At 43.6% G+C, this 288,358-nt stretch overlaps 5 protein-coding genes across 18 annotated transcripts; 2 read left to right on the top strand and 3 right to left on the bottom strand.

The window, feature by feature from the left end:
• Positions 1 to 55,485: 55,485 nt before the first annotated feature.
• Positions 55,486 to 101,377, top strand: SYBU (syntabulin). 7 transcript variants are annotated; one of them, XM_088675836.1, is made up of 7 exons: positions 55,486 to 55,681; positions 57,930 to 58,137; positions 76,857 to 77,057; positions 87,956 to 88,058; positions 94,319 to 94,525; positions 98,651 to 98,800; positions 99,541 to 101,377. In XM_088675836.1, the coding sequence occupies exons 1-7, from the start codon at positions 55,655 to 55,657 to the stop codon at positions 100,634 to 100,636; spliced, it is 1,992 nt and encodes a 663-aa protein (XP_088531962.1). In that variant the 5' UTR covers positions 55,486 to 55,654; the 3' UTR covers positions 100,637 to 101,377. The 7 variants fall into 7 exon arrangements, with proteins under 7 accessions (XP_088531962.1, XP_034981008.3, XP_034981007.3 ...); XM_035125117.3 differs by having other exon boundaries at positions 57,927 to 58,137; positions 94,319 to 94,426; XM_035125116.3 differs by having other exon boundaries at positions 57,927 to 58,137.
• A 3,689-nt stretch (positions 101,378 to 105,066) lies between these two features.
• EBAG9 (estrogen receptor binding site associated antigen 9) lies at positions 105,067 to 123,594 on the bottom strand. 5 transcript variants are annotated; one of them, XM_035125305.3, is made up of 7 exons: positions 123,072 to 123,594; positions 114,210 to 114,307; positions 111,716 to 111,794; positions 111,429 to 111,587; positions 110,258 to 110,365; positions 108,624 to 108,715; positions 105,067 to 105,578 (listed from the first exon to the last, which is right to left on the bottom strand). In XM_035125305.3, the coding sequence occupies exons 2-7, from the start codon at positions 114,290 to 114,292 to the stop codon at positions 105,458 to 105,460; spliced, it is 642 nt and encodes a 213-aa protein (XP_034981196.1). In that variant the 5' UTR covers positions 114,293 to 114,307; positions 123,072 to 123,594; the 3' UTR covers positions 105,067 to 105,457. The 5 variants fall into 5 exon arrangements, with proteins under 5 accessions (XP_034981196.1, XP_088531967.1, XP_034981194.1 ...); XM_088675841.1 differs by having other exon boundaries at positions 108,624 to 108,744; positions 123,360 to 123,594; XM_035125303.3 differs by having other exon boundaries at positions 123,360 to 123,594.
• A 2,097-nt stretch (positions 123,595 to 125,691) lies between these two features.
• On the bottom strand, positions 125,692 to 131,944 carry ENY2 (ENY2 transcription and export complex 2 subunit). 4 transcript variants are annotated; one of them, XM_060277662.2, is made up of 6 exons: positions 131,830 to 131,944; positions 130,491 to 130,561; positions 128,825 to 128,926; positions 127,853 to 127,923; positions 127,145 to 127,219; positions 125,692 to 126,011 (listed from the first exon to the last, which is right to left on the bottom strand). In XM_060277662.2, the coding sequence occupies exons 3-6, from the start codon at positions 128,890 to 128,892 to the stop codon at positions 125,935 to 125,937; spliced, it is 291 nt and encodes a 96-aa protein (XP_060133645.1). In that variant the 5' UTR covers positions 128,893 to 128,926; positions 130,491 to 130,561; positions 131,830 to 131,944; the 3' UTR covers positions 125,692 to 125,934. The 4 variants fall into 4 exon arrangements, with proteins under 4 accessions (XP_060133645.1, XP_060133647.1, XP_034981192.1 ...); XM_060277664.2 differs by having other exon boundaries at positions 128,825 to 128,923; XM_035125301.3 differs by having other exon boundaries at positions 131,853 to 131,944.
• Positions 131,945 to 133,229: 1,285 nt separating this feature from the next.
• On the top strand, positions 133,230 to 184,790 carry NUDCD1 (NudC domain containing 1). Its single transcript, XM_035125255.3, has 10 exons — positions 133,230 to 133,445; positions 140,604 to 140,758; positions 146,446 to 146,631; positions 150,499 to 150,682; positions 154,024 to 154,209; positions 154,968 to 155,178; positions 161,513 to 161,657; positions 171,200 to 171,325; positions 180,541 to 180,697; positions 183,742 to 184,790. Exons 1-10 carry the CDS (start codon positions 133,235 to 133,237, stop codon positions 184,032 to 184,034), a joined length of 1,854 nt encoding a protein of 617 aa, XP_034981146.3. The 5' UTR covers positions 133,230 to 133,234; the 3' UTR covers positions 184,035 to 184,790.
• A 43,732-nt stretch (positions 184,791 to 228,522) lies between these two features.
• Positions 228,523 to 254,728, bottom strand: TRHR (thyrotropin releasing hormone receptor). The gene is made up of 2 exons (XM_035125628.1): positions 253,928 to 254,728; positions 228,523 to 228,990 (listed from the first exon to the last, which is right to left on the bottom strand). Exons 1-2 carry the CDS (start codon positions 254,708 to 254,710, stop codon positions 228,523 to 228,525), a joined length of 1,251 nt encoding a protein of 416 aa, XP_034981519.1. The 5' UTR covers positions 254,711 to 254,728.
• Between the last annotated feature and the right edge of the window lie 33,630 nt (positions 254,729 to 288,358).

Genomic DNA, 288,358 nt, shown 5'->3' with positions numbered 1-288,358 from the left:
GAATATTGGGAAGAGAAATAAAAAAAGGAGGACCAAAAACTTTTCATGTACGCCACCATGGCAGCAAGAGTCATACTGGCCCAAAGGTGGAAGACATCAGAAATCCCAACTGTAGATGATTGGAGGGAGAAAATGACAGAATATTCAGAGTTGGCAAGGCTGACAGGAAGAATAAGAGACCAAAATATTCTATTTGTAGAATATTTGAAGGAATACTGTAAAATTTGAAAACACCAGTAGGTTTACTTTAAAATACAACAAGGATACATTTAGCCACTGTCATAAAGGTATACAGTATGTGAAATTGATGTAAGACAAAGACAGGCAAGAAAGAGAAAAGCACCGAAACCTGAAAGTTTGAAAAATAAAACCAAGAGAGAGGAAAGAGGAAGTCAAGTTCGAAAGAACAAGTTTAGAAGAAAAACTATATAGGAAAGAAAAGAGAGGTAAATAAGGTATGACACATGGTATTATTTGTAAAATATTTTTTATTTGAGAAATGTTTACATTATTTCTTTTTTCTGTATGAATTAACTTTTATTTGTGTATTTGATTATCTGTTTAATAAATAAAAGCAATAAAAATTTAAAAAATGGCTGCTGTTGGTTGCCCAAACTCAGATCATCCAAGGGACCCTATTTTCCAGGGACATCCCTGATTTAGAGAAGCCGTCCCAGTTTCTGATTTGATCCTGGAATATCCCACTTGTCCTTAGGATGTCCCTATTTTCATCAGATAAATGTTGGAGGGTATGGAGTTATCCAATCCTCAAGCTGTCTGAAGGCAATCCTGTATAGAGAAGTTTTTTTAAAATGTTTTATTATGTTTTCATATATGTTGGAAACTGCCCAGAGTGGCTGGGGCAACCCAGTAAGATGTGTGGGGTATAAATAGTAAAATTATCATTGTGGAACGGGACATCCCTTTTTTCATTCGAGAAATGTTGGAGGGTATGCTATGCAAACTTTGTGAAAATATAGAAGGAAAACAGGTAAACTATCAACAGAGACCCCTCCATATTGCATTCATCAACTCTTGCTACAGCCAAATAAGAGCAGAGAAAATGACGTCAGCAACTGCAATTTTGTAAGCAAGCCATTTAAAAAGCTGCCTGGAATCTAATTATATTGTCTAAAGGTTGTTGCCCAAAGCTGTGGTAATATTGTTACCACAGAAACCTCAACTTGTTAACCATACTGTACTGTATGTGAATCTTTCTCTAGCAACTAGAATTAAAGCCATGATGGAATATATTTATTTGCTGCTTAAAAAAATAAAAATAAGACCAGTACCCTGTTCTCATAGTGGCCAAACAGATTCATTGGCTGTGGTTTGAGGAAAGCTCCAAAGATAGAGAAGATTCAGTTAGAGAGACCTGGGGGCCACATTTGTCTCCCAGTTCTAAGGCTATCCACCCCTGCACTAGATTGATAAATAGTCTAACCTGGTGTAAGACAGTTTCCTGTCTACCATAATGTTGGTGTTCATACTATGAAAACAAAGAAGCATTTACATTCTATGTTTGCTCCATCCATCCATAATGAAGGTAAGTTCCTCGAAGCTAAAACTTGAAGGTAAGTTTCAAAACTGCCATGCTTTTGAATAAATTCACATTTTCTTCTTAAAGGTAAATGCTACAGCTTTTTTAAAGTTAAGTACTTCAAAAAGAAGTGGCCAGATGAGTGACTTATGTAGATTATTAGTAGCAATCAGCAATCACTGTTGCCGTTCCCTTGCCCCCTCCAAAAACAGTGCTTGTCAAGCTAAAAAGCTGTTTGAGCTTCATCTAATACTGCTGTAGGGACACTGAGAAATAAGTGTCTGTATATGGGCAGGGACACCCAACTCCCTAGAGACTTCAATCTACTCACAGAATAAAAACCTGGCAGTGATCTACCCATTTTCTTGGAGGAAAGTCGAAGTTGTTGACCTTTTTTTTGGGGGGGGGGGTTTCAGGTCAAAGTTGTTGAGCTTTTCCAGGGAAGAAATTTGACCTTTTGGAGGGGTATATGGCATGTAATAAAATTACAGGGTGTGCAATTATTGTAGAATAATGAGTAAGTTAGTGGGTGGGTGGGTGGGTGGGTGGGTGTGACCATGGACAGTTCCCAGGACCCAGGTGGCGCTGTGGGTTAAACCACAGAGTCTAGGGCTTGCTGATCAGAAGGTCGGAGGTTCGAATCCCCGCGACGGGGTGAGCTCCCATTGCTTGGTCCCAGCTCCTGCCAACCTACGTAGCAGTTTGAAAGCACATCAAAGTGCAAGTAGATAAATAGGTACCGCTCCAGTGGGAAGGTAAGCGGCATTTCCGTGCACTGCTCTGGTTCACCAGAAGCAGCTTTGTCATGCTGGCCACATGACCCGGAAGCTGTCTGCGGACAAACGCTGGCTCCCTCGGCCTATAGAGCAAGATGAGCGCCGCAACCCCAGAGTCGGTCACGACTGGACCTGATGGTCAGGGGTACCTTTACCTTTACCTTTAGTTAGTGGGTGGGTGGGTGTGACCATGGACAGTTCAGGATGCAAGCACCTCTTTCTGCTGTGATGGCCAACAACTTTAAAAGAGAATTCAAAAAATTCATGGAGGATAGGATACTTGCTATGATCTTATGAGTGTCAATACCAGGATTTAAGTGCCTGAATCTCTATAGCTTCCTTTAATGGACATAGCAAAAGGCCACAAATAATTAATTTGCTTAAGAAAGACATTTAATTTTCCATTCCCTGGCAACTAAGTAACAAATAATTAATACCTAGGTCATTGAAAAAGAAAAACCACTAAACAGGAAACATGGGGAATTTTGAATCCACCCACAACCTTTACATACCTGCCAAGTTGCTGTCCGAGAAATAAGGGACCAGGCCAGGAGTAGCAGATCGGAAGTAGCGCTGCCGCCATTTTGGAACTGGGCGGGGCATGCTCAGAAGTGACTTTTGATGCTGCTCTGCCCAGTTCCAAAATGGCTGCAGTGCGACTTCTGGCGCGACGGCCATTTTGGAACTGGGCAAAGCAGCATCAAAAGTCACTTCTGAGCATGCTCCGCCCAGTTTCAAAATGGCCACCATGCCAGAATAAACGGGGGGAAACAAAAAAAATCCGATTTTTCAGCTAGGAACAGCTGGGAAAACGGGGATTTCCCGGGGAATATGGGAGACTTGGCAGCTATGAACCTTTAATGCAATTAATGAAAACTGCATCTAAGCGGGCCTTCATAAAAGTAGTTAAAAGCAAGCATAGTTTTTGAAATGGTTTCCAATTACTTTGGAATATAATTGTCATAATAAGAGTGCTCCAAAGCAAAGCTAAAACATTATATAAAACCTGCCAGATGGGAATGGTACGGTACCATAACAGAAATTGCAAATGAAATCATTTAACAGAAAACAAGAATCCCTAAGGTAGATGCAACGATGGAGTCAGATATATATATATTTAAGCTGTTCCACATAAACAAGCCTTCATATGCATTTCAATTGCTTCTATAAAAAGAGAAGAATTAATTACAATGATATGCATGGATTTTGACCTATGTTCTGGCAAGGTTTTTCTCCAGTTCAGTTCAGGTATTGGGTACTGTAGGTGGCTCATCTGACCAGGTGGTGATGCTGCTGTTTGGTGGTTGCTTTTTAAAAAATACCAGGAGATTTACAGTAAATTCAGATATAAAGTTGCCATATACACTTACAAAACCCCACATTCTCTGGTTCTGGTGCTGTCTCCAACTGCATTGGGGCAGGCTGCACAACTCCTAAACAAGAAGGTCCTGACAGGTCCAGTGTTGCCACATGATGCACAAGTCACATTGATCACACTTATTATTATAAGTACAATTATTTTCCATTTTTATCACACATTTGCTCCCAAAGGAGCCCAGGACAGCCATACAACATCATAAATGGAACAATATGATTACAAAAGCATTACAAAATATACAGCTACAAAAAAAGAAAGAAAGAACCCCTTCAGAATACATACTAGGGGTGTAAGATTTGTCTTGGACCTGAATCTGTTCATTTCCCCAACCCAACCTTTTAATCTGTTTCAGAGTAACTCTGGACTCTTTCCACTTTGATCTGTGTTCCAGAGTCCGAGCTACTCTGTATAAAGTGAAGCTCTGAGTTTCCCTAGTCACTATAATGGGGAATCTAAAAACAGTTGTAAGTTTTATCCCCCTTTGGCCAACGTGGATAAGATTTTAGGCACCTCCAGGGATCCCCACCCCTCAAAAGGTGGCTTAAGCCTGCCAAACCTTTATTGGCATATAGACAAAATTCTGAAAGCTTCTGTATAATAAAATCACTCAGTGAAATCAGCATCTAACAATTAAAATACTGTTGTATAACATTCATGGATCTTCACTGCATGTTGCAGAAACCTGGCTACTATCTTTTCTCCATCTTGTTCCCATCCTGGTTAAACATTAGAAAGGCTACCTTACATTTGTCTGACTGCCACTCCCTGCTAACAATGAACTGATTAATGAGCTTAGGTCAAATTATCTGACACAAGGGGCAGGGCAAACGAACATGCACGACTGATTCTATATGATTCTCTCCACAGGGGCATAGTCTCTCTGCCAGTGGCATTTCCTGGAATCTCCCCTTTGGTATTGCTGATGGTAGCACATTTATAGTCCCCTATCTATAAAATTATCTTATCCTTTTATCAGAATTTTAGTGGAAGGACCATCTATGGATGTTGACCTCTAGTCTTCTCACACCAATAAAGAGAGCAGCTCTTTCAGGTTGGGGGTATTAGTATGTCCAACAGGGCCCACACAGCTGCAAGCAAGTGTTGGAACAGGGCAACAGAGTGTTTTAAATTCCCTGATTACCAAAATGGGTCACTAGGATACTGATAAATAGTAGCACTTGACTATTTCCATGTAAGGGATTAGAAGCTTCCAACTTTGGGTCTTGTGGCTTATTTTGTTGAAATGAAAAGTCTGCAGCGATTAAAGCAGCTTCTTGTTTTTGTAAACATTAAACTTGTGTCCTCTACATACTTCAATAAAAGGAACAAAAAATATGACCTCATCCAGAACAAGATAAGCTGTTGCCAACACGGCTGCACTCAAAATATTATTATAGGCAGATTTTAGCGCAAATAATTGTGATGTTTTGATAAACAATATTCCTTTTTTTCTTTTCAACCTGTTGACGTCATTTTCAGTCTTGTTGCTTTACATTGCAGTAATCCAGATGTGTAATCACAACTAAGGCTTTTCTTATATGGGAAGATTTGAGATGGACAGGGCATCTTTTATAGTGTGTTAAATTGGTAGCATTTAATCTGTTCAGTTCCGGAACTCAACTTTATCACCTCACTGCAATATGGGAAACTCTATTGACATTTTCTCTCATATATGTCTGATTTTCCAAATAAATTTAAGACTGGGGAAGTGGGCATTTTACACCACACCTTTATAATTCAATCCTATCAGTTGGTTGATTATTCAACTTCTTTGATCTTTTCAGCCACTGTGCTATGTAGCCACATGTAAAATTTACACATGATAGGATTAACTTTATTCTTAAATTGAGGTCACAGAGCATGTTCCCTTCCATCTTTCTTTCTACTTATTAACTACTTTCAAGGGGTTACAAGATGTTCACTAGTTTCATATCAGCTACATTTACAAATTTGTAGGCGTTATAATAGCATTAGTCAATGTATGCTGGATCAACATGTTAATTGCTGCAATTCTTGCAACCGAAGCTATTATACTTCACTTGACTTTATATCATCTGACATGCTTGTTCAAACATCTGATGTGATTACTTCTGTCAGTGTGAAGTTGCTCTGCATTCATATCTGACACACCTTGGCTCTTTTACAAAATTAGCTTCATTAGCAGCTTTTAGCACAAATCAGCGGTTTGCCCCCATTGCGGCTAAAACAGGATCCTATGCCCACACAAATGGTGCAGAATGAAATATCAAATGGTTTTTATCAAATGTCAATCAATCCTCCTTTGCACATTCACTCAACTCTGGGGTGAAAGCACATGTGAAGCCATTTGTGGGGAAAATATGATCCAAGGGTCACCACCACCTGACTGCAATATGCTTCTAGGGCAATGTTTAGGAACTTTACAGAGCAAACCATGATAAACAGCACACAAATAACTCAACTTCTTACACATTTTCAATACAATGGTACTGACTCTCCAATGTCTACCTAGCTGGTTGGTTGGTATTGCTAGATTTCCACTTGTTCTGTTCTCTGAGTTAGTGAGTCTTAAAAAAGGTAAGTTAAAGGACCCCTGGATGGTTAAGTCCAGTCAAAGGCGACTATGGGGTTGCAGCGCTCATCTCGCTTTCAGGCCAAGGGAGCCAGTGTCTGTCCACAAACAGCTTTCCATGTCATGTGGCCAGCATGACTAAACCGCTTCTGGTTCAACAGAACACCGCGACAGAAACCAGAGCGCACGCAAACACCATTTACCTTCCCGCCACAGTGGTACCTATTTATCTACTTGTACTGGCATGCTTTCGAACTGCTAGGTTGGCAGGAACTGGGACAGAGCAATGGGAGTTCACCCCATTGCAAGGATTTGAACTGCCGACCTTTTGACCGGCAAAGCCAAGAGGCTCAGTGGTTTAGACCACAGCGCCACTTGCATCTAGTGAGACTAGAAATGGTTGATTGAAGCAGTTGAGCTGGCATGAATATGTCAGGGGCTGGCAGGTTGCTGGTGAGTGTGCATTGGGGGAAGAGAGGCTGCATTCTGACTCAGGAGAGGGTGGTCAGTGATTTGTGGAGAACTGTACCAGGCAGGGGGCAAGAGTTGGAGGCTGGGGAAGCTTGAGAGCTGGAGGCTGGAGCACGGGTGGGTCAGAAGAAGAGGAGGAATAGGCAGGCCAGGCAAGTGAAGGGCTAGGCAATTCTTCACCCTCTCCTGCAGCACTGTCTCCCAGAAGCAGGAGGGGATTGAAAAAACAATGAGCAGAGAAAGTTTCCAGCTGCATGTGCATGGCCCACCAGGGGAAGGTACATAAACTGAGGGAGAGGGAGTGGTCCCCTGTTGCTGCAACTGCTCCTTAGAGGGTGGACCTGAGAATAGCTTCCTAGATGCTAAAGGGGTATGCAGAAGTATGCAGAACTCTAGAAGTGACCGTAAATGTTATCTTTGACAACACACAGTTAATTGTCTTCCGTGTGCATTCCTTTGGCTGGGAAGCACCCTTGACAGAATATGTTTAATGTCTTGGCTGATAACTAAGTTTGTCATTGGTATGAGCTTTCGTGTGCATGCACACTTCTTCACATACACTGAAACAGAAGTCACCAGACCCTTATGTATAGTCAGAGGGTGGGGAGGGGTATTACTCAGAAGGGTGGTGGGAATGGGTGATTGGCTGATAGGTGTGGTAAACCTGTTGACGACTGTTAACGACTGCAATTGGTCTTACAGGAAAAGGCAAGCGGTGAGATGGCTGTTTCATATGAAATGTTCCTTTCATATCTCCAATTTTCTTGAACAGATCTCTGGTTTTCCCCATTCTATTGTTTTCCTCTATTTCTTTGCATTGCTCGTTTAAGAAGGCCCTCTTGTCTCTCCTTGCTATTTTTTGGAAATCTGCATTCAGTTTCCGGTATCTTTCCCTATCTCCTTTGCATTTTGCTTGCCTCCTCTCCCCCGCTATTTGTAAGGCCTCGTTGGACAGCCATTTTGCTTTCTTGCCTTTCCTTTTCCTTGGGATGGTTTTCATTGCTGCCTCCTGTATAATGTTACGAGCCTCCATCCATAGTTCTTCAGGCACTCTGTCCACCAAATCTAAATCCTTAAACCTGTTCCTCACTTCCACTGTGTATCATAGCTGCCAAGTTATCCCTTATTTTAAGGGATTTTCCCTTATGCTGAATAGGCTTCCTCGCGAGAAAGGGGAAAACTTGGCAGCTATGCTGTGTATTCATAAGGGATTTGATTTAGATTGTGTCTTACTGGCCCAGTGGTTTTTCCTACTTTCTTCAGTTTAAGCTGGAATTTTGCTATAAGAAGCTGATGATCTGAGTTACAGTCAGCTCCAGGTCTTGTTTTTGCTGACTGTATAGCGCTTCTCCATCTTTGGCTGCAGATAATATAATCAATCTGATTTCGATGCTGCCCATTTGGTGATATCCATGTGTAGAGTCGTCTCTTGTGTTGTTGGAAAAGAGTGTTTGTGATGACCAGCTTGTTCTCTTGACAGAACTCTATTAGCCTCTGCCCTGCTTCATTTTGAACTCCAAGGCCAATCTTGCCAGTTGTTCCTTTTATCTCTTGATTCCCTACTTTAGCATTCCAATCCCCTGTAATGAGAAGAACATCCTTCTTTGGTATCATTTCTAGAAGGTGTTGTAAGTCTTCATAGAATTGGTCAATTTCACTTTCTTCAGCACCGGTAGTTGGTGCATAAACTTGGATTACTGTGATGTTAAAAGGTCTGCCTTGGATTCGTATCGAGATCATTCTGTCATTTTTGAGATTGCATCCCATTACAGCTTTTGCCACTCTTTTATTGACTATGAGGACCACTCCATTTCTTCTACAGGATTCTTGCCCACAGTAGTAGATAAGATAGTCATCCGAACTGAATTCGCCCATTCCCTTCTATTTTAGTTCACTGATGCCCAGGATGTCAATATTTATTCTTGCCATCTCATTTTTGACCACATCCAGCTTACCATTATCCATGGTTCTTACATTCCAGGTTCCTATGCAATAATTTCCTTTATAGCATCGGACTTTCCTTTCGCTTCCAGGCATATCCGCAACTGAGCGACCTTTCGGCTTTGGCTCAGCGGCTTCATCAGCTCTGAATCTACTTGTACTTGTCCTCCACTCTTCCTCAGTAGCATGTTGGACGCCTTCCGACCTGAGGGGCTCATCTTCCAGCGTCATAACTTTTATATGCCTGTTGTCTTTGTCCATGGAGTTTTCTTGGCAGGGATACTGGAGTGGCTTGCCAGTTCCTTCTCCAGGTGGATCACGTTTAGTCAAAACTCTCCACTATGACCTGTCCGTCTTGGGTGGCCCTGCATGGCATAGCTCATAGCTTCTCTGAGTTATTCAAGCCCCTTCGCCACGACAAGGCATTGATCCATGGAGGGGTCCTTTTCCCTAGTTTTGCACTAATTCTTCATTTAAAGTTTGTGATTCTCCTGACAAGGCAATATTATGCTTGATGGAAATAATCTGCAGAAAAACACCCCAATCACATCAACCGCAAATTGTAATAGTTTTTCAAAAAGGTTGTTTTTAAATGTGATTAACCTGATTTTCTTATCACAGTGGCACGTCTTAAACAGCTCCTATTAAGCTAACTAATTGGCAGCACATTTTTTTCATTTCAGTGCTCATAGAGACATACATACATATACATATACATATACATATACATATACATATACATATACATATATATATATATATATATATATATATATATATATATATATATGGAGGGGTTTCCAGCAGACATTTACAGTCCATGGGGAATTTTCAAGACTAATCTTGTGTCACACTTTTCTTTAACTGGCATTATCTGTGCAATCATGATGAAATGTGTTTATAATAGATGTCAGGTCTTGGTGAGCATCTCTCAATAAACAAGTGACAGATAAGGATCAGTCATGCAAACACACAAAGAAAATGAATAGGAGTCCTTGCAAAATTTGAAATGGGTTTTGAAAGCCCTTCTGTCAAAGAAAGGCAGGGTGCTTCTTCAAGATTTTGCCTGTTTATTTCTTTTTGTGCAAAGATTAAAACCAGCAGGGTCTCACAGAGACTTACCTTAACATTTGCTCCTAGAATGGAAAAGAACTATTAGTTGGCAGAAGCTCTGTGCAGGCATTCAAAGGTTCAGGCAGTGGAGATGTGCTAGCTGGGTCTGCACACAGAGAGAAACTTTGCAGTGGGTAGTCTGCTATGTTTGGGTAGGTCTCTACCCAATTGGCAGAGCAATCCAAACCTTTTTTGCATTAGGCTGAGACAAGGGGAGCTCTCTCATCAGTGGGAAAGCCATGCCATTGAAGTGTAGCCCAATGCACCAACCCAAATGGAGCTCTATTAAATGTCAAGTCAAGCAGCAGTAAAAGGTAAAGGGCCCCGGGACGGCTAAGTCCAGTCAAAGGTGACTATCGGGTGTGGAGCTCATCTTTTCAGCTTTCCAGGTCATGTAGCCAGCACGACTAAACCGTTCCTGGTGCAATGGGATCCACTGTGGCAAGAGCGCATGGAAACACCATTTACCTTCCCTCCACACTGGTAACTATTTATCTACTTGCAGTGGTGTGCTTTCAAACTGCTAGGTTGGCAGAAGCTGGGACAGAACAACGGGAGCTAACCCCATTGCGGGGATTCAAACTGCCAACCTTCTAATTGGCAAGCCCAAGAGGCTCAGTGGTTTAGACCACAGCATCGCCCGTGTCCCTTCAAGCAGCAGCAGAGTGTTAGGAATATAAATTGTGAGTATTTTCTGTCCCATTTACAACCCTCCCCTCTTTCTACCCCTTTTGCAAGAAACAATGCTAAGTAAATTTAAAATTATTTACTTACAGATTCAAAGACTTGATGTTTGTGTTGTTCCATGCAGCTGCAAGGAGAATATAGGCAAAATACTCTTAGGCAGAAAATACATGGTCTAAGCTTGGGAGCAAGCGTATGCATATCATCCACCATTGGTTACCTGGTGCAAAGAGAGAGAGAGAGAAGAGAAGGATTCACTTCCTCCTTCATCGAAGAAGAAGGGGCATGACCTGACTGAGTGTAGGAACACAGTTCTATTGTCTCAATTCATGCTGGCATTAATTAGTCCTATGCTTGCTAGTTGTCTTTGACTGCAATATCCCATGCTACTGTCACAATTATGGTATGATAACAGACCCAATGCTGTCCCCTTTGCTGCACCAGCCCAGGAGCAGAAGAACAGGATGGTAACATTCAGAGAATTTCAATGGATAGCTATGTTTTGGTTCACATACTGAAGCAAATAATAAATGTTCATTAAACTGTAAACCAAACCAAATTTCACTCTCATCCCTATTGCATTAATTTTGAAATATCTACCTTACCAAGAGCACGAGAAGCAAATGTAATTGTTTGATTTGTCTCCCCAGATTATTAATAGGGACACAAACTGCAGGAAATTACAGATTTCCCATAATTCTTCCTTTATTTCTACAAAGTCCATTGCATTAACAGCTTTAGGCAACTTAGTATGCCATTACTTGTAAATTTGTGTATTGCTCAGACGTTGAGTCTGCACAGCACTCTTCTGACAGAATTTCAGCTCATTTCCTGCTCTCTCTTGCAGAGAGCAATCTGATTATTGACATTAGCTATCTGTGACAATTCTGTACAGTATCCAGATTTTCAGCTGCACCCCAACATAATAGTTTTTTGGGGGTTTTTAGTCACAACTATTATTATATATCCAAAATACTTGTCCCCACATGCTGGTAAGCCCCACTTCATTTCCACAGCTAGGGTGCTAGAACAGATAACCCCATGCAGAGTAATCAAAGAACTTCACCGACTGACTATCAGCTCATGTGCCATCTTCAAGATCTGTTATATAAAGCTGTGAATTAGATTGGGTTCGGGCAATCTTCTGCTGTTTAGACCCATTTGATAATTCAAGGGGAAATCCCATGGCCCCCAGGATGAGCAGATTAGGATGCAACAAATCTCTGGCTCAGCTGGCTGGTTCCCAGTTCAGCTGGGCTCAGTCAGCATTTAGTCCCCAACCGACAATACACAGGAATAAATTGTTCTTCCCAGCTAAGCCAGGGCTCAGCCAGAGCTCAGGCAGCTGAGCCAAAGTCCTTCCAAAAGGGGGCACTCTGGGGGAGTGGCTTGGATGGCACCAGAGAGGGGAACTAAGGTTGGATCCTAAATCTATTCATGTAGATGGCCTGGGGAAATTCTTCTTATGGCACCACACCCTACAGTATACCATAGGTTGGCGACCTGAAAACAGGCACTTTATGCTTTGCCCCTGTGTCATGGAATGCCCTTCCGTCCGTCATGCATCAAGCTGTAATCACTGTTTGCTTCAGACATCTTGCGAAGGGGTACCTTTCTGCCCAGTCTTTCCCTGACGCTTAAGATTGGACCCCATTTGGCACGTTCGAGTCCTTGAATTCCTTTCATCTTTTTTAATATACTTTTATGCTACTGTTTTATTGATAATGCTTATTTTTATATTGTACACCTCTTAGAGATTAAGCAGATTATAAATGCTTTTGGATAGATGATAGATAGATAGATAGATAGATAGATAGATAGATAGATAGATAGATAGAGATAAGCACTCACCCTACATACGCTTAAGGCTTCTGTTGGTGAAGGCAATTCACCCCATTGCTCTTTCCTGGTGACCTAACATTCATGAGCAACTTTGCTTTGTTGGATCAGGGCCTCAATTCTTGAAAAACAGTCTGTTCCTTCATGAGAGAGTTTCACTGCATTCAGATGCATGGCATAATGTATTATTATTATCATTTCTGGAACCAACTAACATGGAAATGAGCACTAAACTTCCACTACATTTTGCTAGATGTCCAGAAGTAGCTTTTCCATCATGATGTGAAAGATGACATAGAATATGGAAATGAACAGCTGGGGCAATGCCAGGGAAATAAGCTGTTGGGTGAAGTCAGTGCAGTCCTTTCCCCCACTCCTGCAGAGGCATGAGCACTCAGGTGCCATCGCTAGGACTAACTGAATAAGTTCTGACATTACTATTATTTTACCATCTCTTCATATATACTTCAGAGCAGCATAGGCTTTGTGTAGTTGCCTTAAAGAAGAGCAGATTTTCTTTCCAATTAGATCACTCTACTGGAACTTAAAATACTTTTGTAAGAACAAGGCCCCCTCCCAAAAAGAAGGGGTGGAAGGGCCCATATTGTGTTCAGAAATATGCTGCTCTATATGGTACACCATATGTCATCTTAAAAAAAAATGCAAATGAATCCACCACATTTCCATAGGCATTTGCAACATTAAGTGGAGAGATATAGTTTTTGATGCCTTTTCAGAAACAGATACCTCCTCCCCAAGGGTCTGCACCAGGGCTGCAGAGTATCAAGGTCTTCCACCTTTGGAGGAAACACTGCCCACCAATATATGAATCTTCTGGATCTGCTGCCAACTTGGTGGGTCACAACTATTACAGCTGTGAACAGTCGCAGCGGGAGAAATCCAACCTGCGTTCATGTTGAGCTCCATCAAAACACTGTGATATGGTCAAGCAAATCTGTTTCCTGGGTGTATCATATAATTATGATTTAATTAGAATTGGAATAAAGTCATCTAGTCCATCGCCCTGCAATGCAGAATTCTCAACTAAAGCATCCATGACAGATGACCAGCCAATCTCTCCTTAAAAACCTCCAATGAAGGAGAGTCCATCACCTTCCTCCATCCAAGTCATTTATAAAGATGCTGAACAACAATGGGCCCAGGACCGTTAACTCGTCCAGCCCACATTTTACCAAGTTCCTTGCTAAAGTTTCATGGGGGACTTTGTCAAAAAGCCTCATTGAAATCAAGATATACTATGTCCACAGCATTCCCCTGATCCACCAAGCTTGTAACAACTCTATCAAAAAAGGAAATGAGATTTGTCTGTCATGACTTGTTTTTGAGAAACCCATGCTTGGTCTCAGTATTCAGACCATCCTTTTCTGAGTGCTCACAGTCCGTTTGATTATCTGTTCTAGGACCTTTCCTGGTATCGGTGTCAAGAAGACCAGACAGTAATGACCTGGGTCTTCTCTTCGCCCCGCCCCCTTTTTGAAGATGAGGTCATTTGCCCACCTCCAGCCTGCAGGGACCTCATTTGTTCTCCAAGAATTCTCAAAGATTATAGACAGAGGCTCTGAGACTATTGTCCCTACTTGTCTTCACTGCTTTCCCACAAATGAATAGGCTGTCTGATTCTAAATGCATTATGTGGAAGTGAATCGCAGAGAATTCAATTGGGCTTCCAAGTAATGTGTTTAGAACTGGGCTGACAATGTAAAATGTGAAGTTGAAAAAGTAGCTATCCGGGAAAATTAACTTTTGATATTTTTATGGTCAATGGAAACATTCCTAGCGATGATTGGTCAAGGTATGGGGTATGGCCAATTCACATTTGCTTTTCTCCAATCCATCTCCCATATAGCAATGGTGGGCTTTAAGCTTCCCAGCCAGTCATCTACTCTTGCATACACATGCATTCGCACAAGGGCCCTTCTGAGCTTCCCTAGCCACCCACCTGATAGCCTGATATATCATAGGTTGGCGACCTGAAAACAGGCACTTTATGCTTTGCCCCTGTGTCAAAGAGAATGAGGGAGAAGGGGTGCATTTATTTCACCTGGACCAGAACCAGGAGTGACCCCCAAACCAGCTAGCTTTTAGCATCTCTGGGAGCAGCGAACACAGCTGTTGTCAAACCGGCCTCTGTTCAGGCATGCCCCAAGTTGCTCTGTGATTTACTCCAATAACTTTATGGTGAGTTCCGGCACCTATTTTTTATTGAAACAAAGCAGAGGTCTTGATCCACACCAGGGGGGTCTTATAACTATTTGTATTGGGGAAAGCTTCCACTGAAACTCATGGGAATTTTCACCCTAATGGATATAATAGTTGTGGGGTCTCAATATGGATTGGGACCACTCTGTTGTTGCTTTGGTTAAAGTATTTGGAGGCAAGAAAAACTCTTGCTAATCTACTGCTAATGCCTTGGAGAGCTACTACCTACTGCTTACCATCCCCAGGAAGGATAGTAGGAAATCTGCCTTATACTGAGTCAGACCATTGGCCCATCTAGCTCACTATACTAAATGTCAGCAGCTCTCCCGAATTTCAGACAGGAGTGTCTGCAAGCCTTACAAAGGAATTGAGCCTGGGGATTGAGCCTTCCTGCAAAACACATGGTCTGCTCTATAATGCTTCACTGGTCTCTGTAAGGAGGACTTTCCATCCAGGACTTGGATGAAAGATGGCCAAACAGATTCAATATCTATGTCATTTGCAGCACTATTTGACAAAGGTTTGTCCCTCTCAAAAATGCAAATTTCTTCTTGTCAATGAATAGTGCATCAAAATGCAATTCAGCCTCAGCTTTAACTCCTGCAGTGAGATGACAGCTTCAGCCCTAAAACGATTTGAAGTTTGTTGACTCAAATACTGATGTTCCAGTTTCACACATGCATACTTCCAGACACTGTTCTCTCTTGCACTTTTGCAAAGGAGTAGAAACAGACACGCTCAGTCAGTCTTAGGCTTGACACCCTTCCTGAATTTGCAGGTTCAAATCTGACTACATGTCAAGGGGAAAGAATAATGGAGATTAATTTTGTGTCAGGTGTTTATTTATTTATTTATCCCCAGTTAACAACATTTCAAAAACTTAGATTCACTGAAAGCAACAAGGTGCTTTCATGATTGGTATCCCAAATACTCTTTTCATTTGTAACAGAGTTTGCATTTTGATTTAATTTAAATCTTTTTTTAAAAAAATGTGGATATGGTTAATTGCAGCATGCACTGTGGAGGAAATTGTTTTGAATTTTTAATTAATTTCAGTGAACCCTCGCAGGGGTGGCTGTTGAATTCTGATGATCTGGCAGACAAGCTTTTTCATGAGCCAGTGAACAGGCATGATAAAGATGGATTTGGTTGCTGGATATTATTATTATTATTATTTTGTATTGACAAACACAACAGTTAAGCTCTCCCACACTAGAAAAAGAGAACTGGATATTTCTGAAGGCTCACCAGACTCAATGGGTCTTACTTTTGAGTAGGCACAGGAAGTTAAGTAGGCACTGGAAGTTGCCTTATACAGAGCACACCACTGCTCTTTCTACATCAGCACCGACTGGCAGTGGCTCTCCAGGGGTTCAGGAAATGGTCTCTCCTAGCCCTATCTGCAGATGCTGGGGATTGAACTCATGACCTGGTTGTTCTATGGCTGAGCTGCAGCCCTTCTTCAGGGTTAAAGGGTGTTTGAGAACTTCATTATGCTGGGCAGCAGCTTCATGGGAAGAATTGTCTGGCCTGGTACAGTCCCAAACTGCATAACTTGCCTCCTGTGCTCAGAAAAGCCAATTGGAATCCCCCCACCCTCCTAAAAAAAACAAAAAAAACCTCACCCTTTCAGTTCAGCACTATGGATTGGCAAAAATATGTGGTCTCTAAAACGCAACCAGCAGGTTCCCTCTTGATGAATTTAGCAATAGCTGGGGACATCTGACATGGGGAAAGCCATTGTCTCGGATACACAGAGCCCAATGCATTTGGGGCCTTATAGGCTAACAGCCGAACCTTTGGGAAAGGGCTTCAGCACAGTGGTAAAACCTCGCTTTGTGTCCCAGGTTCAGTCCCAAGTATGTCCAGGTACGTAGGCATGAGGGAGCCTTCTGTCTGAAACCCTCCAGAATTGCTTCTAGTTGGTATGTACAGCTGAGCTAGATGGACCCATGATCTGGTTCATCTTAAGTATAATTAACTGCACATTGAAAAGGAGAATAGCTCTGAATGCGTATTGCTAAAGAGGCATGGAAAACTCCATTGAAACTAAGAAGAGCTCTCTAGGTACCTAAATAGGTTTGTTCTGCCCCCACAAGGGTCAGGTATTAATCTGTGTATTAGTATTAGGTAGAAGGATTAGCAACACTGCCCTTTAACAAAAGATAGCCCCTTCCCACCCCCCTTTTAGACCTCAAGGCAGGTTGGGAAATGTATGCACAGCAATATTCCCCTCCCCATCCCCACCCCTCCCCACCCCTTCTCTACATAAGTGCCTGGAAACTTCCATTTCACTGTATCTGAAGAAGTGTGCATGCACACGAAAGCTCATACCAAAATAAAAACTTAGTTGGTCTTTAAGGTGCTACTGAAGGAATTTTTTTATTTTACTTCGATCCAGACCAACACGGCTACCTACCTGTAACCAGCAATATTCTAGTTTCTATTGGCTCTGCCTCCCAGAGCGGGAAAATACCTCCCTTCCATTGGCTCTGCCCAGACAGGGATGAAACCCCCCTTCCTCCTTTGTTTCATTCTAGTGCTTGCATACCTAGAAAGAAGGGTGAACTCATTCGTTCTTACATAATTCCATGAACTCCAAAGAGAACATCCGTTGGGAATATGATTTCAAATCATGTGTCTTGGAATCATGTGCCTTGATTCTCTTCAGTAAATCTATGAGAGCTTTGTGGAGTTTTGTGGAATACTATCCAAATTGAAAGAGAAGTCTCAGGACGGAATAAAGTTGATAATTAACTGTTGATGTATCTCTGTTGGCTCTCTCACATGGTGTTTTACTTTAGATCATGTGAGAGGTACACAGTTGCAGATCACCATCATGAAGAGAGTTATCTTCTCTCCATGAGAACATAGCCTTAGGCTGGAATGCAGGCTATAAGGGAGAGAGAGCTTTAATTTCAGCTCTGATCATAGTTATGTTATATTTTTAAGAGGCTGAACCTATGCTAGGACAAGCATATGATATTATGCAACTACTTGGATGTATCATCACTTGTTTTTGTATCTGTTTGTAACAAGTTCTGTTAGTAAAGCTTTTAAACCATATTTTGGGTCTGGACAATTTTTATTTCAAGAAGTGTCAGTTTTTATTCATGCTACTGCTTCAAGCTGTGTGCTATTAATATATGCAATAATTCATTATAAGACCTCTGTGTGTGCTCCTGCGTTGAGCAGAATGAATGCTGATGCATATTCAAATACATGGCAAAGCAACTTTGGATGTGAGGCCTTTGGGTATCTATTTGTTGTTTGTAAGCGGTCCATTGACATCATATAGTGTGGATGAAAGCTCACCACCTTGCAATAAAGACGAGAATGTTGATCTTCAACCACTGTCCTAAGCTATATATGTGTCTATACTTGAATTTCGTCCAATGTTTCTTTCAATAGCGTATCAGCAGCCAATGCAATGCCTTGAAACAATTGTGTTAGATGTCAGCAACTGGGCACACCAACCAATAAGCTATCTGCTCCAACATGCAGAAGCTGCTAACTACCTAGCTTTGCTTTCATCCCAATGCATTTTTTTAAATTTTTGATGTGGAAGCCTTCTTGAGTGAGGGCTTTTTTATTCTTAAAGACAACTTGTAAATGATATAAATAATCAGTACTAGAAATATTAAAGCAGTATGCTTTTAAGAAAATCTTTAAAGATAGCAAATTGTTCTGGATTTTATTAAATATTAGGATGTCTGTCTTTTTCTTTTAAAAGCAAAAAAAAAAAACCACGGATGGGATGGAATTGCACATAATTTATGAGGGGTTGTAAGATGTCTATCTGCTGTTATGTTCTAATGGCAATTATTAGTATTATGCATCACTGTGAAATGTACTTTTTGAGTGGCTTGATTGTGATGCCAGCTTCTGTCCCAAAGCAAGCGACGGAGTGCAAATGCAATCCAAAATCAATTATTGCTGAAGAGCACACTGCTTTAAAGTTTGATGTCTCCCCTTATATGATCCATTATCCAAATTGTTGGTGCCAAGGTGTCTCTAACTGTCTAGCTTAGAACCAATTTGACACTGATGTAACTTGTGGCTGCATTTATTTCTCAGCCTGCTCTCAAAGAGGTTTACATAATGTGGCCCCAAATTATTCTGTCTGCTCTTTGGTGAAAACAGGTAACTGATACCTTACTTAGTTCTTCTTTATTTTTAGGCCTGTTATATTTATCCCGTATGAAGGCTGCAAATATTAATTGTTGGAGAGGGAGGGGGGAAAGGAAAGAACATGAAACAAAAGCAGGACATGCTTTACAAAGGCCTACCATTAGGCCAGGCGTCGACAACCTTTTATTCCCGTGGGCCAGAGGATTCCCACAGACTATCGTCCGTGGACATGGGCTGCGCAGGTGCAGAATCCATTTCCGCTGGTGCTGCAGACATTTTGGAAATGGGCAACCAGCACTGGAAATCACTTCTGCGCAGCCACGGCCATGCGCAGAAGTGATTTCCAGTGCAGACTGCCCATTTCCAAAATGTCCACAGCGCCAGAAATCGTTTCTGCGGCTGTGCAGAAGCGATTTCTGGCGCTGCTCGGCGAGTCCCCGTGCGTGTTGCACCAGTTTACCGCAGCGCGGGGGGACTTGCCAAGTGGGCTTGGCCCGTGGGCCGGATAAACAGCCTCCATGAGCTGTATCCAGCCCATGGGCCAGAGGTTGCCAATGCCTGCATTAGGCACAGTAAGGCAGGGGATGCTGGTTGCAATGGCAAATTACTAGAGACAGAGCTGCATCACCACCACCAACCCCCAAAGCTCACCTGTTGTGGAGAACATATCCTGTTACCAGCACTGAAGTCAGATTCAAGTCTTAGTAAAATCAGCTCCTGTACATGAAACAGAATAGGGCACCATTTTGTTCTTTGCCTCAAACAGCAAAATGGCTTTGGCTCACAGTGGACTTCCTGACAAAAGAACCAGAGATTGCTAACCTTATCATGAGGGAGGGATGTACAGCAGCACCTCAGGTGGCAGATTTCAGTTCTAATAATAATAACTGTTGTTGTTGTTGTTGTTGTTGTTGTTGTGGCAATGGAGAGATCAGCAAAGATAGTATGTAGGAAATCAAGAACTTAAAAAGGCAGTGGGAGAAAGCTTTCAAAAAGCCTTTATAAGTCTACCTCCCTTCCCTTTTAAGTCCCAAAGAGGGGGAAATTAAGAATTGTTAATTAGAGCTACATTTGTAAATGAAAGTAACGCAAGTTAAAAAAGAAATTGAAAGTTAAGTGATGTGTGGTGATTGGGAAGTTAATCTTTTAATGGTATATGAATCAGTTGTATATCAAGATCTACATAAGTGATTTACTTTCTTGGTATTGTATTTTAATGAATTTAAATAAAGATTATTTTTTAAAAAAAATTTTTTTAAAAAAGTCCCAAATCTCACTCTTGGCTCATTAGCTGATGGGAAGAGGTCAAAACCTGCTGCCTTGGCTGTGCAATTTTGTTCCCTGCTGGGAACAGGGCAGCCCAGTCAATGGAAGATTAAACCATGTCCTCTCAGCCAACAGCTGACATCACCAATGACATCAGCTGGTGGGTGGACATGGTGTGCATAAAATGGCATGGTGAGCCAAATTGGACCTGCTATCTGCTCTAATTGATGTAAGAAAGCATGATATGATATAAAGAGAATGAGCAGAGTGGTCTCCTTACCTTTCCACATCCATGCTAAACCACAGTCACCTCTGGTGTGGAAGCTCATTAGCACTTTCTTTGTGGGCTTCACATGTGTGGTGATGTTTGGGTTAGTAGTCTCCATCAGCACATGCCTGCTTCCACTTGCTCTTCGACTGAGCATAGCTTAGGCAATTTTTCCTGACAGCCTAAACAATGTCAGTGTGTCTATTGCCACCAATTGCTACATGCTGACAGTACATCCAAATGTCAACAACCTAGTTTAGAGGACCCAGTTTCCTCAAGATCTTAATAATAATAATAATAATAATAATAATAATAATAATAATAATAATAATTTATTTATACCCTGCCCATCTGGGTGGGTTTCCCCAGACATTCTGGGTGGCTCCCAACAGAATATTAAGAACACAATAAAATATCAAATATTAAAAACATTCCCTAAACAGGGCTGGATCATACAATATATACTGGAATCTTTGCAACAACAACAACAACAACAACAACAACAACAACAACAACAGGTCTTGCCTAGGATCTCAGTTTTGCACAAGACCTCTATATCCATTGTTAAAGGGGGTGAAACCAGATAGGAATAGATGCTGCCCTCTGCTCACCCCACGAAAGCACAAGCCTTCATTTTGCCCATTGTGAAACATGGCGAACATTGCATGCTTCTGGTAGGGCAATTTTCTTTAAAGGCAGCGGTCCAGAAATACCTGCACCCATGTCTAGAACAGGATAAAGTGGCAGAGAGCCAGGGGAGTAGACAATGGAGGCTAAAGCCTCAACACAATCTGGAAACATTCTCTCATGGATTTTCCATGAGTGGGATTTCTCCCACTCCCATGGTGAAGACAGGAAACAGCATAATACTTTGAAAAACCTAGAACTGAAAAACAGAGAGTGAAAATTGGTTGTGCGCCAGTTTTGCATACAGAAAGGAATGAATCTGAACATTCCATTTGCAACATAAACCCAAAGCACTGGTGGTTTCTTTGACAGGGCAGTGATAGCTGTTTCATTTTAATTAATTAATGTAGCCAGTTTGGTTGACAGTAACTGTCAAAACTTCAGTAGGAGAAAGTGAAACTCGTTATTCTGAGCTTTGATTCTTAAATTATCTGAGGTTTGCTTAACAAGATAAATACCTAGGAAGGAAATATTATGGAAAGCTGAACCTCAGCCCATTGGGACTGTGTCTTAATTTCTGAGTGAAATGGCCAATTAGTTTGCAGTGCATTCAGCTCTGGGACTCAATAAAGCACTGCATTGAATGGTTACCTGGAGCTTTTCTATGCATGCTTATTGGGAGAAATTTGCACTAAAATGCTGGTGGGTGATGGGAGAAATGAGAAATTTAAGTTGACAAATTTGTTCATCCCTAGGGAGTGATCTCTGATATAATATAGGACCTTTACAAATATGTCCCTGTTTTGTTTGTGAAATGTGGCAGACTACACACTGTGCTTACGGATGCTGCTCACATGCTGCGGTAACATAAGAAGGAGTTTGCATTCATTACCCCTACTTCTCATCTCCAGCTGGGTGTCTGTGGATTCGAACTCTGCGCTACCACTTTTATTTCTGTTTCATGTCAATCTTACGAGGAGAAAAATAATACTTCTGAAAGCATCATTTTGCCAAATGTCAGCATAAGTGCTGATTATCCAAAGTGAAATACCCTTCAATTATAAAAATGGTAGAGGGGGATTAAATCTTTTTCCTCTCTGAAGCTGGAAGAGAAGTGAGAGCATCTGTTCCTGTTTTCTACCTTCTGTCCACAACGTTTGTCATTTTGTGCCATGTGGCAGGAACACTGGGATCACAGAGGTGGACAGGGTTGCCTTGGGAAAGAGAAATATGGCTTCCTAACTCTTCTACTGAGATGTCTCTATGTTTTGATCTGGGATATGAAGCATTAGCTAGGCTCCTCTGGGTCATTAAACTTTAAATAGTGGGTTTCCTTGGCTTGATCCAGAGTTCCTGAAACTCTTATGCCATTCTGCGAACTGCTTGATATTATTTTTCTACTAGCATACAAGCGATCTTCACTGTGGACTTGCAAACTGTACAGTTCTAATGACTCTATTGATCTCCCATCAGACCAGTTTTCCAGCCCTATCACAGGGCAGAATGAGCCAGCTGCCTCAGGCAGTGGTTGCCGATGGGCACAGTGTAGAGGCAAAATGCTGGAGGACAACACACAGTTGTGACACACATAGCTAGCCTGCTGCATTAGGTATAATGAAGGTTGCTGTCTGCTCACCAGTGCTGAAGTTTCTGTGCGTGCAAAATGTCTTGAGCCAGCCCCAGTTGTTTCTTTCTCTCTCTCTCTCTCTCTCTCTCTCTCTCTCTCTCTCTCTCTCTCTCTGTGTGTGTGTGTGTGTGTGTGTGTGTGTGTGTGTGTGTTTGTGCCTGCATATAATTTTTTTAATCTAATACACCCAAATGAAAATATTATAATAAAGAGTAAGCGGGAAGAAACGGACTATAAAAATATGCATGGTGTAAAGCAGGTGGATACAGAGTTTTCTCCAGCTCTCACAATACTAGATCACAATACTAATATCTGAAGAAGTGTGCATGCACACGAAAGAATAAACTTAGTTGGTCTCTAAGCTGCTACTGGACAATTTTTTTATATATTTCAACTGCGTCAGAGTCAGACCAACATGGCTGCCTACCTGAATCTATACTAGATCAGCAAAGCTGAATGGTGAATTCAAATTGGACCAAAAGCAATATTTGGAATTCTATGAACTTATGGAATTTGCTACCACAAAATCTACTGGTGGCCACCATCTTGGATAGATTTAAAAGTGGACTGACTAATCCATAGACAATAAGGCAAATTAAAGGCTACTGGTCACAGACTGCTTTGATGCTTCTGAATGCCTGTTGCCGAAACACAACAGTGAAAAAGGCTCTCATGTCCTGTCCCACTTGTGATCTTTCTATGGGCATCAGTTTAGCCATTGTTAGCATACTGGACAAGAAATGCATTTGGCCTGATCCAAGCAGGACTCTACATTTATCTTTATTACTCTTTTTCTAGACTTCTATTCGTCTCCCACTCCCTCGAGTAGCAACTATTTTGCATGCCTTGTCCCTTCCTTCACTAGCCCCTGCCAGTCGCTTTGCTGTCATAACCATTGCATCCATCTAGAAAGACAGGATACCCTGTTAACTATGGATAGCAGAATGAAACCAGGCATACTGGTGGAATGCAACAGATTTAAGAGTGGGAGTCTATATAAAGGATGTCCTTGGAATCAGCTCCTCTCTCTCTCTCTCTCTCTCTCTCTCTCTTTCTGCTGCTGCTGCTGCTGCAACACTGTTCTCCCTTCTGTTTAATAATTCCTTTTATCTTGTTCAAACTTCTCATTCCAATTCCCACATTATCTGACATATTATGGAATCTTGTGCTTCACCAGTTCTCTTCCACCAGCACCACCACCACCTTCGCTAGCTCTTCCATTTTACTCTAAAGTATTAGGGGTAGTAAACCTGAAAATTTAACATATTCCCCCACAGAGATATGTGTCTTCCCACCGCCACCATATTCTCTAGCATATATCTATTTATCACAGATGGCAGAATCCATATGAGCCCGTCTCTTTGCTTGGCAGTGATACTTAGCGTGGTTCTTACAGCACCCTCTGATTTGGCTGAGCTGCCAGAGCATCAAACTCGGCAACGACTGATAAATTATTGTCATCAGCTAAAGTGGGGAAGTGCAAGGATGATAATTAAACTTTCTTGCACCGTTAGTGGGAGTGTAGCAAGAATGTGAAGCTGTGCAAGTTCTGCTGTGTGTGAGATAGGAGATCAAAGCCTCTGGTCAACATTTTGTACATTATTTGATCAGCGGGGTGGGGGGTGGCAACAGGCCTATGGCAAAATACTAACAAGAGGGTTGCTATAGAGACCTGCTTTTGCTATAGCTTATCATCAACTACAGTGTGTGCTTTCCCCCTGAATTTTCAGTATGGTTCATTTACTAGACAGGTGATTCTCATGCAATTCACCAGCTTGGTCTGTAAAACTGGTTCATGCTGGAACAAGCCAAAACTCCATCTAATTCCTACAAGAGCACTCTCCCCTCTTGCAGTTTCCAGCAGCTGGTATTCAGAAGGATACAGCTTCCAACCATGGAGGCAAAGCATAGTCATCCTAGCTAGTGGCCACAGGTAGCCTTATTCTGCATGGATTTCTTTAACTCTCTTTTAAAACCATCCAGGTCTGTGCTGCTCATCACTGCCTCTGTGTGGGAATGTTCCTGAATGAAGAAGTACTTTCTTTTATCCAAATCTTTCAACATTGAATGTCCACAAGTTCTGGTGTTAGGAGAGACAGAAACAAAAAAAAATTCTATCCACTTTCTTCATGTCATGAGACAAAGTGCAGTGACCGTCTCAGGTGGCAGAATCCACAGAGGCAGCAGATTCCCATGTAAATATTTACTCATCCTTTGTTCCTGATATAGATCTTCACGTAAGCCTTCTTCCCTAGCAGGGAGAGGGTGCCGTTTTGCAGTTTGCCACGGGTGTCAAAACATATTGGGCTGGCCCTGACAGCATGCATAATTTTATAAATTTCTACCATGTCACTTTTCAATCATGCAGTATATAACTTTCGTTAAATAAATAAACACATTCTATTTCATGATTACAATTTGTCTGAGTAGTGGAAAGCTTATGGGACAGCCTTTAATAAAGGCATTTTCATTGTCTGGAATGGGTGCTGGAGACTTGCGGTGTTTTTGTAATAGTTGATGATTTATCTACACAAATGAATCCATTATTATCCCCCATGAACTTGTCAAGTCCCCTTTTAAACCCATTTACATTATTGCTGTTAACATGCCTTGGAGCAGTGTGATTCAGTAGTACCCCATCAAGGGGAAATCCATTTGGCTTGTTCTGTATTTCTGTGTTAATTATTTGATGGGATGTCCAACAGCATTATTAGTAGTGTTTTGTGACCTTAACCATTGTTACGTTTTCAGTACTGCATTTATTCCCCACTCCGTGCCAAACTTGCAAAATACATTTGTCATAACCCTGTATTGTTTATAATCAAAAGAGCCAGAACAGTATCCTGGTTCCCACTTGTGCATGCAGTACATGGACTCTCAGCTCGGCTATTACCAGAGAAGTGAGACAGTGACTGATTCAGACACCTCTCCCACTGTGCTTGGGATATTTGCTATTCCTGCAGTGGAGCTTTCTCCTGACTACCTACTCAGCTCCTCCCCAGTGTCCAGATCAGCAGCTCCCAAGCCATGAGACTGCTCCTCATGACTGGTTTCCAGAGTCACATCTCATTCCCCCATCCCTCTGACCAGCCCTGCCAAGGTGTTTCTGCAAGACCACCGTACAACACTGCTCTCCCCGCTTGTGATATCAGCAGTGGAGGGAGAACATAACCATAGCAGTCAGTAGCCACCCTCTGCCTTATTCCCCATGAATTCATAGAATCATAGAGTTGGAAGAGACCACAAGGGCCATCCAGTCCAACCCCCTGCCAAGGAGGAAACACCACCAAAGCATTCTTGACATATGCCTGTCAAGCCTCTGCTTAAAGACCTCCAAAGAAGGAGACTCCACCACACTCCTTGGGAGCAAATTCCACTGTCGAACAGCTCTTGCTGTCAGGAAGTTCTTCCTAATGTTTAGGTGGAATCTTCTTTCTTGTAGTTTGAATCCATTGCTCCGTGTCTGCTTCTCTGGAGCAGCAGAAAACAACCTTTCTCCCTCCGCTATATGACATCCTTTTATATATTTGAACATAGCTATCATATAACCCCTTGACCTTCTCTTCTCCAGGCTAAGCATACCCAGCTCCCTAAGCTGTTCCTCATAAGGCATCGTTTCCAGGCCTTTGACCATTTTGGTTGCCCTCTTCTGGACACGTTCCAGCTTGTCAGTATCCTTCTAATGTTTTTTTTTTCTAATCTTCTTTTAAAGTCATCCAGGTTGATGGCCATCACTACCAACTTGGTAGAACACGAACCAGCACATCCCACTTGCCATATGCTGTGGCCTGACCCACAGACTGAGACCCCAATGTCTTCTGCATAGAGCAGAAGCATGGTAAATGAGCCTCTAGTTGCCATCGTCCATGGCTGGTGCTTCATGACAGGTTTCATGGGGCACAAGTTGTGCATGTTTCCATTAGTTCAAACTGTTATTACCCCTATGTTCCTTGAAGACACCACACTTACCCAGACTGGTGATAGTTGTTGATGCAAAGGTCTCGCTTTCATGAAAGCACACTCTGAAAACAACAAGGTGCAATTGAGTTGTTCTCAACTGGGGGGGGGGGTTCTCCCTTGAGGAGAAATCCTTCCTGGGCAGAAAGCCACTTCTCCTGTAAATGGATTGTGCTCTCCTTAAGCCAAACATAAATGCATCAAATCCCCATCGTCTTATCCTTAATAATGCTAGTCACAAAGAGGGGAATGAATGGAATATCTCTTGGGATGATGAAAATGCTGTGCACTTTATTCAGAGCATTCTATGCTGCTGTCACTCATAGCATTTTCTTCAGGGTGGCAAAAAGTAAGAAGGCTATGCTGTTAAACTGCAGCAGGACTGGCAGAACATCTGGCCCTCCAGATGTTGTTGAACTACAAGTCCCATCATCCATGGCTGTTGGGCACACTGGCTGGGGCTCATGGGAACTGGAGTCCAGCAACATCTGGAGGGCCAGAATGTTTCCACCCTGAACTCCAGCACAAGCAACCACAAGGTGTCTATTTCTTCCATTTTTCAATGAATACTGAAAGAACTTCATTGTAATGATTGATGAAAGCCAATTGATGGATGCAGAGATGCAGCAGAACACTCCTCCCAGTTGTTTCAGTAGCAGGACATTTATAGCATCTTGAGTGAGCTGTCATACATGGACAATGAACTGTGATTAGTTTGGTGAGTCACAAGTTGTGTACGTCTGATGTAGCCGGACTTTAAAAAGAAATGTTTACGGGCAAATAATAGAACCATTATGACCTCCAAATTAGAATATTTTTTCATCTCATATGGATCAGATATAAATTACAATCCTATTTCAATTTAAAGGTTACCTTTAGCAATGTCATCCAAATGCAGTTGGGATATGCTTTGCTTAATCATGCAGGAAATGCCCTCCCTATTTTGCAAGACTAATTATCAAGGGTTATGTAGGTCTTTAACTAATTCCCATTTCTTTTCTGCCTTGTTCTCTCTCTTAAAAAAACCAAAACAGAGTCTTTGTTAACTTCTCCAATTGAATGTCTAGATACTGATGAGCTAACAGTACAATAGAACACATAAACAATACAAGTTTCATGTCATGTATTCAGTATCAAGCCAGCAAGATGAAGCTTGCATAAGATGCAAATGCCATCAATAGATGCAACAAAGAAACCAATTTTATATTTGCTCAGCCTGTCTATAGATGGAAACAGGATTGTCTACAGTGTTTATGTTTTTAATCAGAAGGCATTCCCATTTCTACTTTCCCTTCTATGGTCTACTTAATTAAGTTGATCTTTGCCTATTGAAATAGCTTACTACTTTCAAAACATGCAAGAAAGAAACGTGTTTGCCATTATGTTTCTGATGCTTTCTAATATTCTCTCTCTCTCTCTCTCTCTCTCTCTCTCTCTCTCTCTCTCTCTCTCTCTCTCTGTGTGTGTGTGTGTGTGTGTGTTTTAGAGCCACACTTTTCTGTGAGCTATGCACTGGTGAAAGCAAACCCAGGACCTTCTGAATTGCCTTCTGCATCAAATCAAAGGTTCATCTTATTCAATATTCTTTTTCAGCAATGGCTGCACAGATACCCCAGATACCTTATAAGCATGGCGTGACAAGGACGACGTTCCGCCTCTGGAGTAGAGAGGGTACAGGGCATAGGAGCCAGCTCCAGGGGGCCATGGGTGCTTGGGCACCCACAATAATATAATTGTGGGGGGCAGGCACCCACAAAGTCAATGAGAAAAGCCAGCAGGTGGCAGCAGTGCTGCTTCTGACAAGCAGTTCAGCTCCACCCTCCACAGCCAGCCAGCAAGGCACCCTTTTCCGGGGGGGGGGCGCCTTGGAAGCTGAGGCAGGGTCCCTTTGCCTCCAAGTCCGACCCCCTCCCCACAGAAAAGGGTGCCTCACTGGCTGCGAAGAGAAGGAAGAGGAGCCACCACCGCCAGCTGTTGCAACGTGGCTGTGTGATGTCCCATGCACATGCCTGTGCATAGTGTGTGTGGCGTCACACACACTATGTGCAGGTATGAGTGTGGGACACCACACATCTACATTGTGGCAGCGGGCACCCACAATCCTGAGGGCAAGTTGGCACCCTTGGTACAGAGCACCAGGTAAACATTGTGGAGCTCCAGTTGAGCATTTCAATCGTTTATTACCAAGTTTACAACAGCAGAAAAATACACAGGAAACTGACTTTCAGTGCTGGAATTCTAAGCATTCAGAGTTCTACAACAGTAGAATCTGTGGCATGTTCTTTTTGCAGATTTCCACTGTCTCTCTGATGCGCATTTAAGGTCACCTCCATGCTGCCAGTCTTTTGCAGGAGAGTTCCATGAACACACTGTAGTTTTAGGTTTGCACGGTCATTTAATTCATTCACTTCTTATATTTGTATCCCAAATTTCCTCCAAGGAGCTCAAGCTGGCATACGTGGTTCTCTTCCACCCCATTTCATTATCACAATACCCCTGTGAGGTGGGTAAGGCTGAGAGACTGTGAGTGGCCCAAGGCCTCCCAGTGAGCTTCATGGCTGAGTGCGGATTTGAACTCTTAAACACTCTTAAAAACTCTTAAACCACACTGTCATCCTTACATGTGATCGAGGAAGGCAGCTAAAAGGCACCAGCCCCATAGCACAAGCAGTTTCCACTGATGAAGTAGAGGAAACTGTCCACTCAGAAAAAGGTCTCCAAGAAGATCACTGTGTTGTCATAGAACATTTCTTTGGTTAAAGTCCATTGAAGCAATCAGTTATCCTAGTACAAGAAAAACTACTTTCTAAAGTAGTAGTAGTAATAATAACCTTTTTGCAGTTAGGAAAGTAATGAAGAAATGAACTGATTAGAGTGGGGTAGAGGAATGATTAATGGGAAGGTGTATAAAGACCACACAAGCAAACCAGGGTGAATAGGAGGAATGATTATCTCATTGAAATGCTCACTAGAGCATAGCTGTCAAGTTTTCCCTTTTCTCGTGAGGAAGCCTATTCAGCATAAGGGAATTTCCCTTTAAAAAAAGGAGAAATTGACAGCTATGCACTAGAGACCAAATGTAATCTAACCACTGTGTAAGTTTCCTAGCTTCCCCTTATCATATTCTAACACAACACAGTGGCATATGTATCCATACATAAATATTTAGCCTGGGCATGCGTTTTTCCAGGGTGCATGCAGTAATAGAAGCTGAAAGGAATGGAAAAAAAATATTTTTATAGCATGGTTTCTCGATGGAGGACTCTAGGCCGTTCTACTGGAGCCAACTTTCCAAATGGTTTAGAAGAACTATAGCCAGAGGTTAGTGAAAGAGGCTGATGTAATGTTGTGGTCCAGGGAAGAGTGAAAACACACACATAAAAGACCCAGAGATAATTATAGCTACTTTGGGATGGTAATGAATAAAGACAGTCAAGATAATGAGGCAGTAGGCTTTAATTGGAGGAAAATTCAAACTAGAGAATAAAGAGGAAAAAGTCACTTCAAATTGCTGCGCGGGGGGCAATGCAGAAGCCAAAGCCATTCATAAGAACATAAGCAGAGCCTGCTGGATCAGGCCAATGGCCTATCTAGTCCAGCATCCTGTTCTCACAGTGGCCAACCAGATGCCAAGCACAAGATCACACACACTCCTCCTATAATTTCCAGTATTCAGAAACAGTACTGCCTCCAACTGTGGAAACAGAGCATAACCAACAAGGTTCACTTAACCCTGGTTCTGTCAGGAACTGGGCAGAGGAGGAGGAATGGTGGAGACCGCCTTCCCATCCTGACCCTTCCAGGGAGGAGGAGGAGGAGGGGGGGAGGAGGAGGAGGAGGGGGAGGAGGAGGAGGAGGAGGAGGAGAAGGAGGAGAAGGAGAAGAAGGAGAAGAAGAAGAAGAAGAAGAAGAAGAAGAAGAAGAAGAAGAAGAAGAAGAAGAAGAAGAAGAAGAAGAAGAAGAAGAAGACAGTATAGATTTACAACAGGAGGTTGAGGGAGGTCACAGCTCAGAGGCAGATGAGGGGGAAAGTTGGAAATAATGAGCCAGAGCAACACCTGGCTGACATGTTGTCAATAGGAAACATTCCAGACCCACCATCTTCCAGAACCCGGCGAGCCTTAAAAGTAGTAGAGCAAAGAGCTCAAAGACAGAGAGCACTTAGCAGCACCTGTAGAGGAGGTGATGATGATAGCTAATGAGGAAGTGGGAGAGAAGGGCGGCCCTCCAGATGTTTTGGACTACAATTCCCATCTTCCCCAACCACTGGTCCTGCTAGCTAGGGATCATGGGAGTTGTAGGCCAAAACATCTGGAGGGCCGCATGTTTGACATGCCTGACTCAGGACAACACCATTATCCAAGAGGCTGGGTTCTATAGCCTCTCTGTGTAAAGTTTGGACTGTAAGAAACTTCTTGTCTTTATACTTTCCTGGGCAACCAGCTGGGAGCTGCTGACAGCATCCTGACAGGCTCACACACAGATGCAATAGCAGCCAGTGTGTTGGGGTGGAGTTGTGGAGCTGCTCTCCCAACGCCATCCCTGAATGGAGCTGGGGCAGAGCAGGGTGGCACAAGGCAGTGCCAGTCACTTCCACAGCTCTGAATACCTACACAAACCAATCTAGCACCTACTATTTCCAGGTCTGTAATCAGTGAAGCACTTTCAACAACTGGGGACCACTCCACCTCCCCCCCCCAATTTACCGTATTTTTCAATGTATAAGACTAGGTTTTTTCCCCTAAAAAATAATGTCAAAAATTTGGGGGCGTCATACACAGATACATATCCCCCCGTTTTCTTGAATTGGAGTCCCCAAAAATAGGGGACATCTTATACGTGGGGGCGACTTATAGATGGGAAAATACAGTATATACCTTCCCCTGCTAGGCTGCTCACAGGCAGCCAGAGACTATGCCTGTGCGGAAGCTGCTTCTGCTCTTCCCACTTCAGTTCTCTCCTGGTTCAGGGAGACAGTGGTGTAGGGGAGGGTGGGGAAGCACCCGACCCTTCACTTGCCTGGCCTGCCTCTTCCTCCTCTTCCTCCAGCTTTGATTCTTGCCTCCTGGCTGGTACACCTCCCTACAGACCAATACCTCCCATTCTGCCAAGTCATACTACAACACCCCCCCTTCCCCCAATGAACACACGTCGGCATTTTGCCAGTCCCTGACACGTGAATGGGGAACCTATCACCCTCTGGACATTGTTGGACTCCAACTCCCATCATGCTGAACCATTGGCCACAGTGGCTGGGGCTGATGGGAGTTGGAGTCTAAACAGCATTTGGAAAAGCAGCATTTGGACAGTTCCTCACTCAGACTATTGACTTACCAATTTGGTGGGTGGGTGGAATCCTCCAGAGAAAGGCAGTGGCAACTTGCTTCAAGTTTTTCTTTCTTAATACAAGGAATCAAGGATCTGGTCTTGTCCCCCATGCATTGCTTCTGTGCCTTCTGCCAAGTAAAGGGGGCAAGTGGAATGAATGTACATGTGTCTTTCCCAATTAAAATGAGTCCCATCTATTTTTGACTCGGCAGGCACCTGTAGCAGATCAGCCCTGGGGACGCTTTGCTTGCCTGTCACCAATTTGGAATTCTTGCCGTGTGATGTTGTTGATTCCAGCCTTCAGCAACATAATCCAATTAGGCGCATCTCAAACATTGGGGAATATCCCAAATTCGTGCAGGTAGCAGATGTATCACTTCAACATGCAAATGACGGCCTTTGCAAGGCTGACAACCATGCACAGAAAACCTTAGGCGACACGATCCAGTCCTACAGCTTTCAACAAAGACACAAAGTGAAGCACAGAAACTATTTGTGATCCTCGTGTGATAGCATTGTTACGAAATGTCACCATTACTCATGGTATATATGTCAGAAGAGTCTAGACTATTTATGCATTTCCCTAGATGGTGCCATGTTACGAATTTAGTGGCAAACAACATTTAAGAAATTGGAAGGAAATGTCTTGACCTTTTACAAGAAGTTCTTTCATCAGCAAGGGAGGCCCTGCCATGCAGATGCCCATGAGAAACCCACAAGCAGGATCTGGGCGCAACAGCACTCTCTCTATACTTAGAATTCCCAGCAACAGAACAGAAGCATATTGTCTTTGGCAAAGTAGTGAGAATGCAAGGCAACAACATAAGACAGGGCCAGCTTCATGGTGGCACCCTGTTCAGTTCAATTCAATTCAATTCAACAACCCTCCCAACACCAGTGCCGCTTCTGTCGCTTACCTGGATGGAGATGGGTCCAAGTGATGGTGAGGTTGGGGCCATGTTGGTGTGCCAGCCTGAGCACTGGATTGGCTCTGCCTGCCAGAACACCCTTTGAAAGCTCCTTTGGGGATGCATGTTGGAGAAGGATGAGGAGAACAACAGGCAGGTTAGGCAGGAGAATTTGTTGGACCAAGTTATTTAGTTATGTCCCACCTTTCATCCAAGGAACTCATTGGTTCTCATTGCCCCCAATTTGACCTTACAACATTCTGTGAGGTAGGTTAGGCTGAGAGATAGTTACTGGCCCAAGATCACTCAGTGAGTATCTTAGCTGAGGCAGGATTTGAACCTGGTTCCTTGCAGTCCTGAATCCTCCCTCAACTGTTAAACCACACTGGTTTCCCTTGATTCCTATTTTCTTAAAACATAAACACTGAAAAGCCAAACCCTATCCTGAGACCTAATGGAGGCAGGTTGTCATTATTCAGTGGTGAATAAAATACACTTTGCACATGCCTAGAGGTGATCTTCTTTTTTAAAAATTTCCCCAGGTTCCAGAGCTGAGTGCTGAAAACAAGTTCTACAACCCAGATCTACATGCCCTTGAGCAATATTGAGGCAGGGGAGATTTTAATTCCGACTATTCTCACTGTTAAACAAAACAGGGTCTGCAAATGGCACAGTGGCAAACAACAGCCAATCCTATGTCTTCTTTAATTTCTGCTCTTAATAGATTATATTTCTCACACCCCTGTTGCATGCTGGTGTGAAGGCCACAATGTACCCTGGTGATCAGCTATGCAATTTGTTGTTGTTGTTTAGTCGTTTAGTCGTGTCCGACTCTTCGTGACCCCATGGACCATAGCACGCCAGGCACTCCTGTCTTGCTATGCAATTAAGAGAGCCATTTCTAGGTCACACAGCTGGCCCTGGTGCATGAGAAATTCACTTAGAAGTCACTCTGCGGATTTCTTTTTCCGTGCATGCTCCTCTAAGCACAGCATTAGACTCCCCTTCTGTCACTTCCCAGGGGCAGAAAGAGGAGAGAGAGATGAGAGAAGAGTTCAGAGGCTTGTGGAGTGTTGACTGCAGATGCTGCTGCTTGAGAGTGAGAAGTGATCTCTTGGGAATCTCAGGAAGAACATTAAGACCACCTGACTCACAACCCCGTTCTCCATAAGCACTGCTGATCAATCATTGATTCCTTTTCCCAAAGCGTCCCCACAACAGCTGGTTGAACTGCCAACCAATGATTCATTATTTATTTCTACACTGCTTCGAATTGACAGTGGTCTACCACTGGTCTACCACAGCCAGAGTAGACACTACTGAGCCAGATGGACCATTGGTCTGGAGGAGATATAATGCAGCTTCCTTTGTTCCCTATGTTTGTTCCCAAGTTATGTAAGGCTGCATGGGAGTCCTCATGATCCCTTGGTCAACCTCCTCCCATTCAGGGAACGGTGCCATGGATTCTGAGCAAAAGGGCAGAATTCTCCCCAACAGCAACCCCGGGCAACCTTCAATGGTGGGCCCATTGGGCTACCACCTCCCAGGCTTGAGGAAGTCATGCTTCCATCATCCTCAAGAGTCAAAGGACTCTGGCTCAGAAATCACATTGAAGCCACAGCATCCTCAGTGTTGTCGCCAAGGAACAGTCCTGCTCAGAGACATACCTAGGCTCCCTTGCACTCTTGCCAAGGAGATGTAGTAGTGCCCTCCTGTCCCTTGCACCCTTGGCAAAGAGTGAAGCTGAGAGAGAACATGGACCAAAACTCAAAGAGTTTGCTTTTCGTTGCCTTTCACACTCCACCAGTGACTTTCTCTGTGGCCATCTATATCAGGTCTGCTGTGATCCACCTCCCCTCCATCGATCCACCTGTCTACCTGCCTTCTTGCCTTTGTACCTCCCTCTGCTCCCTGCTTTCCTTTCTACATCCTCCCTCCCTTCCTATTTGCTTCTCCTGCAACTCTTACTCTCTCCATCCTTCTACTCTCTGAGCCCAACTAGGCACTGCTGGCCAACTGGGGAGGGATCCCCACATGGCTGCTGTGAAGGCCAGACACTGGATTCCTCCACCCGGGTGTCCAGAGGAGCCGGCGTGTCTTGCCCAGCCACACAGAGCAGTGGAGGAGTTGCTTGCGGAGTGCCCAGGCAGTCTTCTAGCCGCACCAAGCCAGACCAGAGTGGAGTGGCACAATTTTTGCATTTCCACCCCTGGCAGGTGCCAACCACATCAACTCCTAGGAACACCACTGGTTCTGCTGGATCAGGCCGAAGGTCCACCTAGTCACAGCAGCCACCTGTACTACAATGAGCAAAGATGACATTTGGATGTCTCAATATATATGTTGAGACCTAGCCCAAACACTCCTAAGTCCCACTGATTTCAGTGCAATTTAAGTTTTGTCTGTACTTGGAACTGTTTTTATTCAGAAGGCACTAAGCAATCAGTCTCCTTCATCATAGCATTTCTTTTTAGGGGATTTATCCAGTTCCCTCTCTTGATATCATTCACATGCCATCTGGTGGCCAGTTTGGAGATTTCCCCACTTAAAGTTCCATAATCTAACGTATCAGGGCTATCACTTAATATATAACTTAATTTTGTCTGACTTGCTCTTAAGCATGTCCTGTCTAGTTTGTATTCCACCTCCAGTACATTTTAGTACTATATTTAATGCTATATTAGTACCAAATTTAGACAGCATAATTCAGATGGCAATTTACGTTTGCAATCTGATTGTACTCTGGGACTTACTTTGGGGTAAATATGCAAAACCAACCTTACTACACCCATAAAAGTGAAGATGGCACTATTCTCCCCTTTGTGCCATCTTGCAAGTAACATTCCACAAAAGTTATGACCTTCCAAAAAAAAAGTTGTGTTCACTATCTGCCCACTCATATCTATGTTAGATATCTGTAGCCTGAAGAGAATTGTGCATAGCAAGGAGAAAGAGGACAAAGAATGATTTCTGTCTGTCTCATAGCACTGGAACTCATGGACCTGCAATGAAGCTGAATGTTGAAAGAGTCGGGGCAGATAAAATAAAGTACTTCATGCAGGAACTTGCTCCCACAGAAGGCAGTGCTGGCCACCAATCTGAATAGCTTTTAAAAAGGTTTAGGGGTTTAGGCAAATTCAAGAAGGACAACCTTGTCAATGGCTGGAAGCTATTATGACTATGACAGTCGGAGGCAGTGTGTTTCTGAGTACCAGTTTTTAGAAGCAATTGGGGTGGTGGGGGTTGCTCAGGTCTTGTTCGTTGGGTTTCTTCCAAACATCTGATTGGCCTCTGTGAGAACAGGATACTACACCAGGTGGACCAATGTCTTGATCCAGCAGGCTGTTCTTATGTTCTCATAAGAAGCTACTTTTGTCACGTTTTCCTATGTGGAGCCAACTGTACCTTTGGCTCCAGAGTGGCAATTTTGAGACCTGCCCATAGTGCTTTTCAAAGACTGATGAACATAATTTCAGAGAGAATTTTTAGGATGCTGACATTAATTCAGATGTGTTTGTGGTTGGCAATGATATTTGCATTTTGCATGGTTTTTGCAGTACGTTTCCGAGCACAATTCAAAGTGTTGGTGCTGACCTTTAAAGCCCTAAATGGCCTCGGTCCAGTATACCTGAAGGAACGTCTCCTCCCCCATCGTTCTGCCCGGACACTGAGGTTCAGCGCCGAGGGCCTTCTGGCGGTTCCCTCGCTACGAGAAGCCAAGTTACAGGGAACCAGGCAGAGGGCCTTCTCGGTAGTGGCACCCACCCTGTGGAATGCCCACCCACCAGAGGTCAAAGAGAACAACAATTACTAGACCTTTAGAAGGCATCCCAAGGCAGCCCTGTTTAGGGAAGCTTTTAATGTTTGATGGATTTCTGTATTTTAATATTTTGTTGGAAGCCGCCCAGAGTGGAATGCTGGAGACTGTTAGGGGAGGAGGAATGTAATGGAGTATCCTGGAAAAGATATGGAATGCCAGCTTAGCCCTGTGACTGCTGATGTCCAAGGTCATGGGTGCCATGCAGTGTGCATGGCCCTGGCACCAAAATTTGTGGGTGCCCAGCCCCTTCATGGAGAATTTTGTGGGTCCTCAGGCCCCCAGGGCGTTGGCACCTATGGTTCCAGCCAGCCAGGAAGAAGAGCACTCCACAATGCTGATTAAGAGTTAAGAGGACAAAAGTGGGTAAGGCGAAGGGGAAATGGAATAGACTAGCATCCTAGCCCAGAGTCATTGACATTGCAATGTTTTATGGCAGGCCACACTTGTTGTCGTAATCTATGCTATGCTATGTGCCTTATTTAAGCCAAGAGGGATCTAAAAATATAATAAGCAGCTACACCACAATAAAATATTATAAAACAAAAGAGCTGAATGTGTGTAGAGACGGTTCACACTTTTAAACTTGACACGTAAATTGAGAGGTACAATCTAGTCTCAAAAGAAACAAGCAATATAAGTGCAGAGGTAAACTGAGCAGAAAGCTGAGTGCAGGGCCTACATGGAAGCAGACACATCTATAAACAGCTACATTCATTTTGTATACAGTCCTATAAATTGCCTTCTACAAAACAAAGCCCATTATCTGACCTCTAGGTGTCAGCATTTGCTCTCTTTCCTTTGTTTGAAACACAGCAGTTTCATACATTCTTTTTCACTGCACAGAACATAGTACTATCCATGTCTCCAGGTGTGTTGGCTTAATGCAGGCATGTCCAAAGTCTGTTTGGGGGGGCCTAATCCAGCCCACTGGTTGATATAATCCAGCCCCGTGGCAGTATATGTTGCTCAGCAACTTCCATCCTTAAAAATGAAAAGCTGAACAACTTTGGTCTTCATCAAATCTGGCCCTCTTTGAAAAAAGTCTGGGCATCCCTCGCTTAAGGTATGCAGCTTGACAGTTGTGGCACAGAATTAAATGTAGCGCTGCCACAAACATATTTCAGTTTGCCAGATGGAACCATCCCCCTTTCCTCCCATGTGTGGCTGTTCTGGGGGCTTCTCCCAACCCATATCCCTGCAAATTCCCCCCCCCCCCGAGCCAATTTGTGGGGCAGGGGAAGGACAGGAGAGGGGGGAGCAGCATTGTCCATGCACAATGGGACTGGTCAGGTGAATCCCACCCATAAAATTTGGAAGGGTCCTTGTAAGACATCTAGGTCCCACCTGACACTTAAATTTAGTATCATAGAACTGTAGAGTTGGAAAGGATCCTGAGGGTCATCTAGTCCAACCCCCTGCAATGCAGGAATCTCAGCATGCAGTGCCCCATCCGATTTGAAATCATACCAGGTCCTGCTTAGCTTCGCAAATATGCCACCAGTTTTATTGCTGCACCATTAAAAGGTAAAGGTAAAGGGACCCCTGACCATTAGGTCCAGTCATGACCGACTCTGGGGTTGCGCGCTCATCTCGCATTATTGGCCGAGGGAGCCAGCGTATAGCTTCCAGGTCATGTGGCCAGCATGACAAAGCCACTTCTGGCAAACCAGAGCAGCACATGGAAACGCTGTTTACCTTCCCGCTATAGTGGTTCCTATTTATCTACTTGCATTTTGACGTGCTTTCGAACTGCTAGGTTGGCAGGAACTGGGACCAAGCAACGGGAGCTCACCCCGTCACAGGGATTCGAACCGCCAACCTTCTGATTAGCAAGCCCTAGGCTCAGTGGTTTAGCCCGCAGCGCCACCTGGGTCCCTTGCTGCACCATTACACCACTTTAAATAGTCATGGTTATCCCCAGAGAGTCCCAGGAACTGCAGTTTGTTAGGGGTGCCAATAGTCATTAGTAGACCTTTATTCCCTTCTCAGAGCTGCAATTCCCAGAGTGCTTTAACAATCCATCCCTCTTCCCAGGGAGCGCTGGGAAATGTAACTCTGTGAGGGGAATAGACATCTCCTGAAAATGGAAGTCTTGGCATTTAGCATAAAATAAATACCACCCCGCCCCCTAAACGTCAACCTCGTCTTCTGATATAGTGAAATGTCAGCACAAAAGGGAAGTGGGTTGCTGATACTGAACACAACATTCCCTCTGAACTTTGAGCTCCAAAGATCCAGCTACCCAATATGGGTGCAGTTAAAATGCTCAACACTGTTGAGGCAATGGATGGTGTGTGTAGAAAAACAGCAGAGGGGAAATATCAAAATCTAATGGTTTTCTCAATCAACACACAGTTGATTGTGTGCTTTTTTTTTTACATGTTTTCCATATCTATAAAATCCCTGATGCATTTCAGATGAATCCAGCAACTCTGAAACTTCTATTTAGCATTCATTCATTCTATTTAGCATTCATTCAATGCTCCCTCTTGCCTCACAAATGGGAGATTTTAGAGAAGCAGAAAGATGGTATTTAAGGTTGTACGAATCACTGGATTTATATCGAAGATTTTGGCCAGGATTCAAATAACGACCTTAGGCTGCCTAAACACTTCAAAATACCCAGCAAGATTCCTTTTGGTTGTGCTTGGAACAGCAGACTCCATCGTGTCATATCATAAGCTGCCTCTGAAAGTCCTATTAGTTTCCAAAACCCTTTGCCATGTAGCACGGAGGACTGCTGTTTTACTAGAGATACTCAAGAATACATAAAGAACAAACGTAACAGTTCTTAGAATCCTGTATTGCTTCCAATCTTAGGGCTGTTTAGTACTGCTGAGGCACAAGTTTTCCACCACCATCTAGAAGCATTTCATGTAGTGCTACTATATATTCCTTGTGAAAAACTGGTATTATCGTTTGTTAGATTCTACTACATGTTTCGTTAGAAGTATCTCCTGTTCAGCAAAAACCTTCTATCACTGTCCCTTTAATGAATAGCTTCCTCCTTGCTTCTTCTTCTTTTTTTAAAAAAACTTCTACCTCTTTAATTAGTTCCTTCCTGTTCCCTTGTATTGCCGCATCATTCCTAACTTGGTCATTAGACAGTATCTATTTTCCTGATGGGAGAATTAATGTACATATTTCACATCATAATTATCAATACCAAGACTTGGAAAGGGGTGGAAGGAACTACAGATATCAAAAGCTGACTTAAATTACTGATAACCCTTGCAATGCTCTTATGTGAAGGAGAGGAAACATGTGTTTTAGGAAAACATTGATGATCATGGATCTTCACGCTGAGAAACTCCTGATACAACTAAGAGTGGACCAATTTTCTCAGGAACGCAGCATGAGAACCATTCCGCTAACAAAAACATTGATAGTAACTGTGGCTTGGATTCTGGGATCCCATGAATCAAACTCCACAAATGGGATTTTCCCATTGGTGGAGGTGGGGGCGGGGCACATGATCTTCATTTATTGTCATTTACCTTTACAGTCCCTTCTGCCCCTTTGGCACTTTCTCATCCTTTGCTGGATCAAAAGAATTCTTCCATTCAAGCAACTGGCTGTAGTCCAGCACACTTCAGCCTCCTTAATTCAAATGCCCATAACCGTGAACTGTAGCCAAATAAATCAGGATGCTCTGCAGGTATCTCGCTCTGCTCTGGCAAATTGCCTCAGCATCTCTTGTGGGATAATGATGGCTTTGGGAGATCCTCACTTTACCATTGGCATTGTTCCTGAGTGTACCAGCCAATGAGAGCGCCCACATGACTGGTGGGCAGGGCGAGAGAGAGGACATGTTGCAAAGCCGTTTAATGAAAACTATTGATCAATTTTCTACATCATCCTTGACCATTTCTTCAAACTCGGCTTCAATAAGGCTACTCAGTTTGCATCCCTGAGTGTTGCCTTCCATTAATGCAGTACGTGGAGTTTACATTTCCCTCCCTCTCTATATTTATATATAAATAAGCTGCACTCTGCTGTAACAAATGTGCTTGAAGATGAGACTGGCATAATGGGGTCAGTGTGCTGCTGCCTTGAAGTGCAACAAATTGCCCAGCAAACCTTCACTGTTGAGGCTGCCTCTTGAGCATTGTCTGCTTCTGCTCAGAACCTGCTGTTTGGTGTCACATGGAGATCTGCCAGAAGCCACAAAAGCAATGTTGCATGGAACCTGATGTCATTCATCCTAGAAGCTCCCCCATGCAGCAACCTGGATCCAGCTGAGATGGGTTGCAAGCTGACACAGAAGGTGGGTGGCAGGAAGGTATCTACATTTGTTGCTTAGCATAGCAGCTTGCTTGTTTTTTAATAAATGAGCAGGTTGGTTCTAGGGCCTAGTGGTGGACTTTGGGCGATGCTACACTCTATTCTAAGGGACCCAGGTGGCGCTGTGGGTTAAACTACTGAGCCTAGGGCTTGCTGATCAGAAGGTCAGCGGTTCGAATCCCTGTGACGGGGTGAGCTCCCGTTGCTTGGTCCCAGCTCCTGTCAACCTAGCAGTTTGAAAGCACATCAAAATGCAAGTAGATAAATAGGAAGGTATAGCGGGAAGGTAAACGGCGTTTCCATGTGCTGCTCTGGTTTGCCAGAAGTGGCTTTGTCATGCTGGCCACATGACCTGGAAGCTATACGCCGGCTCCCTCGACCAATAATGCGAGATGAGCGTGCAACCCCAGAGTCGGTCACGACTGGACCTAATGGTCAGGGGTCCCTTTACCTTTACCTTTACCTTTACACTCTGTTCTACAGCATTGTTGTAGCACCCCCTGTGCCACGGCACCCAGTGCGGCCAAACTAGTCATGCCACCACTGCTAGGGCCCCATTCATACATATCTTGAATGAAAATGGACTTTGTGCAGTGGTGGAATCCCACTGGTCTCCTGCCCTTTCATCCCAAAGATAACACTACACTGTGATCCATTGCAGTGCAGTAAAGTTGGACTAGGATAGGATGGGGAACTGCATCTCTGGTGCATAACTTTCATGGGGGTAGAGCACATGCCAATGGCAGGCAAAGCCAAGGCAACAGCAGGTGGATCAATAAATATCACTCCTATCTGCATTCTAGCCACACAAAAGGTTTTCACACATGCCTTCATCTTGTTGTGATCCATTGGGATGGCCACCACCATGAAGATATGATGGCCCAAGCAAGAAGAGGTAGCAACCAAGATGATCAAGGGCCTGGAAGCTAAGCTTTATAAGACACAGTTGAGGGAGTTGGGTATGTTTAGCCTGGATAAGAGAAGACTGAGAGGAGATATGATAGCCATCTCCAAATATCTAAAGGGCTGCTACATGGAAGATGGAGCAAGCTTGTTTTCTCCTGCTCCAAGTTACAAGAAAGGAGATTCCAACTAATCATCAAGAAGATCTTTCTGACTGTAAGAACTGTTAGACAGTGGAACGGACTCCCTTGGGAGGTTGTGGACTTTCCTTCCTTGGAGGTTTTTAAGCAGAGATTGGATGGTCACCTGTTATGAGATTTCTGCATTCCAACTGATTCGACTAGATGGTCCTCAGCGTCCCTTCCAACTCTGTGATTTTATGATTTGAGGTCAGTAACCCCTGACCAAGCAGACCAACCTGGAAGAAGATAATGCCAAACACCCAAGTTGTCTCTGCAAAGCATCATGAAACCTCCTGTTACTTCCAGGATCAGAGGCCCTATGCTTCTTTGAATACTAGTTGAACATGGCTATGAGCTCAGCAGCAGCAAGATGAATGAAAAATGTATGGGGAAATAGATACTTTCCTTTCTTTCCATCCTTTGAAGTCATTTTTGTTGTTGTTGTTATTTCTGCTCGTCAGGTTCCAACTCCCCTCTTGGAATGAATTATTTATTCTGCTTTTGTGTTTTGGAAGAATAACTAGACACAGAGAATCCAGTATTGCCTCCCATTGCCTGTCACAGAAAATAGTTTTCCTATTTACTCTATAGTTGACATTAAGACACATGGCTAGAATTAGATGCCATTTCCCCCCAGGTATGTTGGCTGGTTGTGACTAGCCTGATAACATGCATTGCAACAGAGGTAGCCAACGTGGTGTCTTCCAGATGTGATGATCCTCCAGATCTCTTTCTCTGTCTACCACTACAGAGTTATGACTGAGCCAGAGTTGTCCTAATTCACACCTCAGTGTCTTGGACTGGGTATGTGTGTGGTTCTTTTAAAAAATGTGTGACAGCTATCGGATGTGCATATGATCAGAAGCAGCTTCACCGTGAAGTTCAGAAGCAGAAGCAGCAATGCTTATCACCATGGAAACACGGGGAAGGAAAAGGATGATTTAGTATGGAATCTGGGTCCTTCTCATGCTTCCGCTTTGCTGCCTTGGCTATTGCCGTTACTCTCATGCTCTGCTTGTGGGCTTCCCATAGGATTCATCATGGATGGTGGACATCATCTGCCCTGGGGGAATGGAACAGAGAGTGGGATGCGGGCAGCGGCGTAGCTAGCCGCCTGGCCACCCGGAATGGCATCCATCATGTGCATGCGTCACGCGTCCCGACGCATGCATCATGGCGCATGATGCGCGCGTCACGATGCATGGTGCATGCATGCACAGGAGGGATACGACACAGCAATGTGACGACACAGCAGGCAGCAGCGGGCGGCGTCTGGCAGGTCTCCCCCTCTCCCTCTGGCCCTCCCTTCACTTGTCCTTACCATGCTCGAGGTGGTTCTCCTCACAGCCAGTTTGCGCTGGATCTGCAGGGGCTGGTCCTGCTCGCCCACTGCCTGGCTTTCTTCAGGGCCATCATGGAGGTGCACAAGGGCTGCACTGCCGGCAGAGCCACCGGAGCTCTTTCCGCAGTGCACCCAGGTCTCACCTCCACGTGGGCGGCGAGGGGCACTCGCAGCAGCAGCAGCAGCAGCCATCGGAGGTGGTCACCCCCGCCCAGCCTGCTGCCCGGGGCAGCACACACACCCCGCCCCCCCCATTACTATGCCACTAGATGCGTGAGAGAGGCAAAGCCCACATGAAGGCCTGATCCCAGTCCCCTTCCCCCTCAGGACAACTTTTTAAATTTTATGTCATTTGTTTGTCTGGGCAATTTAAAATTCTAAACTGCCTGGAGCGCCTTGGCAGAAGCTCAGTGTATGACTGCAATAAGAAAACAAATGAACAAATGGCATCTGTCTGTCTTCTGTGGGAAGAGAATGATGAACTAGGTAGGGCTTTGGCCTGATCCCTTTTAGACACTTGCTGGATAATTCTCTATGCTGCCAGGCTTTTGCAGACAGTTAAAAAAAACACCCACTTTCCCACAGTTAGCCAGAGTTTTGTTGCTCTGGTGATTTTTATGTAGTATTATTGTGTGTGTGTGTGTGTGTTGCTATGCACTGCTTTGATTTTCTTTTAATGAATTTGATATATATAAGCATTTTTATAAATAAATAAATATTGGTCAACAGCTAAATAGAATCAAATAATTGTAGAATTTGAAGATACCTTAGGGTCATCTAGTCCAAACCCCTGCAATGGAGGAATCTTTTGCCCAACGTGGGGTTTGAACCCACAACCCTGAAATCAACTGAGCTATCCCAGTTTGAATGGATATAGATATAGATGTATGAATGAATACAATTCATGAAGTTAAACTTCCCCTTGAAGTAGTATGAGTTGTCAAACATATATATATATATAGGGAGAGAGACAGAGAGTTTCAATTCAACAAGGGATTTAGAGTCATTATTCATGACACCTTGAGTGAATTATGCTGTATGATAATCTTTCTGCTCTGTCCTTGGTACTGAAATATGAATAGGTGAGTTTGAGCTGATGAAGGGCTGCAGTACACTTATTGCATGTAAAAACTATTTTTTTTCTATTTGTGTAATATGTTTTATATTTGTGGCAGCAAATTGAATATTGGAGGGAGAGAGAGAGATGGGCAAAACCAGAAAACAGGCTGGAATGGAATGGAATGACTGGCATCCTGAACAGCTATGCTCTACGTCTCAACATTTTGTTGCAGTACCCACATAGCTCATTAAAGAGAAATGGGAAGTGTTGGGTTCTAGCTTGACAACAGACTTACACATTTTTTTATTTGTACTTATGTTGCCTTTAGCAAGCCATTGCACAGTCTAGTGAAGAGAGGGCAACCTTTATTTTATTTTCATCTCGGCATTTGGCTTCAAACTGTTTGTCAGTTCAAATCACTGGTCACTGAAGCAGCAGCAGTAAGGAGAAGACTGGAGTGCTAACATACAGCATGCTGCCTAGAAGGAAAGAACAGTTCATGAGCCAAAGACGGGGTGGATTTCCTTCCACAGTGTGTTTGCGTGCTTTCCAGAAGGCCATCACAATGACAGGATTCTGCACGTCAAATGGAGTTGGCAGGGGAGGGACATAGTGCTGCAAGTCCCAAGAAGCTACTGAAGGCAATGGGGCCCTTTATATGCCCACCTGTCCTTTGTCAACAAGAAATTGTCGCCTTTTTTGTGTTGAATAATGCTATATAGTAATTTATGGACCTAATTGGTATCCAAAGCCATTTGCACATGTTGCCATGCAACCAGTCCATGCAGAATATAAGCACTGTATATATAGAAATGAGAAAACCAGTGATATTTTAGGGAGGCTAGCAGGCGGGGCCCATTACTTACATCATAGGAGCCTGCACAACACAGAACACTGTTGTTGTATGTAGGTTTTATTTTATTTTATTATCTTATATTTTGGAAATGTACATCCAGTTTTTTCTTCCTTTATTTTTTTTGGGGGGGGGCAAGAGAGTGGGGCCCTAAGCTATAGCTTGTTTAGCTTATACCAGGCATCCCCAAACTGCGGCCCTCCAGATGTTTTGGCCTACAACTCCCATGATCCCTAGCTAACAGGACCAGTGGTCGGGGGAAGATGGGAATTGTAGTCCAAAACATCTGGAGGGCCGAAGTTGGGGGATGCCTGGCTTATACATAAATCCGGCACTGGCCCCAACACATACTGTTTTCCTTTTTTAAAGATGGTGTTTACATATATATATATATATATATATATATATATATATATATACAGTATATATATATAATGGTCACCCCGCTTCTCTGAGCAATGAGAAGCCGCTTCAGGGGTGCAACACTTACCCCATATGGAAGGTCACTAAAAAGCTTATTGGGGTTCTATCATATTTGCATTTATTCACAAATGCTCATGTTGAACATAGATGGAGGCACAGTTCAAAACAGAGAGAAAGCCCACTTGCTCCCCTGAGACAGCCAGCACCCTAAGGCCTGGTTTGCATGCAGCATTAAACTATGGTTTCAAACAGGGGTGGCTAATCTCCAGATGTTGTTGGACTCCAACTCCCATCCAACCCCCAGCCAGCATGGTCGGTTGCCAGGGTTGATGGGAGTTGTAGTCCGGCAGCATCTGGAGGGCCACAGCTTCCACACCCTAGTTTAAAATGAACTATGGTTTAGCAGGCACAGCCACTTTGGTCCTCGCCCATTTCTGACTGTAGGGGAGGAATAAAGCCAGAGTCTGGTTTGTTATGATGACGGAACCCAAACTTGTGGCTTCCTTCTTCCAAGCAATCTGTGAGTGTTAAACCAAGAACACACCCTGGATTCTGCTTGTGGTTTGGAAGGAAACAAACCAGACACTTAGGCTTGCATACACACACACACACACACACACACACACACACACACACACACACTTGTTTCTTCTCTCACATGGCACAGTCAGGAGCAGCAAAGATTCAAGGTACTCATGCATGTTAAACCATAGTTTGTTGTAAACAGTGGTTTTATGTTGTGTGCAAGCCAGGCATAAGATGCTTACAGAAGCCAAACTCAACTCTCTGTGGTCACATCCAAACCATTTAAATCCTAGAAACCTACATGAGAATGCTGCCTGGCAGGACATAGGCTGTAGTTTTAAAGGCTTGCTTCCCATTTAATTTAGCATTAAACGATAATAATTATTATTTTGTTTATTCAGAACATTTAACACTCTCTAATGGGCAAAATTAAAAGCCTGTATCTCTGCTTAGTGAAAGCAGAGACTCTCTGGCAATGCGGGTTCTTTGCTTGCAGGGCTGAGACTTTCACAATGATTAGGCTTCTGGTTTTGACTGGTGTCATTGCAATATGCACTACCTTCTGAAACTTGGCTCTGGAAGGTGCTGGTGTTCACAGCAGGTTCTCTGTTATCCTGTCCTCAAGCGGAATACTTAGTGATATGGTTGGAGAAAAAGAGAATTAAGAGAGTGAAGGATGATCATCTTGCATGAAAAATGAAAAGCATAGTTTGTATCCGATAAAGTCATCCCATTAGTGCAAGGCATTCTACCTACACAACATGACTTGCTCTCCCTCTCCTCTCACTGTGCAGGTCCTGCCCCCACCCACCCCCCCCAAAAAAAGTTCTGGGGAAGATTTGTGGGACAAATGGGGAGAGGAGAGGGGAGAATAAGTCCTGCTGTGCTAATGCTAGTGGGTCATCTTCTTAAGATACAACTATTTATAGCCGTATGGCCAACAATTTTGTACAAATAGGGTATGTACAGAGAACATTTCAGGGCTGTAGTCCTACCCCAAGGAAACTCTGTGAGGGAACTCTACAGTTCAAGTCAAAGGGCAAGTTTTGATCTTGACTTCCAACATCACTCGCACAGTTCGTGTGTGATTCCACTTCCCGACCCAGCAATAAGTGATAGCTTTCTGTTCCAAGGCCACCCGCCCCATGAGGCAAGATGAGGCGACTGTCTCAGGCAGCAGGATCTAGAGGGGCAGCAGATCCAGCCTCCAAGGAACACATTGTGTGTAGATATTTATGCAGAGCTTCACTCCCACCTTCTTCCCTGGTGAGGGAGTCATTTTGCTGTTTGCCTCAGTTGCCAAAATGTCTCGGATTGGCCCTGCTCCATTCTATAGGAGACATAGCTGCCAAGTTTTCCCTTTTCTCGCGAGGAAGCCTATTCAGCATAAGGGATAATCCCTTTAAAAAAGGGATAACTTGGCAGCTATGATAGGAGAACATTGAGGGATGGGATCAGGGATTAATTTTTCTCTTTTGGCCTGATCATTCGAGTCGTTAAGCAGAGGCTGGGTGGTCATCTGTCAGGGATGATTTAGTCGTGATTCCTGCATTACAGGAAGTTGGACTCAGGGGCAGAGAAAGGGGGTGCGGTGGGGGCAGTCCACCCCAGGTGTCACCACTGAGGGGGGTGACAAAATGCTGGGTGGCACTCACCACGGGACCTGCAGCGCGCCTGAGCCATGCGTCTCTCCTGGGAGTGACGCAGTGGCTTGGGCACCCGCAGGATCTGCACTGCCCCAAACAGTCTGCCCACTGCCTCCCCCTCAGCTGTAGGGCAGCTGAGTGGGAGGAGGCAGGCAGACTCCTCGGAGGCCCGCGGAACATCCTGCCCCAGCTCGCGCCGCCCCACAGGTGGCTGGCCCCACCCTCGCTGGCAGCTGACCCCGCCCATGGGTGCAGGGCACATGTGCCACCCCAGGTGCCCACTCAGCTTGCTCCGCCACTGGTTGGACTAGATCAGGCTTCCTCAACCTCGGACCATCAAGTGTTTTGAAACTACAATTCCCATTATCCCTGACCACTGGTCCTGCTAGCTAGGGATCATGGGAGTTGTAGGCAAAAAACACCTGGAGGGCCGAGGTTGAGGAAGCCTGGACTAGATGACTCCAACAATTCTATGATTCAATCAACAAATCAATCAAGTCCGTTCCTATCTGGATTGAGCCATGCCCTGGGCTCTCTTTTTTGGTCATGCTGGAACGGTGGCTCAGTGTGCTATGTGCAGCCAAATGCCGTTCATCCATAGACAGGTAGGTGTCATTCACAGGCATTCCCTCAGCCAGTGACAGCCATCTGTAGGAAGTGAGAAAAAGCTTGCTAGGCCTTCAGCTCCACTGCATTTCCAGGTGAAATGCCCCCCTCTAGTGATGCTCTGAAGAAAAGGTCTGCAGAGATGAGCCTACAATACCAAAGTAGAGTACAACTGGGGTTCTAAATGCATGATTTCAAATCCTGAAGACCAGCTGCCTCTTCAGACCTCCATCTCCATTGTGTAAGGGTTGGGGTGGGGTGGGGAAACAGGTCTGGCAGAAGGCTGGTGAGGTGTGGCCCTACTCTCCATGAGGAGGGAGTGGCTGAAAAGAGCTAGATAACAATGTTACTGTGGTTATTACATCATTCACCCAAGCTGCCAGTTGACAGCAAGGTGGGGGGGGGGCTGTCATGGGGCTGAGCAATTTCTGTGTCCTCAGAGATCCTCAGCGGGATCGCTGCCTAGCAGGAGAAGGACACAAAGGGCATCCTAGATTGAGGGCAAGAAATCCTTCCTGGTTAATCCAGGCAACATGTTGATATCACGTTCCTGTGACTAGACGTGAGTGCGATTTTTATTGTGCAAATCTGTTTTCACCTGCCTTGAGAACCTCTTTGGGAAGAAGAAGACGAAGGAGAAGGAGAGAGGGATAGAAGTCTCCTAAGTATAATAATAACGAACACATTGCACTGCAAAATTGCAAATTGACATCCTTTCTGAAGTCGGCAGTCTACTTGTGTCAGCTTTGACCTACATTGCAAGGGCCTAAACATTTCTTTCCTTCCTGTGCAAGCATAAATTATTCACTTCAAGGAGCAGGGTTTGCTCATGGACTGCGTAATTTTCCCATTGTCTGATGGTTCCAAGACAGAGAAAGGCCCACAGAATTGCTTTTCCTGCTTGGTGAAATGGTCCCTTTCCATTTCTGGCTTTCTTCTCTTTGGGGACAGTACATAATATACACACAATGCAACTTTTGTGACCAATCTTCTAGAAAGAGAGTCTTGTGGCGTCTCAGGCCATCTACACATTACTGGCTTAAAACACAGCGAGGTCATTCCCAACGCCTGTTCAAGTCACATTTTTGTCTTGCTATACACAGCAGAGAGGGGCAGGGATGTGTTCATGCAATGCACATACCTCTTAGGTGTTCCTGTGTTTACAACACAACGATCCTGATATTCTTATACGTGAAGCTGTCATTTGTGCATGCACAGTAGCTATCCCAAATGTACACACCTCAGCTTAACTGAGAATTAAATGCCGCTTACAATTTCAAATTGGATGGAAGCTAGTTTGATGGAAAGCATACCTAACAGCAGTTTCTCTCAAGAAACTACAGGATAAATATGGACTGTGGCTAATGTCCACACAGCTTCAAACACCAGTAGCGGGAGTGCACAGGAGCCAAAGTAAATGGTAATGTGCAGACAGTCTTAGAGACAACACATGTATTGTGGTGCAAGCCTTCTGTCCAACCCAATTGCCAAAAGAGACAACATTCTCCCTGCAGGCAGCAAAGCCACATTTCTGGCTAGCCAGAAGAGGGTATTAGAGAACAAGCTATTCCTGGAGAAGAGATAAACAACTGTGTCTGTATTGTCTGCCCATCTTCCACTTATGGAGATCAAGCCAGGTATAATCACCAAATTCACATATTTATCACAATAGAAATGTTCCTTAAAGAATCTTTGGACTCAATTAGAAAGACCTGTTTGCCAATGTAGATACAGTTGAGGTATTTGGTTAAAGAATAAAATGCAGTTAGTAAGGTATAATAAAGGGAAAATTTCCTGGATGCCTAGATCTAGGTTTGGGGCAAGTACTCTTTGGTGAGAGAGCCACAGTAGAGATTTAGAATCACAAAATATGCAGCAAAGAAAAGCATGGAAATATAGGTGGTTAGACTTTTAAAAGACACCCTTCATAGTTGCTTCCAAAGTTCCCCACCTCCCTTAGGACAGAAAGAGACAAGTAAGTTAAAAATTAGTTACTTACAAACTCTTCCAAAGTCAGATTCATGTGCTTTTCCATACAGCAGCAAGAAAAGACCGGCAGTATCACTTAGGTTACAAAATAGTAAAATGTTTTAGAATTATTTGTATAGAAACCCAAAGATGGCTTGCTTAAGCCATGCAGCTTAGACTTCCTTACTGGTAGGGTTCACATGGTGGGAGAGAGAAAACAAGGAGTTTGGGAACTCTTCCTCCCAAGATGAGGAGCTTAAGATCAGCTTAATCTATAGTTGTAACTCCTTCGTGCGGTAATTTGAGTTAAGCATGTTGGTTTTCTGAGGCTGGAGAGATATGACACTTGGCTTTAGCATAAAATATCAGATATTGGGAAGCAATTTAGAAATAACCAATGACAATAATGCATGATCCAAAACCATGAGTCAAGAAGGAACTGACTAGTGTTACTTTATATGGTTTTGGGGGGGAAATGAAAACCTTCTTTGTCATTGATTATTTCTAAATTGTTCTCCAAAACCTGATGTTTATGCCAAACTGTAGGTGTAAGTCCACACTGCATGCCAGCAGTGGATGTGGCCAACTCTCTCTCTCTCTCTCTCTCTCTCTCTCTCTCTCTCTCTCTTTCTCTTTCTCTTTCTCTCCTCCCGCCTCTCGTGCACATGTAGATCAGCTAAGGTGGGTTATCTCTCCCTCTTCATGCATTAAACACTAAATCTCATTACCTGAGCAGGAGCAATATGCATTCCCAGCAGAGCACTGGCTCCACTCATTCCACATTAGCACTATGTCCACATTAGTGTTTTATTTTTATTTTTACCATGATTGCTACCAAAATCAGTGGAGTTTGGAAAAATTCACTTGGGAGGCTGAATCAGGCCCCCCAAAGTGGGGGAATCCCTAGCTAATTCTGCCCTGTCCAAATACAGGGATCTCCATAAAATGCCCCTCAACTTTTAGCTAAAGTTTTGTGTGCATGCATGCATGTGGATACAGGCAAATACACACGTCTGGGTATGTAATAACTTGAACATCACCAGATATGTATTATTTATTCTATTGTTGATTGATTGATTGATTGATTGATTGATTGGATATTGTTGGCCTCCAACTTCTAGCAGCCTGGTCAGATTGCCCAGCAACATAAGGAGGGCCACAGGCTCCCCAACCCGGGTATAAGGAGTCAACATGTAATATAATTCCATGCTGCTCAAGATTAGTTGTCTCTTGCAGTCAGTAATGCTCTTGAAGCAAAGATCACCAGTGTTGAAGCAATGATTCTTCAACATCAACTTCGTTGGACTGGTCATGTTGTGCGGATGCCTGATTATCGTCTTCCAAAGCAACTACTCTACTCCGAACTTGAAAATGGAAAGCGTAATGCTGGTGGTCAACAAAAGACTCTCTCAAGGCAAATCTTTAAAAAAATGTAGTATAAACACCGACATTTGGGAAACACTGTCCTGTGAGTGCTCCAATTGGAGAACAGGCTTTACCAAAGGTGTCATGGGCTTTGAAGATGCTCGAACTCAGGACGAAAGGGAGAAACATGCTAAGAGGAAGACACACTTGGCAAACCGTCACTCCCACCCAGAAACCTATGCCTCCACTGTGGAAGGATGTGTGGATCCAGAATTGGCCTCCACAGCTACTTACGGACTCATTGTTAAAACTGTGTTTATGGAAGGCAATCTTACTCAGCTAAGAGTGATAAGAAGAAGAAGAAGGAGGAGGAGGAGGAGGAGGAGGAGGAGGAGGAGGAGGAGGAGGAGGAGGAGGAGGAGGAGGAGAATACTCTTGATATTTAGTGTGCTCTTTTTCCAAACTCCATTAACAATGTTAAGATTAAGGACTTGAAAAACCGAAATAGAAACAGGTTTAAATTGTTTACATAGCACACACCTGAAACAACAGTGAACAAAGAGTACTAGTCCCGCTTCTCTGTTAGCCAACAAACACCTGAAATCCAATACCTAGCTTGCGAACGCTGGATCCCATGTATGCCATCGTGGGATAAAAGGGATTGCATGAAGGATTATGCTATCGGTGGCTGCTAGCCACAATGGCTATCTATGTTCTACCTCCGCTGTTGGAGGCAGAGTGCCTTTGAATGCCAAATGCAATCAGGGAAGAGGTGCTGTTGTACCTGAGTACAACTTGCTAGCTAGCTTCCCATAAGCATCTGGCTGGCCACTGTGAGAACAAGATGCTAGAGACTAGATGGTCTCGATCCAGCAAGCTCTTCTAATCTTCTTAAGTTTTTGCCTCAACTTTCAGAATCCTGCTTGCTGAGAATCACGAGTAGGAAGAGTGCTGCTGTTCTCAGGTGGGCTTCTCACGAACTTTGCTTGGCCACTGTAAGAACAGGATACTGGACTCGATGGGTCTTTGGTCTGATTCATCAGAGCTCTTATAATGTTCTTACCAGACTTCTGGCCAAATCCAACTGGAAAGAGTTTATCATTATCTGGATCAGCAAACACTTGTTTCTTTAAAAGCTAATATTTGCAGATCCCTACTTTTCATCACCATCTAGTTTGCATTAAAGCTTGCAGTTTTTCAAGAGACAGTTGTCTGGAAATATATCTGCCGGTCAGGTTTCCTTGTAAGATTAAATTTACTGTATATAAACAGAAATAGTTTGCATTGAATATTAAGCTTGCAGTGGTCTGGGATTCTGCAGCAGCCAATTATAATTATTTGGCACAGTTCGGAAGTCACAATTTAGCATAGTATATCAGTATCAGTGCCCCTGTTCAGATGTGCAATGCTACCCAAATGCCCACCTGCAGGAGTAAGCAGAGCTACTTGCAGGGATTATGTAGAATTACACGTCTTTGTAGAGCCTTTACTCACACAGCTGACCTCTTCAGAATACATCTTGTCCCAGTTCACATGATCTGCACTTCTACATGGTTTCCTGCTGGATTGAAAGGCTGACAGGAGCTATTCCATTTCTTCCCCCCTCCCCCGCCACGTGGCTCAAAATTTCACCTTACTGTACCAGAAAGCCCAAGGAGCTATCCAACAGACCAAGAAGTGCTCTTTGTTAGGAGTGGGTGGCTTGCAGGGTCTATTATTCTTGTGGTTTTGGACTAGAACTCTGAGATCTACCAACCAGAGCTAAGCACAAAATATACAGACACACATACACAAACACAAACACAAACACACACACACACACACACACACACAGAGAGAGAGAGAGAGAGAGAGAGAGAGAGAGAGAGAGAGAGAGAGAGTTTGGAATGGTCAACTTTTAATAATTGCTTTTGTTACCATGTTATGTCACGAGTTACAAAATAGCGAGAAAAAAACTATGAAGTTCTGAAAGGGCTTCAGTTTATTTGTGTGTTTTTTAATTTTTTAAAAAGCCATATTCATTACAAAAATGCTTCAGGCACTTTGTAAGATTCCTCTGGTTAAAAGCCCTTGTCAGGAATCCTCAAAACTTGCATGATACACTTTTGGATCAAGGCCTTCTTCATTAGGCTCCTTATGCTTAGAATATGCAAAGCTCCAAAAAGAGAACGGAAAAACCAGCATGTCAGGAAGGATGCCACACAAAGTTTAGAGTAGCTGAACAGCAAACTGAGAAGAAAAGCAACCAGAGAATAAAAGAATTACATGAGGCCAGGAAATCTACCAAAACAGAATGGAGTTTGCAGTTATAATAACACACACACACACACACACACACACATCCTTTCCTGGCGACTGCAAACATTGTTTATTTCAGCTACGTAATTTAGGGCCATGTTGTTGTTGCTGCTGCTGGTGCTGCTGTTGTTAATTGGGGGTTGGAAATCCTTGCTGAACCACTGCAAATCACCCAGAGGCCTACCAGTTGATCCCCATCTGCTTCTCTGCCCATCCTTCTCTAGATAGTAAGGAAGCTGTCTAGCAAAGAGTCTTAGGGAGCACAGTAGCTGCTCAGCTCCCTATCTCTTACAGGGCTGTTGCTGCTGCTCTTTCTGGGCAATCCTGCAAAGTAAAAGAGTGTTGAACTGCTTTATAAGGAGGCTGCCAGCTGCTCCACCCTCTGGAGAGCAATTGGGAATGGGGAAGGCTGCAGCTCAGGGACAGAGCATCTCTTTGCATGTGTAATTGCCCAGGTTCAATCCCCTCCAGCATCATCAGGTAACACTGGGAGTGCCCCCTGCCTGAGGCCTTGGAGTGCAACTTCCATGTTAGGCAGCTTCCTGTGGTCCTAAGAATGAGGGCAAAGCTGATGGTGGCCACAGCAGGACTGCTGGGGGTGGTGGTAGGGATATCACAATTGGCACTGAGGGGGCACCAAAGGTGGCCAGCCCAGCCCCCGCGCTATCTATATTGTGTAGTGGTTTGAGAGCTGGACTAGGACCTGGCAGAGGTAAAGGTAAAGGTAAAGGGGCCCCTGGCCATCAGATCCAGTCGTGTCCGACTCTGGGGTTGCGGCGCTCATCTCGCTCCACTCAGCCATGAAGCTCACTGGGTGACCTTGGGCTAGTCACTACCCTTTCAGCCCAGCCTACCTTACAAGGTTGTTGTGGGTATTAAATGAGGACAGGGAGATCCATGTAACCTACCTCAAGCTCCTTGGAGAGGCAAAAGGTGGGATATAAATGCAATAAATAAATACAAACAAATAAAAATTGTGTGTCACATTCCTGCAAATTACCACAGTGAAGGGCATCAAATCCACCCTCAAAATGTATGATGCAACTATTTGTTTGAAAGATGGCAGACTTCTATCCTTTAGAAATGGAGGTGACTGGATTGGCAAATTCCATCTACTTCTTCCATTAAAAAATAAAATAAAGTAGTTACAGGCCTGTGTTGACAGTATTGCTTGTTCTCAGCTGATTTCTCAGACACCTGCGATCTGCCGGGAGCTCTCCGCTTCCTCCCCAGAGGAAAAACCTCCTTCCTTTGATGGATGTTTTAGTTGAGATTCTTGCAATTGGGGCGGACTAGATGACCCTGGGAGGTCCCTTCCAACTCTACAATTCTATGATTCTAAGACGACACCGCGCGCTGCTCAGAGAAAGAAGTGGGCGCAAGAGGCTCCCTCCCAAAAGCAAACCGAAGCGCCCGTCGCTTCCCTCCCCGCGGCGCTTCTGCCCTCTGCCAGGAGGCGTCCACGGCTGCAGCAGCGCCAGGCAGCCAAGCGGACCAGGCAGAAGCAGCCGGCGGCAACGGCGGCTCCACGTGTCAGGGCGGGGCGAGGCAGCGCTCGGGCTGGGCAGGGCTGGAGCTGCTGCGCGCTAGCAAGGGAGCGAGCGAGGCAGCGGCAGGCAGGAGGGCGAGCGAGGGAAGCGAGCGAGGAGGCTGCTGCGGCATTGACGGCGCCTCGCCTCTGCCTCCTCCTCTGGCGAGCAGCTCTGTGCCCCGCGCCACCTCCCACCGCAGCTGCGTCGCCGGGTCCAGGCGGGATGGGACCCCTCCGGGAAAGCAGCAAGGTGAGCGCACGGCGGAGGGGCTCGCAGGTGGGGCGGGCCAGGGGCGGGATGGGACACCTCGGGGACAGCAGCCAGGTGAGGTAAGAGGGCTCTCCGGTGGGGCTGGCGAGGAGGATGAGGAAATCAGGATGTGCGTTTGTGAGTGCAGGTCCCTGCACGTGCAGCCCCAAAGACACGCGTTCGGTGTGTCGCGTGTACGTGTGAATACTTGCCATTATGTGTGCGAGTGAATGCGGGGTGCTGTATGTGCTGACACTGGGGTTCAAGCTTTGGCTAAGGCAAGAGTGGTGGTAAAGACCAGGATACACCAGCAGAAAAAGTGGGATGATTGATATTTTCACTTTCCCCTCCCCTCCCCTCCCCTCCCCTCATCTCTAAAATGCCCAGCAACAGACGCTAAAAGAGCAAACGCTGCTGCGTCCGCCCCTGATGGAGTCTGACATCATTAAGGCAAAAATTTGTGGGATTCAGGGTGTGTGCATTTATTTGAGGAAGTGAGGTCGAATAGGGTGGATGGGAATGTGTGGGGAGAAGGCAAGGGATCGGGGTGAAGGGAATCCATAGGTGGGGGTCCCCAAGCAAAGGGGAGCCGAAGGTGTCTCTCTCCCTCCCCACCTTCCTTCCAACAGCACCACCCAGAAGAGTGTCCCTCAAGTCCATCCCTGATGGAGTCTGACATCATCACTGCTGCTGTGCCCCTGCCGCAGATTTTCCTCCGGAGTGGTGGGGGGGGGGCGGGAGCAGGGAGAGACCTAGCTCACAATTACATCACCCCGAAGCTGGGAAGGCTGACCAGAATCCCCATTTTCTCTGGGCATTCCTTCCCCACCCTCTTTGCATTTGCCTGACCCTCTTGGGGGCTGTAGCCCTGCCGATACAGGTGGCAAGGATGCTGCAAACAGCTGTGATAATGGCCTTTTAGTGCTTTCCCAGCTGATCCAATTTTAGCACAGTAATTGCAGTGCTGGTACACAGTTGTCATTGCATAGGATCTGTGCATCTCCAGTCTGGCAAACCTTTCGCTTTTAGCTGTTGACTTCTGTTTTTTTCCTACCTCTCCGGCAGGGGAGTGCACTTCTATGTGGATACTCACACGCACATATTGATCGAAGGAGGCTAACCCCCATCTGCTAGGTGTGGATACAAGAGGGGTCTTTTTATGGTGATATGTTGGGCTGTTGTACAAGAGCAAAACTCCAGCATTTACAGATTGCTGGGAAAGCCCTGCGAGCCATTTTGCACATTACGATGGAGTTGCCTCAGCAGCAGCAAATCGCATCTTCCTAGCAAGTAGACCATGTGACGAATACATATGCTTGCAAAGATGCTTGCCACGTCAATGTCTGCATTGATATTTACCACATTCTCACCTCGTTTTTAGCTCTGCTCAGTTCAGCAGTGGCATAACAGCCACTGCAAATCACTTCCGCATGGGCAGAACCACAGTTAGACTGTGTGCACAACATACATTTACCGCACATAGTTTAATCTGCATAGAGCTACAATTCCCAGCACCCTTAACAAACTACAGCTGCCAGGATTCTTGGCAGGAGGAGGGGGAGGCAATGTGCTTGGAATGCATGGTGTACAGAACCTTAGTATCATGTTCATCAGTAGTGTGGTTTCAGTCTATATCAAGGAAATAAGAAATATCCAGCCAGTCCATTTGGCTTTGTACTGCATCCAGAATTTTAGGTCCAGGATTTTAGCTACCGGTACTAGCCATGATGACAATGTTCTGCCTCCACAGTTGGAGGCAGCAATGCTTCTGAATGCCCGTTTCTGAAAGCCACGGGAGGGGAGAGTGATCTTGTGCTTGGGTTTCTTGCTGAGGGTTTCCTACAGGCATCTGCTTGTCCACAATGAGAACAGGATGCTGAAGAAGATGGGCCATTGCCCTGATCCAGCTGCTCTTATGTTCTCACATGGCTCACTGTGGCCAACTGGAATGCTGTTCATGGGCAGCTCCACCTGAGCAGAAGCAGTTTTTGGTGGGGATCATACAATCGTAGAGTTGGAAGGGACCCCAAGGATCATCAAAGTCCAACCTCCTCCAATGCAGGAATAAGCAGCTGTCCTGTATGGTGATCGAACCTGCAACCTGGGCATTATCAGCGCCGCGCTCTAGCCAACTGAGCTATCTAGGAGTGTTAGCTGATCTGCTGCCATTGAGCCAGGCCTTTGGGCGGGGCGGGGCTGGGGAATGCAAATGGACTGACGTGCCCATTGTCCCTGTCATTGGAAGGAGCAGCACAAAATGCAGGACAAGGAGATCCGCCGCAGCCGCATTCCTCGCCTGGTCCTCCGACCTCATCTCCCCCAGCAGCAGCTCCGCCACCAGAAAGTGTCCCCGGCGTCCGAGTCTCCCTTCTCGGAGGAGGAAAGCAGGGAATTCCACCCCCTCAGCTCTTCTGGAGGGTCTGCAAGGACCATCAGCAGCAACAGCTTCTGCTCAGGTACTAGAAGAAACAGTGGGTCTGTGGCAATGCTGATACTATAGTCCAGAGATGGGGAACCAGTTGGCATGATAGCCATGCTGACTATGCCCTGCCTCCACAGCTGGTGGCAGTGGTACCAGTTTCTGAAAACCACAGGAGGGCAGAGTGCCAGGATTCTTGGCAGGAGGAGGGGGAGGCAATGTGCTTGGAATGCATGGTGTACAGAACCTTAGTATCATGTTCATCAGTAGTGTGGTTTCAGTCTATATCAAGGAAATAAGAAATATCCAGCCAGTCCATTTGGCTTTGTACTGCATCCAGAATTTTAGGTCCGGGATTTTAGCTACTAGCCATGATGACTATGTTCTGCCTCCACAGTTGGAGGCAGCAATGCTTCTGAATGCCCGTTTCTGAAAGCCACGGGAGGGGAGAGTGATCTTGTGCTTGGGTTTCTTGCTGAGGGTTTCCTATAGGCATCTGCTTGTCCACAATGAGAATGGGTCTTGCTTGAGCCTTTCCCATTGGCATCTGGGTGGCCACTGTGACAATAGGATGCTGGATTAGATGAGCCACTGGCCTGATCCATTAGGTTCTTCTTATGTTCTCCAGATATTGTTGAACTGCAAGTCCCATCATGCCAGGCCTCTGGCTATATAGGGTATTTATTAGGAAATGAAAGTAATAGACACATTATAATTGCATGTTCAAGGGAACATCCTCCTATCAGATGTCAAGGAGATAAGTAACTATACAATCTTTAGAAGACATCTGAAGGCAGCACCGCATAGGGAAGTTTTTAATGTTTGATTGCTTTGTTATGCTTTTATATTTGTTGGAAGCCACCCAGAGTGGCTGGGACAACCCAGTCAGATGGGCGGGATACAAATAAAATTATTCCTATTATTATTACTATTACGGGAGGGGGTTGGACCTCCGCTCCTATCAGCCTCCGCTCTATCATGGCCAATGGTCCGGGATCATGAGAATCGTGGTCCAACAACAACAACTGGAGGGTTATGGATTCCCCATGCATTTTAGCCCAAATGCCTTTCCTCTCTACCCAAGAAAATATAATAATTTCCCTAACGGGGTCAGTGGTAGCAAATGCACCAACTGAAACCTGCAGAAGATTAATCTGTTTGCTGCATAATGGGAGCCTAGGAAGCCAGGTCCAGCTATATTAACACTGTCTACACTGAAGACAGCAGCTCTCTATACTGGATTTTAGGCAAAGTTCCCTCCCAGCCCTGCCTGGAGGTTCTGTGACTTGGGATCTTTTGTATGCAAAGCAGATGCTCTTTCACTAAGCTGCAGCCCTTCTCCAGTTACTTTGTCAGAAATGCATCCCAAGAGGCACCAAATATATATTGCTGTATTTTTCCACATTGCCAATTGCCTGGCTGCATACAGTGGAGTTTTAGAGAGAAATAAAGCCACTGTCAATGAAACTCAGCTCTGAGCACATGAAGCATGTGCCGCTGACTGAAATCAGATGTTTCTGTTTGGATTAGTAAGTGTTTATCTTGAACGCTGCATTTAAAAAAAAAATGGCATGCCCATTTTAAACAGAGCTGAGGTTTACACACTTGGAGAATCTTGAGGGGTGAGGTTCACCCAGGAGCATCTGTGAATTATTCAAGTTTGCATGTAAAACGAGAGGGGTAATTGGTTCATGAGAGTACCGATTTACAGTTTCTAAAGAAGGTTTCTAAAGAGAGCTTATATCCAAAGGTGTTTCTAATCCCTGTCTCAATTATAAGTGACCCAGCAGATGTCATGGAACAACATTGATTCGTGACACCCAACCTCCCATTGATTCACTGTGTCACAAGTGTGGGTCAGTAATCAAATAATGACCATCTAATACAGGTGTGGGGAACATTTGGTCCTCCAGATGTTGCTGAACTACAACTTCCACCATCCCTGGCCATTGGCCATGCTTGCTTGCTTGCTGGAGCTGATGGGAGTTGCAGTTCAGCAACATCTGGGGGGGGGGCAAATGTTTGCTGCACCTGGTCCCATATAATCAATGTTGAGTGTGGAAATTACAGCATGCAAATGAAAATATACAGTCTTGCCCCACCCCCATCCTCCCCTGCAGATATTGATACTAATTTGACCAGTGGGAATTTTCCTATAACCACACAGTGGCTAAATGATTCAAGTCCAAAGACAATTTGGGACAGCTCAGCAAGGGAGAGAGTAAAAGGAGGCACAAGGGATTTCTTAGTTATGGGAACATGTACATTGCTAATAATATACATTGGCTTTCTAAGAACTCAAGTAAAATCTGCAGGCAACATCACTCTTCCCATTTGTGGTTCCTAGCAACTGGTTATTTAGGAATAAATAAATAAAAATTAAAAAAAATGTCCAGTAGCACCTTAGAGACTAACTAAGTTTGTTCTGGGTATAAGCTTTCGTGTGCATACCACTGCTAACCACCATAGCTGCCAAGTTATCCCTTTTTTACAGGGATTTTCCCTTATGCTGAATAGGCTTCCTCGCGAGAAAAGCGAAAACTTGGCAGCTATGCTAACCACTGATAGCCTTGCCATCCATGAATTTGTGCAATTTGCAGAAATTGGGATGCTTAAAACAGCATGAGTGTGAAACAATAGGTAAAAACAGAGACAGCATTGATTGTATATACATTTGACAATAAAAGAAAAAAGGTATGCTGATGGAGATAACAGGAAGTCCAAAGTTAAAACATTCTCTCTCTTTTTTACGTATTTGTATATGCAGTTTTCTTAATCTTTAATCTTTCTTTTTTTGTTGTTTTTGTGCTTTTTGTATTTATATATACTTCCCCCCCCTCCCTTTCTCCTTTTTGTTGAGAAAGGAGGGCCTGAGACATTGTATGGAAAGTGTAAAAAATGTATATGTTTGGTGAAGGATATATATATATATATAGCCTTGCCATCCATGAATTTGTGCAATCCACTTTCACAGCTATCCAATTCAGTGGCCATAGTTGTCCAGGGAGTGAATTCTGTAGTTCAACTTCATTCTGTGTGGAGGAAGTACCAGTAGTACTTATTTTTGCCTACCGCTTTAACTTTCACAGCTTCCCCTGGTAGGACTTACAGTTCAAAGAGGGTGACAAGGATTCTAAACTAAGGTTGCCAGATTTTTTTCAATGAATCCAGGGACACTTTTCAACTTCAATGGATATTGTATGGGGACCGATTTGTAAATCCGGGGACTGTCCCCGGGAAACCGGGACATCTGGTAACCTTATTCTAAGCAGGCCTCTGGCTCCGTCTTTCAGAGGAGAGGGAATGGCTATTAAATAATCCCCGAATGACAGTGCACGGCAGTCGCAGAGCCAGGACTCCAGTCATAATTGGTGATAAAAGCAGCCCTGCTAAGCTTTTTTCACAATTGGGCAGGAGGAGAGCTGGATTGGCAGGGCTGCTTAAAGAAAAGACTTGCTGACTCATAAAGTGTAACCACATGTGTGGAGAAGTTACAGCCACCCTCCCTGCTGTTGTACCCATCTCTTTTGCTTTAAGTGCTTCTCCAGCGTACTCCCATTGAAAAGAGTGGTAATTAATAATAATAATAATAATAATAATAATAATAATAATAATAATAATAATAATATTTATTATTTATACCCCGCCCATCTGGCCGGGTTCCCCCAGCCACTCTGGGCGGCTTCCAACAAAATATTAAAATACAGAAATCCATCAAACATTAAAAGCTTCCCTAAACAGGGCTGCCTTAAGATGCCTTCTAAAGGTCTGCTAATTGTTGTTCTCTTTGACCTCTAGTGGGAGGGCATTCCACAGGGTGGGTGCCACTACCGAGAAGGCCCTCTGCCTGGTTCCCTGTAACTTGGCTTCTCGTAGCGAGGGAACCGCCAGAAGGCCCTTGGCGCTGGACCTCAGTGTCCGGGCAGAATGATGGGGGTGTAGACGCTCCTTCAGGTATACTGGACCGAGGCCGTTTAGGGCTTTAAAGGTCAGCACCAACACTTTGAATTGTGCTGGTATGATAGCAGACAATTGCTAGCTGGTTGTGGTGGGGGTGGACAAGTGAAAATGGGGATAGGGCTGTGGTTGTCCTGCTCTTCTCCCTTCTTATGACTGCTCTGCTCATTTTGTTAGTACCTTTTGGGTCTCTGCTGCTCTGCTCTGCTGTTTCCCTATCTCCCTGACTGGCTAGCAGGCAGGCTAGATATAAGGAATAGATGAGGCATAGCTCAGTGGTAAAGCATCTTGAGATGGTTGGACAGTGTTCTCGAAGCCACCAACAAGTCTGACCAAACTGCGGGAGGCAGTGGAAGACAGGAGTGCCTGGCGTACTCTGGTCCATGGGGTCACGAAGAGTCGGACACGACTAAACAACAACAGCAGCAACAACAACAACAACAAAGCATCTAATTTAGGTTCAGAACATCCCAGGTTCAATGTACAGCAGATCTGGGGATCCCCAGTACTGGGAACGTCCCCAGTATGAGGCCTTGCAGAGTGGCTGCCAGCCAATGTAGACCAGAGCTGCTCAAAGGGTGTGGTAGGAAGATTCAAGGAATATCAAAGAAGCATTTAAACATTTCACTGTAGAATGGTAGAGTATCAAAATATTCTTATTATTTTGCAGAATGTGGATAGATATCTTTTAATGAGAACAAGAGCAAAGATTCTTTGTGTTGATGAAGAGATGAGAGTATGTTTGTCTCAAATTAGGCCCAATATAAATGAGATTACCCAGCAAAAGCAAGCTCACACCTCTCACTGAGTTTGTATACATACTTAGGGTCAGTGCTTTTTTTTCTTAAAAAATGTTTAGGGGTACTCTCATTTTGTCTTAAGAAAACACCATTTTATAGTTCAAATCAGGAAAAATAAATACAGTAAATGGACAAAAGTACAAAGATTCACAAAATATTTATGCATCCCCTTGCGTTCCCCCCCCCCCCGGAAAAAAGCACTGCTTAAGGTAAATATGTAAGAGGATCATTTATAATTATATTTTGGGAACGAGTTGTGTTCTTATGTAGCTGCATTGTTAATATTAATATTAATAATAATAATAATAATAATAATAATAATAATAAATGTATATACTGTCCTGTACCCGCAGGTCTCAGGGTGTTTCACAGGGTAAAATTACAATATAAAAACACAGAACACATAATCAAAATAAAAACAGAAACAACTGAATAACACCCCACCCCACCCCCAAAACCCCACATCTTAAAAGGGCAACCCAAGGCCTGCTTAAAGAGGAATGTTTTTGCCTGGCACCTAAAGGTGCATAATGAAGCCACTATATCTCATGATTATATTATAAAGTAGTTGTGTTCTATGTTATAAATCAAGCACTGCTAGTTATCCCCCTGCCCCGTGTATTTCTTGTCAATTAAAAATCAGTCTGGCATGAGCAAATTTTTATTGTGAAAGGGTTGCCCAGAGGAAGGAAGTTTGAGAACCGCTGATGTAGACAATATTGAGCTATATGGACCAAGACATATAAACGACCCCAAGTGATGATAACAGCTCAATCTGTGTACATCATATGTGAAATCGTCATATGTGCACTTTTTTACACACTGGGGTGCAGAGTGGGGGAACCCGCTTGGACTACTGCAACGTGCTCTCCGGGGAGCTACCTTTGAAGCTGACTGGGAAACCACAACTAACCCAGAATGCGCCTGCCAGACGGGTGACTGGGAGCAGCCGCTGGGGCCATATAACACCAGTCCTAAAGGATCTACATTGGCTCCCAGTACATTTCCGAGCACAATTCAAAGTGTTGGTGCTGACCTTAAAAGCCTTAAATGGCCTCAGTGCTGTGCATAGCTGTCAACTTTCGGATTTGAAAATAAGAGATCAGCAGCCTTACCTGTCCCGGGGACAGTCTATGGCAGGCCTAGGCAGCCTTGGCTCTCCAGATGTTTTGGAACTGCAACTCCCATGATCCCTGACCACTGGCCCTGTTAGCAAGGGATCATGGGAGTTGTAGTTCCAAAACATCTGGAGAGCCAAGGTTGCCTATGCCTGGTCCACGGTATATCTAACAATCCAGGATAGCAGTGGGAAACGGTGCTGGAATAAGGGAATTTCCTGCAAAAAAGGGGGGGGGGAGGTTGACAGCTGTGGCTTGGAATAAGGGAGTTTCCCGCAAAAAAAAAGGGAGGGGAGGGTTGACAGCTATGGTGCTAAAACAAAATAATAATAATAAATCCTTCCAGTAGCACCTTAGAGACCAACTAAGTTTGTCATAGGTATGAGCTTTCATGTGCATGCACTCTTCTTCAGTAACCAACACGGCTACCTACCTGTAACTAGCTATGGTGCTGTGTAGCTGAAGAACCGTCAGCCCAGACCCTGAAGTCCAGCTCCGAGGGTCTTGTGGTGGTTCCCTCATTGTGAGAAGAGAGGTTACAGGGAACCAGGCAAAGGGTAGTTGGACCTGCCCTGTGGAATGCCCTCCCACCAGATGTCAAACAGATAAACAACTATCTGACTTTTAGAAGACATCTGAAGGCAGCCCTATACAGTTTTTTAATGTTTGATGTCTTACTGTGGTTTTATAATTTGTTGGAAGTCGCCCAGAGTGGTTGGGGCAACCCAGTCATATGGGCAGCAATAAATAAATTGTTATTGTTATTATTAGAGCGTATGCGCCCTTGGACTCACTAGGATTTATTTCCCCGCAACGCTACATATAGTAAGAATAAGAATGCAAAGGATTCTCTGTGGAATAGGATTTATACATGCTGCATAAACACCCTGCAAATGTTTTGAAATGAGGCTACTCTGGATTAATTCGTTTGTATGTGGCATCCTTGCTGATAAAATGAGAATAAGATTTCTGTGTCTGCATTTTTTAAACACATTTTTAAAGAGAGAGAGAGGGTATGGCCTGTTGAACTCAGTGGGGCTGCAAAAGTCACAGGAAGGTGTTGAGCTGTATCCAACTAAGTTCTACTCAGAGTAATCCATTGGCGTTAGACAGGTCTGTTCAGTTCAGTGGGTCTAACATCGGCTGCCCCCCCCATTATTTCTTCTATGAAATTATTGATCAGTGGGGGGGGGGGACCCAGCATTCAGAATGCACATTTGTTCCAGCCAATTGCATGTGTAGCTCGTTAACACAGCTCAGTACTCAGTATAAAACTTCCAGCTGGATGCCAGGCTTCGATAAAACGAAACGAATGCTTTGGCGTGCGTGCTGTCTGTCATCTGACATTGAAACAGGCACCCTCCTGCCTCCCCCCCTCCGGTTTGGATTTCAGCTGCAGGGTTCATATGTCAAGCGGAGAGAAAAACATTCTCCCAGCAGCATCACTCGCCTCATCAGCTGCCGAGTATTTCATCACATCAGGTCTGTTTTGCTTGTAAGTTGCATAGCAGGGGCTGCTTGGGAGCGGTTCGCCACCGAGCGCTGCATTTACCTTGTCAACCTGGCAAATCAGCTCCCGAATGCCGCAAACCCAGAAGTGAGTGTTCTGGTTTGCGAACGTTTTTCAGAAGCCGAATGTCCGGCGCAGCTTCCGGCTGAGTGCAGGAAGCTCTTGCAGCCAGTTGGAAGCCGTGCCTTGGTTTTTGAACCGTTTGGACCAGATTACATTTGAGAATCGAGGTACCACCTTAATAGCAATAATAAACAGTTTACAGTTATACCCAAATTAAAACAACCGCCAACCGCAACTAAACATGTAACCTTCGGAATAAGCTCCATTGAACTTAGTGGGGCTTACGTTTCTGCAAATGTGCATAGGATTCCACCGTTAGGCTGCAGTTCTTGTATACTTTTGCTCAAGAGTAAGCCTTGTTGAACTCAGCAGTGTTTCTTTCAGAGTGTGCATATGCACATGAATTAATATGGAATGATCTTGCCTTGAACCTCCTGGAAAACTGATCCAGTCTTGCACGAGCCCTTCTACAAAGCAGTTTCTCTCATGTCAGTGCTTGGAGCACCTGCTTGAGAAGTCATCCTTCTGTCTTCACCTGCTTTGTACATCAGTCACCACAGGGAGCTGGAAAGAAGAGCACCTGGCCAAGTATGCCTCATCCTTCCCCTCTTTAGTTCATTTCTTTTTCAATGCGTCTGCACATAGGACTCGGTGCAAAGTTTGAAGTTACACTTTACAATTTCTTTTAAAGGTTTTGAAAGCATCCTTTGGCACTGATGGGCGGTTGCAAAGTTTGTCAACATTAGAAAACAAAAGTGCACAATACATCCATTGCAAGTTAGCTCTTAAGGGCCTTCATTACAAACTTAAAACTGGCTTAAAACTTATTTTCTCTTTCTTTTTTCTGTATATAATTTTTTTATTAAATTTTCTGTTTTACAACTTAAAATACAGTGGTACCTCAACTTACGAATGACTCGACAACCAAATTTTTCGACTTACAAATGGGGCAAATGGACACACGCTTACGAATTTCTCGACATCCGAATGAAAACTTTTTTAGATAGGGTTTTTTCGACTTACGAATTTTTAGATGGGGTTGCTTCAACTTACGAATTTTTCCATTTCCAATGCATTCCTATGGGAAATCATGTTTCCAATGGCCCTTTTTGACTTACGAATTTTTCGACCTATGAAGGTGCCTTTGGATCGGATTAAATTCGTAAGCCGAGGCACCACTGTACTCATTTTACATCCTTAAGATATCAGTGGCTTCCCTTCTTCTCTTTCCATGGTTCATTTTACATATCATAAATCCCTGCATATTTTACAAATACTATACCCAGAGCTTTTTTTCTGGGGGACGCAGGGGGACGCATACCCCTAAACATTTTGTTTGACCGCATTTAAGGAGGCAGTATTTCAATCAGGGCCATCTTAAGTGTATCGGGCACTGTGGTGCGATGATCCCTCCGGCGCCCCGCGCAGGGCCAGGTGCAGCCAGAGGGCGCGGCACGATGTGCGATAGGCAGGGACACTGCCAGCTGCCAAAGCGGCACAGCAGCGCGGCAGTCCAGGGAGCTGTAGCTGCCACCCCAGCAGAAGGTTTGCTCCGTGGCACCTCATGTGCATGCCTGCCTACACTCCTTCAAGTCACAGCATGCATGCAAATGAGGTGCCGCGGAGCATTGTGGGGCAGTGCTGTCTGTGCTCGCTGTGACTTGAAGGAGTGTGGGCAGAAGGTAGCCCAGGTCCAGGCCGCTGCTGCCACCTTGCATCAGCCACCGCTGCTGGGAAAGGAGCGAAGCTGGCGAGGCAGAGGCGCGGGTGGCTCCGTGTGCCTCCTTGAGGCGCCCCCTGCTGGGCGGGCGCCCTCGTGCACCATGCCAGTCAGCCCAATGGGAAGGACGGCCCTGATTTCAATATGAGTAGGGAAATGAGAGTACCCCTGAACATTTTTTTTTGAAAAAAGCACTGACTTCACTACACCATTCAGTATTCCATTATTGCATCCATCAAAACTTATTTACACTGTTGAATTTATCTTAATGCTGCCAGCGTTTTCTTTTCTCTTTCTAGGGCACCATGAATTCTAGGGTAGGGAGACTAGGGATCTCTAAAGAGATCATTCTTAGTGCAGACCTTCCAAGTGTCCTTATTTTCCAGGGAGAGTCCCAGATTCACAGAAACCACCCTGGTTTCTGATTTGATCCCAGAATGCCTTGCTTTTCCTTAGGACGTCCCTATTTTCATTGGGAAAATGTTGGAGGATATGGAGATATCCAACCCCCTGAGCCAAGCAGATAAGTGACTATACATCATGTTGGAAGCCACCCAGAGTGGCTGGGGCAACCAGTCATGTGGGAGAGGGTATGAAGGTGTTGTTGTTGTTGAATAAGAGGTCCCTATTTTCATCAGAGAAATCTTGGAGGGTATGTTAGAGCCTTCACCAGACTACACTTCCCAGGATTCTTCGGGAAAAGCCCTGAAAATTGCACTGGTATAATGCCAGTTTCAGTTTGTAGGAAGCAATTTCATGTGCTTCCTTGCACATACCTACAACCAGTGGCGGAACTTAGGCTGGATCTAGACACATCAAAGAAGCGTTTCAGTTTAAAGCGCAAATTTTAACAGGGGAAACTGGTAGAAAAAAAACAGGACTCCACATCGCCATCTGGTGACACAATGTTATATCGCATATACAACACACATAAATTGCTTTTTCTTTACCAGTCTAGCTGAGCCCTTAGTCTTCATTCTCTTGTGCATATTCCATTTTCTTCCATGATCACATTATCATAGCATTATAGAGTTGGAAGGGGCCCTGCAGTCCAGCTAGTTCAACTCCCTTTTTAAAGTCAGCGTCTGGTATATCTGGTATATCTTGGCTGTGAGTCCTGGAAGACCGTCTCCCTGCCTTGCAAGCCTTTTCCCACCTGGCCTGGGAGGGTGTGGACCTGACCGACTAGCCAAAAAAGCTGAGGCTGCAGAACGGACTCTCAGGCTGGGTGTTGAGTTTTTTGTGTGATGGGGTGTTGCTGCTGCTGGGTTTTTGTATCTTTATTATAAATCTTGTGATTTATGCAGAAATAGTTCAGTTTGGTCAGATATTTTTAATGTTTTATTGTTTGTGACCACTTTTGTTATTGTTATGTGGAAAGGTGGCATACAAATAAAATTATGCATGCATATATGTATGTATAGCAGAAATAGTTGAAATATTTTTTTTTAAAAAAAAAACCTTTAGGTTTATTACTCCTAGCAAATAAGGCCATCCTGAGTACAGGATTACCTGTGGCCAGCATGTAGCCTTGAGGTTAACACACACACAAGATCCAACTCTGAACACTGAACAAGAAGCAGTAAAGAAGTAAATCCTGAGTGAAAATCAATTCACAGGTAGTTACAGTGGTACCTCGGGTTACAGAGACTTCAGGTTACAGACGCATCAGGTTACAGACTCCGCTAACCCAGAAATAGTACCTCGGGTTAAGAACTTTGCTTCAGGATGAGAACAGAAATCGTGCGGTGGCAGCGGGAGGCCCCATGAGCTAAAGTGGTACCTCAGGTTAAGAACAGTTTCAGGTTAAGAATGGACCTCCAGAACGAATTAAGTTCTTAACCCGAGGTACCACTGTACTTAAGAAGTAATTAGCGAGGGAACAAAAGGTTGCTTTTCTGTCTATTGCTCCCCGCCCCCCACCCCCCCCCGGGCTGGTTCACGTAACTCTTGATTGCATATTTACTCCATCTTTTCCTCCAGTGATCTCAAGGCAGCTTACACAGTTCTGCTTCGATTTTATCCTTCCAATACCCCAGTGAGGTAGATTAGGCTGAATGATAGGAGCTGGCTGAAGGTCATGCAATGAAGTTTACGGGGACTAGAATCTGGTCAGTCATCCTCTGGTGCTGCATTGCACTAGCTCTATACATGCACATGGTCTGTGCATTGCAAGCAGATCCAGATCTGATTGGGATGCTAGGTTTGGATCAGACTGAAGCTTCATATACCGGTATGTTAAGAGACTTTAACTACCAGGAGCAGTAGCCTTGAGTAGGCTACTTTCTGTCTTGGTTCCCCACCATTAAAATTACGGTCTAGTTATTGGTGAATGCACTTTTCTCATTGCAGTTCACTACTTATTGTTATGTTTGGGATGCGGGTGGCGCTGTGGTCTAAACCACAGAGCCTAGGGCTTGCCGATCAGAAGGTTGGAGGTTCGAATCCCCGCGACGGGGTGAGTTCCCATTGCTCGGTCCCAGCTTCTGCCAACCTAGCAGTTTGAAAGCACCTCAAAGTGCAAGTAGATAAATAAACAGCAGGAAGGTAAACAGCATTTCCATGCGCTGCTCTGGTTCGCCAGAAGCGGCTTAGTCATGCTGGCCACATGACCTGGAAGCTGTACGCCGGCTCCCTCGGCCAATAACGCGAGATGAGCGCCGCAACCCCAGAGTTGTCTGTGACTGGACCTAATGGTCATGGGTCCCTTTACCTTTACTTTACCTTTTGTTATACCATGCATTCTTATAACATAGTTTGAGGGCTGTGTCAGCTCTGGCAACCATGAGCAACTTCCAGGACCCTGACACTGCCCATATGGGCAAATGTCCAGTTCTCTCGGTTTCTCGTTTTTTCAGTCTTAAATTCCGTTCACCACAACAGTTTGTGATTTTTTTAAAAAATAAAAAATTCTTATGAAAAGTCATCAGCATTTTGGTATGATTTTTCCCTACTATATATATTTTATATGCACTGTCACCTAATCATAGAATCATAGAGTTGTAAGGGACCACTGAGGATCACCTAGCCCAATCTCTGCAAGTCAGGAATGTGCAGCTGTCCCTTTCGAATCCGTAATCAGCGTGTGAGCCTTGAAACTGGCTTTTGGAGTTCCATTTGGGCCATCTTCATTGTCAACTCAACACCATGTCATCTGTAAGCATCATTTTTGATAGTTTGGGGAAAGAATAGGGCCTGTTCTTAATTCCCAGGCAATTGAGGATTTATTTATTTTTAATGTGCTTGTTCTGCGAAGAGATTAACATCCTGCCTGAGTTGTCAGCCAAGTTATAGCTAACGTCTGTTAGAAACTGTTTGTAACAGACGGCCTTCTGAAAAAGGCGGGGCAAACATTTTGTGCCATCCAAGATTAAGACCTGCCAAGTCAGGAAAGCAGAAAGCTGACAAAATGAACCTTGCTTCTTTTCTCTTTTCTTAATAACAAAAAATGCTCTGTCCAAGTGAACAGAGGAGTTAGAGCTAGTGCTAACCAACTCGTGGTTTGCTGGTACCACCAAGACCCATCCTTCCCTTTTCCTCTAATTTCTTCTGCGCAACGATATTCATAGCCTCGGGGAAATGTTATCTCCGGTTACGAATGGACGACATGGAAATTTCCTCTCCGTTCCAGTCAGGACTCAGGCTGTGCCTTTACAATCTGGTAAATGCTTCTTGCACTGCTATGGAAGTGTCTGTGGATGTGTCTCTCCGATTTATTTTATTTTTAAAAAAGAAAGCAGCCGTCTCTCCCCACCCTGTAAGGAATCTTGTCAAATTGCTTGACCTTGGGCAGAGTTGCTAAGTGGCCAGTGTGGAGATGCATGAGGTCTTCAAGATATTCCAGAGGTCAGCCCACTGCCCTTCTTGTGATTGATCCAGCAGTGGGGTGATTTGTGACAAGGCAATGGAGGTAGGCAGAGAAAATGCATGGTCCACGGTCAGAGGTTATGGGAAATGTAGTCATAAAAGCTCTGGAGGGGCACCAGGTTGAAGAAGGCTGATTTATATATGCAGGGATGTAAGCTGTGTCCTATATCAAGGAATGACTTTGCCTCTTGTGATGGGCAGTACGCTTACATGTGCAGCTGCTATTTTGGGTGACAGTGAAAATTTTGATCCTGCAAAAGATCTTGAGTTCAAATGTACATCTGATACATTTATATGCATTGCTGGGGGTGGGGAAGGTGGAAATGTCTCTGTCAGAATGAGCTGGGTCCTGCAACTGTCCAGATGTATATTTTCCATGTGGCTGCTTTGAGGGGGGGGGGAGAGGTTTACACAGGCACTAGGTATATCATTTATTTAAAAATAACAGAAGGGTCATAGGAAAGAGGATTGCATGCAACAAATCCTTTCATTGTCTGCAGCTGAATTCGAAAGCCTGGCTTAGTTATTGGTATGTCTAAAGGTCATTAATGTTGATAGGAGCCAAGAGGAGGAATTGTTGTCTGTGCCAAGTTCAGTTTGTTCCCATGATAAGCAGCCTGGTGTCCCATGAAAGCTGGAGAGCTTAAGCAATTTCAGTTAAAATGGAGGAGTTGTGAGGCTGAATGTAGCTTCCAGGGCTGGAGCATAGCTGCCAAGTTTTCCCTTTTCTCGCGAGGAAGCCTATTCAGCATAAGGGAAAATCCCTTTTAAAAAGGGATAACTTGGCAGCTATGGGCTGGAGCCATGTTTGAGAGGGTGCAGGAGAAAATGCCACAATTTCCCCCTTCTCTGTTGGTAGATCCTGGTGAGTTTACCAGCTAGTAGGATGAGGTAGCAGCAGACTGCACTGATCCAAGCAATGATGGGTCAATGCAACCCACCAGTTTCAATTTCCCAGAATGCCCTGGGCTGCTGCTATGTTGAAGGCTTTGTAGAAAATTAAAATGGTCCTACTTGGTGTCTAAGCTGGGGGGAAATAATTAGAAAGGGACACAGTGAAGATATCAGTGGTGTGCCCTAGCAGGGCTTGGAAGCCTTGGCAGCTTCCCAAAGGAGTTGGGAAGCTTTGTGAAATGTACATAGACATTGTAATGATGTAGAATTGAATCCCCTTGTGAATTCTAAACACTGCATATTTCTGACTATAAACTAAGTTTGGGAGAATGTAGTCCCTAGATAGGAGCATGAGAAGAGTCGGCTGGATCAGACCAATGGCCCATCTGGTCCCACCTCCCGTTCTCACAGGGGCCAAATAGAGAAACTTGAAAGCAGGACCGGAGAAGAGCAGCTCTCTAGCCATCCAAGTTGGTGGCCATCACTGGCTCTCGTGGGAGCAAAGTGCATACTTCAGGTTTGCAAAATGTTGGCTCAATTTGGATTCTTAGGTGAAAACATTTAGGGTGCAACACTGTTCCCAAAACCCTACTGAACTTCAAAGGGATTGCTTCTGACTGAGTTGTTGTGTATAGGACTGAGTTGTTCAATCCAAACTATAAAAAGCTTTTTCTGCTTATTTTTGCCTCTTGGGATTCAGTTAAAGTGGTTTTTCTTTTGGGGGGGATTTGGAGGCTGTTGGTTCAAGATACGAAATAGAGCAGCCTTCCCCAATTTGGTGCACTTGAGATGCTTTGAACAGCAGGAACCACCAGCACAAGGTGACCCAGCCATGCAAATCAGCAATCCCTTGGTTTGAATCTGGGTTCTGCAATGAATTCACAAGGTGGCCTCAGGCCCACCCACCCGCAGCTGTGATATGGGGACAATAAGGATTGCAAAAAGGTACTGTTGAAACTCTGAATAAGCTAAGGGTGGATCTACACCGGGGGGGAGCTATAAATAGGTCATAAATTAAATCATTATAACCAAAGAAAACCGCTATATAAATTCTCAAATAGTTTTTTTTGCTCTCCAGCACCATCTGGTTTATAATGCATTCAAAGCACAGGTTTTTGACTAATGCAGCTGAGTCCTAAATGTGTTATATGAAGTTGTTGTTGTTTAGTCGTTAAGTCGTGTCCTACTCTTTGTGACCCCGTGGACCAGAGCACACCAGGCACTCCTGTCTTCCACTGCCTCCCGCAGTTTGGTCAGACTCACGTTGGTACGGTAGCTTCGAGAACACTGTCCAACCATCTCATCCTTTGTCGTCTCCTTCTCCTTGTGCCCTCCATCTTTCCCAACATCAGGGTCTTTTTCAGGGAGTCTTCTCTTCTCATGAGGTGGCCAAAGTATTGGAGCCTCAGCTACACGATCTGTCCTTCCAGTGAGCACTCAGGGCTGATTTCCTTAAGAATGGATAGGTCTTGCTGTCCATGGGACTCTCAAGAGCAGGCATCCCCAAACTGCGGCCCTCCAGATGTTTTGGCCTACAACTCCCATGATCCCTAGGTAACCGGACCAGTGGTCAGGGATGATGGGAATTGTAGTCCAAAACATCTGGAGGGCCAAAGTTTGGGGATGCCTGCTCAAGAGTCTCCCCCAGCACCATAATTCAAAAGCATCAATTCTTCAGCGATCAGCCTTCTTTATGGTCCAGCAGCTCTCACTTCCATACATCACTACTGGGAAAACCATAGCTTTAACTATACGGACCTTTGTAGGCAAGGTGATGTCTCTGCTATGAAGTATTCTTGTTTATTTTTTATTTTTTATTATTCATGATGAAGTATTATGAAGTATCATGAGTTATTATGAATTAGTATTAGTATTAGTAGTATTATCCAAACAATAAGGATTGCAACAAGGTACTATTGAAACGCTAAATGTGCTATATGAAGTATTATTATTATTAGGACAGGTGGCACTTGATTCCTGCATTGCATGGGGTTGGCGTAGTTGAACCTCATGGTCCCTTCCAGCTGTACAGTTCTATGATTCATGGCGACAGGAGATACTTTGCACACGCTTTATATATGTTCCTTGAAAAAGAGGGATGTGAAATTGGCTGCAAGTGATCGATGCTTTGACCAGATTGCCAGGAAGCACTTCTAGGCTGAGTATGAATATATTCTGCATTGACTCCTGCAGATTCTCTTTTGAAGGTCTTCTGCCCCCTCCCCACTGGAACAAAGAATCTCAGTGCCTCCTATGAAAGAGAAACCTGGAAAACTGTGCTGTAGGTCTTGAAGGCTTTCCCTTTTGCCAATGAAATATGATTCCCTGTAACGCAGCAGCTTGTTGCCAACACCTGCTCTGTTTACTTTGACCAGGCTGTCAGCAAACACATCTAACTTACGGCTCTCCTAAGCCATTTCCAAACTTTGCACGTGTTTCCTAAACTTGGTTGCACACCAATGAAGCTTGTGCTTTAAAAACAAAGCAAAACAAAACTTGGCCAGCGGTTTGGAGACATAGAGAAATTGATGTGCATTCCACTCTTTTTGGCATTTTCCCAAACTACTTCTGGGAACGACTTGCCTTTTAAAATAATTGGATGAAGGTGGACCATAGTAGAAACTTGCCCTTTAGGCCAGAGGTGGAGAACCTCAGGTGCCAGGCCAAACCTGCCCCTCCAAGGCTGTCTTGTCTGGCCCCGGAGGCTCAATATGTAGGTATTGCACAACAACCCCTCCAACGGAACTGGGAGGTCCCTGTATTAATAAAGGAACATTAATAAAGAGAGCCAGTGTGGTGTAGTGGTTAAGAGCGGTATACTCGTAATCTGGGGAACCGGGTTCGCGTCTCCGCTCCTCCACCTGCAGCTGCTAGGTGACCTTGGGCTAGTCACACTTCTTTGAAGTCTCTCAGCCCCACCCACCTCACAGAGTGTTTGTTGTGGGGGAGGAAGGGAAAGGAGAATGTTAGCCGCTTTGAGACTCCTTCAGGTAGTGCTAAAGCGGGATATCAAATCCAAACTCCTCCTCTTCTTCTTCTGTGGTGTTCAACATCCCTTGTGAAGAATTGTGGGATGATATCAATTTAAATGGAGGCATTGACCAGATTTGATTCTAGTCATCTAGCCGCCTTCAATTTGTAAACCAAATTATCTCTCCCATGTCCCATTAAGATCAGAACTCCACCCGGATTCATTCTCCAATAGCAATTTCTATATCCCTGATTCTTACCCTTTGGAGATGTCTCCTTCCCCAGTCACTGTTTTCTCAAATTGTACCAGTTGCCTTGTGCCATCATCAGCTTTTCTATGCAGAGAGAAATACTGGCTTGATTGGAAAATATGAATGGATGAATGTTGAGTGATGCATTAGAGGAATCGTTCCCTATATTAGGAAAGTGTCCTCCTTCCGGCAACTCTTGCAGCCAAGCTGGTGCCCAACATATTGCTCTGCTTTCCTTTGAACCACATCAGCCCAAGACTTGTCTTGTTGTCTGGGAAAGCCCAGGAGCTCCATACACACTGCCCAGGCTTGCAGCTGCTAACACAGCGATTTGACTTCACCCCAGAGGCACACTCCATTGCCTCTTGAGAGAGGCGGATGCCAGCAGCAGCAACAACAACGTATCCAGATTTGGGAATCCAGGGTGGCTAACTGGAGGTGGTGTAGCAGAAAGGTATCAGGGATGAGCAGAGAAGCTCTTTGCACCATCCCCACAATAAACAGGTGGAAACTGAGAGGTGCGCACTGCGCATGCTGCCCTAATGCTGTCAGAGAATCTCCCCAGCAGCTGAGAGTAGCAAGCTGCTCGGAGGCTTGGCCAAGTCACTTGGATGCCCAAGGCAAAGGGCAAGATAGCACCACATAGACACACCCTTTCCGCTTACAGAATCCCACCAGGCAGGCAACTGAATCTTACTTCTCAAATGGCAATGGAAAATGGTAGTATAGGAATCACATGGGGAATGATGGAGGGCCCCTGCCCCAGCCTCAGCACCTGCTGTTTGGGGCTGCTGCCTTGTACACCAAATGGTAGGGCTGTCCTGGGAGCGACCGCCCCACTCCACCCACTCCTGGTCACCCGCTTATTTGAGAGGCTGTCGCTTTTCCCCTTCCAGCCTGGGGACGCGTGAGGTGCAGACACGTGGCGCAGAGACATCCCTCAAGACAGATTCTTTCCCTTTCCAAAATCCTGTCAGTGGGTGAGGGATTGCTACAGGGGCATTGCCGCCGAAAGGAATGAAGATTGGGGGCCGGAGAACAGGGACATGTGTCACCAGGTGTGTGCCCCCTCCCCCAAAAGCCAAATCTACACCCCTAATAATATTCTCTTGGATATTAAGGAGGCTTGCTCCCTAGCCAATTCTCCTTTCTCTCTCTCTTTTTATTCCCTCCCTGTTACAAGGCAGAGGCTTTTTTGCGTCCTTGAACCAGATACCACTCTTGTTGTAAATAAAAGCTGCATGTCAACCCACAGTTCAGCAGGTCTCCTTTGACATCACCAGGAAGCAGCAGGTTAAGGAATTCATGGTGGCTTTTTTTCTTTCACAGTCCTTAGACGTCCAAGGAACCAGCTGCTGTCCCAAAATTGTGCCCCCTCCACGTTTTTCAATACAGGCACATAATTTCCCCCACAGAAAGCAAACGTCTTCTCTATCTAGCTAGTGCAGGATTTAGACACATGCTTCATTGACTGTGTGATATGCTTAACAGATAGTAATGGTAATTAAAAGAGAACAGTTCTCCATCATCTGTTTTCAACCGGACGAAGGATCTCTCCTGTGGCGCATTTTGCTTTTATTTTCTGCTTTCGCTCTCTTGTTTGCAGATGACACAGGTTGCCCCAGCAGCCAGTCGGTCTCTCCAGTTAAGACCCCTCCTGACGCTGGAAACAGTCCAGTTGGTTTTTGTACAGGCAATGATGGAGGAGACTACACAAGGAAGAAATTTAATTCAGGAACAATGGGGGACGGAACTCAACAGCCGGCTCGATATAAGAAGGAAACAAAGGCAAGCTTCATAAAGCCAGGTAAGATCACTTTTGGGTCTCTGGATTTGTCAGTGTGCCTTTTCTCATGACGGTGATGGTCAGAATGTTTCTAAAATTGCATGCAATACCCACTGCTTGTAAATTGGATACCTTGCCTACATTTACATAGCTATGTGGATTGCTACATCTTTGCAATTGTTTAGATGCAGTGATGCAAAATACTACAAAGTGGCATTTTAAAAATTAAAAACAACAACAGAAAATTACATATGGATAAAAAGGTGACATCCTATGGGGCCTAGAAGATCAGGAAGCATTTGATATACGTACAAACTTCGTTTGAAGCCTTCTAGGAACTGCCTGGGTTTTTTGTCATTTTGTTGTCATTTTCTCATCATTCAGGGGTGTTTTTCTGCTAGAATGAAAAGATCTTTTCTTTCTGCTTTGAAATGTATGATACTAGCTGACAAATGGTCACATTGTTTGGTTTTTCTCATTTGTCTATTAGTTAATTGCCTTGGATTTCTTCCAGATTTTGTATTGTGCTGTTGGTTGGGCTTTGGTCGACTTTGTTACAGCTAAGATCACTAATCTCAGTAGAAAATTTAATGAAAAAAGACGGCTTCAATCCGTTATTATCACTGTTCTTATTACGATTGTTTAAATTTATATACCACCCTTTGTCATAAGACCACAGGGCAGTTTACAACACTGAACACAAATGTCAAAATGTAACATAATATCTATATAACATAAAAATTGAAGCAGTCAATTATAGTCAGAAATACACAATAGAATGCAGATTCTAATAAAAGACAGATTCCCGTAACAGGAGAAGCATAAAAAATCAGTGGTGAGAAAATCAGCTGCCCCCCATCCCAAAGTGTAGAAATATACAGAATTTTCTCTCTATCCAAGGCTTAATCCTGGCTCCCACGGAAAATGACAAAGCCTTCCAGGTCTCACCTGTGATCTTTTCTTCCATCTCCCACTCTAGGAAATATTCATGGGTGCGTACTGTTCTATTTTTGAGTTAACTTTCTGCAAGTGCAGGGGAGATAGACAGAAATGTGTTGTTGTGCATGTGTCCCAGTTTGGTTGTATCATGTACAGTAAGTTCCACGTTTCTGACCTGGAGTGGGGGCTGGGAATCCTCCCGGAACTACTACTAAGTCTGGACGCCAGGTGTTTCTTCACTATATTGTGTGGCTGTAAACCACCTGTGATGAATAAAGCAATGGCAGTAGCAAAGCAAGCACCCTTTTAAGTGTCAAGAATGCTTCTCATAGAAATTGTGGTTTTTTCCTTTTATTTAAAAAAAGTTAAGCTGCTGCTCAGCTAAAAGCACCCAAAGCAGCTAACAAAACACATGCTAACAATGATACAAAGGCAAACATAGTACTCAGGGGATTTTTAATTTTAAAAAATGGCAACCTATAAATACTAACTAGCAGAAGCAAAAATACGAAGGAGTTCCAGATGCACTTCAAAAAACGAAGCCTTCCAGAAAAAGGAGGTCTTTGCCTGCGTTCTAAAAGGAACAGAGGTGGAGATAGCTGCTCCGGCACCCGGAGCACCACACATGCTGTAAATAAGGCTTCTTCCATGGGTTCAGATTGCTATACTTCAGACAATGCTTTTGTTAGGCAGGTAGGTCCATATGAGTGCTGGCAGCTATTAAATTATCCTATGTGCAAGGCTTTCTCCCCTTCCCTCCCCCAATCTGCTCTGAAACTTCTTTGCACTGATCAGCGGCGGAGCAACCCGATCTGGCGCTTGGTGCGACGCATGTGCCCTGCGCCCAGGGATGGGGCCAACCAGGGCAGGACGCTCCGCGGGGCTCGGAAGACTCTGCCTGCCTCCTCTCACTCAGCTGCCCTACAGTTTGAGGTAGCATAGAGCCTGCGGGCGCCCAAGCCACCACGTCACTCCCGGGAGAGACGTGTGGCTCGTGCATGCTGCAGGCCCCGCGGTGAGTGCCACCTGGCAATTTGTCACCTACCTCCGTGGTGACACCCAGGGACGCCCGCCCCCACCCTTTCTCCGCCCTTGGCATTGATGGGACTTAGCACTACACCAAATGCCTGGGTCCTATGTTCTTCTTGGCTTCACACGATTCAGCACAAAGTCAATCAATGTGTGATTAATCTAATGCAGGGGTGTCAAACTCAAATTCATCGGGGGCCGCATCAGCAGTTTGGTCACCCTCAAAGGGCCGGTTGTATCTGTAGGACTATGTGTCCACTCTTTGTTGTTGTTGTTGTTTAGTCGTTTAGTCGTGTCCGACTCTTCGTGACCCCATGGACCATAGCACGCCAGGCACTCCTGTCTTGCACTGCCTCCCGCAGTTTGGTCAAACTCATGTTCGTAGCTTCGAGAACACTGTCCAACCATCTTGTCCTCTGACGTCCCCTTCTCCTAGTGCCCTCAATCTTTCCCAACATCAGGGTCTTTTCCAAGGATTCTTCTCTTCTCATGAGGTGGCCAAAGTATTGGAGCCTCAGCTTCACGATCTGTCCTTCCAGGGAGCACTCAGGGCTGATTTCCTTAAGAATGGATAGGTTTGATCTTCTTGCAGTCCATGGGACTCTCAAGAGTCTCCTCCAGCACCATAATTCAACTCTTTATTATCATAAATTATTGTCACTGCATTCAATTATTACTGTTTTTTGTAATAATGTAAGTAATAACTAGCTCTGAAAGCAGAAACATAGTCAGAATAATGGCAAGTAGATATTCAAATGTACAATTATTGTACAATTTATTGAAAAATGATTTTTGGTAACTGCACTGGGTGGTGGAGGCTCGCTAGGGTTTCATGCAGGAGCTTTGCAGAGCTACTAGTACCTGGAGATGCTGGGGTCCTTCTGCATGCAGGACAGATGTTCTGCCAGTGAGCCACCACCCTTCACCAAAGGGACTGGCTGAGGTTGACTCACTGGAGCTGCTCTCCTGGTTCCAGGGTTTAAGGGCCAGAAGTATAAAGCAGCATCCTATGTTTCTGAGGAGAGGGAGAGGGAGAGGGAGGGGAGGGGAGGGGAGGGGAGGGAGGAAGGGAGGAAGGAAGGAAGGAAGAAAAGAGGGAGTGGGAGGGAGAGAGGAAGGAAAGAGGGGAGAGAAAGAAGAGTAGGAAATAAGGAAGGGAATAAAGAAGGAAAGAAAAAGAAAGAGGGAGAGAAGACGGAAAGGGAGAAAGAAGGAAGGAAGTAGAGGGAGAGAAAGAATAAGAATGAGGGAGAGGAAGAAAGATGGGAAGGACGGAAGGAAGAAAGGAAGGAAGTAAAGAAGAAAGAAAGAAAGAAAGAAAGAAAGAAAGAAAGAAAGAAAGAAAGAAAAGAGGGAGCAGGAGGGAGAGAGGAAGGAAAGAGGTGAGAGAAAGAAGAGTAGGAAAGAAGGAATAAAGAAGGAAAGAAAAAGAAAGAGGGAGAGAAGACAGAGATAAAGAAGGAAGGAAGGAGAGGGAAAGAAAGAATAAGAACGAGAGAGAGGAAGAAAGAAAGGGAAGGGGGGGGTCGCTGCCTTGATTCAGCGCCAGAAAAGAACGCGAAGGGACCCAGGGGCAAAAAGCATTTCCCGTGCAGCGTGAGGCAGCAGGTGTCCGTTTTAGGAGAAGTGCATGAAGCCTCAGAGTTGCACGTTCGTGAGGCTGAGCCGCTGCTGAGCTCACGTTCAGGAGGAGGAGGAGGTGAGGCAAGAGGAGGAGGAGGCAGCGGCTTGCCGGGTTGGTGCCCGGCAGCGCCGTGTGGAGAGTCTCTGTAGCACTTTGAATCCTCCTCCTCCTCCTCCTCCACGCGGCGCTGCTGGGTGCTTTGTCTGTGATTCAGCAGCAGCAGCAGCAGCCGTTTCCAGGCGCCGAGCCGTGGCAGGAGGAGGAGGATTCAAAGTGCTACAGAGCACTGCTGCGTCGCAGAGGCTCGGGACTCTTCACACAGCGCTGCCGGGCGCTGACCTGGCAAGCTGCCTCCTCCTTCTCCTGCTGTGGCTCGGGGCGCTCCACGCAGCGCTGCTCCGGACGCCTTTCTACCCCCCCCCCGGCCCCAGCTGTTTGTCGGCGCTTTGTCGGCAGCGGCGCTTCAGCAGCAAGGTCCTGCTGGCTGGGTCCTGCTGGCTGGGGCGCTCGGCGGGCCACATGACGAGGTCTGGCGGGCCGGATTTGGCCCCCGGGCCTTGTGTTTGACACCCGTGATCTAATGACTTGAGATTTACAGCACAATGCTATCCCTGTCTGCAGGGAAATTAGTCCCATTCAGCTCAGTTGCATTCCATTGCATCACAGCCTTCTCCCTCTGCTACAGGTGTGGGGAAACTCTAGATGTTGCTGAACTACAACTCCCATCAGCCCCAGGAAACGTGGCTAATGGCTTGGGAAGATGGGAGTTGCAGTTCAGCAATATTTGGAGGATCAAAGCTTCCCCACATCTGATTTATTAGGATATTTTGGACTTTGATGTGTGTGTTTGAGACATGGTTTGGTGCTACAGCTCCATTGGCCTCTCCAACCAGAATGAAAAAATTACGAGAAAGTTGAACAATCACTTTAAAGCACACGGATTGGCATTTAATGCTTTCCTGTTTAAGAGACACAGACATGACTTTGCAGGAAAAGCTTGTGATCTGTAGGAAGTCACACAAGGCATGATACTTCACATTCATCCCAAAAGTATAATATTCTGTTCTTGGAGGTAAACATGCTTGGCAAAGTGTTTTATAGAAATGACATTTGTAATGTTTTGCTTGGATCGCTGCTCTTTGTTCTCAGTTTGCTGCAAAGATCAGCAAATTGGGGGGAATAATGTGTTTGCTGTTCGGACACAGATACAGAATGTGCTAAGCTGAAAAGTGCCATTGTCATGGGAATGGTTGAGTGGCTTTTGGGATAACAGTTATGCATTGACCTATTGTCAAAGTGAAAGTGCTGCTTAATCCATTCTTACTGGATATTAGATTTTGAAGATAGGGTTATGCTGTTTCACCATTGATACTGAGAAAGTTGTGCTTTTTTGAGAGGGTGTGTGTGTGTTCCCTCCCCCCACTTCATTTGTTATTGAGCAGAAAAAGGGTCAACCCTGCTTTCATTTTCATGGAAAAGGTGGTTGGTGATTTTACCTGTTACTTCTGTTGCCACTTATTTTATAACAACTGTCTTTGCCCTTCTGCAGAAAGAAAACTTTGGAGAAGGCACATCTATATCTATGTGTGTTGGCATGCGTGTCTCATTGCTTGCTGTCATTTGCTCTGGCTCACTTAATTTCATCCTACAAGTGCAGTTCTATTTGTTCATACATGACACTGAACACGACACTGAACACATCTCTTCATGTTTGTTTATTTGTATAGCTCAACTGTTGTGTACAGAAGTATGCAGATTGTACATTTGCGGAATTTTAAATGTGAATAGCTGTACAAGTGAACCACTCGATGGTTTGTGCACAAGATTGCCCACACATTGAAGGTGAAATGTGAACACCCCTTGTTTCAATTCAAGAACACCACTTTTTCAGTTCTGCCTTTTGCCTGTTGCCTCCAGGGTGCTAGTGTGATGCTCAACAGACTGTCTTCTCTTTCCCCCAACAGAAGTTGGGCTCCGAATATACACATGTGGCAATACTTCACAGGATTGGTACTAGGGTGGCCATGTGGCCTAATTTACAGGACCTGCCTGAAGGGTTATCTGGTCCACCTCTGATGTAGAACCAGAAGAATGCGCCTATCAATGCTAAGCAGCTTGACTGCACAGTGAGCAGGCACATCGCCCACCTGCCTCCAGTCTTTCCCCCAATGGAGAGATGAATTGCATTTCTGTTTAAATTATAGGCACAATTTCTATTCCTTTCTGTTAATTTTTTTTTAATTTTCGATTACAAAAATCCAGTATGTGCCATATTATATTAATACCAAATAGCAATACAAATTCAAATACAAATCAATTACATAGCCAATTATAAATTTTGTGTAGCTTCCCACATGCGGCGCTTCAAGGTCTGATTCCCTTTAATTCTGCCTCCAGACCATAGCTGCCAAGTTATCCCTTTTTTTAAGGGATTTTCCCTTATGCTGAATAGGCTTCCTCGTGAGAAAAGGGAAAACTTGGCAGCTATGCTCCAGACTATTGCTCAAACCAAATACAATCTATTCTTGATGAAATCCTTTATACCAGGCATCCCCAAACTGTGGCCCTCCAGATGTTTTGGCCTACAACTCCCATGATTCCTAGCTAACAGGACCAGTGGTTGGGGAAGATGGGAATTGTAGCCCAAAACATCTGGAGGGCCGAAGTTTGGGGATGCCTGCTTTATACCATAGGCACAATTCCTAGAGTTGCATCTATATAGCATACAGCTGGATCTTTCTGGGCGTGGGCCATAACTTTGCCCCAGGCTCAATCCCTAGCATCTCCAAGTACCGTAGGACTTGGGGGAAACCTTGTCTGACATCCTGGGTGATACTGATCTAGATAGAGCAAAGGTCAGACTCAATATAAGGCAGCGCCTTATGTACCTACGTAGATATAAATTAGCACGTGCAAATTGTATGCAAATTTCTCTCCCCTTTTACTTCCCCTGCTTTTTTTAACTGCTGATACATAAGTGGCCACCCTGAGGGATTTGTCTTGCTAGATGGAACGACATTGGTCCTAAAGGCAACAAAACAACCCCCAAGTGAAGAAGGACTCTAAGATGAGATGGACAGATATTCAGAGCTATATGCATTTTCTAACATCAATTTGCCTCTTCCCAGTTACTGTACTTTGCAGAATGATGCTGCGTCTACCACCGGTTGCTCCTAACAAACAGCATTGTCTGGGTCCTTACATGCCGTGAGCCTTAAGGCAATGGCTTCCTGTTCAGTCCTTTGTTTTCCTTTGCACCTTCTTGAAATGGGTAGTGCCCCTTTTGGCAAGCCAGCCTGTGCATCACGATAATGTGCTGTGCAGATTCCCCAGAGAGAAGGAGATGCTGCTCATTTGCTGATAGGCTCCCCGTTCGCCTCAAGTCTGTTGCCATGGAGCTGGATAGCTTTGCTTACTTGACCTGCTAACTTGAGGAGTTATTAAAGGCTCTGTCTCCATGGATACGCCTGCACAAAACTATACTCCACAGAAGGCATAAAATACACACATCTCTCTGCAAAATGTGCTCGTTTTGTTTTTTTTGTACAGTGATATACTTTCACCTTTTTCTGAAAGCTTAAGTAAATACCACCCCCTGAAATGTAAGCAATGAGATAGACACTGTTTTGGGTATCTTCCATTTTGGAGATCACCTCTCTGTGTTGAAGGAGCCACTGGTGAACATTAAAATGCTGTGAAATGATGAGTCTAGAGATGTAGAAGCTGAAAGTTGCCTTTTGTGAGTGGGTGTCTGGGTGGGGTGGCGTATTGGGTTTGCCACCATATATATAAACGCCAATTTCTGCGTTCTGTCTTTGAGACAATATAAAATGAGCAGAGAATGGGAATTAGGGTAGAGCTAAGCAGAGAGATGGTGGAATACCAACAGAGAGAAGATCAGGGATGTAGTGGCAAATTCGGAAGTGCAGGATCAATTCATGATAGCCATAGCCATGTCCCCTCTCAGCTATGCCCCTTCTAGGATCTTGCAACCTAATTATACTGTTATACCATCACCATCGGTAGGGACCCAGGTGGCGCTGTGGGTTAAACCACAGAGTCTAGAGCTTGCTGATCAGAAGGTTGGCGGTTCGAATCCCCGCGACGGGGTGAGCTCCTGTTGCTCGGTCCCAGCTCCTGCCCACCTAGCAGTTCGAAAGCACATCAAAGTCCAAGTAGATAAATAGGGACCGCTCCGGCGGGAAGGTAAACGGCATTTTCGTACGCTGCTCTGGTTCGCCAGAAGTGGCTTTGTCATGCTGGCCACATGACCCGGAAGCTGTCTGCGGACAAACGCTGGCTCCCTCGGCCTATAGAGCAAGATGAGTGCCGCAACCCCAGAGTCAGACACGACTGGACCTGATGGTCAGGGGCCCCTTTACCTTTACCATCACCATCATCATAATTAGGGTTGCCTTGCAACAGTTTCTCCATGCCTTTCAGCTAGATCTACTATTTATTTTCTGTGCCTGCACATGGGCAGTGATTTGGAGTGCTCCGATATCTTCTTTTGAAGTGACTTAAATTGAAACAGAAGCACCCAGTGCTTCCAGTGTTTCAAAATACTTCTCTTTGGAGTACACAGTGGCTAAAGAGCTCCCTTTGGTTTGATGCCTCTTGGAGGCTGGAGACAGGGACTCTGTTACAGAAATAGTCAGAGGTCTTCAACCACCTGCAATCCCAGACACTACTTCACTCTGTTCAACTTCATTCAGTAACATACCTACCTACGTATGTATGTAAATTGCTTTGCAAAAAAGTGTTTATTAGGAGCAATTTGCAGCAAAACACTGATGAATGAGGACTTTAAAAATATATATCACAAACTGATGTGGAATTGCAGAGAACTGAACTTAAGGGTTTTTTTTGGGGGGGGGGGATGAGGAACCGAGATTAAACCAAACCTGACAGATTCACTCATTCCTAGTTCCAAGCGCTCAGCTCTTTAAAAAGAAAAAAGAAAAAATGGAACCAGATTATTTATTAACTTGTCGGCATACAGCCCAACTTGGCTTGAAATGGCTTGGAATAGCTCTTAAGTACATCTGTTATTGTTAAAATGTCCTTATATGCTTGCAGCAGCTGCCTCCTTGAAACTGGCAAGCGAGGCCATCATGAAACAAAGTTGAAGGTAGCACAAACCATCCCCAGTTGTGGTCCGTAGAAGAGACCTGCTCAATTTCAACAGAGTGACAATTTGCAATTTCATGCAAGAACCTCTGTTCATAGCAGGGAGATTTGCCTGCCGTCCAATCTCTGTTGCAGTTCTTTGGAATTAGACATGAATGTGACACAGTCCCTGGGACAGCAATACTGTTTGGAAGTACAGCAACTCTCTCTTTATCCTTCACTTAGCTGTGATGACATTGAGCCAACAAAAATATGTAACCGGTGCCATAAGCACTCCACACAATCTGCCGTTTATTTTAGTAGGTGGAAAAGGTTGACCCAGAGCATGGTTTTACAGCTCGTCTGTTTACTTCCTCTTTTTTCCCCTCCCATCCTGGCACACTTCCTGGGGCCACATACTGGTGGTGGTTGGGGCCAGAGACAAACTTGGGTTGGGCAATGACTCTACCTTCCATACAGTAGACTAGTTTCTTCTCTCTGACAGATCCCTCTCTATCCTGAAATGCACGCCAGAGGCTCCCCATCTCTGTTTTATAGCAATGGCAGTATTCCCAGTGTCCCTGTGGCCCCAGTGCCATAGGATTGCTCTCCATGTGAATATAACTCTAAACTGGATTGCAGCTAAGGCATTTGCAGATAACAAGCCATCTAGCAGCATGTCTTAGATGTTTTCTGAAACTGATCCAGTAAGACAGGTGGTTAGTGCTGTTCCTGCCGAAATGAATGGAATCTGCACCAACAAAGTACTTCACACCTTGGAACATATTAAGCATCTTATTCCTTCCTGGTATCATAGCATTATAGAGTTGGAAGGGACCACGAGGGTCATCTAGTCCAACCCCCTGCAATGCAGGAATCTTTTTGCCCAATGTGTGGATCAAACCCACGATCCTGAGATTAAGAGTCTCATACCCTACCAAAATAAGGTCTCGAGAGTCCCATGGACTGCAAGAAGATCAAACTTATCCATTCTTAATGGGGTCACGAAGAGTCGGACACAACTAAATGACTAAACAACAACCCTACCAAAATACGTTGTTGTTCTTTAGTTGTTTAGTCATGTCCGACTCTTCGTGACCCCATGGACCAGAGCATGCCAGGCACTCCTGTCTTCCACTGCCTCCCACAGTTTGGTCAAACTCACATTAGTGGCTTCGAGAACACTGTCCAACCATCTCGTCCTCTGTCGTCCCCTTCTCCTTGTGCCCTCAATCTTTCCCAAGATCAGGGTCTTTTCCAGGGAGTCTTCTCTTCTCATGAGGTGGCCAAAGTATTGGAGCCTCAGCTTCAGGATCTGTCCTTCCAGTGAGCACTCAGGACTGATTTCCTTAGGAGTGGATAGGTTTGATCTTGCAGTCCATGATACTCTCAAGAGTCTCCTCCAGCACCATAATTCAAAAGCATCAATTCTTCGGTGAGTTAAAATATGTTAATTGTATGTGTGTGTGTTTTTTAAAAAAAGTTTCTTCCCTCTTTTTTTTCTTTCTTTCTTTCTTTTTTGTTAAATAAATGGCTAAAAGAAAGAAGGAAATACATAGACCAGTAACCAGGGAAGATCGTTTAGAACTAATGAGAGGTGTTCCACCAAGCAGTCCTGCAGTTGTATTTTGAGCTAGTCGGAGTTTCTGAATAGTCTTCAGAGGCAGCCCCCATGTACACTGCACTGCAGTAACCTAACAACAAGGTTTACCAAAGCTCTAGTTGGTGTGCAGGCCTCAGATGGTAAAAGGCCCTCATCCTGTCTTGGTAGATGAATTTTGATATTTCTCCTTGTATACTTTTGTTTCTTATTGGTCTTATGTGTTTTAAACTTGTATTTGTAAACCACTGTGGCCTTTTTTTTTTTTTTGGAGAAGTAGTATACTTCAAATAATAAAGGAAATGAATGCTAGAGTCAGCCTATAATTATTTTAGACCTGGTGGAAAAGTAGATCTCGGCTGTTTCAAATTGTCTATATGGTAAAAGCCAAGCTTTTAAAAAAAACTCCAGAATAACATTTGCATCCTTTTTCTTGGCTCATCGGTTTTGAGGAAATGTGAATAAGCTGAAACGGATCCACCCTTAACATTTTGCAAAACTGCAGGCTTGCTTTCCAAATTCCAGTGGGAGAGGCAAGGAAGGATGGCAGTGATTCACCACATCAATCCTTGAGCTACGGTTTCCACCAGACACTTACTCTTCCCTTTCCTTTTCTAGGAAGCGAAGCTGATTTTAGCTCCTCAAGCAGTACAGGCAGCATCTCAGCTCCTGAGGTCCACATGTCTGCTGCTGGAAGCAAGAGGTCATCCTTTTCTCGCAAGTACGCAACAGCATCTTTGCCCAACTCCCAGCCTGTGAATGTAGCTTCTGTTGAATATTGGCTTGTTTCGGTTCGGGTGTGGAGGATAGAAGTTGGAGGAGGAGGTTGACCAGGAGCCCTCCCCCAGGTCATTTCTGTCCATAGCTGCCAAGTCTCCCGTTTTCCCCGGGAAATCCCTGTTTTTCCAGCTGTTCCTAGCTGAAAAAACAGATTTTTTTGTTTCTCCCCGGTTCATTCTGGCGCGGCGACCATTTTGGAACTGGGCGGAGCACGCTCAGAAGTGACTTTTGATGCTGCTCTGCCCAGTTCCAAAATGGCTGCAGTGCGACTTCTGGAACTGGGCAAAGCAGACTTCCGGTCTGCTATTTCCGGCCCGGTCCCTTATTTCTCTGACAGCAACTTAGCAGGTATGTTTCTGTCTCCTCGTGTGTTTGCAGATGTGTTTTGTGGTATAAACCAGAATCTGACATCTAGGTGAGGGCTGTTATCTAATGCAGAGATATTGCTTCCAGGGGTGTCCAAACCTTTCCCAAAGAGGGCCGGATTTGATGACATGAACATGTGTGAGGGCTGACCAAAGTTGAAGTAGTTGAGCTTTTTTTAGTATTTTTCTCCAGGAGATAGACTGCCACAGGGGCCAAATTAAACCGACTGGCGGGCCGGATTAGGCCCCCGAAACAGACTTTGGACATGCCTGGTTTAATACCATCATGTCTAAGCAGTGCACAACAAGGCTACAAACAAGATAAAATCTATTTACATAAATCATAAAATGTGGGGGGTCAACACCTGTTGAATGTTGCTCGGCAGCAGAAAACTGGCTAAAGGATAGGGATGAGGAGAGAAGATACCTCTAAATTTAATGGCAAATCATAAAAGGCAGAAGTCATTTAAAAACAGCAGTGGAACTCAGGGCTGTCTCTAGGCCCGGGTCCGGTGGCGGAGGGCGCAAGGCCACCAGGGGTGCCGCTGCGCCCGCTGAGAGGCGCGGCGGAGGCCGCCCCAGGCACGCCTCTCAGCTGTTCAGCGGCTTCAGGCCGCTCTCCGGAGGCGCGCGGGCCTGGGGCCGCCTCCACTGCGCTCAGGGGCAGCGCAACAGGGGGCGTGCAGCGCCCCCTGGTCCAGGGCCGGCCCTATGGCCAGGCTGGGTTGCGCAGGGCTCCAGCCCTCCAGGCGGCAGCTGCGCTGCGCCCGCCCGCCGGCTGCGCTGGGAAATGGGGCAGGGCGGGGGCGCCGGAGGGATCCGTCGCACCATGGCACCAGGTATGCTTAAGACGGCCCTGGTGGAACTTAGCATCATATTTGGTTGGATAGAATTGTTTTCTGCTTCTGTCTGGAAGACAATAAGGAGGCAGCCAGGCAAATCTCTACATGAGGAATAGGCAACATGTTGCCCTCCAGTTGTTGTGGAACTTTAACTCTACAGTCATGAGCTCCAGCCAGAATGGGCCAATGGTCAGGAATGATGGGAGTTAGAGGACTCTAGGTTCCCCATACCTGCTCTAAATGTTTTAAGTATGCCACAAAAGAGGCTGTTCCTCAGTATTCAACACATTCCATTTTGCAAGCCAGCAAAGCAGATGAAAAACACACAATTAGGATTCAAAACCAGGGAAGCAGCTGGATGTATAGTCCCTTAGCTGTACCCTGTCAAAGCAATTAACCTTCGTCCTCTCTAGTCAGCACACATTTTTGGCAGTAATGTTTTGCCAGTGCAGCATGGACCTTGCGGCTGGTTGAAAAGTTGTGACACTGGTGTAATACCTCTGTTGTTGCGTATCTAAAGGCTACGGGAGCCTCTGATGATTGGCTGAACTTGCCTTGTGTCACAGAGCAGGGAGAAGCGACTCTGGCAGAGTCAGAGGGGCAGGCCAGTCTGGAAAGGGCTAGAGGAGGACTAGGAGAAACAAGAAGTAAGGTCCTAGGGATTGGTGACAGAAGATGCAGAGGCCCTGGGTGTCATTGGACCAAGGAGGAGGGAGTTCAAACTTAAATGAGAAGATACGAGTTTTGGAAAAGCAGTAGCAACAGAGTGGGTGGGCACTGCAGCTTCTTTTGCAGCAGTACTGCTTTATGGCAGACTTCACTTAGAGCAATTTACTATATTCTGCAGTGCACAGTCTCCATGTGTGTATCATGAGATCATGATCTAGTAAGTAGGGTTGGGCGACATCTGATTTTCAACTTTGTGATATATCACCAGCTAAACATTGCAATATACTGATGTACAGTGGTACCTCGACTTACGAATTTAATGCGTTCCGAACGCGTTATGCAATTCGTAAGTAAAAAAAAAAAAGTAAGTCAAATCCCATAGGAATGCATTGGGAGAAAAAATTCGTAAGTCAAAACAACCATATCTAAAAATTCATAAGTCGAAAAAATCCTATCTAAACCGCATCCAAGATGGCGGAAGGAGCTCCGTTCATAAGTAGAAACATTCGTAAGTATTTTTTTTAAATACTCTTCCACAAACCCCCATTCCAATTTGGATTTTTGTTTAGAAGTATTTCTAATTGCTGACATCATTCTCTCCAATTTTTTTTAATAATAATTTTAAAAAAATTAAAAAAAGATATTGTATATCAAGACCTATACAAATGTAATATTTTTATTTTCATGATGTATTTTAATGAATTCAAATAAAGATTTTTTTAAACCTTAAAAAAAAGAAAAGAAACATTCGTAAGTAGAGTTATTCGTAAGTCGAGGTGCCACTGTATTACAATGTCTGAAATAAGGATGGAGCAATGTAGAGGCATTGGCTGGCTGCACGGTTTCCCCCACATTGTGATTTTTGCATAGCATATTCACAACATATTGCCAAGTCAAAAACGATGAAACCAATATCATGATATGGACTTGAAACTGGGTTTGGATGATATATCACCTAGCCCTAACACACATCATGATTCGTAATATATTGCCAGGTCAAAAACTATGAAACCAATATCATTATATGAACTTCCAACCGGTTTTGGACAATATATCAATACATCGCCCAACCCTACTGGCAACCAACTCTTTCTTAAAAGCATGTATGCATGACGTGTTTTTATATATACCCCCACTATGGCAAAGTTGTGCAGAATATGACTTTTTCTAGTACATTACAGAACATTTTATAATCATTCCTGGTTAATCACAGGAACTCCTGAGAACAATTTGCTCTGCCCTGGCAATGCAACGAACATCATCTCTCCCATATGCTCAAAACATACAAGCTGCTATCCTTGCTTACAGCTATGAAAACAAGCCCCAGCAAGTCTTTACCATATTTACCATATTTCAAAAAGTAAAAACCAGGAGACCCCAAAAGTCATCGAGCATTTCTTTTTACAAAAACGCCCAAAAAAACCCAAACCCCGCAATTTATTTTTCTATTGACTTACCTAAGATCCACCTGGACTGTGGTTCATCTTAACTATGCTTAGTTGAAACAAGTGGACTTCATAGACTACCTGTATGGTCTGAAGTTGGCTCATTTCCACTAACTATGGTTAGGATTATTCACGTGCCAGAGTTTGGATGCTGCTGCAAGCTGCAATGAATTTAATATCAAAGTGAAAGTTTCTGAACTCCCTTGAGGATTAATTTATTTATTTTAACTTGAAAAGCAATTTTGGGAAGCTGTGATTTTGAGTGTGGGTTGGCAAATGCTCCATCCTTTTTCCACTGGCCATTTGCCCCACTCAGAATCAACCCCTGCTATCCTCCTCCTGCAGGTTTCTAGCTCCATAATTTAAATATACCTTGTGAGGGAGATTTTGCAAAAAAGAGCATTGCCCTGAACTCTTCTCAGAGGAGAGGCAGGATAAAAATGCCATAAACCGTCAAAGCTTAAAACCTGGAAAATGCCCCTCTTTTAGACAAAACAATAGTAATAATAATAATAATAATAATAATAATAATAATAATAATAATAATAATCCACTTTCCCCTCCTTCTAACAAAATTCTCCTCGACTGAAAGAAGCTTGATACCATAATGAAACAAATTTGCTGGAACTGGGAACTGGATTAACTTGAGTCGCACAAGTAATGTGGTCACCTTCATGCAGTTTCTCCTAAAAGAATTGTACCCTAGGATATTTGAGTTAAATATATTTATAATGATCTTTTAAAAAAAAATTGAGCAAGGAAGTGAAGAGGGGAAAACCACAGAGCCAAGCCTTAAAATCCCCTCGCTCAAGCTCCATAAAATATCCTTTTCAAATACATCATTTGAGCCAACAAGGCAAATTACGCTTGCCAAAAATATCTCTGCTACACCATGTGTGCAAAATGCAAACAGGTCCCCCCCTTTTACTGTTTTCCTCCACCTCCCACATTTTTAGAGTCTTTAAAAATATATATATATACTACTTGATTTTCGTTCCTGTGCAAGGGCAAGGTGTAGTTGTGAGAGATTTGCTCAGCGTTTCCACGACAGCTTTCCATTGTGTCCACATAGGCAAATCAGAGTGGAGCTAGCCCAACCGCAACCTTGGGATGCTGCCTTGCTGCAGCACAACTCATTCCACCATCTGGTCTGTATAAAGTGTTCCACGCAAAGAGAGAAGGAAAACCAATTCAAACGCTTTCTAAATTCAGAGCTTTCTGCCTTGTGATTTGCGGTGTATCTCCTGTGCTTCCTTTATCTTTCCCCTTCTGCTCTCAGCTGTTGCCGTCTTTGATCTTTTTAAAAGAAATGGTTTTGGGGTTGTTGTTTTTGCATCCAATAGTAGGAGGTGAGCAACAGGTTTGACAGAGCCTGCTTTAGAGAGTTAATTTCCATTTACACTATTAACCTAATTTGTATTCCCCCCCCACACACACAAACATTGGGAAGATCCCATGTCAGCAGATGCAGTGGTGAAAATCCTTTGAATTTTGCTAGCTCTCTTAAATACAGTCATACCTCTTCTTGCGAACGCTTCAAGTTGCGGTTTGTTTCGGGTTAAGAACGCGGCAACCCCGGAAGTGTTTACTTCTAGGTTTCACTGCGCGCACACGCGCAGAAGCATTCTGCGCAGTTCACACATGCGCAGAAGCGTTCTGTGTGGTTCGCGCATGCGCAGAAGCGCCGCTCTAGTTACGGACTTTTCGGGGTGTGAACGGCACCCCAGAACGGATTGTGTCTGCAACCAGAGGTACCAATGTAATAAGAATAAAAGGAGTCAAAAGTGCTTAGAAACTAAAACATTAAACATGGCGCTTTTACAGTATGTTCTCCTAGAAAGTGAGGTTTTCAGATGCTATGCCCTCTCATTTTCCAGCTTCATTTTGCAATATTTACAACATGCAGATAGAAAAGTTGTTGTTTTAAAAAGCATTTAAATTAGGATGATGCGTATAAGAGGATGAACATTTAAACCAGGGTAAATAGGTTTCGGACAGTAGCAATTTTACAACATAGTGGTAAAAGCTTGCAGATGGAAAGTAAAGTCAAATATATCTAAGACATCTATTTTCTGTTTCTTTAGCCTTTGAATTACACCCATGGAAAGTAATAATGCTTTTATTTCTCTAGCAGTAGATATGTTGAACTTGTCTCTTGAGTTTCCTGATGACGACTAGAGCAATTGCAGGTCTTTATAGGACAGAATGAACTACGGTAGTTATCACATCTCTAGTGGCTATTGCATCATAGAAATGGGAGAGCGTGCATCTGCATATATCTATTTTTAGAAAACCTTCCGTAATACTATATAATACATATCAGAGCTACCACCCAATTAAAGAAATCTTAAGCTGATTCATTGTGTGAGATTTAGCCCGTCAATCAGGTGATTAAATCTGCATAGGTTTGCAAATGGATAAAACAATAGCTGTGAAGAAAGGAGCATTCTAGTCCTTGCTGTTAGTTTGGATGCTTCAGATGTTGTTGGGTTCTCATCATCACCGACCAGCATAGCCAATAGTCAGCGATATTGGGAGCCTGAGTTCTACAACATCTGGAGCCATAAAGGTTCCCCACCTCTGTTTTGGAAGATGCTCATGTGCCCCAGCAAACACTGCCTTTGAATGAACTTTCCCTCTTATGTAGAGTGGAAGGATACCTCTTTGAAAGGGGCGACAACCACATGCAATTTTAATTATTATTCTTTTATTTTTTTCAAAGCAACATTTAAAAAATGTATACCCTGCCCAATTATTTTGGGATACCTTTTTCCATCAACCAAGAGGCTTTTAAACAGATAAATACAATTGACTGATTGTAACTCTGATGTACATTTTATCTCGTGCCCTATAACACACTGTTTTTGCTGTCTACTCCAGCCGGGGTCCCCACGGACGGAATAACGGAGCCCTGTCCTACAAGTCTGGATCTAGCCCTCCTACCACATCCCGCGAAAAGGACTTCCTGTCAATGCTGTGCAAAAATCAGTTGAGTCCCATTAGCACCCACCCGAATTACGAGGCTTCTTCGGCCAGCAGCAGCAATTCAGGCTCATACAAAGGAAGTGATAACAGCCCCATTTTGAGGCAAGTGAGCTTCGCAGCTTTTTCCTCTCTCCGCCCCACCAGTCACCTAAGCCCCCTCCGTTCTCAGCTGTCATCAGAATCTCCAATTGTAACTGAAGATTTTCTTCATTACATGGTACATCAGGCTCGTAAATTCTCCAGGCATTTCAGTGACATCCTTTAGGCATTTTGAACAGGTGTGGTGGCAGTGACGGCACCATCAGCTCACCCGCCAAACCAATTAATTTCCCTCCGAGGGAAGAAGCTTTGCAAAAGGCTGCATATTCCTTGCTAACTCGACAGTCTGCAATAACATTTCTTCTATACCACCCTGTTGCGGGATAGAATAGAACTTAACCCTGCCTGCCATTGCCTTGACCTGCAGCTGCTGCAAAAAGAGCCTCTGGTGTTGTTGCATTGTTTGGTGTCCTTTGATGTGTGATCCGAGTCCTGACCTTTGTGTGGCCACTTCTTCACTTGATGTCTTTACTAGAGGCAAATGGGTGTTGCTTGCTATCTGCTTCATCTATAGTACTTAAGTTTGCTCCAGGAAATATGATGTCCAGGAAGAACATAGCTCAGTGGTAGAATGCCTGTTTTGCATGCACTAGGTCTCAGCTTCAATCCCAGGCAGCTTCTGGAAGGGTCTAGGAATGTGCCCTGCCTGGAACCCTGGAGAGCTTCTGCCAGTCATTCTCTCTCTCTCTCTCTCTCTCTCTCTCTCTCTCTCTCTCTCTCTCTCTCTCTCTCTCTCTCTCTCTCGCACACACACACACACACACACACACAAACACACCACTGAACCTCCTCGACCTCCATTTTTTTGTCCCCCCCAACCCCCGCAGAGCATTTCCACCACCAATGGGACACAGCACACACACCCTCCACTGTCCTGAAAAACCTCTTAATCTCAGTTTTGTTTTATTCCTTGGTAGATTTACAAAAAGGAAAACATACACACCAATAAATAAATTTTAGAACAGGCAAGATTATATGCGGACGCACAAAGCATTTTTTAATTCTGTTCTGCCCGGACCCTGAGGTCCAGCGCCGAGGTCCTTCTGGCGGTTCCCTCACTGCGAGAAGCGAAGTTACAGGGAACCAGGCAGAGGGCCTTCTCAGTAGTGGCACCCGCCCTGTGGAACGCCCTCCCACCAGATGTCAAAAAGAAAAACCACTACCAGACTTTTAGAAGACATCTGAAGGCAGCCCTGCTTTTAATACTGGATGAATCATTGTATTTTAATGTTCTGCTGCTCTATTATTAATTAAAAGGGTCGGGACTCCTTGCACTCTGCTCACCCTTTCTTCCCGCCCAGGGCAGCCCTGTTCTCTGCCTGCCCCCCAGCAGCTGCTATGAGCTGCCCAAGGAAGGAGGCTGACAGTGGTGGCCATGGAAAGGCCACAGGATGCTCCCTCGCAGCTGCAGCTGCCACTCAGAACAAGCGCCAGCTCATTCTCCTCCCTGAGCTTGGTGGCGGCGCCACTGGTGAGGGGGAAAGGAAGATTCTGGGATCAAAGCAGAAGCCAGGATGGTTCTTGTAGTTCTGGGACTGTCCATGGAAAATAGGGACACTAGGAGGGTATGAGCAGCCATGGTTACAGTTTTTCTTGTGCCATGGGCCAATCAAACTCCCAAGGTCCTTCTGGATTAAAACCCTTGTGCTGCTCACCAATGGTGCAAACATTTTCACTTCTTCTTTCATGACAGTGAGCAACCAGAAGACTGTACTATGGTTTCCACGTTGGCGTATGACTACATTGTTGACATGCAATGGTGTGGTGGTGAATTATGAAGTGCAGCCACTCTTCCTGACCACCCCCCAGAGCCATGCCCCCAGAGCCACTCCTTCTAAGACCTGACAACAAAAATTGATTTTTGACCAACGCGGACGTTGTGGCTTTAATACAAAGCCATTTGCCCTCATCCCCTGCTCTTGGCTTTGCTGAACATCCAGCCTAAGGAAGAGTTCTGGGGGGGGGGGGGCTCAGAAGATTGCTCTTTATATCTGTGACATTTTGGCAGGTGATAATAAAGGGACTTGAGAGTTTTTCAAAGTAAAAGCAGCACTCAGCTATGCATGTTTAGCGTGATGGGCGGGTTTCTCTCTGAGAAAAGCCTATTTGTCTGGCATGCAGAGGACTGGCAAATAGCAATTGCTGTCATTTAACACTGGCAAATATCAATTACTATCATTTAACACATGTGCTTTTCCTTCTCTCCCCCCCCCACCCCCAAGCTGACCTATGAAATAAGTTCTGCCCTATCCCTGTTTCACTACACCACAGGTTACAATACAGGTGGGGAGTCAGTCTGGGCAACGCAGTTGCAGGCAGTGATGTAGGGAGCCTGCTGGAAGATGCTCCAGGAAAAATGCATGATAAAGCGTTCTTCAGCCATCTCAACCCTTGCTTTTTCATGCAAAACCATTTGCAGTCGTTTTCAGTCATCAACAGCTATCAGTCAGTCAATCACCCACTTCCACCACCCTTCTGAGTAATACCCCCTCCCCTCCCCACCCCTTCTCCACATAAGCACCTGGGGACTCCTATTTCAGTGTATCTGAAGAAGTGTGCATGCACACGAAAGCTCATACCAAAATAAAAACTTAGTTGGTCTTTCAGGTGCTACTGAAGGATTTTTTTTATTTTGCAGAAAAGCAGCCCACTTTATTGGCAAACACTTAGCAGAATTAACTACATCTCTAGGAGGTGCTGAAAACTAATTAGCACATGCCTGCCAACAAGGTCTCACCCCCCCCAAAAAAGAGTTCCCATACCTTCTCCGACAGCATCATAGTTGTGGATTCTTCCTGATATTTCTGAAATCATTTGTAGGCAGTTTTTGTGGCTTTGTCGTTTACTTACTCTGGAATGGTGGATGAGACAATGTCTGCGTGCAATACAGGAAGCCAGAAAAGGGTGCATTCTGTCAACAGTCTGCCTCCAGTGTCAGACTGGTGGTTGACTCAATTACTATCATTTAACACATGTGCCTTGCCTTCTCTCCCCCCCCCCCCTCCTAGCCACATATTTAAGTGGAGTTTTAAACCCTAATTAAACATGCAGTCAGGTGGAGGGAGAGGAAATGTGGGTCCCCTTTTCTCCCACCCACCCCCTCCCGGTCCATATGCTTAATCCTGGGGCTTTATATCCTGATGAAATATATGGTCCGAGGCAGGGAGGTAGATGTAAACTGCCTGCATGTCTCAATCTCCCCTCTCTTCTCACTGCCAGACTGTCCCTTGCTTTGAGAGCCCTGAATCGTTCTGATGGACTTGATCTGTTCCAAGTAGATCTGGGGCCGCCTCAGTCCTATGTACGCAAATCCCAGGTTAACTAGGATTGTCTCAGTTTGGTTTGGGATCCAGTGCACAGCCCTTACTAGGGCCTTTTAGGTAGGAGGGCCTTTTTGGTGATGGCACCCAGATCGTGGATGTTGCCCTCTAGGTGTTGAACTGCAGTCCCCATCATCCCTGAACTTTGGGATTAACCTTGAATTTTCAGAACCTTAAACCTGGCGCAGTAACACATGGGAAGCTTTTAGCAGCTGAAATATTTATTGATGGCATCTGTCCCCAGCAACAGTTTAGCCTCAGCAATTTGCATCAACTGGCGCTTCCAAAGGTAGCCTCACATGTCATGATGTAGCACTGTTTATTATGCGTTAGTTTATACTTTTATATTCCACCTTTCCTCAGTAAGTCCAAGGTGGCTAACATCAGACATAAGCAACCTTTAAAAAACAACTTGACCACACCAATAAATAGTAACATCATCATCATCATCATTAAATTTGTTGTTGTTGTTGTTTATTATAACCTCCCTTCACTGTAAGGTCCCAGAGTAGGTTGCAATATTAAAACACAAAATTAAAAACAGTTTAAAACAACTTGCAATCACAAAAATACAATAGAGGAGCCATACCACATTACGGGGAAAACTTTTTTAAAAATACACCCATCATCAGTAATGACAGTTATTTAACCTCAGCAATTTAAAACAGCTTCAAAAAGGGAACAGTCATTTCAGTGCAATTTACTCCCAGGTAAGTCTGTATAGAATTGCAACCTAAATCACCGGTTCTTGCCGTAAGCAGAATGTAAACATAAAATTTGCAGGCACAACAACATTTTTCTGTTGCAGGCGGCCGGCAAGATACACCTCTTGTGGAGAGAACCACGGCATCAAACCACCTAGCCCAGAGCAGTATCTGACCCCTCTGCAGCAAAAGGAAGTTACAGTGAGGCACCTGAAAACAAAACTGAAGGAATCTGAGAGCCGACTGCAAGAAAGGTAAGAGTTTCTACTAACAGGCCCTTTTCAGTGACGGCACCCTGATTTCAGATGCCCTTCCCAGTGAAGCTCGCTTAAGGCTTTAGTGCTGGGATGGCCAACATGGGTTCCCTGATACTGCTGGACTACAACTCTTATTATTCCTGACAACAAGGAGTCCATCACATTGGCTACCCTGGGTGAATGCATGGATGGCCTTCCAAACATTCTTCCCATCTTCCTGGATCATTGGCCATGCTGGCTGGGGGCTGATGCAAGACAGATTTTACCCCCTCCAATCTGCCCCAGAGACTTGGAGAAACCCTCCAGAACTGATTTGAAAGAAGGGGGCAGGAGATTGCAGGGGGTTGGAACTGAAGGGGACTTTCATTCCCACCACATTGGGTTTCATCCATAACGTTCTTGCTTAAACATGAGGTCAGTCAATGGCCCAAGAAACAGTTTATACAGTATAATAGTTTTGTTGTTATAAAAGCCAGTTTCTTGATATAAGGGTATCTCTTTACTCTACCACAGGAGTAGGTAACATGATTGTCAGAGATTATGGGACTTGTAGTCCAACAGTATCCAGAGGAGTTAACCATGTCTATGAGCTGACCATGTCTGATTCAAGCAGAAAACCTCTAGCTTTCTTCACACATCTTGTTCACCATATCTTTTCCCTCCTAGCTTGGTAACCTCAAAAGGGCAGGTTCTCCTCACAGAAAATGATGCCTTGTTTTGTTTTGCCCTCCATTCAGAGAAACAGAAATCAAGGAACTGAAATCTCAACTTGCCCGCATGAGGGAAGACTGGATTGAAGAAGAGTGTCATCGGGTGGAAGCCCAGCTTGCCTTGAAGGAAGCAAGGAAGGAGATCAAACAACTCAAGCAGGTTATCGAAACCATGAAGAACAGCTTGGCTGAGAAAGACAAAGGGATTCAGAAGTATTTTGTGGACATTAACATCCAGAACAAGAAGCTGGAGACCTTGCTCCAGAGCATGGAAATGGCACAGAACGGCTCTTGTCACGAGGATCACAGCCTAGATTATGTGTGTGGGTCACCTGATAAGTCTTTGACTCCGAGTGCAGCCTACTCCAAAATGGCTGACAGCATGCTCATGGAGGACCACTCTGTGGAGGATATGGCAGATAGTGGTGTGTTGCTTAGTGATGACGTGGCCAATGGGAACGATGTATTTGAAGAGACGGCGATGGACGCCACACTCGAACTCTTTACACCTTCCCCCTTAAACCATTTGGATCTCGTTAAAAACCTCACAAATGCCAAAGAAGAAGATGACAGCCACAGCCATAGTTTGGCAATGGAGCAGGCAGTTCAGGCTGATGTGTTGCTGTACAGCTCAAGCATGGAGCAGCTGATCCAGAACATATTCAAGGCGCACGAGGGACGCCCCATCAGCCCTTCTTCAGCTTCGAAAGAATCCGACGGATCTGGTCTCGAAAGCATCACAGACTTGCTCGTGGACTTGACTCCATGCGATCCGAATTCCGCTATCCTTTTATCCCCGCTGGAGTCGGCACACGATGCTGTGGATTCTAGGTATTACGAGAACAGAGTCATGAAGGAACTGGACTTCACAGACTGTCACGCCGAAGGCTTTGGGAATGTCACGAAGTTGTCCGAGAGGAGCGTTGTGAAACGATACTGGAGCAGCAGCTTCTTTGTTGATGCTTTGGCCGTAGCTGCTCCCATTCTGCCAACGGTAATGTGGATGTTCAGTACTCAGCGAGGAGGGACTCACCCCGTCTACAATTTCGGAGCATTGCTTCGAGGGTGCTGCTTGGTCGCCTTGAATTCTCTCCGCCACGTGCCCATCAGCGTCAGACCCTAGAGGGACTTCTCCTGTACAGTTGTGCCAAGAGGCTGAGTTCTGGTGGGTGTGGTTCTGGTTGCGTGAATATAATGTTGGGTTCTGTCCGTCCTGCTCCTAAATGTTTGATTTGCACTATATTTAGTTGAAAACATGTTCATTGTTTGAAACTGAAGAAGAAGAAGAAAGGCTATTGGTGGCATGGAGACTTTCTGCCGCTAAATGTAAACGCAAGTGCATTTTTTAAAAAAGAGAGAGAAAAAGCATGCTAAGCACTTCTCGTTCTGTCGTTGGATGTGTGGATTGTGATACCAAATTGTTTTCAGATGGGAGGGGAAAGTACACTCTTACAAAGGCAGCTTACATAAGCCTCGCATGTATTGTCTGTATGTGCTTCTTCGTGGTGCTTTAATTATGTAATCGCCCCCAGCATTCCACTGATCCTGTGTACAAGGGGACCATAAACCAAAAATTAAAAAGAGAGGGGGAAATGTTATTGTAGGTGGGTGGGTGGGTGGAGTCTTGAATCTTGTTATTAACCACCTTTATAAATATGATTGTGAATATATTTTATGAAGTCTGTTCAAAGTCTTAAATGAAGTCTTACTCGGAACGTACTGCTGTCACACAAGTGTATGGAGGAATATTTTAAATGTATGTGTACTAACTTATTTTTTTTCTTGTTAAATAATCTTTTAAGGAAAAAGAAGAAGAAGAATGCTTTATAATCACAAGTTATAAGTAAAGCATGTTGAAACTGAACTGGGGTCTGTGATTTAGCTGGGCATGGATCACTGCAAGAAATCTGGGTTACAAGTAGGGAGTACACAATGTGTAGCCAGGGGTCGAGGCCCACAAGGTGTGCTTGGACTACAATTCCCAGCAGCACCGGCTGCCATGCTCAATGGAAGATATGGTAACCTTAGGCCCTCCCACGGTTGGTTTGTTTCATGAAATTTATACACCACTTGAATGCAAGAAACCCACAAAAAACCTGAAGGTAGGATTGGAATCAATGTAATAATACAGTAACACCCCCCCCCCCCCCAGTTCCAGTTCCCTGCCGGTGGTATCAAATGCCAATGATCAAGATCAAGAAGCAGGAACCAGTCACACTCCCCCTATCCTGCTCTCCATCAAGGCAACCAAGGGCAACTTAGCTCCATGGCCAGGACTAGACCCAGATTGGGATGGATCGAAATAATTATGTCCTCCAAGATTGCCTGCAGCTGCCTGACCACAGTCCTCCTCTCAAAAGGCGGTATTTGCAATTGGCCATTAGCTATTCCAATCCAAAGGATCCAGGGATGGTGAGATTTATAGTTCAGCAACATCTGGAGGGCCAGATCCCTCACATCTGGCAAGTGGTCAGGGAAGGCTGGTGGCACTCAACATCTGGATGTCCACAGACTCCACAGCCATAGTTTTGGCACTTGTCAATCTTACCGCTTTTGCTCATCTTGAAGCAAAGCAGCATACAGGTGCAGTTACTGTTCCTATTGCGGCCAAAGAAGAGAAAGACCTTGTTCATTACCACTTATTGCATTCAGCACCCGCCCTCGTCCTTACCACCTTCAGGTAAATTAGGCTTGGGAAGCTTGTGAGTTGTCTACAGAGATGCAAGGAGTTTAGCAGCTGAGCTAAGGACAGGAAACATGGGTATGAAGTGGGAAATACAGTGGTATCTCGGGTTACAAACTCTTCAGGTTACAGACTCCGCTAACCCAGAAATAGTACCTCGGGTTAAGAACTTTGCTTCAGGATGAGGACAGAAATCGTGCTCTGGCGGCGCGGCGGCAGCAGGAGGCCCCATTAGCTAAAGCGGTGCTTCAGGTTAAGAACGGACCTCCGGAACAAATTAAGTACGTAACCAGAGGTACCACTGTATAGAATGATGTTTTGTGCAAAGGGTAAATACATGTGTGCATTGAATTGAACTTTCCTCCTGTGCCCTTAAGTCAAAACTTGGGATATTGGAAGTGAGTCCTGCTGGAGCAAACAGCATCTTAGGGGATGGGAGGTGCAGGGAAAGGTAATCAGTGAGCATGGGGACCACTTGGCATTCTTCGTTGCTTCCGCTCATTTCCCCATCCTTGCTCTGTAACCACTGCCCTGGTTCTGGCTAGCCTAATAAAATCCTGCTAAAACCAAAGGGGAAATTCCTTACCCAGTTCTGCTTACAATGACTGAGGCAGATAAAGCGGGTTTGTGTGGTTCTAGTCACACTGTTGAATTCATTTACTTTATAAAGCTGTCCTCATAAGAGGAAGTTTCTGGACAATTCTCAAAGCAAAAAACAAACAAACAAACCCCACCCCACTGTAAAACAATAATAGGTATGACTAACTAGGTGGGACTGTGAAAGGGAATAAATATCTCTTTCAGACCAATGCGCTGAAGATGTACTTTCTTATTAAAGGACAATGTCTGTCTCTCCACACCATCCCATAAAAGCCACTTTTATAACAGTTCATTTTTTTCTTTTCCTTTCTAAGAGACTGTCTACTGAGTGGGTCAAGCAGAGAGTGTAGCCAAACAGCATTCTCTTAAAGCACGTAAGAAACAAATTCCACTGGTTTCGATTATTTTATATTCAGCAAATATTCATACACATCCTTCATGTACAAAACCCAGAGTTTGATTACCCAAGTAATATAGCCACTTGGACAACAAAAACCAATAATCATTATATTGGCCAAGATATTATTCAGGGACCCTAGTCTAAACTATTTACAACTGAAATCAATTCACTCCTTTGGGTAAAACTATGTATTGGGACTGTAAGATTTAATCTATTTAGTTGGTAGATAACTAAAGATTTGGGAACCAATTTCACTCTGAGGGCAAATTAATTGGGGGATAGACTGATTAAGGGCACATTTCTTAGGTGTTGCTGTAATAGAAATGAAAAAAATGATTCTTTCTAAAAATTGCTGTGATCCAAATAAAATTGCTACTAAATCACATTAAAGTAATTACTGACAAATGCTTACATATTTCCTGTAATGGGTGACTATCCTGCTTATAAAGGGAAAGGGAAAGAAACACTGGACGGTTAAGCCCAGTCAAAGGTAACTATGGGGTGCAGCACTCATCTCGCTTTTCAGGCTGAGCGAGCCGATGTTTGTCCAAAGACAGCTTTCCTGGTCATGTGGCCAGCATGACTAAACTGCTTCTGGAACAACGGAACACCGTGATGGCAGCCAGAGCACATGGAAATGCTGTTTACCTTCCCACTGCAGCGGTACCTATTTATCTACAGTACTTGCACTGGTATGCTTTCAAACTGCTAGATTGGCAGAAGCTGGGATAAAGCAACGGGAGCTCACCCAGTCATGCATTCGAACCACCAACCTTCTGATCAGCAAGCCCAAGAGGCTCAGTGGTTTAGGCCACAGAACCACCCATGTCTCTGCTTATACACTCCCAACATATTTGATATGGAAACCAACCTGAAAAATAGGGCCAGTGATACACATTAAAATCTAATGTAGGAATCTTACCTCCGTTTATCTACACAACAAAGGTAAAATGTAGGCTGGCCCTCGGCACAAGCACCAATGCTCCTGTTTCAGAAGTGGCAAGTTAAACATGGAATGAGTTCCTAAGCAAGCAACCTGGGAAAACAGGAGTCCATATAAGTTTTTCCAGCTGCCTTCAGTTTTGACAAACAGCCCAAGGATTGGCTCAGCATGCTAAATTAAGCGATACATACTAGAGCAATTCATTCCTGTGCAATCAACTGCCCATTTTTTCCTTAGTGAGGCCAGCTTCAAGTTGATCTGACAACTCAATATTTCCATGTGACACACTCTTCAAAGTTTTGGATGTTTGGCATAGATGCAATAACCCTTCATTACCAGGAAAGGAAAGGCTTCTTTGCACTTGAGCTGGAAGAAACCTGATCGCATGCATTGGAGTACAGTCCATCTGGCTGCCGGGACTTACACAATTGCCTCACTCCTGAGACTTCAGCATATCAATGGAGTTTTGTGCCCTTAAAACTTGGATTTCAAAGTTCAGAAGCAGCCAATGATCTATTAATCTGCATAAGCAATGCCTAGATCATCACCCAAGCAGTTCTGGAATTTTTCATGAAAGCAGGCAGACACCTGTTGCCTATGTTTGGGAAGTAGAAGTTGCTATCTCAGCTTAACCTTCCAGCAGGGCTTTTGTCTTGGGAGTTTAAAGATGCAAGAAAGCAAACATCATCACAAGTACATCGAACAAAGCAAGATGATAGCAACATCTTCTTGGAACACTTTTGCCTGAAGCCATTATGATGCATCACAGAGAAACAAAAAAGTTATCTACACCATGGCTGGCCTTAAGCAAATTATCCTTCTACGTATGACACCGTCAGCTTAACTGGCTTCCCTAAAATTTATAATGAGGCACTTAGTACTGCAGTAAAGGCAGGGTTTTGTGAAAACAAGCAGTGAAGCAACACGTTCTTTAAAATTATTTAATTACACACCTTTCTCGTAATAAGCATAATAGACAATAGAGTAGATTGCCATCATTCAATTATTTACACCCTTTTTCCCTTTAGCTTCAAAACAGGCAGTTGAAGAGTTTATGAAGTAGCAGCTCTTCTCGCAGTGGGAGTGCACGGGGATAGGGCTTCTGCAGGAAACACTGTCCCATCTTGATGGGATTAAATGGGATGATGCTGTCGTTGTTTGAACTGTCCAGTTGCTTTATGGAAGAACCAACCGTCTCTTCCAAGATGGCTTTGAAATAAGTAGTGAGCTGGAGTTCAAAAAATACTGAAATCAATACAAAATGATGAAGCTGAATTCTCTCCCCACTGCTGGCTCCGTGAGACCAAGGCAAATGATGTTAGGACAGCTTCACACCAATTTTATTTTGTTCTTTCTTCATTAACCGCTGTGCTTCTTTCTCCATTTTCTTCCTTTGTTGCTCAGCTGCCCTTTTTTCCCTTTCTGCTATTTTCTGCTGCCTGCAATTTGACAAAAAAAAAATAGAATGGCATCAATGGATGCAAAAGATGGAAATGACTTTCCATCTAATGGATGCAAATGCTTTCCATATACAGAAGGTGCACAAATACAGTGACACAGAATTAATGGCTGCCTGGGATGGGACCAATAGAGGCCTACCCACAGAATATAATCTACTTTCCAATACAATTTAGAGCTAAGCAATGTAACATGTTAACCAACGTAAGCTTGGTAAAACAGAAGTGAGCATTGTCTGAAGTAAAATTCACCCCTTTTGTGGCAGTTGGGTAAGATTTCGGACCATGTATTTTGACTATGGCATGAGAAACCACCCATGGCATTAACACTAATCCTCAAGAAACCAAAATATAAGGAACTACGATTGTTCTTTAATCAAGAATGGGAGAGGCTTAGATGTATACTGAGCCCTCTGGTGGCTAGGGAAGGTATTATTTTAAGGATTCAGTATTTCTGACAATTTAAACTACCGGTATTCTCTTTTGCCAAGATCTCATACGTATACAGTTGTACCTTGGTTCTCGAACGCCTTGTGACTCGAATGTTTTGGCTCCCGAACACCACAAACCCTGAAGTAAGAGTTCTGTGAACTTTTTTTGGAAGCTGAACGTCTGACACCCTTCTGCGGCTTCCGACTGAGTACAGGAAGCTCTTGCAGCTAATCGGAAGCCACGCCTTGGTTTCTGAACGTTTTCGGAAGTCGGACAGACTTCCGGAACGGCTTCTGTTTGAGAACCAAGGTATCTTATAACGACCTTTCCTGCTCATCTTTACAGCCATACGTAAACAGCACTCATCAATGCTTCTCCACCAACCAGAATGGGATTTTGAATGAAACGCTGTAGCATTCTGTCCAGTACGCTTCAACATTTTTTTTAAAAAAAATTATGCTTCAACATTTTTATCAGCAACTTAGATGAAGTGGAATCCTTAGCAAACGCTGCTGATCCCGCCTTTCTTCCATCATGAAAGAAAGATGGTGTACATGTGGCTCCTAGGCAGTTGGCCTCTTGTGCCTACAAACCACACTATTTGGGTTCTTGTGCTGACTAAGTATGCAATAGGAAGGTATGCAGAAGCTGTCATTCATAAACTCTTAGCTGAGTTGGACACTGAATATGGGATTTTCTCCACTTTTCATTGATAAATAGTATTTTTTTAAAAATTAAGTGAGCAAATAAAAGGGTCTCCATTCAATATATTTCCACTGGTGTAATGAAACTTATTCTCCGCCCTCTGCACACCCCAAAATATGCTCTAGAAGGGCTCTCAAACATCTGGGGATGGGCGGAGAGAAGAGGAAGCCCCGCTGCATGCATGAAAGTTCATCATGCCAGCAGAACTGAAGCACTGCATACGGTCCATCATTTTTATCCTGATTTTAAACCAAATCTGCAAAAGCGGATTGTAGAACAAAATAGAACCAAACTATAAAATGTTCAAATTAAGTGCAGAAAACAGCCTTAAACAGAAGCAATCAAATGCCTGGGTGAACAGAAAATTCTTGGCCTGGTGCCTAATGCTGTGGATGTTATAAGTGAGCAGCACTGGGAACAGCATTCCAGTATTAAATTCACAAAAGTGTTGGGGCTTTTCAAATTGCAATGATTTTAGTGTTATGAATCTTCACAGTAATTGTATTGCCTCTTTATACTTGGGGTTTCTGTTTACAGTGGTACCTCTAGCTACGAACTTAATTCATTCCAGAGGTCCGTTCTTAACCTGAAACTGTTCTTAACTAGAGGCGTACTTTCGCTAATGGGGCCTCTTGCTGCTGCTGCTGCACCGCCAGCACACAATTTCCGTTCTCATCCTGGGGCAAAGTTCTCAAATCGAGGCAACTTTTCCAGGTTAGCGGAGTTTGTAAACTGAAGCGTTTGTAACCTGAGGCGTTTGTAACTCGAGGTACCACTGTATTTTTTAATTCTCTTATATGAATGCTGTGCTCAGTACAGTTAAGAGCTTAGGTGACCTTAAACTTGCACACTCCCCACTCCCTCTGGTGAGCGGCTTTCCTTTTCTACTCACCACAAGCCAATTTCAAACCCTGGCTTATGAAGCTTGCTGGTTTCTATAAGCCACAATTAAAATTTAACTACAGTTCAGGATTCATGTGTAATGAAACACCCGCTTGAACATGCTTCTGTTCAAAAACAAGCAACAGGTTGCATCCAGTGTTCTGTGCTAATCAGTCTACTGACGTAATTGTTGCATGCACTGAAGTTCACTGTGCCAGTGAAAATGGCCCAATAGCTTCCAATAGCTCATGACTGTATCAGAAAAGGAAAAGGGGTGGGGGAGGAGCATACAAGCATTCATATAACAATGAACTATAGCAGGCACCCCCAAACTTCGGCCCTCCAGGTGTTTTGGACTACATTTCCCATCTTCCCCAACCACTGGTCCTGTTAGCTAGGGGTCATGGGAGTTGTAGGCCAAAACATCTGGAGAGCCGCAGTTTGGGGATGCCTGAACTATAGCTTAGTGTTACATGTAAACACGATTAAAAGTGCATCCTTCCTGAATCAATGCCTGCTAGTTAACAGCAAATACTTGCAGTACAGTGGTACCTCGGTTTATGAACACAATTGGTTCCGGAAGTCTGTTCATAAACTGAAGCGCTCATAAACTGAAGCGAACTTTCCCACTGAAAGTAATGGAAAATGGATTAATCTGTTCCAGATGGTCCACGGAGTACTTAAACTGAAGCGCTCATAAACTGAAGCGAACTTTCCCATTGAAAGTAATGGAAAGTGGATTAATCCGTTCCAGATGGGTCCACAGAGTACTCAACCTGAAGCGTACTTAACCCGAAGCATGGGTGTAATTGGTTCCGGAAGTCTGTTCATAAACTGAAGCGCTCATAAACTGAAGCGAAGTTTCCCATTGAAAGTAATGGAAAGTGAATTAATCCGTTCCAGATGGGTCCGCGGCGTTCATAAACCGAAAATTCGTAAACCGAGGTGTTCATAAACCGAGGTTCCACAGCCAATTCCAAAGCCAATTATAAGATTGTGCAAATTTACCTAAGAACCTCTTCTGCTTGCCAGGAGGCATCTTCCTCTTCTTCCCAAGCATTTCTGTTTTCCTGCCATGTCTCCAAGTCTCCCAGTTCTGGCTGGAAAAGGACAAGAATTCAACACACATCTATAGAGAGAGAATCAACTTGCTAAATCTCAGAAAACTATTATTCCACATTTGGGGTGTGTCATCCTATTTATAGGAATGGAATCCTAGTTAGGCAACAGCAACTCTACCACTCTCCACAGTGCTTAATGAAGACAGCTATGTGTTGAATGAACTTCCTATAACACAGAAGCATTTTCTGCTTTCTAGTGCTGGCCAAGACATTATTAATTCCTTAATTGTACATACATCACTCTTCCATGTTCCTGCCACACTAGATTGTAACATTCCCTTTGGAAACATCTGTCTAAAACTCCTGAAGTTTTTACTAGCAGACAAAGCAAACTATCACAGATGTCTCTGTCACATCCTAGTTTTTACATACATGAAATCCTAAATTTATGTCAACCAAAGGCATGATATATAGGATTGGATCCAGAAATGTTACCAAGAAAGGGGGTTAGCACAAGGTGAGTATTCTTGCTCCTCCTCCCTCAGCATCTTCCAAGGATTAGGAGCACCCTGCTGAATGGGGTGGGCTTCAGAACAGGGGGAAAGGGAGAACTGCAGAAGTCCTCAGAGAAGGTGCTTCCACCTGATTTCCCCTCAGCTCCCCCACTGAGCACAACACACCCTATTCAGCAGAGTCCCCTTGACACCTATGGGAGCCTTTTGGCAGGCTTGGGGGGGGTTGACAACCACTTCCTTTTATGGGCAATTGTCTATTGCATCACATCCTTTTCATGGGGGGTAGTGGAGAATTACCACATTTATCGATAGAGGGAACAAATGGATGCACTGGTTTAGTTCTTAATATTGACAGAAATACTTGTTGCATGTAATAGGGCAGGCATGTCCAAAGTCTGTTTCAGGGGCCTAATCCAGCCCACCGGTCAGTTTAATCTGGCCCCTGTGGCAGTTTATTTCCTTGGGTAAAATCCAATAACAACTTCAATCCTAAAAAAAGGTAAACACCTTTGGTCGGCCCTCACGCATGTTCCCTTAATCAAATCTGGCCCTCTTTGAAAAAAGTTTGGACACCCCTGTAATAGGGGCTAAGGGGGAAGTGAATGAATTGAATCAATCCTACAATTTGAAAGCTGGGGGAGCAGACTGGATCAGCCAATACAGCAGCTGGGCTAACATAATTATACCCAGTGCCATGGAGAACAATAAGCAGGAAAGAAAGTGTAGTGAGCAATGCCAGAAGCTACTCTACAACAAGCCACCGAAATAGCTGGTCAATGCTTGGAAGGATGAGGCTTTGGCAGTTCAACCATTTGTATTTTGCAATTTAGCAGGTCTTTTGTATTATGGGAGGTAGGAGTACAGGTAGGAGTGATATAATCAACAAGTTTCAAGATGCACTCTTTAAAACAAAGTGCTGCCTTTGGAAATCTGGCACTGGAAAGTACCCTTAAGAGACATTCCAACCATACAACCTGCCTCTGAAAAAGCAAAAATAGTTACAGATTCTTCTGAGAGAAAACATTATCTAAACACAGAAAGTGATGAGTACAGAGAAGATACTTACAGATTGATGAAGAAAAGGAGTGTCTTGTGTAGCTGCTAATCTGCTAGAAAATCCTGCATTGACATCCTGGTTCCCAAAACTTAAGGGTTCACGTTTTTTAACAATAATCTGAAATATAACATTGGAGAAGAAAGAGAAAACATATAATAAATACCTCCATTATTAACAGAATGAATTGCAAGATTTTCAGCTAATTAACCTACTGTGGCCGCAATGAATCATGCCTCATGATAATATGATATCTGACTACTTGACAATAAGGTACAGACTCACACCTGCACATCTGTGAATTGGAATGAAACTCGGGCACACAAGCATTCCCACACTTCCCAAACAATGAACTACTCTGCATGACCTTTAGATGTATGCTGCTCACTCTCCCTTCCCAACCTCTTGCAGCCAAATGATCAGAAGCATCTCCTTCCATTTTTTAAATATGATTTACCATTATGTCCAAACTTTGGTAACGCTGGTTTAGAGTTTACTAACTAGAGTTTAAACAAACTAGTGTTTCGCATGTTTGGGCAAAACAGAGCCCCATGGCCTGCTTTAAAACAGAAAAGGTGCTTATGATTTCCTCTTTGTGCATACCAAGGAGGAGAAAAGAGACAGAACCAAAGCTTATGAAGGCTCGTGAACCGAGTCAACGCTGCTCTGGAAAGCTTAATTGCACCAACTCCCTTGGTATCATACTGTTGCCAGTAAACATACAAGCCAGTCACCTGATTACAAATGCCGTTCTAGTAAGCTTCCTCCGAAGACTCCGAAATTTGAAACAAGCAGCAATAATGTAACTATTCATGCTGCTGTACTTGTAGCAACCCAGACTAGCCAGTTAAGAGATCAAGATGGAGTATTGTAACACTTTTAATTTTGCATGTTATCCCTCTGCCATATGCAACCATATGCAACTAAAATGCACCGGAACAGCTGATTCACACAAAGAATTTTCCTCTGCACCAAATACTAATAAGGACTACTTTATAAGATGTTACATAATGTTTGGTTACAGGTAGGTAGCTGTGTTGGTCTGCCATAGTAGAAACAAAATAAAATAGAAAAATTCCTTCCAGTAGCACCTTAGAGACCAACTAAGTTTGTCATTGGTATGAGCTTTCATGTGCATGCACACTTCTTCAGATGTTTGGTGTTATGCATGCTTGAAACCTACTTTCTGTGTTTTCCTTATTGTTGGCGTCATGTCCTTAAAATAGTCAGGCTCCATTTCTTCCAAACCATTTTGCTGATTGGCCACATCGCCATTGCCACCTTCAATCTTCACGCTTGTAGGTGCATCTTCATCCCACGAAGTCCAGTCTTCTACTTCTGACTAAAGATGAAAACAGTGAGACTTCAGCTTTCTATTTGCAGCTTGACACTCATAAACAACAATCTACCGGTATATTTGACTGAGCCACTTGGAGTTATTGTTCAATCACGGACATTTAAAGGGATTACCTGCTTTGGAACCAACGAGTAATCCACAGTAGTTGGTAAAGTTATTTGATCTCCACTAAGTTTTCGCCCTCTTCCAGTCCTGAAAAAGAAAGGCAGAGATCTTCTTAGCTCTGAAAACACGAACACTAAGAGCTATTGGTGAGGCTAAATATGTTAAAGAAAATGATTGAACGTAGCTAAGTGAACATGTAGTGGATTGAAAAGGTTAGTAACTTTTGTGTGAACAAGCAAAGATTAATAGCTGCTTTTGAAGAAGTTCTGGTCTATATCTTTATCTTAATTTAAACCTCCCACTACTATCCTAGTTGCTGTAGATGTCTCTCAGCTGATCATGTGATTTCCTTCATAAGAATCAACATACCTGACTACTTCTCACCTGCTTATGTATCTGTGATTTGGAAGGGAACACATACAATGTGATGCCATCTAGATAGTATGGACTACAATTCTCTTTGACTCCAACTATTGCACATGCTGGCTGGGGCTGATGGAGTTAGTGTCCATACCATTAGGAGAGCATCTTATTGCCTTCCCCCGCTTTACAATATATAAAAAGAAGAGGTCACTTCCTTTTCCGATTGCTCTTCCTCCTGTGGAATCTGGCCATTAAAATCCTTGTGTTGGTACATTAACTGAAGCAGTAGCCTGTATAGTTTCTCTGTACCAAAACACAGGTACTGAAGTGTGTAAAGAACTTTGAACTTTGAAGAGAGAACCGTGCCTGGAAGACACAGCTTCGAGTCTTCAGTTTGATAAAGTCTTGCTAAATTTCTTGAATTATGCAGCCCAAATGGATGGAACAGTGTTTAACATTCTTTATTGCATGCATGCTTCTCACTATTTATATTTTGAGGGTGTGTGTGTGTGAGAGAGAGTGAGTATAAAGCCAGAGGCAGCAATAAGGGAGGCTTGCCAGGAATGGGAACTATGCTGTAACTACCAAAATCTTCACATGGACTGCACTTTTGTTTTCTAATTTTTAAGTGAAGTGTTAATACAGGTAAACTCGAAAAATTAGAATATCATCGAAAAGTGCATTTATTTCAGTAAGGCAACTTAAAAGGTGAAACCAATATATGAGGTAGATGCATGACATGCAAAGCAATATATGTCAAGCCTTTATTTGTTGCAATTGTAATTATTTGTCGTTAGGAGGGTCAATTATAAATAGAATGTAATTAATGAAATGTAATAGCGATTTTTATTTTTGTTTATTTTTCTATTATTGTAACAATTTGTTTTATTACTGTGGAATTTCCAAAAGAAAGCATTTGTAAAAATTAAAAAAATTAAAAATAAAAAGTTGCATTACTGAAATAAATGCACTTTTCAACGATATTCTAATTTTCCGAGTTTCACCTGTATTTTCAAGGTTCAATCTTGAACCAAATTAAAGTTCATAGAACCACTACTGAATGAACACTACAGAAGCAACAAACATACCTCTACATAAAAGAGTAGTAGAGGGATAGCTCAGTCGGTAGCATGAGACTCCTAATCTCAGCGTCATGGGTTCAAACCCCACTTTGGGCGAAAAATTCCTGAATTCCAGAAAGTTAGACTAGATGATCCTTTTGGTACCTTCCAATGCTATGATTCTATCTGCATGCCTCAATTTGTCCATGTTTTTTTTTTGGGGGGGGTACAGATAAAGATTAACTGGCCCCTTAGACCAGTGTAATTAGTGCTGCACAGACTTTCTGAAATTGTTTCTATTTGATGTTTATTTATAGTGTTATCTAGCTATGCTTATTCATCAAGAGGAAAAAATATTGACTATGCAAATAACAAACAAACAAATATTGACGACAGAAAATCCAATCACATGAATACAAGATCTTGTTAGCTCTGGTAAGACCCACTCCTGAAAGGTATTGTGACACCTACTGCTCCCTGGAACTGCTTAACTTTGTCTCTAACAAAGAATGGAAGACTTTTTACCCTTCTCTCTGTACTTAGGAATTTATCTATTTAATTAATTCCTCCATAGGAGCCCAGGACGGTAATGCAGATATGTCAGCTAATTTAAATGACCTTATCATGCATTCAAAGGTGTGGACTCTGGCCCACAAACACTAATGCCACAGTAAGTGGCTTTAAGGTGTCGCAGCATTCTCTGTGGCTTTTGCAGCACAGCATTTCGTTTTTTCCAAAGAAATGTTTACATCGTTAGCTTCTATGTTGCTAAAAGTGTCATTTCAAACCAGAAGAAAAATTGTTCAACATTTCTACACCAGAAGTTTCAGAAAAAAGTTATATAGATGACATGAAAAAGAAGAAGTGAAAGTTATTTCTTTAAAACAACTGCCATGGCTATTTCTTAGTAGACTAAAGAAACTCTTTTCGGTAAAATTCATTTAAACCTGTAACCATGCAAATCAAGGCAAAGCTTTACACAGCCTGAAATTAAATAAGAAAACAAAGTTCTTCACAAATGAAAAGGGGAGAAAACCTTACAATTAAACCAAAATCACATGCAAGAGAAGCTATTTACCTGCATATTAAGCGCTTAAAAAAAGACAGTACTGCCGCCAGGCAGGTACAAATTTTAAAAAGACGGAACTGTGTAATGGCCATGGTGAAAGTCTTCACCTGCAAAAGAATTAATACAATTATGCTGACATGTATTACACAACTTTTTACTACCATATGGATGCAGGAACAAAGCCAGCACATTCCCACTGCCTAAAACACTCTTTGGCTGTAACATCCAAACTAGGCCTAGGCAGCCCTTCTATGTTTATGCTCACTGAATTCATGAGTTTACTCCCCCCCCCCCCCCAGGTCACCTTCAAGTCTTGCTTTTTTACCAAGGAAAGCAGATATTAAGAAGCCAAACTATAAGCAGCCTCTTGAATTGAATAGGTCCAGGGGAGAGGTGGGTTCTCTAAACTGCCTGATTCCACATCTTGCCTCAGAATCTGCTGCACCCAGTGGCAGAACTTAGGGTGGAAAGAGTGTTCTTTGAGGACTCAGAGGCATGGTGGAAGAGATAAGTTACTCTTCTAATTACCATCTAACCATTGCAATATACCACGATGTCTGAAATAGGGGAGGGTGGCTGGGCTGTGGAGGGAGGGACAAAGAGGAAAAGAGGACTGAGGCAGCCCACTTGTTTGAGCAAAGGCACAGGCAGGCAGGCTTGCAGCTTCGGCACAACAGGAACCGCTCTTTTTTTAAAGCACTTCGGTCCTTCCCAGCAACATGCATGGCTTGATAGCAGGACTTTTCGCTGCACACGCCGTGAATCTGCTGTTTTCTAGAAAGTGTGGCGTGTGCTGCAGCCAGATCACACTCGTCCCTCTCAGTGGCTGAGCTGCAGAGGGAGGGAGGGAGTGGGCAAGCATTGGGCAGCCTTGCAGGGCACAAGCGTCGCCTGGGAATGAAACGCACTGCGGTGGTGGCAGCTGGAGAGTGAACTGGGATTGGCCAGCTCAAAAATTCGGAAACCGTTACTGCAATCTGAACTTCAAACCAGTTTTCAACTGATGTTTTGATATACATTATCACCCATCCCTAGCTGGAGCTAGCCTCTCCCCCCACCCCCCACCCCAAGCTGGTAAATCTTCCTGCCAAATGGCTGTTTCAGCAATGCCCAGAGCCCTGGAGGATGACAGCCAGGAGATGGACAGCCACCTGATGGAATGGGTTTTGGTTCCTGGACCCATTCGCTAATGAGTCTGGCGGCATCCAGACTGGCCCTGACTAGATCATTCCTTCGACAAATTCAGGGAAAGAGCAAGACTCATCTCCCTGAGGGATATTGCCTCCATGATAACTGTTGCCTCGCTGCCCTATTCTAGGGGGGTGGGGGGAAGTGATGAGCATAGCCCTCTCCCCAAATGAAGAGACACCCAGGTGGGTGGGGTTCCCAGGAACCAAGACGGTGCAAGGAGTTAGTGAAGCAACAGGGAGACAGAAGAATCAGCAGAATCAACAAACCGAATGGCTGATAGGAATTAATGAAAAAAGGACATGGAATTATATGGCCATACCTGCCCCTAAAGTAGGCAAGACAGGAGGAGATTGCTCTCATCTAGTGTGGGCACAGTGATTTGAAAAGTCAAGTCCTACATCTGGACTAAGTAGGAAGAGCAATCCTTATCTTCTTCTGTCATGGGGGGGGGGGGCGAGGAGGAAGATTCAGAGTAAATAAAGCCAACAACAGTGCAACAACTTAAGGGGGGAGAATCATTATTAGGCTGTTAGGAGCTTTGAAATTTGTTTTCAGTTCTAGTAGCTAAGAGTCGATATACGTTCCTTTATTTTTTTAATTTTTGAATGAATGTTGTGGCAGTTCATAGAACTCTATTTTAAGCTTGATTCTTCAGGCTTACAATTGTGCTGAATAGAAGGAAATGTGAGTAAAATAGGAAGCCTCTGAATTGTCATTATTATGTTAGCCATATAGAACAGATGTTACCTTTCATAGTGTTTTAAATTTAGACCATTTCAACTGAATGGTTCAATCTACTTTTTGTGTATTATTGAGTGCATACCAATAGCTATCATTTCAATGATTTGCACAATTCAGGAAGCTTTTGAATTTGAGCTGGCTTCTAGCAGTCACAATGAGGGACAAAGCAGGGAAACTATATCACTATTTGTTTTAACAGGTTATATAGTTAATTGGCATATAATCAGTGGCCTAGATATTTGATAAAACTTTTTGTATACCCCAACAAGGCTTACATATTATTTCTATTTTTTTTACATGTGATAATTGACATTTCTAACATACATCTTTATTTGATTAAGCCTTTGCACTTCGCTCCCTAAGCCCCACAAAGATAATTTGGAATAGGACACTTAAATAAAAATGGAAAAACTATAATCTAAGTGTGTGTTTCTCTTCTTTATCAAGTTCCACAAATAGTTCAGTAACTGCAGCATCAGGGCATTCAACTTACTATTAATTTTAAAAGTCACAAAAAATTACTAACCTGCCTGCTTGCCCACACAAACCTATGCTAGTAACTTGTGACGCATTAACAGCCTGAAGTGAACAAAAGAACCACCTCTCTGCCCCGACAAAATTTTCCCTGCATGGAAGCAATCCTTACTTGCCATAGTTTATCAACTGAGTGACTATTTCAACATAGTTTATCAACTGAGTGAGTTTCCACTGCACTTCAACAGGGATTCACAAGAAGCTAATCTGAATTTTTAAAAGAAGTTTATACTAATTAATGAAAAGTCAATCATACACTCTGTTTTACATTTGATTCCTTAATGCAATGAATAGTATTTTTGTTCTTTCTATGTCTGATTCACAGACAGACTTAAACTGGAAAATACAAATATGAACTTTCTCCTGTACTCCCACTCTGTAAACATACAGCTCATAACGCTTACCATTCTGGCTCTCATCAAGAGTTTATTACAGTTCAAAACAGCCACTGTTACTTCCACCATGAAGTCTGTTAACCCTACATTTTCTCACGATATGCAACACTAAGCCTGCAATCCTGTACATATTCACATGGGAATAAAAGTAAGTAAACATGAGCAGGGATTGAGCTGCCAGCAACCATCAAGGAATTCTTTCAGACCTAGAAAAATAATTCTCAGATAATAACTATCACCATTTCAGCTTCAACAGTGCAATTTTGTGAAATAATTGAGAGTCCTGCAACCCAAAATCTATTCTATTATACAGAAACTACTGTATAGTCCTCCCAGGAGCTTTACAGCATATTTGGAATTTTGTTATCTAACAAGGTCTTGTCTGTATGTCACAATGCCTATATATTTTTTTATTCTTGCAAACTTTATATAGGAATTGCATTTTATGACCACAAATAACTTTATTAAGACAGCATGAGGTTGAAGCATATCCTCATATCCCATAATATACCATAAGTGTGCATAATATATCATAAGTGTGCTGTAAATGGCAAGAAGAACAGAAGAGTAAATAACATGATGGAAGGCAATAGTGGCAGGCAGGCAATCCTGTCCTGTTACTCTCTTGCCATGAAGAAGAAGGGGTTACACATGGAACTCCAACTTCATCCACCAACCTTATCTACCTGTAGAAAGTTCTGTCAAAGGCACAGCAATGAAGTTTCTAAAGACATTTCAAAGTACTGTGAGATTGCCAACATTCCCCCTCCCTCCGGAAGGTCACCCCTCTTTTTTCAGCCAAGCACATAAAGCTGAATTCACACAAGTTAAATAGTTGTAACTCAACTGTACAAGGGTTTATAAAGGTCAGTAAGGAAAATGTATAAAGAAGCTGACCATGCACATATAAGGTGTAGCAGGACAAATAACCCCTCTAAAAAGATATCTGTAGATTCGAAGATCTAGGCTCTCCTGGACTGGAGTTACCGGTAATGTATAAAATAAATGGAAACCAACCCATGTCAAAAGCATTATTTCATTCACTTCAACTAAGTATGCTTGTATTATTATATTTACTACAACGAAGCATGCCTAGGTTTGGAGGCCAAGAGAGAGGAGTTCTCCCTGAGAAAGAAAAAAAGTTTATCTTCACACTTTGGGTTGAATCCAGTGGCTTTTTTTTTCTTTAAAAAATGTTTAGGGGTACTCTCATTTTGACTCAAGAAAAACACCATTTTATAGTTAAAATCGGGGAAAATAAATACAGTAAATGGACAAAAGTACAAAGATTCACAAAATGTTTAGGGGTATGCGTACCCTTGCGTACCCCCAGGGAAAAAAAGCACTGGTTGAATCTAACAAAGTTATACTTAGTGTAGAGCTACTAAATTCAATGAACATGGCTAACCTAAAACTGTTTATTTCTACAGACCTACTTCAATAATGATTTAAGCTCAGGCATCCCCAAACTTCGGCCCTCCAGATGTTTTGGACTATAATTCCCATCTTCCCTGACCACTGGTCCTGTTAGCTAGGGATCATGGGATTTGTAGGCCAAAACATCTGGAGGGCCGCAGTTTGGGGATGCCTGATTTAGCTGGATACAACCCACAATTCTTCCCCCACCCAAAAAAGAAAGACAAAACAATTTGACACCAACTGAGAACCGGGGGGGGGGGGATATAACCCTATAGTAACACAGTTACCTCAATAAGCAAAGGGTTCACATACACCTAAGAGGATGGAAACAGAAGTGGTAATTTAGGTGATCCGTATCTTCTCAGGGATAAATTCAGTATCTATTAGTAACGGACGTTGAAGCAATACCCTGAAAATCACAAGGCTTCAAATGCATTCTGCAGAGTTAACAAGCATGCAACTGTTAAATGCCATGAAAATAATCTCTCTCAACCAAGAGCTCCAACCAGTTACAGCAACCAGATAAGAGTGGCATTATAAAATAAGAACATAAATTTAGAACAATCAGACATTCATGATGCTCCTCCCCCTTACCTGGCTACTAATGTACACTGCAATGAACTAGTAAATACTAGAAACAAACAAACAAAAATCCTTCCAGTAGCACCTTAGAGACCAACTAAGTTTGTCATTGGTATGAGCTTTTGTGTGCATGCATACTTCTTCAGATACCATAAATACTAGTACTAACTTAAGTTCTGGAGCTAGCATTTCTCAGAGTATGTAAAAAAAGGGCTGAAAATACAGCATCTGTCTCTGAATAAGTCCTTCTACCTTCTTCCACAATTTAAAGACTCACCACTGCAAGGAGGTTGTCCTACCATGTACCTTAAGCATACTGTATCTCAGATTAAGTGAGCCCCTGTCATTGAATCCTAGCTCCCAAGAGAACATCTGGCTGCTACTCAGAAAGTTAATGGTTTGAGCTCACCCAGAGACAGCTGTGGGCAGGACTCCTGCATTGCAGGGGGTTGAATTGTAAGCTGGGTCTCTTCCAACTTACAATTCTATGATTTTATGTCCACCAGTCTCATTATTATCTCCTCCTCCTCCTCCTCCTCCTCCTCCTTCTTCTTCTTCATTCTTACGCTACTTTCCTAGATTGTTCTGAAGTGAAATGGCCCCTAACTCTCTGCACAAGTCCTCACAAGTCATACCTCAGGTACGGTATGTAAGAAAAGTTCATCTTGGTTGCCAAAGCAACACACAATTAGTGCATTCTCTCCAGCCTACTCACTTTTGTCCCTTCAGTTAAAACTGAAGTCTTTGGCCTATAGTGTTTGCCACCCTTTTGGACTTCCCTTTGTCATCTCAGAAACCAGACAACCTCTTTAAGATTGTCTGTTGTAGGTTGTTTAGAGAGCTAGACTATATGGTGGCCACGTTTGTTGATGACACCAAATTACATGGGGTGATTAAATGAAAAGGGATAATAAAGAGCTCCAAATAAAGAGTTGAATGGGCACTAAAAGGGAAAATGGGGTTTAGTTAAGCATGAAGTGATGCACACTGGGGAAGGAAATCCTAGTTTCATATATACAATGACGGGGTCTGATCTGGTGGCTATTACTCAGGCAAGCAATCTTGAAGTCATGTCGAATTATGAAAAAGGCAAAATCCATGCTGGGGATGAATAGGAAAAGTATTAAAATAAAAAGACCAATATCATAATGGCCTTATACAAATCTATGATCAAACTTCATATGGAATACTGTGCACAGTTCCAGTCACTGCATCTTGCTGAGGTGGAAAAGGTGCACAGAAAGACAACCAAAATTAGCAGGGGCCTGAAGCAACTCCTCTAACAAGTGAAGGACGCAATGGTTGGAGCTTTTTCATGTAGAGCAAAGATAAATAAAGGAAATATATGATAAGAGGTTTGCAAGTTATGCCTTTGTCCCAGTAAAAAGAAAGGAGACTTTCAAAGTATAGGCATTGCCCCTACTTTCTGCCTGTCCTTGTTATCTGGTTTACCGCATTTAGCTATATAGAAATCCTTCTTTAGCACTATAGTACCATACTTAATTTGTTAAGAGCAAGGGACAACCCTTGTCAATTAAGAGAAAATATGGTTCATAACCCCTCATTCTCATAAGAGAGTAAAGGTAAAGGACCCCTGCATGGTTAAGTCCAGTCAAAATTGACTATGAGGTGCTATATGTGGACAACTGTATTATCCCCATTAGCCACTCTGCCAGATAGCTTGGAAATTAATCTAGGGGCCAAAAGGTGTTTTGCTTTTTCAAAGTGATAAAACATATAGATTGAATATAGCAAACACTTAATTTTTTCAATACAAGTAGTAATCATGACTACATACCCTAACGTATGTCTCTTGTGGATTTTCATGGGTGCAAAAAAAAAAAAAAAATGTCACAAATGTCAACTCATACTGCTCAAAAAATGGCTATTCCTCAAACAGCAACTCCCACCCATGTCCAGCATTCCTAATGTGTCACAACCAGAGTGAATCAAATGCATAAAGTAGAAACTTTGCCTTTTAAATGTCAACGGTGTAATGTTCAAGTTGTTCGATTTAAATGGAATCTAAAATATATGACCCTGCATTTAAAACAAAAAATCTGGTAGCCACAATTACCAAGACCCATGAGTGATAGCTAGTTTCCCTTCCAAGCAACATCAAATTCCATTGAGCTCACTGGGACTTGCTTCCCAGTAAACATACACATGTTTGGGTTGCAAATATTTCTAGAAACAAAGAGTTAAGACTTGCAACAAAGTAACTGTTATGCTTATCCTAAAATTTTAACTGCCAATATGACATGCCCGTGACTTAAGAGTCAATCTCATAACTCAAACTTATTTAGAATAGAATAATAAACTATACAGCTCGAGGTGCTATTATGAATCAAATCTAGGGGAACAGGCATGCAGTAAAGACATCTGGGCACTTGACTGAAGTCTCATTCCGTATAACATGCATTAAATACAGCAAAGGAGCTTCTCTCTGCATCTCACATGATCAAGGTCATTTCTCCCTATCTCTAGATATAGTTCTCATAATTTGTGATACCAGAAACTCTATTTCTTTGAAGAAAAAGGCAATCTCACAAGTAATGCATGTATGTAGGCCTAGCAAAAGTTCAAAAGAACAAGAGGAACTATAACTTATCTAGTGATGTACATCCCTTAATGCTTGAAGTTTTATCTATGGTAGCTGCATATGTCAGAGGGCACCCCAAACTTTTTAAAAAGGTGGGTTTTGGTTCCAAGTGGCAAGCACTGTTTTACAAAGAACTACAAATATCACTAGCATTTATAGTACTGTACCTGGTTTACAGCAGCTTCCAACTTTTACTCAACTCATTCCCACAAAAGGAAAACCAAGCTTATCAATTGAACTTCAAAACGAGATTATGGCCTTTGACTCAACTACAGATGCTAATTAACTAACCGGTGCCAGGATGTTTACCATAAACACCGCTAGATTGCTGCAACCCTGTTTTCCACATGTTTACACTTTACTGTCATTATCCCTGCCTCTATTCCTTCCAGTTTAATTTTCCCACTGACCTCAGAAACTAACATATTGAGAGTGTATGTGTGTGTGCGCGCCCCTGTTTACTTGCACTATCTATCAAGAGACTTTTAACCAGAGGTTGGATGGACATGTGTTGGGGATTCTTCAGTCGCAATTCCTGCATGGCTTTGCCTAAATTTAAACCCCACTGGCCTTCTACCCTTAGCATCGCAAGATTGTCATGAGAGTGCTTGGACTAAAATTGTCCACCGAAAGCTTCACTTTTCTGGTTTATCACCACAACAGTTACTAACACTGGGCTTCAGCAAAGCAAATAATTTAATTAGACAGCACCTATATTATATCGAGAGACAGAATAATTTGGCCACAATAAGGAAATTTTGTCCATGGTATGATTATTTTCTGCCTAATCATTTTGACACTTTGGCATTCTATTTGCAAAATTTAACAATTCCAAAATACAGATGCGCTTTCACTTTCGCAAGATTGAATATACTGCCTTTGGCTGGACTTGAGGGTCGATTTCAAAAAATTCCACCGGAAAAAAGGTTATGTCCATGTGGAGATGGCAGCATTGCGTCAGTTACTCATGTGCTTCTGGCTTGCACTCTTTATAAAGATTTGAGGGCCGGGGTTATTACCCCTCTATTATTGTCCACGCTGGGTCACTCAACCACTGCTACTATGTCTTTCCTTTTAGCAGATCGAGATGATCAGGTGACAGCAAAAACTGCAAGGTTTTTAGCAGGCGCAATTATAATAAGATTTATTATTTGATTACTGATGTAAAACCCCAAAATGTATTTTCTATAGCTAAGTTTCTACCTCTATATTCAGTACATTTTATTTTATTGCTATGGCTAGCGGCTGATGCAAATAAAGATTCTTCTTCTCTTCTTTCTCCCCACCCCCCTCATAAAGCAGAAAACATATGCCCGAATGAAGCTCCTTTTTTTGTAAAAGGGGTGCCGCAGAACACCTCCCGCTGGCTTTCCACAACAACCCCGCGAGGCAGGCTGCGACTCTTACTTTACAAGGTGGGAAGGGGAAAAGAACACCTTTTGGGGGCTTCAAGTTGGAACTCCTCGCTTCGGCGGAAGAGCCGCCACTGGGAAGCGGGGGGGGGGAGAGAACCGCGGCTGGCCAACCAGCGGCCGCCCCATCAGGGCTCGCAGGCGGGCCGAGGGAGGGACGGGGCCCGCCTGCTTCCTCTCCGAGCCGGGGAAGTAGCTGCCCAGTTCACACACACTCACACACACACACCCCGGGACAAGCGGCTCCAGGGCGGGCAGTGGCGGCTCCCCGGCGCCCGCTCACCTTGTCCAGCGCCGAGCGGGAGAAGAGGCAACACGACGGCTGCGGCGCGAGCCGAGGGGGAGCCGCTTCCCTCGGCGACCGCGGGCTCCCTTCATTCAAGGGCGGACGCGGCCTCCCGCTCAGACGTGGCCGTTGCCGCCGCTGCTGCTGCCGCCGTTGCCATTGCTTGCTTCCCTCATATGCCGTCGCCGCCAGCCCGGCCTTGCTGTCACCTGGGAGACCCGCTCGCGAGCTCGGCCCCGCCTCTTCCGGCCGCGCCCCACCGTTCTCGGCCAACCAGGCGCAGAATAGCGAGGAGGAAGACGGGAAGCGGAAAAGGCGTTTTGCGCAAGCGCCTCATTGTGCTGTCGCCGCCTTCCGAGGCGGCACCTCGCGCTCTGGCCTGAGGAAGGCGCGGGGGGGGGGGATGGGCGGGGCTTTAAAATTGACTGGCATACATAGCCGGAATAAAATTAGCTGTCAGGCTGACAGAAAAATGCAGCATTAACATGTTGTTTATTTTTAATACACTCCAGCAATTTAAAAACATGGGGGGGGGGAGTCGGATGGCTTTAAAACTGACACAGATCATTACTTATTCTTCTTCTTTGGCGATCACTCGTAGCCGAGTAAGATAAGATTATCTTCCATAAACACGGTTTTAACAATGAGTCCGTAAGTGACTATGGAGGCCAATTCTGGATCCACACATCCTTCCACACTGGGGACATTGGTTTCTGGACGGGAGTTGATTTGCCAAGCGTGCCTTCCTCTTAGCACATTTTGCAGCGCTTGCAGGCCAGTGTTTCCCAGTTGTCACTGTTTATACTACATTTTTTAAAGATTTGCCTTGAGACAGTCTTACACATAGGCACGTGCAAGTGTATAAACTGGCAATCGGTTTGGGAAGTGGCACATTATTCTTTTGATGTATTCTGTGTTCTCGTATTGTATTTTTATGTTGCAAACCGTTCTGTGATCTTGAAATGAAGGGCTGTATACAAACTGAAATAAATAAAAATAATAATAAACAAGAAGTGAGAAGTTACATGTCATTTAAATGTTGTCCCAGCAACTGCTGTTGCAAATGGCCCATTCTGCTCTTCACTACTGGTGTTTGAATTCCATGTATAGAAAAATAGTTTTGGCCACTCTTGCCAGGAAATACACCATAGAATTGAAAGGGACCATGATGATCCTCATCTGAAGAAGTGCACACAAAAGCTCATACCTATGACAAACTTAGTTGGTTTCTAAGGTGCTACTGGAAGGATTTATTATTATTATTTGATCCTCAGTGTAGTCAAACCCCCTGCCTCTTGGGTAATAAGGCTGTATCCAATACAGTCATACCTTGCTTTACGAATGCTGTGGGTTGCGCGCTTTTGGGTTGTGGACCACGCCAAACCCGAAAGTACCAGAACGGGTTACTTCCAGGTTTTGGCGCTCCCGCATGCGCAGATGCACAAAATGACATCACACACATGCACAGACACGGCGCTTCAGGCTGCAAACACTGCGGGTTGCGAACGTGCCTCCCGCACGGATCACGTTCGCAACCCAAGGTATGACTGTACTAATCCTCCTCAGAGTAAAACCACTGAGATTAATGAACACGATTTAGAGCCATTGATTTTAATGGGTCTAACACTAAGTAAAGCTTAGTTGGATACATCCCATAGTCTGGAATGATACATACCGACCCTAAGTATATTTGTTCCGGATTAATTCCACTGAATTAAATAGGAGTTTCTAGATAACATAAGATTGCAATTAAAGAATGCCATTGGGTAAAATGGATTAGGATTTCAAGGTTCTCGATCAGATCGGGGCAAGGGGCTAGATGTTTTCTCCTTAGCCTGTGCCATCAGGACCTTAAAAAGATGAACATCAAAGGAAGATTTGATTTCTGAGATCACTTTCAAATCTCACGGTCTTACAGGCAGGCATACTACCTTATTTTGTTGTCAAAATTGCCTTAAAAATCTAGCTTCCATTGCCATGACAACCTCATATCCCCCCCCCAATCTTAATTTCTTCTTTTAAAAACAGCATCTCTTTCAACTCAGCATCACAATTAAGTGCTATAGATAGTGTCTGCAATAGGCTAGGGCATCAAAATATATTGATGCTCCCAGGTTGGGAAAGGGTAGGCTAAGAGAATACCCATCTACTCAAAATCCTACCCATCACTGCTCTGTCCCATCCTGTATCATATGGGCATCCTTCTTTTTCTCTGCTGTTAACCAAATACTTTAACTAGCATGTGTTCTACTGTTATCATCATTTCTGCTACTGCAATTTTAAGAGACATTTGGAATAGTTAATAGTGATGAAAAAGATGTCAATCATGTTAAGCAACACAAGAACCTTTTAATGGCAAGAAATGTCATCTCTTTCCAACATACGCCCACAAGCAGTTCATTTCATTTTTTATTAAAATAGCAAGAATTAAGAAGTCGATGTAGCAAAGTACACTTCCAGTAATTAAACATTTTTTAAAAAAGTGAACCTTCAACCCTAAAGCATGGAAAAATGTCTTCCAGTTTCTGGCATAATTCACTTAATACAACACGGTAAGACTCAATGGAAGAAATCAAAGGCTGGCATGTTGAGCGAGGAATGTTCTTATTCTTTGTAGAAGCTCTTTCTTTACACTGTCGGGTACCAAGGCTGAAAAGTAAAAATAGGTAGCAAGAGATGAGAGTGGTGGAAAGATGTGAGAAATCAAGCTGAAGCCACATTACATGTGACAACAGTAGTTTACAAGTGCTGCAGTGCAAACACCACTACTTGATTTTTAGAGAATACATATGAAGTGAAGAGCCCAATTTTAAATCCCTCGAGATTCATCCTGTTTAGCTCAGATTAATAATAAACCCCATGAGATCAGAACTTCGGCTCTATCAAAGCCCAACAGCCATGCATAGTTCCGGTCTACTGGGAAGTTGGTATCTCTGGGTTTGTCTGAGTTGTTGAGCATCTGGTAGGTCACAATCTATAGCCCATGGGCTGTCTTTGGATTGATGGATCATATGAACTTTTGCACAGTGGCACGTGTCACTCTTCCAAGAGAAATCCCCCAGCCTTAGTCTTTGTAAAAAGTTTGTAAAAAAATGCCTGGCAATCAGGCTAGGCTGAATTAAACTTTGATGTTACCTGAAATTATTTTCTGTTTTTGTGTTATAACTCTATTCTATGTCCTTTAATTATTGCCAGTGATTTAATTTGCTGTGATCCACCCTTGGACGAAACAGAAGAGGCCCTTCCAATCACGAAGAACTAATTAGGATCCAAGCCATTAATAAGCATCAGGAAATACTGAACTAGCTTGATGCATTTCCCAATAATATTGAGGATGCATGTCCAGTTGTTACATAAGACAAGTTGCCCATGGCTAGAGCTATGCTGGTGCCAGTGTTTTTACTCAGTACAATTCTTTATTTCATTCTTAATTGCCTATGGCTGATCAAATTAAACACATTCAATTCATCTCTTAGCAAGTAAATGAGCACCATTAGGTACATGCCTCAAGATGACAGAGAATCTTGTTTATAGTAAACCAATTGCGGCATTCTCCTCGATCAAGGATGGAGAACCTGCATCTCTCCAGGTGTTGTTGCACTCTGACTCCCATCAGCACCAGCCAATATGACCAATGATTAGGAATGATGGAAGTTGCAGTCCAGGAATGACTGCACAACCAGTTTCACTATCCTTGTCCTAGATGCTGCAGTACATAAACCTCAGCCAGATACACACCAGTGTTCTATGCGCATGTATCAAAGCAATGTTACTTCTCTTACCTCTGCCTTTGGGAGTAATTTCTGCCACCAAATCGTCAACCGTGACATGCTCTAGGCCTTTGTCTTTGATGACATCTAAGCAAGGTTACACACAATACATCAAATTAGAAAATGATAGGCCTAGCCAGTATGACAAAACTCAACACATGTATTATGGCTCATTCCAAAGCACATTTATGCATTTAACTTTAAGCGATCACATGTGTTACCGTATGTCTGCATCCTATACAGAAATAGAATAGAATAATTTATTGGCCAAGTATCAACCATATTTGGCATTTTGCTTCGACTACATTGCAATGTAAGAAAAACGTACCTATACTTGAGCTAGTGACCATATAAAAGGAGGAACCTCAGTCAACCTAATTCTGAAATCATTATCAGATTTAGCTTGCTAGAAGCATAGCCTGGGTATAAATATAATAGAGAAAAATGAAACTTTCTTTAAATAGAAATTTTAAGCAGCTCATGGTTATGCACCAGAAGATGGAATAAATCTTCTGAGAAATGGATATTCTGGTTCTGGAAGGAACTGGGTCTAAAATGCAGTGCTTAAAACTGCTAGAATGGAGGTGGAAATAGACATGTTTTTAAAAAATCTGTCAGTATTTAAAATGCAGGTATATAGGCACTCACTTCCATACGCTATGTACTTACGGCTTAGCTCTGTCAATACATTCACAATTACCAAGATCAACCGACAATTACCTTTGCAGTGTGCCTTCAGCTGGTCCTTCCAGCCACATTCAATTAATTTGGCTCTCAGTAACTCTTTAAGGCTGTAAAACAACATGCCATTAGAGGACAGTAAAGTAAACCGCATTATCGAGCCACAAATATAAACTACCACACATAAGAGAGATTAGCACAAACAAATGCTTGGAATGTGGAATCTGCACTGACTAAATCTAATCCAAGGGTGACACACCTTTGGCTCTCCAGATGTTTCTGGACTGCAGCCACGCTAGCTGGGGCAGAGGAGTCCAACAACCTGAATTAGGAAGCTAAAATGGACCCCAAAAGCAAAATCCCAAACCAGCTAAATTTGTAGCTTTTTTTTCTACTCCAAGTGATTAAGGGCAGCATACATGGTCCCTACCACCCACCAATTTATTGTCTGTACAACTGTACTTAGTTAGGCTGAGTGATACCGACTAGCTACAGGGGATGCTACAAATTGCTCCACTATTGAAAAAAGGGAGGTTATTTCCAACAGTTCTCCTCTCCATCTGCAGTTCCTCCTGCATACCCCTCCCAAGACCCCCAGAACCAGATTTACAAGGGCTGCAGGGAACGGCTTTAAAAGAGCTTTAGACAAATTCTTGGAGGATAAGGCAATAGGTTGCTCCAACCCTTGATGGCTATGTTTTGCCTCTATGGTTGGAGGCAGTAATGCTACTGAATGTCAGCTGCTAGAAATCACAGAATGGGAGAGTGCTCTTGTGCTTGGGTCCTGCTTGTAAATTTCCCATAGGCATCTGGCTGGCCACTGTGAGAACAGGATGCTGGCCTAGATGGGCTACTGGCCTGATCCAGTAGGACTCTTCGTATATTAACACACTTTTTCTCTCTCTAGTAATGAACACAGAAGGCTCCAATCCTAACCATGTGGGGTGATGACTGCAGTCAGAGAGATGCAATATATTTCTACATGTGGAACAGGAAACAAAGCCCACCTACCGTTCTCGTTCTCCTGTTTCGATTAGCTTTTGGTTTATGCTTGCTCTCATTTGGGCATCTTTATTCATTTTTTTGGGAGTCTATATGTGAACAACCGATCTACTAAAAAAAAAATTGCAGAGATTAACCTTACTGAGACACATCATCTACCATCCATCTAAATTGGGTGTACACAAAGAAAGGTGAATAAAGCCCATGAGTTACATGTGGTTGCTTGCCAAAGACTTGATAGCAGGAAAGTTTTCAAGTCTCAGAAGGTGACAATGCATGGTTGGATGGGCAGGGTTCGATCAGGGGCGAATCGCAAAGTACACAGACCTGTTCTGAGATTTTCCAATGCTTTGTTCGTTCATTCCATTTTTATAGTCTGATACTAAAAAAATCCATTCTTTCCATCTGACACAAGGACCTCAGTGGCAAGACAACAACTTCTGTTGTTGATTCAAGAGCCAAGCACAATGATTTTCTTAGACCAGAACAGTGAGATCATATGCAATCGCAATGTTTTATTAATAGATTTTACCAATTCCAAACCACTCCCAATAAATGTGGCTCTTTGTTCCCAGCATTTTGACCTGGTGCCAATCATTTACTGGAACTAAGTCCTATTAAATTCAATGCAATTAATCCCAAATATTAATTGTATATAGCCGCCTTTGCCCTCCAAATGTTCTGGAATACAACTCCTATCATCCCTGGCCATCACTAATGGAAGATGTAGTCCAAAACAACTTAGTTCAGTGCACTGCAGCATTAAAAAGGACCAGGGAGGAGCAAAACAGCTTAAAAGCTCCTCTCTGGGACCATGTACATTTTTGTGGGCTCCGTAAGTCATACGTTTGGCTTACCTTATTGCGCAAATGAGGTCATTGTTTTATGTAATATAACAGTCAATTTTTTCTGGCAAAACTAAACATGGATTTTTTCCCCTTCAGTTAGGAACAGCTGGGGGCAGGGGAAATGCGTGTGGGCTTTTGGCAAGGTATCTTCCTGTCTGTGCCATCCCCCCACTCATTCAAAATCAACCCTAAAGCAACCATTAGCCCCAAAGAGGAGAAAAGGAAGATACACTACAGGAACCAGTCTTGTTTCCTCTTTGAGACCACTAACAGCTGGGGGCAATTTAAATTCTGGAAATACTGTAAAAGGGAAAGAGTTAAGACTCCCCCCCTTCAACATCAATCTAAATCTCTCCCCCTGCCCTCCAATATTTGTTCTTAATAAAAAAATCATTTTAGAATCCCAGTAACGGATACCCCACATGTTCTGACTGATCTGCAGCTTTGGACAAGCCGATATCAGATGCACCAGCACTGGGCTGAAAGTGCTGACTGATGAAAGTCTCTCATTGTCTTAATGTTGGAATGGTGCATCTCAAGTTAGATAAAGACATTCTCCTCCCCTTATGCAGGCTACTGCTTGTGCTCCATTGGACCCTTGCTTCATGGTCTACACTGACTGTTAGTGGTCCTCCAGTATTTCAGTATTTCAGAGATGCTGGGAACTTAACCTGGGACATTCTACATATAAAGCAAAAGCACCATCTAAGAGCTATGACCCTTCACTTCACAAAGCAAATGTAAATTTGTGAGGGGAAAAGAAAAAGACAGGAGCCAAAAAGTGCATGTTTGAAAATTTTGGTCTAGAGGCATGACGAGAAACTTACGTTTTAAGAAAGGAGCACACACTATGTTGTTCCCAAACGGATTTCAATCACCACGGATTTCAGCGCTCCCTCTGCAAGGAAGATACAATTGATAGTTTTAAAACTGATCAGAAATAATGAAGCCAAAGTCATTATGACGAGTCAAATTTAAAAGGAAACAGCAACAACAATGCATTTGTCCTTCATAACCAAGCATAGGCAAACTCGGCCCTCCAGATGTTTTGGGATTACAACTCCCATCATCCCTAGCTAACAGGACCAGTGGTCAGGGATGATGGGAATTGTAGTCCCAAAACATCTGGAGGGACGAGCTTGCCTGTACCTGTTCAAAACAGTAATGCTTTTAATGCAATTGATGGTCACTATTTGTGGTCACCAATGATGTCTCTCCTTTCTGCATTTGCAGAGAACATAGGAAGGCATGTGGACAGAGCTCAGCACAAAGTAGAAATCAGAAGCTGGAAGCAGCAACGGGGCCTTGAATTGCACTTGGCTGCTTTAAGGATGCTACACCACCCACCCTGATAGCACACGTAGAAGAAATCAGGCAAAGGAAGGAATCATCTAGTCATAATTTTCCAGTGGGTTTTGGGAGAAGGAAATAAATATTGAAACCTCCTCTTACTTCCCACCCTCTGGGATTTGGACACAGTCAGCTTTCATTTCTCCAGGCCACACCACCCCCTCATCTGCATCTGTGTGCCATCAAACTTAGGATAAATAAATGTTGGTCTCCTGTGTCCATTGCTAAAGATCCCTTGACTGAGTTCTCATAGAAAAATAAAGCACTTGGAGGACAAACCCACCCTGCACCACTGAGGATTAGAAAGCTCCCTATTTGGAGCCCTGTACAACTGCTGCTAATAAATCATGCTGAAAACCAGACTGATCTATTGGCTTATTACACGGCAGCAAAACCAGAAGCGCATGCACTGGTGTACCGTTCAGGTGTTATGTGTTCTAAGAGTGGGGGGAACTCCGGCGTGCACACGCCACAGTCACTTTTAATGTGAGAACGCACCCTGAATCACCATCCCATTTTTAAATGCGCTCACGTTTCTAGTTGCCTGGCCACCAAATTTCCAAAACACGCAAATGCGACCTACTGAAGTAAGGCGAATTTACAGCCACCCAGATTTCACACTGGAGGAACTTGGATCTGAAAGAACGAGCCTTTTCCGACCCCCACGAGCACAGTATCTGGAAATTGGGGGGGGGGAAGTAGCCACTTCCAAGTGGGGAGATAGGGAGAGGATAGGGAGCCATTCTCCAGTCTAGGCGACCAAGACGCCTCCTCCTCCGCCATCACACACACACACACACACACACACACACCCACCTGCAGCCGACAAGTCAGATTACCTGCCCCGGAGGAGACACGATCCCTTCTCGTCCGGCTCCCGAGACCAAGACTTAACAGAAATCTCAACGCCCTGCCTAATCTTCCCCGCCGCAGGGATGCATGGGAAATGTAGTCCTTGGTTGCGAACTCTGCGAGCCCTGGTTACGGCAGAAGAACTACAACTCCCAGAAGGCCCTCCAGCGGCTCGCCTGCTTTGCTCGAGCCCCCACCCCCCGTCTCGAGATGAAACTATGACTCCCACAATCCCTTTCGGCAGCTTCGACTCCTGCAAACCGTTGGAGGGTGCTTTTCCACGCAGTCTTGCGCGGGTTCAATTCAGAATGGTGCAAGTATAGAAAGAAGTCGGAGGAGGAAGGCTGGTTTTCGTGGGGTCGAGGTTGCGAAACTTTACCCAGGAGTTTAGGTGTCACTCAATTCAGTAGGAGTTAATGGATTTGCTCCCATAGAGTGTGCAGCTTTCCGTAGATGCAAATCTTTGCTGATTTCTTTCTTTTTTTAAAAAAATTGGTTTTTCAAATTAAATTTTTACAGAGATATAGCACAAATAAATAATAAAAACAAGATCCCAAGGAATCTCTTGAAGTTCCATCCTTCCCTTTGTGGGTCCTATTATTAATCCTTTCCTCCCGCATCTTTTATGATAATCCAAAACCTTTACCACTTTTCCATTATGTCCAGAATTCAACCTTCAACTACAAGTGATATTCCGATCGTACTAACGATGTAAGTTATAAATTTTCCCCATTCCTTGTTAAAATATTGGTCTTCCTGATTTTACTTCTTTCCTTTTTTTCACTCCCAGGTAGATATGCCTAGCTAAAGCTAAACACTGTTAATTAATACGTAAGAAAAGCACGCAAGTGTATTTAGCAAACTTAATGGGCTCCTCATCAACTCTTGTCACTAGGAAGCAAAAAAAAAAAAAAAACCAAACCATTTGAAAGTGCAGTTTACTTCTGAGCAAGGTCCACAGGATTAGATTGCAATACGTGCTTTTACCCCGGCAACCATAGAGTTGGGCACCTGAGGGTCATCCAGTCGAACCCCACCCTCCTGCAATGCAAGAATCTTCTTTGCTCAACATGGGGCTCGAACCCATAACCCTGAGATCTCATAGTTTACCGACTGAGCTATTCTGCACACCTTTTAAACTGCACCCCCAAGCCAGACTACACCGACCTATCCCAGGCGCTCTGAAGTCCGCACAGTGGCGGCAGCAGCTCTCCAGCCCTAACTGGGGATGCCAAGGCTTGGATTTGGGAAACTCCTCCTTTACCGACGAGTAAAGCTGCAGTGTGAAGAGGCTTACAACCCCTTTTGTTGCATGCGCACGGGAGCTACATCTAAAAACTACATCTCCCGGCGTGCCTCAGTACCCAGGATGCTTTGCGGCCGCGAGAGGCGCTTCGTCGGCCGATCGCGACGCCTCGCCGTTTCAACAACAACTTTATTGGTCCGCCGGTTCCCGGGCGGCATGGAGGCGGCGGCGAATTGCTCCCTTCGCGTCAAGCGTCTGCTTTTGGACCCCAAGTTCGAGGGATACAAGTTGTCCCTGGAGCCGCTGGCCTGTTACCAAGTGGGCCTGGACTCGCGTGAGTACCATGGGGGAGAAAGCTGTGAGGGGCCTGGCCGCCTCAATACTTCCTGTCACCACCGGGGGGGGGGAGGAGAAAGGAAAAGGAACCCCCTTTCGAAACTATAGCAGTGTTTATTGGGGATGATTTGTTACTTTTTATTATCTTTACTATGCCTGTAAGACAGGCGGGGTAAAAAGTCCTGGAAGTTTTCTCTCTCTCTCTCTCTCTCTCTCTCTCTTTTTTATTAAAAAAAGGTATGAGGATTCCTACATTGCAGTAGGGTGGGCTAGATGAAGCTCGTGGCCCCTTCTCTACAATTTTATGATACTGTGATATCAGATCTTCCAAGTATCCCTATTTTCCATGGGCGTCCCAGTTTTAGAGAAGCCGTCCCGGTTTCTGATTTGATCCCAAATTGTCCCAGTTTTCCTTAGGATGTCCTTATTTTCATTGAAGAAATGTTGGAGGGTATGGAATTAATCCGACTCCTGAGTCGTCTGAAGGCAATCCTGTATAGGGAAGGAGAAATGTTGGAGGGTATGAGATGCTCTTGTCTTGAGAATTAAGAGTTCATGTTACAAACCCTTCCTCTGTCAGGCCTGGAGCCTAAAACGTCTTGTTGTGGGGATTCATTATTATAATTATCACTGTAATTTAGTAGGGATAATAATGACTCCTCTAGCTTTCAGTGGTGCTGTGGTTAAACCACTGAGCCTAGGGCTTGCTGATCAGAAGGTCGGCGGTTCGAATCCCTGTGACGGGGTGAGCTCCCGTTGCTTGATCCCAGCTCCTGCCAACCTAGCAGTTTGAAAGCACGTCAAAATGCAAGTAGATAAATAGGAACCGCTACAGGTAAACGGTGTTTCCATGTGCTGCTCTGGTTTGCCAGAAGCGGCTTTGTCATGCTGGCCACATGACCTGGAAGCTATACGCCGGCTCCCTCGGCCAATAATGCGAGATGAACGCGCAACCCCAGAGTCGGTCACAACTGGACGTAATGGTCAGGGGTCCCTTTACCTTTACATTTCAAATGAAGTTGAAGGTGGCTGCCAAATACAAATTTATTATTATCATTATTATTATTAGTCTCTGCTTGCTTTCAGAAGAAGCTGAAAGTGGCTGGCAAATCCATATATATATTGGTTAGGTTGGCATCTGTCTGTCTCAGGAGAGTGACGGTGTGTGCCCGTGGGGATGAAGTTAAAAACTGTTTAGTGACTGGCAAATCCAAATATTTATTTATTGAATTTGTATGCTACCCTTCTTCCGAAGCTCACAGGGAAGTTTACAGAATAAAAATTCCAAACATGCATAACATAAAAGCAAACAAAACAATACTTGCCCCACACAGAGTTTAAAGGCCATTTTTGTTGTTGCTTAGTCATTTAGTTGTGTCCAACTCTTCGTGACCCCATGGACCAGAGCACGCCAGGCACTCCTGTCTTCCACTGCCTTCCGCAGTTTCGTCAAATTCATGTTGGTAGTTTCGAGAACACTGTCCAACAATCTCGTCCTCTGTTGTCCCCTTCTCCTTGTGCCCTCCATCTTTCCCAACATCAGAGTCTTTTCCATGTATTGGAGCCTCAGCTTCAGAATCTGTCCTTCCAGTGAGCACTCAGGGCTGATTTCCTTCAGAATGGATAGGTTTGATCTTCTTGCAGTCCATGGGACTCTCAAGAGTCTCCTCCAGCACCATAATTCAAAAGCATCGGCGATCAGCCTTCTTTATAGTCCAACTCTCACTTCCATACATCACTACTGGGAAAACCATAGCTTTGGTTTGTTCAATTAGCCAAAGGCCACAATATTGAAGTACTGCAATTCCTGTTTCTAGCGCTAATCTTTATATCAGAATATTGATGTAGACAACTGAAACCTTTAATAATATCCAAAACAGCCATCTAAACTAAAGCAGCATCAGAAATAAACTAGTGAGGTGGGGTTTGGTGGATGGTAAAGGGGTGTTTATGAAGCTATTTTAACAAGGCATGTTTTTGCCATCCATCTGGGACAGTGGTGACAGGGCATTCCTGACATTTCTCACTGGATTTTACAGGGCGATCGCTGCTAGAAAGACTTCTAGTCATACTTCTGAGAGGCTCAAGGAATAGGAGGATCTTGATTATAGGGCCAGAAAGGGCCTTTACGATTAATGATAGTTAGTGTGGGTGTCTGCAGATCATATGTCTTCAACTTTTTCAAACACAGGCCTTGCTTTTAACCTCACCATGCAACACTTAAAAAAAACAATTTAGTGATCCTGCACATGATTAATCAGAAGCTAGTCCCACTGTGCTTGGCCTTATTTCCTACTAAGTCTGCTTACTATTTACATCCTTAGGCTGCAGTTTGTTTGCTGACTTGTTGTTGTTGTTGTTGTTTAGTCGTTTAGTCGTGTCCGACTCTTCGTGACCCCACGGACCATAGCACGCCAGGCACTCCTGTCTTGCACTGCCTCCCGCAGTTTGGTCAAACTCATGTTCGTAGCTTCGAGAACACTGTCCAACCATCTTGTCCTCTGTCGTCCCCTTCTCCTAGTGCCCTCAATCTTTCCCAACATCAGGGTCTTTTCCAAGGATTCTTCTCTTCTCATGAGGTGGCCAAAGTATTGGAGCCTCAGCTTCACGTTCTGTCCTTCCAGGGAGCACTCAGGGCTGATTTCCTTAAGAATGGATAGGTTTGATCTTCTAGCAGTCCATGGGACTCTCAAGAGTCTCCTCCAGCACCATAATTCAAAAGCATCAATTCTTCGGCGATCAGCCTTCTTTATGGTCCAGCTCTCACTTCCATACATCACTACTGGGAAAACCATAGCTTTAACTATACGAACCTTTGTCGGCAAGGTGATGTCTCTGCTTTTTAAGATGCTGTCTAGGTTTGTCATTGCTTTTCTCCCAAGAAGCAGGCATCTTTTAATTTCGTGACTGCTGTCACCATCTGCAGTGATCAAGGAGCCCAAGAAAGTAAAATCTCTCACTGCCTCCATTTCTTCCCCTTCTATTTGCCAGGAGGTGATGGGACCAGTGGCCATGATCTTGGTTTTTTTGATGTTGAGCTTCAGACCATATTTTGCGCTCTCCTCTTTCACCCTCATTAAAAGGTTCTTTAATTCCTCCTCGCTTTCTGCCATCAAGGTTGTGTCATCTGCATATCTGAGGTTGTTGATATTTCTTCCGGCAATCTTAATTCCGGCTTGGGATTCATCTAGTCCAGCCTTTCGCATGATGAATTCTGCATATAAGTTAAATAAGCAGGGAGACAATATACAACCTTGCTGACTTATATGAGAGTAAATCTGATTGAGCTCAGTGCTTCTGAGAAAATATGTTTAGGATTGCACTGTAAGTTATTAAAAATATGAGCATTTTTAAAAGTTGAAAAGCTCCCCCAAGTGGGCAAACTTTATAATAAAAAAGTAGTTGGAATACAAATGATAAAAACAGCAAGAAAATCATAAGGACACGTCATGCAATGGTAAACAAAGAGCACTGAATATATATATATATGGTTACAAATCTAGAGTTAGTGAATGTTAGAAATTAGTAAAATGGTTGCATTTAGAAAATATTTGGAGTGTTGAAGGGAAGATTCCAAGCCAGTGGAAAAACACAGGCCAGGGCCTCACTTGGGAGAGAGGCTGTTAACAGGACAAAAGGTGTTGATGGCCTATCACAGAGAAATCCTTGGCTCTGGTTGCCAAAGTTACAATGATGTAGGTTACAGGAAAATTGTCACCTTTTAAAACTAGGCTTGGAATAGGGGGCAAGTAGATGGATGCAGAGGGGTTGCTTGGACCACGTGTTTCCTGGGAACAAGAAATGAAGTTAGTAGGACTAGAGGCAGAGGCCTTGAGGGGCAGAACCATATTGCCCTGGGACAGGGGAATGGATATGTATTGGAATCTCATGCTGCACTGCTGTGGGGAACAAGCCCCTCTTGAGATGCAAATACTGTAAACTCTGTACTCCCTCCAGCTACACCCGGGTATAAATATGTGTAAAATAAACCATATTTTTAAAAGACGCAATGGTCTCTGCTGCGTCTTGACTCCCAACAGAAACATGACCCTGGGTAAGTGCCTGTATCCCCCGGGATCTTGCTACTGCTCAGCAGAGATTGGGGGTGGCACACAACCTTCATAACAATGTTTATAGTACAATGTTAAAATTGGCTTGAAGGCATTAGGAGCATAGGAAGCTGCCTAAGACTGAACATTACATTGTCTACTGCACAGACTGGCAGTATCTCTTCAGGGTTTTAGGCTGGAGTTGTTCTCAGTTCTACCTGGAGATGCTGGGGTTGAACCCAGGATCTTGAGAATGCAAAGCATGCACTCTGCCATTAAGTCCTTGCCTCATTCTCAAATGCCTGGGCATTTTTATTTTATTTTTTGCTTGGTGCTGACAAGCTTCTCTGGAATGGGCATTCCATATATGAAGTGTCATATTGGAGAAAGCCCTCTCTCTGGTCACCACATACTTGGCTTCAGATGGCAGGGGGTCCTGGACAAGGGTTTCTGACCCAGCTTTCGCAGCCCCTTCTCCCCAGCTTTTGCTCTTGCTATGCTACCAGGAGCTATGCCATAGTTTGGCTTATGTCTGAACCTGGATTCATGGTTTCTCTCTCCAAAGGAAATCATGGGCACTAAGTGCTAAGTCAAGAACAGGACTTCATTACAGCTCATGGTTTGTTTGGCAAGACACAAACCATGAGTCTTGAGTTGGGACATAACACAAGGAAAACCACAACTTTGCTGCTCCTCTGCTATTAAGAGTTAAGTGGCCACAATTTTCTTCCTATGCACCAGCACACAGTGAATGCTCATCTTTAAACCATAGTTAACTGTGCTTTAAAGCAGGGGTTCCCAAAGTAGTTCATGAACCATTAGTGGTCCATGAGTCTCATCCAGATGGTCCGTGGTAGCAACTTTGCAGAGCAGCATGTGTGTGAAGAACAGTGGGTGCAAAGGCTACTCCAGGGACCAGCAAACTTTTTCAGCAGGGGGCCGGTCCACTGTCCCTCAGACCTTGTGGGGGACTATATTTTGTAAAAAAAAAATGAACGAATTCCTATGCCCCACAAATAACCCAGAGATACATTTTAAATAAAAGCACACATTCTACTCATGTAAAAACACCAGGTAGGCCCCACAAATAACCCAGAGATGCATTTTAAATAAAAGGACACATTCTACTCATGTAAAAACGTGCTGATTCCTGGACCATCCGCAGGCCAGATTTAGAAGGTGATTGGGCCGTATCCGGCCCCTGGGGCTTAGTTTGGGGACCCCTGCGCTACTCCATCCTTCTTAGAACACAGCAGACTATCCAGAAGGTGAGCAGGATGGGCTTGAAGTGATGGGGAGAGGAGGATCTGCCTTTTTCAGAAGAATAAACCCACAGCTGGCAACAAGATGATGGAAAGTCTCCAGTGCAGAAAAGAGTCTGACAAGCCACTTGAAAAGAGCAGAGAGTCAATACATATTTTGCATCTAGCTCAGCACATTACGATTGCTAAACAACAAAAATAAAAATCATTATTTTCAAGTGGTTATGGGGAGAAGAGTAAAGGTTGGGAACCACTGGTTTAAAATGTGCTTGTAAGTTGTGGCAAGTTTGATCCACAGGATGGCAGTACAATGCAGAGAGTTGCCTTGGCTATCTTTTCTAAAGCTTTCTGCTGAAAGATGGTGGTGAGAGAAGATATATATATTGAGAGAGAAAGTTTATATATTGGTATCTTGGTGCACAATGAATAGCCCAGAGGCTATAGAAGACCACCCAGGTGCTTACACCTGTTACTGGCAGGTCACCTGATTGATACTTTCTAAGGAGAGGAGTTGTGGCAGTTTATATAGATTGTAGATATAGCCCAAAGTTAGCCCTGTTCAGGAGACAGAGAGTGGTATGAAACTATTTACACACCAAGGCCAATGGCAGGTGAGAGTATGAAGTACAGCAGTCACTGCCCTAGTCCCATAAACCTAGTGACCTTTATGGGCTCACTGTTGAATCTGACTTGAAGAGTAAGCTTGGGATAACCAGAATAACTGAGGCTACTGTACTTGGGTAGAGGAAATATGCTCCAACAGAGCTGTGTGTATGAGTGGTGTAGAATTACTTTTTTAAATATAGTGTCTTCTCTCTTTAACTTTTTTCCTTCTCTAGCGTTAAGTGTATGAACCTTGGATTTGTGTGCTTTCCCACATGCAGCTTCAAGGAAGATGTTGGAAGCATCTGCTTCTGTTTTCAACTCATGATTTGTTTTGTGCAGTCTAGGAACTGCATTTAGTAAACTGTAGTTTATTAAAACAAGTCGGAATCATAATCATTAACCATTATTTAAGTTGTCTAGTTTCAAAAATAATAGATAACATTAACCACACTTTGTCTAATGTTGGCAACAACCTGTGGTTAGTTGGACGCTGACACAAAGGCTTCTGTCTCCTTGTGGCCATGCTGGAGGACATGAGCCCATGGCTTATGACTGTAACACAAAGCCATGATTTACCGGTAGCATTCCTGAAAAGATGGCCATTCAGTTACTGCCTGATGGTGATGATCACACAATATGCAGTTTTCTTGTATTTCAGCTAGCAGTTCACCAAAAGTTATACATAATTTTGGTATTAGGAAACAGGAACTGACAGCCTAGAACACTAGCAGTGGAAGCTTCACTGTTCCTGTGTGTGTGTGTTTGTCCATAATGATTGCAAACCTCATGAAAATATTATGCGAAATGACATGGTCATAGCGCTTTGAAGGTCTGTCAGGCTCGATTATGGCTCTGTTGCCACTTTCCATGTTTATGGGACACCAAACAAGTGGAAGCTTTGATGATAATAGGGGAAAGAACCTAAACCCTTTTTACAAAGTTGTCTCTTCCGTATGTATAACTTACAGTAAGCTAGAGGCAGCAGGTGGCACTCTGGGGTTGTTGTTGTTGTATCATACAGTATCTGCTTCACCGTCATTTGCTTATAATAATAATAGTTTGAATAAAACATCTAAATTCAGTAGGTCAGAGACTTAAAGGACAATTCTATTTTTCAATGAAGTTACCATTTTGATTTGCAGGTCCCAAAGATGATTATCTATTAAATGTAACTTGAGATTTTTTGTCTTAAATGGATGCGGGATCTTACATTTTCTGGGTTTGTGTTTTGTTTTTCAGCGGTAGCAGAAGTCAAACTTCGGGATGATCAGTATACCCTGGATCACATGCGTGCCTTTGGCATGTACAATTATCTACACCTGGATCCCTGGTACCAAGATGATGTTTATTATGTTGATCAACTTGGAAGAGTCATGAATTTAAGCATTACTCTGGTAAGGATGCCATGGGGGGGGGGGGGAGTTAAGTTAATCGTCTCAAACAGAAGTCCATTGATTTCACTGGTTCTTCTTTGAGTATGACTTAGTCAGATGCCACCAAGTAAATACTAGTATTCATAATATGAACATACTTTTAAACATATTTTTTTCAGAAACTTATGCTTGAATATCATTAAACATCTTTGTGTTTATGATTTGTACTTAAAAGAGATCAGACACTATAGAACTGAATCTATCTATATCTATCTATAGATATAGATATAGATATTAAATGCACTTTTGACTTTAAATATAGGCATTTCTCAATTCCATTAATTGTGTGATCCAGTAAAGATTACACATTCTCCAATAATATTGGTCTTTCACTATTCATTGCTGTTAATTAAGCTACCCAACACATTTGCACGATATTAACTGCACTGTATTTCATCTTGGGCAGTCAAGTATTGCACTCACAGGGTTATGCACTGTTTAATTATGTCTATTCAGTTAAATTTGTTGCACAAACCAATACTTTGCACGTTTCTTTTTTCAAATTTGAAGTTAGAACTGAAGCTGCAGGCTTACTAATTGCTTAGATGGGGTTGTGTGACACTCTTGCCATCTCTAATGTCTGTTCAAACAGTCTCGAAAGGCAAATGTACGACATGTGCTTCCATCTAATAATCACTCTCTGCTTAGGTTTCTGCATACTGAAATGATTTTGCTTCCAGAAGCTTTCTTTGTGATCCCTTCCAGAGCCGGCACACACACTTATTTGTGAAATATCCCGATTCTTCTCAAAGGCAGTGATTCAGATAGAGAATGGTTTAGGTTTCACAAAGAAAGGCAGGCCTCTGTAGCTATCCCTCGCCAAGCTTGGAAGGCAGTTGTCTGGAATGCAGAACACCTTTGCAGAAAGTGCTGCCATTGTTTATAAAGATCTGAGGACAACATACTATTAGGAAAGAGGCAGGATTATTGGGCAGACATGGTGGATGGGAACAGAGAAACTAAGGAGACATGGCCAAAAACAGAATACGTAGTAGGCTGTTAGGATGGATGGAGGAGGCAGAGGTTAGTGGAAAGCTGTGCGGAACAGCAGGGAAACTCGAGCAACGGGTTTGGGATAATGCAATTGACAGAAAATGGGCAAGCAAAGGTATTCTGTAGGTCAATGGGACAATGGGGAAGCAAGGTTAAAGAGGCAGTGGAATGAAGGTTGCTGAACTTCCTGCTTGAGCGAACCAGTCAGCAGAATATTTGACTACAGTCTGTTGAATAATATTGCAACAGTACTTTATAACTTTCAAAATAGTGTGGTTAAGAAGTAAGACAAAGATGGAAATAATTGTTTCCACCCTTAAGGATTGTGAGAGATGGATAATATGCTTCTGTGACTTGTTTGCTGAGAAATGTGCCCCTGCCTCAATAAATAATTGAGGAAACAAACAAGTCTCACACTTCTTACTCAGAATTTGTTATAGAAATGTACAGAGAAGTATAAAACATGATGTTTCTCTGAACCTTTTGGAAGTATTTTTTTTAAAAAAAGATTGCTGTAAAAACAGTTTTCACACACACAAAAATCTCTCTCCACTCTGAAAGCAAAGTTATTTATTTTCCTTCCCTTCCAAATAATTAGCTGGTCATGATGGGATGAGCTTTCCCTTCCTCATTTCTGCCATATACTTGGAAATTGCAGCTCTGGGTGAGGTGCTGCCCCAGAGTTATCTGCAAACTGTTTCCAGCAAGCAGGTCATGGTGTCATTCTGAGTGGGTATGTGCCAGAAACATTGTGTTCATACTAAATGCTAACTATTGAAGAGCTGTTACCTTGGAGACCATGATGTTGAAAGACTTTTTTTGGACCCTGAAAAATGGAATCTGACTTCAAGAGGGAACTTGATATTTAGGCGAGAGTGTAGGTTGTCTGGGAACAAATCATCTTAGTCCCATCTGTAACAGAGAGGGCATCTTAAGCATCTACTTTTTTCATTCATGTCCAAGAACATTAGGAGCTAAGCCAGGCATCCCCAAACTGCGGCCCTCCAGATGTTTTGGCCTACAACTCCCATGATCCCTAGCTAAGAGGACCGGTGGTCAGGGATGATGGGAATTGTAGTCCAAAACATCTGGAGGGCCGAAGTTTGGGGATGCCTGATTTAACTCCTATGCAGCCTATTCTTCCAGTCCATTTCCAGGTGCAGTACAAGGTGCTTTCTTGTTTAGTCATGTCTGACTCTTCGTGACCCCATGGACCAGAGCACGCCAGGCACTCCTGTCTTCCACTGCCTCCCGCAGTTTGGTCAACTCATGTTTGTAGCTTCGAGAACACTATCCAGCCATCTCATCCTCTATCGTCCCCTTCTCCTTGTGCCCTCAATCTTTCCCAACATCAGGGTCTTTTCCAGGGAGACTTCTCTTCTCATGAGGTGGCCAAAGTATTGTAGCCTCAGCTTCAGGATCTGTCTTTCCAGTGAGCACTCGGGGCTGATTTCCTTCAGAATGGATAGGTTTGATCTTCTTGCAGTCCATGGGACTCTCAAGAGTCTCCTCCAGCACCAAAATTCAAAAGCATCAATTCTTCGGCGATCAGCCTTCTTTATGGTCCAGCTCTCACTTCCATACATCACTACTGGGAAAACCATAGCTTTAACTATACGGACCTTTGTTGGCAAGGTGATGTCTCTGCTTTTTAAGATGTTGTCTAGGTTTGTCATTGCTTTTCTCCCAAGGAGCAGGCGTCTTTTAATTTCGTGACTGCTGTCACCATCTGCAGTGATCAAGGAGCCCAGGAAAGTAAAATCTCTCACTGCCTCCATTTCTTCCCCTTCTATTTGCCAGGAGGTGATGGGACAAGGTGCTAGTTATTACCTAAACGGCTTGGGACCAAAGTACTTGAACAACTGGTCTCTCTTATCATTTAAGATCAGCAGTTGCGCCCCTCTCGCGTGTGTCATTTCCTTCTAAGGCAAGTAGTAGTGTGCAAGAGAGCTTTCGCTGGTTGCTCCAATATGTGGAAATCCCTGCCTCACTGGGTTACATTAGTTTACCCATCATTTTGTGTTGCACTGGCAATTCAAAACATTCCTTTTTGAATGCAAGCCTTCAATTCCGTTGTGCTTATAATGTGTTGAGTCTGAGTGCTGTTCTGTGTATTCCTGGGGTTGCTGCAGTTTTTTGTTTGATTTGCTCCATGCTTTCATTACTGTTCTGAGCCACTTTGAGCAATCCCTTTGTGTATGTATGGGAAAGCAGGGTATGTATTTTTTAAATAATAATAACTCAGAAAACTAAACACACACACACACACACACACACACTGCATTTTGCTTTGGTAAGAGCCCTACTGGATGGATTGAACCAACATCCATCCAGTCTAGCATCCAATTTCTTGCTGTGGTCAGCCAAATACTTCTAGGAAGCAGAGCATGAAGGCAACATCCCTTTTTCTCTTGATGGCTAAAACAGAACTGAAAATGCATATATTGATATTTTTACCTTGTTGCGATTACAATTTTTAACACTCAGTTTTATAGCAAAGCCTGTTTGCTCAAAACTGCACAAAAGCACCTGTTTAAATCTTAGTCTAAACTATGTATCTGAAAAGTGTACTAGAATTGTTTTGACTTTCTTTGTATACCGTTTAAATGTTGCCTTAGTGCAAACACAATATCATCTTCTATATATGTATACTTTTTTTAATGACTAAGGAAAAAGAGATGCATTCAAACAGTAGAAGTTGAGAGATGAGTAGCCTTGCTTTCCTGGCTTCCAAACATTGCCGATGCTTCTGATAACCAAGAGAGGCAAGGCAGCAGGCAGGTTGGAATGTGCAGTGGCACAACATTGGATTGACTCTGCCACTGCCCCCGCACCGCACTGCATCCCTGCCGCTTTGCCTCTCTCCCTCTTGGTTACTGGCAGCAGTGTCCTTTGCACTGGGAAGCCACACAAGTATTGCCACACCCACGCGGTGCTAACCCATACTGCATTCAAAGATTAGGAGTGTTGCTAACTGTAACAAAAGAAGTCAACCTCTTTCCAGTAAAAATGTTTTCTCTAAGCATGCTATCTTCAGATTCATCTTGTTTTAAGATATTTATGAACTGACTCTCATTTTAACAGTAAAAGCATACAAGGTTTTACTTACAAGGCTTGCAAAAAGAAAAAGTAGAAGATAATACTAAACTCTTCCCTAACTCCCTAAACTGAATAGCTACGCACCGCATGTTACTCAGCGTATTTGTAGCTTTCCAGCTGGCATGACCTCTTCCCTCTGCCAAAAGATATATATTGTGCAAAGGACAAGCAGTTGCATTCAGAATGTGGTTCAGTGGTAAGAGTGCATGCGAATTCAATCTTGGCATCTCTGTGTAGGATTGGGACAGATCCCTGCCTGAAACCCTGGAGAACTGCTGCCAGTCAGTGCAGTCAATCCTGAGCGAAATGGAGCAGTGGAATGACATGGTGTAAAGCAGGCATCCCCAAACTGCGCCCCTCCAGATGTTTTGGCCTACAACTCCCATGATCCCTAGCTAGCAGAACCAGTGGTCGGGGAAGATGGGAATTGTAGTCCAAAACATCTGGAGGGCCGAAGTTTGGGGATGCCTGGTATAAAGCAACTTCCTTTGTTCCCAAAGGAATTGCCCCATAGACAGTAATTTGCAGGCTGGCTTTGTTCCATGGGCTGCCAGTTGCCAACCTGCTTCTAATCAAGGGAAGCTGAAGCCTTTTCACGATTTATCAGATAGCTGCAGTCTGGATCTTTTACATTCTTTTCTTCATGTATTTATTAAGTGTATAATTTATGTAACTTGTTAAGTCATAAAAACAGTGATTCATAATAGCAGGAATGGTTTAATAACACTAGTAAATTAATAAAATTCTATGTAATGGCAATTAGTAAGCAACTGTCAATTTTCACACCATACACACACACACACACACACACACACACACATATATATATATATATATAATGGATGCATCTTATTAGAATAAAAAGGCAATTGTACCAACCAAGCAATATCCCATCCCCCCCCCAGCCATTGCAAAATTGTTGGAAATTGTGAAATTAGTATTACATGGCAATACTAATGCATGTAATTGCAAGTAAGTTACTTATCTCTAGAACTGTTGCTTCTATCATAACCTTTATGTAATCCAACAAAATCATATTTGGGGCCAGAAGAATATTATACATGGACATATTTGAGTATCATTTAACACCCCTTCCAGAAATGGCACTTTCATGTGTGTGCCATGAGAAAATGTGCATGAAATATGCCTTGTGTTACCTTTCCAACATTTGTCTGTCATATTTGGATATATCTATCTCTTTAAACCAACACAGAGTCAAATAACACTGAAACTTTTTTTATGTGATTAACTGGATCTTCAAAATTATTATTGTCATGTATCAGCTGTAGGTTCTTCTTAATATTCGCTCTCCTGGTATGAATTTCTCTAGGGCTCAATTTATATGTCATCCTTCTAATAAGGGGATGGTGGCAGTTTGTTATCCTGAGATAAGGATGAGGTGTCTCTTCCCCTTGTATTCCAAACTATTTGCTGATAAAATATGTGAACTTGCATTCATGTTAGTCCAAAAGCAAACATTTCCCAGCAACATTTGTTCATCAAGGTGTGATTGCCGTTCGTCTAATTTCAACTCTGTTCTTGTTTCCTACTTACAGGACACTGCCTTAAAAAAGCCCAGAGAAGTATTCAGGCTTCCTGCAGACTTGATAGCTTGTGATAATCGCCTTTGTGCATCTATACACTTCACATCTTCTACCTGGGTTACGCTTTCAGATGGAACAGGAAGGCTGTATCTGATTCGAACAGGAAAACGTGGTGATGGCTCATGTGAAAAGTGGGAAGTAAGTATTGTAAAGCCTAGCTTTTCTATTTCCAGATGGTTGAATGTGCTTAAGCAAAGCTAGAAGTTACTGCCTCCTGCTCTTCCTGTGTAAACTAGCTCTTTCCCCTTTTATTGGATCTTGAAGGTCTTCTGATCTCCAGAACCCTAACTTGGGTCATCCTTCATTTGTGCAAAAACACTTGCCAAACAGGGTTATATGGTATCCAAGCCATGCTACCTTACTTAACATGTACAAGAGCAGTCTAGGAAACCCTACCAGCTGGAGATGAGAATGTATGGCAGAGAAGGTGAATTTTGACTGTAGAACAGGGAATGGCACAAGAGACACTGAGACAGTACAGTGGTACCTCTGGTTGCGAATGCCTCTGGTTGCGCACGCTGCAAGTTCCCGAGCGAGCTCCGGTAACCCAGAAGTAGGTGCTCCCGGTTGCAAACTTTGCCCCGGGATGTGAGCAGAAATCGCACGCCAGAGGCGTGCATAGCAGAAGGCACACTTTTGCTAATAGCGCTTCATGTTACAAGTGGTTTCCAGTTATGAACGGACCTCCAGAATGGATTCAGTTCATAACCAGAGGTACCACTGTATGAGAGAGTGAGAAACGTCTTGCAGGATTGGTTGAAAAGTTCAGTATTCGGTTTTAAATAGTTGCCACCCAGGGATCTCTGTGAAGCTTACAAGCAGGCATGAAGGCAGCAGGTACCCATTGGGGTGCCATCCTAGTTTCTGATACTTGGGTATACTTTCTCCAAATGTGGTGGTGTCATTTGGTCAGGCATCTTGGGGGAAGTACATTTTTGTTTTTTTAAAAATGGTTTTATTCCAAGCCTCAGAGAAAAGTGATCCCCCTGATCTTGTACTGAGCCTCAGTAAAGCTCAGAAAGCAGTGAGATGTAGGCAAGCAGGGGCAAAACATTTTCACTCAGCATGTCCCAAGCTTGGAAGCACAGGGGAGGGTGGGGCTCACCTCTACAGTCTTGTTGGACTTTAGGTAAGCACTTCGAATACCTCTAGTTGGAGTTGTCGTATTATAATCAGGACCCCGTAGGATAGGTGGCCAGCACACCTTTTGACTGGCTACCAAAGCCAGCCAAATTTTCTGTACCCATGCATTTTGTTGCCATGTTGTATGTGTAGCCTGGGTTCCAACTGCACATCTGGCTAGCACATCCAGAAAGCAATCGAAGTTACTCGGATGAATCTCTCCTGCTGATAGTTCTTAAGTGAATTTGAAAACAAATGTAGAAATGCCAAATGTTGAAGTTATGGTCTTCTTAATGTCTGAAGCTGCTTCATTCTGAGTCATTCTGTCAGGTCTGTTTACCGTGATTACCGTACCTGTTTAAGGCCTTTCTAGGCTCTGCAGCCTGAGCTTATGGGGCAGGCATCCCCAAACGTGGCCCTCCAGCTGCTTTGGGACTACAATTCCCATCATCCCTGACTACTGGTTCTGTTAGCTAGAGATGATGAGAGTTGCAGTCCCAAAACAGCTGGAGGGCCAAGTTTGGGGATGCCTGTTATGGGGACTCGGCTAGGCCCTGCCTATGACACACTAGTCCTGTGTTGTACTCTATGGCTTCTCCCATTACATTCAGTGTTATGGAGTCAAGGTAATTATAGTAAAAGTACATTTGAAGTGAAGTCAAGCAAATATAAGCACATTAAGTGAAAAGGCGTATGAGAAGTATGCATCTTTCTAAAGTGTCTCGTGGGGATGTTGCTGCCTTTCGAAGTGTGCCTTTCATAGTCTCTCTGTGATTTTGTTGATACTTGAAATGTGAAATTTGATTTTGTTTGCAAGTCATACAAAATCATCTGCAACCACAATTCATCAGGAGAGTTAAGTATTCATATAAACAGTGGAAGAAATTTGTGAATTCCATATTAACATTAATAGTGTTTAGATGGGCACTAATCCTAGCTTTATACAATAAGTGGTTTCATTGAGCATTGAAGAATCCACTTTGCTTGCCTTATTTCCCAGCATCCTAAATTGACTATCTGAACTGTTTTTGAGAGAGAATAATGCAGCATAGAGATTGTTTCTCCCCCTTGCTTCCTGGCAAAAGACACAATAGTAGCAGAACATGTGATCTGTGCCTTGCTATGAGGGTTAAAAACACTTTGCATATGTTGGTTCATTAACAACAACACTACTGTAGTCAAGTCATTATTGTACCCGTTTTGAAAATGGAGGGGTTGAAACGTAAATTAAATGGTGATGTACATAAACCCACCTACTTACACATACGTATCAGAAACATATCTTACTGAGCAGGTGAAATGCTTTGAAAGAATACCCAGCACTAAAGCTACCCAGTCATCAGTAATCTGATAACACAAGGAGCCAATAGTGACCCACCTGGTCATAAAGAGCAGCAACTTCCAACTGGCTTCACTGTCTGGGCAATCAGTATTTCAGACATGGAGTGTGCCTCTCTCAGATAATCCATCCCCATTTCCCTTCAGGTCACCCAACTCTGACAGCAGCTGGTAACCAATAATAAAATGTTATGCATATTAATTTCAGAATCATGTCTGGGGTAACTGCAGTAGGCAGAGGTTGTATTACTTTTGCCTTGTTCATTTTTAATAATAAAAAAACCAATTCCTGGTTCTAAGATAATCACACAGCTAGGGTATGATATCTGTACATCGTATAGAATGTATGTGACACAAAAACGTATATTCAGACTGCACGGTCTGAAATCTCTTTCAGTGCACAGGATATCTAAGTTATTAATGCTGCTTATAGCCGGGGACTGTTTAAAGAGAAAGTTGATGGAAGGCGACATGCTTGTAATGCTTTTTCAACTTAATGTCATATATCTTCACTGTAAAGCCTTACTTATCTAGATGTACTTTATGCTGTGGGGAAAAGCTTGCTAGTTTGCAAACCAAGCTCATGCTGATTTTCCAGATGAAAGAGTAATAATCTGTTTCCTGTGAACAGATGTTTAAAAAAGCAAAGTTGTCCTAAGCAAGTGCATATCCAAATTTTCAAGCATTGGTATAACTTGAATTTTATTTCCGTGTCAGTTTACAACAAACAATAAAACGGGGGGGGGGGGGGTTAAATACAAAATCTACAGTAGGAAAATACAGATACTGAAACCTAGGTAACAATGGTTGAAAATGCTTATTTATTTACTGTATTTATTAAAACATTTATATGAGAAGTCAGCAACTTTCTTCTCTGCTTGCTCCCTGATGCTCAAAAACTGCTCACTGAATACACCGGTGCTTACTGGTAACAGAGCATGATTGCAGCCAATCTTTCTACTCATTATTATTTTTTTACTTTTGACTAAACTTGATGGCAACTCATAACCCTTCTTCAAAACCCATTTCCTTCTAATTATGGGGCTTAAAATGCAGAGTCGTTATCAAGTCTGATTTTTTTCAGACTGTACATTGCCCACACATTTAGTGGAAATGATCTATTTTCCAGGGGTGGTGTGAATGTCAGATTCATAAGCACCAGAATCAAATTATTTATATGCATGAAACAAGTAAAAATGGGAAGAAAAATCTATGCTTGAAATGAAAATGATGCTATGCTTTCAGCTAGTTTTTAAACCTCTCAAGTAATAACACTCCCAGTGCCAACAAAGTTGGATGGATGTCTTGGAAAAATGAGTGTTGTGTGTGCCTCGTCAACATTTTCCAAAAGGTAATAACTCTTCTGAAACCAGGTACTATAGCAGAGATGCCACCAAAACCCAACATTCCTGCGTCGTCTTCTCCCCCACCCCACTCTGCACTGTATTCTTGTCTCATCCTTGAGTTATCTGCTTGATCTGAAACATGCATTGTGCATTCAGAAGGCATGACACAGTAGCATTCACAAAGTCCATCTCTTCTCAGATACTATTCAACGAAGAATTCGGGAGTCCCTTTGTTATAGTCCACAGCATCTCCTTTCTGCAATCTGATGCTCATTCAGTGGGCGTACTACTCCTTCGCGTAGAAAAAGATGAATTGGATGTACAAGGCAGTGGCTTCCATGTTTCCTTGGAATGGGTCACAATTACAAAAACAACCAAGGAGAGTAAGTATTTTACATGCCGTTGCTTTCCTTGTGTCTGAAAAAGAGACTCGTACTCCTTATATGTTTAGGAAGTTGCCATTCCAATGGCTCGGGGTAGCGGGAAATAATTTTGTCATCTTTTTGATAGTTGAGTGAAGGATCTGAATCTGAAGTCATTTGGGGGACTGTTGGATCCCTGAGAGTAAAATAGTCACCAAAGAAGGCAACAAGCATATTATACTGTAAATCAAATTTAAATCAATGGGGCTGACTTCTAAGTCAATGGGTCTCTTGGTAATGTGGCTGCTGTGTGTCCCCATTAGTATTTTCCATAATGAAAACCCAAGCTTGCAACCGGGGTGTGTACACATGGAGCTAGAACCAGACCTTAAGGGCAGGTGTAGGGATGCTGTCCAAACAGCACCTTTGCAACTTCTCCTCTCTCCCCTGGAATCATTATGAGATACTAATTGCAACTCAGTTGTCAGACCAACCGATCCTTCTGTAGTCCAAACAGCAGCATCTGTGCACAAGAGCTGGTATCAGCAGGCTGCGGAGGGGGAATTCACATTTTGCACAGAAGACAAACAAGTCTCTAAAAGGGAAAGCACTTTTATTTATTTTTAAGGTATTTTCAGACCACCTTTTAGGCCCAAACGCTCAGCTTCTAACATGCACTGGGAGGGGACCCCAAAAACAGCCTAGTGAGGACCGAGCCTTCTTAGAAGGCATTGAATGCAAGTTTACTAGAGCGAAAGTTAATGGAATAGAGGGTTTACGGAAGGAGAAGGAATGGCATGGAGCATCCTGAAGAGGAGAACTCCACATGGCATTTTGTAATACCAAATCTGTGATTTGATATTGTCACAGGACAACATTTGCCTTTTCACTTAGTTGGCTGTCCCTTTGCAGGACTTGGGATAGTTGTGGTATGATGATGTTTTACCAATACTATTGTTCCCACCATCAAAATACATTGTACCCTGCCTCTTTGTTAAGTATTCTGGAGGTGGCTAACAACATACAAAAAAAAAAATTCCGATGCCCACAGTAAAACCATTGTGATATTGCTCTTTCCTGCTGGTACCGCTCTTCCTTCAAAAGTATTTTTCACTGCAGTGCCACTCTTTCATATAGACAAACGGCTCCTGTGCATCCCACATGTAGGCTAAGCAGTAAGAAGATCAAGGCAGTATTAAGTTCTCTTTCCCCTCCCCAGCCGATCAGTACAGAAACACCCCAGTGCCCTCAGGCACCAGTCATGGCTGGCTGGAACAGAAACTCCATGTTACCTTGGAGCCATCTTTTAGAATAGCTTACCTGCTGGTGCAGAGAACCTTGTGGTAAATATTAATATGGCCTTTTTTTGCATTCCTGTGTTCAACAGATCCTGCTGCCTTCTTTTTTTTATTAAAGATTTTCTTGATTTACAGAAATATATGCAACGTCTCTTGTAACATTTTTACAAATCAGTTTCATGTGCTGAGACATTGGGAAGAAAGAGGGGGATAGAAGTAGATAGGTGGGGTCAGGTGACGATGTTTCTGTTTTACTTAATATATGTGGGGGGGGGGGGTTGTCAGCCTCGCTTGTGCAGGTTCTCTGTTGTTCCCTTGTGTTCCTTTGGTGGTGAGAGAGGTTGGGGTTGGCCTAGGATATGGTTGTTCATTTGTGGTTGGCTGTAGTGGTCTTTGTTTTCATGTGTGAGCGGAGTGGGTTGGTGTTTTGGATCAGGTTAGCCATATTGATTTGTATGCTGTTGGTGGATTTTTGTCATTGTCTTGTTGGGCTGCGTATGTGATAAAGGGGAGCCATGCCGGGGTGAAGTCGTCTTCCTCTATTTGTCCCCATGTCAGTTTCAGCTTATTGGTTAATTTTTCTAGTAGGGCTGTTTCCCATACTATTTGATACCATTGGTCCATGCTTACTCCTGACAGGTCTTTCCAGTGTCTGGTTTCTCTGCAACCAGAAGCACCTGCTTGTAGCGGTTATTGGTATCTAATGTTATGCATTTCCTAAGGTCTTTCCAACACAGTACTGGTGGTTACTTTAAAAACAAAAAGTCATTGGGGCTGGGTTTTAGTTACAAACCACAAAAGAGCAAATGTAGGAAAGAAAAGGCTAATGAAATATCTAGAAGACCAATAGAGAATTGTCTCTTTTAGAGCAGCAAAATGAATTTGTATTGTCATCAGCCTGGATATGTATTATGTAGCTGCTTCAGATGAATGAAACGGGTTGCTGAAAAGTGCTGTATTTATTTAAGTGTACATATGTATTTAAGGAAAAAACGATTCTTAGAATAATACTGTATCAGGGTTTTCACTGTTTTCTGAAATATGCTTATTTTTCAGGTAAGCCTCTGTGTGGGGCTACCCAATTTTACAAGCTATGTCTGACATAAATGGAAACAACTAGATGGGTGGGGTGGGTTTTCATACGTGCAGCCAGAATCCAAGGGAAGCCCAGTGTACCCTGGCATTTCTGTGCAACAACAGAGGAGTGAGATGCTAGTTATTAGAGGGGACATCTTATGAACAAAACAGGCTACTACATTAGGTTAAGACAAAGCGGAAACGGGGTCATTCTAGGGACATATTCTTCTGTAAGGCTATACAGAGGGGGCAAATCCTTAACAACTAGCAAAGCTCTCTATTTGCAATAAAAAGAATATTAGCAAGGATGCCTCAGAGGATGTGGGAAGTCGGTAGAAGAGGCTTAGGACATACTTCCATATAGGTTTCATTCCGAATATGGCAGGAGGAAGCTCAGCATATGGAAACAAAGAAATGGTCTCATCAAACTCTCCAAATTGGCTGCAGATTTAATTGTCTTTGGAGAGAGTCAAGTAATGAGAGCAGAGCCAAGTGTACCCAGGAAGCCTTAAAAGCAGCATGAATCCTCCAAGAATGGGGTCAGAAATGGTTTCTGGAGACCATTTGCCTACAAATAGTCTTCATTACAGTCATGCAGGTGAGAGTCAACAATACTATGCTAGAAGACTTGTCGAAGAGCATAAACTTTGGAGATGTTTGTGCTTGTTTGAGTTCTTTCTCACACTGTTACCCCATGACCCTGCAATCAGATAGAATTGACATTTTTCAAGTAGTGCTTTTTGGGTTACCTTGCAGTCTGTCATTCCAGGAATATTGAAAGCCTGCTAGATTGAAAAGCCTGCAGACACCTATCTCAGCATTGCTGCATTGACTTTTTGTATGTTCAAGATCTTCCAACTGAGGAATGTGTCGATTTTTTGTTAAAGTCAACCAACCATCACGTTGGATTTTTGTCCTTTAAAAACTGGGATATGCAGGATAGGGGGGTGTCAGCACATTCAAAGGAATTGTTTCTCTTTTGATCAGGTGATCATGCGTATGAAATCTCCAAGCGTCGAGTTCTTCAAGGAAAGTCAGTTCCACATTATGCAGCTATAGAGCCAAGTGGTGATGGCCTGATGGTTATTTCGTACAAGCCCTATGCTCTCACACAGAATGGTGAGGATAAGCATGACAAAAGTGAAAAGGAGAAAGCAGAGGAAAACAAAAAAGGTAACCTTGCATTCCTGACAATAGGTTAGACAACTAGCTCATTATTTATTACTGCTTTATAAATTTCTATCTCACCTTTCAGGGCACACTAGGAAACAAAGCATGGTCTTGGAGCTTATATTTGTGTTAGAAATGCAGTGCACTGTACATTCAGTGCAGTCTTAAGTGTTAGTAGTATGGTTTTAAAGCTATCTGTGCAGAAAGCAACCTGTCAGTTCTCCAAATGAGCAAGATGCAGCTTGTTTATTTGGAAGGGTGAATAGCTTGATGACCATTACCTGAGGATTCAGCAGACTTAACAAGTACATGCCTCAAGACAAAAGCTGGTCACCTGCAGGGATTAGGAAAATTATTGCTTCCCCTCTCCACATGCTCAGCATTTCACTTAATTGATTATATGATGCTGCGTTGAAGCAACAGGGAGCGCTTGGTATGTTGGATAGGCAGCATTACAGAGGGTAATCTTAGTGTGATGTTTCTGTTTTATGCAAGGGGTCTCCTCTTAACTTCTGCTTTGTTCTGGCACAGGTTTTCCGTGTTAAGGTAGAAAGATTTGCTCAAAAAACTTCAGAAAAAGAACAGGGATGGGGAGAGAGAGAAACATCCTTTTCTGAAAATTTCCAGGTTTTTTTCTCCCAGGCCTTCACATCTCTACCAGTTCGTAGTCCGACCTTCCAAACCACTATACCACCCTGCCTATCCTTATTGTTGCAGTTCGTCATCAAAGATCCGTTCCTTTTTGTGTTCTTTGTTCGTAGAACCTCTCTACTACTGGCAAGAGACTGAAGATGATTTGACAGTTACTTTTCAGCTACCGGAAGACTTTGCCAAAGAGGACGTTCGAGTCCGCTTTTCTCCAGGCCATCTCAGTGTCGCACTGAAAGATCCCCTCAGCCCTGTATTAGAAGGAACGCTTTTTTCTTCGATTGACCACGAAAGCTCCACGTGGATAGTTAAAGAAAATAATAGGTATTTCTTGCAGTACTGCGTAGTCTGGTGTATGGTGTCTGTATAGCTGAATGCCTAAGTAGCTCAATAGCCCTGGGCACTAAAGTGTGTAATACTGTAATCCTGAGCTGTCTTATTGGGTGTGCTTCCTTTCTTTGCAGGCTGCTTCCTTTTCTTTATGGAAACAGAAACTGGTCACAGTTAGTCATACGTAGATATTTTATAAAGAGAGGCAATGGAATTTGAACAAGGAGGAAGGGCCTTCCACTGTTTCCAGTACATTTGTTGCTTGATAGGAATTACTGATCAATCATATCTTCTCTTTAATGAATGCTTGTGATTTAATACTATTACCTTTTGTGCCTCTAAACAGGCTGCTGCAACAGCAAAGTTAGGGAGCTATATGCAGTTGTTGTTGTTGTTGTTGTTGTTAATTAAATTTGTATACCCGCAGGTCTCAGGGCGGTTCACAAGATAAAATAGCAATATAAAAACACAAAATATATAATAAAAACAAAAGCAACCCAGTAATCCCCCCCTCCCCAACATATTTTAAAAGCACATTGGATGTCAATCAGCCAAAGGCCTGGTTAAAGAGGAACATTTTTGCCTGGTGCCTAAAGGTGTATAATGAAAGCGCCAGGCAAACGTCCCTAGGAAGAGCATTCCCCAAACGGGGAGCCACTGCAGAATATTATTATTAATTATGACACTTTAGAATTCAGCATGTATGTATTCACCATTATAGCAAGATCTATATAGATTTACCTATCTAGAGATCTATATAAATCTAGTGTGTAGTGTTAAATAAAGGAAGAGAGTAACTCAGCACTGGACGCTAATTTAACTGGTTCAGTCCATTTAATGGGAACAAGCATTAAACAAATGTCTTTCATCAGGCCCGTTTCAGTATTGGATTTCTCTGAGAGGGGTTAATTTATTTTAATGAAAGCAGCACTATTTTCATGCCAGAGAGGAAAACTACCGGTATAGACTGAAAATTAAAATGCTTTAGCTCATCTCGGCATGGATAACTGTTGCTTCAGATTTAAGTTTTGAAAATCTATTGTTTCCCAAGAGATTTTTGTTGTTGTTTTAACAGCCTTAATCAATCATTTTATTTGTATGCCAAAGTTAAAACTGTGCTCAATGCCACTTAATGATGTATAAATAATTAAATAACTGCAAACATAACAGAAGTAGTCATAAACAAAACATCAGAAAGTGCACAACCAAACTGAACAATTTCCACATCGATCGTAAGATCCAAAATAAAAGATACACGTTAAACGTTTGATTAGCTATTTGCAGAGAAGGTTAGGAATTCAGTCCAATACCAATGCAAATAGCCCTCTAGTCATACATTTTGTAACTGCATGTGAAGTGAGTGGTGCTTTCTCTTGAACGTTTTGGGATTGGAAAAAGCCTTTTCTAATCATATCACACGTTGATCATGAAAGCGAAAGCTCTTCCCATCTAAATTAACTTGTTGAAAGCAATGGGATTATTTCAATGCTTCTCCTATCCCCATTATCTTTCCTCCAGCTGTCAGTGTTTCGGGTTGATTTGGCTGGCTTTGCTTTCCGCACAGCTAATTAAGACATTTGCGAGGATCATTTTTGACAACAAATGTGTTTCAAGTTTTTCCTCTGATTTAAGTGTTTGAAAACAAAGGCATGGTATGGGCTACATTTGACGCTCTATTTTTAGAAATGGAGATAAGTGCATGCTGATCCAATCTTCCAGATTCCTTTTCTTTTTTCCTCCCGTAAAGCTTCTTAAAATACTGCCTTTGCTTATCGCCCTTTGCTTTTCCACCCCTACCTTCTAATAAGCAAAAAAAGTTTAACAGATATTTCTGTATAGGAAAAGGAGAACTAGAAGGGCCATAGCTTGATTCTGTAGAGCACATGTGTTGTATGCAGCAGGTCCCAGATTCAACCCCTGACACCTCCAAGCCCATCATAGCTTTGAGAACAGCGCACTTAGCCAAGTGGCCTTGGCTGAACTAGAGATCAAAATGAAGTACATATTTGAAACATATCTGCTTCAGACCATGCTCACTGACAAAATCTTTTGCATGCACTTTGGGAAGTCTCTTTTAAAATCAATGGCTGTTTCCAGAGCTTCTTTTGCAGCCGGAACACTCCTCTCCTGAGAAGACCCTCTCTGTGTCATCCCGGTGTTTTTGGGTGAAGACAACAGCTTTGGTAGTCCATCCAAAATAGGTTGGAGTTCCTGCACCTCTCTTTCTAGAAAGAAAGCACTGGCTGCTTCCCAAATAAGCATGGTTGTGATCAGGATGCACACTCCGTTTAGAACAGGGGTCAGCAACCTTTTTCAGCCGTGGGCCGGTCCACTGTCCCTCAGACCATGTGGTGGGCCAGACTATTTTGGGGTGTGTGTGTGTGTGTGTGTGTGTGTGTGTGTGTGTGTGTGGAATGAACGAATTCCTATGCCCCACAAATAACCCAGAGATGCATTTTAAATAAAAGGACGCATTCTACTCATGTAAAAACACGCTGATTCCCAGACCATCTGCAGGCCACATTGAGAAGGCGATTGGGCCGCATCCGGCCCACGGGCCTTAGGTTGCCTACCCCTGGTTTAGAACTTGGAAGTACTGTATTGGAAGGATAAGCATGGTATTCATCATTACTCATATTGCAGTGGTTAAGAGTTCTGGCTTGGATGCTAGCATCTGTTCTGCACACAGAACAGAGCTCTCCCTCTGTTGCCCCCCAATAATTAATCCCTGAAGACTGGGGAAGTGCATGGGATGACGCAACACTCTTCTTGCTGCACATATAACTTGGCAGAGGAGCAGGAGTGATGGTCCCAGCAAAAATCAGACACTTCTGTGCACATATTTGCCTCCTACGTGAACAACAGCACCTTAGCACTGAAACAACTTTTTGGTGTGGTTTTTACAAATATATATAATTATAGTGTGGAATATACTTTGACATGGTAGGCATGTTAATTAGTATTATTCTCCATTTTCCAAAAGCTTCCTAGAGCAGGTAACACACCGTACTCAAATCTTTATTGTCCCCAGTTTGACAATGCCTTCTTTTAAAAATAGAAGATGCATACTATGTAAATGTTATCTTTAGACAGTACACTCTCATGGTAAAGAATGAGAGGACAGGAATTATGAACTTCTGGATACTATAGCAGTGGTTTCCCTGCTGTTCCACATGGTAGATGCTTTCCATCAAGGTGGGTTTGACACTTGAACCTGTACTTAGCACTCAGACCTGCAGATCATCTTAGCACAGGCATAGGCAAACTTGGCCCTCCAGATGTTTTGAGACTACAATTCCCATCATCCCTGACCACTGGTCCTGTTAGCTAGGGATGATGGGAGTTGTAGTCCCAAAACATCTGGAGGGTCAAGTTTGCCTATGCCTGTCTTAGCACCTGCTAAGTTACAAATCAGGAAAATGAGAAATGCTAACAGCAGTTATAGTCATACATCTTAAGACAGAGGATTCATAAAATGCTGCAATTAAATGATACCACTTCGGCTCTGCATGTGGAGACCACATGTTTGAAAATGCTTCTGCATTAAAAATCATGCAAACAAAGCAAGTTGGGCCATGCATACGGTATGTATGAATGTAAACTTAATTTGCATCATCTTCCCTTCAAAAAAGAAAAGAGAATGAAGCTGGGTTCGTTCGTTTGTACACACAACGCTTGCAGCACAAATTACCTTCTACATTATATATTTACTAATTTAAGTAAATTCACCTTTCACCACATGGTCACCGGATAGATTACAACTTATCGGAATATACGCATACAATGAGATACAGTGAAAGTACATCCATTTTAATTAAAAACTCGGTTTAAAAAATTGACCTTCCAGGTTCAGATTGTAAGCTGGCACATTTTGTCTCCTGACACAGAGCTGTCCATCTGTATGGCATCTGGAGGTCATTACTTGGCCAATTAAGTTAAAGTAGTATGTTGTTTGAGGCAGGATATTGATGAAGAGCACCCTCAGTGGTAGGCCAAATACTGGTGACCTCTGGCCGCGCTATGTTAATTGATCAGAGTGTCTATGCCTGGTGGTCCTCCTAGGAGTGTACGCTTCACTTTTCTGTGTCTCGATTAATCTTTATTAATGTTAGTGCTTATGGAAGACTTGGGTGTCTGGTGGTATGTACAACTGCATGCTTAAGTAACAGATGTTACACTGCCCTTCAAAACTAATAGCCTTCAGAATATGGCTTCCATTAGTAGCAGATATGTGTTGCTGTATGTTAATAACCAATATATGTTTAGAAACATGCATACAATTGAAATCATAATACAAGAACCTGTTTAAATATGCCTGATGCAATAAAATTAAGTAAGACACCAACCAAGAAACCAATAACCCAGCAACAGCAGCCTATACAAGAAAAGTTTTCAGTTATACGCCAAAGAGAAGAAATGGTTTAGTGACGCTAACTTGTTAGGATACCCTTGTTCAGTGGCATCATCTCTGAATACCAGTTAATGGACGCAAACAGCAAAGGAAGTCTATTGCTTTGGGGCCTGGTAGAATCATCAGGGTGGCCACTAATCGAAACAAGGTGCCTGATTTGATAGCTTGTCTTCATTTCTCATATTTAGTAATTCGTCTGGAACGCAGGTAAAACTAATAAGGGACTGGAAAGGGTTTTTAGTGGGGAGGATCTGAAGGTGTAAGGAATTCAACTTGGGGGCAGTTTGGCAGCTAACTCCGGCTGAGAGAGGTCAATTTGATTATCTGTTTTCATCTTTTTAGATATATCTGAGCATTAGACATTCATTTTTGTCTTGTTTTCATAATTGGTTTGGAATTGCTCCGGAATATCTCAGTAATAGTACTAGCCGTGCCACATCTGTGTCTTACCCATTTGAATTTTTTTCCCCTTCAGTGCAGCTTTCATTGGATAGTTAATGCAATATTTAGAAGAAGAATGACCTTTTAATAATGGGTATGGGGAAGGGAGGAATGAGTGGCTAATCTAAATTATGAATTTATAAAGCCAGAGTGGCTTAGTAATTATTAGCTTGTGATTAAGTGCCAAAGTGAAGTATTAATTCTTCAGCACTAAACAAGTTACTTCCCTGCGAGTTCCACAATATGAATTTATCATGTAAGATTTGGAGTACATTGAGAGAGGCAAACTCCCTAAATGGGAGATTTGTTATGTTTATATGGCTCCTCTTCTTTGCTGAATGCAATCTAGAGAGTATTTCCTCCCCCATTTTTATAAATTAAAAGGCCACTTGCTGCATTGAGCCCTGGATATCAGCAGCTTTGGCAAGGTCCAAGGGGCAGCCATATGGCATTCTGATAGAGGACGGTATAATATCAAGCTAACCTGTACTGTATGTACAATTCAGAAACAGATTGTCAGAGGTTGTTGCGGCTACTCTAGAGTAACGACTCTGCACCTGCTTGTCTTTAAACAATCTTTATTGGTGCGCTCTATGTACAGTGTAACGAGGTGTCAGGAAACATGTCTTCTCAGTCCGATGCAGAATCCGGGACTGCCCCCCTGCGCCCCCTTTTCCAACATAAAAGGCGCGGGACGGACAGTCTCTCCCTTTCCGTCTTTTCGTTAATTCCTGAACCGGGGGCAAAGGTCTGCACTCCATGTTTTCCCTTTCCCCCCTGCTCTCCTCCCTCCGTTCCTGGCTGTGGGGCTCATGCTCTCCCAGGCTTTCAGAGCCCCGGTCCCCTCTTCCTATTTCCTGCCTTGCCTCTGCCGAGTCTCTGCTCTCATGACTACTAGTCGATGAGCTGCTCCTGATGAGAGGGGGGGGGTTCCCTGTACTCCCTTCCTCTTACACAGATCTACAAGTATTGCTGGAAGTAGGAGATCAGGATAGAATGGAGAGAACTGCCATTAACTCTTTTCATTATTTGTGGTTCCAAGTGTCAATTTAAAAGCTTTCCTACAATTTTCTAGCTAGCTAGTACATGAACCTCTTGAAGGTTTCCTGTTAAAGTCAAACTGCTTTGGCATCTTAGGGACAAAAATCATTTTACTGCGGAAGTAATAAAGCCATCATGCATGAATTCCAAATTATCCCATGTAAATCAGGAACCTTGTGCAAGTGGTGCGATGTTGCTCTGCTTTATTTTAGGTGAATCTCCCTTTCACTGCAGCCCACAAAGTTCCCTATCTAGATTTTGATGAAGATTTTGGGGGCATAGGTGGGGGAAGTACATGTGTGTAGGTGGGGGGACGGACAGGGAAAGATAGTATGAGCTCCCTTTCCACTCCTTCCACGCTGGATACTACCTGATACTGATAGTTTTGTCCCACGCATCAAATTTACCAATATTCGTCTCTTTATCTCTTTGCAGCTTGGAGATTTTCCTGATTAAGAAGGAAGTGGGACCTTTATGGCCAGAACTGATCGTTGGTGACTCTCGGGGGGAATATGTCATGGGTCCAGCCAAGAGTGCCGCAATAGCTGAGCGTCTGACGCATCTAACCTCTGATGAAATGGTAAAGTGCAGATCAAAGAGAACTCTTTTGATTCTAAGAGGGAAATCAGTCTCATCAAATTGCAGCAAAATAAAAAAATTCCTTCCAGCAGCACCTTAAAGACCAACTAAGTTTTTTATTTTATTTTGGTATGAGCTTTCGTGTGCATGCACACTTCTTCAGATACACTGAAATAGAAGTCCCCAGACGCTTATATGTAGAGAAAGGGTGGGGAGGGGTATGGGTGATTGACTGACTGATAGCGTCTGGGGATTTCTATTTCAGTGTATCTGAAGAAGTGTGCATGCACACGAAAGTTCATAGCAAAATAAAAAACTTAGTTGGTCTTTAAGGTGCTGCTGGAAGGAGTTTTTTATTTTGTTTCGACTATGTCAGACCAACACGGCTACCAAATTGCAGCAGAATCTTTAAGTCAATCTCACTGAAGCGAGTCCCGTAAGTCAATGTAACTTACTACCTAGCACATATGCAGCTGTGCTAGGACTGCAGCTGCAACAGGGAGCAGGGGGGGAGACACAAGGAGGAGTCACCGCCCCTTTCTGCCTTCTCTCTGCTGTAAAGTGGGGGCCCGCAAGGGCCCTGTGGGAGATTTGGCTTGGGGCATTTCCTAATCTGGGGTAGGGCCCCTTCCTAGCTGGAATCTCTGCCCCTGGTTGCCCAGTGGGACCCTGGACATGCAACACTGGCTAGCACTCATGGTGGGCATTTGTTTAGCAGTTGTGTGGTTTCGTCCTGGAAGCTCTGGACAACTTTTTGGTGGGTTGGGAGGGGTGCCGCTCTCTCTCCTGGGTCTGTCCTTCAGTCCAGTAGGGAGAGATTGTGTGTTTGTGTGTGAGAGAGAGTGAATGTTTGTATGCATGTTCCGTATGTTCATGGGATGTGGCCCTTGAACACCCATCTACTGTTGCCCTTGACGCTTTGAGCAAACCAGGACAAGGTTGCTATGATGAACAGTTAAACTGCTAAAAAACACCAATGCTACATTGAGTTCCCACTCCTTTCCTTCGCGGAAGGTGGGTGGGTGTCATTGTTGTGCTTTTCACCCCGGTCTCCAGTGGCAGATGAACAATGTGGAGTGCTGGTGGGAACACTTGACAGCAGCCATTTGCATAAGTATATGTTACGGCCAAAGCTGGGGAAGCTTTCAGTTTTCAGCAGCACCAACACATTTCTTATCACATCTAGTTCAACCCACAAACGCTTGGTAAAGTGGGGCTCACTTCTGCCTGTGTCTGAATTGGTGATAGGGTGGTATAGTACAGCAATGGATTCTAAGACGTATTTAACTCTGAGAAGCCTGCACTGATTTCACTGTTGAAAGACTCGTGTATAGGCAGGTGGTTGGGCTGTGTGGTGGCTGACCATATTATGGCTCAATTGTTACCTTGATGGTGGTACTTTATTCAGTACAGTGGTACCTCGGTTTATGAACACAACTGGTTCCGGAAGTCTGTTCATAAACTGAAGCGTTCATAAACTGAAGCAAACTTTCCCATTGAAAGTACTGGAAAGTGGATTAATCTGTTCCAGACGGTCCACGGAGTACTTAAACTGAAGCGTTCATAAACTGAAGCAAACTTTCCCATTGAAAGTAATGGAAAGTGGATTAATCCGTTCCAGACGGGTCAGCGGAGTACTCAACCTGAAGCGTACTTAACCCGAAGCATGGGTGTAATTGGTTCCGGAAGTCTGTTCATAAACTGAAGCGTTCATAAACTGAACTTTCCCATGGAAAGTGAATTAATCCGTTCCAGATGGGTTCGCGGCGTTCGTAAACCGAAAATTCGTAAACCAAGGTGTTCATAAACCGAGGTTCCACTGTAGTTTATTTACTTCCTCAAGAGAGAGAGAGAGAGAGAGAGAGAGAGAGAGAGATGACAACAGTAATTTAAAGCATCCGTTTCCAAGGCTCTAGACTCTGCTATCTCGACGATTAGAATAGTGTCCCAGGGCACCTTTCAAAGGTTAACAAATGCCTTGTGTTGCTAAGCTTTTGTGGGCTGAAGCTCTTTTCAACAGCTTCAGAAGATACTGAGATAGCATGCCTTCCGATATTTCACAGCTGATAAAGGACATTTTTTGTCCAAGATCCTTATTTTCATGCACTACTTGTCCTTCCACTGTCTGTTCCTCATCCAGGGAGGTACACATAGCTCATCTATGCAACTGAGTCTAGGAAGTACATCGGGAACAGAAATCTGTACATGGTGTTACTTGAACAAGAAAAGCCAACGCCCATGTTTTCAAATCTATTCCTTCTTCACCCACAGGCATGCATATAAAGGGTAGTTTTTTAATAATAATAATAATAAAATCTTTATTTATTTTGACTGAAAGTTTGATAACGTGCTACAAATTCATAGGAAGTGACATTGAGTATGCTTTTTTGTGTAAGATGTATCTTCATATTTGTTATAATGCTTCAACTTAATCTTCTAGGATTCAAAATATTATTGGAAAGAACTGAGATGCTGTAGTGCAGAGGTAGTCAACCTGGTCCCTACTGCCCCCCAGTGGGCATTTCAGGATTCCAGGTGGGCGGTAGGGAGTTCTACGGCACATATTACTGCAGCACTGGTGGGCGGTAAGGAAATTTTACCATCAAGAAAGATGCATTATGGTATATGAGGCCTCTTCGTCTCATAACAGGACTCTCATAAAGAGTTCTGCGGCAGTCCTGTATCTCAGCGACTCATATCTGCTCATATGAGTGCGCAAAGAGCAGAATTTTATTGCTGTACATCAAAGCAGAGCAAAGCGAATCATAATAAAGAAAATAACAACAGTGCGAGGAGCGGATCACATAAACATCCTGTCTGTCTGGGAGACAGAACAAAAAGCAGAAATACAAAAGCACAGAGAATGGAAATGATGTGTCTGAGTTTCCATTCTCACACTTCCAGAAGAATGTAAACACTGTGGATCATCTGAAGAAGTGTGCATGCACACGAAAGCTCATACCAAAATAAAAAACTTAGTTGGTCTTTAAGGTGCTGCTGGAAGGAATTTATTTTATTTTGTTTTGACTACGTCAGACCAACACGGCTACCTACCTGTAACTAGAACTGTGGATCATGAGATCCAACAGCATTCGGAGAATGAAAAATACTAACACATTAGTGGGCGGTAGGTATAAAAAGCTTGACTACCCCTGCTGTAGTGCGTTATTTATTTGTGTTACAATAATATGCAAACTTTTGAGCTAGACCTGATTCTTCTTGATAATAGCCAGTGTTTCATGAATGAGTGTTTATGTGGAAGCACTTGCAGTGGGCACACACTCCCCACTGATATGTGTTATCTATCTTAAGTTTCCGATGCACGCTAAAGACTTTTTAGCCAAACCTTCCTAGAGTAGCTGTTGGTCATGCATGTTATTCTATCTTGTGAGTCACTGGAAGATTTGAAGTAAAATAAAAAAATTCCTTCAGTAGCACCTTAAAGACCAACTATACAGTAGTTGGTCTTTAAGGTGCTACTGAAGGAATCTTTTTATTTTACTTCGATCCAGACCAACACGGCTACCTACCTGTAACTGGAAGATTTGAATAATTGTGGGATCTTTTGCCCCAACCCCAAGGCCTGCGGGTCTCGGGGTTCTTTAGGATGCCAAGATGTCGTTTGTCTCCAGAGACCACTGCACTCATGCTGAGTTTGGGGCTCCAGTTGTCACGTGATCCCCTCTGGGTGGTTATGCCACAGTAACCTAATTGGCAAATAATGCTTATGGCTCTGGTGGTGTAAGGACCATGCCGATACCCCTACACTCATTTCCCCTCATTTTGACTTGCCACTGGGGTTGTTCCCCACCCCACCCCAGAACTCCTTGTATCGCCCTTCTGTCCCACTACGTAGTAGTAGTAGTAATACCCCTCCCATCTGGGTTTCCCCAGTCACTCTGGGCGGCTTACAGCATATATAAAAAATTGTAAAACATCAGACATTAAAAAATTCCCAATAAAGGGCTGCCTTCAGAGGTCTTCTAAAAGTCAGATGGCTGTTTATTTCCTTGACATCTGATGGGAGGGCATTCCACAGGGCGGGCGCCACTACCGAGAAGGCCCTCTGCCTGGTTCCCTGTAACCTCACATCTTGCAGTGAGGGAACTGCCAGAAGGCCTTCGGCGCTGGACCTCATGGGGGTGGAGACGCTCCTTCAGGTATACTGAGGCAACACTTGCCTGTTTTCCCCTTCTGTGCTTCATTCTCTGTCTGTTTCTCTGCTGCCTTCACTGTTCTTCTGTATCCAATCTCCCTCACTTGCTTGTTTCTGTGTTTCACTGGGCGGCTCCACTTAACCTATTCTCCAAAATTTCCCTTCTTGGGACCTGTTATTGATGCTTCACTAGCTGCCCTTTGGTCCTCTGGCTGGTTGGGTGTTTCTTCCTTCACCACCACAGTGCCCAGCCACTTCTGATCCTCCTGGTTCTCCTTCTGGGCGGATCACGGAGCTGCTACCATGACAATGCCCTTCAAGGTTTTTTTAATGTTAGGCTGTCTACAGATATTTTTTTAATAATAATCATTTAAAAAAGCAAACTGTTGTACCTGCAAAAAAATTCTTGGTAAAGAAACTGTATTATATTTTTAAGCAGTGGAAAATTTGCCTAGTTCATTCACAAATCAAATGCATGGCAAGAAATGTACCTCATTAGGTTGCTCAAAGCAACTTTTTATACCCGTCAGCAAGGGAATAATTAGACAAGCCATTTGAATACTTTTTCTTAAAATACTCTTTCGCATAATTCTATCACATAAGTGGCAGGCATTATCATACTGGAGGAATCTGTACAGGCCTTGCTTTTGTAACAAACAGACTGATTAAGAATTATGTGTTTAAAACTGGGTCCAGTCAGCTGAAATTAGCCAGCCATTATAGTCTCCATCACCAGTGCCATCCCTACACATACTAAGTACCTACCAAGGAAACAGGGGTGGGAAGGAGAATTTCACACCGTTGTCTTTGGGCTTTGAAATCTCAGCCCCACCAAAAGAAAAATGAAATGAAGCAGGATGAAACCATCAATGGCATGGTGAAATGTTCTCTTGAGCATGATTTGTACCCTGGAAATTTCCTTTGGACTGTTACTCTTTAAGTAGCTTTAAAAAATTTACACTTTAAAGAACAGCTCCTAATCCAAGGAATATTTCTGTAAATTGCCTGCTAGAACACAATGTTAGTAGCAGTCAATACCACAGGAATTGGTGTGTGTGTGAGAGAGAGTGTTTTCGGGGGGAAAAGCATACTGTAATTAAAATTGTTTTGTTTGTGAGAATGGTTCAGAACTGCCATCAATTAAATATATGTTAACTTTTTCAATTAGAAAGAAATTAATAGTGAGTCATATTTTAAAATGCGGTGCACCATTTATTTCAGTTTGTGCTTCACATACTGTACCTAGAGAACAATTAAACAGTTCACAATAATAAGACCATTAAACAGCTAAAATGTGAAATGTCAGATCTATGTTTTTGTTCACTCTCTTCACTCATAATATGTATTTGTTTCAGTATCCCTCCACCAAAAAAAAAAAAAAACCCAAGTCTAGATATGCACGGCTATAATAACTTTGCTACAATTCTATTCCAGATACAGGTAGGTAGCCGTGTTGGTCTGAGTCGAAGCAAAAAATAATAATCCTTCAGTAGCACCTTAAAGACCAACTAAGTTTTTATTTTGGTATGAGCTTTCGTGTGCATGCACACAGGTATCTGACGAAGTGTGCATGCACACGAAAGCTCATACCAAAATAAAAACTTAGTTGGTCTTTAAGGTGCTACTGAAGGAATTTTTTTATTCCAGATACGTTTGTGTTTCAGGAAGTCCCAATAACTTTGTATGACCTACTTAGGACCAAGCATGCTTTGACTTGGATTGGAGGACCCTCTGCACCTGAAGAATCATTTAAAAGTTACCAAGAGAAAATACAGAGGAGGAGTGACCAAGATGATGCTGTGACGCCGCTGTTGAGAAGGTGTCATTGCTTCATTGTGTCAGCTGCTCCTGAAGTCAGATGTTCATAGCTCACATTATAATCAATAGGATTAAATGCTGCTCACTGTGCTCAGGTCACTCAAATCCCCTTCATTTCCAGCCCTAATCTTCATAATAATTTCCCTAAGCACCCCACCTTGCTCTGCATTTTACAGACTGAACTTTACTCATCCCAGGTTTTGATTGTGTACTTTTGTTACAGCGGGAGGTAACATCATATCAAGGTTCCATGGTGCGTTATCTCAAGTTTCAGCACAGTGGTGGAACTACGATAAAATTCTGTTTCTTATCTTGGTTAGGAAAGAATCTCTCATCCCAGCTCTGAAGAACCCTGTGATAATTAAAAGCAAGAATCTTTAAATAGATCGATTAGCCCGGTGGAAAAACAAATGCACTTTTCAGAGTAATTATTCAGACATGGTGCAGGCATAATACTTAACAAGCCATGGTTAGTTTTAACCTTGTTTACCAACCCTATTTAAGATCCCAAGCATACTATGAAGATAAAGTTTAGCTCAGCCTTTGCCACCCTGGTGCCCTCCAGATGTTTGAAATGACAGGCTGGGGTTGATAGGAGTTGTCATTCAAAGCATCTGGATAGCAGTAGATTGGTAAAAGCTGATTAGCTTGTCAAGCTAAGTCAGCAGTGTCTCTGAAAATTTTTACACATCACTTGGGAAGACAGGAACTAATATCAGTGTACTGGAAGAAGCAAAAATCACTAGTGTTGAGGCAATGATTCTTCAACATCAACTTCATTGGACTGATCAGGTTGTGCAGATGCTTGATGATCGTCTTCCAAAGCAACTACTCTATTCCGAACTTAAAACTGGAAAGCCTAATGCTGGTGGTCAACAAAAGAGATTTAAAGACTGTCTCAAGCCAAATCTTTAAAAACGTAGTATAAACACTGACAACTGGGAAACACTGGCCTGCGAGCACTCCAGTTGGAGAACAGCCTTTACCAAAGGTGTCACGGGCTTTGAAGACACTTGAACTCAGGACGCAAGGGAGAAACGTGCTAAGAGGAAGGCACGCTTGGCAAATCCACACCATGATCAACTCCCACCCGGAAACCAATGTCCCCACTGTGGAAGGATGTGTGGGTCCAGAATTGGCCTCCACGGTCATTTATGGACTCATTGTTAAAACCGTGTTTATGGAAGACAATCTTACTCGGCTACGAATGATCGCCAAAGAAAGAAGACTGGAATTTGACCTCTAATCTAGTCGTGCTGCTTTATTGACAATGGAATCTGCTGCTTTCCTTTTCTGGTTTCTTTTTCTTTTCTTTTCTTTTAAAGGGTGTTTTCCCTAACAAACGAGTCATTTAAATTTCAAATATTTTAATATTAAAAACATTTCAACAGTAAGAACCTCAGATCCTTTTTTCTTTTTTTTGCCTTTATAACTATCTAGGAAACTGTGGTTGAAATCTGTTACAGATCCTTCACATTGTTTCACTCTTTTGAGGTGGGGGGGGGGGAGAGAGAAACCTAATGTTAAATTCAGCATACCTTTGAGCAAGGTTTAACTTCTGTGAACCACAAAAATTTAGACATGGAAAATGTTTGGTCTTGTAAATTAAAAGCAATGAATCTAGGGCAAATGGTTTCTGCACTGCTGAGCATTATTTCTCAGCAGAGGCCCTGCATCCCAGTAGCTAGTCTAGTGTATTAAAATAATAAAAGAAAATGGTATAGTGCTGCTTTTCCTGAGCACATATTCCAAATTCTGTTTGAACTGTCAGACACATCCTGATAAATTTTCTATTCCACCAGGCTTATGCCTGCAATTAAAAATACATCTTTCCATGGTAGTTGATGAACTCTGATTCTATACACACACACACACACACACACACACACAATAAATCGCTTTCATATTTTTAAATGATATATCCATATATGAATATTTTTATATATAAGTAAATTCTGCTCTCAGCTTTTGATTTGCTCTTTCTAGTCTCAGTGAAGTGTTTATCCCTTTTAAGAGAAATCAGTTTTCATTTGAGAGTAATTGAGATTGGCTCAGCAAGCCCTCTTCCAGTAAATACCAGTTCCCCAGTAAGTCAATATCCTCTTTTATCTCTTCATATTTCTTTAGAATACTTACATCCTGCTTTATAGGCCCAAGCAGCTCTCCAAAGCTATTTACCAAACAGAATCAAACTTGTGCTCAATTCGAGCGCAGGAACAAAGAATATATGGTGTCCATATGGAACCTGGATAGTTTTCCTTCGGACACTCCTGGCTTAAAGATGAAGATTCCTGGCTTGTTTACATGATCCTTGAATATTCAGTCAAGGGTAGCATGGCAACTGGCAAATTGCAAACAACTCCAGGGAACTAATTTTTATTCATCTTGCCTGTTCATGAACAAACTAAAATGTTGGCTTTTCTTGTTACCCATTTTTGTCAGCTTCCAAAGTGAACGCATTGCTGAAGCATATAAATGCCAACCCAACTTAAAATTCGCACGCCAGATTTGTTATATTCCTCATTCATTTTACAGTTGATTTTGACCTCTTTGCCTGTGGCAGTATTGCTCATTTACACAATGCAGTATTTGTTCCCTGTACACAAATTGCTTTATCATCTTATTTGTCCTTGCATCGGGCCTGTGAGTGTGGTTTTTCCATTGTACAGATGGTCAGCCCTAGAAGTCGTAGTGAGCAGTTGTGATTTCAAAGATTCACTTGGGAGCAATGGGTCGTTTGGGTTCAGTGTCTCCATAGTGAAAATAGTGTCCTTTAAACTTGTGCTAGAATCACAGAATTGTAGAGTTGGAAAGTACCCTGAGGATCATCTAGTCCAACCCCCTGCAATGTAAGAATATGCAGCTGTCCTTTATGGGGATTGAACCTGCAGCCTTGGCATTATCAGCACCGTGCTCTAACCAACTGAACTATTCAGGCAGCATAACTGTTACATTTTCTTGTGCTAAAGGCGCATTCAAATATGTTATGTGAAGAATTAATTGCTGTCCCAGCTGTGGTCTGAAATGGTACAGCCCAAGGAGGATTGCCATGTTGCATTTGTTCCTTGTAATCACTCCTATTCCAAAAGTTCAAGAAGACCTTGTTTGAACTACCTTTGAAATATTTGATACAGTACATATTGTATTGCATTAGTGGGTATTTGCGCTTCAAGACCCCCAAGCCACCCCAGGAGAATAAAGACACAAGGACACAGAATTTAGGTTAATGTTAATGGGCAAAATTTAGGCCACAACTTTATTGGTTACAGAATGTGAGCGGTATTGGCTTAGGCATGGGCATCAACAGACTATATCGGACTCCTGCCCCGCCGGTGCAGATTAACCTGAGCCCCCCTGGGTTCCCGCTGGGGTGGTGGCATGGCCCTAGCTTGTTTGAACTACCTTTGAAATATTTGATACAGTACATATTGTATTGCATTAGTGGGTAGAATTATCGTATTAGTTTTACTGTGTGGCTATTTCCCCCAATCGCCCATTTTTCAGTGGTGTAACCTTTATGTGCCCTTGGAATGCCTAAAAATCTAAATAATGTTAATTTTTGGTTTTAGAATCCAGACCCTAACAAAGAGAATCCTCCATGCAATGCCCAGGAGCTGGAAGAATGTGACATTTTTCTCGAAGACAGCACAAGTCTGTGCAGATTTGATGGTAACACCTTCAGTGTCACCCATGTGGTAAGCATAAGATAATAATCTTGATAATAAGCATTTCTTAATTACCTGCCTATCAGCAGAGAACTAGATTGCATTGTGGTCTGATATTATTAGTCCTCCACCACCTGCCTGCCAGGGCTGGACTCCACTCATCAGGAAAGACAATCTTCAAACAGGCACAGCACGTAGTTTGGTCTGTGTTGTAGAATAACGTAATGTACATGCAAGTTGTGTAAGAGGTACTAAAAAGCAGATTGTCCTTGAATATAAAGACAATGCTTGTGGCATTGTCCTCTCTTAGCTGCTATGTTTTGTTCCGTTGTAAAGCATATTGGTGGGGGACCCAGGTGGTGCTGTGGGTTAAACCACAGAGTCTAGGACTTGCTGATCAGAAGGTCGGCAGGTTCGAATCCCTGCAATGGGGTGAGCTCCTGTTGCTTGGTCCCAGCTCCTGCCCACCCAGCAGTTCGAAAGCACATCAAAGTGCAAGTAGATAATTAGGGACCGCTCCGGCGGGAAGGTAAACGGTGTTTCCGTGTGCTGCTCTGGTTCGCCAGAAGCAGCTTTGTCATGCTGGCCACATGACCCAGAAGCTGTCTGCGGACAAACACCGGCTCCCTCGGCCTATAGAGCAAGATGAGCGGCGCAACCCCAGAGTCGGACACAACTGGACCTGATGGTCAGGGGCCCCTTTACCTTTACTAAAGCATATTGGTAAGGTTTTTTAAAAAAAATTCTGTGTACAAGATGTGAAAAACTTACCATTCTGAAAATTTATTTATTTGCATATTTTATATACTGCACATTCCATGTACGTTTATGGTCTCTGGGGCCTGAAAATTGTTGGTGCTGTTTGTGACAGGGAGGTGAATGGGAGAGAGAGAGAGGCCAAGCCTTCCAGCCTCTCCAGCAAAGGGGAGAGAAGGGCGAAAAAACTTGTTCCTAGCTTACCTGCTGCGCAAGTCGTATTGATGCATCTGGTAGCTTCTCTGCTACAATTGTTTTATCTGTTTATAATGGATGTGTGTGTGTATGTGTGTGTGGTGGTGGTGGTGGTGGTGGTGATTATTGGAGGGGAGATGTGCCTGGGAGGTGAGGAGCTAGAGAGAGCAGGGGGGGGGGTCATTTGCAGTGGTTTCGGTTAGGGCAGGCTTCCTCAACCTTGCCCCTCCAGATGCATACAACTCCCATGATCCCTAGCTAGCAGGACCAGTGGTCAGGGATGCTGGAAACTGTAGTCTCAAAACATCTGGAGGGCCGAGGTTGAGGAAGCCTGGGGTAGGGACAGGTAGGGAAGGCCAGGTAAGGGACATATGGCACAGGCACTTAATGGCTGTGCCATGTGCCAATCCCACCACCTGGGGAATTGTGGTTGTCCTATCAGCCAGCCGTGGGGCCTGCAGCTGCTGTTGTTGAATGTCAGGTTAACTCTGAATAAGATCTCCCTCATCCATGATCCTGGTTGTGGATGAGAAAGCTGATCTGGTCTATATCACTGAGACCTGGGTGGGTGAGCAGGGTGAAAAATATATAGAGAAGTCAAAGCAGCTGTAGAATTGGGGGTTGGCATAACCTGTTTTATCTGTCCCTTCTCACTATAGGCCGCCCCATTCAGCAGGGTCTCCTGATTTGGTGGAGCATTTGGGGCAGCCTAATGGTTGGACAGTGTTCTTGAAGCTACGAACATGAGTCTGACCAAACTGCGGGAGGCAGTGCAAGACAGGAGTGCCTGGCGTGCTCTGGTCCATGGGGTCACGAAGAGTCGGACACGACTAAACGACTAAACAACAACAACAACAATGGAGAAGGAAGATAGGGGAATCAGCTTAACCTTTATGTTTATTTCATTGGTTGAATTTATGGCACAGGTTTCCACACTGGACTTCTTAAAACAGCTTTTGCATCTAGTCTTTGTAGGAAGCATTCAAAATGGCTATTGGCTGATCATCGAGTTTTAGCATTTGAAGTCGCCGATGACGAGATCCCATTTCCAGATGCTAGATATACAAATCATTTTTTTTAAAAAAAAGTTTATATCATATATATCATGTATCAGTGCTTCTGTTGTCATTTCAAACACTAACTTAAGGAGAGAGAAAGTCATATTTTTGAGCTCATTGGCAAACTTACTATCTCCTACATCATGCCAGGATTGGCATGCCAAGACTGAAATTTCTTGGAGCTAGTAAGGCAATTCTTTATTATTATGGGCTGTTACTTCTCTGGGATTTGCTACTTTATGCCTTGGCCAATGGAGCCATGCATCTTCCCTTTATTAGTATTATTTATCTGCCTACCACCAGCCTCAAGATATGAGCTCAACCAGTCAAGTTATCTGTCATTCATTCACTTGAAGAGGATTTTCTTTTTCTTCTCTTTCTTGACTCCTTTGGTCCAGGGCAAGTAGTGCACCTTTACACCCCAGTACTTTAGAGACGTACCACTTTCAGGAAATTAATCAGTCTTTTGTGCACTATTAGGTTCAAAGTTTTCTAAATAAAGTAGATTCGATGTCCAAAGGATCCACAGTTCTATGTATAGTAGTCCATTGTAATATCGTTCTTCTAATTTTGATTTTTCAGTGCACTTTCTCTCCTCCTCTATTAAATAGTTGTGTGTGAAAATAACAGCTCATCTTGTTTCCATCTAAGCCAAAAGGTTGCTGCCATTCATTATTTTTTTTTAAAAAAAACTTGTAGAAATCACTTAACTGTGACAGCAAAAAAGGAGTGCTAGCATAGATAACAAGCAGTGAATACATGTTCATGAGAAAGGCAAACTCCCCTTTATACAGTTGTATCAAATAATTACCAGTTGGAAACCAAGGAAGACAGTTCAACGCAAATGGTTTTGTTCTTAATGCCTGTTTGTCACATTTGCTCCTTTCGAGCAGGATGCATACAGTTGGTTACTTCTGAAACTAGGTGGGCAAGACACTGGTATGTAATTATGCCATTTGCTGTGGGGAGAGTGGGGAAAAAACTGCTAGCACATTTGCAAAGCCAAGCAGGGTCTGGTATGGTTTCAAAATGCACATTTTTCTTCCAGAAATAATCCCTAGAAATAAAAAAGCATGCACAACAGCATTAGCCTGAATAATTTTAATTCTTCAAGCTGATCTATCTTACACCCAAAGACATGGCAGAACTTCTTTCACTAGTATGAGATGATAAATGCATGTGAGAAATAAGCACAATGTTTGTCTTGCTAGATCAGACCAGAGATGATTTAATCCAGCACTCTGTTGGCCAACCAGACACTGATGAGCAACATACAATGAATATAACTTCCTGTTTGTCTGTATCATCTAGCAACTGGAAGTAATGCTCTGCTAATTGTTGTACAATGAAATTGTAGTCATTGTGGCCAATAGTGGCTAGAAATGTGCTTCTTGAATTTTTATAGCTCTTGTATGTTTTGGTGTCGTCGTCGTCGTTCCCCCCCCCCCCACTCCCCAAGGTCAACCCCACGACATGGTTCTTTTACTTTTTCTTGTTTCTATGATTGGAGTGGTGTTTTTTTCCCCTCTTTCAATTTCATTTGCTTTTGTTTCTGTGTGTCCATTGTCAATGTCTGACCTATTGCCACTCGGAGGACGTATATAGTACTGTATTTGGAACAACATCCCCATAGAGATTAGTTGTCTGAGATCAGGTGCCACTCAGCACCTTTTGCCACCCTGCAGAGCAGTGTTTCTCAACCTTGGGTCCCCAGCTGTTGTTGGACCTACATCTCCCATCACTCTTGACTACTGGTCTTGCTAGCTAGGGATGATGGGAATTGTAGTCCAGCAACAGCTGGGGACCCAAAGTTGAGAAACACTGCTCTAGAGCATTGCTTTAAAATAAGCTTTCACATGTTGCGACTTGCCAGTCATCTATGGCAGCCCAAGAAAGGGCCAATTAGACACCCTGTGTCTGCATCAGCAGCCAGGTCTTGTTGTGGGCCCCAGCTCTTCATCGCAGTCGCCCCTTGCCTCAATTTTCCTAGGTGTCTACGCAGGTCATTCTGCCCGATAAAAGTTGACGTTTGTAAGGAGCATTACAAATAGACAACTTTAGCAGATAGACGTGCTGCATGAAGATTTGCCATCCCAAGGCTTATCCGAGCTCGGATCGTCTGCATTAGCTGCCCATGCTCTGAATGCTGCTTGAATGCAAGAACAGTCCTGAATGTAGGGCATTATGCATAGCTGTTGCGCAGAGGCAGCCGCTGCTCAAAGCAGTCTGCATTTTACTTTGAAATAAACTTCTCTTGAGAGCATAAGTGAATTTGGAAACCTCTAATGCGAATCAGACACAGATTCTTGGTGCAGCGTTCCTGCACAGACAGAAAAGTGCTAATTGCACAGTCAGAAAAGTGCAGTTAGCTGCTGTCAGCTACTATTGATGTTAATTGACAATTAAATGTATTCTGTCTATATAAAAACAGAAATGCACATTATTTTTGCCTCTAGAATATAGACGTGGCTGAATCTAATCAACATGCTAAATAGCATTATCTTGTTTGGGTGTGTTTAATATTTGTATGCAAGGTAATGTAACCAGTGTCGTTTTGAGGCACAGGACTACTATAATGTGAATTTATCTTGTCTGACCAAAAAAAATCCACAACCGATACATCTCTTTTGTCAGAGATGAAGGGAAATAGCTGTCATTAGTGTCTCTTTATGTTCTTTTTTGCTTTTCATAGTAATCAATGGGTTGGTATCGACTGCTTCTATTTTCTTTTTGTGCCTCAAAAATAATTGCCATCTTGCAAACTGTAATTATTTTTTGCACACTAGTTTAGAATATCAGTAAGCTTGTCCTTTCTGCCTTGCAGGGCTTTTCTGTACAGTATTTTAAAATTACTGGGTAACTATGTCTTTAGCTAATTTTTTGACTGATAAATTTCAAAGCAAGCAACTCTTCTCTCCTGTCTGTTGATGAGGGAGAGGGATCTCTTTTTCCATGCAGATTCTCTCCCCACCCCACAATATTTTGCGATCTCTTGCCCACCTGGGTCCAGGTTCGTGCATCCATAATGTACATTGAACACATGAACCAAGGCAGTCTTTGACAACACTCAGTTGTATGGTGTTGTTACTTGTGCAAAAAATTGCTTGGGCAGTCATGGGTATGGAGAAAAACCTGGCTTTCAATCTGGTAAGGAGAAGTGATCAAGAATGGTGTGTCTTATAGGCCACCAACATCTTGGAGGGTCACAGTTGTTCACTTACAGTACAGAACAAATTTCAGAGTCACTGTAATAATAATAATTACAACTAAAAATTATTACAACTAATTACAAATAATAAATTATAATTATACAGTAATTTATTATTTATACCCCACCCATCTGGCTAGGCCTCCCCAGCCTCTGGGCGGCTCCCAACAGAATATTTAAAACATTATAAAACATCAGTCATTAAAAACTTCCCTAAACAGGGCTGCCTTCAGATATCTTCTAAAAGTCAGATAGTTGTTTATTTCCTTGACATCCGATGGGAGGGTGTTCCACAGGGTAGGCACCACTACCAAGAAGGCCTTCTGCCTGGTTCCTGGTAACCTCACTTGCAGGGAGGGAACCGCCAGAAGGCCCTTGGAGCTGGACCTCAGTGTCCGGGCAGAACGATGGGGGTAGAGACACTCCTTCAGGTATGCTGGGCCGAGGCCATTTCAGGCTTCAAAGCACTTTGAATTCTGCTTGAATTGTGTGGGAACCAATGTAGGTATTTCATTGTAGAGTAGATACCCCTCCAAATGTTCAGGTCTCAGAAGTCAACAGCCGCAAGATTCTATGGTTGCCTAATTCCTGACTAAACTTCTTCCGTTTTAGAAACAAGAAATTATCCCCCAGTAAGAAAATATTGCTAATCTCATACAGCTTCCTCTCCTTAAGCTTAAAACTGATACTGCAGGGAGTGAGTTGTGTGAAGGGGGCATCACACAATTGCCAGGAGTAGCACCATGTTGCCGGCCCTGACTTGGACATCCATGTAGACTGCTTGCCAGGAAGAAACCTTTGCACAAATAGCTGTTCACGCAGACTTCTTCACTGCAAACAGTTGGCGTTAACTTGTGCATGCCCAGTGCTGGTGGGTGGTTCCTCCACACAGTTTTAGCAGTCACAAAATGAGTCACAAAACAGAATGTTAAGACCCTCCCAGTGTCTATTTTGAATGACAAATAATCCTCGGGACTAACCGAGAAAGCTAGCCGGTCTCTAACCCTCTTGTGAGCACCAGGGTGAGTGGGTAGGTGCATGTTTCAGAGGCAGCCTCATTATGGAATTTTCTCAAAAGAAGCTTGGCAGGTTGCCTCTGGTTTTACCTTTCAGTAGCAAAAAGCTTTCTGTTCCAGTAGGTGCCAGGGAGAGTAAGTGGAATTGATTTTGGAGGCTCTGTCATGTGCTGCTAGTATGCTGTTTTATGCTTTTATGATCAGGGGCTTTTCATCTCTCTTTCGATACTGTGTTGGGCTTTTTCTTCTTCTTTTTCCTTGTGAGGTTCCCAGAAGGTTCAGAGGAGCCACATGGTAGGAAACAAATCTCAAAACAAATTGAATGCATGCACAAGAAACATGTTTATCCTGAATGCTGCCTTGCAGAGAAGCATCTCTGTGTCCCGCCTCCCATCTATACTGGGTTAATTTAATGTTTATCAGTAAGTAGCATATTTTAGCCAACCACCTCTCTGGATGGCACTTCATCACCCCTTCATATGGGCTCCAGTTGGGTAGCTTAAGGTTCCCACGCACGCACAATAGAATCAGGCACAATAGAATCAGGGAAGCCAAGTTACAGGGAACCAGGCAGAGGGCCTTCTCGGTAGTCGCACCCGCCGTGTGGAAGACTCTCCCACCAGAAGTCAAAGAGAAAAACAACTAACAGACTTTTAGAAGACATCTGAAGGCAGCCCTGTTTAGAGCAGCTTTTAATGTTTGGTGGACTATTTTATTTTAATATTTTGTTGGGAGCTGCCCAGAGTGGCTGGGGAAACCCAGCCACATGTGCGGGGTATAAATATATGAACCATGAGAATCCCAGTAAGAGAGACGTCTTCTTGATCTTAATTAACTTGTGTGGGGATTGTGTACATTCAGAGACACTGGGTAGAAGGAGGAAAAGGGAGGGGGAAGAGGGAAATAATATTAATAACAGTAATCTGTTTTGAATTATCTTTATAGTCCATGGGGAAGCTTACGTTTCTCTACAGCCTTCCATTCTGATGTTCCTAACGCAGAGCTGGATTAGAAGTAATGTGGATTCAGGCATTATTTATTCAAGGGAGTCTGCATATGATATTAGAATCTGCCAGCAACATTATTACTGCGGACAGTGCATGATGTATAGTCAATGGGACTCTCAGAATCATAGTAGAACTGCTGCTTCCCTGACCTAGTAAATCATTTCTCTGAAAATGTTACCTTTCTCACTCTCTGGTGCCGAGATTGGGAATACAAATGTAAAAGTGTAAAACGGGCAAGCCCTGATATCGGTGGCCTCACAGTTTTGCCTCTTTGCAAAAAATAACATCCAGAGAGCCTGCTTTAGAGGAGAAAACAGATGGGTCATAGTCGCGTGGCAGAGATGAAACCATGGAATGCTGCTGCCAGTCAGTGCATACAATACTAAACTGGATCCAACATGGTATAAGACACTTCTTCTGTTCTTAAACTAAGGAAATGTTTAAAAAGAGAAAAACAATGACCCTGAAGTGGATACTGAATTTAACAAACTAGCCCAAGAACAGATGGGTGCTTAAGCGCCCAGTTCTATGGACTTCAGATGTCGGCTCGCCCTGCCTTTGGTTACAAGTTGTCGTCTTGGCTGAAACAGGCAGACTGTTCTTTTTCTGAAAAAACAGCTGCTGGCGGTGTAGCCTTTGCATCTAGCAGATCTGCTTCGATCCTTCTCAGCGTGCAAAGCAGAGCGGTTTATTTTCATGCCATTAGACGCCTGAGAAGTAGGTGCTTAAATTGGCATAAACATTATCTTTACAAAATGGGGCTCTCATGGTCCTAGATCACTCAGAGACCTAGACAGCCGTCCTTGCTGCTTTCAGGCACAGGCTGTCCTTTCTTGGCAGGTCAGAGAAACCCTGCTTGTCATGGGGGAATAAATAAGCCCTCCTAACTCCCAGCACCCATTGTAATGTCCTCCTTCCAGAGGTAGCCTTTGCCTTCCTCTGGCTTCTCTCTTGCTCCCTGGCTCCTTCTGAGACTTATAAGCCATCACCCTCCACCCTTGCTTAGCTGCTGCCCATCCTGACTGGTTGCTGGTTGGACTACTTGTGAGCAAGCAGCCATTTCTTCCCCACAACCACTTTTGGAAGACGTGGCACTTGTGGGTTGGTGGTTTCGTTTACCGTTATAATTGTAGCTGTTGTTAAATGTATATAGGAAGCCCTGGCAATTCACCAGCGGGTTTTGAGAAAAATAAATGTCGCTGGTAGTCTATCTAAAGGAAGTTTTTAATTTCTGTTTCTTTAAAATCATTTTTATTGTTGAGTAACAAACACTACATAAATATTGTCATTAGGGGGAAGAAACAGGAAACAGAGAGGTGCAAGTCATTGCTTAGATACTTAAACAATAACGTCTAGCTATAGCCTTAATTTCTATATTGATACTTGTTTTACTTCCCCGTCCTGAATGTGCCCGGTAATTTCATAGCTTAAATAGGTTCAGTCCTATCTGAAACTTCACAATCTGAACAAAAGTAAAGATTATATTCAGACTAAAATGATAAATGTATTCAACTGTGCTGTATGGTCTATTTGTTGCCTATTTATCATACCCTAAGAGTCCAAGGTAGCGTGCATTTTAACCTCATGATGACACAGGGAGGTAGATCATACAATACTGTGAAATAGCCATTAGCTCATAGTCAACCAGCAAGTTTCATGGCCGAATGGAAGTCTGAACTTTGGTGTCCCAGCTTCTAAGCCAACATGCCCCCCTGGCTGTTAGGAATAGAATTTAGGTTAATCTTTGAACCATGAGGAAGCGGTTTTGAATGGATCTAATGTTGCACTAAAACATTCCTTGGTGTAAGTAAGCCACCTTTCATATCTGTGTCGGCAAGGGGGGAACCAAAACTGACTATAGCTATGTTGGTCCTCAATTTTCTTTCTGTTTTGTTCTGTTTTCTCCCCAAACTGCTGTGAAGCTGCTAATGCTACATATAATCAAGCGGATTAGCTTTACATTTGTACTAAAAGGACCCCCCCCTCTCTCTTTTTGGGTCTGCAGGTGAATCTTGGAAGCAACCAGTACCTCTTCTCAACGGTGGTGGATCCCAAGGAAATGCCATGCTTCTGCTTACGCCATGATGTTGATGCTCTTCTCTGGCAGCCACGCCCAGATCAGCAGGACAAATGGGAGCACATTTCAACCTTCAATGCCTTAGGTATGGGAGGAAGGCTTTTTTAATAGCATTTCTCTTCCTTATAAAGCTATGGTCCATAACTCTTCCAACACTTCCATGCAGTATCTCTGATCTCATCCATAACAGAGCTCTCTATCTTTCAAAACTTGGTTGATAAATCGCAGCACCTTGGAAAGTAGCTAAACGCTAAGCTGACTTCCGTAATGACTTAAAAGGGAATAAGCAACCAACTGGCAATGGGAAAAAAATCAGTATAATCTTAATTACTGCCTCCTCATCATAGCCAACTAACTGAGAATGGAGATCTCTAAAATCTTAATTACTATCTCATCAGCAGGCCAAGTTTCTTCAGAATTAAATAGAAATTAGTTTTATGGATGAAGGGTTCTACAGTGCCATCTGGAGAACACAAATAGAATCTACGTCCACAGATAAAAAACATATTTCAGGGTTGTGTGCAGTTAAGTTGTAGGTAGACCCAATGAGTCTAAGTTAGCCATGGCCAGCCATTTCAGTGCGCCTGCTCTCAGGAGAACTTAGTTCGAGACAACTCCCAGATCAAATTTGAGGATCAATTCCAAGTTAATTGCTCCAGAGTGGTGGGGGAGGGGGGAGAGAATTCATAAGAAATTACCAGGCATGCACTGACGAGTGGATTTCACTGAGCACACTACTGGCAGAAGGAGTGCAGTAGTATTGCCCATCTTTTTAAAATATATTTATATATTTATTGATTTTTTTCGACAAACAACATAAAGAACAAGAAAAAACACAATACATACATACATACACAACATAACAAAGTATCCACATTACAACAAAAACAAAAATATTTCCAATCAATCTTATATCACATATCTTTGTCGACTTCCTCCATTCCCTCCCAACTACGTTTCTATATATCACTTCCTTAATACTTTCCAAATCTTGATTCCAATCTTTTTAACAATTATTTAAACCTGTTAATACTCTTAATAGTATTGCCCATCTTATACCCTTTGGAAGATTCCAATTCAGGATTGTGTAGATGTAAAAAAAATACAACAACACTTTAGGGTTTTGGTTTGTTTTAGCTGGCAGTCTCATGTTTTTATTCTTCATTGTGGAAAACAACAGGGAATTCTAAAGCATTTTTGCTTTAATCATCCCATCATTTTAAATGAATAACACTTTGTGGTGAATTTCCACATCTTTGGGTCACTTCATATACTGATTTTTTCAGAGGCCAGTATATTTCTCATTTCTACACATATGACTGACTGTATTTAAAAGTGCTCCTTTAAGTGTTCCAAAAGAGATTGGCTGTAACTTTGGGATTTGTTAGCTTTGCCTTGAACAGCAATGTGCTGCGTTACATCACAGTCTGTGGGAGGGATTCACCTTAGGAGTCCCTTGCTCAGGGACAATGACATATTCTCACCCCCCATTGCCCCCCAGATTGGCTGAGGTGGGGTCAAAAGAACCCTCAAGTCAGAACATGGGAAAAGGCGGGGGGGGGGGTAGTTCTATCTGGCAAGCTACAACATTGTGCAGACAGAGCATTTGTAATGGAGCAAGACTGAATTCCACCCTGCATTTTGAAAGTTTCAGCTACAGCATTTAGTATATAGAGGTTGGTGTTCCCAAAACAATCCCAGGCCTGTCTCACACACTCCATTGTCTCTTGAGGCAGACAGATGGCAACAGCAGCAGCAGCACAAGCAGCAGCACAACCCCAACCGGCATGCCCAATGGTCAGGGATGATGGGGGTCAGCCCTCCCGTATCAGGAAAACACATTTCATAGAATCCTAGAGTTGGAAGAGACCACAAGGGCCATCCAGTCCAACCCCCTGCCAAGCAGAAAACACCATCAAAGCATTCTTGACATATGCCTGTCAAGCCTCTGCTTAAAGACCTCCAAAGAAGGAGACTCCACCACACTCCTTGGTAGCAAATTCCACCGTCGAACAGCTCTTACTGTCAGGAAGTTCTTCCTAATGTTTAGGTGGAATCTTCTTTCTTGTAGCTTGAATCCATTGCTCCGTGTCCACTTCTCTGGAGCAGCAGAAAACAACCTTTCACCCTCTTCTATATGACTTCCTTTTATATATTTGAACATGGCTATCATATCGCCCCTTAACCTTCTCTTCTCCAGGCTAAACATACCCAGCTCCCTAAGCCGCTCCTCATAAGGCATTGTTTCCAGGCCTTTGACCATTTTGGTTGCCCTCCTCTGGACACTTTCCAGCTTGTCAGTATCCTTCTCGAACTGTGGTGCCCAGAACTGGACACAGTACTCCAGGTGAGGTCTGACGAGAGCAGAATACAGTGGTACTATTACTTCCCTTGATCTTAATGCTATACTCCTATTGATGCAGCCCAGAATTGCATTGGCTTTTTTAGCTGCTGCATCACATTTGCCCTAGCTGCAATTCTGAACAGTTTCAAAGGAGCCACACCCAAATGGAGAGCCATGCAGTAGTCTATCCCTGAGCATACAGGGCATAGAACAGGGGTCCCCAGACTTACCGGGCTTTGGGCCGGTTCCCACCGCGCTGATCGCGCGGCGGGCAGGAGGGCGGGGGAGTGCGCGCCCGTGCGCATGCAAACAGGCGCTTACTGGCACGGCGGCGCGCTTCCAGGTCGGAAAAAGCGCCAGAAATCGTTTGTGCGCATGCGTATGGGCCTCCCCCGACCCGGAAGTGCACCAGAAATGACCTCTTCTGGGTCGGGAGAGGCCCATACGCATGCGCACAAAGGATTTTTGGGGCTTTTTTTCGACATGGAAGAGCGCCGCCGTGCTGCGCGCCGTAAGAGCGGGCGGCGGCGAGCGGCGGGGGTCGTCGCGGGCCGGATTGGGAGGCCAATTGGGCCGCATCCGGCCCCCGGGCCGTAGTTTGGGGATCCTGGCATAGAAGATGTTTGCTAAGCTTCCAAAAGAAATACTTGCCAATCTTCTTTCTTTAAGAAAAAAGGAAACTCAGTGGTTGTTTCTTTAAAAAATGGCGCAGACCTCTATTTGAGAGAGGATGTGGCATATCTAAAATAGCCCTATCTTCTTTTTATTGTCTCTGTGTGCTTCAGGTTATGTGCAAGCATCAAAGCAAGACAAGAAATTTATGGCCTGTGCCCCAAATCATTCCTATTCTGCCCTTTGCGAGTGCCTGCGACGCGTGTTCATCTACCGGCAACCGACTCCTCTGTCTACTGTTCTCTACAACAGGAAGGAAGGAAGACAAGTGGGGCAAGTTGCAAAGCAGTTGGTAGCGACTCTTGAAACCCATGACCCTGTTTTGGGGTTCCAGGCAACAAACGAGAGATTGTTCGTTCTGACAACGAAAGTGCTCTTCATAATAAAAGTGAACACAGAGAATTAATGACCAAACGTATGACATTATCGTTGCATTCAAAATTGGCTCAAATAGTGACTGCATAAAAAAATTAATAGGAAAGTACAGAGGTATGCTGTAAGTTCAAAAGCAACATTTATCGTGCCATGACCAAAATGTATCTTCGCATTTGCCTTGTATTAATAGAGAGAAGTTTTCGGCTTTATTTTTTAATAAACAGTTCATTATTTGTGCAAGGTTGCAGTTCTGTTAAGGAAGTGCAAGGAATTTGTTTGTTTTTTCTCTTTCCAGCAGGTGCATCCATGAAATGGTTAATTTGCTGCTTTTCCAAATAGTTTCCAGTCACATATTTTTTAATAATAGCTGGTTGAAAATACATTATTCATTTTTCTTCATTTCTTTTATTACAGCAATTTCTTATCTGGTATGCTAAGTCAAATCACTCCATATATATGTGTGTGGAAATCTACCAAAATAATTAAAATGTAATTTGCAAGCTTAGTTAAAAAGGGGTGGGTGGGTATTTGTTTTCATTTTTGTTTTGTTTCCTTTTCCATCTCTATAAATGTCTCCATGCTTAGCACTTTGCATTGGCTCATTGGATAAACGATAGTAAGCACGAACATCTTACTTTCCTTTGCTATTTTTTTATTTAAATTGACTCTGAAACTTCTCATTATGTGCAAACTTTGATTTGTGTTTGGGTTCCAGATGAAAATCTTCAACCGTTTTAGAAATGAAGTGGGTTTTTAAAGAGCAAGCAAATAAATAAATAATAAGTAAGTCCTGGTGTTGTTGTCTTCTTTTCCCCGACCTTGAGGTAGGAGCTCTGATTTGAGGGAGAATAATGAGGGGTTTGAGGGTACTCAGTTCTACAGCTGCTGTTACTGTCTGAAGGTAAGAGATAATGAATTTAAACAGTGCCATAGGTAAGCCTCTTATGAGAAGAGGAGGTTCAGCACAGAAACAGGAAGGTAGCTGCTTCTGCAACTGTTCAAAGGCACACATAAAATCCACATCACTATGATCATGACCCAGGTGAGATCTTTGAAAAATTTAACCAGTATGTGGACATGATGCAAGGAAGATGCACTTATCTATGGGCATTATTTTTACTTTCGTCGGCCAGCCCTGCCGCAAAACTAGATCTTACTGTTGGAGGGGGAAAAAATTCTTTATAAATGAACAATTCATTAGTTATATAATAATTCCTCTCCTGCACACAACAGCACATTTATTTATATACTTCATAAAAATTATTGCTTGAATGTTAAAGAAAACCACACACAACCTCAAAGCTGTTTACAAAAAGTTAAAACAATGTGATCAAGAAGAATTTGCAATACTTTAAAACAAATGAAAAGTTAAATACTAAAACATTAAAATTCATGTCAGCATTTATGAAGCTAAGAGTTGTGGGAAGCTTGTTTTCCTGTCGTGGCAGAGTAAGAAAAACAAACAGCTCCCTACTCATTTTTTTCACCTAGTCTTCATTATAGCAGACAAAAAAAAGGCAAGCACAGAAAATGTAGCTTAACTTCCAAAGGTTACCAACGTATCAAATCTAACCATAAAAAAGTTTCATTTCCCTCTTAATGATACTTCTATACACTTGTTGGAAATAGAATAGTACTTACAATGAATCATAGTTTTGCAGCGCACATCTAAATCTCGTTCATCCCAAGCATACAAAGATTGATCTCGTAGTGTATCCCCAGCAAAGATAGAGAAGTATCCTAATTCCAAATGCAGTTGGATCTCCCATTTCATACACTCTGTTCGACAACAGGAGGGAAGAAATGGAATGAGCCACTTCTGTTCCCACTGTTATAGGACACAGAGATTACTGAGGGTCTAATTTAAACAGATCCCTCCATAGCAGCAGGGCATAGCAATGGGTAAAATAACTTTGGCATCTATAGTTTTGCTTAAATGGATTGTGCCTGATTTACATTTGGGTAAGCAAAATATCCAGGTGGCGCTGTGGGACCCAGGTGGCGCTGTGGGTTAAACCACAGAGTCTAGGGCTTGCTGATCAGAAGGTTGGCGGTTCGAATCCCTGCAACGGGGTGAGCTCCCGTTGCTCGGTCCCAGCTCCTGCCCACCTAGCAGTTCGAAAGCACATCAAAGTGCAAGTAGATAAATAGGGACCGCTCCGGCGGGAAGGTAAACGGCGTTTCCGTGCGCTGCTCTGGTTTGCCAGAAGCAGCTTTGTCATGCTGGCCACATGACCTGGAAGCTGTCTGCGGACAAACGCCGGCTCCCTCGGCCTATAGAGCGAGATGAGCGCCGCAACCCCAGAGTCGGACACAACTGGACCTGATGGTCAGGGGCCCCTTTACCTTTACCTAAGCAAAATATCACAGTCAAAACCTCACAACCCAGAACGGCCCACATTCCTCCCCAGAGGCGTTTTGGCTAGCTCAACACTTGGGCGAACTTCGTATGGCACATACTCCATTTGTCAATTTCAGCACTGAGTGTGACTGGGGCATCGGAGGCTAATACAGACATATAAAACTTCCATAGCCCCAGTGCCAACTGTACATATTTTAACTTTGTGAAGTAATGTGTTTGTCCTTTTTTAAAACTTCAAATAAATTGTATTACGGCCAAGCCGTATGAATTGTTGATGTCATTAAAATTTCCTTTCCAGAGACCGCCACTGTCTAGGAGCAATAGCTCAAAACACGTAGGACGTTTTAATTTACAAGGAAATAATTTACAGCAGCAGCAGCTGCTTTGTACAGAGATGGAAAAAATGCAATCCATTTCCTGCCACTGAAATTTGGTTAGCTACGATGCATCAAATGAATATCCATTCAAGCCGTAGCTGCTTCCTGCCAAAGAGAGTTTCTGAAAGTTATTGGGAAAGTTCAAGACACATCTCTTAAGAAGTTTTTCTGGAAATAGCATCTGACAAGAAGCATGCTACAGAATGGGTTGGACACCTGTGTCCCTCCAGATCCCATACAGCTCCCATCAGTGAAGGCTGAGCCATTAGGATGAGTGAAGCGCTGTCCCAGCAACCTCAATCTGCTCCCAGCCAACCCTCACTTGCCTGCCTTCTTTCTTATAATGAGATCTCTTCTGTCACTAGCTCTGACTCCACCTACTGTTGGTCTCCTCACTGTCCACCCTACCAGTCCTCATGGGCACAAGCTCTGGAGGGTTAGGAGAACCCCAAAAACAGCACCAGGGGGGAGGGGAGATTGTTCTACCAAGCAGGTAGAAAGGATCGCGCTGGCAGAACAATCATATTGGTGCACCATTGAATTCCCTCCACTGAATCTATCTTGACTCCCTACTGCAGCGAAGGTTCATGGTTAATTGGGGGAGCAAAAGGGCACCATCCTATTGAAGAGTGATTTGATAGAAAAAGAGTATTAAGAATTGGTGTCTTGAGTTTGCTTTTATTCCCTATTGTGTTCTTTTTGGATGGTAACCATACCCATCGATCCACAAAATAAAAAAATTCCTTCCAGTAGCACCTTAGAGACCAACTATGTTTGTCATTGGTATGAGCTTTCATGTGCATGCACACTTCTTCATACCAATGACAAACTTAGTTGGTCTCTAAGGTGCTACTGGAAGGAAATTTTTTATTTTGTTTCGACTACGTCAGACCAACATGGCTACCTACCTGTAACTAGAACCATAGATCCACAGAAAACCATGGTCAGGGAATACTCATAGCCTTCCTTTGCTGGATGCCACCCTTAGATTGTAATCCTGTGGAAGGGATGGCTTGTTTTTATTGATTGCTGTGTGCACAACTCAGATTCTTTTTTTTTGGGGGGGGGGACATTTCAAATAAATATACTAAGTGGAATCCCCATGGAATCATGCATGCTGATGACTTATGGAGTTATGTTTTGTAACACATTCAGGAAGTCACGGTTTGGGGACGAGGGCTAGGAATATTGTCATAAGCTATTTCCGCTGCAGCATTTATATGCATTCTGGCCATAGCTGGACTCAGCCCAATATTTATGAACCGTCCACCAAGACACCCTCCCCGTTTGTTTTCTACAGAATTTTTACCCTGAAGTTGGCTGGGCTATTATTCATTGTGAAAGGTGTCACACTGAGTTTTTTTCAAAGTCTGCTCATTTAACTTTGCTGATGGCAAGACATAGACTTCCTGCTCGAAAACCAAACGCTACACGACACAATCTCAGCGTCTGCATTTCTTTTCCCCCCTGCAGCACATTAAATGAATGGATAGTGGGACTCAGAAGATCAGCCACTTTGGCTAGCCCCTCTTTCCACCTGTACACAACCAGATTCCAATAAGCAATCTAGGCTTAATAATAGAGTAGGAATGGGGAATCTGTGAGCCTGCAGGTGCTGCTGGACTACAACTCCCATCATATAATATCAGGCCACTGGTCTCATCACCTCCTGGCAAATAGAAGGGGAAGAAATGGAGGCAGTGAGAGATTTTACTTTCTTGGGCTTCTTGATCACTGAAGATGGTGACAGCAGTCACAAAATTAAAAGACGCCTGCTTCTTGGGAGAAAAGCAATGACAAACCTAGACAGCATCTTAAAAAGCAGAGACATCACCTTGCCGGCAAAGGTCCATATAGTTAAAGCTATGGTTTTCCCAGGAGTGATGTATGGAAGTGAGAGCTGGACCATAAAGAAGGCTGATCGCCAAAGAATTGATGCTTTTGAATTATGGTGCTGGAGGAGACTCTTGAGAGTCCCATGGACTGCAAGAAGATCAAACCTATCGATTCTTAAGGAAATCAGCCCTGAGTGCTCCCTGGAAGGACAGATCGTGAAGCTGAGGCTCCAATACTTTGGCCACCTCATGAGAAGAGAAGACTTCCTGGAAAAGACCCTGATGTTGGGAAAGATGGAGGGCACAAGGAGAAGGGGATGACAGAGGATGAGATGGTTGGACAGTGTTCTCGAAGCTACCAACATGAGTTTGACCAACCTGCGGGAGGCAGTGGAAGACAGAAGTGCCTGGCATGCTCTGGTCCATGGGGTCATGAAGAGTCGGACATGACTAAACAACTAAACAATGACAACAATATCAGAGTATAATAACAGGTTCCCCATCTCTGCAGTAAAGGAACATGTTCCTGCATTTTTTTTATTCTCTCCTTCCTTTTATCAGTCATTGGACTTCTGGCAGCCTCTATTCTAATAGTGGGTGGTTGTCTAATAAACCCCATATTAAAAATAAAATGAACAATAAATCACAGGCAGCAGCAGTGGCCTAGAATGTGCTGCATTGGGATGAGCCATAAGGAACTGTGAGGAGTAGGGAATAGCACAGACACCACAAAGGCCTTTGACTTAGAAAACAAGATTCACTGTAGGCAAAATATCTGTGTGATTCACAAATTATTAAGTCCCTGCTATTCTGCATGGCTCCTGCATGGTAGATGGCAAAAGGCGACAGAGAACATGGTTTAAAAAGAAAGGGGGGGGTTGTCTTAGTTGCTGCTGGCTAGAAAATGCAGCAATTGTTACTGGGGATAATTAGGAATGAAGTAATCAAGTTTCCCCATTAAGTCATCTTACTTAATTCCCCCTTTTAATAAATATTTAATTTAGATTGTAAGCCTGCAGGTATGAACACCTGTATTCTTGTGCAATCTCCACAGGCTACAGAGAACTAATAATCATTTCGGCAGGCAAGTTTTCTTCTGAGAGAGCAGAGCCCACACGGATAACCACTCAGACTGATTTGTGGTAAAGGCTGTCTTCTCATTGACGGTGGCAGCTAGTGCCCATTGGGGATCGCTAGAGCAGAAGGCATGGAGACCCAGAATAAGTGGAACCAGAGACAAGGACAGGCAAAGTTCATCCTCCTCCCTGCAACTAAGGAGGAAGCAGGAAAGTGGGGGCAGACTGAAAGCAGGCTGAAGTTGGTGTGGCACTGCCCCATTTTGCCCTAAGGGACCAGCCTCCACTGCTCATTTAGCAGGATGACAATGCAGGATGACAATACAGTTCTCCAGGACGTGATTGCTCACCCTGGAATATTTTAATCATGCCTCTGGTTCAGTGAAAACATCAAGGGGGGAAACGTGACCCACCAAGAACTCTTCCCCATTGGCACAAAGGCCAGTTCTCCATATAATGTATGTTTCTCCATGAAAACTCCCCAGGTACATTTTTAGACCAGCTTCCTGTTTCCCACAGTGGTCAACTATAGGCCTACAAGAAGCCCCCATGTGGGAAGCCCGCCGAGACCATATAGCACTGGTCCTAAAGGATCTACACTGGCTCCCAGTCAATTTCCAAGCACAATTCAATGGCCTTGTCCCTGAAGGAGCATCTTCACCACCATTGTCCAGCCCAGACGATGAGGCCCAGCTCCGTGGCTCTTCTGGCAGTTCCCTCACTGTGAGATGTGAAGCTACAGAGAACCAGGCAGAGGGCCTTCTTGGTAGTGGCACCCGCCCTGTGGAACATCCTCCCATCAAGATGTCAAACAGATAAACAACTATTTTAGAAGACATTTGAAGGCAGCCCTTTTCAGGGAAATTTTTTAATGGTTGATGTTTTATTGTGTTTTCCATATTTTGTTGAGAGCCACCTAGAGTGGCTTGGGCAACCCAGTCAGGTGGGAATCATCATCATCATCAAGCACGATTCTCCTCTCCCATTGCTGTTGTAGCATGCAGATGCAGCCAGGTTCAACCCCTGGCATATCCAGAAAGGACTGGGAATTTCCCTGTCTGAAACCCTGGAGACATGCTGAGCTAGATGTGCCTATGGTCTGACTTGGTATAAGCCAACTTCCTGTGTTCCACTATAACTGCTGTTCAGAGACCTGCTGCCTCTGATCTTGGAAGGAGCATATGTAGCCACTGTGGCTTGCAGCCATTGACAGCTGTCTCCACCATGAGTCTAATCCCCTTTTAATGTCATCTGAGCTGCTGACCATCACAACTCCTCACAACACTTCCTTTTTTGCGTCCTGAACTTTCCAGCATTCAGCTTCATTGGATGGCCCTGAGGTTCTTGCATTATTAGAAGGGCGAAAAACCATACATTCTCCACCTGCTGCAAAATTTTATGCACCTTCAACATCCATGCCCCACCTCACCTCTTTTCTAAACTCAACAGCCCCAGATGAGACATGGTTCAAGCCCCAGACCAAAACTCTTATCCTGGATATTTATTTATTACATTTGTCTCCCTGCTCCAGGAAACACACCTGAGATTATGCGTTGCAACAATTCTGTTGTGCCCCCAAGGGACTCTGCCTTCCAGTGTTTAATATTAAGAGCAGGTGTGCTGTGTTACGTACTGCTGACTGAGCCTGGAAATGAAGTTCACATTGGCAGAGGCTTAAGGACTCCCTAGACTGGCATTAATCTCCATTATGGCGTCTAACTCTTGTTTAACGCTAAGACAAGTTGATTGAGAATGAGTGACTGCAAAGCACATTGTTGTGAAATAGCAGCATCCAGCTCTGGCTCTCAGTCTCTTGATAGCCTCCCAATAGAATACAAACAAACAATGACCAGAAATTGCCAGGTAAAGATTTTGCAACAAGGCACAATACATTTGGATGTATAATGGACTAGTTTTAAAAGAGTTTTTTTTGTAACAGCAAAGACTGCAGGGATCTCAGCGCCTGTGATTTGTAAAGAGTTCTGCTGCAATCCTAACTCCATTTACCTGGGAGTAAGCTCCTGGTGGATTCAATAGGACTTATTTCTGAGTAGACATGGTGAGGATTGTACTGTCAATGTTAGGGTTGTCACTGGAAGATAAATAGCAATAGCAGGAATTTGAAACTAGCTCCAATAAAAAGAATTGCCCTAGGAGTCCTAATCTGGTGTTGTTGTTTTTTAACAAAAAAATCATTAATTCATAACTGATGTTGAGAAGTTATTACATATATTTTAAGAGTACAGTTGTACCTTGGTTTTCGAACAGCTTAGTTCACGAACAACTTGGAACTCGAACATTGCAAACCCGGAAGTAGGTGTTCCAGTTTGCAAACTTTGCCTTGGAAGCCGAACGTCCAGCACAGCTTCCGCAGCTTCCGATTGGCTGCAGGATGCTCCTGCAGCCAATCGGAAGCCGCTCCTTGGTTTCCAAACATTTTGGAAGTCAAACGGAGTTCCAGAACGCATTCTGTTTGAAAACCAAGGTACAACTGTATGAAGAAAAGCTTTGATTTTACTTTTAACATTACAAGCTTGAAAGTTCATTCTACTGGGTGTTTTTTCTTCAGACTTCCCATTCTTATGTGTTCCCATGGTTTGGGATGGGGGTGAGGCTTGTACTGATTTCTCTCTCTCTCTCTCTCTCTCTCTCTCTCTCTCTCTCTCTCTCTCTCTGTGTGTGTGTGTGTGTGTGTGTGTGGTTTGTGTAGATATGACATGCCTCGAGATGTGGTTTTTCAGCTTCTGAATTTGTCATGAGGTTTTTCTTGGTTTATACAAATTGCAGGAAATCCTGGAGGATATAAATTATCTAAATCTTTTCAATCTGGGTTTTGGTACTGAACCTGCCTTTGTTGACCAGACTGATGATCTGTATTAAGAGCAGGACGGGGGGGGGGTGCACAACTCTGTTTCTCCTTGTTATAAATATATTATTAATATTATATATTTATATATATCTTGCCTTTTCCCCAGACAGGGACTCAAGGTGACTTAAAAATAAAAATATGTACAGCTAAAAACAATCTTTTTTAAAAAAGCTAATAGAATTAAAACCATTTATATTATTGGAATCCATCTATCTCAAGAGAAAATTGAGTACTCCTCCAGGGGTGAAGTCAAACCGCTGCATTAACAGCACCCAAGTGCATAGGGCCTGGGCTGCCCAGATGACAAGACCCCTCTCCTGGCCTCATTGATGTGGCCCAAAGGAAAGCAGAGCATCATCTTGACTGCGGGAGTTGCTGGAAGGAAGCGTAGAAGGTGCCATCCAACCATCTTAGGATTTGTGCAGGGTTTGCTACTCACGAAGATATCTCATAATGCAGTGGAGGTTTAGAATCAGAGTTTTCCTTCTCCTAGATGAGCTACCTTCCCAGATTGACAAGCCCCACCTGCCCTTCACTTCCCTCTATAGCACATGCAGAAACCACCTTCTTGACCATTGGGCCCAATGTTGGTCTCATCCACTCAATCTGCCCAAGCCTGTACCAACAAGCTCCCAGAGCTTCTTTTGTAAGGATTAATTGCCTAGACAGAAATGATCAAGGGGACCCAGGTGGTGCTGTGGGTTAAACCACTGAGCCTAGGGCTAGCTGATCAAAAGGTCGGCGGTTCAAATCCCTGCGACGGGGTGAGCTCCCGTTGCTCGGTCCCAGCTCCTGCCAACCTAGCAGTTCGAAAGCACGTCAAAATGCAAGTAGATAAATAGGAACCGCTATAGCGGGAAGGTAAACGGCGTTTCCATGTGCTGCTCTGGTTTGCCAGAAGCGGCTTTGTCATGCTGGCCACATGACCTAGAAGCTGTATGCTGGCTCCCTCGACCAATAATGCGAGATGAGCGTGCAACCCCAGAGTCGGTCACGACTGGACCTAATGGTCAGGGGTCCCTTTACCCTTTACCTTTAAATGATCTTAAGTTTTATTGCTAACAGGAATTTCCCTCCATTTCATGCAATGGTAACTGACTGGATATGCTACTGATGTGCACTATTTTAATTCATGTTGTTTTTTCTGTGTTAGGTTGAGCTTGCAAATCCAGATAGAGAAATATAAAATAAAGAAGTGTGCATGCACATGAAAGCTCATACCAATGACAAACTTAGTTGGTCTCTAAGGTGCTACTGGAAGGATTTTTTTTTTGTTTCGACTACACAAGACCAACACAGCTACCTACCTGTAAATAAAATAAAGTGTAACTGGTTGCAGGACTTTTGAGAAATGTCCGTAGCAAGACGATTAATTAAAGCTACCAAGTGTATGTTTTTCTGGGAAGCAAGAAAACCATGAGGTCCCTACCAGTGAAGGGAGGATGGTGAGTGGAACACATGCTAATGAAGAGTGGAGATGGTTGGAATATGTTAGTCATAAGTTGCTCTCGTGGTCTTTTGCCTCAGGCTACCTGTTGGGCCAAGATAGCACTGCATAAAAGAAAAGCCACATTTGTTATCCAGTGAAACCAAAGAGAGAAACCCCCAGCTGTAATCCTGAGGGAGACTCTGAAGGCAAACATTCAAAAGGGTCCACATTGTGTTGGGCAGCAGCCCCCCCCGCTGTAACTTATTTCTGTATTTTGATAATCTCTTCTTTCCCTTTTGGCAATACCCATTCTCTACAATCTCTCCCTTCTCCAATGAATTAAATTTCTATTTATTAACGGCAGTGTGTTTTGTGAAAACAGATCCCCTTGATGCTCTGTGTTTTTATTTTTTTCATATATTTGGGGTTTAGCTCTTTGACTGCATCACTTTCAAACTGAGTGGGTAAGAATGAGGGAGCCCAGACGAACGTGTCGTTTTCTTCCAGCTCAATAGGGTCCACTTTATTTATTTATTTTCTTTTTGCTTTTCTTTATATCCTGCCTAAATCATGAGGAGAATTCTAGACACTTCATTTTCTCAAAGCAAACACAGTACAGGCTAGAGGCTAGAGAAAACTTCATAATCAAAAGTTAAAAGGGTATTTTATTCTGCAAAGAGCAGTCAGCAGAGGAAATAGTAGTAGCCCTTAACAGAAAGTTCTCCTCTCTCTCTCTCTCTCTTTGTGTGCGTGTGTGCGCGCACACACTCTCTCACATACATACATCCTGATGCAACCTATGGAATCCTTAACCTGCTTTATTGCAGTATGAAGAGTTGTGTGCCCAGGCATCCTCCCGCCCAATGGACCATCTTAACTTTAAATAATGAGACACGGCAGTTGTATTTTGGGTCAAATCAGGCCACAACTTTATTGACTACATATGCAAGAGGTTTGGCATAGGGATTGGTTTGAAACACTCCCTCCAGTCTGGCTGCTGGAAGTACTTTATTTGGGGGTCAATCGGAAGAGAGGAAATTCTTGATGAACATCAAAGAGTAGCTCCTCCTCTGGATTTTACCTGGGCATCCAGACAGAATCATCTCCCCTGGATCCCTTTAATAGGCTACCCCATTTTCCAGAGGGGCAGGCAGAGGCTACAACCTCCCCTCTGTCCAAGACTACACCTACCCAATGCCTAAACTACCCAAGTTGTGACAATTGCTATGAAGATGGTGAAAACCACGTGGCAGGAGCCAATTTGCCGAATGTGTGTGGGGGGAATGTGTCTTTCTCTCTGTGTGTTTTTATATATATATATATATATATATATATATATATATATATATATCTGTAGTATCTTGGCATAGCTCAGGACTATCATTAAGATTTCACAAATAAAGCACATGTATGAACTACTGTGGCACTGCTTTCCCATTCTGTCAGTTGCAACAGCACTGTCAGGCTTCAGGGAATTCGATCCCTCCCCCGGTGGCAGCAAAGAAGCAGAAAAACAAAAGGAGTCCTTGCCAATTAATTCACAGAGAGAGACGAAGGAATGCAGTCTATTAAATAATGGCATTGCTCCAAGTAAAGTCCAAACCCCTCTGTCTCTCCTATTCTACACCATCCCTGCACAGCTGATCGGAGCTTTCTGCCTCTGAACTTTCTGTTCTCCTACTCTCAATGCCCACCTGGTCCTGAGAGCGGGGGGGGGGGGAGATCAGGAATTCTTTCCAAAGACACTGAATCTGTCAGCTGTCTTTCCACTGGTCTTTCTTCTTCCTGCTGTTCTCTCCCAATATTTCCCATCTTTCCCCCTCTGCAGCCTCTGAACTATGCCCCTTCTGCAAACCTACTGTTCTAAATCTATACTATCCTCTTGTTCTCAGGAAGGTTCAGGAGGAGTAATGTCACCATTATTCCACACACACACACACACACACACACACACACACACACAGAGGGGGGAGCAGGGTTAGGAGCAGGGTTAGGATGAGAGGAGCATTAATATCTAGACTCCACATGAAATGTGCACTATTGTATAGCCAAGATTGCGGCATCAGTTCCAACCATATTGCTGAGCATTTTCTGATTGAAAAGCTCAAATGAGCATCACACTTGCTATGGTATTATCTTTGCTATCAGAAATGAACTGAAAGGACAACCAGCTGCTCTAGTTAATGGTCTCTCAAATAAGTAACATTAGCTGCTGGTTCAATGGGCTACCTGAAGACTCGCTGTTTGCCACCTATTAAGACCCAGGGTTCCCTGTATTTATCAGTAAGTGTGAATGAACAATCTCTGTGTTGACAGAAGCCTAGGCAACACACAAACTCTTGGATGATTTTGGCTCGCCTCTCAGTGACAGCAACAATTGCCATTCTTGGTATGAATGGGGAAAGGAGAGGCACAGCAAAGCATGAAAAACGAAGAAAGAGGGGAATTGCAGGTGTAGGAAAACAACTTGCTGAATTTGTGCTGTTGTTTCAAAAGCCAGTGTGCACTTTCAGACAATGCTCTTCTTCAGGGCAATGTTAAGAACAACAGAAATTGGTCATTCAACCTCCAACAAAATCCCAAGGATATATAATCAGCACACATTCATTCTCACCCTCTATCCAATTAAAATGCTAGAAGCATTTGAAAATGCACCATTTTTGATTACCACAACATTTTGGTCTCTGCTGGTGACTTTAGACAGCTTGCTCCACCAGGAAAATATTTAGATATAAGTTATAGGAGATTCAGCTACATGCTGTACTGGACACTCTCTATGTTCAGGCCCCTGAGTGCAGTTGCCAGTTAGAAGATGCTGTCAGAGGGCCAGATACAGGACAAGGGGCAGAAAAAGGGCAGCCTAATTTTGGGCAGGGGTGATAGGCTAGCTAATGCAGTAGACACAGGCAGCAAGGAAAGGAATCAGGAGCCAAATTTGACAGTGGTGGAGGATATTTGGGGGTGCAGAACAGATCCAACAAGGACACGTGCAGCCCACATATGCATTGGGAGAAAATGCGGGTAAGGAACTGGGGTTTTTAAAGCAATACTTTTAGGTGCCCTATGTTAACATAATAGCCGCATTTAATTGATCATTCTATTCTGTGAGCCCAACCCTTTATGCTTTCAACAGAGCTGCAAAGTTAAGATCTGTCAATTTGTTCCCCGACCTACTTACTCATGTAATGTCTATGGAAGAGGAAGAAAACTAATAGGCTGCCTAATGCTCCGAAGGAGAGTTCTATCAGAGGCTGCATACTGTACCAGAATGTGCTTTCCAGATGCTTTCAGCATCCAGCCTCTCTCCAAGGTGCTGAAACCCCAAATGTCTGTTGTTTTCAGCAGCAAGGAAGAGAGCTTTCAGGCATGCTCTGCAATACCAATGGTCTCAATGGGACTTAGGAAGGCTCCAGTTAAATTCATCAACCTTTGCCTCCCTGCCCCTTTCTTTGCTTTGTCAAAAGGAAAGTTGGGTCAAGGTGCAACTCAAATCCTATGGAAGTCTTCACCCTCCTTGCCATTGCTTCCTTTCCATCTCTACTCATTCAAGATGTCAGTTTATGTTATGAACTGTTCTTATTTTGGGGCCTTGGGCTTCCAGAGAAGCAGCTGTTTTCCAAAGCATGTCAATATATCCATTGAATATTGCCTGCAAACATTATGCATGTGTGAACTGCATCCCTCAACTTTCTGCAGAGTCGAAACCACTGACATGATTTAAATATAGAATCAATATTTTTTTATTTCATAAAATTTATATACCACTTTGTTGTAAAAAAAAAACCCAACTCCAAGTGTTTTACAAAAATATAAGACAATAAAATCAAGAAAAAATTACAGCCCTACTTTAAAACATACAAAAGTTAAAATACTAAAATAGATAAAAATTATCTTTGCTTTCTAAGCACCTCGGTGTTGTTGTTGTTTAGTCGTTTAGTCATGTCTGACTCTTCGTGACCCCATGCACCAGAGCACGGCAGGCACTCCTGTCTTCCACTGCCTCCTGCAATTTGGTCAAACTCATGTTGGTAGCTTCGAGAACACTGTCCAACCATCTCGTCCTCTGTTTTCCCCTTCTCCTAGTGCCCTCCATCTTTCCCAGCATCAGGTTCTTTTCCAGGGAGTCTTCTCTTCTCATGAGGTGGTCAAAGTATTGGAGTATTGGAGCCTCAGTTTCAGGATCTGTCCTTCCAGTGAGCACTCAGGGCTGATTTCCTTCAAAATGGATAGGTTTGATCTTCTTGCAGTCCATGGGACTCTCAAGAGTCTCCTCCAGCATCAATCCTTTGGCGACCAGCCTTCTTTATGGTCCAGCTCTCACTTCCATACATCACTGCTGGGGAAACCATAGCTTTAACTATACAGACCTTTGTCGGCAAGGTGATGTCTCTGCTTTCTAAGATGCTGCCTAGGTTTGTCATCGCTTTTCTCCCAGGAAGCAGGCGTCTTTTAATTTTGTGACTGCTGTCACCATCTGCAGTGATCATGGAACCCAAGAAAGTAAAATCTCTCACTGCCTCCATTTCTTCCCCTTCTATTTGCCAGGAGGTGACAGGACCAGTGGCCATGATCTTGGTTTTTTTTTTATGTTGAGCTTCAGACTATATTTTGTGCTGGGTAGACTTAACTAAGCAAGAATGTTTTTTATCAAGTGATCAATATTTAGTCACCTGTAACAATGAAGAAAGAAAACCTCTCACCAACCCCTTGATTGCCTTTTTCATTCCTATTTTATGCACCCTCTCAGTATGCAGCTCACTTCTCCTCCTGGCTTTCCCCTGCATGGGCAAGTCTCACTTGGCTGGTTATTGACATGCCTGATGCTATTTGATGCGCTGAGCAAAAGGTACATCTGTTTATCTGCTACGTGAACAGCTGTAGAGCTGATAGAAGCTGCCGTGAAGTGTAACCAGGGTTGTTGTTTTTTAAATACAGGGCACAAAGCTGCATTCTAGACACAGTGAATCAGATAGGGCAATTGTGCATGAACAGAATGTTAGAACAGTACAGAATATGAAACAAGGGTCCACACAATCATGTGGATTTTAAATGGGAAGTCGTTTTGCCAATAATTTGATATCCTTTAAAATAAAATAAAAAAACACATTAGACCAGGGGGGTCGTGCCAGTGGGCAAACTACAAAGATTATAAGCACCAGAAAAAGGGGACAGGGAAAATAACAGCCATTTAGGACCCCAGGGAATACTATTGCCTGGTGTCCAGACAATTCATTTATCGATCACAGTATTGACTTCACTCTCATAGGCGGGAGAAGCCAGGCTGGCTCATATCACAGAAAATTGTTTAGAGGTGTATCTGCACACTTTTTGTTTCATAACTTTCTTTCTGGGGAGTTGTTGTTGTTCAGTCATTTAGTCGTGTCCGACTCTTTGTGACCCCATGGACCAGAGCACGCCAGGCACTCCTGTCTTCTGGGGAGTTAGAGACTTACTTTTTAAGAGAAAGCGAGAAACCCAAGCCTGTCCCCCTCCCCCACCTGGGGGTGCCAAGGAAGGCCTTCACAGGCCCCTCACTGGTGACCCCTAGATTAGACTAGAAGAATTTGTGCAAGCAGAATTATTCAACTACAATAGGAACATTTTTTAATGTGTAATGTAGCTGTGAGGATATTGGGCTTACCTTTTTATCACAAATGAAAGTTTGCTCTCTCCTATCTCTCATCCACTACCAGTAGTCTTGGATCTGAAGGAGTTAGGTCACAAATGGAAACTGACTTGGTCTCTCTGAGTTTAAGTCCCAGTCTTGATAGATGTCATTTAATTGTTTAGTTATTGAATCTGATAGGGACTTAGCAAGCTCAGACCTATCGTCATCTTGATGTACCTCCAAACCATCACCAACTTCAAATTCTTTGCTTGGAGGTCCCACCTGCGAGGCTACAGTCAGAATTTCTCTCTCCACTAACCCAATCAGTGTACCAATTATGGCATTCAGACTGGAAAATTCCTTTCCCAATGTGTCCCTTCCATTAAAGATTCCCTCTGCTATTTGTTTTGTTAAGAGACATTGGTTGTGTAGAAGTTCCCACAGTGAGAGAGTTTCAGTCTCTAGTAGACCAAAATGGTTATTATGCATTGTTGAGGTTTCCATATATGGAGGAAGCTGAGATTGTCTGTATCAGCTCCTAAGAAGTCTGAATCAATCGACGAGTTAGCTAAGCTTTCATTAGAAGAATATGTAGCAAAATCTTTTACTTGGCATAAGGCACCTCCAGACCATTATTTTCCTAGTGATCTCTCCCACAATCATTGGCTCAAGCTAACCTAGCCTGAAAACTGACAAGATCACAGCTTGTGTCAATACCCCCATGCCTCTTCCCAATGAAAGATAATAGATGCTGCTATGTCTGAATAGGAGTGAGCTGGTTATCTTCGCTGCTAAAACTTCACCTCTGTCCCTCCTGTTGCCTCCCCTTGTAACTCCTTTGAAAGGCTGAATTGTTTCCAATGAAAAGCAACCCCAAGGAAACGATCTGTGAAACCAACTCTGCCTTCCAGCTCAGAGGCCTGGACTGAGGCAGTTTGACTCCAATGTAGTCAACTACATTCATGCAGTCGACATATAAGGAAGCTTCAGAATATTGATTCTACAAAGCCCAGATCTTGCAGAGGGAATTCACCAGGTGAAATCACTCTTGCTGACAAGAGTGAGCACCGCACCACTTTGTCTCACCCAGACATAGAAATGTGGGCCTTTGTATGGAATAGCTATGTAATTTCCTTAAAAAGGAAACAGGGAGAAGAAATTGCTGACTTACACTTATTACATTTATTTATTTATTATTATTATTATTATTTATTTGCTACTTTATGTACTGCCTTTTCTTCCCAGGAGCTTGTGGTGGGCTACATGGTTCTCCTCCTCCTTGTTTAATTCCCACAACAACCTCGTGAGACGGCAGTGACTGGCCCAAGGCCACCCTGTGAGCTTTGTGGCTGAGTGGGGATTTGAAACCCAGTCTCCCAGCTGCAAGTCCAACGCTAACTACTATTCCCCACTTGTGCCTAGAAAAAAAGGTGTCGGTACTCACCACGAAGTTGTTAGAGTAAGTGCCACACTTTTAACCAGTGCTTTTCTTCTAGAAAAAAAAGGTGCCTTTACTCTGTACCCTTGAATACCCCCAGAAAAACAAAATCACTAGCTGGGGGGCAATCTATGTTCCTCCAGATGTTGGCAAGCTCTAACTCCCATCAGTACCAGAAGAAAAGATCAGGGATAGTGGAGAGCTGCCGTCCAACAACATCTGGAGGGCCACAGGTTACCCGCTTCTGCTATAAGAGGAGGGCATTCCACAGACAAGGGACTATCACAGAGAAGACTCTCTCTACACCTGCTCCTTATAGGCAGGCTCTATGTAAAGGAGCAAATAGCTGCTTTATGGGAGAGGCAAATTCCCAGCCAGAACATGGCACAGAGGGAAAGGGAGAACTTCCCCTGCCCTGAGCCATGGCCCAGATGCAGACTGTGATTGTTTTTGGTTCGGAAACAGCATGCCCATTGCCGAGCATGCTGGAACCAATACTTCTGCCAAATAGTGTGTCTGCTAGCCCTTAGGTCACATTAAACTATTTCAATTATGCTTGATTAGTGATGGGTCTCCAGATTTCAGAGCTCTGGCTCTCCCCATAGCTGCCAAGTTATCCCTTATTTTAAGGGATTTTCCCTTATGCTGAATAGGCTTTCTCGCGAGAAAAGGGAAAACTTGGCAGCTATGGAGGCTCTCCCGTAAAGCAAATTGTTTGGAATTAAATGTATGCATAAGATTTAGTTAGGTCGTGCTTGCAGTCAGTCTTATGACTGTCTTTGGTCAAAGTAAAGGATTTATACAAATTTTCAGATCCTTCCCCATTGCACAGAGAGGTCAGCTTACTTACACAATCTCCTTCTTCATTCTGAAGCTTTGCAAACAGGAGAAACGTAAACATCTCTTTCCTCCCCCTGTGCAGCCGAGTTATTAAATCTGAAGCCTTTGGCTGCTTGAAATCACACACACACACACCCTCTGCGTTTCTTTCAGCTTTTGTTACCACCGTCAAGCATGAAAGTACACTGGGCAATTTTTCAGAATTTCTCCTGCCCACAGAGCTGTTTGCCAAAAACACAGTCACCCGAGAATAGGTCTGTGAAACTGCAGGCCGCATTTTTGCTACAGCTTTAGTGGACAATCCTATGTCAAGACCCAGAGGGGTGAGCTGTTTAGGATGCAGTGGATCTCTGGCTCACCTGGCTGATTCCAGGCACAGCAAGGCTCAGTCAGTGTTAAGCCAAAGATTTGCCAGTGTAACTTGGCTACCCTTGCTCTGCCAGCTGAGCTGAAGCTGGCTGAATTAAGGCCACTGTACATGCTCCAAAATAGGGGATGACACGGGCCAGACCAGAGACGGGGGATTTAGGTTGGATCCTGTTAGCTATTTTTCTGAGTCATGCAGAGGGATACAGTGGTTTCACCCTCGAAGCCCTAGTGATATGAAGTAAACTCCACATACAAGACTTTGAAGATGACTCTTTACTTGCAGGGTGGCAACTATTACAAGCAGTATTATTTATGCATAAAGGTAAAGGGACCCCTGACTATTAGCTCCAGGCATGACCGACTCTGGGGTTGCAGCAATCATCTTGCATTATTGGCTGAGGGAGCCAGCATACAGCTTCCAGGTCATGTGGCCAGCATGACTAAGCCGCTTCTGGCAAACCAGAGCAGCACACGGAAACGCCATTTACCTTCCCGCTGTAGTGGTACCTATTTATCTACTTGCACTTTGACATGCTTTAGAACTGCTAGGTTGGCAGGAGCTGGGACCAAGCAACGGGAGCTCACCCCGTTGCAGGGATTTGAACCGCCGACCTTCTGATCGGCAAGCCCTAGGCTCAGGGGTTTAACCCACAGCGCCACCCGCGTATGCATAGCAAGTCCAATACAATGTGTTTCTCTCCCTTGAGCCCAAGAGAGGGTCTTTTTGCTTCTTGCTTCTGAAACTCCTTTGAAGCAGTCCATAAATTATAGCTTTGTCTGTCCTCACCAACTCCTCCCCTCTGTTTTCCCTCTGCCAGGCTTAGACAGAGCAGCACACCCACACCCACACCCCATTGAACAGGGTTTGGATCTGGTGTAACTTTACCCCGGCTTAACTTACACAGGTGTGCTTTATGCCAGCTTTTTGTGCCCCCTCAATCTATGCACATTCCATTTCTGTGTATCAAGGGACCTTGCCATTATTGCTTGCAAACAAATCTTAGTTCGACAATGAATGTGCACATGAGAAAGAGCTGACAACACCAGGTCCAGTCTCTGGGTGAGTGTTTCAAATGTGTGTTTTCTCATTCACATATTGCTGTTCTGAGTGCACATCTTAGATGTGTGTGACGTTCAAGTCAGTCCTAATAGCCTCTTTCTATAGTGGAGTCACCTCTCAATTCTTCTTCTTCTTCTTCTTCTTCTTCTTCTTCTTCTTCTTCTTCTTCTTCTTCTTCTTCTTCTTCTTCTTCTTCTCCTTCCCCTTCCCTTCTTCTTCTTCTTCTTCTTCTTCTTCTTCTTCTTCTTCTTCTTCTTCTTCTTCTTCTTCTTCTTCTTCTTCTTCTTCTTCTTCTTCTTCTTCTTCCAGGTCTGCTACCTTTCATGCTGTTTGTACAGTCATACTTTGGTTGTCGAATGGAATCCGTAACATTCGACAACCAAGGCGTAGTTTCCAGTTGGCTGCAGGAGCTTCCTGCACTCAAGCGGAAGCCGCAGAAGCCGTGTCGGACGTTTGGCTTCCAAAGAACATTCACAAACCGGAACACTCACTTCCGGGTTTGTGGCGTTCGGGAGCCAAAACGTTCGACTCACAAGGAGTTTGGGATCCAGGTTATGACTGTATTCTCCCAGATGTCTAAACCTGAGACTCTTTTATTCAGACCCTTCATTTACTCAACCTACTTCTTCACTGATCCACAATCAATCTTTCTTCAGTCTACCTCCATCCTTTATCAAGGTAACAATGCTGGGTTTTTTTAACGTATATTCCTTACATTTTGGAAGAAAAGCAAAATCTTAGCATCTGTGAATCAAAGGCTTCTTTCACTCACTAAATTTCTGAATAGGACTAAGCAACTAACTTGCAGGGCTCTTGTGGCCAAAACACAATATACAAATCAATTGTTTCCATGTCTCCAAGGCAGCAGCAACACTCTTTATTTTTAACAAAAGGAAAATCAGACATCACAAAAGTGTGTCAAGTAGTTGCTTGTGTCTCTGTGGAGCATCTGCTTCTAGATGATGAAAAACTAGGTTTTACAAACCTTTTTATTAGTACTGTGTCAAAACAGTACTAATAAACAGGGCTGCCATACGTCTGGATTTTCCTGGACATTACCAGGATTTCAATGGCGGAATTGGATCTTAGGCAAGTCAATTGAAAAATCATGTTGGGTTTGTGTGTGTGTGTGTTTTGTAAGAAAAAGCTCAACAACTTTTGGGATGTCCTGGTTTTTACTTATTGAAATATGGGAACTCTAAAACAAGGGAAGAAGGCATGTTTTATTTTTGCAAACCTTTTGAATGTATTGTTTGCTGGAGTTTCTTTTCTAATTTTTGTAACAATGCAAGTAACAAACATGAACAGAAAAGGAAAAAGGAAAAAGAAGAAGCATGTCAGTTCATAATACCATGAAGAAGATCAGACATATTTAATCAAAGCCAAGGATAAAAAAGGAGTAAAGAAAGAAGAAAATGATGTAAAAATTAGAAGAGGGGTTGGGAAGGAAAGGCAGAGGGAAGAAGATGGAGAAGCCTGACTGGCTGGGATCACACAAATTCAATTTTAAGTACTAAAACATGGTTCTGAAGCAGAAGTAGGTTGGGAAAACAGTTACCACAACCAAGTACAAAATGAGTGCTGAATAATTTTTCTACATCCATCTTTCCACCCATACACTCTTCCGGCAACTTTAGTGTCAGAAATTGAACTTCACAAAATATCTGAACTTCACAGAGATTTGGCACAGCACTGCTTTTCAATATTGTCTATGACCTCGGGCCTAGATTGATTTTCCCCCCTGCGTATTTTACTCACACTGTATTATTGACTATTCGACATCATATTCAGCAACAAGAAAAAAATGTACTTAGCTGGATAATATATATTGTACCATCCAAGAAGATTTGTTTACTAAATTAATTTCGGCTTTCTCTTCCATCCTATGCATGTTTACTTATTCACGGCATGTTCCTTGCTAATCAGGGATCATATAGGGCAAATGATGATGTCACCGCACCTCGTAATCAATTTGGGCAGTTTCATTGATTTCAGGTGCTCATTTCAAAGGGAACAAACTTAAAAGGGTGTCGAAACAAAATAAAAAAATTCCTTCCAGTAGCACCTTAAAGGTAAAGGTAAAGGGACCCCTGACCATTAGGTCCAGTCGTGACCGACTCTGGGGTTGCGGCGCTCATCTTGTGTTACTGGCCGAGGGAGCTGGCGTACAGGTTCCAGGTCATGTGGCCAGCATGACAAAGCTGCTTCTGGTGAACCGGAAACACCATTTACCTTCCCGCTGTAGCGGTCCCTATTTATCTACTTGCACTTTGACGTGCTTTCGAACTGCTAGGTTGGCAGGAGCTGGGACCGAGCAACGGGAGCTCACGCCGTCACAGGGATTTGAACCGCCGACCTTCTGATTGGCAAGCCCTAGGCTCTGTGGTTTAACCCACAGCGCCACCCATGCACAGCGCACCTTAGAGAACAACTAAGTTTGTCACTGGTATGAAAATTCATACCAATGACAAACTTAGTTGGTCTCTAAGGTGCTACTGGAAGGATTTTTTTTATTTTGTTTTGACTACATCAGATCAACACGGCTACCTACCTGTAATTAAAAGGGTATGTAAAATTTATCTGTGCAGTCCATATTGTTCATTGCTGCTAATCTAATCTAGCAATTCCGAACCTTAGGGATGATTGCTTGTTTTCCTTGTTGCTTTTGGCAATCACTAGACATTCTTACATATGGTTCTATTGTAAGAGGCCAATCCGAAAAGATGGCGGGAGGGAGCAGTGAAGGCAGAGAAACTGCTAAATCCGAAACCATCCTGGACTCACCTTAGTAGAATGGAAGGTGTGATTCATAGTTTCTTTCTCTATCTCTCTTGACTTTTTATATTTTCGCAAGCTTTTCTTTCAGAAGCTTTTTGCTCTCATTGATCTCAATGGGACAGAAAATATGTGTGCTGTCCGGCATATTCCACCCCCACAGTATTCTGGGGGCAGGTCAGGGAATATATATATTTTAAATCCAGTGGATTCCCCAAAATGCCTCCTTTCTTTGTGCCACTGGAGGTTTCCATGACCATGGTCAACCTCCTGTGCCCCCTATTGATCTTTACTCTCGACCCATGGAGTGGGAGACCTATATTACTCTATGGTCCTGCTGTACCCTCCAAGGAAAAACAACAACAATTTCTATCCAGTCCTTGCTCTAAATGGATTGACAGGCAGCATTTGATCACAGCCTCCTTTTTTCTTTTCTTCTTAAAGAAAGCAACCCATTGAGTGACTGGAAACTGAATGCATTGATAGATAGGAGATAGACATTTATTTCAATCTATTTTACTTGTTAACAGTATTTATATGTCATCTAGAGATCGAGTCCTCTAGGTGGTTTAGCTATAAAAATAGAACATGATAAAGCAGAGAATAAAATCAGTATTTAAAAAATAATAAATCTCTGTGCATGTTCTGCTTTATTGAGGTGTGATTTTTTTCTCCAAGACACTTATTTTTTGCTTAAGAACACAGGAAGCTGCCTTAGACTGATTCAGATCATTGGTGCACCTAGCTCAGTATTGTCTACATTGGCCGGCAGCAGCTCTCCAGGGTTTCATACCTGGTGATGCTGGGGATTGAACCTGCGCCCTTCTGCATGCAAGACTACAGCTCTTCCCTGTAGGTGGGTGGACTATATTTGTTGAATGCATGAATATACACATGCTCCACACACAGACAACAATTAACATGTCGGGGATAAGGCAAAGCCAAACCTTTCCCCTTAATTTGCTTTGGGTTTTTCCTCTGCTTATTTTTGTGGGCAAGGAGGTGAATATGCAGTCCCTTGCTTATCTGCAATCTGAAGTAAGACTGCCAGGAAAAGCTCTACAGTGCGATTAGGGTGGCCATATAAGTTGGGCAGCCCACAGTCTCCAGGCAGAAGGGAAGGGGGTTCTCATTGCTACATGTTCAGTTCACATGGCTTATTATTATTATTATTATTATTATTATTATTATTATTATTATTATTATTATTAAAAAAAACACAACCACACACAGAGAAATAAATTAACCAGAATGAATACAGCACACAATTTACTATGTCAAAAAGAAGGAAGGAAGGAAGGAAGGAAGGAAGGAAGGAAGGAAGGAAGGAAGGAAGAAAAAGAAAGAAAGAAAGAAAGAAAGAAAGAAAGAAAGAAAGATACGTTAAAATCACACCAGCTACTGGCGTTCAAAGAGCAGGTGGAATTGTGGGAGTGTTGAATCCAACCAGTGGTGGCTGCTGCCCATTAGGACTGGCTGGGAGGTCTGCAGTAGGTGGCGCTACAGCCACTAACAGGTAGAGCCAGAACCAATGAGAAGCGAAGACTGATAACTCCAGTGCGGCTGCCATCTTCATCTTCTGCAGCATTCCAGCAGCTCTAGTGTTTGTTTGTTTGTTTGTTTAGCAGCGACATTGCCTTTTGCACTTGTCAGGCAGGCACAGCAACAACTCACAAGTATGTATGTATCTCTGTGTGCATGCATTTCCCCCCCCCCACACACTGTAAGTATACAGAGACGGCGAATGGAACTTGGCAAATGCTGTCAGAGAGAAATCATTTTGAAGATTTTATTACGACACGGTGATAATGCCCATCAGATCCAAACGATGTGAGGCCAATTAATTGAGCCAATTAGTTGATACTTGACAAGTGCACTGCAGGGGGGGAAATGCCCCCTTGTGTGCATTTAATGATCCAAGCTGCTTTTGTCAACCCCCCCCCCAAAAAAATCCTTCCGTTACTCCACAATGTATTACAATACAAGCAGGTGCAGCTGATCTCCGGGATTTGTTTTTAATCTTGCCTGGCTCAAGCAGATGGGCTCTCGGTGGAACACAGCGAGCGTTGAAGAGACACCCCTCGCTTCTCTCCAACTTTGATTAATTTAAAAGGTTAAACTTCAGTGTCAGGGAAACATTTCCCCCCACCCCTCTCTCTGAAGCTTTGGTACTTTGGGGCTCTTTCGTTTTGCGTCCTTATTTCCTTGACAAGAGCCTCCAAACCTCTCCAGTGCTTAAATGTTTAGTAAATTAGGGCCCAAGTTGCTCATGATTCATGGGAAAGAAAGATTCAATTCTAATTATTATGCCCAACATGAAAGCGTGCTCAGACCGTTGGCCACATTGATTAGCTGCCAAAGCATTAAGGGTCCCTCCGTATCGACTACTCACCCATGGAGGCATGAAGAGGTCCAGTTTTAATGAAAATACAGTGTTTTCCTGTAAGTAAGGAGGACACAATTTTTAATATGGGGGCAGTTTGGTCCAGCGATGTGGCTCTCCTAAGGTGAGGAAAAGATGATGAGCACTCAATTGCCATTGCATGAAACATATGAAAAGGTTCCAAGAACTCGGGCCAGGAAGGAGATTAATTATGAATTCTTCAAACTGTTTTCTGCTTAAGGTAATGAGACAAATTCCAGTTGAAATGATTTTCAAATGCAGGACAAGGCCCTGTTTCGTTTATTCTTCATCAGCTATAGTTTCATGGTCAAAGTGTACCAGCTGTATTTGCCTCTCCAATTTCTACAGAAGTTGCCTGAAACATGGCACTTTGTTCAGCTGTTGAGCGAAATTAACAATCCTAGGTACATATTAGGAAAGGGATGAGGAGTCGGTTGCCTTCTGATGCTGCTGAACTATAAGACCCACCACCCCTGACTATTGGCCTTGCTGGTTGGGGCTGATGGGTCTTGTAGTCCAACAACAGCTGGAGGCCCACAGGTCCCTCAACCCTGAATTATGGCACACTCATGGCATGAACGGTGGTGCTCATCTTTTGGTTGGGTGGGTAGGACTTGCCCTTATTAATATGCTCTTGAATGAGCATTCTACTTGTACGTCTTTTTTATTGCTCGTTGTGAATTTTACTGGATTTAAATTGCTTTCATTTGTTGTTGTTTATCTTGCTAAAGCTCTTGGGGACTTTTTCTTTGTTATAAAGTGACAAATGTGATAAGTTTATAGTAGTAATAATAATAGAATTTGAGACATTCAGAATTCATTGGGGTGGTTGTGCCTATGCCTTCATCACTGTTGTCAACTTTTCCCAGCTGCTTTCCCCCCTCGTGAGGCTTCCTACACAGGCAACTCCTCATTTACACGGGGTTTACATCTTGAGGCACCAAACGGGTGAGAAGGACGCATGTAAGCCCGCCCCGTTCTGCCCCTGCCCTAAAAACGGTTCATGCGTCAGTGGTCATGCACATGCTGTTTATGCACAAATGGGGAGTTGCTTGTTGGTTATTTATTTGCGGAATTTGTATGCCACCCCATAGCATAAAGGTCCCCTGGGCAGCTTACAATAGATATGCAAAAACAAAACAAAAAACCCAACAGCAAAACCATTAAAATTATCAAGATTACAGACTACTCATCGAGAGATGCATCTATTCTTGCTGTTTATTCCTGCAATAATTTCCCCCGCATAACATTTAAACTGGTCCTCCTTATGGGAATGTTAGGGATGTGGATTAGGATATATTATTAGATAGATCCTATCCAAGCTTGTGTTAGCAAGCTTCCAATATCAGCAGAGTGACATTCCCCTTTTGTGCGCAGCAAAGCATGTGCGTTAGATTCGCTAGAATCTCTATAACAATATTACACTTTATAGTTCAATATTACACTTCCTGGCAAAGGTCCCCTTTGTCCCTCTTAAAAGAAATACACAACACAGTGTTTATAAAATAAGATAGAGTTTACTTACAGTTTCATCCTGAGTTACAGCATAATCTCAGAAAGGCAGGCTTGCTTAGAAAAGTTACAAGTATATATACATCTAGAGACTACTTAGTAAAGTAAGACTCCATTTGGTCTCACTCTTGGCTGCAGGCCTAGAGTGAGAACCATGCTAACTAGAGATTCTCTGGAGATGTGCCCTCATCGAAGGAGGAAGTAGCTAAGAGAGAGAGTGATTGCAGGCTAGGGCTTTTGTCTAATCCAACTCATTTGCATGTCTGAGGGAACAGGAACTGACCTGTAGTCAGGTGTCCCTCCAGGTGAGTTCCTGTTAGTGGACACTCTAGGAACTGTTGTGACTTGTCTGTCCCAGTGTTCCATCCCACACTCCTTGGTTAGCCAAGCAAAGACTTTTGCTCAATCTCCAAGACAAAGATTTGCAGGATATATATTATGAGGATGGTGAGAGTCATAGGTTAGGTTCTCACAGTCCCCAGCTACTAGCACAGTGAATGATTCATGTGGCATGTTTTCTTATTATTATCATCCTTGTTATCAAAATCAGGTTTTGAATCCCTTTAGTCATTCTTCCAAAGAGACAGTCTTCAGTGCGCCTTGGTGACATTCTCAACCTTTTACAAATCAATTAAATGCATGTCTTTGTGCTTCTGCCCCTCCTGCATGCCAGCTGAGCTGGCAAGATGGGAAGGCTGCCTTTATGAACCTATAGATCTTTTGCTGCTTATGCGTTTGCCGATATTAGTTACTTAAGCTTCAGAAGGTTACGTTTTGGCTGCCAGTCTCTCAGTCAGCATTGCCACTTCAAACCCTGCTGGCTGAAATGAATATTCACATTATATTCTCAGCCCTAGATTCTAGATATGCCAACTATGTATTCAAGCACATGAATTCGCTTTCAAAAAGAGCAAATGTGGTTGGCGTATACCAGGCACGTCCAACAGGTAGATCGTGATCTACTGGTAGACCACTGGATGCCTGTGGTAGATTACTGCTAGATTACTGGCTCCCCTAAAAAAAGCTCACCCAAAAATTCCCTCCTCCCTAAAAAAAAAAAGAAAAAGCTGAACTACTAAGACCTGAAGCCCTTAAAGAAATGGGCCTTCCTCCATCCTAAAAGAAACTCAACAAGTTTGACATGAATCCCAAGAAAACAGGGCTTCCCTTCCTTAAAAAAAAAAAAAAGCTCAACAGCTTTGACCTGAACCCCCAAAAGGCGGTAGATCACTGCCAGCTTTTAACTCTGTGAGTAGATCACAGTCTCTTGGGAGTTGGCCACCCCTGGCATATACAGCTTAGGGTGGCTCCAGTTTGTCGGTATATTGTGGGAGGGATTGAAATGCACTCACCCAAAAAGTAGATTAAAGTGCTCTGCCACCCTAGCACAACAAATCCACTTAAAGAAGGAGTGTGTGTGTGTGGGGGGGTTAACCTGACCTTTTGCGGTTAGAAATGTGATGAGAAAATGTGTTGAAAAGTGTGGAATCAACAAGTGGTGAATGGGAAGATGGATAAGCACCTTGCAAACAAACCAGGATGAACGCAGGATGCATGGAATGCAGGAACAAATAAGAAGGAAGGCTCAATAAAGACCAGATACATTCTAATCTCTGTGTAAACTCTGTGCAAGAAAATCAGGATGAATGCATGGATTACAGCCCAAGGATCTCTCTGGCTTGTTTGTTTTGAAATAGGTTTCTAGTCCATATGGTTGTGAAAATAAATTTGACGTAATGGAATGTGGTGAAATCATAGCAATTGGAGATGTTGCAAGGAGAGGTCACAGGAGTGGGAAGATGTTGATGCTTAGCAAAACACTTCCAGTTCTTCCTATGACTAGCAGGTATGGGAAAAGGTGCTATTTTGCACAGTGCCTATTAGCCTGATTGGTGAACCAGAAGGCCTGTAATTCAGATCTTGTCTCTACCGTGAGCTCACATGCAGTCTGGGGCATATAGCGGAGACCGAACTACTAAAAGGGAATGTAGCAAAAATGGGAAGTTTGATGATATTGCAGGGGAAATAGGTAAGGTAAAAGGTAAAGGACCACTGGACGGCTAAGTCAAAGGCGACTATGGAATTGTGGCGCTCATCTTGCTTTCAGGCCGAGGAAGCCGGCATTTGTCCACAGACAGCTTTCCAGGTTATGTGGCCAGCATGACTAAACCACTTCTGGCACAATAGAACACGGTGACGGAAGCCAGAGTGCATGGAAACGATGTTTACCTTCAGGGCCGTCTCAAGCTGGTTGGGCGCCCTGGCGCCATGGCACGGAGATCGCTCCGGCGCCCCCGCTCTGGTGGGTGGGTGGGCGCAACGCCCTCCTGCCGGTCCAGCGCCCTGGCGCCCCGCGCCACCGAGACTACCCCTAGAGCCGGGCCTGTTTACCTTCCGCCACAGAGGTACCTATTTATCTACTTGCACTGACGTGCTTTCGAACTGCTAGGTTGGCAGAAGCCGGGATAGAGCAACAGGAGCTCACCCCATTGTGCGGATTCGAACAGCCGACCTTCTGACCGGCAAGCCCAAGAGGCTCATTGGTTTAGACCACAGCGCCAACCGCATCCCAGCCTGCAGGGAAAATAAAAAATTGCAGACACATCATATACAAGAGAGAGGTGAGTAGGATCCATCATCCCACCTTTCTGCTTTATGATACAGGCATCATGCATGTTTACCTGTTTCCACAGGGAGATGTTCCTTGCAGGATTTGGGTGGTGGTTGTCAATTTGTCTACAACATCTCTAAGAATATAATTCAGCTTTCCTTCACAACACAATGATCAGAACAGCTAACAATGCTGATATATAATTTATCAGTCGTGGACATCAGAGTTATCTTCTGCTGGGATTAATGACCCCAGTCACATACCCTGGAGCTGTTGTTATCTAAGATCTCATCAAGTTCCCATAGATGCAGCTAATAACATTTTTATTAGGCTTCATGCACCTATTTTGAGCTAGAAATCAGTGCTCCAGGCACAGATATGCAGAATATCTTCAGAGATGATGTCAAGATGCATAGTTGTGTGTTGGGATGTTCTCTTTTTCCAAATGTTATATTATTTTTCCAAATGTTATATTCATTTTGTTTTTTTAATAGAAACTTATACCCCAACAAGTGATGTCAGAATGGCTTACAGAATACAGCCTCATCATCAGCATATAAATAAATGATCAGGTTTCAAACATAAAACCTAACCCTACACTAGTGGCCAAAATTGTGGAAACCTTTTAGAGAAAGTGTATTTCTGAGGTTTGATGGCTCTTATCACCACATTTTCTTGAATTAATACCATAAAATGCCCAATGGAAAGATAATTTAATGGCGAATGTAATGCAACAAAGTTTGTTCAATTATCTGTATTCTATCAAACGTTGTAGCCAAATAACTAGAAATAGGAGTGTTTAGAGAGCCAATCAGATGTCATCTTGTTTTGGCAATGATGGCTCATGGCACCACTTTTTCTTTTAGTAACACCATAAAATTATATATCAATGGAAAGATAATTTAATGAAGAATGTAATGCAATAACCTTTATGAAGGATTATTTATTACAACATAATAAGGAAGACATTTGTCAGTGTGTTATGTAATTGCTATCAAATTGGTTGGATTTTTTTTGTTCTTTTAGTGATTTTGTAAAACGTAATAAAATTAAAGAAATGGCACAAAGAGTTGACTGGCCACCCAGAAAGTGATGTAAAATAGGTATTAAGTGAACAAGGCTAAAGTTATGAAGAAATTAGAAGAAAAATTGGTGGAAACTTAAACAAAGGTGGCATTTCAAAAATTGTGAAGAGGTCTAAGGAGACTCAGTCACTAGAAAACCAGACCGGTAAAGGTAGGAAAAGGTGCACAACAGCAAGTGATGATGGAAGATTTGAGAGACTGTGCCTACATGACAAAGGAAAATCCTATGGGTGTATACAAGATGACATGACGCAATGTAATGTGAAGTTGAGTGCAAGGACTGTTCGGCGCAGACTGCAGGAATGTGGTCCAAGGGAAAAGCCATTGTTGTCTCTCAAACAAAGGTTGAAAAGATTAAACTGGGCTAAATCTGCCCCTCAGCTGTGACCTCCGGACAATGCCATTACAGTGGAACCTGGGTTTATGAACACCTCGGTTTATGAATTTTCGGTTTATGAACGCCGCGGACCCATCTGGAACGGATTAATTCACTTTCCATTACTTTTAATGGGAAAGTTCGCTTCAGTTTATGAACGCTTCAGTTTATGAACAGACTTCCGGAACCAATTACACCCATGTTTCAGTTTATGAACGCTTCAGTTTAAGTACTCCGCGGACCCGTCTGGAACGGATTAATCCACTTTCCATTACTTTCAATGGGAAAGTTCGCTTCAGTTTATGAACGGTTACTCCGCGGACCGTCTGGAACGGATTAATCCACTTTCCATTACTTTCAATGGGAAAGTTCGCTTCAGTTTATGAACGCTTCAGTTTATGAACAGACTTCCGGAACCAATTGTGTTCATAAACCGAGGTACCACTGTATTCAAAAGGCTGGGTTCTATAGCCTCTCCCTGTAAAGTTTGAAATAAAAAAAGACTGTAAGAAACTTTTCCGTGTCTTTATAATTTCCTGGGCAACCAGCCAGGAGCCGCTGACAGCACCCTGACAATGAGGCAGGCTATCCTACACAACCACCATTGATTTAAGGTAGCCCCAGATCCTAAAACATTTTCAGAAACCTGCCATGAAAAATCCACTTTCCACAGGTTATCAGCTTTAGCCACAGTTTCGGAGAACAACCTCAAACTTTTACGTTCTTTTGAACTGGAAATAATGGATGACAACTGGCTTTCGGGAATGACAGCTTGTTATCAGCTTCAGAGCAGCAAGGAGCCAACCAATAAACTCTTGTGGATTTTTCCTCCAAAACACTAGCTGTCAGTCTCTCGATCTTCATTTGAAGACACTTTAGGCAAAGCACAGTATGAATGATGACCTATTTTGTCCTTTAAAAATATGCAGCCTAACTAAATGACCTTGCTTTCATCTTCATTATATCCATTGCTTTCAGCTTCATATTGGCCACATTACGCCAGATCTAATGATATGATAGAATTGTATTTATTGCCAGCATCAGAAATAGACTGCCAGCTGAGTAGTTATAAGCCTGAAAATGATCTCGGCTGGGAGGCAACTGCATCTCTTTGAGATGGAAAGATGTCAGATTTGTCTGGAATTTTTTCTGCATTTCCTGAGTACTTGAATGTCACTGCCACAGGCTTTCGGTAGACATTGACTTAATGAAGGAAATTTGTTGCCTTTAAAATATTAGGATGATTCTTCTTGGCCTGTATAGTCATGGAGCAGATCATAGGAACACAAGAACCTGCCTTATTTGAACTTTCAAATAACCTTCAGATCATTGGTCCCTTTAGCTCAGTATTCTCTTCACTGATTGGCAGTGGCTCCCCAGGATATCAGATGAGGAGTCTTTTCTCAGCCTACCTAGAAATGTCGGGCATTGAACCTGGGACTTTCTGCCTGAAAAAGCATCTGCAGAAGCTGGGTTTAATTTGTGCTCTGATACAGTATATTTTTTCTAGGGTAGATGTGATCTTTCCCAATTAGCCTTCTTGCAACTGCAGTGGCATTCAGAAAAGCTAGGCATAAAAGACCCCGAGAGATAAGAACGGAAGACAAACCTGCTGGATCAGGTCAATGGCCCACCTAGTCCAACATTCAGTTGTCACAGAGGTAAAGAAGATGCCTTGGAGGAGCCTTCAAGCTGGACATGAGTTTAACAGAATTCTGCTCAGCAACTGATACTCAGAGGCATGATGCAACTAATAGAACGACCATGAAGACATGGAACAAACTGGCATCATTGGGCCTACATCATGTATCTTGCAAATTGAGGGTGTTTCCCAACTCTGTGCATGGAGGATGGGATTTCATAGAATCATAGAATTGTAGAGTTGGAAGGAATCCCGAGTGCCATCTAGTTTTTCCCCTGCTATGCAGGAATCTCAACTGAAGCATCCATGACAAATGGCCATCGCGGTGGTGGCAAAGGGGGGGGGGGAGAGACTTCCTGGATGCCAAGATCCAAGTTTGGGGCAAGTGCTCTTTGGTGAGGGAACTACAGCAGAGATCTAAAACCACAAAATAGGCAGAAAAGCAAAGCCTGGAAACATTTATTTCATTAAAATGTATATACCACCACCTGTGGATCTCAGGGCACTTCACAACATAAAAACACAAGAACACAAAGATTACCGATTTTCATCAGAGAAATGTTGGAGGGTATGGAGTTATGTGACCCCTGAGCCAAGGAGATTAGTAACTATTCAACCTTTAGAAGACACCTGTATAGGATAGTTTTTTAATGTTTAAAGTTTTGTTATGTTTTTATATGTTGGAAGCTGCCCAGCAACCCATCTGGATACGCAGGATATTATTATTATTATTATTATTATTATTATTATTATTATTATTATTATAGGGCACCCCTATTTTCAGGAACTTTGGAGGGTATGTTCTCTGTAGATAATCATGTCTGAAATTTACAGTGCAATCCTATGCATGCTCCTTCAGCAACAAGTCCCATGGTGCTCAATGGGAAGGACTCATTTTAAGCATGGAGCAAAAGGTAGTTCATGATGTGCTAGCATACTAATAATGATTAGGTGTATACACATGTAGTTGAAGTTATTCTCCAGGCATTTAGATCAATGCTTGCAAAGGTAATCTTTATGGTTGCTTGCCTCTCGTTACAACCGACAAGCAGCACTGCTTATTCAAACAAAGAGTAATAGATTTTTGACACACTGGGAAAGATTTCTCAGGAACTTTCTATTCTCCCCCAAAAGAAGTGCAATTATTCAGGTTCATGATTAGACTGATAAGCCAAACCTTTCATCTCCTTTCAGCAATTTATCGATGCATTCTTCATCTTACCATTGCGTCTCAGGACAATAGCTTCTGCAAGTACGGTATATGTCTGTGTAGGAAAATACATTTAACACAAAGCGGATATTAATAACCTCGCATTTTTTATCTGGGGGGTTGTGCACATCCACAAGGTTATAATGTTATAAGTTAGTGTGGTTTGGGCATCTCTCCTGCGTTCATGCGGGCACGCCCAGAACCTCTATAAAGTTCACAGCTCTGCAATAATCTGCAGGAAATAAGTGGGTTTTTTTCTCATGCCTTTTGACCATTTTTCTTGACCTAATTCCTGGCAGGATATATTGTTCAGCCAAGACAAGCTGACAAAAGGAATGGAAAACTCAACTTATCATTTGCAATTGCAGCTTATTAGATCGCTGCAAAATTTATCACGGGAATGCAATCAAAACTCAAACAAATCAAATGTAGTGGGGAAATATGAAACAGGAGTTTTACGAAAATATCGTCAGTGAGATTCAGAAGCAGGAACTTAAACCTGCTATCAGGCCTGTGGAACAATGGGAGTTTTCTTGACCTGACCCTTGGCACTGTCCCATGTCACTGTCCCTCCTCAGACACCTTCCTCTTTACTGGGACCCCCCAGAGTACCCAGAGTGTCTCTCAGCTAATGACAGACTCTTCATACACATATACCGTATCCCATCTTGCATCTAGGCAAGCAACAGGCATTTAGAGTTCAACGACACATTCAAGGCAGGCGAAAACACTCCAGGGTGGGGTGAGGCAGAGCTGGTGAGTGAGCTATACGTGGAGGCTTCCTCATTTCATTATATTGCTATGCTTGCTCCTTTCCTGTGAGATTCCTCCAGGCCAGTTGTAATACACAGCAAAATATGTCAATGAACAATAGATGATTAGCTGCCCCCTCTTGAAAGCGATGCTATCATTATCACTCCTTTAAGTCAAAAATAATTGGTTCTGAAAACGGCAAAGATTTAAAATGCTCTACAATTTTAAAATGATTGAAGTACGAATTTAAATTCAGTATTAGCCTCCTGTAGAAATATCCCAGTGCTGTCAAGCTGAATTAATGGTTGTTCATCTCCTGTGATTTGTGTGAAGACAGATAGTAGCACAAATCTAAGTTTGTATTAGCATTTCAGCCTATATTTTAAACAACGAGCACAATTCAAAGTGTTGGTGCTGACCTTTAAAGCCCTAAACGGCCTCGGTCCAGTACACCTGAAGGAGCATCTCCACCCCCATCATCCTACCCGGACACTGAGGTCCAGCTCTGAGGGCCTTCTGGAGGTTCCCTCACTGCAAGAAGCCAAGTTACAGGGAACCAGGCAGAGGGCCTTCTCGGTAGTGGCACCCACCCTGTGGAACGCCTTCCCACCAGATGTCAAAGAGAACAACAACTACCAGACTTTTAGAAGACACCTGAAGGCAGCCCTCTTTAATGTTTGATGTTTTATAGTGTTTTTAATATCCTGTTGGGAGCCGCCCAGAATGGCTGGGGAAACCCAGCCAGATGGGTGGAGTATAAATAATGTTGTTGTTGTTGTTTAGTCGTTTAATCGTGTCCGACTTTTTGTGACCCCATGGACCAGAGCACGCCAAGCACTCCTGTCTTCCACTGCTTGCCGCAGCTTGGTCAAACTCATGTTGCTAGCTTCGAGAACACTGTCCAGCCATCTAGTCTTCTGTCGGCCCCTTCTCCTTGTGCCCTCAATCTTTCCCAACATCAGGGTCTTTTCCAGGGAGTCTTCTCTTCTCATGAGGTGGCCAAAGTATTGGAGCCTCAGCTTCATGATCTGTCCTTCCAGTGAGCACTCAGGGCTGATTTCCTTCAGAATGGACAGGTTTGATCTTCTTGCAGTCCATGGGACTCTCAAGAGTCTCCTCCAGCACCATAATTCAAAAGCATCAATTCTTTGGCGATCAGCCTTCTTTATGGTCCAGCTCTCACTTCCATACATCACTACTGGGAAAACCATAGCTTTAACTGTATGGACCTTTGTCGGCAAGGTGATGTCTCTGCTTTTTAAGATGCTGTCTAGGTTTGTCATTGCTTTTCTCCCAAGAAGCAGGCGTCTTTTAATTTTGTGACTGCTGTCACCATCTGCCATTATTATTATTATTATTATTATTATTATTATTATTAGCCGGCATGGTTGTGATAGCATAAACTATTAGTATGCTAGTTGATAGGAGATCCTTATTTCCCTCACAGAGCTACAGATTCCAGAGTTTTCTGGGGAAAGAGATTGATGGCTAAACCTCTCTTGGAACTGTAGCTCTGTGAGGGAAAATAGGGGTCCCCGACAGCTCTTAGCACCCTTAACAAACTACAGTTCCCAGGACTTGGGGGGGAGAAGCATGGCTGTTTAAAGTGGTATTATACTGCTTTCAATATATAGTGCAGTTGTAGCTTTAATACAAGTAAAAGCTGGATTTAATTGATTCAGGAATTTACCCATTATATAAATGTCTCATGCATCAGTCATTACTTTTATCCTCATAATACAATCCAAGATCATTAAAAACAGGGGGATGGATGACTCCCAAAGACTCTTGCTTGAAACAAATAGCACCTCAAAGCAGATCATGCTGACAGGAAAATAGGACATTCTTCTCACATTAAATTAATTGTTTTTAATGCAAATTTGTGCCCTTGAAGGCTGAAACTTTCAGTTAAGTTTATTATGAAACATATGTGCCCCTGAGGCCCATTAATAATTTGGAATAATTATTTAGAATAATAATTTAGAAACTGGAATATGAGAGGCATTGATATTTTGAAGAATTGCTAATAAAAACAGAAACAGAATTCACAAGGAACATTTTATTGGGCTAAGACGGCTGAATGGCAGCATCAAAACACAGAAATTCTTCTTCAAACATATTCTCTCAATGCTGTTGAGATATCACAGCCTTTATCATTATCTCTTTATCATTGCCACCTGTTGGCAAACTAGGATTTATTTATTTTTTAAACATGGCCGAGTCTTTATTATCAAACACATGGGGAGCAAGTGACCAGCAAGATGATAGTTTGCCTTCATATAGGCAGTGTGATGCAGTGCTTAGAGTACTGGGCTGGGACCTGAGAAACCAGGGTTCAAATCCCCGCTCTGTCATGAAACTCACTGGGAGACTTTGGGCCAGTCCGCGACTGTCTCTCAACCTAACCTACCTTTTGGGGAGAACCATGTTACACCACCTTGAACTCCTGAGCGGAATGGTAAGCATAAATGTATTAACAAATAATTTATTTAAAAAAACAATAATAAAATACAGCCAGATATCAGCGTTATATACATCTAATATCCACCAGAAAGCAAGAAGATCATTATAGGAGACTGAGTGCAATCTATGAAGCACTTACCGTACATGCAAGCACCTTCTCCTCCTTACAATGGAAACAGCAGTCTGTGTGGAGATTTTTTTAAAAATGTAAAAAGTAGATAACTAAACATTATCATAATTCCCCTCCTCCTCCACAGTCTCCTCAGCAACCCAATAAGGATTAATGTCTTTATAATGTTCATTCCTCTTTTAAGTTTCTGCACAGAATTTTCCTAAGCATCCATCCATGTGGGAAAATTTACCAAGCCTGTGGACCGTGGGTGGGGAAACTCAGGCCTTCTCTTCCAGCCTTCTTTATCCAGCCCTCAAGACAATGGGTAAGCAAACTAAGGCCCAGGGGCCAGATGCGGCCCAATCGCCTTCTCAATGTGTCCTTTTATTTAAAATGCATCTCTGGGTTATTTGTGGGGCATAGGAATTCGTTCATTTTTTTCTTCAAAATATAGTCCAGCCCCCCACAAGGGACAGAGGGACAGTGGACCAGCCCCCTGCTGAAAAAGTTTGCTGGCCCCTTGAAGACCTTCTTCAAGCTCTGTGCTCCTTCCTAGACCACCCCAGACTTCTCCGTAAGCCATCCCTGTAGTTGGCTCTAACTCTGTAGTGCTTTGACCAGGCTTCAGTATGTTTTGGAGCAATTGGGAGCTCAGTTTTAAGCTCCTGGTTGTTCCTTTATAGCATGCATCCCCCAAACTTCGGCCCTCCAGATGTTTTGGGCTACAATTCCCATCTTCCCCGACCACTGGTCCTGTTAGCTAGGGATCATGGGAGTTGTAGGCCAAAACATCTGGGGGGCCGCAGTATGGGGATGCCTGCTTTATAGCCACATTGGAAACTGCCCCATACTTGACATCAAATATGACATCGGGTGTGGGGCAGGTGGATTTGGATTGTGAGAAATGGCCTCCTGGGCCAAACAGGGATCACGGCTGGATAAATTTGGCCCTTGGCCCCACTGTCTAACTTTGCCTTGGTTCTCATCACAGTTCTGCAGTTTTCATTCTGGAGCTAAAGTGGCAGAGGGAGATAGAGACAGATTTATTTGATTGCTTCTTAATTAGAGCCATGACAAAGCTTCTTGTCACAAAGAATAAAATCCTGGCATCCATCAAAGAACGTTCTCTGTGTGTTTTCTCACTGGAGTAAGAATGTCAATGAACAGCCTGTTTCTTGTTCAAGATGCACTGCAGGAATTTAGGATTGTATTTTTTTCACCCAACCAGCTGTGCTATGCACCACATGCAGGAACAGTGTGAGATATGGACAAACAGAGGCAGGATACTCCATTACAGTCCTTTCACCTTATTCCCCTCCCCCTTATTAACAGTCAGTTTCTATTCTGTTAATGATCAGCTAACAGATCTATAGGGATGGTGGCAAGCATTCATAATGCGTACAGGTATGCATTAGGACGAAACTGAAACTACTGGCTGCATTTTGGGAGAATGTTGAAAAGCGACTTACCTTTCCATGATTTTTCACAATTCACCAGTTCGCATACATTGACCTTCCTAGCTCTCTTGCACTCATTGCATTTCTTTTGCCATCTGTGATGTAAACATGCAGCCTAATCAAACTGATTATGTAGTGCTATGCTGTCATTCCACTACATGATTCCATGTGGATGATCCAGAAAGAGCACTCTCTTGCAGTTTCTTTCGATTTGCTTGTTTACTGTGTGAATGACTTCATCATGTGGCTAAGTCAGATGTTGGGGTGTGACATCATCCTTTCATAATGTGATTCCTAACTGGCTAGAATTATCAGTGAGACTGATCCTGGAACTCTCCCTTTCTTAATTGATATGTTTGCTATGACTGCCATCACCATGTAACCCTATTAGCTTGGCTATATAATATGACATAATCCTTTCATTATATGGATTCCTAATTGGCTAGAATCAGCCATGTGACTGATTTGGAAACTACTGTAATTCTCTCTTCCCTCCCCCCCACTCCGGCACGGATTGTTTGCTATCAGTGATAGGATCATGTAGAACATCAGACAGGCTATGATGAATTGTGGCATCTCTCTCTACCCGAAGGAGTCTCAAAGTGGCTAACATTCTCCTTTCCCTTCCTCCCCCACAACAAACACTCTGTGAGGTGAGTGGGGCTGAGAGACTTCAAAGAAGTGTGACTAGCCCAAGGTCACCCAGCAGCTGCATGTGAAGGAGCGGAGACATGAACCCAGTTCCCCAGATTACCAGTCTACCGCTCTTAACCACTACACCACACTAGCAATTAACAGGTTTGGAAATGGAGAAAATATTCTTAACATTAAAATGGTCCTCCTTCCCCAGAGAAGAGTATAATCTTCTGTGTAGTGTAGCTACGTATTCAGTAGGGGCCTGTGCAGTCGCTGTTCTTCCTGGAATCCAAGCAGGTTTTTAGTTTTTTACCTGGATATAAGCACCATTGAAATCAATAGGATTTCCTTCTGAATACAACATTCCTAGTAATGCACTGTGAATGTCCATTTCTAGAGTATTCCAAAAGTTAAATGGTAACTGACAGTAGGGAAATAAGAAGGCATTGATTCCTGTTCCAGTGCACATTTGTGTCATGCACTGTTGTTTCTGTTCCAATGTAGTTCGCCTTCCAACTTAAAAAAACCCTACAATATTCATCTTGCTGTCCACTATGGCACATTTTTTCATAATTATCCATGATATTGTTTACTTTGTCATCACATTATTCCACAATGTTCATTCTAATGCAAAAGCCATTCATTTAAGTGCAAAGCAAACTTAATGCAAATAGGTGTGGGGGACCCATCAGTTATATAAAGTTTGCAGATCGTATTCGCTGGATTGATTTCCATTCGAGACACGAGATGAATAAGCAAACGTCATCGATTTCCGATCCCATTTACGTTTCCGTCGTAATTCTCTGACATCCCAAATTGACAGTGATAAAGTACTTCAGCCATCAGCAGAATCGTTCGGGAATTGGGCTGTCTTGTCTTTTACATCGCTGATCAGAGAAACACCGGGTGGTTTTCCGCATGAGAAAGTTTATTTAAATTTTTGTATTCATGGTGCCATGAAAAGTAAATTGGCACCATGCAGCTCCCATTACTGAGCATACTGGCAACAGGTATCACCATACTGTTCTTTCTTAAATTGATTTCATCCTCTCTAGCTCAGAGAGCCTCAGCCAGATGTTTGGCGTTGTATCCCAGCAACATCTGGTGGTCACTAAGTTGGCTAGCCTGGTCTAGATCAATAAGTACAAAGTCACCACACAAAAATACTTTCCTTAGCATTAGGTCTCATAACGGTAACTGAGCAGACGATTCCTTCTAGAAACAATACAATATACAATATTATAAATAAAAAGCGGGCAGTAAAATGCACTTCTTCAGACCTTATAAAATTCTGTACACACTAAAACACATAATTCCAGCAACAGAAACACTAATACAAGAATAAAAATATTTAGTTCGAGCTCAGAGATGTTTTCCAACAGACATTATCACAATGCTTGAACTATGAAAATGAGATTCATGAATTTGAAATGCATGTTCTATTTAATCACATCAAGCTGGGAAAATTCAAAGGGCAATATATTCTTCCGTTCTTCGGAATGAGCTTTGCACACGTAGCGATAAATCATGATATTATGGTAATACTTCATATGCAAAGTTGTCTGCAGTTTTGCATATCTAATTAATTCTGTCTCCACTTATATGCAAGCCACATTCAAACAAAAACGTTCACCATGTAATATTTATATGGCAAAGTCACCGCATAGAAAATACGATTCAGCGTTTTCAAAACAATCTACTATATGGATGGATGCATGTATTTCTGGTAACTACTTATATATCCTGGTTTCCAGACATATGTTCTCAAAGTGGCGAGCTTGTTGAACCTTGCAGGCCTCTTGGAAAGCACTGAGCAATACACCACTTTGAAAGAGGCTTAGCAAGACCTGGCATTCGTGAGATGCCCCTTTCAAAGTGCTGCCTTGCTCAGCGCTTTGCAAGAGGCTTCTCAAGCGGGTCTTGTGGAACACTTTGCAAAGCACTCTGCAAAAGGGGGGGGGAAATCACAAGGGTTTGTGAGGTGTGTGGACCCAGCCACCTGTTAAACTTGGTCCATGACCCTGTGGGGTAGATGTTTCCAGATCCAGTTCCCCACATTTACTTTAGAAAGATTTAGGACTGTCCGTTCTCTTCGGAACATTTCACGTGAGCGATTTTTGATGACTGAGAATGGGCCAGCACTCTGCCCCCAAGCTCATTTGAGTCCCACTTCGTACAATTATTTCTTGACGCAACACACACAGTTAACAGCACACATAAGTATTTACGCTAATGTGCTTGTAGCTAGCTAATTTTGGCTGAGTTGAGAGGAAGTCAAGTGCGGCTTCTGCCATTTAATTTTCATTTTAAAAGCTGCTCAAGGGCCTGCAGCCCCCCCAAAAACATCTCAGAACCTTTTGTTGGAAAAGTGCCTTTCTTGTCTCGTATTATCTATTTCACTGGAACTAAAATTATATTCTGTGTCACAAAGGGCTTGGAGTGCAATGTAATAATATTAAAAATAATAATGTGAATAATGCTACTTTGAGGCTGTGCAAACTGGTCTCTGATTCAAGTTACTCTTTGATTCTCGTTCTCTCAATTTCTCCACTATCAATAGCTTTCCCCCCTTTTTAAGAGCATGTGACAAAGAGAGAATGAGACTGTGGGGGCGGGGGATTCTGCCTGTAATTTGATGGCAAAAGACAGCTGCTAAAAATGGCTTACTGCTATCACGGCAAACCCTCCCACTAAACATTGGTGAACTAGCTGCATGCTGTGGAATATTCACAAATATCCAAAATTATGAAGGTGAAGGATAATTCACAAAATGTTGACTGACCACGGTGACAAATACAGTTGAGCGGTGCAGAAAGAGACAAGGCCTGCTTTTTCAGGGACCAAATAGTGGTCAGACTGTAGCTCAGAGGTAGAGAACATGCTTTGCATGCAAAGGGGCCCAGGTTCAATCCTTCACTTCACCAGATAGGACTCGTAACCCTAGCTGTCAGTCAGTGTGGACAATACTGAGCTAGATGAAGCAATGGCTTGAACCAGTGGAAAATTGTGGTACCAGAATGATGGAATGTTAAGAGCTTGCTGGATCAGACCAATAGCCCAACTACTTCAGCATTCTTCTCTCATTGTGGCCACCAACATGGATGGGTTTAAGAGAGGATTAAACAAATATATGTAGGATAAGGCTATATTTGGCTGCATTCTGCCTCCATGGAGTATGTTTCTGAATGCCAATGGCTGGAAACAATTCATGAGTACTGTTGCTTGCAGGGTTCGCACAGGCATCCAGTTGGCCACTGTGAGAACAGGATGCTGGACTAGAAGAGCCCTTGGCCCAATCCAGCAGGCTTTTCTTGCGTTAGATGGCCTCCAGTGCAACTTCCAATGATACGATTCTCCCTCGTGGTGGGGCTGGGGCAGAGTAGGCTGCATGCTGACAATGATCATGGGTGAGTCAGATAGTTCAGCAGGGAAGAAAGAGAGGAGTTAGGATGCTGCAGAAATAAGACCAAGAGAAAGGAGTGTCGAGTGGATCTATCAAAATACTTGGACAAGGGACTGTATGCAGAGAAGCTACGGGAGAAGGGAATCACAAAACAGAATGCCAAGATGACAAGGAGGCCCCAGAAGAATGGGAGCTGAATTTCACAGAGTGAATTCTTGAATTGGGTTAGTGTGAGAATGCTAAGAGAGTAACAGGTCCTTTAACCCTCTTCATAGAGGAAGCATACATATATAACACAGCCGTACCTTGGAAGTCAAACGGAATCAGTTCCGGAAGTCTGTTCGACTTCCAAAACGTTCAGAAACCAAAGTGCGGCTTCAAGTTGGCTGCAGGAGGCTCCTGCAGCCAATCGGAAGCCACAGTAGCCCCATCGGATGTTCAGCTTCCAAAAATATTTCGAAAACCGGAACACTCGCTTCTGAGTTTTGATCATTCGGGGGCCGATTTGTTCGGGAGCCAAGGCGTTTGAGATCCAAGGTACAGCTGAATATAACATTGTTCAGAAATTTTAATTTTACTATTTGCTATGGAATGAAAAACTATTCCCCTCACTTTGCTCTTGAGATCTCTCTGTAATTACAATTCAATCATTTTAAACTACGGTTGCATATGAGGCAAGCAATAGTAGCAGTCGGCCAGACTGGTATATTAAAACCCAAGAGATCACTGCTGCTATGTACATTTTAAGCCTGGAAAAGAAGTGTAAATGTTTGCTTCTCTGTCAAACACATTCCTTTCCTCCGGTTCTGCAGAGCTGTTTGCCCTGAGTTACTTACTCTGAAGGAACATCCATATCATCTCCCAAGTGTGTTGACGTGTATGCTTATCTATATGGAGCCTGTGTGGAGCTGGCTCCATACCCATAATGCAGAGCTTCCTTCCGCCAACAGAAAACGCATCTGTGCGGAGAAGGGGGCAGAAAAGTGCTGTGCCTTGTGAGCCATCATGGAGGATAGAGGGTGGGCATCTGCACCAGGAAGTGGAACAAATGCCATTTTTGGCATTGTATCTCTGGGCGGAGAATGGGGGTATCCTAATAACTCTCAGCATCTGGGAGTCATTGTCCAAAAATACCTAGGGATGCAAGTTTGGGGAGTTCTGCCCTGGATAATTGATTGGGCAGTTTTTGCTTCATAGCACATGGTTTAGAAAGGAATGTGTAACAATGACTTCTGCCATTGGCCTCTTAGTTTCCAATATAGCAAGCATAGTTTAATGAAACGAAGCAGCTTCCCTGTGGTGTGAACAGTGTGAGCATTTGTAATATCAAGCTCGATCACATCAAATATAACTAGAAAACAACCAGACTGGTTCAGAACTGGGTGGCTCTGCAAGATCAAATAAACTAAGAGAGAGAGAGCAGATGCAGGCTCCAACGTCACAGCACCTGAAAGGAGAAATTGAAAGAATGAGTCGCCTGAAATGTCAGAGGTGTGTGCAGCAAGGAGGGGAAACAAATCATGCAAATGCGACCCATCGTGTCCTACCTCGACAGACCAACTTTCATAGTTTGTTTGTTTTTAAGGAGAAGAAGAAAATACACAGGAATGCTGAATTGATGCATGAAGTAGCTCTTTTCTATTGCCACTTGACAACCAGGCTTTTGTAATCGCTCTGGAGTGGATTAATATAGACCATTACTTCAAAACGCTCCAATGAAATAATAGATGATGAGTGGGATCCAGAGAGCATTTTGCACAAGCGGAAGTCACTTTCACAGACTGTGGTCTCCGATTTGCGCCTATCAACTTTCTGAGGTCACTGAATGTGTGAGCAAGTCATGCCAAAGGCCTATCTAGTCCACCACTCTAATTTCCTTCAATGCCCAACCCGGTGCCTAAAAAAACACCCACAAGCAGCACACTAGGGTGGCATCCTTCTCTGTTGTTCCCTGGTGAATGGTACCCAGAGACCCGTAGCCTCTGATCCTGGAGGTGGCAGGTAGCCACCAAGTCATCCATAGCTTTCTCCATGCTTTATCTAATTTCCTTTTAAAGCCGATTTGTTGAAATGAAGTCTAGCCAGCATCTGAACAGAAAACTGCTCTGAGCTCCATCGTGAAGAAATGTAAGTTACGAAGGTGATCTGTGGGTCAAAATGTTGTTGAATATGTTAGCAGTACCCTGGATAGCTCAGTTGGTTAGAGTGTGGTGCTGATGATCATGCCAAGGTTGCAGGTTCGATCCCTTTATGGGACAACTGCACATTCCTGCATTGCAGGGGGTTAGACTAGATCAGAGGTTGGCAACCTCCGGCCCAAGATCCGGCCCACAAGCCACCCGCTCACTGAGCTGCCCGCTCGGCAAGTCCCCTGCGCACTGTGCTAAACTGGCATAGCGTTGCATGGAAACTCGCCGAGTGGTGCCGGAAACGGCATCTGTGCACGCGTAAAAGTGATTTCCGGCACCCCGGACATGAACAGCGCGGTGCTGGAAATCACTTCTGCACATGTCCAGCCGATGTCCAGCCCACGGCTGGAAAACGTTGCTGACGCCTGGACTAGATGATCCACAGGGCCCTTTCCAACTTTACAATTCTATTGTTCTATGTGGATTTGGTTAAGCAGGGATGGGGAATCTATGGCCATGCAATTATTGTTGGATTCCAATGCCCTTTGGCCCCTGCCAGCATAAACAATGGATCAGGGGTAATGGGAGATGTAGTCCGATAATACCTGGAGGGTCACACTATCCCCATCCCTTTATTAAAGCAACAATAGGCCTGGATTTTGGCTTCTAGTCATCAATTCTACCTCTCTCAAAAAACCTTCTGCAGTTGCATCTTTTTCATGGACCTTAAGATGAAGGACACATTTAAAGCTTTGTAGTGCTTCTTTACCTCAGACGACACACAGGTATCATCGAAAGACACTTTGGTGGATGACAGGTAAGCATCTGTGATGGTGATGTCTTCTAGCTCAGTGTGGAAATGGTCTGTCTCCTTGATGACGCTGTAGTTCAGGGCCACGCTGTAGTTGTTGGGCTTCTCCGACTGCTTCTGCTGGCATTTGCAGAGTTTCTTGAAGGCTGCCCTGAATTTTTGGGACATGAGGTTGTAAATCACAGGGTTGATAGCACTGTTTAGGTAAATGCAGATCCTGCAGAACAGCAGGAACCAATTTTCTTGGAAAGGGCGAGACAGGAAAGAGTTGATAACCACCAGGGTCCTGTAGGGCATCCACAAAAATGCAAAAAGGATTACAACCACAGCCAGCATCTTGGTGACCTATGAGGAACAGGAAACAATACCATGTGAAATATACTCGGAGTCGAGAGTGAATTTCATGCTCTTTATTCAGCTCATAGTCATCAAGGAGAAGAAGAGAAGAATGGCTCTTTTCCCAAAACCATCTGCTTATATACCTTATTTACACAATGGGCCTTGCGTGATTGGCTACTTCAGGGCTACACCTTTGGGCCAATCAGGTTGTGGATTGACTTCTGCCTGCAGCCTGATTGGCTGCTCCTGCAGGCCAATCAGGTTGCGGATTCACTTCCACCTGGAGTTGGATTGGGTAGCTCCTGCGGACCAATCAGACTGCTGATTCTGAATCCTATTGTTCTAGGATTCAGCTCAGTACATAACACCATGTGAGCAACAGCAAGGGAGGGGAAAGGAGGGAAGGAACACAGCAAACACTTCAGGGTTTATTTCAACCTTCCACAACTCCTAGCAGCTCCAGCTCAGCGGCATAGCTAGCCGCTCGGGTGCCTGGTGCAGGGGAGTGTCCTACAGCCGGGGGCGGAGCGATCCACCCATGGGGGCGGGACAAGCCTCTCTGACGCTTGGAGTCTCTCCACCACCTCCCCCTCAGCTTTAGGGTGGCTGAGGGAGAGGCAGTAGGCAGACAGAATTCCCACGCTGCTGTTTCAGGCAGCACAGAACCTGCAGGCGCCTAAGCCACCACATCACTCCTAAAAAGTTTTGTGAGCCCATTTTTTTTATTTTTAAAAAAACACCTCATTTTGCCACACACACACCCTCACTGATGACACCTGCATCTCCTTCCTCTGCCACTGCTCCAGCTGCCATAGTTGTGTCAGGGTTGAAGTTAAAAGCATCGTAAAATCTTAGAATCTTAAGATTCTAAGTAGAATCCAGTCCAACCCCTTGCAAAGCAGGATTATTATTTTTTTGCCCAACATAGGGCTTGAACCCATGGGCCTGAGTCTCATAGTCTATACCAACTGAACTCTCCCTTGGATGAAGAAAACAAGCTGGAGAATGTGAACACCAGATTGGGAAAGGGTAATCTAGTGGAATGCCATATTGCTACCAGGGTGGCAGCATGAGAACAGGCCTTTTCTGTGGTGGCACCCTCCTTGTGGAATTCTCTCTCCAAGGAGGATCACCTGACACCACCCTTATATATCTTTAGGCACCAGGCAAAATCTTTCCTCTAAAACCAGGCCTTTGGCCTTTAACCATCTGTGGCATTTTAGAAGTGGGAGGGGTGTTTTTAATGTAGTTTCCTCCTCCTTGGTTTTAATTGTATCTATGTGAGGGGTTTGGGGTTGGTTGGTAAGATGGTCTTGGGCAAGATAAAGAGACTAACAAATTTAATAAACAACAATAATAACAATAATAGCAGGATTTGATTGCTGAATTATATTTTTCCCATCCCTCCACATGTTTGTGGAGCTCTGAATAAGTTTCCCATACTTCGGCGAACCTATAAAATTAATATCCATCTCTATAGCATGCCATCAAATTCTGGAAAAATAAAATGGAAAGTGTTCTGCTGCTTCTGAATAATCAGAATTGTTTTCTTATCATTGAAACCAAGCCCCAACTCTCTCATTAATGTGCTGCAGTGACTCAGTCCTTCAAAGAAAGATCAATGGGTAACTTGCTACACGATATTCCCCCCCATGGTAGAAGCTCTTTGTCTGAGACTTCAGGGGTTATGCGATACTAACCAATCATAAGCAATTTAAGCATCTTAGTTATTTCAGCACAACCTCTGCCCAAGAATTGTCCAGAGAATAAGAGAAATTATTTTAATCTGATGCAAGTTACAAGCTCAAACTCGGTGTTCTCCCACCGCACTAAATTAAGAGTGCTCCATTTTATCAGGAGCGAAGAGCCAGCCATTAATGTAATAGTGAATGGAATTGTGGGACAGAACTATTACAGAAATGGGGCAGGGGGGGGGGGAGAGAGAGAGAGAGAGAGAGAGAGAGAGAGAGAGAGAGAGAGAGAGAGAGAGAGAAGAACTGAACACAGAACAAGGCATCATCTATTGAGGTCAGGCTGAAGGCCTTCTCTCCCCCCCCCCCAAGCACTTACTGTAGAGGAAGCCAACTGAAGTTAATGATAATGCCTTGAAGCTAATGGTTGGAGAAGTGCAATTTTCTATTGATTCCCAAAGGGGATACATTTTTTGAAAGGCATTGAAATCAGGTACATACTTTACAACGTGAGCTGAGAATCTCAGAGTCTAAGGCTGGTAAACTACTGTGGATTGTATGCTGCAGGCTGGGCACAAACGGGGCCGGCCCTATCATTAGGCATGCAGATAGGGCTGGCAGTATTATTAGGCAGAGCAAGGCAGTGAGGTGTTGGGAGTGAGAGAAAAGGGGGAGAGGATCGTGGCGATTACTGCATAGCTGCCAAGTTATCCCTTTTTTACAGGGATTTTCCCTTATGCTGAATAGGCTTCCTCACGAGAAAAGCGAAAACTTGGCAGCTATGGATTACTGACACTGTCTTTTTCCAGGAAAAAAAGCACCAGATAAGATGATTTTGTAGATAAACTGGTGCCAAGTTGTTAAGGGCTTCACATGCTAATAGTACCACCTTGAACTTGGCCCAGAAGCAAATCAGCAACCAGCGCAGATCTCACTCCTGTCAGCAATCGTGCTGCAGCGTTCTGCTCTGGCTGCAGAATCAGAGAAGCCCCACATAGAGCGCATATGGCGGTGACCCAGTCCTGAAGTAACCAGCGCATGAACTACTTTGGCAAGGCTAGGAAGGCTGGCTGTGTATTCGGCTCATGTATTGTTTTGGAAAGTGTGCATTAATTAGGTTATTCTAACATGTGCACTTAATCAGATTTCTCCCCCAAAGTACCAGGAGTACACTGGGACAAAATGCATATTTAAATATTATTGTGTAAGAAAATGCATATTGAAGCACAGCAGGTTGATGCAGAAACAGGACAGAATGGACTTATAAATGAACACATGGAGACTTGACAAGGACAAAGAATAGTCTGATTCATCCATCATTAAGACATCGATCATCGCCAAGACATTTGGCCTTGATGTGGGTTTTAACATAGCCACAGTACTTGGAAAGGAGATTAAAAATATACAATTGAAGTGTTTTGACCCGATCCATTATTACAACCATTCATTAATGTCCTCTCGGGAACGGCGAGAAGCTTCCCTCTGAACAAGTTTCTGTCTTCCTTAAACAGCACTTGAAAATTCAATCGTCGGGGGATCTTTTTGTATGGAAAACATATTGAATAGGCCTTCTTGAGAAGCCTATTAAGATTTCAATTTAGGGATGGGAGAAACCTTTCTTTCCCTGCCCTCCCCCCGTGACCCTCTTCATGGTAAAAGTGTTGTACTTTTAAAACGTGAAAACACTCCAAAGTGTACAATATTCTCATTAGGATATTGCTCCCTTTGAATTTCGTACTTTTTATAGCAGCTAAGGAAAAAGGCTGAGCTCTCCTAAACTAGTAAAGCAACTCTGCAGCAGACAAACACTCTGCCATATTACCGATAAGAATGCTGGTCTCGTTTGGAATTGCACTTCTGGATTTCCCCTCACCCCAAATTAATCACAAAACATAGGATCTACCAAACTATTTGGGGAATGTGCATGCTAGCCCTCAGAAGCGATTGCCAGTACAAGGCCCATTATCTGAAAGTGTATTTCTAATTAGCTGTCTGTGGGAATTGGGGAGTGCTTATGGCTCCTGTTCAATACAACATGGATCTTGAGAACTTGCCTTTGAGCCTTCTCTGGGAATAGGGAGCCCGAGGCACCCCAGATGTCGCTGAACTTCAGCTCTCACCAGCCCCAACCAAACATGGAGAAACCCAAAGGCTCCCATTGGTAAATGAGCAAGCTGAGTTCATCTGCTGATGCGACCAAGAATGTATAGCCTGTGTGTGTTTACATTCCTATATCTCATGCAACCACCCTTCTGTTTTGTTGCATGAGGAAAGGGTCATTAACAGGGCTTTGTGGGAAAGGATATTTCTATAAAATTGCAAGTTCTGCAGGGTAGGGACCTGACTTCATCGCTTATGCTACTTTGTGAAGCACCAAGTTCATTAATTATACCATGCAATTACTCTCTCTTGCTGTGAATTCTGGTGTGAATGGAAATGTAGCCACTAAGAAGCAAAAGGGCTGTTGCAGCATGCTGTGGGGAACCCCAACGTTTACAGAAGTACAAAAATGGGAGGATCAAAGGGGGCAGTCCCATAACCCCAAAACCAGCCAAATGAGAATAGAGCAGGCATCCCCAAACTCCGGCCCTCCAGATGTTTTGGCCTACAACTCCCATGATCCCTTGCTATCAGGACCAGTGGTCGGGGAAGATGGGAATTGTAGTCCAAAACATCTGGAGGGCCGAAGTTTGGGGATGCTTGGAATAGAGCAACACTGACTGGCCTATTGCAGGGGATGGGTGTCTGGAGGAAGGGGAATGGAATGGAGTATTCTTGGGTGGGGAGTCAGACCCAGCTGCTTGCAAAACATAGCGTTCCACATTTATTCCAGTCTGCATCTGTATTGGAACTATTTTGAACTGTGTCTATATTTTATTATTTTTAAATGTTTGCATTGATTTCATATATGGAAATGTTTTTAATTGTTGAATGCATGGAACTGTTTTGATTGTTGTAAACCCACCCTGGGACATTAGGGTAAAGGATGGGGAAGAAACAGAATAAAGTAAAGAATCCTTTTTATTTATTAAGGTTCCACTTGTTTATTGATGTACCTGTTGGAGAGAAAGAGAGGGAGAGAGGGAGAGGGAGAGAGAATAATACCTTCCTTGCCTCTGATGCTAAAGAGTTCTTTTCTGCTTCAATTTTGTAGAGAAACATTATTGCAGCAGGTTCAGGTGAACTTAAGGACAGCTGTGCTCTTTCCAAACTGTGCAGTTGACATGAGGCAAATTGCACGTATATATGATACGTGATTTGCAGCCAACTCAGGTACTGATGTTGGGATATAGGGTCCTAGCAGTCGCCTTCTGTGGTCTTAAATGACCTTTGAGGTCCACAATGCTTTCCCCACACTGAACAGAATTACCAACCCTCAATTGGCCTCACCAAATGCCTGATTTGATTCATTCATTTGTTGAGGTTCAGCAGCTGCTTGTATTTCAGTATTTGCTACCCCTTAAGCAGAAAATGAAGACAGATTAAATAACTGAGAGGGGCTTGGCAAAGGTACTGGCCAAGCCCCCCCCCCCCAAATGCAAGTTAATATTTCTGAATGTATTAATTATTTAGTTTTTTTTGTTTCTGAATAGCAGCATGTCACAAGTCACACAGACAAGATAGCAAGCTGTTTTTTTTAACTGAGGGAGGGCTAATTGATGTCGCTCCCCACCACGGCTGCACATTTAAAAGTAGCATCTGATGCTGTTCTAAATATGAAAAACGTTCCACTCCATTCATGCAACGCTTTTGTGTGTAAATGAGAGGGCTTGTCATATCACAGCTGCTATATATGTTTGGCTTTCAACCCAATGTTTTAATAAAAGGTTACACTTTTTAAAAAGAGGGGGGAGGAAATCTCCACATCAGTGAAAACAGGATCCTTACACTTTTTTGCAATCCCAAAGCCTATCAAACCACAATTGGTTGCATCCAATCATTTCCTTCAATTTGTGAGAAACTGTTTGATCTCCTGGAGGATTCTGCAGAGGTGATGTTTGCATATTCCCTTTCTCCTGCAGCCCCCTCCCCATTTTCCAAACTGTTTTAGACACTCCTCCAACCCTATGAAAGGGATGTGGGTGGCGCTGTGGGTTAAACCACAGAGCCTAGGGCTTGCCGATCAGAAGGTCGGTGGTTCGAATCCCCATGATGGGGTGAGCTCCCGTTGCTCGGTCCCAGCTCCTGCCAACCTAGCAGTTCGAAAGCATGTCAAAGTGTAAGTAAATAGGTACCGCTCCGGCGGGAAGGTAAACGGCGTTTCCGTGTGCTGCTCTGGTTCGCCAGAAGCGGCTTAGTCATGCTGCCCACATGACCCGGAAGCTGTACGCCGGCTCCCTCAGCCAGTAAAGCGAGATGGACCTAGTGGTCAGGGGCCCCTTTACCTTTACCTTTTACCAACCCTATGGAGCAGATTTTCAGAAGCTGCAGAAGGAGTGGAGGAGAAGTTCTGTTCAGCATGCATTCAAAGCAAAACCTATCAAATCCACACATTCTAAAGCAACATGTGAAGTGAAACACAACTGTCCTGCAAAATTCACACTTAACCGAATTTTGTAACGCAGGTCTCCACCTAACGTACACAAAAATGCATATATTAGGGGAAATTGCTTTCAAAAATGTGTATATTAATCAAAACTGTAAATCAAAATGTGTTCAGCCGGAGAAGTCCACATTAAATGCTGGTGAATTCTCATGAGGAGTTAAAATAAAATAAAGTTGCCAATTGCTCACAAAATGTGGAGAACTGAAATTAGGATTGGAAAAATCAGCAACCAAGAGGACTAAAATTGACAGCTCCATAGCTGCAGAGCATTTCAGGGGAAATTGGCAAAAGAAATCCCATTAGTAGAAGCCTCTGCTAGATCAAAGACCCCTCCTCAAACGGAAGGGCACATGTTATTTAACAAAGGATGCAATTTGACCTTAACTCCCACTGTCCATATTGAACTTTCGTTGGATGACCATCTGTCAGGGATCCTTTAGCTGTAATTTCTGCATTGCAGGGGGTTGGACTAGATGGCCTTTGGGGTCTCTTCCAACTCTACACTACTAGGACCTTATGATTAAACACAGTGGGGTTTGCATTTGGATAAACCAGCATAAGATTGTGCAATCCCAAACATACTTCTCTAGGAGTTAGCCCTTTTGAATTTACCATACTTTTCCGTGTATAAGACACCCCCATATATAAGATGACCCCTATTTTGGGGGACTAAATTTAAAGAAAAAAATGAGGGGAGATGGCCCAATGTTGTTGAGCTTTTTTAAGGGGAATTGCATGCACGCCATCACCCCAGCAGGGCCCGGTGCTGGGGGTTGGCAGAGTAGGCAGCCGCTCCCCCCCCCAATGCCACTAGCATGGGCCGCCAACCAACTGGCTGGCAGTTCACAGCTTCCTAGAGTGCGCGCCTCCTGCAGCGGCATTGGGGGGGAGTTTTGTACTCACCAACCAGCTGGCTGGCACGCACAGCTTCCCCTCCACGCCACTGCGTGAAATGCTCCCTAGAGCACACGCCTCCTGTAGCAGCATGGGGGGGGTGTTGCGCGCCAGCAAACCATCTGGCTGGCGCATGCAGCTTCCCCTCCACGCCCCTGTGGAAAAGGCTCCCTAGAGTGCGCAGCTCCCACAGCTGCACGGGGGGGGGGGGATTGCTCACCTGCTAACCAATTCACAGCTCCCCACCACCACGCTACTATCCATGTATAGGACGACCACAGTTTTTAAACATTATTTTTGAGTCAAAAAACCTTGCCTACTACATGGAAAAATACGGTAATCCTATATACATTTGAGTAAATATTAGGAGGATTGTGTTAGAAATGTTTGCTAATAGCAGAAGATGCAAAACAGGCAAAATCAGACACTTCTCCAAAAAAAACCAACGCGACTTAAAAGTGGATTGTGCCCAGCATGTACCAAATATTGACCATTATCCATTTCAGAACACAAAGGAATAAATGTGTTATGCGGATCCGGTCAGAATGATACTTGGGACTCCTGCACATCTCTTCCTTCGCAAATTGCATACCTTTCTGCAAAAGACTGCAGATGCTGAATGGCTCATCATGTTGAGATAATAAACACTCCCACTGACTCCCATTCCATCACAGTGCCATTATAGATGTGCTTGTGGTCCTGAATGCATAATTTCTTCTATAAAGCTACTGTATATTGATCACGCAGATATGATAGTCGTTTTGAAAGTTCCAGAAAGATTTAGAAATATTGCAGGTGGTTCTCCATTAGGACATCTCATTATATAATTATCATGTCTCATCGCTTCAAGCAGTATGATGTGCAAGCATAGCCTTTCCTAAAAATAATTTTCTTGTTAGAGTAGCAGCTGAGAACTGCTCTTTTAGGCTGCAGATTCGGAACTTGTTAAATATAATTGTTTAATTGCACAATGGAAAATGCCTGTATGTGTATTGCTAAGGGTTTAACATTGGAAAATTCCATTGGGGTATACTAAAGCAAAGCAGAGCTCTCTAAGATGGGTTAATAATTAACTGTTGATGTGCTTTGCTCTTTCACATGGTGTTTAACCTTAGATCACATGAATAAGGTAAGGTAAAGGTAAAGGGACCCCTTGACCATTAGGTCCAGTCGTGACCGACTCTGGGGTTGCGCGCTCATCTCGCATTATTGGCTGAGGGAGCCGGCGTATAGCTTCCAGGTCATGTGGCCAGCATGACAAAGCCACTTCTGGCAAACCAGAGCAGCACATGGAAACGCCGTTTACCTTCCCGCAGAGCAGCACATGGAAACGCCGTTTACCTTCCCGCTGTAGCGGTTCCTATTTATCTACTTGCATTTTGACGTGCTTTCGAACTGCTAGGTTGGCAGGAGCTGGGACCAAGCAACGGGAGCTCACCCCGTCACAGGGATTCGAACCGCCGACCTTCTGATCAGCAAGCCCTAGGCTCTGTGGTTTAACCACAGCGCCACCTGGTAGCTGCAAATCACCATTTTGAAGGGAATTGTATTTTGTTCCCTGCCACATGAGAGAAAGATGTGCTAATGAGGTCTCTCTAGGAGAGATAGCATTTCCTGCCAAATAGAGAAAGACCTTTGATTTCAGGTCTATTTGGAGTAATCTAATTATGAAGATGAACCTATGCTTTGACAAGTATATGTCTTATGGAATTATCTGGATGTATCATTATTTGTCTTTGTACCTGTTATGAAGAAGGTTCTGGTTAGTAAAGCTTTTGAATCATATTTATGGGTCTGGACAATTTTTATTCCAAAAGAAGTCAGTTTTTATACATCCTATTGCTTCAAGTCGTGCAATATTAATATCTGCAACAGAACTGGCTCACCCTCCACAGGACATTTTTCACAAATTTCAAGCTGGGAGCAAGCAAAGGCTTACCTCTGATCTTAGCATTGTAGTCCTACAGCACTAAGCTTGGGGATAAGCCTCTGTTCTTTAAAAAGGTAGCAGGCAGACATTCATCTGTCATCTTACTGCTGTGGGACCACAGTGCTAAGACTGGGAATATGGTAAATCCTGCCAGTTTGCTATTAAAGAGCAGGCAGAGGATAATCTGCAACCTGAGTGCTATAGGAATACAATGCTAAGATCAGAGGTCTAGTTGTGGTGATATGTGACCTGGCCTGCAAGGGATCAGGACAGACCACTGTTCCTTGAGCTGGGTGGGTGTGTCCTGAGACATATGGTGCTCAGGGTGACTTTTACCTTATCTGGAGATGCTAGGGGCTGAATTTGGGACCTTTTGCATACAAAGCATGTGATCTGCCATTCAGCTATAGTCCCCCTGGCTTCCAGGAAGAGTGACCACTAAATCTTTAGGTATCAATCTATACAGAAGTATAGCGAGAAAGTTATTTCTTCATCTCGCAGAGAGAAATGACAATATGCAATATGGCTGTAACAATATACAGTACAAGAGAACCTTTAGAAGCAAACCAACGGAATTTTTATTTCTAAAAATGTTGCCACTATCACATTTAATTTCTTGCACAACCTTTCCCTGAATGATCACACCATCGTGAAATATGCTCCAACGTGGAATTTGCATTGAACTTGGCCTCTCGAGTTCTGAATGAGGGAAATGAGACTTTGATCTTCCAAGCTTCAAACAGCCAGCTTACCCACGGTGCTGTATTATAGTCTCATTGATCTTGACCCTATTTCAGTCCGTTACAAATGTTAAATGCTATGCTACTGAATAGGCCTAATCTGAGAAAATAAAAACAGTTTGTTGCCTGCTAATGTCAGAAGCATAAAAGTGGGGAAGAGGGGTGTTTTCCATTCATTGGTAGACTCATGACCTATAAGTGCTTAGCAGAAACACACAAGGAGGCTCACCTTTGTCTTTCTCACTCACAACACTATTCACTCTCTACCTGTCAGTGCAGTCAACTCAGCAAAAGACATAAGAGAAGAGGAGCCCTGCTGGATCTGACCAGAGGCCCATCCAGTCCAGCATCCGTTTCTCACAATGGCCAACTAGGTGCTTGTGGGAAGTCCACCATAAAGTCATAGGACATCACAGCCTTCTCCCAATTCGTGTTCCTCAGCAACTGACATTCAGAGGCATAAAAGGTAAAGGTAAATGGACCCCTGACCATTAGGTCCAGTTGTGACCGACTCTGGGGTTGCGGCGCTCATCTCGCGTTATTGGCCGAGGGAGCCGGCGTATAGCTTCCAGGTCATGTGGCCAGCATGACAAAGCCACTTCTGGCGAACCAGAGCAGCACACGGAAATGCCGTTTACCTTCCCGCCAGAGCGGTACCTATTTATCTACTTGCACTTTGGCGTGCTTTTGAACTGCTAGGTGGACAGGAGCTGGGACCAAGCAACGGGAGCTCACCCCATCACGGGGATTCGAACCACCGACCTTCTGATTGGCAAGCCCTAGGCTCAGTGGTTTAACCCACAGTAGGGCCCGGTTCACCTTTTTCTCCAGCTGCAGAGCAGACTGCAGGGCATCCAGGCTGTTGCCCCATACCACCTTTGATATTCACCTTCCCCACCCCCTGCCCAGATGTGGCACTTAAGATGCATGCTAACAGTCTATCTGAAGTTACGATTTTTTCATTTGCTTATATTTAATTGCATTTTCTGTTGCTCATTCACCCAGTTTTGAGAGATCTTTTTGGAGCTCCTCACAATCACTCCTCCCAACCTTTCTCCTCCTCCTCCTCCTCCTCCTCCTCCTCCTCCTCCTCCTCCTCCTCCTCCTCTTCTTTTTCCCATCCTAAGCAGTTTGGTGTCATCAGCAAACCTGCCAATCTTACACCTATAGATGAATTATGAACAAGTTGAAAAACACACGTCTCAGCACAAAACCTTGGGTGACCCCCCCAGACCTTACATCCCTTCATGGTAAGAACTATCCATTTATTCCTACTTTCCACTTCTTGTCCTTCTTGAGCCAGCTTGGTGTAGTGGTCAAGAGCGGTAGACTCATAATCTGGTGAATCGTGTTTGCTTCCTCACTCCTCCACATGCAGCTGCTGGGTGACCTTGGGCTAGTCACACTTCTCTGAAGTCTCTCAGCCTCACTCACCTCACAGTGTGTTTGTTGTGGGGGAGGAAGGGAAAGAAGATTGTTCACCACTTTGAGAGTCCTTAAGGGGAGTGAAAGGTGGGGTATCAAGTCCAAACTTTTCCTCCTCCTCCTCCCCCTCCTCTTCTGCTTTAAATAGTTACTGATCTTCTCCATATTCCATGTGAGTCTTGAAGGGGTTTATCAAAGGCATTTTTTGAAGTACACAGTGTCTGCTGGATCACAGCCTATCTTTATGCTTACTGACACTTGTAAAGAACTCTAAAAGGTAGTTAGACAGGACTCGCCCTTGAAGAAGCCACACTGGTTTTGCTTCAACGCAATTTGTTCTTCCATCTACTAACTAATTCTACCTTTAATAATGCACCATAGAACTTTTCCTGAAACAGACATTAAATTAACTGACCTGTAATTTTTCAAATCCCCCTGGATCCCTTTTTGCCCTACTTTGTCCACCGGGAAAACAGATGAAAAGAATTCATTCAGCTTCTCTGTGATCTATTTTTCCTTCTTTAGCACACCTTTTGACTCCCTTGTCGCCCAAAGTCCCAACCACAGCCCCAGCTGATTTCCTGCTTCTAAAGTATTTACCTTTTCTATTCTTTTTTCTACTGTTGATCTTAATATTTTTAGTAATGTGTTGGTTGACTTTTGTTTTCATCCTTATTTTGCATCTGTTTGGCCAAAGTAGCTGTTCTTTTTTTTGTTCTCCTGATTTGGACAAGACTTCTCCTGATGAAACTTTGCTTGCCCCTAATATTTTACTTGACTCTGCTTGTTAACTATGCTGTCTGTGAGCTGCTCTCTATGCTGAGAAACCAAGCCAGAAGCTGTGGTTAAAACCACATGGCTCCTCAGGTGAAATAAGCCAGGAAGGACCTGAAACTAAGGGTACCACCAGTCTGCTTCTCGCCTCCGCCCCCTCCTCCTCCCAATAAGCCTGGTAGACTAAGTTCTGTGCTTTAAAGTTGCCTCCCAGGCTGCAGAACAAGCCTGCCTGAGTCAGCTGGGCCCCAAGGACCAATCCTTGTCAACCAAGCCATAGGAAACCCTGGCTCTTCTCCCCAAGCAACTGGTTTCTTGCATAAGGTGACTTTGGCCCCACCCACACCATGCAATTTAAAGCTTATGGGGATCATAGTTTGCTAAGAATGCTGGGAATTGTAGCTCTGCGAGGGGTAAACTACAGTTTCAAGAATTCTTTGGGGGAAAGCCATGAGCATTTGTTTGTTTGGTTGGTTGATATACCACCCTTTATCCAAAGGTTCCAGGGTAGTGTACAACATTAAGAACATATTTTACGAAACATGATAATCAAAACATTACATAGCATGTCATACATAGCATAATAGTAGACAGCTTAATGATGAAATAATCATGCTAACAGCCCTCCGCCCCACACACACAGTGTTCAATATTCACCAGGCGTGTTTTGCACCTGGCTATGTGCTTCCTTCCCCACCCTGGATACTAAGCCCTGTCTAGTTGTGAAGATGAGTGACTCGGCAGACCATTCCTACAAATCTATATCTCTCCCTCTCTCCCTCTCCCTCCCTCCCTCTCTCTCTCTCTCTCTCTCTCTCTCTCTGTTGAAAATATTTTAAAATCCTGATCAAAGGAGTGGAGTAATGGGGGAGGTGGTAGTCTGAATGGAAGGCCTAATAATAGTCTGGAAGAAGAAGAAGAAGAAGAAGAAGAAGAAGAAGAAGAAGAAGAAGAAGAAGAAGAAGAAGAAGAAGAAGAAGAAGAAGAAGAAGAAGAAGAAGAAGAGGAGGAGGAGCTTCCAACATGTTAAAACACAATTCATAACAACATTTTACAAACCATATAATATTGAGTGCCTAATTTAGAACACACCATCAGATCTAACAAATGTCATCACTGCAGCAGGTAAAAACACTTATCAGCAGGAAAAGGGTGGAAATTCAAAATTTAATAGAAAAGCAGCCGATAAATAGCCTGCCTGGAGGGTTATAGCTGGGTATGGTAAGATAACATGGTTCAGTTCTTTAAAAGCTGAGAACAATCTGAGGGAGAGTATATTGTTAGGCTGAACAATCTGCTTGCAGCATACACTGGAACAAAATCGCAGGTGCTTGGCTGGTTTGAGAAAATTCTCAGGGCCACAGCAGAGACGCCATTGGCAGTGCGAGTGCACTGAAGAGGTTGACACTTGCTTGGATAAGCACAGCACAGGCACAGTAGCCCAAAGGGAATTCTGGAAAAGGATAAGAATGAAATACTAGCATATGCCTGTTGTCTTTGTCCATGGAGTTTTCTTGGCAGGGATACTAGAGTGGCTTGCCAGTTCCTTCTCCAGGTGGATCATGTTTAGTCAAAACTCTCCACTATGACCTGTCCATCTTGGGTGGCCCTGCATGGCATAGCTCATAGCTTCTCTGAGTTAAAGGTCCGTATAGTTAAAGCTATGGTTTTCCCAGTAGTGGTGTATGGAAGTAAGTAAGTAAAACTTTATTTATTTGCGTGGCCTACAGGCCATTGCAACAAAGGATTCATATTACATAACCTGGTAAAAAGGAAAGAAAAAAGAAAAATGCTATATAAAACAACAAAATGTGCTGTCTCGGGATTCAGCATAACACAATTAAAATGGGACAGATGAGATCTTAATTATATGTTCACACAGGCGGCGCTATTGTCCTTTAGCTGGTGGCCCTCAGTCTCATGGCCCTCTCAGTAAATCTGGCTACCTTCTCTGTTGTCTGGGCAGTCTGGTCTGCCAGGAGGAAAAACAGTATATCCTCGGATGGGCGGCCCGAAATGGTGGATATCAGAGGTGTGATGATCTCATCCCTGAGGTCTTTATATAGGGGACAGGACAGGAGTACATGTGATACAGTCTCCACGCTGCCAACTCCGCAGGGACATAGTCGATTCTGGTATGGTGTTTTTGAGAATCGACCTTCAAGGACGGCGGAGGGTAGCATGTCCAGTCTGGCCAGTGTGAAGGCTCGTCTGTATTTTGGGATGGTTAGGTTGGACAGGTATGGTGACCGGAAGTCCATGTAGGAAGGTGGAAGACGGATATACCATGCACTAAATTTCTTAATAATGGCCATATTGTTTTGTTGTTCAATGTTCTTCAGGCGCTGGTATATGAGGCTGTTTGCCTTGGATGGGCCCATTATGAGTAAATGCTGTGTGTGCAGGCCACATGAGAGGAGTTTTTGGTGCACAGCCTTTGCCCATGCGCCTTTCTGTACATCCCGTGTGACTAGAGGCAATAGCCCAGGTGGATTTAGATTTAGACGGAGCCAGTATTTAAGTGTTCTTTGCCAAGTCCGTGTTTCGACAGATAGAAGGTTGGCTTCAAGGCGTAAAGCCGCATTTGGTGCGCATGATGCAACAGCGAAAATCTGTCTTAGAAATTTTGACTGGACTGTTTCAAGAGTACTACACTGATTCCCCGTCCATATTGGAGCCCCATAAAGTAGTTGCGCCAGAGGTTTTGCTTGGAATACCTCAAGAGCTGCTGGGATGTACCTGCCACCCTTAGTGTAAAAGAATCGCGACAAAACCTTAGAGCTTTGGGATGCTTTTTCACTGGCGTACTTATGGTGTGCCACCCACGAGCCTGTTGACTGAAAGACAATTCCTAGATATTTGAAGGTCTTAGCCTGGTCTATTATCTGGCCATCCATTACCCATCTATGTTGTCTGTGTCTCCTGGCGAACACCATAACCTTAGTTTTCTGGCAGTTCACCACCAATTGTTCTCTCCTACAATAATTCGAGAATTCCCTCATCAATCTTTTAAGGCCAATTTTGGTTCGTGAGAGAAGGACCGCGTCGTCCGCGTACAGTAGTGCCGAAATTGGTTTTTCAGCCAATTTGGGGGCGTGGAACTCCGGGCCTGTTAGACAGTTAATCATGTCATTGATGTATAAATTAAATAGGGCTGGGGCTAGGATGCAGCCTTGTTTGACCCCTTTGGTGGATGAAATGGGACCAATAAGTTGCCCGTTGAGTGAGGTTCTTACAAAAAGCTTGGTGTCCTTGTAAAGACAGCTTATCAAGAACAATAGTCTTTTATCAATGTTGGTTGTATTCAGTTTGGTCCAAAGTCTGGCTCGAGAAATTGAGTCGAAAGCCGCCTTCAGGTCTATAAAGGCTGCATATAGCACCCCGCGTGTTTCTTTAGCATACTTATCAATGAGATGTGATAGTACAAAGCAGTGATCTGTAGTCGATCTGCCCTGTCTAAACCCGGCTTGCTCCTCCGCCAAAATTGCCTCTGATTCCATCCAGCTGGTTAGTTTAGTATATAGGTGTTTGGCATATAGCTTGCTGGGTATTGGGAGGAGACTAATAGGCCTGTAACTTGCCGGGTCTGACGTAGGTCCTTTCTTGTAGATGGGGATAATTATTGCCTCTGCCCAGCAGTCAGGGATTGTGCCTGTAGAATCGATGTGAGAAAACATGGTTGCCAATAGGGGGGCCCACCAGCCCAGATTTGCCTTCAGAAGTTCTGCGGGTATATAGTCTGATCCCGGGGCTTTGTTGTTCTTAAGTTGCCCGATTAGTTTCCCTACCTCCTCTGCAGAGACTGGGGGCCAAGGTGCTAACTCCCCTGGGTGGGCACCTATCTCTTTATGTTGGAGTTCGTCATCTTGAAACAAAGTTTGAAAGTATCTGAGCCACTCCTGTGGTTCGACCGTACATAAAGGCCCATAGCGCTCCTGATCCAGGAGGCCCGAGATGGTACGCCAGAAACAGCCTGTATCTCTCTCGTTCGAAGCCTTTAGTAAACAACCCCATGCAGTTCTCTCGGCTTCTTGCTTTTTTCTCTTTAATGTTTGTTTGTAATTTCGTCTTAAGGTGATGTATGCTGTAAATAGAGAGGGTGCTCCGGTGTTTCTGTATTTGCGGTATGTTAGTCTCAGGAGTTTCCTTGCTTTTCTACACTCTGCGTCAAACCACCTCTCTGAGTCTTTTACCCGCTTTGTCGCAATTTTAAGGATTTCTGATGTTAGAAAGCTTTTCAGCCTCTCTAAAAGCTCTTTAAATAGGTCCATGGCCAAACTCGCTGCATTAGCTGATGCGATGGCCGAATAGATAGTCTTCACTTCTTCCGAGAGAAGAAGGTGGGTTAACTCAAAATTGAGAATGGGGGTCCATTTTATTCTTCTAGGTGCAGGTTGATCCAAATTGGCGATGGGGATGAAAAATGGGTTAGCCTTGGCTTTGTTTGGAGATAGGCCATCTAATACTAGGGTTAGTGGTAGGTGGTCACTCTCGGTATTATGCTCCACCTGGAACTTCGACACAAGGTTGTAGACAAAACTTGATATCAGCATATAATCAATAACACTTCCGCCCACCTTTGCAAAGTGGGTATATTCCCCTGGGCGGTCCCCGGCTTGGTTGCCGTTTAGTATTGTCAATTCCCTTCTTTTTGCAGCCTGGGCTAAGCATAACCCCGAATAGTTGCACCTGCTGTCTCTGGAGAGTCGTGTGGGGCCTATGACTGTTGTACTTCCAGGGTCCTGAATCTGATTGTATTGTCTGTATAGGTTGTAATCATCTGTTCCCATGCGTGCGTTAAAGTCCCCACCGATTATGATTGGGGTGGATGGATAGGAGGATTCAAGGGGCTCTAGAAATGCTTCCAGCTCTTCCCAATTAGCTTTAACTATGGAAGAGCTGGAAGTGTATGGAAGTGAGAAGGTAAAGGTAAAGGGGACCCCCGACCATTAGGTCCAGTCGTGACCGACTCTGGGGTTGCGCGCTCATCTCGCATTATTGGCCGAGGGAGCCGGCGTATATCTTCCAGGTCATGTGGCCAGCATGACAAAGCCGCTTCTGGCAAACCAGAGCAGCACATGGAAACGCCGTTTACCTTCCCGCTGTAGCGGTTCCTATTTATCTACTTGCATTTTGATGTGCTTTCGAACTGCTAGGTTGGCAGGAGCTGGGACCGAGCAACGGGAGCTCACCCCGTCACAGGGATTCGAACCGCCGACCTTCTGATCAGCAAGCCCTAGGCTCAGTGGTTTAACCACAGTGCCACCTGGGTCCCATGGAAGTGAGAGCTGGACCATAAAGAAGGCTGATCGCCGAAGAATTGATGCTTTTGAATTATGGTGCTGGAGGAGACTCTTGAGAGTCCCATGGACTGCAAGAAGATCAAACCTATCCATTCTGAAGGAAATCAGCCCTGAGTGCTCACTGGAAGGACAGATCCTGAAGCTGAGGCTCCAATACTTTGGCCACCTCATGAGAAGAGAAGACTCCCTGGAAAAGACCCTGATGCTGGGAAAGATTGAGGGCACTAGGAGAAGGGGACGACAGAGGATGAGATGGTTGGACAGTGTTCTCGAAGCTACGAACATGAGTTTGACCAAACTGCGGGAGGCAGTGGAAGACAGGAGTGCCTGGCGTGTCTGGACATGCGCAGAAGTTACTTCCGGTGCTGCGCCGCTGCTGAACTCTTATTTTCCAATCCAGAAGTTGACAGCTATGGCGTTGGATTCCAGCAAAATGTGGATGGCTCCAGGTTCACAGCCTGTTGGAAGGACTCAAATTTGCAAAGGATATGAAAACAGCTCCTCCTTTCCCCTGAGTTCTGATGAACAGCATTGTCAAAGCAGACCACTGCCTGGCCATTGCGTACAGGCAGAAACCACCACCAGAACAATATGTTATCAAGGTCATGTTGCTAACATGAGCTAAGTTCTGATAACACTTCACTGAACAAGCTGAACAAAACCAGTGTATAATTTGAGGAGAAAGGAACAGAGAGGTTTTGTCTTTCTTAGTTCAGGCCTTATATGAAGCTCCTTCTGAACTACACAGCCAATCAGAGTACTTGTTCCTTCGTTCAGGTTGTTCCACCTGGTTGCTAAGGAACACTCCACCCACCCACCCCCTTGTCTCGTTGACTTTACATTGACAGAATTCACCTTTTAGTTGCAAACTGAATGATCTCTGCTGTGGCACATGCCACACACAATGGACACTGTTCTATGTTTAAAACAGAAAAACAAAACAAAACATTCTAACAAAAATTACATGTAGTTATTAATCAGATTAAGATTCATACATGGGACTAGATGTCTGTGTTTGGCATTCTGCTGCCTCAGTTATAAATAAAGAAAATATGAAGCTATGAAGCCACCATTCACTGGATTAGACCATCCGCTCACTAAATGCAGTTACATCTACTCTGAGTAATAGTGGCTGGGATTCCACCATCCCCTGCTACTTTAGCTGGAGATGCAAATATCCGCACCTTTGACCTTGTATATGCAAAACATTGCTTTGGTAATACATCCCATCCTTTCTTCTCTGGGACATGACAAGAACACAGCGGGTGGAATTCAACATAGCAACTAAGGTGATCATTCTGTCAGCGCAAGCACTTCTACCTGCGCGATGCAACAAACTTCCCTCTTATTTCCCTGCACACTCTTTGGGGTGTTCTCTTGACCCTCGGGGGGGGGGAGTCCCATAGCATGTTTGCTAGTACAACAATTTATTTGAATCCAACTCAGAATGTTACAGTGCGATGCATGTTGGAGTGTGAGTCCCGCTGAGCTCGAGCACTCCAACACTCAGGTATGTGTGCGGACATGTTATATCAAATGCCAATTTATATTTCTACCCACAGCTAACTTTCCTCCTGCATTGTGATCCTGATGACAATTGCCTCCTATCCAAAATCACACCTAGCCTTGAGAGGGAAACAGCTACTGATGCCCAAAGATTGTGCTCTTACCTCCTCTCTGCTCCCATAACTCCCATAACTAGCAAAAGCAACCCCCACCCCAGTTTAAAAGGCCAAAGGCAATGTTTTTGCCTTGTGTAAAGATAGATAACAATCCTTGAGGATGATCTGGAGACTACAGAATACAGTTACGGTATTAGGTTGGTCAATGGGGCAGCCTGATGGGACCATGGGACACTGGCCCTGAAAGTTCTGCACTGGTTGCCAATGAGCTACCATGCCCAATTCAAGGTGTTGGTGCTGTGTATCGAGGCCCCGTGAGCACCTTGTTCCCCAAGATGTAAATAACTAGACACCATGCAGGATATTGGATTGGGGATCAAATAAGGCCACAACTTTATTGGTTACAGATGTGAGGTTTGGCCATAGGCACTGTGGTAAGCAACTGCACATGTCACTCCTGCTTGTTCGCTGGGAGAGTTACTAGGGGTGAAGCCAATTGGGGGGGGGGGGGAGACGCCCTATGGCCTACGTCAAATCCCAAGCAGTTCCTGTTGGAGGAGTGGTACGGCCCTAGCCTCTGTCTGGGCAGAAGCCACTCCTCCTGGATGCTGGATGCTTTTAACAGGATACCCTTCCCCGTGGAGGGGCAGGTGGAGGCTACAACCTCCCCTCCAACCAAGACTAGGCTTACCCAATGCCTATCCGCCTTACAAAGTTGTGACAATTGCTGTGAGGTAGGCAAAAACCCAAATGGCAGCACCAATTAGCCAAGTTAGGTTAGGAGACCGACATTGTCCATAGCAAGGTCAAAGTGTACATGAAAACCCTAATCTGAGGGAGGGAGGGAGGGAGGGAGGGAGGGAGGGAGGGAGGGAGGGAGGGGAACTGGTGTGGCAAGAGAAAAGGCCAAAAGGCCTCACCTGTCAAGCATTTAAACTTCGCCCGGGTGCAGTGCCAAGGGCCGCAATTGGTCGGTTGGTCCCATGTCCAGGGGAATGTACCCTTACTCCTGCTGCCATTGGTCCATTTGGCGACAGGAATACGATCTGGCCTGCGATAGGCCCGTTTGCCAGGGAGGCCCACCCCCGCCAAGCCCCCCCCCAAAGGGGGCTAACAGACCTAGCAGGCAAGACCCCCAAATAGCTTGGGACCCCACCATTGCTGAAGCAACAGCTCTCATCTTAGCTCCAATTTGTCAGACCAGTGGAAAATGTGCACCCTAGAGACTTGGTTCACGGAGCCCTAGTCTTGGGCAAAGGATAGCCCCCCACCCCTGAATATATATATATTTTATTTATTCAATTTATATACCACTCTTTATCAAAAGATCCCACGGCGGTGTGCAACATTAAAAACACATCACAGAACATCCATAATAATAATAAAACATAATAAAAAGCATACTGGCAGACAAATAATAAAACAGTTCATAACAGTCCTCTCCTTTAAACTGTGAATGTTGAAATTCAGCACATGGGAGTGCTACCCGTTCCAGGCAAATTTTGTTAATTAAAAAAATAAATTGAGATGACTCAGGTGCACTGGTGAATGCTGACATTTCCCCCCCCCCAAAAAAAAATTTTTATCTAGAGTGGATCTGTGTTCACATATCTGAAGAACATTCAAAATCTCAAAGCACCCCAAGTTAAGTATTCCATATCTCTACAGAATTTGACTAGAAGAGCCAATTTATGATATACAAAAGCCACAATCTATTTGAGCGTTGAAAATTGATAGGCGTTGTGATGAAGATTCATTGAAGACTTCTTTCCAGCAACACAAAGGTATGTGTTTTGTAAAGGATGCCGTTGATTTCAAAGGCTGCATTGAAAGGATGCTCCTTGTTAACCCCTCTCTTTCTGTCAGCATGGAGCCCGATAATAAAGAAAGGGCACCCGGAAAGAATGTTGCTGCTGCTGTTGTAAAACAACAGCAGCAGCAGCAGCAACCCCAGGCATTCATGTGGGAGGAATGAAGTGATTGTGATGATACAATGAAAAACAAATCTCAGTCGTACAAATGCAGTCAGCATCAGGACCACCTTGCATCTCGGAGGACTTGAACCCAGAGTCTCGTCACACCTGCAGCACATTATTCTGCCAATATTATTTATAAGCAAGCGTATTTTAGGGATGGGGAGAGAGAGGGGGGGAGGGAGGGAGGGAGGGAGGGAGAGAGAGAGAACTGTTTCTCTATCACATTTCATCCCAAGGAACCAATTCTATATTTACAACAGCCCTAATTAGTGGGTCTAGGTCCCAAGAAAGTGCCTAAAGCCACACATTTACAGCACAATCCTCTACCAGTTAACTGGATGAAGGCCAATAAACTGAGTGAGTGCTAACAAGTTGGAGGTCCCATGGGTGAGTGGATCTTGGGGCTGGGAATTGGGGCAGATGGTGGTGGTTGCACATGCCCTGAAATAGCAGGCACGTAATCTGTCATTAAGGGGTGTGGGTGGCGCTGTGGGTTAAACCACAGAGCCTAGGGCTTGCCAGTCAGGAGGTCGGCAGTTCAAATCCCCGCGACGGGGTGAGCTCCCGTTCCTCGGTCCCAGCTCCTGCCAACCTAGCAGTTCGAAAGCACGTCAAAGTGCAAGTAGATAAATAGGGACCGCTACAGCGGGAAGGTAAACGGCGTTTCAATGTGCCACTCTGGTTCACCAGAAGCGGCTTTGTCATGCTGGCCACATTACCTGGAAGCTGTATGCCTGCTCCCTCGGCCAATAATGCGAGATGAGCGCCGCAACCCCAGAGTGGGTGATGACTGGACCTAATGGTCAGGGGTCCTTTTACCTTTTAGTCTGTCATTGGAGCCCCAGGTGGCCTCAGTGGCACGGAATCCCTTTGCAGTTTGGACTCCTATGCCAGCTATAGCTATTGCTAGACAGAGATCGCCTAGGCACAATGACCCCTGGCCCCCTGCTCTGGGAACTGCTTACATAGTTACTTACTGTAATGAAGCTGTCCTTTTATTTTTATGTACAAGCAACTCCCCGTTTCCATGGAGGTTGCGTTCTGGATCAAAGTGCACATCGGTGGAGCACACATAAGCCCTCCGCTCCCTGCGCCCATTTCCATCCCTTCTGTTCCACTCCCATTCCTTCCTCTTCTAGGTCCAAAAGGACCCACACGTTAGTGGTCACACATCAATTGGACATGCCTAAAATGGGTGCCACCTTATTTAAAAGCATCTCTGGGAGGTGGCTTTGTGGGCAGGTCCTGGGCCTCCACTGTGAACTGGCTTATTGCAGGCCAGATCGTCCTCCTGCCGCCCAATCGGCCAATGGCGACAGGAATTTGGGGGTATTGCCCTGGGCGCAGGAACAACCAACCAATAGCAGTGCTTGGCTCCACACCCAGGACAGAGATAAATCCCCAAGCTGCGGGTCCTTTCGCCCTCAAAATGGGTGCCACCTTATTTAAACATATATAAACCACTTAATATAAACCTCCCTGAGATCTTTCAAAAATGCAGCTGCCAGGGAACCAACAGAGATAGCTGTCAAGAATCACATAACATTGATCCTGAAAGATCCACACTGACTGTTGATCTTTGACTTACAAAGCCTCAAACAACTTAGGGCTCATGTATACGAAGGAACCCTTCTCCCTGTGTGATCCTGTCCATGTCCTCAGCAAAGCCTACTATTTGTTCCATCACCAGGGGAAGTACATTGGATCTTCCCCTGTGGTGGGAATGGAGACAGAGTCTTCTCTGTGGTGGCTCCCTGATTTTAAAACGCCTTTTTAAAAAAGTGTGCCTGGTATCAACTTATTGACATTCCAGCTGTAAGCTGGAATCTATCTACCCAGGCATTTAGGAATGGTTACTTGCTGGTGGTGATGAGAATGTGTGGCTTCTGTTCATATGGTAACTTATGAGATTGTGCATGAGTACATACAAAAGACAGCAAGGAGAACCTCAAAGCTAGGCCATAAATTTGGCAAAAAAAAACCCAAACAAACCTCTATAGTGGTACCTCAGGTTACAGATGCTTCAGGTTACAGACTCCGCTAACCCAGAAATAGTACCTCAGGTTAAGAACTTTGCTTCAGGATAAGAACAGAAATTGACTGCCGGCAGCGCGGCGGCAGTGGGAGGCTCCATTAGCTAAAGTGGTACCTCAGGTTAAGAACAGTTTCAGGTTAAGAAGGGACCTCCAGAACGAATTAAATTCTTAACCAGAGGTACCACTGTAGTTAATTTTACGCTAAATATAGAAGAGGAACCATAACTGGAAGTCTCATTATAGCCTGCTGAGATCAAGCACCAAATGTTTCTTTTGCATATTTTTTTTCTGTCGCCCAATGCTTGGCAAACCTACCAGTAACTATTATCCTTGCCAGCTTCTTTTCACTTCCATAAGTATTGTATCATAATTAGAATGTGCTGGCAAGGATGTATTGCACTTGCTATTGTACAGTGTCTAGTTTATAATGGACACTGTATAAAACTGTTAAACTATGATGATGGCATGATGACCCTTAGACTAGATCAGTGATGGCCAAACCTGGCCCTCCAGCTGTTTGGGGACCACAATTCCCATCATCCCTGACCACTGGTCCTGTTAGCTAGGGATGATGGGAGTTGTAGTCCCAAAACAGCTGGAGGGCCAAGTTTGGCCATCACTGGACTAGATAGAGCCTATCCTACAAATCCCAAAATTACATTTGCTATAATACTATCAGAAAGTTAAAAATCCGTGTTCTGAAGCAATCATCCAGATTACCAAATCATGGGATAAAATTTAGGGGACATCTGTCACCTATTTGTGAGTTTTTCTTAGGTGTCTTTGTTGAACAACAAACAATGGAACTCCCATCCCTTTGGATTTGATTTCTTGAGGTGCTTTGGCACCAATATTTGCTTGGCTTCTTATGGGTTTCCCATATTCTGCAGCAACAATATGGGTTCTTGACTGAGCACATAGTAAGAAGCTATATCCGAGCCAGGAGTCCATTCAGGCTGTTTTGAGGCCAATCCACACCATACTGATATGAGTTTGTGGGTGCTAGACACCCTAAATTCCTGGATTCAGTAAATGTTAGAATTTAAACAACGCTTGACATGTTAAAATGGGATGCTAGACCTTGGATATAGCAAGTATTAAAATTTAAGCCAGACCAGTTTCCTGCGTCAGGAAATCGCCTGGGAGATGAGCAATTAAGAAAGACAAAGGGAAGGTAATGAACCATTAGGGTAGCCAGAGAGGGGGAACTCTGTGTCAGACAACAAATGGGAGGAGCCCCTTCCTCAACACAGAGTTTAGTTTGGAAGGCAAAGCAGAGTTTAAAAGTAGAGTTTCAGAATTGGCTTACAAGTAACCTGGGGGTGAAAGGTTGCATGTAAAAGTCAGCAAGCTGCAGAGAGTCAGAGCCATGGCTGGGGACTGTTTGAATTCAAGACTGGCAGCTAAGAAAGAAGCAAGACACTCTTGGTTATATATGTGTGTAATAAACCATATATTATAAAGATACTGGAGTCTCCTCTGTGCCCTACTCCCAAAAGGAAACACGAACCCTGGGTATGCACCTGGAACTCCTAGGATCTTACAGCACTCAACAATATATATCACTTCTGCTCAAAGAGAAGTGATAAGACAAAGAACAACCCTACCCAGGTGTAGCTCCTGACAACAGCACCCTGTGATGTCACCACACCCATCTTTGACTGCAACTTCAGATAGATGAAGGGCTCTTTGCATGTCCTAGGTCAGGTATTGGGACTTTTAATAGAAAAGTTAAGATGTTCTCATTAGATCAGACCATAGTCAATCTAGTCCAATGTGCCAACAGGAAGAGCTGTGAAGCTCTCCAGCAAGACGTGAAGCCACAGCTCCATTGCTTGTATTCAGAGCTACAATGCTCCTAAACATGTTGGTTCCATTACATCCAAAAGTAGCAGAACACACACACCCCAGCTACAACCACGGTAAGAAGAAGAAGAAGAAGAAGAAGAAGAAGAAGAAGAAGAAGAAGAAGAAGAAGAAAGGCCATTGGCAGGCCATTTCCCTACCTGCCTTCTGGAAGCCACAGCACTGTTGATACCCTTGTTGGTTGTTTTGGTCTTGTTTGGGGCAGCCACATCATTCTTCCACATCTTTGAGTTTTCTTTTGGGTCAGCCGAGATGGGATTTAGGAACAATATCCTGGCAATCAACCCATAGAGGACAGTTGCTAATATCATTGGCATGACATAAAATATCCCAAAGTCCATCATATAGATTGGAGAATAGTAGCTCCTGGGCACTTTGTACCCACAGGACACTACAGTGGCATCTTTGTAGGCTACCATGTTGAGATCTAATAAGAAAAACCAGAGCATGCAGTAGATGGAGGTGAAAGCCCAGACAAAAATAATTATCTTTTTGGCTCTTGAGAATGTGCATAGAAACTGGGCTTTGATAGGGTGGCAGATGGCTATGTACCTCTCAACGGTGAAGGCGGTTATAGAACAAGAAGAAGCGTTGATGCCAAGATATTGGAGGTAAGTGATGCAGAGACACCCAATGTAGCCATAGACCCAGGATCCATAGATGCTCTCCGTGATGTTGGGAAGCCCGGCAGCCACAAGCACCATGAGGTCCGCCACAGCAAGGCTCACCAGGTAACAATTTGTAGGGGTCCTCATATGCTTCGTCCTGAGTACCACGAGCACCACCATGATGTTGCCTACAATGCCTAACCCGCAGATGAGGAGGACCAAGAAGATGGTGACCACTTGGTATTCAAGGGTGGCCACCTCCCGGATCGGCAAGAACTCTGTTTGATTCTGTCCATTGTCTGTAGTGTTCTCCATCTTCACTCGGCTGCTTCTGCCCAGCAGCTGCTGGTCAGCACATTTCCCCCCTTGTCTCCCTAGGAAAAGTTGATCATAGTGAACGCAGTGTAAGATGCAGGTCCCTTGTGTGGTGATATGTCACACATGACAGTCCCTTTGCTCCAAACAGCTTGCTGACCACCAGCCGCAACACACACAAAAACACACACAGGTATGTTCATCTGTTTCATTGGGTGGGGGATTTTTAAAAATAAAAACAACAACAACAACAACAACAACAACAACAACAACAACAACAACAACAACAACCAGGCACTGATAGGTGTGGAAGAAGGACTTTTCTATCTGCTGAGAATGCTGCCTCAGAAGACAAGGGTAACATGATGTGTTAGACTATTCTCTTTCCAGCAAAAGTGAATCAAAGGCTGGAGACAAATTAGGCTAGGTCTTCCCCCCTCCAGTATTTAAGACAATACAATAGTCAATTTCAAAAATCTGCTTGAGTCGACACCACAGCAGGACAAAACAAAATATGTGTGTACACTGCAAGTGCTGGTATTCCTTAGTTGTATCACTTGCTTTTTTTAAAGTCTTGTGTGACTTGAGAGAGGATTGAACTGGGAGTAAAGATTGGACAGAATGAACTCTCCCAGCTTAAGACATTCTTCATAGGAGATGACCCCAAAGAGTCATGCTGAGGGTTTCAAGGAAAGGGATTGCCCTTTCCTTGAGAGTTAAAGCCCTTTCACACTGTTTTATGCTATCCTGCTGGTAGCCACAGCCATTGGCATTCATTGATCAGCCCCAGTCAGATGAAAGCAATTCTATCACTGCAGGAGAATAGAGGGCTGTGTGTTGATAATACATACAAATATTTATCTATCAGATACCCCAGTCCATTCCTCCCTCCTGTCCCTGTATTTCAATATGATATATGGCACATACCTTCAGCTTCTTTGCAGGGACTTCAGAGCTGTGCATGTCCAATCTGAGTTGACGGCATGAGCTCCGCTCCAACTTTGGGCAGTCAGAGAAAACCCAGCACTTCACTCCGCAAACATGCTGCAGATCGCAGCGGCTGCCCGCAAAAGCTTCGCCGCTCCAGTCTCCCCTAAGCCCTCCAAGGGAAGAGGCTGATCATCTCAAAGCTACCAAGCTGCCAAATCACAAACAGCCTATTAATGAGAAAGATACACAAAGTGTCCATTGATCCACAGATCTGCTTTTCTCAGGAAAAGGCAATAGAACCTCTTTTGGCGACACAGTTTTAACTCAAGATGTCTATGTAAAAAGGAAAAGAGAAAAAAAGCGAAAAATGCACAGACAGACAAGGCAAGTGCCACTCTACTCTTTTAGGACTGCTAATGGAGCACCCAAACAGGTATGTGCAATGGATGCTCCCTTACGAATCTACACCTGAAAAGTATACGTGGCAAAACTCTCTCTCTCTCTCTCTCTCTCTCTCTCTCTCTCTCTCTCTCTCTCTCTCTCTCTCCTCTGAATCCTGCTCTGAATTTCCACACTTCAGAGAAAATGAGAAAGAGGAGGGGGCCAGCCTCCAAACCATTTCTTTTCTCTCTTTTTTTTAAGTGCTCTGTTAAAGAGCCACAGACACTATTATATTTATACATATTATTTTGGTATTCTTTCATGTTGGGCATTCAAAAGAAACAGGGGAAAAAATCCAATTTTCTTTCTAATGTGTGAAGCATCACTTCTGCTTCTTTGCCTTCAGTTCCAGAACTCCTGGAAACAACCAATTATATGAATGGAGGGAAGGAAATTGGATTTCATAAGAGGGTTTGGGGGTGAAAAGGTTGTTGTTAAAGGAAGCATATTAAACAATATATTTAAAGCAATGTTTTTTACAGGAAGCATGTTTCCTTTAAAGAACCATACAGTGCACATTTTGGAAACCTATCAGGCTGTTATCAGTACATGCTAACAGTCAATGACTGTTGTGAAGTGAAAAGAGTACAGGAATCAGTTGCAAGTACTCATGCAACAGTGCAGTGCTACACTTAGGTACCACAAGCATAAGAAAAATATGCTGGATCAGGCCAAATACTCCTCTAATCCAGAAACCTGCCATGGCCAGCCAGATGCCCCCAGGAAGCCTAAAGGCAGGACTTGAATGCTACAATTATTATTATTATTATTATTATTATTATTATTATTATTATTATTATTTACTCCACCCATCTGGCTGGGTTTCCCCAGACACTCCGGGCAGCTTCCAATGGAATATTAAACAGAATAAAAAATCAAACATTAAAAATTCCCCTAAACAGGGCTGCCTTCAGATGTCTTCTAAAAGTGAGATGGTTCTTTTTCTCCATCTGATGGGAGGGTGTTCCAGAGGGCGGGAGCTACCACCAAGAAGGCCCTCTGCCTGGTTCCCTGTAACCTCACTTCTCGCAGTGAGGGAACCGCCAGAAGGCCCTCAGAGCTGGACCTCAGTGTCCAGGCTGAATGATGGGGGGTGGCGACGGTCCTTCAGGTATACTGGACTAAGGCCATTTAGGGCTTTAAAGGTCAGCACCAACACTTTGAATTGTGCTCAGAAACATACTGGGAGCCATAGTAGGTCTTTCAGGACCGGTGTTAACGTGGTCTCGGCAGCCACTCCCAATCACCAGTCTAGCTGCTGCACTCTCTCCACTTTGAACAACTGGTATTCAGAGCCATACTGCTCTACATTCTGCTACTAGCCCTTGATAGGTAAAAAAAAAGGGAAAGGGAAAGGACCCTTGGACGGTTAAGTCCAGTCAAAGGTGACTATGGGGCCGTGGTGCTCATCTTGTTTTTCAGGCCGAGGGAACCAGTATTTGTCCACAGACAGTATTTGTCCACAGTGAGTCATGTGGCCAGCATGACTAAACTGCTTCTGATGCAATGGAACACCGTGACGGAAACCAGAGTGCATGGAAACACTGTTTACCTTCCCGCCACAGCAGTACCTATTTATCTACTTGCACTGGTGTGCTTTCGAACTGCTAGGTTAGTAGGAGCTGGGACAGAGCAATGGGAGCTCAGCCTGTTGTGGAGATTTGAACTGCCGACCTTCTGATCAGCAAGCCCAAGAAGCTCCGTGGTTTAGACCACAGAGCCACTCGTGTCCCATTGATACTTACCAATGGTTCATTTAAATTCTCCTTGGTGCTCCTTTACCTGCAGGGAAGCTGCTTGTGAAGCAGCACCCATCCCCTACAGGATCAATCCCTCTGCTCAACAGCTATCCCACAGGGAGCAGGCTGTATGAAACCTCTGGGAGCTGTGAGTTGAAGATGTGAAGAGCCATCAATATGCAGATGACACCCATTCCATCGGAATCAGTTAAGATGATTGAGGTGTTGTTAGGCTAGTGCTTGGAGGCAGTGAACAAATGGATGTGGGCCAGTAAACTGAAGCTGAATCCTGAAAAGGCAGGCGCTGTGTGTCACGCGCTCTCACTTCCAGCTGGTAGGAAGACAGCCTGACTTGGATGAATCCGCATTCCCCTGGAAAGAGCAGGTCCATAGCTTGGGTGTGCTTCTGGATGTCACTGGAGAGTCAGGTGACTTTAGTGGCCTTTTTCCAGCTGGTTCAGAAGCCACAGTCCCTTTTGAACAGCATTGACTTGGTCACTGTACTCTCAATGCTCTGGTAACTTCCAGATTGGACTATTGCAATGCATTCTATGTGGGGTTGTCCATGAAGATGACCAGGAAACCTTTGTTGTTGTTGTTGTTTAGTCGTTTAGTCATGTCCGACTCTTCGTGACCCCATGGACCATAGCACACCAGGCACTCCTGTCTTGCACTGCCTCCCGCAGTTTGGTCAAACTCATGTTCGTAGCTTCGAGAACACTGTCCAACCATCTCTCGTCCTCTGTCGTCCCCTTCATGGATCAATGCCTTGTCGTGGCGAAGGGGCTTGAATAACTCAGAGAAGCTATGAGCTATGCCATGCAGGGCCACCCAAGATGGACAGGTCATAGTGGAGAGTTTGATTTGATTTATTATTATGGTTCTTGACCAGCACACATAAATATGCAATACATAAAAACAATAAAAGAAAACAAGAATATCTAAAAATAGACAATAAGTATAAGTTTTAACAATTGGTTAAAAGAAAACTAATTAAAAGGAGTATTACTACTTAGGGAGGTAGACTGCAGCAGTTAATATCACTGGATCCTCTTTAGCTAGTCCTGAAGATGTTCTGAGGATATTTGGACACTGCTAATTAGATTGGACCGAATTTTTATGGCTCTAGCACAGAATTTGGCAACCTTCACTGACACATTAGGGTTAGCGTAGGAAAAAAGCCACTCTATATAGAAATTATCCGAGCGTCCAGGTAGCTCTGCCAGTATAGTGTGGATAAGCTCACTTCGCACCTCCTCTTAGAAGCAGCATCGCAGAAGTATATGGCCGATAGATTCCACTTCTCCTGATCCGCACAGGCAGAATCTCTCACATAAAGGGATCCGTTTGTTTCTTCCCCTGGAGAACTGTTGAAGGCATGATGCGGTTACGGGCCAAAGTGAATGCTCTTCTATGAGAGGGTATTTCCAGGTGGAATAAATATCTGGCTGGGCGGGCCAAGTATCTCCTTTCCTCCTCGATTAGAAAGTGAGGTACTTTACTTAAATCCTTCTGTCTTTCTATATCTATAATCCTCTGTTTAATAAGGCGGAGAGTTTTGACTAAACGTGATCCACCTGGAGAAGGAACTGGCAAGCCACTCTAGTATCCCTGCCAAGAAAACTCCATGGACAAAGACAACAGGAAACCTTTACTGGGGCAAAATGCAGCAGCTAGATTACTGGCTGGGATTCCATTTATATCTCACATAAGCTTATTAAAAACAAAAAAAACAAAACAAAAAACAGCTGCATTGGCTACTAGTCAGTTCCTGGATGCAATTTAAGGTGGTCACCCTGTTTAAAGTCCTAAACAATTCAGAATACTTGAAAGAGTGCCTTCTTTCCTACAGACCCTCATGGGTGTTAATATCAGCAGAGGGAGTCATTCCAGCACCCTCAGAGGCATTGAAAGGGGCAGGAGAGCGAATTTCCTGTGGCGGCCCCTAATTTGGGGAACATTCCCCACAAAGGTTCATTATACAGCTTTTGGCAAATGCTGAATATATACCTTTTTACCCTAGCTCTTTGTTTTGTTTTTTTAAAAAAGAAATCTCTATTGATATTTTGTAATGAGCGAAGAAGCATGTGTTGCATAGAGAATTTTCACAACGAAGGAGACAATAATGAAACGTAACACACAACAATTCAAGAAAAGGGGAGGGAGAAATCAGGACATAACAAAAACAGGCAGCGTAGCTTTACATAGTGATCATAAATAGAATGTACAGGGAGAAGATTAAGAAAGAAGGCTAATCTTCTACACAACATCTCCACGTAGTAACCTGGGGAATTGGAGACCTGGTGGGTTCTGCATTTGAGTTGACAAAAGAAAGGAATTTATGTCATATCAAATGAAAACGGTCTATTTTTGAATTGCCTCTAAGGACTCTCCTTCACTGCATTAGGTGTTCCAAATTTTTCTAAGCCACGCCTCCTGAGAGCGGGGTTGGTTAGATTTCACTGGAGAACAAAATTGATCACCTAGCCTTTGGCCTTCAAAAAGTGAGTATTAGTTTTGCCTTTTTTTCTGGTGCATTTCCTGAACAAGGATTGTATCAGGGTGTTCTTTTTTAAAGATGGATTCTAGCCTAGAACATTTAACAACTGAGCCCACTCCCTTGGCATTGAGAGAGATAACCTTTAAGGCAGTTGATGCTATAGACATTTTTGTTGTTGTTGTTTAGTCGTTTAGTCGTGTCCGACTCTTCGTGACCCCATGGACCATAGCACGCCAGGCACTCCTGTCTTGCACCGCCTCCCGCAGTTTGGTCAAACTCATGTTCGTAGCTTCGAGAACACTGTCCAACCATCTTGTCCTCTGTCGTCCCCTTCTCCTAGTGCCCTCAATCTTTCCCAACATCAGGCTGTTTTCCAAGGATTCTTCTCTTCTCATGAGGTGGCCAAAGTATTGGAGCCTCAGCTTCACGATCTGTCCTTCCAGGGAGCACTCAGACATAGGAAGTAGCTAAATATGCATGAAGTGAGCCTTGGTGTGAGTGTTGAATGCGTGATAGGTGCCAGGTAAAACAGCTGCATTGCATAAATGTCTCTCGCCATGAGAGAATAACAAGAATTATAGGAACACGTAAATAAAAACATAACCATTTTCCCCATGGTAAAAATGACTGCTCAGACTCATGTCAGGGTAAGCTGTGGAGAACTTTACCCTGTAGCATCAGGAGATTAACAAAGGGCTGGGCGGGGGATTATTTTAGTTCTCCACACCCTCTTCTTCCTTGAGAATCAAATAAGAAGAGCCTGAAGGCTTTGAATTGAAGTTGAATGTCTGCAAGTCTTAGGTTTACTTCCCATAAATGCTTGAAATGCATAATATTAACAAGCATTGCCACCTCTTTTTCTCCTTTTAAGCCATCCATGCTGAGGAGGGGGTGGGGGATAGACCTTCCACTTGATCCCAATTCTGGGATGGCAATTTCAAGACTATGCAGTATATTTTCAATTTGTTGAACATCACAGGCTACAAGGTATTCACAATTTACTTGCACTACTATCTTAAATGGGAAGGCCCACTGGTAACAAATTACTGCAGCTATTAGTGGAGCAGTGGAGCATTTGAATGATCTACGACAGGCCTAGGTCTCTAGGAACAGGTCCAGGAATGCCCAAATAATCAAGGATTTGCTTTTTTAAGATCACAGAAGTTGCGTAGGGCATTGAAGATTGAATTTTTGATCTGATATCTTTTGAAATGCACAACAACATCCCTAGGTACAGTATGTCCCAAAGCCCTTGTTTGGGGTTTGCCTACTCTGTGAGCTTGTTCAATGCCAATGGAAGTGAGTGGCGAGGGAGGGGTCTATACTCAAAATAAAAGCAATCATGTCCTCTATTTCCTCCTGTTCTGGAATCCCGCGTAGACAAAAACTTTTTGGTCTATCTCTATTAGACTGATCCTCAATCTTTCATTCCAGATATTCCCATGTCATTTTGAGTAATTGCTGTTCAGATTGAGTGGCCAAGCTAACATTAAGCGCTTCACTTGCTGGTTGTGTTACATCAGCTATGCAATCAGGTAACATCTTGATTTTAGTTTCAGGTGGCTGCAGAGCAGCAGTCCAGTCACTCGCTAAAGCCTGTTTTATTTTGGCAATAGATTGCACTGAATCCCTCTCCTCCTCAGGGCTGTTAGAGGTTTTGTGCCCTTTTCCCTGGAAGTGCTGGGCGCCATGTCTCCTTCACCACCTTCGTCCAAGAGCTCTGACTGGTCAGCCTCCAGAGTGTGCTGAATATTGAGCCTCATTAATTTCCTTTTCGGGCTGCATAAGCCCTGCAGCATTACCTTTCGGGGGAGTTCTCAGAGAAGTGGAAAACCACATTTCTGCAGACATTCAGAGCAGTTTTAATCCTGAGGATAGTGGAGACTTGAAATCAAGTTGTCTTTCAACTTCAGTACACCCCTTTACCCTGGCTTTTGATGTCTGAGGCGTATTTTAGGACCCACCTTATTTCTGTGTTTGTAAGTTGCTTTAAACTGTTCTTAACATTGTGTTTTAATTGTTGTCACCCACCCTGGGACCATAGGATGAAGGGTGCATGATGAATAATAGCAACAATAATAATAGCAAAGTCTCACCTTGAAAAAAAATGCATATCAAAAACAACACAGTACTTTTCTTTTTGCTATTATATCATCTCTCATACACACACACAAACACACACATACAAATTCTTCCACGTTTCTGCTGGAGAGTTTATGAAAATGCTGAGACAAAATTGTATGATTAAAAGCTCCGTACTCATACTATGGCCCAATCACAGTGTGCATTTATCTCCCTAATAACAGCATATGAATTTCCCCACAGTTATTCTTCGGTTTCCCAAACTTACTAAGGAGTTATGATTATTACACCCTTAAAAGGACCTCGATGCCAAAGTAACACCCCAGGCAGTTGACCTCAATAACCTCATAGGGCAATCATAGCATTTAGCAGTGGCAGTAATGATGCCACAATAGGTCATGCTTGCTTGCTTATATCACCATTTTTTAAAAGACCACAGACAAAGGCAGATTTCTTATTCTGCAAGCCACCCACACATGACGGGCATTTCAAATGCAACCTCTCTCTGCTTTGTGGTCGATGCAAGGATAAAGCCTACATGGTTGGTTTATGGGCTTTTAATGAATTTGTTCATTAACTTCCTTGGGTCCCATCTTATATGAGTGTTTTCTGCCTCCATTTAGCAAAAAGGAAACACAGTGGGCTCACCGCCATTTGTCTAAATGCCACTTTCTCATGGTAAACCATTTTCAAACTAGCTCACAGCATCAAAGAGGAAGTGTTCATTAGGGAGGTTTCACCTTGAAATGTGAACTGAATATAATCCCTAGCAAAACAGCACTACATGTGAAGAACTTCTCGTGTACAGACAACTGGGAAGAAAACCCACACATGGTGATTTTCAAGAGGCCACAATAAACCCAAGTTGGCAAATGCATGGCAGAAGCTTGTTTATTCTGACCAACCCCAACTGTATACAGTAATTCAATATTCTGCCCATGCCTTTTGTTCTCTGCTATTTCCATGCTGATTAGCAACTTCCTTGCTTGGTCTCAGTTCGAAAGCAGCAGGATATAAATCATCATATTTGGCATGTACAAGCTAATGATGAGCTGTCGGTACTTTTTGAAACTGTTCATAACTCAGCAGTTACTTGCTTGGAATGCTAGCATTCTGATCCTACCTCGGTGAATTTCATACATCTTAATCAATTGGAAAATACAGAGACAACGAACCTCTACCATTCCATCTCTCTCTCTTTTTGCAAAAGTAAGAATGGCCAGGCACACACACCTCTAAGACCGGCACCACCGTAAGGAGGGACTGTAAATTTGTGAATGTCTTACAATGATGGCACGGTACTACTGTATGTTTCACATTTTTTAGTCTAGATGTGAGGAGAGGTATAAGAGAAGATGCATTATATGGGACAGAGAAGAGATTGTTTTATGCACTAGGTGGGAGATAAAGTGGTGTGCCTGTGCAATATATTGAATTTTTGTTTTATGTTTAGTTTTGCTCAGCTAGATGGTGAGTATATCTATGGCAGGCTCTATGAGATTATTATGGCTTAATGCCTGTGCAGCCCAGTGGCATGAATGTTTGTTGAACTTATCTAGCAGAGGGTTCTGTACACAGGATGTGTCTCAGAGAAAGTACATAGGAGAAGAATGTTGTTGGATGACCTCTCTCAGTGATCAGGGGGCAGGGTAGAGGGAAATGTCAGAGGGATGATGAAAGATGCTTGCACCCGATATCCCACACTGAGTTCCTTCCTAGTTGTCTTCCAAGTTGATGAGGTTCATTTGACATTGACAAGAAACCGAGCCTTTAGTTTCTCTGGCCCAATCCTGCCGATACTCTTCCAACAGAGATTCAACAGGTGTCGTAAATATTCACCTTTAAACAAGGGCTGACAACTTACAACCTGGTCACCTCTCATCACTGCATCATTATCTCTGTGGGCAGAGGCGCCCATATCTCAGTCCGCCATTCCTCCAACCGGAAGCCCCCAAATTAGCACTATGTATGGTGTGAATGTGTCCTTGGAGGGCCATTTCTTGCCCCATAGAACACACACAAAAAGACAAACCAGAACATTTGTGGTATAAGCAGTTAAGAGGAATTTCAGCAGGAAGTTGCAAGATGTGAACTGATTGGAAACAAAGCAGTATGGTGGCCTGAAATCTTTGCAGGCACAAATGGTGTTGAATGCAGGAGTGTGTATAACTCTCTCAATACTATCATGAGCCAAAAGCATTATGGATGTCTGGAGGGGCCCTCGTTCTCCAGGTTCTGCTGAGAAAGTCCCCTGTCTGAACTCGCTAGAGCACAGTGCTACTGTTTTTAATGAGGAAGGGAAATATCCCCAATATTTTCTTTCTAGAAAAGAATTTACACACTGTGTTTTCAGACCGTCTGCTTACTTTGCTGCTCAGTTTGCACGATCATTTTTAGCACTGAGTGGGTGGCTTTGCTACTTTATAATTGCTACCGTCCAAGACCATATGCCCTCTTTCCTGAAAGCTTTATCTTTCCTTTTGATGTATCACCATACTGTATCTGAAATCTTCTGGGATTGTTCATAAGAATAAAAAAAAAACACGGAGCCAGATGCTGCATAGCCTGAAGTTATTCCATTAGTATCTCAGATTCAAACCAACAAGCCTCAATCCTGGTTCACACATGCATGCACACCGCAATTACTCTGTAATCAATTGTTTTGTACATGGCCTTCACCCAGGGCCGTCTTACCCATAGGTGCTAGGGGTGTGGGCATCTGGGGACCGGACTCTCAGGGGTGCCAGGCCGAGAGTCTGGGGCCTAAGAGTTGAGTCCAGGGAAGAGCCTGGCCATCGGTCAGAGCGCCGCGGCAGGCTCTTCTGCTGTGGGGGCTCTGCACCACGAGTTCAGGGGTGACCGAGCCAGCAAGACGCTGAGGTGGCCAGCTGGCTCTGCCCTCCTGCGCGCCTGGGACTGGGCAACCAGGGTGGTGCCGGGAAGATCTTTGCACCCCGGCGCCGCATATGCTTAAGGCAGCCCTGCCCTTACCACATTCACATCATAAATTTAAAGCGTTATACTGTAGTACCATTTTAAATAGTCATGGCTTTCCCCAAAGGGAGCTGTAGTATTTTACACAACACACTTACCATGCATAGCTGCCAAGTTATCCCTTTTTTAAAGGGATTTTCCCTTATGCTGAATAGGCTTCCTCATGAGAAAAGGGAAAACTTGGCAGCTATGTTACCATGACGATTTATAGCAACATACTCTTTTATTTCATCTGAGATGACAGCATGTCTGGGGGTTTTCTAGCTTATTTTGCTGGTCCGTACAATTTTTAGGGAAGTAGGACAGAGGCAAAGAAGGCAAGGTCTAAAATGGTCACAAGATGGGGGTAGGATTTTAGCAGCCTCAAGTCAGCTTCCGCTGACCATTGCAATTTTTGACGTACATGGAGGAATGAGTAAGGAAGGTTTAAAAAGTGACAGAAAAGTCTACAGCTTATGCTTTTCTCCATTCAAGCTGGGTTAAAAGGTTGCTGAGGAGACCAAAGTTATGCTTTGATTGCAAAAGGCTGATTCCTGAGGCAAAAAGCTAAAGTCGATGGTTGTTGTTTAGTCGTTTAGTCGTGTCCGACTCTTCGTGACCCCATGGACCAGAGCACGCCAGGCACTCCTGTCTTGCACTGCCTCCCGCAGTTTGGTCAAACTCATGTTCGTAGCTTCGAGAACACTGTCCAACCATCTTGTCCTCTGTCGTCCCCTTCTCCTAGTGCCCTCAATCTTTCCCAACATCAGGGTCTTTTCCAAGGATTCTTCTCTTCTCATGAGGTGGCCAAAGTATTGGAGCCTCAGCTTCACGATCTGTCCTTCCAGGGAGCACTCAGGGCTGATTTCCTTAAGAATGGATAGGTTTGATCTTCTTGCAGTCCATGGGACTCTCAAGAGTCTCCTCCAGCACCATAATTCAAAAGCATCAATTCTTCGGCGATCAGCCTTCTTTATGGTCCAACTCTCACTTCCATACATCACTACTGGGAAAACCATAGCTTTAACTATACGGACCTTTGTCGGCAAGGTGATGTCTCTGCTTTTTAAGATGCTGTCTAGGTTTGTCATTGCTTTTCTCCCAAGAAGCAGGCGTCTTTTAATTTCGTGACTGCTGTCACCATCTGCAGTGATCAAGGAGCCCAAGAAAGTAAAATCTCTCACTGCCTCCATTTCTTCCCCTTCTATTTGCCAGGAGGTGATGGGACCAGTGGCCATGATCTTGGTTTTTTTGATGTTGAGCTTCAGACCATATTTTGCGCTCTCCTCTTTCACCCTCATTAAAAGGTTCTTTAATTCCTCCTCGCTTTCTGCCATCAAGGTTGTGTCATCTGCATATCTGAGGTTGTTGATATTTCTTCCAGCAATCTTAATTCCGGCTTGGGATTCATCTAGTCCAGCCTTTCGCATGATGAATTCTGCATATAAGTTAAATAAGCAGGGAGACAATATACAACCTTGTCGTACTCCTTTCCCAATTTTGAACCAATCAGTTGTTCCATATCCAGTTCTAACTGTAGCTTCTTGTCCCACATAGAGATTTCTCAGGAGACAGATGAGGTGATCAGGCACTCCCATTTCTTTAAGAACTTGCCATAGTTTGCTGTGGTCGACACAGTCAAAGGCTTTTGCATAGTCAATGAAGCAGAAGTAGACGTTTTTCTGGAACTCTCTAGCTTTCTCCATAATCCAGCGCATGTTTGCTATTTGGTCTCTGGTTCCTCTGCCCTTTCGAAATCCAGCTTGCACTTCTGGGAGTTCTCGGTCCACATACTGCCTAAGCCTGCCTTGTAGAATTTTAAGCATAACCTTGCTAGCGTGTGAAATGAGCGCAATTGTGCGGTAGTTGCAGCATTCTTTGGCACTGCCCTTCTTTGGAATTGGGATGTAGACTGATCTTCTCCAATCCTCTGGCCATTGCTGAGTTTTCCAAACTTGCTGGCATATTGGGTGGAGTCGATGGAGTCTCTAGCTAATGCCTGGTGTATGAGACAAAATGGGGTCCCTTGGGTCTCCCCTTTCTTGGTCTCCTATCATCTGTGCTATCACCAGCTACTCTTTGAATTGCAGCTGTTATTAATATCATTTCTCACTGTTTGTGCTTTCTGCATTTCACTTTCCTTTGCCTTGTATATTATCCCTCTTTACATCGTAAAACGTAAAGGTAAAGGGACCCCTGACCATTAGGTCCAGTTGTGACCAACTCTGGGGTTGCGGCACTCATCTCGCTCTATTGGCCGAGGGAGCAGGCGTACAGCTTCTGGGTCATGTGGCCAGCATGACTGAGCTGCTTCTGGCGAACAAGAGCAGCACACAGAAACGCTGTTTACCTTCCCACTGGAGGTAAACCCTATTTATCTACTTGCACTTTGACGCGCTTTCAAACTGCTAGGTTGGCAGGAGCTGGGACTGAGCAACGGGAGCTTACCCTGTTGCAGGGATTTGAACCGCCGACCTTCTGATCGCCAAGCCCTAGGTTCTGTGGTTTAACCCACAGCACCACCCGCATATGTACGGTACCTGTAACTCAGGATAACACTTCATGCATCTGATAGAAGTAGACTGCAGCACATAAAAGCTTGTGCCATTAATTAGCTTTCATGTGATGAGGATTTTATATGTGAACTATCCCTATGAATTGTTTCAGCTTAGCTTCATTCTCTTCCATGCTGAAGGGAAGATGGGAGGGGTGTCAAATCAGGAAATATCCTTTATGTGTGAGACATTTTTGGGTTGATGTCAGGCTCTAAATAGGATAGATATGTTTGAAATATAGGAAAGGGCACACTGTGGATCTCAGCTAAGTAGCATAGAATCTGCCATGCAGTATGTTTGTGAAAGATTTCCAGTTACATATTAGTTCCCAGTTACATATTATTGCCTCGAACCAAAAATATGATATCTTAATGAGACAATATTCAAATCTTTCTAGCATCCAAAGAAAACAGATTATTCAGGTTTATTAGCACCAAACTGTCAAAATGTGGCTAACTAATTAGCAGCGGTTATGGTTTTACTTTGAAATATTAAACACATGTTGCTAATTGCTAGTTCTAAGGACTAAGGCTGGGTATCCATGCAATTAGATTTTATTACAGAAGTTATAGTTTTTGAAAACCATTCTGTCAACATTATCTGGATGCATTTTTGATTTTGGGTTGGTTACTGTTGTTGCTTTAGAAAATTACAACCAGTCTTGCATGATGAAGACTTTGCTTAAAAAAATATTCACAATATTTGTGTGTGTGTGTGTGTGTGTGTGTGTATATATATATATATATATATATATATATATATAGAGAGAGAGAGAGAGAGAGAGAGAGAGAGAGAGAGAGAGAGAGAGAGAGAGAGAGGGTGTTTCACCTGTGAGAAAAGGGGGGGGGAGAAGCACTCTTTTTGTAGTTTGGCCATAGCTGCCAAGTTCTCCCTTTTTTTAAGGGAAATTCCCTTATGCTGAATAGGCTTCCTCGCGAGAAAAGGGAAAACTTGGCAGCTATGCAGTTTGGCTGATGTGGACAGAGAAGAGAAAAGTGGAGGATGGACAAATGACTAATGAAAGATATAAGCACCCTGCAAGCAAAGCAGAATGGATGTTCATTGTCATATAACTACTGCCATTCTCAGGTAGGGATAGACTGGTCATGGTGAGGCATGCACTGACATCCTGAAGACATTATTAAGGCAGTGCACTCTGATACAAAATGCTGCAGCTAGACAGTTGATGGGAACAGGTGATAATCAGTCTTTATATGACTCCAGTGCTCAAAAGGCTTCTCTGGCTTCCCATACACTCCTGGGCCTGGGTCAAGGTTCTTGTATTAATTTGCAAGCACCCTAACAATTTGGGTCCAGGATACCTGAAGCACCTAATCCCTTATATCCCTGCCCAATCACTGAAACATTGTTAGGGATCCCCCATGGCTCAGCTGCACAGCTTAGATCAGGCATCCCCAAACTTTGGCCCTCCAGATGTTTTGGACTACAATTCCCATCTTCCCCGACCACTGGTCCTTTTAGCTAGGGATCATGGGAGTTGTAGGCCAAAACATCTGGAGGGCCGCAGTTATGGAAATTCCCAGGTGTCAAAAAAAGGTTATTTATTTACGCCACTACTGCAGCCCACGTTTTGCTGGCCCAAAAATGGAAAATGAGAGAAGTCCCAACTAAAGAAGAATGGCAATTTAAACTGATGGAATATGTGCAGCTTGCAGACCTAACATATAGAAGAAGAACATACTTTTTAAGAAGATTGGAAAATGTTTATTGAATATATGGGGGGATTGTGTACACTTGAAAATGTTGGCATGATTAAGATAAATTCAACAGTGCAAATAAGTTTTGATGGATGTAATAATGCAATGATGTCCAACAAATCGATCTGGATCGACCAGTCGATTGCTGTCGATTGCGGACTCCATTTCCTTTGCTTTTGCCTAAGAGCATCCAGCCCCACCCCCTCGCCCCACCCTCCATTTTTGCATGATTGCCGGAAAGAAGATGTAATTTGGGCTGTGAGTCAGATTGTTTCCATAGCAATCTTTCAGTGAGCATCTAAAACCCTTTCCCCTTTACTGCAGTCTGACAGTTTCCTCCCTAATCTTTCCCCTTCCCCTTCCCGAAAAACAGAACTTTCCTCCCTAAAAAAGTTCAACATCTTTGACCTGAGGGGTAGATCACTGCCAGCCCCCCCCCCCCCCGTGAGTAGATCGCAGTCTCTTGGGAGTTGGAAGTCCCTATAATTATGGAATACTGAATGGTTTGGTTTAGGTAAAATATGTAGGGATTTTTGTTATGCAAAATGAACCATGGAAAGAGAAGGCAAGTCATGGACATTCTAAAGTTGTTTAAATGAATACCCTAATTTGCAAAACAGAAAATTTAATAAAAAAAATTATACACACACACACACACACATACACTTTTATATTATTTTATAATAATATTAAACCACAAAGCCTAGGGCTTGCCGATCAGAAGGTTGGCTGTTCTAATCCCGACGACGGGGTGAGCTCCTGTTGCTCGGTCCCAGCTCCTGCCAACCTAGCACTTCGAAAGCATGTCAAAGTGCAAGTAGATAAATAGGTACTGCTCCAGCGGGAAGGTAAACAGCATTTCCGTGTGCTGCTCTGGTTCATCAGAAGCGGCTTTGTCATGCTGGCCACATGACCTGGAAACTCATACACCAGCTCCCTCGGCCAATAGAGCGAGATGAGTGCCGCAACCCCAGAGTCGGTCACGACTGGACCTAATGGTCAGGGGTCCCTTTACCTTTACCTTTATATATATGAGCATGAGCTCAGCCAAGTCTCCTTCCTACTGAAGTTCCAACTACCAAAGACTTTCAAAATAAAAACAAACCTATCACACATCATTTTTCTTTCATAGTTTCAACTGATCTCTATTTGTTGTACTGATCCTTTGCAAGCCACTTAAGTTAAGTTAAGTTGGTAAACACATTGTTTAAAGAAGTAGGTAAACACATTGTTTAAAGAAGTAGTTTAGGACACTCTATAAAGAATGGATATAGCCTAACCTCTGTTCAAGCCTTGTGCAAGCAAATCAGGATGAATAAATCAGTTGCCTGGAGGAGCTAGCAGTAATAAAGACTCATGAAATGTACAAGTTAGCTCCTGCCTGGACACAAATGCTTTTCTTTGTAAGCTCTGGCCAACACAACCCTTCAAGACATCAGCGGAAGAACTGGAGGTGGGATGTTTGGGGAGTCCCTTTCTCTGCACTTTTGAAAACGGCTATTTGACAGATCTCCCCTCTCTTTGCTTTTAAAGGTCATTGAGCCTCTTCCCTGTCCATTCCCTTCGAGGGATTTATCTGCAGGGTTTGCTGTTCAAAGAAGTGTGTTCTCATGGCCTAATGTGCGCTGGCCACAGATCAGACTTGCACACTCTGAAGACAACAAAGGGAACGTGGGCAAATGAGACCAACAGCTTGCTCCTGTGCATGTTTATTCAAGCCTATCTGGTTTAGTGGGATTTACAAGCGCATGTAGATATCGCCACGCTGCAATTGGGAACCCTGCCCCATTTGTCTATCCTTTGGTTTCCATCCACCAAGCATATTAATCAAACTTAAACTGATCTCTGCTGTATTCTTAAATCCATTGTGGACAGAGGATCCAACCTTGCTTTTTTTTTTTTTACTGTATTTGGTTTTACAGCACCCTAACCACTGCTGCTAACAGTAAATGAGACTTAGGGACTGCTTATTCTTGAATACAGTGGTACCTCGACTTACGAACGACTCAACAACCGAATTTTTCGACTTACGAATGGGGCTAATGGCCGCGCGCTTACGAATGTCTCAACATCCGAAAGGAAACCTTAGCGGTTTTAGATAGGGATTTTTTGACTTACGAATTTTTAGATAGGGTTGCTTCGACTTACAAATTTTTCCATTTCCAATGCATTCCTATGGGAAATCGCGTTTCCAATGGCGTTTTTCAACTAACGAATTTTTCGACCTACGAAGGTGCCTTCGGAACGGATTAAATTCGTAAGTCGAGGCACCACTGTAAACCCTTACCCAATGACTCTGGGTCCATAGACACATCCTATGTCATTGTTCTTTGTCCAGGCCCTGGACCTTACAGCAGTGGGCGCTAGTTTGTACTTTTTGCATGGTTTATTTCCTTGGAGTGTGGCATCATTGCAGCCCCCTTAAATTTAATATAAAATATCCCTGCCCGCCCCCCGCTGAGCTAGCTGTTATTTCTGTACAAGCTCCTATCTCAAACATAACCTGATAAAAGTAATTAACATCCTGACCCTAATAGCTGCAGAAAAGATCAGTGTACTAATGCTCATGTTTACCAGCCCTCCTTCTGTAAGCAGGAGAAGAACTTCACGCAGACAATTAAATCTACTTTACTGTGAATTTATTCTTCAGAAATTAGAGAGATAAAGATACGGTCACCCCAAAATTAAGGTCATGTACCCTTCACTTCAAACTTCTGGTTGCAAAACACAATAGTGCACCAGAAGGAAAAAGTAGCATTTCAACGGACTTAAGTGTTATGTTATTAACTCACTATGGAAGCCCCGTCCCCACTCCACAGAAGTTAAAGTATAATGAAACACCAGGTTCTCAATAGTTAGTTAACTCACAACACCAGCGGGACCCCCTCTTTTCTCCTCAGCAATATCAAGGATCAGCTCTACACTCAACTGGATTATGGGCCAAGGAATGGGTGAGGGCCACAGTTGTCTTGCTGGTTTAGGATTCTGTAATTCTTGTGGGAAGGATAGATCCCAGATCTCCCAAGATAATCTATATGCCTCCTTCCCACTATTTATTTTTAGTGTGAGTCTGTAGCTCACTCTCTATTTATTATTTTATTTATTTCATTAAAAAATTATACTGTGCTTGATTGTAAAAAAAAACACACACACACACACACAACAAACCTCAAAGTGGTTTACAAAAAGATAAAACAACAAACTCGAGAGAGAGAAATATCACAACCCTGATTTAAAACGTACAAAAGTTAAAATACTAAAACAGATTAAAATTGCCTCAACTTTCTAGGCACCTGTGTAAGCAAGAATGGTTTTAGCAGGTGCCAGAAAGAGTACTGGGAAGGCACCCTGCTTGATCTCAATAGTCAGGGAGTTCTAAAGTGTAGGCACTGCCAGACCGAAAGACTGAGTTGTTACAAATGTGGAATGGGTAGTATGTGGCTCCTATAAGAGTGCCAATTCTGTGGATCAAAGCAGTCGAGAGGGCACAGGTTGGGTAAGGTGATCTCACAGGTGAACTGGTCTAGGGCTTTGGGTAGGTATGGATCCTTTCCTTTTTAGAATTAAGGTGTGTGATTAATTGCTCCCCTCTTTTTGTAACCCTGCTCTCTGAAGCAGCACTCGTATACTCTCTTTTCATATCCATTTTTCTACTCCTTTTTGTGCCATTACCTTTGCTGGGCATAAGGCTTGAATGTATACATGCATTTTGAATGGATGTGCATCCTAACTCCAGGCAAAAAGTTCCAGCCCTCCCATTAGTGTACATTGGATCTATACCAGTGGTTCCCAACCTTTTTTTTGGCCATGCCCCACCTAAGCATCTCTAAAATCCTGATGCCTCCCCCACCCCAATGACATATAATCCTTATTATTCAAAAAGTGAACTCCTATTCACGTGGAGGAAGCCTAAAAGCCATTAACTGTTAATAACTCATTCTCGAATTGCCCTCCTGTGGGCCGTGGGCCCCATGTTGAAAACCACAGGTCTATATATTTGATGGATGTGGGGGGGGGGTTCATACATACATCTTGTAACAGCCTTTTGGTACTGATGTTCTCATGGAGTGATTCTTCAGGAGCATCTCCCACCAGAGAGCCCTTCCCCCAATCCAAGGAGATCTTCAGCATTGCTTCCAGGACACCCTGCCAGCACCTCATGGTCCTCAACCTGTGGAACGTTTGGTTCATCTTCTGAGAACTGGCACCAGGTCAGAGCTAGACATAACAAGAGATAGCAACCTTTAACCCCACCACCACCACCGCCAACAACAACAACAACACAACCTTTCCACCAACACCATCCAAAAAATTTATGGAACCAATCCATTATTTACAGATTTTATTCTTCTCATCAAAACGGGTGGGTGTGCTGTCTGACTTTACTCTTTGAAAGCATGTACAGCAGATGTGATCAAGAGGAAACTTCTCTGGTTGCTTGCTCCTCATTTCCAAATCTTTATGTTAATCTTGATAGCTCTCAATTATCCATCTGTGGGACACGCAAGAACATGCTTCTCCAAACTGAATGACCTTGAGCAATCCACTGCCTTTCCACTTGGGAAACTTCCTAGGATTATTCAGAGATGCAAGGGCTGGAAACAGATGTTGGTGCACAAACAGACAAATAACTTGCTTGCAATCAGTTGCTGCCATGCCAACCTCTTATTCTGTCAAGACATCACTCCCTCTGTTCAGTGTAGATTATGGAAGGTGTAAGATCCCCCCCCCTTTATGTTGATTCATTCCATCATGGAACTCAAGGAGGCAGGCATGGGGTTCTCAGGTGCTTGCCCATCCAGGCACTGAACAGATGCAAACCTATTTCAGCTGACCCTGGGATGCATGCCAAGAACATAAGGTGGGACGAGGCAGCAGAATGAAGTGGAGGAATTTAGAGGCGATAGAACATAGCATACTGCATAAATGTGCTTGACACATTTTTCAAGATTCCCCCATGTTACAAATAGAAGAAACACCTTCTGGCACAGTGGAGATAAAGCTGACCTAATATACTAATGTTAGATATGTATCAGTATTAATTACTCACAGAGCATTCTGGCACAGAAAAACATTCAGAGGTTTCAATTCCTATTGTTACTCTGAAGTGGTGCAATCCATTATTCCACCTTTGCTCGCCATCACCTTATTCTGCTCATGTTGACGAGGCTGGGGTGAAAGAGAGCAGCTTTCTTTCCTCTTGCTCAGGGATGGGAAACATTTTTCAGCCACAAGGACCTCTTTCCAATCTGGGCAAACTTCTGAAGGCTACATGTGGGGGGTGGGTGAGGCCAGAGACCCAAACATCCGGGATCTGCAGTGGCGCGGCACCGGAAGTCGCTCCTACGCATGTCTGGACATGCGTAGAAGCAACTTCCGGTGCCGGCGCTGCCCAATTTCTGGTGCCCAGACATGGGCAGAGCGGCATCCGAAATCGGTTCTGCGCATGTCCAGACATGCGCAGAAGGAGCCTCCCTGGCAGGTAGGAAATCTGGGGGATTTATGGGATTTTTCTCTATTTGGGATAACCGTGGGAAACGGGTTTAAATACGGGGGTTTCCCGCGAAAAACAGGAGACTTGGCAGCTATGGACCCAAATGGTCACAGAAAGGGATGCAATATATTATACACACAGTGGCACACCCCTCTCTTTCCTCCATCCAGATGAGCAAGAGGTATTGTGATGGTGGTTATTATTATTATTACTACTACTATCTCCCTTCACCAGCAGGTCCCAGGGGCATGTTACCACAAGAATAGGGCAGGGCCCCGAAAACACACACCTCAGGTGTCAGGGGCCAGGGTGAAGAGCTCGTTATCAAATATTATGAGAATTCAAGGACAGTCGGCAAAACCACACAGATTGCAATGTAGGGTCAGTGAGGGGTGTGGTCTGGAAAAGGGGTGTGGCCAGGGGAGAGTTCTGAGGGGCAGAATGAAAGGGCTGGAGGGCCGTATACAGCCCCTAGTTCCCCACAATTGCTCTTGCTCTTTGAATAGCTGGCTGGTACAAATATTTCACTGCTGGAGGTGGACCAGTCAGTGGCATCTGCTCCCACCCCAAGGCAATGTGCATAGTCATTTTGACAGCTGAGGCAAGCAATCTCACAAGCATCTCTTCCTGTGTATCTTTTATTTGGGGGGTTGCAATAAATTAAGTAACCAACAATGTCTTGCCCTTTCAGGACACCTATAACCAGCTGCCTGAGGCCCTCTCTTCACTTGCCCAATAACAGGGTTGGCACCAAATGCCACGGCGCTACAGCTCCTCAACCTTTAAACATTTTCATTTCAAGTCAGAAGGGTACATGAAAAGAGGAAGCAAGCAAGCATGCTTTAAACTTAACTCCCTTCCTCAAATGGAATATAATACATTCTCTGTAGGTTTCGTCACCTGTTCCTTGATTTAAAAATCCAGAAGCGCGTCATAGGGAGCCTGGGGCTCAGCTGTGGCTTCCTAGGAGCACAGCAGTGGTGAAACCAAAGGCGAGCATGGAACCGTGGTCATTTTAGCAAGCTATGCCGCCTCACTCTCACGTCTCCCAGCATTTTGAACGCTGCATTTTTCACCCTAGATAAGTCATTTTAGCTTTTGTGTGATATCCAGGATAAAACCAGTGCTGCATATATTGGGCTGTTTCCACAGTAGATGTTCACAGTGGGATTGTTGTTGTTTAGTCATTTAGTCGTGTCCGACTCTTTGTGACCATATGGACCAGAGCAACAACAGTTAATTCGCTCACTTTTTACAGGACACAATCTAGTGATCAAAGCCTCTTCATCTCATGTTTTCCCTGTTTGGCTTTCCCCGCTCTTTCCCCCCTAAAGCTCAGCAAATCCAACTTCTTCTTATTTTACACAATTGATCACCTGTGCGCTGCAATTATTTCCTCAGGCGTAGATAATCCATTACCTAGCTGTTCCAGCCTACACAAGCTGGTAATGGATTGTAAGTAGGGATGGGGCGATTTTTATTATTATTAAGATGGCATTTAAAGGCAAACCTACCAAATTCTCACTTCCTGAAAATGGTATGTGAATCGAAACACTGCTGTTCTCCAAAATTCCCACTCCTCTGAATTTTGCAATGCAGCTTTCCAGCAAGCCAATATATACAGTACAGAAATGCTTATACTAGCAAACTTGTGTGCATAGAAATGCATGCCTTATGTGAAATAACATTAAAAATGCATTTTATTATAGAGCACTGGTGCAGGAACTAGATTTGGAGCCCTTTTAGAATTTGGTAAACCTCTGAAATAATGTATATGCTACTGCGATTGAACAAATAGAAGTATTTTTATTTAGGCAGCAAAATGTTTGGGCTTCCATCTTCATCAACTGCTGTGATGAAAATTACATGTTGCTGTTTCCAAGGTGGGAGTTATAGAGATTTGGGGATGGATTGCTCAGAATGACTTCATTTGCTAATGGGAAGCGATGCTGTTACAATCCTCCAGGTTGAGTAAGGCAATAGAGTGTTAATGTCTCCAGCACATAAACCCAGAACTTGTTCCTCTTTGCTAACATTGTTGGATCTCTTGGCATCCCTATCACAATTATTGTTGAGCCTGACCAGCTGTGATGCTCAGGAGCAGAATGTGCTCCACCAGACTGGTTGTTCCACTTCTTCGGTCCAAATTGCCAATTTGTGGTTTCTGGAATGTGCGCATAGGTCGGTTGTAGTCCTGGATATGACATCCCAGTATTTTTGGCACTCAGTCATATGTTATCTTGCAGGGCCTGCAGCCAATATTTTGTATGCAGAAATATCCACCATGTTAACCAATCTGTTCTACCCGTCCTGGGGCTTTCAAAGGTAGCTGTCTCTGTGAGACATGCACAGGTTATAACAGTGTTTGGAATTACAAGGGTGAGATCCAGGACCGAAGTACAGCTCTCACTAATTGTTTGCATAGATTTGGAGGCTGGTGAAATGTTGGAACAGGAGGCTTGTTGATAGCTTTAGCAAGCTGTTTGAAGTTTGGTAACAATTGGTAGCTTTACAGTATCTGATTGTTCAGTGTATATCAGACATCCCCAAACTTCGGCCCTCCAGATGTTTTGGACTACAATTCCCATCTTCCCCGACCACTGGTCCTGTTAGCTAGGGACCATGGGAGTTGTAGGCCAAAACTTATGGAGGGCCTCAGTTTAGGGATGCCTGGTGTATATATATAAATAAGCACACAACTTTGATGAGTTGTGGACAAACTTGAGAGCCAATGTGGTGTAGTGGTTAAAAAGATTCCACCAGCCCCACATGTTATATTTCTGAAAGAGAAATAATGTGACTTCCCACGTTAGTGCTCTCATCCCAAATGCATCTTCACTGAAGGAAGTCCTATTGATTCCAATGGTGTTAATTTTCAAGGAAGCATGTTTGGGACTGCAGCCATTTTAATTTTGTCATTCAATTTGTAGGTGAAAATATCTTTTTAAATGCAATCTGAGGATTTATGTCATCTTGGACTATTGCAATGCACTTCTATGTGGGGCTACCTTCGAAGCTGACCCGGAAACTACAATTAATCCAGAATGCGGCAGCTAGACTGGTGACTGGGAGTGGTTGCCAAGACCACCGGTCCTGAAAGATCTACATTGTCTCCCTGTACATTTCCAAGCACAATTCAAAGTGTTGGTGCTGACCTTTAAAGCCCTAAAGGGTCTTGACCCAGTATACCTGAAGGAGCGTCTCCACCCCCATCATTCATCCCAGACATTGAGGACCAGCTCCGAGGGCCTTCTGGCGGTTCCCTCACTGCAAGAAGTGAGGTTACAGGGAACCAGGCGGAGGGCCTTCTCGGTAGTGGCTCCCATCCTGTGGAATGCCCTCCCATCAGATGTCAAGGAAATAAACAATTATCTGACTTTTAGAAGACATCTAAAGGCAACCCTGTTTAGGGAAGTCTTTAATGTTTGATGTTTTATCGTGTTTTTAATATTCTGTTGGGAGCTGCCCAAAGTGGCTGGGGAAATAATAATAATTTAATAATAATAAATAAATAATAAATCCTGGAATGCAGGAATATGCACCCATACAGGGATCAGCACCAGGCTCTAACCAACCAAGCTAACTTGCAAGAGCTGCTTGTCCATAAAATTGCTTACCTTGACCCTTTCTGATGCTGCCTAAGGCCCTATTGAATTTAACAGACCTCACTTGCCTGTATATATGCATAAGATCAGGCTTCATTTGAACAAATGCAAATATATATTTTAACACAGCAGGTAATGGATTTGAAATTGCATTTATAAATGTAATTACTTTAACTATTTTTATGTATGTAACAGGTTTTTATTGAATTTTTTATGTATATGCAGTAGTTTTATATATGTTGTTATTGTACTTTGAAATTGCTTTGAGATGCTTCATAGGAGGTGATTCATAATAGTAATAATGCTCATGCAGGGTGAATGAAACAGAAGACAGCATTGGATGTTGTTAACGTCCAGAAAAAAATACAATCATTTTCTACAGTGGGGAAAAGGTGACTGGCAAAGTGTTTTGGAACAACTATGTAGCTGTATGAATCAATTCAAACATTTTTCTATGAATAGACCTCCCCTGCAGTGATCTCAGATCCACTCTTTTGAGTCAACAGCAAGAAGCCTTCCAATACTCAATACAGGCAGCTAATAATTTCTAGCCTGGCTCTCGTGAATGGGTGTTTTCATCGGCACCATAAACCTGTCTTAAGATATTGCCAGGGGAACATGTTTCCTCTGCTAGGGCTCTTCCAGATCACCTGTTTATTGAACATTCATCCTGATTTGCTTGCACAAAGCTGACATGGTGGTCCAGCCTTTATTGTACGTTTGTTCTGATTCGTATGTGAGGTGGTTATAAGACAATGAGTATTCCTCCTGAATCAGAGGTGCCATATTTTCTAGTTGATTGAGGTGGTCCAGAGTGACTGTAAGAAAAACTCTGGGGCCTAATTTGAACAGCAGAATGTCTGGCATCTGGTGGGCGGGGCTTTTGTGTTCTGCTCTGGAATCAGCCCCTCCCTTCAGGTATTCAGTTAAGTTCATTTAGAGCAGGCATCCCCAAACTGCGGCCCTCCAGATGTTTTGGCCTACAACTCCCATGATTCCTAGCTAACAGGACCAGTGGTCAGGGGTGATGGGAATTGTAGCCCAAAACATCTGGAGGGCGGAAGTTTGGGGATGCCTGATTTAGAGAGACCAACTGTCATTTTTGCCTCATGATGTTGCTTTAATTTCTCTCAGATAGTTAGGGCTGCCATATTTCATAAAGTGGAAATCCGGGCGCAATAGTTGTTGCTCTTTTAAAGGCCAAAGTTCTTGAGCTTTGTCTTTTTTTAGTTTTGAGCTATTTTTAATGTGATTTGTCAACATCTACACTACCAACATGAGCGACCATACCTCCAGATTTTCCAGGACATTTCAGCAATTTCCACCCGGACGCTGTTTAAGAAGGCGGAGTACCGGCTGTGTCTGACAAATTCCTGACATATGACAACCCTATGACAACCCTGCAGATGGTATGTTTTTGTGCTACAATTTTACTTATTATTAAAGCTTGACATATACATGAGCTGCTTACTCTGCTGAAGGAAAAGAAACTCTGCTGAAGTATGGTGGAATATCCCTAAACTGGATGAGTGAGGAGATATTCCCAGTCTGAGAAGATGATTTTATTTTTTTAATTACCCCACCCTCCACAACAGTGATGTCCTGACTCTGGAAAGCTGTTGCCAGTCAAAGCAAGAGCTCCATGAACCAAAGTAGTCTGACTTGTAATAAGGCAATGCCATATGGTTTTCTACATATTGTATATCAGGGTTGGGGAGCCAACAACCCTACCAATGTCATTGGACTCAGCTTCCATCAGCCCCAGCTGGCAATGCAATGGTCAAGGATGGAGGGGAGTGGGGACGTTGAAAAAGTATCTACATGGTGCTTAGAGAATAACTTGCACCTAAATATTAGCAAGACAAAGGAGATGGTGTTGGACTTTCAGAGGAAGAGAAGGGAACTAGCCCCGTTGTATATGGGGGGGGGGTTGTTTGGAGAGAGTCTCTTCCTTTAAATTCCTGGGAGTTTACCTTACTGAAGACCTCACTTAGAAAAACCATATAACTCAGGTGGTTAGGAAGGCCCAAAAGAAACTCCATTTCCTCAGGGTCTTGCAAAAGAACAATGTTAAACAACAATTGATGACCTCCTTCTACGCGTCCACAGTAGAAAGTGTCCTCTCATTTTGTATCACAGTGTGGTACGTTGGCCTGACAGCCATGGACAGAAAGTGTTTACAGAGGGTGGTGAACACAGCACATGATATCATGGGCTGTCCCCTGAGCCCGCTACATGACATCGCAAGGGATCGTTGCCTTAGGAGAGCGAGAAAAATTCTCAGGGACAGCTCACACCCCAGCCAGCACCTCTTTAATCTACTACCCTCAGGCAGGAGATATAGAAGTAATCAGTCGTACCAACAGGCTAAAAAAAACACGGTTTCTATCCATGGGCTGTTAGGCTGCTGAACAGAAAATAATATAGTGCAACTGACTTTCGGGGTTGGTGTGTTGTGCGACAAGCACACAGAGTGCAATGAGATTGAGTGTTTGTGTGTGGGGAGGGAGGCACAGTTAATTTCATTGTACACAGGTTGTACATTGACAATAAAGGTGTTGTTGTTGTTGTTATATTATTATTATTATTATTATTATTATTATTATTATTATTATGTGAGTTGTAGTCCAGACACAGGTTCCTCATCTCTGTTGTAGAGTAAGAATCTGCTCTGGGTTATCCCCATACCAATGCCCTACTCCATGGTGTATAAGCAAGTGGCACCCCGAGAGCTGCCAATGCTATTGAAGGCCAGATGGTGCTGGAAAAAAAGTATTGACCCACCATAAAGAAACGTAGAGTGGTTGATGTCTGCCCCCTGAAGACTAATAAGCATGGAATGCCACAAATGCAACTCATTATCCAGGAGGGAAAGATCACTTTGGATAATGACCCTTAATTTATTTATCGGAAAATGTAGAATGTTTAGCCAAGCCTATTAGGAGATAGTTATCAGCAAACCTTTATTAGCCTTTAAAAAATAATTTAAAGTACAATGAAAAAGTTAGCTTTCTGAAGCACTGTTTGGCAAACTCTCTGTTGTCATAGAGATATGCACCATGGCTGGTCACCCAGAAAATGGAGGTTAGATTTGACTGATTTAGATCTGGCTAAGCTAAAGAGCTCCGCGAAAAAGAGATACTCACAGACTGAAAAGTCTATAATAACATCTGCCTCTCCTGTTGGAAATTGCAAGGGACAATGTGGGTGGTTGGAATGTGATGTCATTTTGGCCACGCTGGGGGCACAGACACAGGTGGTGGAGGCAAGAGAGATATAGCAAGCAGACACATTATAGAAAGTGAAGGGCGTAAAAGTGAGGGACCCACTAGAGTCACAGCAGATGGCAACGTAATCACCAGGCAGGAGCAACAAGAGGCGGCTGTTGATTGCTTTTGCGAATGGGAGATGTAAATGAATTTTGTAGGGAATTTGTGCTCTGAAACTGTAAACGAGCAGCTGAAAGGTGACTGTCGGACACCACTGTTAGCAAAATCACTTAAATAACACAGATGAAGCCCAGAGAGAAAAGTCCTCATGACACTTTACCGAGCAAACTGAACAAAAACCGTGTATGATTCAAGGAGACAGAAGCAGAAAGGTTTTGTCTTTCTTTGTTTAGCTGTTGTACATAGCACAGAGGAAAATTTTCCCCATAACTACACAGCCATTTGGAGCAGACCCTACTTAACACTGGCGATCATGCCACTCTGCCTGTTTGCTAAACAACAGTTTCGCCACTCTTCTGCTTTTGCCTCTGGGCCCACCCATAAATTGCACACAGCCCCTGGAAGAAGTGTGACCCTCAGATGAGAAGGCTTCCTTGTCCCTGCCATAGGATCATAGAGTTGGGGGCGGACCTTATAGGCATCTACTCCAACCTCCTGCTCAATGAGAGAGATCCAGCGCTAGAGTGTACCCAGCATTCTAGTCTCTGCTTAAAGATCTCCAGCTTGGATGGAAAGGTGTGTATTAAGGGTCACATTTGTTGCCGCACCCAGCATTGCCATGCAGCTCCCAAAAAGTCAACCACTAGGGCATTGGCCCTCCAGTTGAAAAAGCTTGCCCTACACTACCCTAGAGAACTACTGCCAGCCGGGGTACAGCATACTGATCCAGATAGACAAATAACTTTTGGTGTTCAAGTCCTGTTTTTTGGTTCAACCATGGGAATGGAACAGGCCCATAGCAATTGAAAGTCCTACTGGAAATAATGAAAAGGCAGCCATTTCAAAAGGAAGTAAAATAGCACATGCTCAATAGCTCAAGCACTTGTTGTTGTTTGTTGTTGTTTAGTCGTTTAGTCGTGTCCGACTCTTCGTGACCCCATGGACCATAGCACGCCAGGCACTCCTGTCTTCCACTGCCTCCCGCAGTTTGGTCAAACTCATGTTCGTAGCTTCAATAACACTGTCCAACCATCTCGTCCTCCCCTTCTCCTCGTGCCCTCAATCTTTCCCAACATCAGGGTCTTTTCCAAGGATTCTTCTCTTCTCATGAGGTGGCCAAAGTATTGGAGCCTCAGCTTCACAATCTGTTCTTCCAGTGAGCACTCAGGGCTGATTTCCTTAATAATGGATAGGTTTGATCTTCTTGCAGTCCATGGGACTCTCAAGAGTCTCCTCCAGCACCATAATTCAAAAGCATCAATTCTTCGGCGATCAGCCTTCTTTATGGTCCAGCTCTCACTTCCATACATCACTACTGGGAAAACCATAGCTTTAACTATACGGACCTTTGTCGGCAAGGTGATGTCTCTGCTTTTAAAGATGCTGTCTAGGTTTGTCATTGCTTTTCTCCCAAGAAGCAGGCGTCTTTTAATTTCGTGACTGCTGTCACCATCTGCAGTAATCAAGGAGCCCAAGAAAGTAAAATCTCCATTTCTCCATTTCTTCCCCTTCTATTTGCCTCCATTTCTTCCCCTTCTATTTGCCAGGAGGTGATGGGACCAGTGGCCATGATCTTGGGTTTTTTTATGTTGAGCTTCAGACCATATTTTGCGCTCTCCTCTTTCACCCTCGTTAAAAGGTTCTTTAATTTCTCCTCACTTTCTGCCATCAAGGTTGTGTCATCTGCATATCTGAGGTTGTTGATATTTCTTCCGGCAATCTTAATTCCGGCTTGGGATTCATCTAGTCCAGCCTTTCGCATGATGAATTCTGCATATAAGTCGTACTCCTTTCCCAATTTTGAACCAATCAGTTGTTCCATATCCAGTTCTAACTGTAGCTTCTTGTCCCACATAGAGATTTCTCAGGAGCTGTGTGCACTATTCTTTTCCTAATAATATGCCAGCTCAAGTGAACAATTCCAAGCAGTAACTTTTGCAAAACTTTCATTTAGCAGAGACTTTTTTTCCCTCTCTTGAAAGGCAATCTTTTCAATGGGCTACTTCATTTTGGAAATCCAGCCTGTTGGAAAATTGGAAAGCTACTCAATTATTTGGCTTTGCTCTCGGGAGGGAAGAAAGCTCAGGAGGAGGATTCGCTCCTTATGTGGCTGCTTTTCCTTTTCTTTTTGCAGAAACTGATTACATTGAGTGGAGTTTCACCCACCCCTTCCCCACACCCTTTGCCCCAACCCCCCCCAACTAATTTTAAAGGTAAGGGGAGTGTCATCACATAGCAGATTCCTTAACCAGTGTGTGAAGCGCCCCCCCACTTTATTAGACCTCGCTGCAGTCACATTTAAAGGAGGGAGGGGGACTGCACAGAGCAGCTTGTTAAACTGCCCTGTGAAGCACCTCTACCCTGGGCTGCCTGCCACCAGCATGCTTCCTCACTCAAATGGCTGTTGCTTATCATGTTGGAGTCAGTGTAGTCCCCTACATGAACTGCAGCATGACAACACCCTTACATTTTTATGTATATAGGGATATATGTGTATCTACAGATATAGTGCTGTGTGTGTTATTGCCAAAGACGTTATCCCTGCAATGCCTCAGAAGATGCTGAGATGCTGCGGGGGGGGGGGGGCAGTTATTGGCATCCAATATCCAAGTTCCAAATCCCAGGTTCTATTTCAGCATTGAAACAGAATAGCCTTCTACTGAGTCATACCATTGGTCCATCTAGCTCAGTAGTGTCTGAGTAGTGGCTGGCAGTGGCTGTCCAGGGTTTCAGGCAGGGGACTTCCCCAGCTCTACCTGGAGATGATGGGGATGGAAGCGGAGAGAGACCTCCTTTGTGGAAAGCAGAAGGTCTAACACTGAGCTACACGTGTCAGTTTGTGTGGTGGTTGTGCTAATTATTTTGAGCCAGCCTAGGGTATCTCTTACATCTTGCAAAACCTTTGGCTTGCTGTTGTTTTTTTATTCCACTTTAATTTCACAACATAATACTTTTCACGTTGTGCTTATTTATTTATGGTTAATGAGCCATGCACAGCTTTGGAACATGAAGTGCTGGTCAGCAGCCACCCACATGCATGCTTCTCCTCTTTCGGTATTTAGAAAGAGAGAGAGATTCATTTATTTTTCATTATGCATGCAAAGATGAGCCTGACTTCCTTGACTTTTTTTTCATTAGTGAACTTTCCCGCAAGAAAATGTATGCTGCAACTGATCTCTTCTGAAAGTGCATTCCATATGTTAAAAGGGACATTTCTTTTATAACTGAAGGAGCGTCTCCGCCCCCATCGTTCAGCCCGGACACTGAGGTCCACCTCCAAGGGCCTTCTGGCAGTTCCCTCACTACAAGAAGTGAAGTTACAGGGAACCAGGCAGAGGGCCTTCTTGGTAGTGGTGCCTGCCCTGTGGCACACCCTCCCATCAGATGTCAAAGAAATAAACAACTATCTGACTTTTAGAAGACATCTGAAGGCAGCCCTGTTTAGGGGCGTTTCTAATGACTGATGTTTTAATGTATTTTTAATCTTTTGTTGGAAGCCGCCCAAAGTGGCTAGGGAAACCCAGCCAGATGGGCGGGGTATAAATAATAAATTATTATTCCAAAACTAGAACAATAGTTGGAAGGGCTTTTGGAGGTCCCCCTAGTCCCGCCCTCTGCTAAATGCAGGTTGTGATCCTAAATGGATAGCCATCCAGCCTCTGCCTAAATGCCTTCAGTGACAGAGAGCCCACTCCCCAGGCAATCTCCCCCATAAGAAGTGTCTCCTGACATTTTGCCGTAATCTGCTTCCTTGCAATTTCCACCCGTTGGTTCTAGTCTTGGCCTTTGGAGCAACAGAGAACATGTTTGCTTCTTCTTCTGTGTGGCAATCCTTCAGATCCTTGAAGACCTCAGATGTCTCTTTTCTAGGCTAAACATAAAAAACATTAGAGTTGGTTTCCAGATCCCGCACTGCTTCGGTCACCCTCCCCTGAGCAAGTTCTAGATCAGGAGCAAGGCTCTCTCCCAGTTCTTTGCTGTGCTAGTTTTCGGTTTGTGGGCCAACTCATGTGTAGTGAAGAGCTTCTATGGCCACTTTTTTATTGGTAGTGGACAGCTCTTTCTGAAAGTAGCACCAATGATTTCTTTCTTTACAGCAGTGATGGGCAGCCTCTGACCCACAAGCCAGATTAGGCTCAGACATAGTACCGTACTAACATGACCCTGAAGGTAGTTTCCCCCCAAAAATGCCACATGACTCACAGCTGACATTCCCCAAAGGCTGATGGGGATTATGCATAATGGCCAGAGAATGTACAAAATTCAGTTGATATATGCAGAGTTCCCAAAGCGATTATATATATTCACTGGGAAATGTGCACAGTTCTTCATGGGCTGATTATGTGCACATTCTCCATGAGGCCTAGAGAATGTGCACAATGACTGGTTGTTATGCACATTAACTGCTCAAATTACAGTGTGGTGTGTGTGTGTGTGTGTGTGTGTGTGTGTGTGTGTGTGTGTTGCTGTTGCTCTTTGTCATTTCATGAAGTCCTTTGAAGTCTTTTTTCTCCCCCACAAACGCATATTAAGATTGATTGAAACCTGAACACACAATTCTACCTTCACAAAAAAATATGGGCAAGCCTGAGCCATAAATAAGCTTTTCTATTATTTAGCAGCAGAACTCCTGGCATGAGGAGTCCATAAAAATATGGCTGGTAAAGGTAAAGTAAAGGGACCCCTGACTATTAGGTCCAGTCGTGACCGACTCTGGGGTTGCGCGCTCATCTCGCATTATTGGCCGAGGGAGCCGGCGTACAGCTTCCAGGTCATGTGGCCAGCATGACAAAGCCTCTTCTGGCAAACCAGAGCAGCACATGGAAATGCCGTTTACCTTCCCGCTGTGGCAGTTCCTATTTATCTACTTGCATTTTTGACGTGCTTTCGAACTGCTAGGGTGGCAGGAGCTGGGACCAAGCAACGGGAGCTCACCCCGTCACAGGGATTCGAACCGCCGACCTTCTGATCAGCAAGCCCTAGGCTCAGTGGTTTAACCACAGTGCCACCTGGGTCCCTTGACCCAGGGAAAATATGGCTGAGGGGACACCAATTCTGCACTCAGCTAAGAGGAATGGATGGGGATTAGATGTGAGCCCTTTTCAAGCATTCAGCCTGGCCATAACTGGGGGAAACTCTCTACAGAGCTGTGCATCACCCCCATCCCTCATGCAGAGAGCGCTAATGTGTCTAGCAGCAACATCTGAAGATGGCTTGCATGTGCATTAGCCTGAGTAATCTTACAAGCCTCTTTCGAACTCTGATAAGGCTGGGATCCTGATTCCAAGGTTCCCAGTCACAAAGCACATTCTGGCAAATATATATTTACAAGTCCTTCAAACCCTCACATTAGACACATGAAGACTGGGGGTAGAGGAACGGCCCCTGGAAAAGTATTTTGGATTTCATCTCCCAGCAGCCCCAGGTGGTTGAAGGTGCGTCCATGTGTCTCCAAGAGGCGTGCACCAAAGATTAGATTCAGTTTGCATTTGCATTCTGAGTTTGGCTTGGATTGCTCAAGAGGACACCCACTTCCACTCAGGTGCAAATCAAAAGCTCACTTCAGAAAATCCAAGGCTTCCTATGTCTCCCCCACTGAATTACAAGACAAATGGAACAAAATGGCTATACATTTTATGTTTTGACAGAAATGGAGGAAGTCTGTAGGCACAGTAGTCCTTTTTGCTGAAGCCTGTGAAATTTCAGACAGATGCATGCAGTGGTTTTTGTGCAGTGGGAGTCACCAGTTTGTCTCCAATGTTGCACTTCTCCCTGTGCCCCCAAAATCTGCTGCATAGGGTTCCCCAACCATATGGAGCAGATTTTGAGGGTGTGCAGGGAGCTGCAGAGAAAAAGAAAGGAGGAGGAGTTCCGCCACTCAAATTATTTGGTTCTATGGAATTACTGAGGATGCAACAGTAGAATTTGAGTGTTATTCTTCTAGCCAGTGGAAAGTGGGCAATGAAAAGATGGAGATGGATACAACATTTTTCTTAGATTTGGCTTTTAAATGTGTACATAAATAACACAGTAGCCCACAAATTCCCACTCAATATTTAGACAACTGCTTCCAGTAGGCGCTTTCTCTTCAAGCCAGCTCTGTTTGTCACACCAGGTGGGAAGATTTGGCTTCAGCTGCAGAAAAGGGACAATACATTTCACGGGCAATGCTGGAGGCAACGTACAGAATATGATGGTCCCCAGAGCTATTGATTCACCAAC

This window comes from Zootoca vivipara, chromosome 8 (assembly GCF_965207765.1).
Source record: "Zootoca vivipara chromosome 8, rZooViv2.hap1.1, whole genome shotgun sequence".
Taxonomy (NCBI): domain Eukaryota; kingdom Metazoa; phylum Chordata; class Lepidosauria; order Squamata; family Lacertidae; genus Zootoca; species Zootoca vivipara.
Note: the sequence above shows the minus strand (reverse complement) of the source record. Positions and strands in the feature narration are given on the sequence as shown.

What these genes read in the sequence shown, in the direction of transcription:
- NUDCD1 (XM_035125255.3), top strand. Translation starts at nt 133,235, where the DNA reads ATGCTTTGCGGCCGCGAGAGGCGCTTCGTCGGCCGATCGCGACGCCTC. An exon ending in CCAAGTGGGCCTGGACTCGC is followed by an intron (nt 133,446 to 140,603) that starts GTGAGTACCATG and finishes TTTGTTTTTCAG; the next exon opens with CGGTAGCAGAAGTCAAACTT. An exon ending in ATAGTTAAAGAAAATAATAG is followed by an intron (nt 155,179 to 161,512) that starts GTATTTCTTGCA and finishes ATCTCTTTGCAG; the next exon opens with CTTGGAGATTTTCCTGATTA.
- TRHR (XM_035125628.1), bottom strand. Translation starts at nt 254,710, where the DNA reads ATGGAGAACACTACAGACAATGGACAGAATCAAACAGAGTTCTTGCCG. An exon ending in CTGTGGCTTCCAGAAGGCAG is followed by an intron (nt 228,991 to 253,927) that starts GTAGGGAAATGG and finishes TGTTCCTCATAG; the next exon opens with GTCACCAAGATGCTGGCTGT.
- SYBU (XM_035125116.3), top strand. Translation starts at nt 55,655, where the DNA reads ATGGGACCCCTCCGGGAAAGCAGCAAG. An exon ending in CCCTCCGGGAAAGCAGCAAG is followed by an intron (nt 55,682 to 57,926) that starts GTGAGCGCACGG and finishes TGTCATTGGAAG; the next exon opens with GAGCAGCACAAAATGCAGGA. An exon ending in AGGTCATCCTTTTCTCGCAA is followed by an intron (nt 88,059 to 94,318) that starts GTACGCAACAGC and finishes TGTCTACTCCAG; the next exon opens with CCGGGGTCCCCACGGACGGA.
- EBAG9 (XM_088675839.1), bottom strand. Translation starts at nt 123,454, where the DNA reads ATGAAGGGAGCCCGCGGTCGCCGAGGGAAGCGGCTCCCCCTCGGCTCG. An exon ending in CCCGCTCGGCGCTGGACAAG is followed by an intron (nt 111,795 to 123,359) that starts GTGAGCGGGCGC and finishes TTTCTTTTTCAG; the next exon opens with GACTGGAAGAGGGCGAAAAC. An exon ending in CAAGCAGAAGAGGTTCTTAG is followed by an intron (nt 105,579 to 108,623) that starts GTAAATTTGCAC and finishes GTCAAATTGCAG; the next exon opens with GCAGCAGAAAATAGCAGAAA.
- ENY2 (XM_060277662.2), bottom strand. Translation starts at nt 128,892, where the DNA reads ATGAATAAAGATGCCCAAATGAGAGCAAGCATAAACCAAAAGCTAATC. An exon ending in GAAACAGGAGAACGAGAACG is followed by an intron (nt 127,924 to 128,824) that starts GTAGGTGGGCTT and finishes GTTGTTTTACAG; the next exon opens with CCTTAAAGAGTTACTGAGAG. An exon ending in GCTGAAGGCACACTGCAAAG is followed by an intron (nt 127,220 to 127,852) that starts GTAATTGTCGGT and finishes AACCTTGCTTAG; the next exon opens with ATGTCATCAAAGACAAAGGC.